General features: G+C 43.3%; 3 protein-coding genes, 2 long non-coding RNA genes, 1 other non-coding gene and 3 pseudogenes across 7 annotated transcripts; 4 read left to right on the top strand and 5 right to left on the bottom strand.

The window, feature by feature from the left end:
- Nucleotides 1–21606: 21606 nt before the first annotated feature.
- LOC105870091 (uncharacterized) lies at nt 21607–24878 on the bottom strand. Its single transcript, XR_001153451.2, has 4 exons — nt 24816–24878; nt 24186–24269; nt 23896–24042; nt 21607–21716 (listed from the first exon to the last, which is right to left on the bottom strand). It is a non-coding gene; the product is annotated as an uncharacterized LOC105870091 (long non-coding RNA).
- A 20943-nt stretch (nt 24879–45821) lies between these two features.
- Nucleotides 45822–70876, top strand: LOC105870043 (uncharacterized). The gene is made up of 5 exons (XR_012923242.1): nt 45822–46885; nt 57899–58031; nt 67293–67399; nt 69685–69794; nt 70216–70876. It is a non-coding gene; the product is annotated as an uncharacterized LOC105870043 (transcript).
- On the bottom strand, nt 53547–54755 carry LOC105870092 (translationally-controlled tumor protein-like; annotated as a pseudogene).
- Nucleotides 70877–75856: 4980 nt separating the features above from the next.
- RNF7 (ring finger protein 7) lies at nt 75857–84784 on the top strand. 2 transcript variants are annotated; one of them, XM_012762346.3, is made up of 3 exons: nt 75857–76302; nt 82065–82112; nt 83855–84784. In XM_012762346.3, exons 1-3 carry the CDS (start codon nt 76135–76137, stop codon nt 83909–83911), a joined length of 273 nt encoding a protein of 90 aa, XP_012617800.1. In that variant the 5' UTR covers nt 75857–76134; the 3' UTR covers nt 83912–84784. The 2 variants fall into 2 exon arrangements, with proteins under 2 accessions (XP_012617800.1, XP_012617799.1); XM_012762345.3 differs by having other exon boundaries at nt 75868–76309.
- A 7371-nt stretch (nt 84785–92155) lies between these two features.
- Nucleotides 92156–92688, bottom strand: LOC105870046 (mitochondrial intermembrane space import and assembly protein 40 pseudogene; annotated as a pseudogene).
- Nucleotides 92689–106798: 14110 nt separating this feature from the next.
- GRK7 (G protein-coupled receptor kinase 7) lies at nt 106799–143917 on the top strand. The gene is made up of 4 exons (XM_012762347.2): nt 106799–107410; nt 109039–109476; nt 135653–135927; nt 143469–143917. The coding sequence occupies exons 1-4, from the start codon at nt 106799–106801 to the stop codon at nt 143803–143805; spliced, it is 1662 nt and encodes a 553-aa protein (XP_012617801.1). The 3' UTR covers nt 143806–143917.
- An 8460-nt stretch (nt 143918–152377) lies between these two features.
- LOC105870049 (large ribosomal subunit protein eL42-like) lies at nt 152378–152811 on the bottom strand (annotated as a pseudogene).
- A 51584-nt stretch (nt 152812–204395) lies between these two features.
- LOC142871924 (uncharacterized) lies at nt 204396–205294 on the bottom strand. Its single transcript, XR_012920148.1, has 2 exons — nt 205163–205294; nt 204396–204716 (listed from the first exon to the last, which is right to left on the bottom strand). It is a non-coding gene; the product is annotated as an uncharacterized LOC142871924 (long non-coding RNA).
- Nucleotides 205295–205423: 129 nt separating this feature from the next.
- Nucleotides 205424–247639, top strand: ATP1B3 (ATPase Na+/K+ transporting subunit beta 3). Its single transcript, XM_012762349.2, has 7 exons — nt 205424–205702; nt 232581–232709; nt 234145–234252; nt 236678–236862; nt 239177–239227; nt 244012–244098; nt 246963–247639. Exons 1-7 carry the CDS (start codon nt 205594–205596, stop codon nt 247131–247133), a joined length of 840 nt encoding a protein of 279 aa, XP_012617803.1. The 5' UTR covers nt 205424–205593; the 3' UTR covers nt 247134–247639.
- Nucleotides 247640–255592: the final 7953 nt, after the last annotated feature.

The raw sequence follows: 255592 nt of genomic DNA, 5'->3' as shown, positions 1-255592 counted from the left end.
TATATTGGAAATTTTCAACACGGTTTACTTAAATGCTTAAGGAAATAAAGAGACTTGCTCAGTTACAAGATTGAAAAGCTAAATCTAATCCACTCTATTTGAAAACAGTTTGTCCACACATTAAGAAATATATGAAAACCTTTACAGACCACAAAAAGGTAGTAGGGAAGCAAATCGTATAACTTGCACACCTTAAATTCTATGTAGCAGTGAAAGTGCCAACGTTTAGTTTACCTTTGTTTTTCATCCTAGCAAAGGGGAGGGATGGATTCAAGTCTCCAGTCATAGTTCAAGGAGTGTTTTCTCAAACGACCTAGTTTTCCTGTAATTTCCAGCAATTCCAGTTCACCAAGCCCCACAGGGTGGGGATGGAGGAAGAGCTTGTTCTTTGGTCTCCTCTTCACTGGAATCCTTCACTTGTCGTGTTAAGAAGACAAAATGGACTGGGGTCGGGCGAGGTTTTTCCTCAGACCCTAACACCTTTCTTCAGGGCCACATAGGTAGGCTTATGGTGTCAGTGCTCTTGTGCCTTCTACTGAACTAAAGCACACAATAAATTCTAAATAAATGTTATTTTACTACAAAGCCTGGGACTGATCCCCAATCGCATGAGAGGTGCCCAAAACACTGGTAGCCCTCTTTCGATCCTCATGCCCACTCAACCTGTGGGGGTCCACTGCGGACCCCACTTTAAGAGCCATCGGCTGCTCCGTCTCTGCGAAAGGCTGGCTTTGCCAGTGACAAAGCAATGCCTGGATGACTTAGTTTATACCCTTAGAACAGCTGTTCTCCACCGGAGAGGATTTCGCCTTCCCAGGGACATTCTGCAAGGTCTCGAAGGATTTTTGGTGGTCACAGCTAGGGAATTGCTATTGGCATCTGGTGGGTAGAGAGCAGAGATGCTGCTCAGCATCCTACGATGTACAGAGCACACCCTGCAACGAAGTGTCAGGTCCAAGATGTCGGTGGTGCCAAGTGTTTCCCACGGCTAAGAGCACGGGCCTGAGGGACAGACCTGGTGCCACTGACCAACTGAGCAGCCCTGGCCCTGTTCCCCCAACCTCTGCGAGGCACAGATTCCAGCATAAAATGGGGATGACCATGACAGCTGACTGGCAGGGTTGGAGTAGAGAACAGAGTCACACAGCGCAAGACCTCGAGCGTACAAGTGGGTGCTCAGTGAGTGCCAGGCGCTATTTTCAGGCCTAAGCTTCCCTCTGAAAGAGGAGCACTGCTTCCTTCTGCCTCAGCTACAGAGACCTTGTTTTAACAGGCCAGTTAAACAGAGGGACCCCGGTTCTCCTCTTGGCCCTGGCCCTGACTTCTCTCTAGTACCTTCGGTCAGTGCTGGGGTTACGCGTGCCAGCGTTGGGTGGAAGGCCACTAGAGGCTGCGGAAATCTGCCCTGTGCGGAGCAAAGCAGCACCATTCCCTTACGAAAGCGTCAAAGAAACCCTGCTTTCCTTAAAGCTGCTGGCTCAGCGGAGCAAAAGCGACTTTGTGGGACTCTGTGCTGGTTGAACTGGCCTTAACTGGGATATTGAGAGCTGTGCTGTCCCCCAGCAGGAAGGCCGAGGCCCAACAGTGGGGCCTCAGGAACAGAGAGGCCTCTGCACCATGCCCTGGAAGAGCCGGGGGGAGCCATGGGGCCTGGGGAACAGACAGCCAAAGGGCTACCTGAGGAACAGGGCTCAGGTCCCTGCTTGAGGCTCTGGTGGCCAGAAGGGCACAGAATGGGGGGGGCAAACTGTGACGGTGGCCCCATGCCAGGAGGAATTTTCTTGCTGTGCTGGACAAAAACTATCTCAGGCAGGCCCTGCCTCTCAGGTTCTTCTTCTGTCCTCCCTCCAATCTTCTGGCCCTGGACCTGCCTCTTTAAGCCAGCCCCACCCGGTTCCAGAACAATCCCAGATTGGGGCAGAAAGCACCTTCAAGGTTTCCACTGCAGCACAGCTTCAAGAGTGGATTCCACCCGGGCTATGGTTGCCAGATTTAGAAAATAAACCATAGGACACCCAGTTAAGTTTGAGTTTCAGAGAAACAACAAATAATTTATTAGCATAAATATGTTCCATGCAGCAGTTATGTATTTTTCTCTGGTAATCCTCTCTCCATATTCAAAGCACGGTCCCTGGGCAAGAGGGGCTCTAGCATCCTGAAAGGCAGAAGATGCCTGCAGGGGAGCTGCCCCGTGAACCCGCAGCAGCAGGACTTTACAGTCAGCTCTTCTTCCTTTTCTTTTCTTTCTGAGATAGAGTCTCACTCTGTTGCCTGGGCTAGAGTGCCGTGGCGTCAGCCTAGCTCACAGCAACCTCAAACTCCTGGGCTCAAGCGATACTCCTGCCTCAGTCTCCCGAGTAGCTGGGACTACAGGTGTGCACCACCACGCCCAGCTAGTTTATCTATTTTCAGTAGAGTCAGGGTCTCGCTCTTGCTGAGGCTGGTCTCGAACTCCTGAGCTCAAGTGATCCTCCCACCTCGGCCTCACAGAGTGCTAGGATTACAGGCGTAATCCTGTCACCCACTGTGCCTGGCCTACAGTCAGCTATTGAAAGGACCATCTTCAAGTCTCCAGAAGGTCCTTAACTCAAGGATAGGACAAGATGCCCAGCAGGCCTGGAGTGGACCCAACTTGCCCTCCCTGCCCTCCCCCTGCCTCCCACCCACCAGGGCCTCGGCACTCCCCGGCTCCTGGCCGAACCTCAGGGAGGACTCTCAGGAGACTCACAGGCCCAGACTGTGCTCTCAGGGGAATCCACAACGGTGGGGACGTGTGTCAGAGCCTGGAAGCTGGAGTCTGGGTCCTGGGCTCCATTCCCTGTCAACATGTCCCCTCAGGCAAGTCCCCTGCTGATGTGGGTCTCCGTTCCTTTCTCTGTAAATTGGAGATGAAGCCCCTGCTTCCCTCATGGGGTCAGGAGGGGTGGAAGTGTGTAGTCAGTGGTAAAGGAGGACACTGTGTTGGGGGCCGTTACTATTCTTGGGGGCCCTAAGTCTAAGTCTGTACTAGGGGCCACGGCTCTTGCACAGAAAAGCGATCTGCTTTTTCCCATTTGAAAACCTAATGGGCAGGAGTGGCTGCAGCGTGAAGCCCCAGGGACTCTTCAAGTTCTCCTAACAGGAAAGATTATCTGCCGGGCGTGACCAGGGTCAGTCCCACCTTGGAGCAGGACAAGGGCCGCCTCCGTTCCTACCAGTCCAAGAACCCTCACTGTTTGAATCTTCTCACATTCCAAAAATCATCTTTTTGGGGCATCTTCTACCCTTTTTCAAATTTCCATGTCATCTGAACTTTCATGATCTGGGGGAGAGAAGCCAGAACGAGCCCAGACCACCCTCAAGCCTTACCTGGCCCTACCTCAATGCACAGTTCCCCCGGACCACCAGCGGCAGGGCAAGGTTCTGGTGCTGGACGTTGGTGTCAAAGTGGACCACTGTTCTGGAAGTGGGGATGAGGCTGAGCCGGGGGACATTAATATGCATTTTGTGAGCACGCTCCTACATAATCCTCACAAGAGTCCTGATGCTGAGAGAGACTCTGCTGCCCAAAGAGGCCAGGTGACCTTCCCAGGGGGAGGGTGTGGCCCCAGAACCATCCAACTCCTCAGGCTTAAAGAACTTTAAAGCAGGTGAGAGCCTGGGTGCCTCAGTGGGACCTCAGCTCCCACCAGGGAGCAAGGAGCAGAGTCCCAGGATGTGGCCAGGCCTGCTGACCAGCGCCCAGAGGGGAGCCTGGAGCTCCAGGAATGGGGACTCTTGGTGAGGAAACAAGGGGCGTCACAGGCAGACCCAAGGAGGTCTGACCTGCAGCCCACCTCAGAGACAGCACGTCTGACACCGGACAACTCAGGAGTGTGCTCCTCCGAGGTCCAAATGGGCTCAGCAGGAAGTGTGGAGGGTTGCCATGGCAACACATCAGCGGCCAGGGGCCCAGCCAGAGCCTGGGAGACAGGTGCACCACGGTGGCGGCACCAGGCCAGGAGCCCTGAGGTCAACCCCGCGTGTGCCCTGAGGCTACACAGTGCTTCCAAGGGCCCTGTGCCAGGATGGGCCCCAGTCGAGTCACCCCAGCCCTCCCAAGCTCAGAAGCCCGTCCCACCCTCACCTCCCCACACTCTGCTCAGCTCCCTCAGTGCGCGCCCCAGCCAGGCCACTTGCCCTGTGCCTCCTCGCCCAGGTCTCAGGCTGCCGGGACCCCGAAGATGGCACTTTCGCTCAGCCTTCGGTCACTCACAGCCGCCCGCACAGCCCGAGGATCCCACAGCCCACCGACATCCTCTCAAGCAGCCCGGACGGTATAGGGGCCAAGGCGCAGGCCTCAGCCTGCCCCCTCTCGCCAGGACTGGGCTCAACACCCAAAACTCAAAGGACTTTCTCCCAGTTGGGCCCGTAAGTTCAGGCAGCCACAGAGAATGCAGAATAAACCTCTCTAAGCAGAGTCATCTCGGGGAACCTCCCAGGAAGTTGATATTGGACCCCTGAGACATCCCTGCTTCACCCAAGGCTGGGAACCTGCAGAGTGGCCTTTCTCACCCCTCCCTATTTAAGTGCAAACCTGGGGACAGAGGGTCTCTTCTTGAGCCTCTGCAAATCAGCTTTCCCGCTGTGAGTCCGCATTGCAGCTTTGGAAAGAAAGAGAAACACACTAGTGGTTCTGTTCTCCAAGTGAGGTCCCAGGAGCCGCCGCAGCACCTGGGAACTTGATAAAAAGGGAAACTTTCAGGCCCCAGCGGGGACCTACTGCGTCTCTGACTCCGGGGTGGGGCTGAGCCATCCGTTCAGCAGGACCTCCACGGGAGTCTGACAGCAAGGTCTGGAAAGGTCACCAGGTGCCGCAGACTCCACCAGTGTTCCACCTGGCACCTGCTGGAGGGGGTGGACGGGCATTCCTGGAAGCTCCAGGGCAGCCTGAGCGGCTCTGCTGACTTGCTGCGGGCATTAGCGTGGGGGGAAGGCCCGGAGCTCGGTGGCCTGGAGCCATCGAGATAAAAAATTAAAGTTCCCAAAATATTATTGTTGGGAGTACTTAGGAAGGCTCTAGTGTGGTGCCTTTTACACAAATATTGTGAATCACAATAACTGTGTTTATCTTCTTTCTCCTTCAGCAAATAAGGAAACATCTGTAGGGATGCTGATATTTATTTATTTTTGAATGAGCATCGTAATAGTGGAAATATCTCGAACGTGATTGTAGAAGCCTAAGGCTAAAGCACTGCCCCTGGGGAGGAGCCAGGAGTTAATTGGTAAATAATGTAGATGTTCCCTCTTCTAATCAAGAAGCCTGGACCTGTAGGTCCTTGTTTTGAAGTGACATTGACATCACTCCAGGCATCCTGCCCCTCTACCAAAGGCCAGGGCTGGCCAGTGTGAGCAGAAGGCAGTCCGGGCAGAGGGGCTGGTTCAGCAATCTCAAACTACGCCGCCTTTTCTGTCCCTCCGTGTCCCCTGTTTCTCCACCTCATGGAGGAGCTGAAAAGCCAGGTGTGGCTCTGGACTGAGGCCTCCGATCTTGTCTGGAGCCAGCCCCTCGGGAAGCATCCACAAGTGCAGATCCCTCCTGCGGCCGCCGTGAGCCTCTACCCCAAACCACGTTGACCAATGTGGCTCATGTGCTTGACGCAAGAGAAAAGAAGGTGCTCCGTGTCCCACATGGATGGAGCACAGAAGAGGGACAGCCCTGTTAAAAAGCTAACTAGCAAGAGCCTGACCCCAAAGCAGGGACGTGTCCCTTGACTCTACGTTCTTGAGAAAGAGGCCGGCCGTGGCTGGCATTTAGAGAGAACAGTGGTTTCAAAAATTGGATTAGGGGAAACAAAAACATATATGCACACAGAGCCTTGTACACAAACGTCAGCAGCAGCTCCGCTTCTAATAGCCAAAACGTAAGGCCAGGCGGGGTTGCTCACGCCTGTAATCCTAGCACTCTGGGAGGCCAAGGCGGGAGGATTGCTTGAGCTCAGGAGTTCGAAACCAGCCTGAGCAAGGACGAGACCCTGTCTCTACTAAAAATAGAAAGAAATTAATTGGCCAACTAATATATATAGAAAAAATTAGCCGGGCATGGTGGCACATGCCTGTAATCCCAGCTACTCGGGAGGCTGAGGCAGGAGGATCACTTGAGCCCAGGAGTTTGAGGTTGCTGTGAGCTAGGCTTACGCCACGGCACTCACTCTAGCCTGGGCAACAGAGTGAGACTCTGTCTCAATAATAATAATAATAATACTAATAGCCAAAAAGTGGAAACAGCCCAAATGTCCATTAACAGGTGAATGGAAACAGACTATGGAATGCTACTCAGCAACACAAAGGAACAAATGGCAGGTACGTGCAATCATAGGGGTGAATCCCAAGGTCATTGTGCTGGGTGAAATAAGCTGGTCAAAACAGAGCATGCACTGTGTGATTTATGTGCATGAAATTCTAGAAAGTTACTGAAAGCAAATCAATGGTTGTCTCGGGGAGAGGGCACAAGAGCTGGGAGGAGTTACCAGGGCACAAGGGAATTGGGAGCCGGGGTGATGGATAAGATCACATATTGGTTGCGGTGGTGGTTTTCACAGGGCTTGGGACTCACTTCCCCAAAATATGGCACCTTGACATATTGAATGTGTATATATATATATATATATATATATATGTATATATATATATATATACACAGTTTTTTTTTTGAGACAGAGTCTCACTCTGTTGCCCCAGCTAGAGTGCTATAGCTAGAGTGCTATAGCATCAGCCTAGCTCACAGCAACCTCAAACTCCTGGGCTCAAGCGATCCTCTTGCCTCAGCCTCCCGAGTGGCTGGGACTACAGACACACACCACTGTGCCCGGCAAAGTTTTTCTATTTTTAGTTGTCTGGCTAATTTATTTCTATTTATAGTCGAGACGGGGGTCTCGCTCTTGCTCAGGCTGGTCTCAAACTCCTAAACTCAAGCAATCCTCCCACCTTGGCCTCCCAGAGTGCTAGGACTACAGGCGTGAGCCACCGCGCCCAGCCTGAATATTTTAAGCTAAAGGAATTTCAGGAAATGGTCGCGCTTACCTTCCCCCACAGCCTTTTCCCCTCCAGCAGGTCATAAGGGCCTCATCTGAGAGGTGCCCCCCATACCTGGAGGAAAGGAACATCCTTATCTCGGAAGACACAGGGTCACAGAGAAGAATCTGAGCAGACAGGCCCTACTAAATTCCCCGCAGTTTATTACCATTACATCAGACCTTCGTCCAGCTATGTCTCTCCATGGCTGTCCACGCTTCATCAGACTTCACATAAAAATACGTAAGGTTGGCCGGGCGCGGTGGCTCACGCCTGTAATCCTAGCTCTCTGGGAGGCCGAGGCGGGCAGAATGCTCAAGGTCAGGAGTTCAAAACCAGCCTGAGGCCGGGCGCGGTGGCTCACGCCTGTAATCCTAGCACTCTGGGAGGCTGAGGCGGGCGGATTGCTCGAGGTCAGGAGTTCAAAACCAGCCTGAGTGAGACCCCGTCTCTACCATAAAAATAGAAAGAAATTAATTGGCCAACTAATATATATATATATATAAATCAGCCGGGCATGGTGGCTTGTGCCTGTAGTCCCAGCTACTCGGGAGGCTGAGGCAGGAGGATCGCTTGAGCCCAGGAGTTTGAGGTTGCTGTGACCTAGGCTGATGCCATGGCACTCACTGTAGCCTAGGCAAGAAAGCCAGACTCTGTCTCAAAAAAAAAAAAACCAGCCTGAGCGAGACCCCATCTCTACTATAAAAAAAAAAAAATAGAAAGAAATTAATTGGCCAACTAATATATATATAAAAAATTAGCCAGGCATGGTGGCGCATGCCTGTAGTCCCAGCTACTCGGGAGGCTGAGGCAGGATTGCTTGAGCCCAGGAGTTTGAGGTTGCTGTGAGCTAGGCTGACGCCACGGCACTCACTCTAGCCTGGGCAACACAGTGAGACTCTGTCTCAAAAAAAAAAAAAAAAATACGTAAGGTTAACTCTTTCTTCAGGCCTTCATTTACTTATGAAGATGCCTGTGTCATGTAAAACTTACATTAAATAAATGTTTATGCTTTTCTCTTGTCAACCTCTCTTTGTTATGAGACCTAAACTTGTTATGAGCCATAAACTCAGGGTAGGTGAAGAAAAGATTACTTTTCCCCCTACGGTTTCATGAGTGGCTCAGATGTCAAAACTTATTAAATTGTACACTCAAATATGTGCTTATATATGTCAATAGAACCTCAATAAAGCTTATACCTATGTGGGTTGACAACTCTCTTTCTTAGAGAAACTGGTCACATTTTTGCTAGAGTCTCTCTTCTCCCTGTGTGGGAATCATACAGATTTTTGTGGCGAGCTGTGGACACTAAGAGGGAGATAAAGGCTATTCCGGGGTGAATGATGCACATGTTTGTGAGTGTGTTTGTGAGTATGAGGGGCAGGGAATGAAGACATGTGCCTTCTTTGTATCAACATTAATATTAGTAATCAGCAATTTGAACATGTGTGATCCACCAGGCTGAGCATTTTACAAATATTATTTAATGCTCACCCAAGCTTTTGAGTAGATATCACTGGACCCATTTACAAAGGAGGAAACTGAGTCTCAGGGACATGAAGTAACTTCGTAAAGAGTGGCAGGGAGGCCTAGGATTTTTTTTTTTTTTTTTTTTTTTTTGAGACAGAGTCTCGCTTTGTTGTCCAGGCTAGAGTGAGTGCCGTGGCAACAGCCTAGCTCACAGCAACCTCAAACTCCTGGGCTCAAGCGATCCTCCTGCCTCAGCCTCCCGAGTAGCTGGGACTACAGGCATGCGCCACCATGCCCGGCTAATTTTTTATATATATATTAGTTGGCCAATTAATTTCTTTCTATTTATAGTAGAGACGGAGTCTCGCTCTTGCTCAGGCTGGTTTTGAACTCCTGACCTTGAGCAATCCGCCCGCCTCGGCCTCCCAGAGAGCTAGGATTACAGGCGTGAGCCACCGTGCCCGGCCCAGGCCTAGGATTTGAAACGGGTTTGTAGCACTACAATCTAACATGTTAAACTGTGGCCATTTGGGGCTGGTGTGATTACAAGTGAATTTTATTTTATATATTTTTATTTTAATGTATTTTTAAAACTTTCTGCAATGAACATGTACTACTGTTACTAGAAGCCTTTATAATTATTATAACCACTTACAAAGTAGTTATATTGCTACACACAATACTTTAAAAATTCTTCTCCCATGAAAGTAATCCACACTGCTTGTTGAGCCTGTCAAGTGCCACATGCTTCATCTTTCATTTGAATCTTTGAGAATGAGAAACCGGGGCTCCGAGTAGGTGAGTCCTGTGCCCAAACTGAATGCACTAAGGAGTGGGAGGGGCAGGATCGGAACTTGGAGCACGTCGCTCTGCAACCACTCACCCTTTTCACTACGTTTCATGCAGCTGGTGTGTTATAACCACAAATCTACAATTGGTCTGCAATGAGCTTCTCAAGGAGCTAAAAAAGCACCTGGTAACTTATATTTCTCTCCAAAAATAACAGAGAGAGCACCAGAAGGGGCAACAACACCCTTAGGATTAGAGGCAGGTTATTCACGTTCCGAAACATGATGGGGAAAGACTCAGAAAAATGAACTCTTTTGTCCTCAAGAAGGAAGGCAGCAGGGTTTGGGGAAAAGCTCAGAAGTATTTCTCCACATTGATGCTTGCGGAGCACCTGCCATAGTTCACTTCTGCTTTTCAACAAAATTGCACATTTTTCTTTCACTCACTGTAAAACAGAGAACACCCATCTAATCTCTTCCTTGGGGAGTGCACTGATTCATGATCTTGCCACATGCAATTTTTGGCCATTTCTGAGTTAGGGAAGCGTGAACGCCAATATGATCTTATAGGACAGGGGTCAGCAAACTACAGCCCACGGGCCAAGTGTGGCCCATCACCTGTTTTTGTACAGTCCACAGTCTAAATGGTTTTTACATTTTAAAAATTATGGTAAAATACATACAACATGGCATTTACCAAGGTAACAATTTTTAAGTATATGGTTCATCAGTGTTAAGTACATTCACATTGCTGTCTAACCAAGTTACAGAGTTTTTTCACCTTGCAAAATTGAAACTCTCTATACCCATTAAACAACAATGTCCCATTTCCTCCTCCTCCCAGCCCCTGGCAGCCACCGTTCCACCTTCTGTCTGGGTGAATTTGACTACTTTAAGTACCTCATATAAGTGGAATCATATGGTATTTGTCTTTGTGTGACTGTTTTATTTCACTTAGCATATGTTTAAGGTTCATTCATCTTGCAGCATATGTCAAAATTCCCTTCCTTTTTAAGGCTGAATAATATTCCATTGTGTATCTATACCACATTTGTTTATCTGCTCCTCTATTGATAGATACTTGGGTTGTTTGCACCTTTTGACTGTTGTGAATTATATTGCTATGAACAGGGGTGTACGAATATCCCTTTGAAGTCCTGTTTTTAATTTTTTTGGCTATATACTCAGAAATGGAATTGCTGGATCATATGGTCATTCTATTTTTAATTTTTGAGGAACCACCATACTATTTTCCACAGTGACAGTGCCATCTTACATTGCCACCAAAAGTGCATAACTCTCCCAATTTTTCCACATCTTCATGAACACATTTTCTTTTCCTTGTATAGTAGCCATCCTACATATTTTTAAATGGTTAAAAAAAAATGAAAAGAAAAATAGCATCTTACAACATGTGAAAATTATAAGACATTTGAATTCCAGTGTCTGTGAGTAAAGTTTTTATGGAACACATCCAAGTTCATCCATTTTCATATTGTCTACAGTTGTTGCTTTCACACTATGGTGGTTTCAACAGAGACCACATGGCCTGCAAGTCTGAAATATTTACTATTTCTGGCCCTTTACAGAAACCGTTTGCCAACCTTGCTATAGGGCCTGCAGCTTCCATGACAGTGGGTCAACTTGGACTGACGCTCGAAAGCCACATAGTAACACACAGGGGTCACACATCTTTGAAATCTATGCAATCTGTGTGCCACCCATCGGCCTCCTGGGCCCTCAGCTGCTCAGTCAGTGAAGCCCTCAGTTCCGCCCCGTCACCTCATCTGAGCCTCCACCAGCACATGGGCCGTGTGGCCTTGTCACCACCCACGATGCCAGAACCCAACAAGGCGCTGCACCTCCATGACCTCCAGACCCAGATGAAGCACTCACTTCAGACCTGTGATCTGCTTCCCCAGTGGCTGCCCTGAGAGCCAGGTGGCACAACCTGGAAGTGCAGGGGACTTAAAATTAATCCATGAATGACAGGAATCAGGAGGCAGCGGGCAGATAATTTCTCTTCCTTCTGCTGTTCCAAAGTACAGTGGTTGCATTTAACTTGGCCATAAACATAGCCATGAGTGTGGCCAGTGCAGGAAGGCACCACTTTGCATTTGCTCTTTGTCCTTCTGAACTTCTCCCTCACACTTGCTGCCCTGGGCTTGTCAGTGCCAACTCACTTTCTAGGGAATCCAAGCTATGACACCCATGAAAGTCTTTTGTTTGACATATTAATTTCCCCAGTGACTCGTAAACTTGTACTGTTACACAACCTCAAAGGCATAACTCTATGCATATGAAACATGTACTTAATAAAATACTCAGGAATGGTGAATACGTTTATTGGCATATTTTAGATTTTCCTAAAATGTACCATACCATTCGCTTTGTAGGAAAACAACAACAACAAACACATGACACATGTTAGTATTTGGTCACAGTCAATGCAGCAAAAAATGCTTTTAAAAATTAATTTAGGACACATATGTCAGGGCTTTTGTTAATTACTTAGAATATAAATATCTTGTCTCTAATACATACTGAGCTTCTAGAAATCAATATAAAACCAAAATAAGAAAAGTTCAAGAAAAATAAGCAAAGAATATGTGCAGCAGGTTTACAAAAAGGGAAATATGGCTTTTTTTACATATAGGAAAATACTAAACCTCACATGTAACTTTTAAAAATTAAAACTACAAGATACTATTTTTCACCTATCAGTTTTGAAAAAATAGAAAGTCTTATACAGTGTGAGCTAGGGTAGGAAGAAATAGTTAGTTTTAGAAATTGTGTTAGAGATATCTCCTACAGAGAGCAATTTAGCAATATCAACCAAATTACAAATGTATATCACTACTGACTAAGCAGATCCATTCAGGCATGTATCCTATGGATATACAGATAGATGTGTACAAAAAATCATATGTATAAGGTTATTCTCTGCAGCCCTGTTTGAAATGGCAAAAGACTGTAAACATTCTCAAAATCCAGTAGGACTGGTTAAAGAGCTGTTACATCTATACAAGAGTACAAAAGAATGAGAAAGACTTTTATGCACTAATATGAAACTAACTCTGCTATTTAATGTGAAGTTAAAAAATGGCAGAGTACAGAACAGAGGGTTCATTGTGCTATCATTTGTGTAAAAGTGTGCATTTTTACACATAGAATATCTTTGGAAGTATATACAAGAAAAAATTAACATTTTTGAGAAAATGAAAATTAGAGAAGAAAAAATTAACATGGTTTGAGGTAATTGTGGGATGAGAGATGAACTCACTTTTCACTATATGCCTTTTTGTACCTTTGAATTTTGAAATGTCTGATTATATTACCTATTCTTCAAAAAATTAAAAGATTGAAGTAGAAAACATAAACTTCACATGTAGAGCAATATAGTAGACTGGATATCCTAAAAACTCCCCACTATAAAACACCTAAAATGGCCGGGCGCGGTGGCTCACACCTGTAATCCTAGCACTCTGGGAGGCCAAGGCGGGCGGATTGCTCCAGGTCAGTAGTTCAAAACCAGCCTGAGCAAGAGCGAGACCCCCGTCTCTACTATAAATAGAAAGAAATGAATTGGCCAACTAATATATATAGAAAAAATTAGCCGGGCATGGTGGCACATGCCTGTAGTCCCAGCTACTCAGGAGGCTGAGGCAGAAGGATCGCTTGAGCCCAGGAGTTTGAGGTTGCTGTGAGCTAAGCTGACGCCACGGCACTCACTCTAGCCTGGGCAACAAAGCAAGACTCTGTCTCAATAAATAAATAAATAAAACACCTAAAATTTTTTAAAATATTTTTAAATGCATGTAAACTGACATGAAATTAACAGAAATATGTAGAAGCCAAAATTAAAGAGAAAGTACAAAACTAGGAAAGTCAACTAAAGCTGACACTATTGATATCAGGGCATCAGGAAAGAGCTTAGTTTTCCAGGCTCAAGAAGGCCTCAAGGAGGCAGAGGTGCAGAAATACTGCCCGAGGCCTAAGAAGGGAGCTAGCCCACAGTGTCTCAAATGCAGCTGGGGCCTTAAAGGTGATACCTTTAGTGAAGGAGTAGTCTAGGGAAAATATCCACTCCACAAAGTGTGTGGGGGGGGGGGGACAAGAAAACTTGCCAACCCCAGACAGCCTTGACTCTGGGTACAAGGGACAAAAAGGCTTCTCTGAGAAGCCTGAACTCCCCACCCCTTTCTAAAAAGTTCATTCCACCTTGATACCAGAATAGACAAAAGGCAACAGAAAAAAGGCCAATTTTGTTTATGAACATACATGAATAATCCTAAATAGAATTATCAGCAAACCAAATCTAACATTAGATGCAGAATATAATGCAACCCGACCAAGTTGGGTTTATCCCAAACCAGGTTAGTTTCCTATTGGAAAATCTCCAACTAATTCATCACAACCAGTTACAGATTCCTTTGTTCCTTCTCCTTTCCCATCGCTTCATTTGACCAGCCTAAAATAAAGAAAAAAAGAAAATCTCCTCATGCAATGGATCACATGAACAGATTAAAGAAGAAAAATAATACCTCAATAGAGAGAGGAAAAGCATTAAATAATGATTAAACAAAACTACTAAAAAACTAGGAACCAGATAAAGGATAATATTTTATTGCCATACAATACTATGGCAAATGTCATACTTTTTTTTTTTTTTTTGAGACAGAGTCTCACTTTGTTGCCCAGGTTAGAGTGAGTGCCATGGCGTTAGCCTAGCTCACAGCAACCTCAAACTCCTGGGCTCAAGCAATCCTCCTACCTCAGCCTCCTGAGTAGCTGGGACTACAGGCATGCACCACAATGCCCGGCTAATTTTTTCTATGTATATATTAGTTGGCCAATTAATTTATTTCTTTTTATAGTAGAGACGGGATCTTGCTTTTGCTCAGGCTGGTTTCGAACTCCTGACCTCGAGCAATCCGCCCACCGCAGCCTTCCAGAGTGCTAGGATTACAGGCGTGAGCCACCGCGCCCGGCCAAATGTCATTCTTAATGGTGAAACATTGGAAGCTTAGAAAATGAAACAATATAAGAATGCCTGCTGCTACCATAACTCAGCATTGTACTAGAGGTCCTAGCTAGCACAAATAAGAAAAGCATTATATACACCTAATGGGTGCGGTGTGCACCGCCTTGGAGATGGACACGCTTGAAGCTCTGCCTCAGGTGGGGCAATGGCAATATACATAATCTAAACAACATTTGTACTCCCATAATATGCTAAAATAAAAAAAATTTAAAAAGAAAAGAAAACCATAAGCTATAAAAGATGTAAAGATTGGAAAGGAAGAAGCCATTAAATCAGCTGATAGTTGTAAAAGTTGCAGATACAAAGAGGAAATCCCTTTTTGTCAGACCCAAACAAATTAGAGCTGGGAAAGCACAAAGACCTTAACACCACAGGTTCCCCACTCCTGACCAAAGACTCTATAGCCAAACTAACAGAATTAATAAGAAATTTGATCAAGATTTCTGGACATAACATCATATGCAAACATTAATTATGTTTCGGTATAATAGCAACAGTGAAAAAAGTGTATATGGTATTTTTTTTTTTACAATATACCATATACAACAGCAATCAAACAGTTAATGTACCTAGGAAGAAGTCTACCAAAATATGCATAATACATTTATGGAAAAAACTGTGAAAAGTGATTGAAGAAACTTTGAGTTGGGTCTTGATGAACGCATAGAAATTTTCCAGGTAGACAGACATTCCACATCAACAGGACTAGATTTACAAAGTCAGAAGACATAAGAGAACATCCTAAGGAAATGCAAGTACTTTAAGTCTCTGTTCTCACAGATGTTTCCATGCCACATTTTTATTTTTGCCATTAGGCTGAAGGCAAGATGGTTGAGTCTTTTGTTTTTTCAAGCCACTCTACCAGCACAAACAGTATAAACTTAAATTGAATCTCTGAAGTAAATGAGATTCTGGTTCAAGCACGAGGCAGTTAAGTAACCATGACCAAAGTGGACTCATTCATTGTCAAGGTGGTGAAAGGGCCCCGCCAGTCAGATTATAGGATGTGTCCTTGTGCACCTTCTTGCAAAGCACACACAGTAGGTTTGGGAAGGCCTTTGCAGAGCCCAAGAAAAATGTTGTGGTTATTCTGAGTAAACTGGAGCATGGCTTAGAGGGAAAAAGAAATTTTAAATTTTAGGACCTTTCTAAATTTTAGATACTTTATATTAACCCACATTACAATTACAAAAATAAAGGTAGCCATTTTTCTTTTGCATCAAACCTTTAGCCAGTTGGATTAATTAACAAAAGGAGTAATCTGGAATCCAGCCTTCCCTCCACACACCCTTCTATTCTCTGATAGGAAAACTGAAAGGAAGAGGGGAGGGGACATATTTCTAGAAGTTAGGGGCCCTGGGAAAAGTGACTGGCCTGTATGGTTTAGAACCTGCACAACTGATCAGTCCATATGTAACTGAACTGCAGTGACATCAGGACGGTGAGCCTGAGCCAAAGATCCGCAGCAAGAATCCCTTTAATCTTAAAAAGTATCTTCCACTATTGTTAGAAAGTCTTATTATTATTATCAAAATTCTCCAGCAATTGCTTTTCTTTGATCAGTCTTTTTCATGTACCCTGGGTTTGGTTGAAGGGTGTAGGTGTTTTAATTACATTATTACATTGACCCAATAAAGCAGGCAGAATCCATGGAAACATAAGCTGACATTGTTTTAACTGTTAGTTTTTTTGGTCTCTCAGCAAGAATTAGACAAAGAATCTGAAAAGAGTCTACTAATCTCTCAAACATGACAATTGGGATAAGGATAGCAGGAATCCCTCCACCAACACTTGTTCTCAGAGGATGGGGGTCTTGTGGTTCGCTGACTGTTTTTTAAGTAACCTGAGTTTGGGAGGGCTTTCTTTTGCTTTCACTTTTGATTTTGTAGTGAGGAAGGAGTAGCAACTGAGAACATGGGTTTGTAGTCAGACAGACCTGGTCAGAAGCCAGATTCTACTCCTTTTGGTTTTAGCAGTTCCCTGTGCCCTTGTTCCCTCATCCAAATAAATGTACCAAAATGCCATAATTCCTTTTTTCTTTCTTTTTCTTGAGACAGGGTCTTCTATGTTGCCCAGACTGCATTCAAACTCCTGGGCTCAAGTGATCCTCCTCCCTCAGCCTTCAATGTGCCATAATTTCTTAACCACATAAGTTTCCATTTCTTTATATCTATGAATAACACCACATCAAATATCTTTGTATGAAAATTTTGGTTCCCTGTGGCAGACATTGTTGGCCACTTACCCAAAAGCCATTCGCCCTCCCTCCCCTGGAATACTACACAGTGTTATTCTGGCAGCCTGGTGCCTGCAGAGCCTTGGGTGGCCTGAGACCCCTCACGGCAGTCTCACGGCCCTTACTTCAGGACGTGTCTAGGGGGCCAAGGGAAGTGTTCCAGAGGCTTCTGGGAAAGGCGATTTTTACAGAAGTCCTGTTTTGCCCCTATTTCCTTCTTTTCTGTGTGGCCCTTGTCACATGAGGACAGGATGCCCGAGCTGCAACCTGCAACAGCTGAGTGTGTCTCCATGAGGAGAGACGACTCTCCCCTCCCCCGCAACTGTGGCCGGCAGAGTGGGAAGAGAAAGATCCTGGGTCCTTCATTATACTGCGGAGACACCAAACCACTTCCATGATTTCTTACTATCAAACTTAATACTTGAGCAATAAACGCCTAATTATCGCAGTCACGCTAATAGAGCTTTCTGTCATTGGCAGCTGAATGCATTCCAGCTCCTAAACCCAAATTTAAATTAGTCTCTAGAGTAGGATCCCAGGTGTGGAGTTTCTAGATCTGGATTAATGATACATACTGACAAACCTCACTCCAGAAAAGCTTCCACGTACACGCCCATCCGCGTATAGGAGACCACCTCTCACCACAGCCTCCTCAGTATTGAATCGCTGCTGCTTTGGCGAGCAAAATTTACTGTCTCAACATCAGCGCCTGTTCGTCTGCATCTGGGGAAGCGCAGTGTGCCTGGACTCGGTCTGCGAGAGCCTCCCGGCATCCCGCCCGGAAACTGCAGGGCTGTGGGGGCGGGGTGACCGGGATCAGGCTTCTAGACTCCACAGAGTGGTGGCAGGATTGGCAGTGGAGTCACGCTGGAGGGACCAAGAACTCTTCCAGGTGAGGCAAGAAATAAGAAGGCAAAGGTGTCAAGCCGGCCAGAGATCACAGACTAGGGCAGGTCCCACTAGAGCAGCTCCCAGGAATACACAGAAGGCTGTGCCTTCTCAGCCAGATTGTGTGCCTCTGCTGTGCGCTTCCGCCCGGGACTGTCCTAAAGATACTACTTAGCCCCTGAGAGTTTTTCTTGATAAAACCCCAAACACAAAAAAACGGAGGAGGCTCAAATCCTCTAACATCTGCCACTGTAAACTGTCTGCTCAAATTTTTAAACAGAGCCAGAATTAAATATGGGAATTAACTCTCCTTACATTCGAACTCAAAAATAGCACTTAATGCTTTTGAGTCAGTTGGCATTCATGCAGATAGACAGAAAACACTCCAGGTATTTCAAACGGAGGAAATTCAATTTGTGGGATTTTTTTTTTTTAACAAAGTGGTTAGAAGATCTGCAAGAGCAAAAGGAAGAAGGAAGGGTGCTGGAGAAACAAAAAGATAGAAACAGCCAGGAAAAGGCCAGAAGCTGCTGCGACCGCCCTGAGCTGAAGTGCGGGACGCTGTGTGTGCTGCCCAGATTTTGGAGCCACTGTTGCAGTTGGTTCTAAATCCATCAAAGAGATGGAACCACTGAAAAGGTTCTGCCTCTGTATGGGCTTCTAGGGCATAGGAATGACCTCACTTCAGCTGCCTCCACAGCAACCGCCCCACCTGCCAACAACCGCCACATCATTAGGGTCAGAGCAGGCCTCCCCAGGCCTCTGCCGCCTGGTCTCCTGCTGTGCTCCCATTGGTGGAGCCCACAGAGATCAGCCAGCAAAGGAGCCTGGGAAATGTAGTTTGAAGCTTCTCAAGCCCAGAACTTCAGCGTGTACAAGGACAAGTGTGTGGGCTGAGAAAAAACAGGAAATAATTTGCACATTTTCATATCAAATTCTACAACTTTCTACTAATTGGACTAACTTGTTTGTTTTATATATCTTATTCTGGGTGGATTTCACATGAAACTAATGCACCTCTGTGAGATATTTTTCCTAAAGGATGACCACGAACAACTTGTATTGGCCATTCTGCACAGAACACAGGCGCTGGGCAGGGAGGTGTCCTGTCCTTCCCGTGCAAAGGTGATGGTCCGGAGGGCCCGTGTCAGCCAAAGGTAGCTTTTGAGAGGTGCTGTTTCCAGGTGTGCTTTGATATCCAAGTATCCACTCTTGGGGAACCTCATTATAGGGAACATTTATTGTTTTGCTTTGACCTTTTCCTCTCTGCCTTTCATCCAGCAGTAGCACCCCTGACTCCCTCTGCTCTGTCCTGCTCCTGATGATGCAGGGGGCTGTGAGTTGCAAGTGAGTCCCACACCTTGGGAAGAGGAAGACTCAGCAGATACTTCCTCTACTGGGAAGTTGAATAGACACTGGCATAGAACATGGCTGCTGAGAAGTCGTCTAATGGCGGCATGGTATAAGCAATGGTACATGCCCAGGTCCCTAGAGGTGACTTGTTTCTGACATTCCCCAGGCCTGCTTGTTCAGCTTTCCTTCAGCACTGTATTTATCAGTCAGGGTTCTCTAGAGAAACAGAAGCAATTGTGTGTGTGTGTGTGTGTGTGTGTGTGTGTGTGTGTGTGGAGAGAGAGAGAGATTTGTTTTAAGGAATTGGCTTGGGCAATCATAGCAGCTGGCAAGACCAAAATCTGCAGGGTAGGCCCACAGGCTGGAGCCCTAGGGAAGAGCTGATGTTGCCACTTAAGTCCAAAGGCAGTGTAGAAACAGAATTCCTTCTTCCTTAAGGGCCACTCAGGGAAAGAAGGCCTTCTCTTAAGGCCTTCAATTGACTGAGTGAGGCCCACTCACATAATGAGGACAATCTGCTTTACAGAGTCTACTTATGTAAATGTTAATCACATCTAAAAAATACCCTCACAGCAACACCTAGACTGGTGTTTGACCAAACACTGAATACCACGGCCTAGCCACGTTGACACTAAAATTAATCATCACAAGAATTCTGCCAATAAATCATTTTTGCCCCTCAAGTTAATCAGAGATATTTTCTGTTGCTTGCAACTACAGAACACTAACTGCTACAGAAAGTAATCTGTTTGAACACCAGGCTGTTCAAACTGAAGTTTGACCTAGCCGCCTGATAATCCAAGTCGATAAATCAGAGATTTGATTGTGAGTAGAGGAGGCCTTTTTTGTATGGCATCTCTTAATTTTTATATGAAACTCTTCATTTATTTTGGAATAAAAGGGATGTGATAATATCAAAAATAGTAAAAAAAATATATATATATATATATTTCCTATCTCACACCAGTTATTATCTCTACTTCCTGATTTTGATCTTCCGGACCCTCAAAGTGTCTGGGAAATATTTTTGGGTGTTTCACATGTACTCACCGAGTTGCAATGTTGATTCTGCTTTCCCTGTCATCTGCTGGCCCCTGTCCCAGCTCTAGTTGGTCACCACCACCCATATCAGGCACTGTCAGTGCCACTGAGCCACCTCTCCCTCCTAAGGACTGCTGCAGGGGCGCATGAGGCCTTGGGATGCCAGGGCCTTCCGTGAGGCTGGCTGGGAGCTTGGCGAGGGCACCATGCTCCCCTGTTCCCCACTGTCCACACTTCCAAGCAAATCAACCACAGAGCCATGCTTCTTAGAGCTCTTCCACAAGTAAGGCTGGCTGCTCTGCCCCTTAGGAAGCCTCTCTGGTCTTCTCTATCCCGTCAACTACAGGTAAAAGCAAAAGAGCTACAGTCCTTGGCACCTTGGATAATCAAATCAAAGTTTAAAACCTTGTGACACACTGTCACTTTGAGCTACATGATCCACATTCTCAGACTTCAAAACAAACTCATATACCTGCTGGCTAGACTATGTAGACAGGTCTTTATTCTGATATATCATACAATTGAATGGAAGCATTACCAAACTATAGACATTTTGGCTGGGATGTCAGCTCATTTAGTTAACCAAGGAAAAATAAAACTACCAGGGGAAACACAAAACACTGACAACTACAAAATCTAAAAAGTAACAAAAAGTTTATCTATTTCCAGATATGTGAGCTAATGTAATAGGAAATGCTTTCTGATGCTTGCAACCACACGATTCCAATTAATAAACCTGCCGTTCAAACTTAAATTTTACCTAATCAGCTGATGCTCTACCTCAAGAAATTATCAATTTTACTTGAGAATATATCTATTTTCAGTATATAACTACTTAATTATTTATGGAAATATCTCTATTTTGAAAATAAAATAATTTCATGCATAAAAATACCCTGAAAGGTTTAGAATTATGTAGAATAGGGAGGACTGGATGAAACAAGCAGAGCTCAAAAATGAGAATGTCGTCTTCTCCATTGTGGTGTCTCAGACTTATGAGAAAGAAAGCTGTGGGAGTGAAATAAAATTTCTAAGACTAACTTTTGTACTCAGTAATTTTTTCCCGGACCTTAAACTGGATTTTGGCTCAGCAAAAGCATCAGCTGTTTGTCTCTGCCATCCCACTCAGAGCCCACATGGTGCATGCCTCTCCTCTCATGCTCAGCAAGTGTTCCTGTGCATTTAGACTTTCTGAATCAGAAAAAATGAATTTTCTCATCTGCTGGGCTTTGCACAGCTGCCACAAGGACACTTGCAACATGAGAACCTCAGGGTACAAGGGTGGTGATTACAAGTCTATAGTCAGACTCTATTCCTGAATTTTCCTCTTTACCGGAAAGGAGACTTGGGAGGATCACTGGTATGGGGACAAGTGTGAACCTCATAGCTGGGCTCCCAAACTCGGTGAGCTGTGGCCTGCCAGCTTTCTCCATGGTGTGTGGTCCACCTCGCTTCACAAGACAGGGAGAGATAAAAAACAAAACAAACAAACAAACAAAAACCACTTCAGTTTTCTTAATGCAATGTTCGTGTTTTTCTTTAAGAAATTATATCTTAGACCTTTATTATGCTCACACTCAAAGTCCAGGAGATTGTACAAAGCACTTCTTTACTTTATGGTCACATCAATCTTTCAGGCCAGAGTCCACAGTGGTTTGGGAGTGTCTCCCTTCGCTCTTGAACTCATCCTGTCCAGACTCCCTAGGCTCAAATGGAGGCCCCTGGGCTCCACACCTGAGAGCCATCCAGCTCCTGGGCCCCTCCGCAGCATCCATTCCGCCTGCACAATCATTCCGTTCCCCTCCTCATGGGGTGGGAGGAAGGCTCCAGTCCTAGAGATGAGGCGTCCACAAGGCACATAGGCCTTCACGGTGTTAAAAAAAATGAGCTTTTCTTAGCAGTTTACTGTGTGCATTAAGCTTAAAAAGTATTATTATGCTAAAAAGTGGGGGGCCCTGTATTGCATTACTAAGCCTATATCTGTTACTAAGCCTCAACTTCAGTACACAGTAGACCCCAGGAGAGGAGAATTGCTGGGACTGGGGAAGGAGGAAGGGAAGAAAAAATTCTGTCCTACTACCTAAGTAGAAAATTGAATATTCAAATTAATTTAAGTTAATTAATTTGAATAAGAAAAAAGTTGTCAACTTCAGCAAGAAGACTTTGATGTTATAAATTTGCCATGTTTAGCAGCAACCACTAAAAGAGATGCCTGATATCTTGCAACAGATAGCAAAGTCCAATAAGAAGATTCAACTTTAAGAAAAAGCAATGAATTTCATTCATTCTGGCTCTTCTGGCATGCTGCTCTTGCTCTGTGATCTTTAACGTGTCAGGTTTTTGGATATTATTTCCCTTCAAATACTCGACACAGAGAAGTTGACCATGAGACTAAAAAAGATGGCGAGATAATTTTTTTTAAGCGGGGACATTGGATTTGAGGAGGAGCAGAAAGGACTTCCAAATGCTAGGTGTATGAGTCAGGATTCTCTAGAGAAACAGAATCAACAGGATGTGTGTACAGATAATCAGATTTCTCTTAAGAAATTGGATCACACGATTGTGAAGGCCTGGCCAAGTCCAGAGTCTGATGTGGCCGGCCAGCAGGCTGGACACCCAGGGAAGGGTGGTAGTTTGAGTCCAAAGGCAGCCTGCTGGCAGAATCCCTTCTTTCTGGGAAGTCAGTGTGTGTTCTAGCAAGGGCTGCAACTATCTGGATGAGACCCACTCACGTTATAGAGGGCAATCTGCTTGACTCAAAATCCACTGATTTAAAATGTTTGTTCCTGTGTCTGTTTGTTTGTTTGAGACAGAGTCTCACTCTGCTGCCCGGGCTAGAGTGCTGTGGCATGAGCCTAGCTCACAGCAATCTCAAACTCCTAGGCTCAAGCAATCCTACAGCCTCAGCCTCCCGAGTAGCTGGGACTACAGGCATGCACCACCATGCTCGGCTAATTTTTCCTACATGTTTTTAGTTGGCCAATTAATTTATTTCTATTTTGAGTAGACACGGGGTCTCGCTCTTGTTCAGGGTATTTTTGAACTCCTGACCTTGAGTTATCCTCCTGCCTTGGCCTCCCAGAGTAAATATTAATCTCATCAAAAAAACACACCTTTGCAGAAACATCCAGAATAATATTTGACCAAATATCTGGGCACCATGGCCTAGCCAGGTTGACAGATAAAATTCACCATCACACTAGGCAAGCCGTGATAGCTCCAAGTTCCCAGGAGTGGCTCCTTGGGGAGCAAAACCGTGGACACTGCTGGGAAGAAGCATGCAGTCACAGTCCCCCAGGGCCACCTCTGGTGTTGATGGACTTTCAGCTTGGTGTGCTGAGGGGGAGCCAGTGGCTTCCGCAGGAATCAGAAAGACCAGGCACCAGAAAAACTCTGAGCCAGAGAGTTTGGAATTCACAGGGCAGTGGCCTTGAGATTGGAACACGCATCAGACTCACCTAGAGAGCTCAGAACAGATGGCTGGGTCCCACCCCAGAGCCTCAGAGTTACAGTCCAAGATTCTGCATCACTATCAGTTTCCCAGGCTGTCCTCAGGCTGCCAGTCTGGGGTTCACAATTTGAGAGCCACTAACCCAGCCTTTGCTATTCAAGGTACAACCTGCGTCAGCACCGCCATTACCCAGGTGCCTCGAACAAATGCAGGGTCTCAGGTCCCTCTCTAGACCTGCTGCACAGAATCGCATGTTGACAGGATGCCCATGTAATTCATGTGCACATTAAAATTTCAGAAACACGAATAGTCAACCTCCCTCATTTTGCAGATGAAGAAATTAGATCAGGGTGGTTGAGCACCTGGCTTGAGGAAGGGGAGAGCTGCTTTCTGACTCTTGGTCTCGGCGTCGCCACAGCCCAGTGTCCTTCCACCCCGGCTGCCTGTTAGCCCACTTGGAGAACCAACACTGACGCCCGGACCCCAGAGTCCCTCGTCACTGGTCTGGGGCAGGGCCTCCGGCCAAGAGCATTCTTTTAACACTCCTCGTTGGTCTAACGACGCACTGATACAGCCCACATTTAAGACTTACTTTTGTAGCACCAATCCCATTCACCTTGTTGAAAAACCATCTGAGACTTCTTTTCAAATGTCCTTCTCCATAGAGTCTCTTATTGGAAAATATTCCCTGGTCCTGTTAGTTACGATGTTCATTTGGGATTTTTTTCCTGGTCTGAACCTGTTTCAGAAACACCTGCAAATGTTTTGCAAGGCCAGGCCTCACGAGCCCACGACATCTAGCGCCTGTGAATTTCAGACACGCCCAAGCCCAGGAAAGCCTCCTCCGCCCTCTAAGCACACCCAGAAGGAACCCCTCCTTACCTGTCTACCCAAGGGTCTCACTATTGCCTCACGGCAGATTTTGCTTCTACTTTGCATGGAGACCCAGTCAGGACTGAAGGACAACTACGGGAAGAGCCAAAAGGAGAGGGGAGCGTCCCCAGAACTCTGGGGCGGCTGCCTGTCTAAGGTTGCACGACCTCCCCTCTTCCTCCTGTCAGCACAGGAGAAACAGACCCACAACCGGAAGGAGAGTTATTTGAGGCCAAGGTCTAGTAAGTTAGCAACAGTCCCAGCTGCTGCCGGTGCTGTGCTCTGGCAGTCAGGAGTCTTGTACCAACTCCTGAGCCTGCTTGAGCCACTAGCAGGGGTCTTCAAACTTTTCAAACAGGGGGCCAGTTCAGTGTCCCTCAGACCGTTGGAGGGCCGGACTATAGTTTAAAAAAAAACTATGAACAAATTTGTATGCACACTGTACATATCTTATTTGGAAGTAAAAAATAAATGGGCAAGAACACCCGCATGTGGCCCACGGGCCATAGTTTGAAGACGCCTGCACTAGAGACAGGAGGGGCTAAAAGCTCTGGCTTTGAGGTGCTCTGTGAAAGCCTAATGACCAGAGAGTATCAGAATTTCTTTGACTGCAGGTGAAAGATGTTATGTTAGATTTACCAGCCTTGCTGCAGCGGGAGATAAATGCCCCCAGCGGAAGGCGGAAGGCGGAAGGCGGAAGGCGGAAGGCGGAAGGCGGAAGGCGGAAGGCGGAAGGCGGAAGGCGGAAGGCGAGGAGCTCAGGCAGAGGGAGCAGGGAGGGGCTTCTCACAGGCTGGGACCTGCCCTGTGACTGCAAGGAGGGAGGCGGGAAGTGGGTGGGGGCACTGCTAGACCACATGCTGTGCAGAAGTTCGGGCAACTTGATAATGGAGGCGGGAGCACTAGAATGGGCTGTCCCTGGGGAAGGGCAGCAGTCCTCAGAGCCATCAGAAGAGGGGGATGTTTAGTCATGGCTGTGCTTGGAGAATGGCCTCTTATGTCTTCTTCCACAGGTCTTGTTGGGAGGCGGGGAGGCTGTCTGAGCGTTGTTTATATGCAATTTGGAAACCATCACCTGGCTGCCAGCAGGGCTGGTTTTCACTTTTTCAGTTCAAAACCCAGTGTTCTTCTTGAGAACCCAAAGCCATTGAGTCCTCGTTTCTTGCCTCTATAATCCTTGTCCTCATCAGAGCAGTTACTACAGAATGATTCCTACTCACTGCATACTTTTTAAATGTTGGAATTGAATGCACATGACTGAAGATGCATCAGTTAAGGGGTTTATATTTCTGTAAACGCCCACTCTGCTGTGAGTGACAGAAATGTGAGCAGCTTTGCCTTATGTAATGAGAGCCCTGAGGAGGGCAGCCCAGACCGATTCTGGGTCCATGGGGCTGCCAGAGACCCTGACTCCTTCCACCATCTGCTCAGCCGTCCAGGGGGTGTTTTTTTTTTTTTTTTTTTTTTGAGACAGAGTCTCGCTTTGTTGCCCAGGCTAGAGTGAGTGCCGTGGCGTCAGCCTAGCTCACAGCAACTTCAAACTCCTGGGCTCAAGTGATCCTTCTGCCTCAGCCTCCCGGGTAGCTGGGACTATAGGCATGCGCCACCATGCCCGGCTAATTTTTTTTTTTTATATATATATATATCAGTTGGCCAATTAATTTCTTTCTATTTATAGTAGAGACGGGGTCTTGCTCTTGCTCAGGCTGGTTTTGAACTCCTGACCTTGAGCAATCCGCCCGCCTCAGCCTCCCAAGAGCTAGGATTACAGGCGTGAGCCACAGCGCCCGGCCCGTCCAGGGGTTGTTTGACACGACATCTGGTGACTACTGCAGGCAGCTTCACCTTCAGCGCAATGGCCATATTCCAAGCAAGAAGAAATGGAAGAACAAAAGACAAAAAGCTCAAGCCACCTAGGTCTGCCTCTTTTCAAAGAGCTTATGTCTCATTGGCCAATGCCATGTCCCATGGTAACCCACAGGCAAGGAATGCTGAGGAGTGTTGTTTTCCTAGCCTGGCTCATGGGCTCACGTGCCAAAAGCGAGCTCTGTCAGCAAGGTACAGTGGAGAATGGATATCAGGGAGGTCACCCAGCAGTTTGACCATGCACCCCCTAGGACCCTGTGAACCTTCCATTAATGATAGAGAAGTTCCTAAGTGTGATGGTTAGGTATTGGCAGTAGAACAAGTTACTGAACAACGTAATGGCTTTATCTAGCAAGCACTTATTATCTCACACAATTTCTGAGAGTCGGGATTCTGGGAGTGGCTTAGCTGGGTGGTTCTGGCCTTGATGGCTTGACCGGGTTCTAAGCCGCCCTACCCACATGGCTGCTGGCTGGAGGCCTCTGCTCCTCGCCAAGTGGGCCTTTCCCAGGGCTGCTTGAGTGTCCTCAGGACCTGGGGCTGGCTCCTCCCAGAGCAAGTGAGCTGCAAGGGAGAACAAGGAGGGTGCTGCCACACCTCTTTGACCTAGCCACACACTGTCCCTTCCACCACGTTCTATTTGTTAGAAGCGAGTCTCTAGGTCCAGTCCACACTCAAGGAAAAGGGAATTAAGCTCCATCCTGGAAGGGAAGAGAGGATATATTTGTGGATACATTTTTTTTCCATTTATGTATTTATTTTTTTTTATTTCAGCATATTATGGGGGTACAAATGGTATGGTTACATATATTGCCCATGCACCCCCCTCCCACCCGCCCAACACCTGATAAATGTTATTCCTATATGTCCACTTAAGTGTTGATTCGTTAATACCAATTTGCTGGTGAGTACATGTGGTGCTTGTTTTTCCATTCTTGAGATGATACATCAGTTAGTAGAATGGCCACTGCATCAGGAGCAGGCCACCCTAAGCCAGTCTGCCCCTCCAACCACACTGTCCTCCTTTGTTCCTCTTCCTCCTATTCCCTTTTCCCTTTCTTTCTCCTGTTCCTTTCTTTATCCCTTCCTGGGCTTCCTCTTCTGGCATATGATCTCCTATATGTCTAACAGCAAAATAGCCTCCCTCTGCCAAAAGTAGAATTCATCTCAAAGGCCTCCTAAGAGCTCTGGTGCTGCATGAGCAGGGAGCGAAGGCCCACCTAGTTTCTGGCCCTCCCTCTGTCCCTGTCCACTCTGACCATTCCTTTCTGCTCTGCTCTGCAAACATCTATCTGCTCAGAGCCCCGCTCAGTGGCCTACAGGCTCCCTCTTAACCCACTCTAGACCTCTCCTCCCTCATTCCCCTCCTCTGGTTTTGTCTTGGAAGGGCTGGACTAGTCATGTTGCAGAAAATATGGACCCTCTGAGAACAGCCATAAGGTCAACACAGCGAGGAAGGGAAGAGACACAAATGACCAAGGGGCACAGGCTGGCTCATGGGGACACGCTCACTGCAAAGTCATGTGTGTCCAAATTCAGAAGCCTTCCTTGCCTTCCTCAACCTTCCTCACTTCTTCTCTGTGAGCCAAAAATTCTTCCCACCACAGCCATTTGGTTTTAAAACAGCCAGCCCCACAGGAATTAAGGGGCTATTTTCCATTTGCAGTTTACTGTGAATTTGTTTAATCCAAATTCTTTTTTTATTCATTTTTTTCATTAAACAAGTATTCATTAAGAGCCTATTCTATATCTAAAGAGAGTTATATTACCTAGATAATGTATTATGTGCCAAGTATGGAGGTCAGAAGCCCACACAGGTCTCACTGACCTAACATCAAGGTGTGGGCAGGGCTGTGCTCCTTTATGGAGGTTTGGGGAGAATCCGTTTTTACGCTTTTTCCATCTTCTAGAAGCTACCAGCATTCCTTGGCTCATGTCCCCTTTTCTCTGTCTTTAAGGCCTGTGAGAGCGTGTAGACTCCTTCTCACTTCTTCTCTCTGGCCTTTCTTCTCATCTCTCATCTCTGTCGGACCACAGCCTGGAAGGTTCTCCACTTCATGTTCTCAGACTCTTGTGATTAGACTGCCCCCCTCCCCTAGGTCTGTAACTTTAATCATCTGCAAAGTTGCTTTTGCCTATAATTTCACATATTCACGTTTCAAGGCTTAGGGCATGAATATTTGGGGGACTTTATTCTGCCCAATACATCCTCCTAATCCTTACTTTACATGTCCCAAAGCCACTGCCCACAGTAAAGTTTCTTAAAGTCCATTTTCCTCTCCCATCCACTTCTTGGAAAGCTTCAGCTGTTTTTCACCTTTCTCCTCAATATTCCCCAGAAAAATTCCTTTATAGGCCTAACCTCTGAGCCTCTCCCTTTATCCTGATGCCCCTTCCTCCTGGGATTGGGGAGGATAAAACAATAGCCACAAAATGAAACCCTTGTAGCTGGCAGGAGCAGCAGGGCAGGGACAGGTTTGCAACCTGGGTTCTGTGAGAAATCGCAGTAGGGGCCAGGGCCGGTCCATAGCGGACCTAAGGGGTGGCGGGAACAGGCTGGGCAACTCCACTTTGGGGGCCTCTGTCACCCCGATGCCCCACTGATGAGCAGGAACACCCGTCCTCCTTCCTCAACTTCTGTCCCCTGCCAGATCTCCTCCCCACCCATCTCCTTTGGTGTTAGGTTGGGATACGGAGGAAGGGGAACAGATGCTTTGGGGATTGGATTCTAATGAGAAATAGATGAAGTTAGGAGATGCTTTGTCTATAGGAGGAACAAATTGACCAGAAGTGGGGCTTCCAAGAACAAACAGGTGATGTGTCAAGAATGAACAGGTGATGTATCAAGGGCTCGCCAAGGACTGACCAGATATTTGGTCTATGATAAGGGGTCTCCAAGGACTGACCTACCAGAAAGAGGTGGAAAGGCCACAAAGTGGAGTTATGGCCAAGGTCACAAATGAGGGTCTCTGGAGTATGCGTACAAGTAAGGTGACTGTATCCTCAAATGACCTACTCTCATTAACATAGTAAATGAGTAAAAAATGCACCAGCACCATGACAATTTACAAATACTATGGCAACCCCTGGAAATTGCCTTACAAGGTTAAAAATGGGGAGGGTTCCCACTCCAAGGAATTCTCCACCTTTTTCCAAGAAAAATCATGAATATTCCACCCCCACTTAATAATTGGGGAATCAGCATAAAAGGGAAAATCTTGTTAAACTCAGGGTCTCCTCCACTCGCAGGGTTGACCCATTCCCTCTCTGGAGCGAACTGTGCTTTAATAAACTTTGGCGCTTCGCTTTGCATTGCTTTGCTTGCTGCTTGGTCTGCTCATTTGCTCCTCGACTCGGTACCAGGAACCATTCTTCGGTACTGGGGACCAAGAACCAGGGAACACGGACCTGACATCTGGTCCCCACACCTGACGTTGGCGGGGACAAGCTTCACCCGCAGCAAGGACACCAGGATTTCTCATTTCCTCCAAGTCCAAGCCCGACCTGCGACGAGCCCTAGCGTGCTGTGTCCGCCGCCGCCTCGGCCCTGCCCGGCGCTCCTCTCCCTCCCGCGCGCGGGACCGTCCCTCCAGCCTCCGCCCCCCGCCGCCGTCTCCAGGGCGCCGACGCGACGCGGGAAGCCGGCGGGGCGAGGGGCGCAGGGACCGCGCGCGAGTGAGTGCGGACGCCGCGCGGGTGGGGAGCGTGCCCGACCAGGTTGCTCCGGCAGTGGGACTGCGGGGGCCTGGGGGTTAAATGCTCCAGACCCGGCTGGGACTGGGCTCCCCGGAGATTGTGCGTGCTCGCGCGCGGCCCTTCCCTCCCGAGGCACACACCCCACCCGGACACCCCCAGGGCAGCGGGGCACTGCGACGCAGCTGGGCTTTCCGCAGGCGGGGCGGGCAGCGCGGATTCTCTAGGGATTGTGTTTAAATGGTTGCGTGCATCCGGAGCCTCGGAGAAGAGAGCGGGTGCACCCCTCCTTGCTGGCCCCCGTCGTGTCCCCTGAGACTCCCAGGTGGCGCCGGCAGCTTTCCAACCTGAGCGTGCAAGAAACTCAGCACGGCTCTGTTCTCCCCCGACCCCTAGGGACAGAGCGCAGGGCCCGCCGGCCCCTTCTCTCACCCCTTCAGCCGCCCCTGTCCCATCTCCAAGAAGCTGGGGAGGGGAGCCCCTTCCAGATGAGTAAAACTCAGCACAGGGCAGAGCACACATGCCTTAGACCTTCAATAAGTGTTCATTAATGATTCGGTCAATCGATTCTGGCTTTGAAGAGCCTAAATATTTGCTAACGTGGGCCACAACACTTAGTATATACAGAAATGGCATAAAGAAATGCTTGTGATAAAATATTAAGTGAAAAACTCAAGATTCAAAAGTGTCTTAATAGGGCATTTGCAGACGCTGTGAGGGTGTAGTCTGTGCATCTGTAAACACTCAGCAAAGGCTGGTGAGAAATACCCCATCAGGTGACCAGCAATACTGTATACCTGCGGTCGCAAGCGAGGCTTCATCTGCATTTACAGCCGCCCCTCGCTCCCATCGCGCATAAGCTCCGCCCGCTGTCGGGTCAGCAGCGTTGGATTCTCACAGCAGCGCAAACCCGGGCACATCATGAGAGTCTCCTGCCTCATGAGCTGAGGCGGTGCTGGTATCGCTGGGGAGCGGCTGCAAGTACAGATAATCATTAGCAGAGAGGTTTGCACGATTAATGTCATGCTCTTCAATAATCCCCAACCCTCCCCCCCATCTGTGGAAAAATTGTCTTCCATGAAAACGGTCCCTGGTACCAAGAAAGTTGGGGACGGCTGCTGTATACTGTCTTAGTCAGCTGGGCAGCCCTAACAAGATGCCATAGACTGGGTGGTCTAAAGAACAGAAACGTATTTTTCACAGTTCCAGAGGCTGGAAGTCTGAAGTCAAGGTGCCAGCAAGGTAGGTTTCATGCTGAGGCCTCTCCTCCTGGCTTCTGGGGAGGGTCACCATGTGGCTGTGTGCTCTTGTGGCCCTCTACCTTGTGCCTGAAACCGTCTTGGGAGTCAGGAGGCCCCGTTCTGTTCTCAGCTGGAGCAAGCCCCGTCTTCCCCTACCTAGGCCTCCCTTCTGTCACACCTGAAATGAAAGTTTTACCAGACCCAAGATGGCCAACCGGTTCCAGGTAGCTGCCACGTCTGGTAGCTCTGCTGCAGCTGCCCGGAGCAGAGAGCCTTGAGTAGAATTCGGAGGTGACATCTGGATGAAGGCCGTGAGTGGGAGAGGGGCAGGGTGAGCAGTCGTTGAGGCTTGCCCAGGACTTTTCAAGTTTCAGAACTCGAAGTCTTGGATTAGACAATCTGTAAGGACCCCGTCAGCTACAATACTGTGATTGTCCCTTACTACAGTACTTGACTGTCTCTACATTCTACTAGGTTCATTCTCCCTTTCCAGAATGTTTTTCACTCGTGATGGGCTCATCAGCAGTAAAATATTAATGCAAGTGTCTAATTTGAAATTGTGAATGACCTCCAGCTAATAGGTCACATGGCATCCAACAGATGTTGCTGGCTTTCTCTTGACAATTTAAAATATCCCACGGTGCCCTGCAAATTTGTGGCAGTGCCCCTCAGTGTACAGTGTAGGTTTGGGAACCATGGTTCTAAGGCATGAAGCATTACTAGAGATAAAGAGAGGTAATAAACAAAAACAAAAGGGTAGCCCTCACAGGAAGATTTATCAGTTACAAATGTATGGGCACCTAATAACATAGCTCCAAAATATAAAAAACAAAAATTGCAGAATCAATAGCAGAAGTAGTCATTCACAGCCATATCCATCTCTCAACAACTGACAGAATGAACATATAAAAGATAAATGTAGGCCGGGTGCAGTGGCTCACGCCTATAATCCTAGCACTCTGGGAGGCCAAGGCGGGTGGATTGCTCGAGGTCAGGAGTTTGAAACCAGCCTGAGCAAAGGCGAGACCCCGTCTCTACTATAAATAGAAATTAATTGGCCAACTAATATATAGAGAAAAAATTAGCCAGGCATGGTGGCGCATGCCTGTAGTCCCAGCTACTCGGGAGGCTGAAGCAGCAGGATTGCTTGAGCCCAGGAGTTTGAGGTTGCTGTGAGCTAGGCTGATACCACGGCACTCACTCTAGCCTGGGCAACAAAGCGAGACTCTGCCTCAAAAAAAATAAAAATAAAAAATAAAAAAAATAAATAAATAAAAACGATAAATGTAATGGGAAATCATTGGAGAAGTTTAAGCAGAAGAGTCACACGATCTGATTTATATTTCAAAAATGTCACTCTGGCTACTTGGAGGGAAACAGACCTAAGTGGGGCAAGAGGGTTGCTGCTGTCAGGCAGGTAGAAAAGCCACGTTCCTTTTGATGTTTGCCTTCCTTGACAGCCCTGTCGCGTATCAGTGTCTTTGGGATGCTCCGCCAGGCCTGGATTCAACAAGAAGAGCCCCTTTAGATGTAAGACAGTAAACACATTTCTGGACAGTCTCTATCTGGAAACTTTCCTATGTGGGAAAACCCCAATAACGCCCATAAACCTTTGTCTCTGTGAATCGAGATCAGAGGTCCCTTCATTCCCTTAAGTCATCACATGGAGGGACCTTTCTGAACTGGATAATTTAAAGGAAAAAATCAGTCCTGATTGTGCGGCTTCCTGTGTCCAGCAGAATAAAAATAATAACATCAATAGTAATAATCAAGTTTATTCAGCACTTCCACTCTGTGCCAGGTATAGTGCTAAATACTTTATAAACTTATCTCACTTAATCCTTATAACAACCATAATCCATCTTACAGATGGGGAGACCGAGGCTTGAAGAGGCTTCATAATTTACCTAAGACCACCCAGTGAATCAACGGGTGGCAACAAGACTAAAATCCAGACCCGCTAGCCTCCAAAGTCCACATTCTTAATCACTATGATATACTGCCTGGCAAGAATTATGTTTCTGAAGAGAATTATGATGTTTTTAGATCAGTATGTTCTTGATAATATTTAGCACCCAGTATTAATAATGTTCCTTGCATTGCTTTGTAACTGAGTTTCACTGATACTACCCCCCTTTTAAAGAATCTAAAAGAAAGAACATGGTCCCAGGGGATGGAAGCTGACAATGCCTTTCAACTGTCTCTATCTTGACTCCCTAGTCCCATTTTAAGACAAATGAAGCCTTTAGATGTTCAGAGAAGGGTGTGCAAAAATATTTGCCCATTTTTAGTTGGGGAGGTGTGTTCTGCTCCTTAAAAAGACATCTGTGTGTTGGGTTTCAGGGCAAGTTACTAATTTCAGAATCCAAGTGAGATCTAACACTATAAAACAATGCCGAAAGTAAAGGAAGGAAAACGAAAAATTAAAGGGGCACCCCTGCCCATCGCTCCGATTCTTCAAAAGTTCCTGAAAACGTATGAGAAGCATTGTGCACAGTCTCAGACGTCCATGTGTCCAGCCATCAAAAGGGACCTGAAAAGCAGCATCGACAGTGACCGGGTTCTCAGGAAGGTGAGTGTATGGTCTGGTTTCCATATTCTTCTCTGAAAAGAACTGGCCAGGGTTTACTCCCAAGGAGCATGGTTCCTCAGTCCCCTCAAGCCTAAAGCTGACTGTGTCACCCCCTCTGCATTCCTGACCAAGTAGAGTCCAAAGCCACCCAGGGCCTGCTCAGCACTTCTCCTACCTTCCCGCTCCTCCCCCCTAGCTGTCCCTCCCACCCCTTCCAGCCCACCTGCCTGTTCTCACGCCACTTCCCTCAAAAGGACTCCCCTCCCGCTCCCCGGCTCTCCTTCTACGCCACATCTGGAAGGCCGAGCCCAAGCTTGAAGGTCACCTCTTTGGTCACCACTGCAGGACTTCCCCTCCCAGCACTCCTGCCACCCACCTGACCCCTCCAAGTGACCATCTCCCTCCCTCCACTGTGGGTGTGTCCCTGTCATCAGGCCTGACCTGCCATCGCCTACACCTGCCATTGTGAGGCCTGGCTCACTTGGAGTGAGGTCAGCACGTGCAGAACTCTGACTCCAAAAGCACTAGGTTCCAGAAAAAATTCTGATGTCATTTCCTTCTAAGATTAAATCCAGGACTTGGGTGTGAGGGGAAAAGAGGAGAGGAGAGGTCAGCAGTGAAATGAAATGGGCAACTTTAAAAAGGGGGCACCTGAGAGACCAGAAGGGAGAACCTAGCACCCCAAAGTGCTCACAACTTTTCTACACCAGCCCAGAAGTTTTGATCAAATACCTACTGATTTCCTAAGATGCTAAGTGCTGAAACAAGGCACTAAAGGAAATTATTAGATAGAGATGGATGCTTTAAAAAAAAGAGAGATCATTATTCTAAGGTGATTCTGGCCCAGATCCATCTCACCATATTTTTCCTAAATGTGTTTGAGAGGTGGGAAGATTACATTGCACCTCTCGCCAAAAGAACCTTCTGAAGTTCCTCTCCCATCTTCCCTCTTTCCTCTGAACTTCCGGCCCCTCTCCTTCCCCTGGGCCTCTCCCCACCCCACTCTGCCCTGCTCCACTCACCCTCCCAGTTCTCTGTAACCCCTCTTCCCAGTTCCTTCTCTAGGGTCCCCCACAAATCTCCTTGGACAATCTTGGACAAAGATCCCAGTAAACTATCTTCCCAGAGCCGCCAGCCTTTTTGTAGTAAAATAGTTACTAATTAACTGTTTTCTACTGCAGTTTTTATAATTAGCCCCCACTACTTAGTCATAGGGTTAATCATAAATCTTGTTCACATTAGTCCCTTCGGCAATGTTTTCCAAACTTTTAAAAGATTACAATCACCATTAGAAATACAATTAACATCCTGACTCCATATGTAAGTACCAGCGCATTAGTGCCACCATAAGGGCTGTTTATGGTGGGCGGGTTGCTTAGGTGAGGTCTCCGTTTTGATTGTGAATGTCACTTAAATAAAAGCCTCACGAGACAATCATTATTATCCTTACTTCCTGAGATGCGCTTGGATAATTTCCCTTCTTTTCTATCTCATAAAGAAGAAAAAAGAAAAAGCTGGTGGCAACCCAGTAAATTGATTTTATGACCCAATTTACCTGCTGGAAAAATCTGTGCCCTATAGGACTTTTCAGAGTTTTGCACATGGCAGAAACTTTGTTAAGTTTGTGTTGAGTCACCACCCCAATGCACACGAGATCAAATGTTAATAATTATTTTAAATGTTCATTAATGTTGTCTAATGACAATATTCCTTTTCCACCTATTCAGATGCATAGACTTCTCGTTACAATATCTAATATGATGCCGTTTTTTTTCTTACACTCCAGTTTACATTTGTAAGACCTGATGGCTCCCCACCAACCACCCTACCAGTTTCCTTGGAACCTTTGCTCATGACAATTCGAGATGAGCGTTACAGGCTGGGGAAAGAGATCTGCATCTGGGGCCTTCAGCTGAGCAACCCAGAGGTTGCCAGACTCGTGAGTCATGGTTTTAAAAATATTCTCTCAAACCTTAAAATTTAATGTAAGCAATTACATCATGTGCTGTGGCCAGAGTTCATTTGGTTGTCAACTGATGTGCTACAAGGCTTTGTTTTTAAAAAACTATTTTCAATGAAATATTTCAAACATGAAAATGGAGAAAATATTAGAACTGACATCTATGGACCCACCACCCAGATGTAATATACTTTTCTTAAGAAATAAAATTTGCAGACATTTACAAATATAATAGCTACAGCTTCATTTCACTTCTTTTCCCACATCTACTTCCCAGAGGCACCATTAGCCTGAAGTTGATGTATATCAACCCCGTGCATATTTTACACTTGTATTACATATGCATGTATGTGCTTATCTGCATAAATGGAATTGCACTGTGTGTATGATTTTATGACTTACTTTTTTACTAACATCATGTTGTCAAGATTTCTCCATATGCATTGATTTCGACTGCCATCATATCACATGCAACCTTCATTTTTGAAAGATAGCTTTGTCACATATGCAATTATATTTTATTTTTTTAAATTGAACTTCCATTAGTGACTGCGAGAAGTCACATAAAGGACTTTGCTTCTAGAAAGGGTAAATCAGATCATTAGACCATCTCTTTCACTGAAGACAAGATAAACACACACACACACACACACACACACTTATTAGGCAAGTAAGAGATCCAAGGTCAGGGATCAAAAATGAAGACCCAGGGAGAAGAACATCACAGGGATAATTATCCCTGTGGGCATTTGAGTTTTAAAAGGGCAGTCACGAAGCTGAAAAGCTACACTATGCTTTTATTTTTAAATTCAGGGTGCTTTTGGCAATCTTGGGTGCACTCAGGGTGCTACCATCCCAGGGTTACACTAAATTCTTGACCTAGGTTTCTCTGAACCATTCCAGTCATATTAATTCAGGGTGCCAAGCTGTATTCAGGCTAGTTTGTGAGTTCTCAGGGGATACATTTTTTCACTATATTTATCTGTTCGAAAAAGGCAATTTTCCTTGGGGTGCATTGGGGGAAAGGAGACTTGGGTTTATTTCTAGTTCATCCTACTTTAAGGGCATAACGCTGTGGCCCACTTTGTGTTTGGGGCCACACCTTCATGTAGAACTTCCTGCTGAACTCTTCACGCTCACTGGCTATGGTTTTATCTCCTATTCCCTGGATCCCATGATCCATGAAAACCAGCACTCACATCTACTTCTTCCATGAAGCTTTTCCGGAAAGCTGGTGTCAGTGCTCAGCACACCCAATCAGGCTCCCATTTTCCCTCATTCATTGACCTTTGGGTATTCCTCACTAACCTGCCAGCCAATTAAAACATTTTTAAAAAATATCTTTAAAATTCTTAGAAGAAAGCGTAGAGAAAAAGCTTCTTGGCATTGGGTTTGGCAATGATTTCTTGGCCATGACACTAAAAGCACAGGCAACAAAATAAAAAATAGGTGAATCGAACTACATCAAAATGAAAAACTTCTATGCACCAAAGGACATAATTAACAGAATGAAAAGACAACCCATGGAATGAGAGAAAATAATTGTAAATCATATATCTAATAAGGGGTTAACATCCAGAATATATAAATAACAGCTACAACTCAACAACAACAAAAACAAGCAATTTAATTTAAAGTGGACAAAGAACTTGAATAGGCATTCTTCAGAAAAGATATACAAATGGCTAATAGGTACATGAAAAGATGTCACTGATCACTAAGGAAATGCGAATCAAAAGCACAGTGACATATCACCTCACACCCGTTAGGAGGGCTACTACCAAGAAATAAAAAATAACAAGCGTTGGTGAGGATGTGGAAACATTGGAAGTCTTTGCACTGTTGGTGGCAATGTAAAATGGCGCAGCGACTACAGAAAACTGTGTGGTGGTTCCTCAAAAGATTAAAAACAGAATGACCGTATGATCCAGCAATTCTGCTTTTGAGTGTATACCCAAAAGAATTAAAAGCAGGGTCTCAAAGATATATTTGCATACCGACGTTCATAGCAGCATTATTCACAATAGCTGAAGGGTGGGAGCAATGCAAGTGTCTATCGACAGACAAGCAGATAAATTAAATGTGGTGTATAGGATGGAATATCATTCAGCCTTAAAAATGAAGGAAATTCTGACACAGGCTACAATATGAGTGAACCTTGAGGACATAATGCTAAGTAAATAAGCCAGACACAAAAGAACAAATACTGTATGATTCCACTTCTATGAGGTACCTATCGGGTCAGATTCCTAGAGACAGAAAGCAGAATGGTGGTTGCCAGGGTCTGGGGGAGGGGCACTGAGGAGCTATTGTTCAATGGGTATAGAGTTGCAGTTTTGCAAGATGGAAAAAAAAAAGAGTTCTGGAGATGGATGGTGGTTAAGATTGCACAAAAATGTGAATGCTTAACACCACTGAACTGTACACTTAAAAATGGTAACAATGGTAAACGTTGTGTGTATTTTACCAGAGCTTAAAAATAAATTTAAAAAGGATATTTTAAATATGTAGCCAGCATTTTAGTTGCTTTTATTCAGAGGGTCAATCAGGGTACCCAGTCCACCCAAGCGGGAAATAGAATGCTGTCCATTCATGTTAAAAGTGATCTTTCACAGTTCCTTAAAATGCAGCCCTCTTGCTGAGCGGGGCTGCTGAGGAATCCTATCCCGCATGGCCGTGGGCCCGCCCACAGCAGCATCGGTGCCCAAGAGTGATGGCACACACTCTGGGTGGGAGCTTTAGGACCCGGTCAAGGGTCTGTTCTGGCCAGAGGAGTGTTAACATTGGCCTTGACATGCCACATGGGCTCCTCTGTCAGGAAGATGGCTCGAATCCAGCACTCAAACCAGGCGTCTCTCATTAAAGACGCCTTGGCACCAGCTCTGTGGTTAAGGTTGCAAGTGCCTTTCTAATCTCAGTCAAGATATAATTTGGAACCCTACAACTGACCAACATGTCATTACCTCGAAAAAACCCTAAGTCCTCCAAACTCCACCAAAGCCTCCCCTGGGCTTAAACTGAACTGAAGGAGTCCTCAGGCTCTGGAGTTTCTAAGTGCTGAAAGGTGGCCTTCACGACATTGCCATGGTTGGTATTTTTACACACCCTCTCCTCTCAGGTGGGGATTTAACTGTCACCGGTATCCTTTGTTACCACGGGGAATGACCTTGCCATAGACCCTGCATTCAGGACACCGTGGGAACATGAGACGGTGCCAGTCCAGATGCTTCCATGTGAGAAGCACCCGGTTACTGAATTTGCACAGTCCTGTTCTAAGCAGACCTCCAAATCCTAATATTCATGGCTATAAATGACAGATAATTTTGTATTTAATTATAAGAAGATTGGCATATCCATACCTCTCTACTAAAAATAACACAACCATGGGAGGGTAAATTTGTTTTGGTTTTTTTTTTCCGCCCTCCTTCCTCCTCCTCCTGAGGAGGGTTAATTTGTTGATTAGAACATCAACATCTGTCTTAGTCACTTCGGGCTGTCACATCAAAGTACCACAGACTGGGGCCACACCTATAATCCTAGCACTCTGGTAGGCTGAGGCAGGAGGATTGCTTAGCTCAGGAGTTCAAGACCAGCCTGAGCAAGAGCAAGACCCTGTCTTGACTATAAATAGAAAGAAATTAGCCAAACAACTAAAAAAAAAAAAATAGAAAGAATTAGCCAGGCACTATGGCACGTGCTTGTAGTCCCAGCTACCCAGGAGGCTGAAGCAGGAGGATCGCTTGAGCCCAGGAGTGTGAGGTTGCTGTGAGCTAGGCTGATGCCATGGCACTCGAGCCCAGGCAAGAGAGTGAGACTCTGTCTCAAAAAAAAAAAAAAAAGTACCACACACTAGGTGGCTTCAACAACAGAAATTTATCTTCTCACAGTTCTGGAGGCTGGGAGTCCCACATCAAGGTGGAGGCTGGGTTGATTTCTTCTGAGGACTCCTTGGCTTGCGAATGGCTGGCCTCTCCCTGTGTCTCCACATGGTCTTCTCTCTGTCCATTTGTGTCTGAATCTCCTTTTCTTATAAGAAAACAAGTCATATTGGGTAAAGCTTTACCCTAATGACCTCATTTAACTTAATTACATCTTTAATTACCCCATCTCCAAATACAGCCACATGCTGAGGTACTGGGCGCTAGGATTTGGGAGGACACGCAATTCGGCCCATACCAACATCTAAAATGATATCCTCCAGTATATCTTATCTCATCGTGAAGCTCGGTGTTTCCCATAGCATTCTTCAAGGAATTTTTGTTTCAAAGGGAAATTATTTTCGTGCCACCTTTTTCTTAGGTAATTATTAACAGAAAATTATCTAGAGGCTAAAATGTCGAGGTAACTGATACGATTGACTTGCAAGCAACATATTAAAGCAAAAAGCACGTCTGTCATGGCTGTGTAAGTGTCTTTCCATCTTGCATTCTAGGCTTTGTTTCTGGAGCTGAAGGGCCGCACCACCTGCCCGTTCACCACCTTAGAAGTCATTGCTTGCAAGATGGATCTGTGGTCTCTAGGGCGACTTGGGAAGGCTCTGCAGTTCAGCGGTTTGCATTCTCTTGTCCTGGACCACTGCAAGTAAGGCTGGAATGCTCAGTCCCTGTGGGGCTCTTACTGCAGGCTACTGGCCCTGGGGACTACAGTTCCTTCCCTTCCCTGACGGTGTGAGGGCCACCAGGCAGGACGCCCTCCTCTCTCCTCCGCATCCTCACAGCCACCCCAGTAGCGGGCACGTTGTGGGCCCTCAATAATTCCTTGTTCATGAATTAATAAATTTAAAAGTTATGTCTGTTTACACTACCCACCTCAGCTTAAAGTTCAAGCCTTGACCCTCCAAATTCCTTGACGATGCTGCTTTACTTCGCCAAACCTCAGTTTTCTGACCCAGGAATGTTACCATCACCTTCCCCCGGAGGCTGCTGAGGACGCATGTGGTTTCACTTGGCAAAGTGGAGACCGCAGTACAAGAAGAGGGAACGGCACAGGCCTGTGAAGGGAGGGACGGAGTGCTGGAACTCTCCTGAACCTGCTCTGGACACACTTTAAAAGGCCCCTCCTGACAGCAGTCTTCCCAGGCTCCTCCCATCTCTGCCCTGGGCCATCTCGCCTCTCTCCGGAGTGGCCAGCTTTGGGGTTCAGAGCTTGTTCTTCCTCCGCTCCCTTGCATGGGCAGTCCCGGCCACCTTCTGCTCCCTTTACCAGGAGGCAGACTTCGGGCCTCCTTCTCTCCACACCCAGCCCGCCCCCACAGCCAGCTCTGGCCCTGGACGTTCGAATTAAGGGTCAGCAGAAATGCCTCTAACTACCCCAGGGAGGGCATCAACATTAACAATCCAGTGCGTGACATAGGTTTTAAAAGTCACTAATTTATTCCTGTTGTGAATATTGTCAGAATTAAAATGAAGTCACAAAAACAAAACCCTGACCGATAGAGCTGGGAAGGCCATGAGGGAGGGAAAAAGAACTATCACAAAAGACTCTGCAAAAGCCACAGTCTTGCACAAAGGCCATCGCAAATACTTCTGGGAGGACATCCGCCCGCCAATTGCCTGTTCAGCCTTAGACTGGCGCCACCCTTGTTATTGATCTCTGTAGCCAAGGATAATTATTTCAAAACAATTACATAAACTCCTCGTTTTTCCTTTAAAAACCCTTGTCTTCCTTTACCTCCCTGGACACGCACACAGTTTACTATGGCCGTGTATTCCCATTGCGATGCCCCTTCCCGAATAAATACCCTTTGCTTTCAGAGAGCCCCTCCCTCTGTTATTTAGGTTGACACCTTCCTTTCTTTTTAGATTTGGAAATGAAGAAATTGAGAGCATCTTCTCAGGCCTGGAGAACAACCAGAGGCTTCACGACCTCAGTCTGCGTTACTGTGGTCTGGGGCCCCAGAGCGGGCCCCGGCTGGGCTCGGTCGTCAGCCAGAGCGCCATTTGGTGAGACCGCGCCCCGCCCCGCCCCATGCGCATCCTGGCACTGTTCTGTCTCGAGTTATACAGCCCACTATGATTTTAATCATATTTTCTCCCCCCTCCCAGTTATTTTTGTTTGCTTGCTAGTTTTTCTTTCTTTCTTTCTTTCTTTCTTTCTTTCTTTCTTTCTTTCTTTCTTTCTTTCTTTCTTTCTTTCTTTCTTTCTTCCTTCCTTCCTTCCTTCCTTCCTTCCTTCCTTCCTTCCTTCCTTCCTTCCTTCCTTCCTTCCTTTCTTTCTTTCTTTCTTCTTTCTTTCTTTCTTTCTTTCTTTCTTCTTTCTTTCTTTCTTTCTTTCTTTCTTTCTTTCTTTCTTTCTTTCTCTCCTCTGTCTCTCTCTTTCTTTCTTTCTTTCTTTCTCTCCTCTGTCTCTCTCTTTCTTTCTTTCTTTCTTTCTTTCTTTCTTTCTTTCTTTCTTTCTTTCTTTCTTTCTTTCTCTCCTCTGTCTCTCTCTCTCTCTCTTGGACAGAGTCTCACTCTGTTGCCTGGGCTAGAGTGCCATGGCTTCAGCCTAGCTCACAGCAACCTCCAACTCCTGGGCTCAAGCAATCCTTCTGCCTCAGCCTCCCAAGTAGCTGGAACTACAGGCATGCGCTACCATGCCTGGCTAATTTTTTCTATATATATTTTTAGTTTAGGGCAATTAATTTCTTCCCATTTTTAGTAGAGACGGGGTCTCACTCTTGCTCAGGCTGGTTTCAAACTCCTGACCTTGAGTGACCCGCCAGCCTCAGCCTCCCAGAGTGCTAGGATTACCCGGCCTGTTTGCTTTTTCTTAATGCTAAGAGGAAGATCCTTTAGTGAAGTTTGAGAATCAAGGATGTCATGCTGAATGACATATTATGTTTTTGGCCAGCTGACATGGTCAATAAGTCTATTTTTTATGGTATATCCTATTATTGATTAATTATTATGATTATTTATTATTTTATGACTAGGTATATTATTTCATCAGATGAAGACTTCAAATCCAAATTTGGGGAAGTGGAACTAACATCAAATTATTTGTATTTTGCCTCCCTTCCCCAGTGAGCTGTACCTTGATGGCAATTACCTGCAATGTTCCGGAGCTTTGGCTCTCCTCAGACCCCTGGCAGAGTATGCAGAGATGCAGGGGAGACGCCAGCTGGCCACAGCCTCACCAGACACCCAAAACCCCCCTCAGCTGCTCCCAGGTGAGTGCTGGGGAACTTGGCACCATGCTCCTGTTGGGGCCACCTAAAAATAGGGAACTTGACTTTGATTAACAGTGACCTTCTTAGCGTCAGCTGGGATTCTCCTTCCTGAGTATGAGACAAAATGATGGCCCCCAAGGATACCTTTGTCCTCATCTTCAGAACCTGTGCATTGCATATGTCACCTCCCATGGCAAAAGAGACTTTACAGATGAGATGAAGTTAAGGATCTTGTGATAGGGACATCATCCTGGATTATCCTGGTGGGTCCAATGTAACCACAGGGATCTTAATAAAAGGAAGGTGGAAGAGTCAGGACACGTGACAGTGGAAGCAGAGGGTTGGGTGACCTGAGGAAGTGACCAGGAGCCAGGGAGTGCAGGAAGCCTCTAGAAGCTGGAACAGGCAGATGAACAATTTCCGCCAGAGCCTCCAAAGGAATGCAGCTCTGCTGACACCTTGACTTTCGCCTATAAGACCCATTTCAGATGTCACGCCTCCAGAACTGTAAGATAACAAACTTGCATTGTTTTAAGGCACTAAGTTTGTGGTCACTTGTTATAGCAGCAATAGGAAACTAGCACAACATGGGTTTTTTTGTTTGTTTGTTTTGTTTTTTTGACACATAGTCTCACTTTGTTGTCCAGGCTAGAGTGAGTGCCGTGGCGTCAGCCTGGCTCACAGCAACCTCAAACTCCTGGGCTCAAGCAATCCTCCTGCCTCAGCCTCCCAAGTAGCTGAGACTACAGGCATGTGGCACCATGCCCGGCTAATTTTTTTTTTCTATATATATTAGTTGGCCAATTAATCTCCTTCCATTTATAGTAGAGACAGGGTCTCACTCTTGCTCAGGCTGGTTTCGAACTCCTGAGCTCAAACGCTCCGCCCACCTCGGCCTCCCAGGGGCTAGGATTATAGGTGTGAGCCACCACGCCCAGAAACTAGCACAACATGTTAATCAGACTGTGTAGGTTAGAAGTGAAACCAACCCAAACAGGATTAAAGAACAAGATTGGTTTATTGGCTCACATGACTGAGATGTCCTTGGGTACAGCTGTTGTCAGAGATGGCTGAATTCAGTGGCTCACACCATGTTATCGGGAGACCCAGGGCTTGCTGCTCTTGGCTCTACTTCTCTTCAGAGGGCAGCCTTGTTCCTCCCCAGTCAACTTGGCCTTCTCCAAGCAGGAAAAGGCAGTTAGTTGATGCGCCTGCCAACAGTCCCAGGGCTGTATACTCAGGACTTGGAATCAACCAGAAAGCGTGAGCTCCTTTCCTCCAGTGACCATGGGTCAAATCCCACAGGAAGGTTCTAATTGGCCCTCCTTGGGTCACAGACCTACCCTTGGCCCAGTCTCTGTGGCCCAGGCCATGGTGAACAATGACTGGCTAGAAATGATCACACACCTGTCCTGTGGGCCAGCTGGGTCACTGTGACAGCCGCCCTGCCAGCATCCCACGATTCGTAGAGTGGTGCGGCAGCCCCCCAATGAGCAGACAGATGGAAGGACAAATGCAGTACAGACAAGAACAACCGCTGTGGCTGGGTGTGGTGGCTTACGCCTGTAACCCTAGCACTCTGGAAGGCCAAGGCAGGCGGATCATTTGAGCTCAGGAGTTCGAGACCAGCCTGAGCAAGAGCGAGACCCTGTCTCTACTATAAATAGAAAGAAATTAATTGGCCAAATAAAAATATACAGAAAAAATTAGGCGGGCATGGTGGCACATGCCTGTAGTCCCAGCTACTTGGGAGGCTGAGGCAGGAGGATTGCTTGAGCCCAGGAGTTGGAGGTTGCTGTGAGCTAGGCTGAGGCCACAGCACTCAAACCCAGGCAACAGAGTGGGACTCTGTATCAAAAAAAAGAACAACCACTGCTTACTCCCCTATAAATGGCTTTTCATGGCTGATATTTGACCTCAGCTGAGAGTCCTATATTGGGCAGGAGAGGGGACTGAATCTGGCAACTCTATTCTACCATTCCCAGTTTCTCAACATTGAAACTGTAACAATGAAAAGTAGAAATGAATTGGTGCTGAACTCTGCCTCAGGCTAGCAGTAATATTCTTCAATGAATACATGAATTGATTGTAAAAACAAACAAATAAAGCAGCGCCATCCATCCCATTGAGAAATGTGTTCAATACAGTCTTGTTTTTATATTTAATTAGGATTTATCAGTATGTGTAAAATACATTGTATTGAGCAATTATATATTCCTAACCACAGAAGATGAGATAAAATAAGTGCAGAAGAAATGTTAATACTTTAGAGCCTTATGATCCCAAGAAATTTTTAAATTTAAATAGTTGTATATGTAGCCTTCTTATTACAGAGAAGTATCACAGCATGACCTATAAAAGACTCTTGCATATAAAACTCTGCAGAGTAAGTAGAATGGAAATACAACAGACGCACAAGAAGAAAAGGGAATGGTGTAAAATTTTCCATTACTAGAGAAGAGTTTGCTCATGTTTTGTGTTGTTTGTGTAATCTAATGAATGATGATGAGTATCAAATTGCTAGGAGTTTAGATATCATTCAATCCACTTGAGAGAATAATATAACAGATTTTATTTTTAAATGTCAATAGTTGTCATTCTCCTTTGAGGAGAAATCTCATCCTTTGAAACTGCAAAACTTACAATGAAAAATGTAGATACCAACCTAACTATGTGCAAGATAGCACATAAGCTTTTCAGTATTCCTCTAGGATGTCCTAAGAGCAAAAGTATTTTGAGAATACCGCTTTGTAAGACTCAAGTGTTTGGTTTTCTCTCCTGTTTTGTGAGCTACACCCAGGCCTCCCTGTAACTTCTCCTCCCTGCCAGAGTCATGCACAGTGGCTTTCTGTTGCTGACAGCCAAAGGGCCCAAAGGCCTCATCACGCAAGGACAGTTTGTTTTCTTAATTACCTGTTGTAACATATAAATGCAATCTTAATAATGATGCTCCTTCCTTCCTTCATCCTGTGTGTGTCCGTGTGTGTATGTCTGTGTGTGTGCGCCAAATATTCATCTAGGTGCTTGGGATATTTTAGTGCATAAAACAGACGAAGCTCTCAGCTTGAAGAGGGGCATTCAGCGTGCTTGTGCAGGTGCATGCGTGGTGGGGGGCAAGGGAATCAGACAATTTTTTAAAGTTGTAATAAACATCTGCATGCTATCGTTTGTTAGAGGGTGGCAATCGCTATCGAAAAAGAAAAAGCAAAGCCCGGTAAGTGAGTGTGAGAACCTGGAGAAGGAAGATGGATGGGATGTGGTTGTAAGTAGACAGTTGAGCACAGACCTCCTGAACGGGTGGCATCTGAGTACAGACACAGGAGGTGAGAGAGTGAGCCCTGCCAGTAAGTGGGGAAGAACATTCCAGGCAGAGGAAACTGCCTGTCCGAAGAGAGGGAAGTGCCTGTCCCAGGCCCTAAGGCCTTTGCACTCAGGAGCAGCAGGAGGGCGCCTGCCTGTGCAGAGAGTAAGGCCGGAGCCTGAAGGGCCTGTTAGCTAGTGAGGAGCAGAGGAATGACTGATGGGCCTCAGGTTTGAGAATAGCCCCTCAATCAATCTGGCAAACAGCCCGGGGGTGAGGAGAGGGTGGGCAGGGAGACCCGTGGGAGGCTGTTGGCATCCAGGAGAGAGGTGCCTACTCAGGTGAGTCATAGCAGGGAGGTGTGAGAAGTGGTCAGATGTTGCACTCCTCCATCTCCTATGCATTGGTAGGGTGCAGGAGAAAGGAAGAGTCCAGAATGACTCCAGAGCGATAATATTCTAATATATTGCTTTACACGTGCCAAAAAGTGTTCTTCCCTGCTCAGTAATCTTAGGGATTTGGAGCCACTTTTATAGAAGGGCCACTGTGTGTGTAAAGAAGAATTAACGTGAGGCCTGGCAGGATGGTTCTGGGGCCCTACTTGATCGTGTGTTCACCTCCTGTCTTCCAGGAGAGAAACACGAAACCACAGGCCTGAACTGAGGTGAATATGATCTTGGGCAGGTCAGAAAATTCTCTCTTGTGAGAAGTATCTGTGCCCAAAGTGTACATAAAATAAAAACAATAGCCAGTATCAAAGTATGTCAAAAACCCATTCATTTGACTTTAAACAGCCTGCTTTTTTTTAAATCTCTTTTTTTTCCAACCAGACAGACAGAGAGGAAGTTCAACTTTAAACCAGATTACAAAATCATCTGAAGCTATAACAGTGAAAACTACTTCAGGGAAGAAAAGGAGAAAAAAAGGTATTTTTGTTTGTTGTTTCAACTATTTCTTCCACTTCCTTCATCTTCTAAATCACTTTCTCCTTTCTTGGGCTGTGTGTTGTCACTACTAAGTAATTGCCCCAGACAGAGAGAAAAACTCAAGTGGAGAAAAAAGAAAACTTAATGTCTCGTGACCTCATGTAAACCAAGCACAGAACGGCCTTGCCATGGCCACCAGAGGAATTAGTCTTTGGCGCGTTCAGCATTCAAAAAAAGGGACTGTGGGGCCTAGGCTGGTTTGGGAGCATTTCTGCAATTAACAACCAGCAGGATCTGATACGCTTAGCTTGCAGACTTCCCTCCTATGATTGTTACTTAAAATCAGAAACTGAGTGATTTAGAAGAAGTTTTAAGAAATCACTAACTCCATAACCACAGAGCAGGGTTATACTAAGTAAAAAGCTGTCCGAGTGTTAAAGGTTCCCAGCTCAGTGTGAGGGACCAGAAGTCTATTCTGACCCTTCCACTCATGCCTGGCTCTCAGCACCCTGCTTTGCAAAATGAGGACTCTGTGCTCACAGCCTCCTACGTTCCATGCCAGCTTCACTGCTTTGAAATTCTAAAGAGAAAGCACAAGATTATCACTGGTTGTGTCGCCAACAGTTTTGGGAAACTGTCATGGAAGCTAAACTAAATTTGTGTTGTTCTGTTTTAGTCCATTTCATGTTTTTTTATACTATTAGTTTGGGTAAAGGCAACTGGCCCTTACAATCAAGCCTGTCACCTTTGGCTTTCTCTTCTTCAATTTTAATCTGTTTTTGTGTGGTCGTTTTTCCGTCCTGGAATTATCCTTATATCTCCTCTATGCAGTCTCACCGAATTAGAAAATTACAAATTTGGCCTGGTGTGGTGGCTCACACCTGTAATCCTAGTATTCTGGGAGGCTGAGGCAGGAGGATCGCTTGAGCCCAGGAGTTTGAGGCTGCAGTGAGCTATGATGATGCCATGGCACTCTAGCTGGGCAACAGAGTGACAGTCTGTCTCAAAAAAAAAGAAAGAAAAGAAAAAGAAAGAAAGAAAATTACAAATTCTTATGATCTAAAATGCCAAAGGAAAATTCAAAGTGAGAAAATTTATCATACCCTGTCTCTATTGTCAATGCAAATATTGTCTTTCCACTGGATAGTGCTAGTAGATTTTAGAAAACCTAGTAGAAGGGGAAAAAAAAGAGAGAACCGTGCTAGGTTGTCATTTGTTTTAGGTGGTGTCTTAATCGGTTTGGGCTGCTATATAACAGAATACAATAGACGGGGTAGCTTAAGCAGCAAACATTTATTTCTCACAGTTCTGGAGGCTGATTCGAGCAGAGTGCCAATATGAAGGCCCTGGACGACCGAATGTCTGGTGAGGGCCTGCTTCAGAGACAGCCACCTTTTATCAGTGTTGTCACAGGCCCGAGAGAGGGCTAGAGAGCTCCCTGGTGGCTCTATAAGAGCACAAATCCCATCCATGAGGGAATACTCCCTCATGACCTCATCACCTCCCAAAGGCCCCACTACCTAATACCGTCATGTTGGGGTTTAGGATTTCAACATATGAATTTTAGGGGGACACAAACATTCAGTCCATAACAGACAGTTACCATTTGGGGATATTTTCAACCAAAAATCCTTTCAGAGGAGTTGGCCGGGGTTCCCGTGAGGATAAGGATGATCGCCACTCCCAGCACGGGTGGCCCTACAGAGGATGACCCTGCACTGGCTACATGACACCTGAGGGCAGAGGAGTGCTGGGTCACCAATTCTAACTCTTCATCTAGACGTAACAGCAACTGGCAAAAGAACAAAGATGGAGTGTCTAACTGCATCACACTGCGGGTTAGCTCGGCGTTGCAGAAAGACCAAACAGGAAAGTCGATGTGGGAGCTTCAGTGCTTCTCAAGGCTGGAGAGAGGCCCTGACCACTGCTATTTGCTAAGCCTCCCTGATTTATTGTTTTTTTTTTTTTTTTTTTTTTTTTGAGACAGAGTCTCACTTTTGTTGCCCAGACTAGAGTGAGTGCCGTGGCGTCAGCCTAGCTCACAGCAACCTCAAGCTCCTGGGCTCAAGCGATCCTCCTGCCTCAGCCTCCCAAGTAGCTGGGACTACAGGCATGTGTCACCATGCCCGGCTAGTTTTTTGTATATATATTTTTAGTTGGCCAATTAATTTCTTTCTATTTTTAGTAGAGACGGGGTCTCGCTCAGGATGGTTTCGAACTCCCAACCTCGAGCAATCCGCCCGCCTCGGCCTCCCAAGAGCTAGGATTACAGGCGTGAGCCACCGCGCCCGGCCTGATTTATTGTTTTTTTAAAGAAACGAATTAATGGCAAAGGTTAAAATAAATTGCACAATATCCGAAGTCTTTACATTTAACAAGACAACTCTTCTAACACATAAAAGGCAATGACACCAGAGTCTGACTGTGGGCCCTCTGTGAATGTGACTCTTCCTGTGTGCCACCCCCACCCAAGCCCTCACTCTTCATCTCTGTAGGCCCTGCAGGTGTTAACCGCGCTTAGAAGATGGATTGTTCGAGAGAAAAGTCAAAAAAAGAGCAACACGACAACTCATCCTTCAGCTTTTAAATAATAGCTATGTTGAGGCCCAAATTACAACAATGCCTTTCAGCTACTAAAACCTGGCACAGGCCGGGCGCGGTGGCTCACGCCTGTAATCCTAGCACTCTGGGAGGCCGAGCGGGAGGATTGCTCGAGGTCAGCCTGAGCAGGAGCAAGACCCCGTCTCTACTATAAATAGAAAGAAATTTATTGGCCAACTAATATATAAAAAAAATTAGCGGGGCATGGTGGCGCATGCCTGTAGTCCCAGCTACTCGGGAGGCTGAGGCAGGAGGATTGCTTGAGCCCAGGAGTTTGAGGTTGCTGTGAGCTAGGCTGACGCCACGGCACTCACTCTAGCCTGGACAACAAAGCGAGACTCTGTCTCAAAATAAATAAACAAACAAACAAACAAACCCTGGCACAAAGGCACCAGACTTTCTTCTTTTGACCTTTGTGAGCCATATGGACCCTCTCACCATGCCCCCTCGGGAGTCCAGTGCCTTGCAGTTTTCCAGGGAAGAGGTTAGACGCCTTGAAGAATTGCAGGTTGCCTGTGGCCATTCTTTCAGTCGGCATTGATGGGGTAAAATTTCTCACGGCCCGTTCTGGGCTGGTATGTGAGGGATGTAGCAGAATATCCGTGGTCTCTGCCCCAAAGACTTATCTTCTGGTCACTGCAGCTGCCTCAAGGGTTGTATTAGTCTGTTCTGGCTGCCATAAAACAAAGTAGCATAGGCCGGGTGGCTTACACAACACTGCCTCATAGTTCTGGAGGCTGGAACTCATGAAGTCAAGGTGTTGGCAGGATTGGTTCCTCCAGAGGGCTGTGAGGAAGAGTCTGTTCATGCCTTTCTCACACCTTACGGTGGTCTGCGGGCAATCTTTGGTGTTCTTTGGATTGTAGATGCATTGCCCCAATCTTTGCCTTTGTGTTCACATGGCGTTCTCCCTGTGTCCATATTTCCCCTTTTTATAAGGACACCAGTCGTATTGGCTTGGGAGCCCACCCTATTCCACTATGACCTCATCTTAACTAACCGTATCTACAACAATCCTACTTCCACATGAGCTCACCTTCTGGCTATTGGGGTTAGGACTTCAAGGTATGAATTTTCCAAAGGGGGCACAGTTCAACCCATGACAAGGGGCCTCTGAATGTAATTTAGAGATGGGCTGTGCACCTGTGCAACAAACAGCCACACAGGGTGGCACCTGCAAGGGCCAAACATGGACACTGGGTTCAGAGAAGGCTGTTCTCCCCCAGGGGTGCACCTGGGGAGAAGGCTTTGTGAACGAGCAGGCCTGGTGAGGAAAGAAAAGAAGGACTTACGTGAGGAAGAAGGACACTCACAATGCAAGCCATGAACCACACGTTCAGCCAGAACAAGAGGATGTGGGGAGGGTGGCCCTGGCATGAGGTAGGGAGGACTTTGCATGTCAGGTCAAGAGTCTGGACTGAACCCAGTAGACAATGGGAGTCGTGAAGGTCTTTTGTCTCCCAAGGAATCCTTTGCCTCAAACAATAGAAGCAACTTTGCGTCTAATACATATTTATTGCATAGTTTCCTGTCATGCTTTCCAGAGTTCACAAAGGAAATTAAAAAACAGCTTCCTGCATTGGACAATTGCTTTTGCAGTCATAAGGTGTTTGTTTGGGGAGTGAGTTTGGTCTTGGTAGAAGAGTTCTATTTGTTTAAAAATAAAGGGTCAGATTGAGCTGATTTACATCAACCTCCTGGGTGAGGAGTCCAGATGGTTTCCATTTGGTCCTAATTGGAAACAGCCAAACTATTTTTATGCGCGTTCCCGTCGTGGACAGGAGGCTTTTGGCCTGCTGCTTGGAAAGTTGTCCCCACAATGCCATATGAGTCAAAATGCCCGTTCAGAAGCCTGACACCCCCTTATTACTCCACTCATTTGGAGTAATAATTAGAAGACCTTTACAACTTTACGTTGAGCAACCATTGAGAAGTTGACAGAAGCAGAAAGTATCCCATTTCTATGCCTGCGGAAGTTAGACGTGTTTGTCCAAACCAGTCTAGCCCAGAGCACCGCTGAATATGCAGAACCATGAGACCAGTGGTTCTCAAACTGGAGCAGTTTCAGGGGCACCCAGGGAGCTTCTTAAAACACAGATCTCTGGGAACCCAGTAAGTCTGAGGTAAGGCTAAAAAATGCACATTTCTATCAAGTTCCAAGAGGCTGATGCTGTTGGTCCAGGGATCATACTTTGAGAACCATTATTTTAGACTTTAAAAAAATCACATTGGCTGGTCTCGATTTATTTTGCTCATTGAAGAAAATCAGAGGGCAGGCTGAGGCTCCTAGATGCCTCTACTCTGCCCTAGAAACCACAGAACAGACAGGACCCAGACCCATTTCTGTTTGGGCTTTTCTGTCTCCTCCGTGCTCAGCTGGGCCCATTCTGAACCCCAGGGCTCTCTGAATCATGGGGATCTAGGAAGTGGGGAACGCTGGGCCTGGAGCTCCATCAGCCCTCAAGTGCATGATGTCTGGCTTGGTCTGTGCCTAGTCACAAACTGGTGAGGTCCAGAAAGAACCAGAAGACCAAAAGCCACTGAAAGGTCCTCAGGATAAGATAAGTTGGTTATCTGCAGATAAGATGGTTTCCCTGAGCCCCATTCAGCCAGTCATGCCTGCTGCCTCAGGCCCCAAAAGACCCAGTGAGGACTCAGCAGTACCCTGTCACCTGGACCTGTTCCACTCCCACTCCAAGCCCCAGATGATAATCTCCAGGACTGTTTCACTTCTGGAGGATTTCAGACAGGGAGGGCAAGTACATGACTTAGGCATGTACAGGGGGCAAAATCCAACCATAAAATCGTCCATCCACAAGCTTGCGCTGGGTCTGACTTTTATGACAGTACCATGCCACCCAAGTGGCAAATACACTTCCCCAAATAAGGCATTGTTGCTTATATCTTAGCCACAGTCCACAGAAATGCCAGCAGCAGTAAGGAATGCAAGAGCCAAGTTCAAAAGTCAAGATGTAATCTTCAAAACGGCTTTATTAATTCCAAAACAGGAAGTCACCAGTTAAAATCCTGAAATAATTTTATTTGGGGTTTCATCCTGGGGTGATAGCTAAACAATGGAAATCTTTATAGAAAGGTTCCAGGGTCCAAGGTGTGAATCATCCAACTCTAAGTACATTTTGCTTAAGTCCTATAATCAAGCAAACAGACTTTATGTTCTGTTTATAAAACTGGGAATTACACAGGAAATTACACATGTTCCTTGTCAATGGAAAGATGCTATTTTTAACAAGCTTTAAAAAAAAATTCAACCACAAAGAGAAGGTCCTACCAGGGCCTGGCATCCACAGACGAACACGTGAGTAGCGGTTAAGCAGAGCACTCTGACGTCCGCCAGAATGTAGGAGGCCCTCCTGCTCCGGTGGTCCCAGGAAGGGCCAGGGAGTGAGAGAGATGGGGAACCTCCCTGGGGGAATGTTGTTTCCATGAAAATTTACACTTGACCTTTGGGAACTGGCCTACATGGGAAAGAGAGCTCTCTCTGGAAGGAATGAGAAGAGGTTCGTCAGCTGGGTAAGGGAAGGCTCAGGGCAGGAAAGTGCCTGGCGTGTTAGGCAAGCGGGAAGTCTGATGTTCAGCACAGAGTAGTCGGCGGGAAAGCGGCTGGAGATGTGGCTGAAGAGCCCAGTGCACCCACATGGCCAAAAGCCATGAATGCTGAGTTAGGGAGTTAGATTTCTCCTGTGTACAAAGGGTGAGCCTTGATGGTTTTGAAGCATGACAATGACATAGTGAGGGCTGTGTTTTTCAAAAGTATCTTGGGCAGCTTTGCAGAATATGCTTTAGAGAAAGAAACATCTGGACAATGTGAGACTAGGAGGACTTTTTTTTTTTTTTTTAGTTTAAATTCGTTTTATTTTTGGACAACCTTCATGCCACGTTCTTTAAAAACAATGTCTCTCCTCCAAATACATCACAGTCAAAATAAATGAAGAGCTCAAGATGACACCAGCCCTATTTGTCTTAAGTCTGGATGTATGTGGATGACAAGCAGCAGCAATTATGATGGCGGGTGATAGGTCCAAAGTAATTGCTGAATTTGTTAACATCTTTCCATTTCTAAGCCATCCTTAAGGAAAATTGTACCTGCAGTCGCACCATCCTCTCGGTAGTCCAGTAGGGCAGCCACACCACCCGAACTGTGTTTTCACCAATAAAGAATGGGTAGGAGGCAGGGCGCGGTGGCTCACGCCTGTAATCCTAGCACTTTGGGAGGCCGAGGCGGGCGGATCGCTCAAGGTCAGGAGTTCGAAACCAGCCTGAGCGAGACCCCGTCTCTACCAAAAATAGAAAGAAACTAATTGACCAACTAAAAATATATATACAAAAAATTAGCCGGGCATGGTGGCGCATGCCTGTAGTCCCAGCTACTCGGGAGGCTGAGGCAGTAGGATCGCTGAGCCCAGGAGTTTGAGGTTGCTGTGAGCCAGGCTGACGCCACGGCACTCACTCTAGCCTGGGCAACAAAGTGAGACTCTGTCTCAAAAAAAAAAGAATGGGTAGGGGCCAGGCGCGGTGGCTCACACCTGTAATCCTAGCACTCTGGGAGGCCGAGCGGGAGGATTGCTCAAGGTCAGGAGTTCGACACCAGCCTGAGCAAGAGCGAGACCCTGTCTCTACTATAAATAGAAAGAAATTAATTGACCAACTAAAAATATATATACAAAAAATTAGCCAGACATGGTGGTGCATGCCTGTAGTCCCAGCTACTCGGGAGGCTGAGGTAGTAGGATTGCTTGAGCCCAGGAGTTTGAGGTTGCTGTAGGCTAGGCTGACGCCACAGCACTCACTCTAGCCTGGGCAACAAAGTGAGACTCTGTCTCAAAAAAAAAAAAAAAAAAAAAAAAAGAATGGGGAGGGATTTTGAAATTAATAACGATGTGCTTGATGTGTTCTACAGCCCCTGTCATTAAAGGTTTTACTCTTTCTGGTCTCTGTTCCTCAAGTTTGCCTTTGGTTGATTCATGTGAACTTTGACGCGCTCCTCGTAGGCTTCTTTTGTGTCGCTGGTTTCCTGCAAGTGGATGGTTCATGACAATATCAATACCGGTGTTTACTGCACTCTAGCACCTTCACCCTGGGGGCCCTCAGCAGTGGCATTTCCACCAGTGAGTGGCTCATCAATGTTACCCTCTGTCCTATGGACCATCTTCCCCTCCACCCCCAGACACAGCCCATTTGCAGTCTCCAAGATCACGTAAATGTCGCAGAACATTTCGCCATGGCTGGTGAGATCCCGGTAGATAATCATGATGGTAGCCGCAGGGAGCTGGCGCAGGAGCCTGGAGCCGTGCTGGGGGTGGGGGCAGAGAGCGTCCTCCTTGAGCAGAGAGCCAGCGGACAAGCAGGATTCTTTCACTCTAGTTCAAGCAAGAGAAGATAAAGTGGAGACCTGAGGCTGTGGTGATGGAAAGACAGAGTATAGATATATTTAGGAAAGAGAATTGACAGGATCTAGTAGCCAGATCAATGGGAGTGGTAAGAAAGATTCTGAAGTCAGGGACGCCTGGCGAAGTCTGGCAATTAACCAGAGAGAAAACAGGGGGGGCAGAGGTCCATACTGGGTCTGTAGAGTGGCTTCCAGGCAAGGCTTGCCGGCGTCAGGAATATATGTCTGATCATCGGGGAGGCAGTGGTGGAAGGGAGGTTGCTCCTACCCTGGTGTTGCAGGACTTACGAAGTCCAGAGGTGACTCTGGGAAGCAAGCCACTAACACTGTGTACTAAGGGCCCCTAACACTGTTATTTCACAGTGCTTCCCAGTCAGTCCCTACAATGCTTCTACGAAATGAGCATTATGATCTTTATTTTACCAGCGAGGAAATTTGGGTTCAGGGAAGTTAAGTGACTTTCCGAGAAGTTGCACAGCACTTTCCAGAGGGAGGTTTTAAACCTGGGGATTTTATGAATTTTACTACATCACCCTGCCTCTTAGGCACATCTAGGCATAGCCTTGTCACTGCTAAGTTCTTTGAGACAGAGAGTAAATTAAAGTGGTCATTGTTGGTGAGCATGTTTTTGTTTTAGTAAACATTTGTACAGAAATGTAAGAATAGGTAAAAATGGGTTGGGGTGAATATAGCTGGAGTGAGTCAAGTACTACCCGGGCCTGAGCATGTACTCACCCTTATACCAAGGAATTTGCTTTCAACCCTGAGAGAAGAATTTAGTTTTGCTTAAACTTCGGTTAAAGTCCTGGAGCAGAGAATCCGTGTGCTGAGCAGCGTGCCCCTTCCTGCCTTCCAAGAGGGGCTCTAGGACTCGCTAGCGGCCACATTCTGGAGAGTTGTTTACACCATCATTTTCCAAACTGCTTATTTTTCATGGGCAAAGATAACATTGTCACCTATCTTACCATCAGCTAGGGGGACATTTGGATTGTTTTTCCCAAGGGTGTGCAAGTTGTACCAGGCCAATCGCAGGCCCGGAAGCATCGTTCCTCTCCAACGGCCCATTTTAGCCACGCTGGCTCAGCTAGGGGTGTAGATTGGCTGAGAAGGTTTCTTTCCTTGTAACACTGAGCAGCAGTAAAGGAATTTAGCCTTTGGCCTAAAGCCTTGTCCTGTTGGCCGCTGCTGCTTTCTGGCATGCCGGAAGGGGGCAAAAAGAAATCAGTGCCACATGTGATCAGTGTCCACATCATTAATCATTCTGGGCAGTCAGCTCAACTTTCCAAAGGCATTTATGTTTGTGAAGAGATTTTATAAATAGGAAAATTATATTCCATTCATGTTCATGAGTCAAGGCATCATTAGCGACATTGTACTTGGAAAAACAATGAACAGCGACATAAAAGTTTCTGTGATACAATTGCACTTTACACTCTACTAGTCATTGATTCATTTATTCAACAAACAATTATTAAACACCCACCATGTGCCAGATGCTGTTCTAGTATGAATAGTATAACACTGTTACATCATTCATGACAGCTGACATTTGCTGTCACATACCCTGGACGCAAGGACAAACGAGATTGAACAAAGACAGGCTTATCCCCAGTAAAACCAAAGGGTGGGCCAGTTTTCACCCCTGCACCTGTGTTCTGAAGGAAATAAGTCCTGTCTATCTCATCCATCAATCCAGCAAATTAGATTCATATCCAAAAAAAACCAGTGGAACTTCTTTAAAAAAAAAAAAATTATACTTTTTCCTTTTTTTCAACTGTTAACCTAGGATGGCCCGATGTCCAAATTTACCTTCTTTCCCTAAAAAGTCAGTTTTCTTTTAAGGATTGGAAACTTTATACTTGATCGTCACTGACTCTTCTCTCTTTCTTGGTCTTCCTACACACTAGTGGACATTCCCTTAACATCAGCTTCATAAGGGCAGGATTTTTGTCTCTTTTGTTCCCTCTTGGAGCCCCAGGGCCCAGACCAGTGCCTGACACATCATAGGAGCTCAAAAATATTTGTCAAATGCTGAATAAATCCAAGTCTTGTCTAGCCCTGGGGTTAGGCTCTCAAGTCATCATGTTGACCAAAATTAGTGTATATTTAGTAAAATTTAGTTAAATGAGCCTTTAAAATCCCTTAAATTGCCCACACAGTGCAACATATGGACATATTATCTCTAAGCTTCACACAGTTTCTTCCCCAACTTTGGAACAGATCACCTGCTCTCTCTTCAGCGGGGCACCGAATGAAGTGTCTGGCTAGTGCTCAGGGTGTGCATTTAACTGTCAACATTTGGAAGCCCCTGGAAGCAACTTGGCTTTGGGGCTGGAGCTCAAGATCTCCCATTTCACGTCTACTAAGTGGAGGAGCCCGCATTACTGCCACAGCTATTTCTCTTACTCCGTCCCCTTCCTGTTTTTCTCTTTGCCAAACTCCTACACTCGAACTGGTACACATTAAACATGTGCATGATGCTGCTGCACAGCTGTGACAACGGACTTTATAAAAGCTGCACAGACTGATGAGGGTGAACCAGACCCCAGGACCCCTGACCTCAAGTCATGAAGTCTACGGAGACAAGATGGTCCTTTCTCCTTCAAACTTCCAGAGCTCACTTTTCAGGCCCCTGTAAAGAATGCATCCCCTTATACGGGCTGTCCCCTCCCCAGGATCAGCAGACAACTCATTCATCTTCTACCAAGAAATTTCTAGAAACATCAATTTCCCTCGTTAGTGAAAGTAAATGGGACAATCTAAATCTTAGATGGAATTTCCTCTCATGCAGAGCAATGTTGGGCTTCCTGTTGTAGAGAACAAAGAATGTACCAAGCACAAAATGAGGACTTTTAAATCATTTTTGCAGTATCTCCTTGGCTACATTGCAGAATGCATCTGCTCACACAAGTCCAATAAGCACCATCTTAAGAAAATAAAATCAGCTTGTGATAAACAGGGGAACTCTTCTTTAAAAATAACAAAGTACCCTGATTCTCTTGCAGGAGTCAAGAAGAAGAGTAAAGGTCTGAGTGAAGCTGGTCCTTGGCTGGAGAAGTTGCACTTGGCAGATAATGGTATAGATGGAAAAGGAAGAGGAGAAAATGACTTGTTGGAATTCACTCAAATTTTAACACGGTGAGTAGCAGAGTAAGAGGTTTTATTTGTTCACCTTCCAAAAATTAGTGTTTGAATTAAACCATGGAGACAATGATTTGTAATCGCAGCTTTTTAGCAGTTTCCGGTGAGGTTTTTCAGCCCTGAGAGGGAAGCAGTGACCCACCTTAGTCTTGGTACCTGACATGGCAGTCGTGTGTGAACCCATAACGGGGTCTCAAAGACTCCACTAGAAGCTGCATTTTAAGAAATCTGCAGCCAGGCACAGTGGCTCACACCTATAATCCTAGCACTCTGGGAGGCTGAGGCGGGAAGATTGTTTGAGCTCAGGAGTTCAAGACCAGCTCTGAGCAAGAATGAGACCCCGTCTCTCCTAAAAATAGAAAGAAAGAAATTAGCTGGACAACTAAAATTATATAGAGAAAATATTAGCCAGGCATGGCGGCACATGCCTGTAGTCCCAGCTACTCGGGAGGCTGAGGCAGGAGGATCACCCAAGCCCAGGAGTTTGAGGTTGCTGTGAGCTAGGCTGACGCCACGGCACTCTAGCCTGGGCAACAGAGTGAGATTCTGTCTCAAAAAAAAAAAAAAAAAAAAAGGAAAGAAAGTTTGCAACTGAGGAAAGACAGGAGGTGTGACCTCCAGATTTTTCTTCCCTAAAGTCAGGATATAATGTAAAATATAAGCGAGGTGACCTGAGGAAGAAAGGCAGCCTACTTGGGAGTAAACACTGTTTCGTGTTTGATTACAAAGTTGTCCCAGCCTCTTCAGGCAGAAAGATGCAGCTGTTCTCAAAAGCATCTGGAAAGCAGAATATTTCCTTTCCATGTTTATCCTGACAACCTTAGGCATCTCCCTGTCCAGCTCTACTGAATCTACACCCCCAGTGAGCTGAGCCACAAGTCAGAGTTTGCAGCTGCTGCAGGAAAAATGTCCCGTGCGGAGAAGGCTCCAGGCTATGCCGTCTCAGGCAGTCGGTAGTGACAGCACCATGTGACAATCAAGAGTCACAGAACACAGCCAGGGCTTGCGGCTGGAGGATGGACGGCTATTTCTTTTTCTAGAAGAAAAAGATTCCCTCTTTAATGTACATTACTTCCCTATTCAGGAAGGATGGGGAGATTTCCAACTTGGGTAGTTTTGCTTTTTCTATAACAATTTTATTAATAAACTTCATTTTATTACCTTTCTAATATACTGCTGATATATTATCCTTTTAGTATATTGCTAACATTTTGTTAAGGATTTTTGCATCCATGTTCATGAGGTATATTAGTCTATCCTTTTCTTATAATGTCTTTGGTATTAGAATCAGGATAATTCTGGCCTTACAGAATGAGTTTGCTAGGAAGTGTTATCTCTTCTTCTATTTTATGAAATAATTTGTGTAGCATTGGCATTATTTCATCCTCAAATGTTCAGTAGATATATCAGTGATAACCTCCGAACCTAGAGCTTTATGGAAAGACTTGTAACTACAAACTCCTTTTTGTTAATGGATATAGGGCTATTCTGGCTATTTTATCTTGGGTAAAGCTCTAGTAGTTTGTCTTTTAAGGAATTTGTTTCAACTAAGTTGTCAAATTTATAGGCATAAAGTTATTCCTAATATTTCCTTATGATTATTTTATATCAGATCTCTAGTGATGTCTCCTTTTTCACTCTTGATATTGATAATTTGTTATTGATAATTTCCAGACCAGCTTGAGCAAGAGCAAGACCCATCTCTACTAAAAGTAGAAAAATTAGGGAGGGGGGCAGGTATATACATACATAATGAGTGAGATGTGCACCATCTGGGGGATGGTCATGCTGGAGACTCAGACTTGTGGGGGGAGGGGCAATGGGCATTTATTGAAATCTTAAAATCTGTACCCCCATAATATGCCGAAATTAAAAAAATAAAATAAAATAAATAAAAAATAATAAAATTTTAAAAAAGAAAAATTAGCCAAGTGTGGCATGTACCTGTAGTCCCAGCTACTAAGGAGGCTGAGGCAGGAGGATTGCTTAAGCCCAGGACTTTGAAGTTGCAGTGAGCTACAACGATGCCATGGCACTCTACCCAGGGCATCAGAGTGACACTGTCTTAAAATATATATATATTAGCATAACATATCTGTCTTCATCCTTTTACTTTTATCCTGTGTTTTTATATTCAAATTGGATTTCTTATAGAGAGCATTTAGTTGAGACTTCTATTTTATCCATTTGACAACCTGTCTTTTAATTGTTTAGACCATTACATTCAATGTGATTATCAGTGTGGTTGGGTTTTTAATTTACTATCATGTCATTTTTTTCTATTATTATCTGTTTTTTGTTTCTTTTTAAAATAGTCTTCTGCTTGTTTTTGGATTGAGTAATGTTTGTAATTCCATTTTTATCTCCTTTATTGACTCATTAGTTATACCTGTTTTTTTTTTTTTTTTTTAGTGGATGCCCTAGTGTTTACAACATTCATTTTTAACTTGTTACAGTCTATCTTCAAATAATATTACACTACTTCACTTATAGTATAAAAATCTTATAAGTAGTATACTTTCATTTCCCTCACATTGTTGTGCTTTCATTGTAATATATTTAACTTTTACAAATGTTATAAGTCCCATAATATATTATTACATTTGCATTATATATTGTTACATTTTTAATAAGGTGGTAGTCTTTTATATTTATTCACAAATTTACTATTTCTAGCATTCTTCATTCTTGTGGATATATTCAAATTTCTGTCTGGTATCATATCCTTCTTAAAGGATATCATATCCTTCTTAAAGTCAGTCTTAAAGACTGACTTTATACATTTCTTATAGTCCTGATCTGATAGCGATGAATTCTCCAAGGTTTTATATATCTAACAAGTCTGTTTTTTAGATTTTTACATTTTTAAGATTTTTTAAAAAGATATTTTTAAAGATTTTTTTTTTGCTAGGTATAGATTTCTTGGTTGACAGTTAATACTTTTAAGAAGTTGCTCCACTGTCTTCTTGTGTTGCTTCTGAAGACACATCATTTTATGTCTGTTCTTTGTATATAATTTGTCTCTTTTTTCTCTGACTGCTTTTAAAACTTTATTTTTATCACTGTCTTTCAGCAATTTAATTATGACCTGCCTTAGTGTGATTTTCTCCTTGTTTCTTCTGACTGGGGTTTGTTGAACTTCTTGAATCTATGCATTTACAGTTTTTATCAAATTTAGAAAATTTTTACCAACCACTATTTTTCAGGTAGCTTTTTCTATCACTCCTGTCTTTTTCCTTCTGAAATTCTAATTACAGGTATGTTAGGCTGCTTGATTTTATTCCACAGGTAAATAATGTTATGTTCAATTTTTTTAGTCTGTTTTTCCTCTGCATTTCATTTTGTTTTTGTTTTTGTTTTTTTCTTTTAACAATGCTATGACTGTGCTATGCATTTCATTTTGGATAGTTTCTATTGCTATGTCTTCATGTTCACTAATCTTTTCCCCTGCAATGTCTACTATTATGTTAATTCTATCCAATATATTTTTTATTTCAGGTATTGTACTTTTTAATCTCTACAAGTTCAACCTTAGCCTTTTTTATAGCTTCCATTTCAGTTTTCATACTTTCCTCTACTTTCTTGAATATATAGAGTATGCTTAAAATAAATGTTTTAATGTCATTGACTACTACTTATATTATTAGTATCCTTTTGGGGTGTTTCAATTGATTAATTTTTCTTCTGGGTTGAATTTTCCTGCTTCAGTAATTTTTTATTGTAGGCTAGACATGATCAATTTATGTTGCTGGATGATGAATTTTTTCTTTTCTTTTCTTTTCTTTTTTTGAGACAGAGTCTCACTCTGTTGCCCAGGCTAGAGTAAGTGTCGTGGCATCAGCCTAGCTCACAACAACCTCAAACTCCTGGGCTCAAGCGATCTTACTGCCTCAGCCTTGCAAGTAGCTGGAACTACAGACATGTACTACCATGCCCGGCTAATTTTTTCTATATATTTTTTGCTTTCCAGCTAATTTCTTTCTATTTTTAGTAGAGATGGGGTCTCGCTCTTGCTCAGGCTGGCCTTGAACTCCTGAGCTCAAACGATCCGGCTGTCTCAGCCTCCCAGAGTGCTAGGATTACAGGCATGAGCCACTGCACCTGGCTGGTGGTGAATTTTTTTAAACTCCTTTTTTATTCTTTTTAATATTTTGGGGATTTTTTTCTATAATGCATTTAAGTTCCTTGGCAAGAGTTGGATTCCTTTGAAGTTTGCTTTAAAGTTTTGTTAGGACATATCCAGAATAGCTTTTACTCTAGGATGAATTTGGTCCCACTACTGAGGTCATACCCTTTTTAGGACTCTACTTGATGCCTTCTGTATTAGGAGGTTTTTACACTGGCTGGTGGGGATTTTAACTGTTTCCAGCCCTGGATAAACTTCAGAGACTATTCCACCTGCTCCTGTCCTGTGATTCTTCCCTACCCTTAGTAACTTCTCCAGAAGTGTATGCTGATTCGTACTCCACCAAAGATTCGGGGTAAGCCCACTGCAGAAAGCACAGAGCTCTCTTTTTCTGTAAAGGCCTCTCCTCTCCAATATTCTATCCTATAAATTCTAGCCATCTCTACCCAAATCTTCAGAACACACTAGACATGATAGCAGAACTGGCCACGTAATTTGTGGGCAGCCAGCACAAAACGGAAACTCAGTGAGACCAGCAGAATCAGATCACCCCCTTCCTCCCAATGCTGCAGGCTGGAAACTCTCGTCAGGCAGTAAGCTGGCACACTCACGGGGCCCACTTCTGTGTTCCCCCTTCTCAGGGATCATTGTCCTATGCTGCTTATTTTCCAATGTCTGAAAACCACTGTTCAATATGTTTCCTCTGTTTTTTTAAATTGATTTTGGGTAGAAGGTAAATCCAGTCCCTGTTACTCTATCATGGACAAAAGCAAAAGTCCTGCTGCATTTTATAGCGCAACTCTTATGCAACAGATGCTAAGAATATAGTTTTATTACTCCTCACCTCAACCGCCAGTCATAAACGTTATTATTCTCACTTTATAGCTGAGCGAACTAAGGTTCAACAAGGGTAAATCAGTTGCCCAGAATGCAGAGTTGTAACGGTAAAGTTGAGTTTTAAACTTGGGTCTTACTTGGTCAAAGTCTAAGCCATTTCCTTGTTGGAAGCACCCCACCCTCACAGAACCCTGGAGTACGCCCTGTGCCCCTCTCCACTCAACCCACCTGATTCACCCCGACTCTTCCTGCACCACTCTCGGCTCTCCCCCCACGGTGACTACAACCTGCCTCTGCTGACCATTTTTTAGCCACTGTCCTTGATTTTGCATTCCCTTTCAACTATTCTTACTTTAGTGACCTAAGCAACTTGAACTCATTATGACAACTTAGTGCAAATTTAACATCCATAGTTTTTGAACCATTTAACTTCTGTGTCTTTTCAGCCTCACCTCATCTCATGGGCAGTTGGTGACTTTCTGATGTGACTTGTGCATTGAGTTGCATGCTCACCTCAAGCACAGCTACCCCTCTCCATTTCCACCTTCACAGATACTCGCGCTCTGTCTGCACCCCTCTGCAGTGCCCACAGGCTGTGCCCTGGAAGTGGGAGCACTGTCTTTGCCGCCCCGCCCGCCCTGTCAGACCCGCTTCTGAGCCAGCTGTAGAGAGAGTTGGAGGACGATCAAACAGACTCCAGGAGTATTTCAGGAAACACATTTGTGGCTCATCTCCCTTTATCATTTGGGTCCTGAATATCTAGGAAAGAGGAGCTCAGTGGATGCAAGGGGAGCCAGGGGAATAATTGTCTGGGAGCCTGTTAGTGTAGTCAGCTCGTGGCGTCTGCTTAATTGAATATACTTGGAATAGCTTATGCATATGCATTTATGTTGGGGGAAGGTTTGGTGATAGAGAATATGAGGCACAAGCCACTTGCCTACCTGCTGGCTCTAGTCACCCTTATGATACCAACTAGGTTCACTCTGTCCATGAGTAGTAAACCAATCGCTGTGACAATGTGCTTTGCAAAAGAGAAAAGATTTATTCACAGGGCAGCCCAGCAAGGAAGAGAGAGAACAGCTCTCAAATCCGCCTCCCCAAAGATAAAGTTTAGGGATATTTATGGGTTAGAGAAATGGGGTAGTCTAAGGCATGGGAAAAGATGATTGGCAGTGGGGAAAAAATAAAGTCATCAGTGATGTGCACAAGCATGGCTGGGGCCCATGGCTCTTCATAGGACACAGGTTCATGAGATGGTGGTGTTAGCATGATCTGAGGGGGGGGAGGGTTTGGCCCTCTGACGTCCAAAGGCCTCCTCTTGAGCACTGGCACAGGCCCAGTTGGAGAGCTGGTGGTCTCAACCAATTTGAACTAGGCAGGAGCTGCCCCCCAGTTCCTGAAAACAATCTAAGTGACCATTACCATGGTGACATACAATAATGTTATCTTTAAGGAAGCAATTGGAGGTTAAGTTATAGTGTTTAACAGCATGGCTTTTAGCTTTATGGGGGAAAAAATAACAAAAGCCAAGTGACCAAAAGCAAGCAGAGCAGGTTAAATTTGGCAGACCTAACGAGATTAGCCCCTCAGTTTTTCCTAGTACCACGTGGGTCTATCCCCCACCTTCAGATTAACTAGTCTGGGGACAAGGGATGCCAGGCCTTTGCTTGTGATGAGCCTGGCCCAGCTTTGCTGCATAAGTCTACCCCTACAGCCAGTGCCAGTGGCTTCCTTGAGCTTAAGGCAGGAGCCAAATGGCCTGGCTGGTTGCCCTGGTCATGAACCAGGCCTCCCTCCACTCAGGCTTAGCAAGCAGTGGTCTAGGGGCTGGCAGAGCAGTGCGGCGACTGAAGGCTGGCCCTGCGTCAGATGCCTTCAGCTCTGAACACACCAGTCACGACGGCAGAACTGGCCACGTAATTTGTGGGGACCCAGTGCAACATGGAAACTGGTGAGCCCTTACCCAAATAGTATGAAGAATTTCAAGATGGCAGTAGCAGAGCACTACACCAAGCGAGGGGACCTTCCGAGTGTGGGGCTCTGTGTGACGGGGCGCGGGAACACCACTGTCGATGGGCACCAGTGCCAGGGATCCCTGTCCCGTGTTGTTTCATTCTGACACGAACTATTTAAATCATTTTGTTTCTTTTTCTGAAGTGTAAGAATTGAGAACTACTGGGGAGCAACATATATTTTCTTGGTATGTTGGAATCAGGCAGATTGCCTGGCGTCACAGCCCTGCTCCGTGACTTACTAGCAGTTTAACCCTAGGAAAGTTAAATAGCTTCCCTTTACCTCATTTGTAAAAATGGACATCATAACAGTGTCTAACTCAAGTGATTGTTATAGGGTTCAATGTACGTAAGGCGCTAAATATAGTGCCCAGGGCACCAACTGTGAATAGCACCTTTGTACAAATTAGAAAAAGAGCCCCTCCTGACAGACAAATCATAAAGATATCACCTCTGAGTCAGAGGAAGTTCCCCTTTGAGGTCTGTGCTTCAGGGTCCAGAGCTGGGCTGGATTTCAGCCCCACTCACGCCCTCGGAAGGCACCTTCGTACAGGGCACTAGTGCTGACTCATGCGGGTGGCCCTGGTCGCACAGCTGGTGCATAGTGAATGCCCCATCAAAGCTTAGCTCCCGTGAGGCTGCATGATGCAGTGGTTAAATCCATGGCCTCTGGAGCTGACCTAGATGCAGAATTGTGGAATTATGACGTTTGTCTTCCACACTTCCTGCCCTCCGTGTGGACCCCCTGCTCCCCTTCTCACCCATCTTGTCCAAAGAAATTGGACACAGCCAGGCAGTTAAGGAAACCAAAGCTGGTCAAGTCCTGACCAGACAGACTTTCCTTTGGAGTGAGACCCTCAAGAGAGAGAGTCTGGCAGGACCATCCAGCCCCAGCCTTGAATTCTGGCTGCTGAATCAGTGGAAAATATGTACAGCAAGGAAGAGAGTGGTGTTATAGTCGATGTTGACCCTAACTGAAATTTCATACCCCCAGCACGTGGTAAGGGCTCAAAACTGTTTTATTGTTTTATTGGTTGATTGATTAAGATAGGGTCTCACTCTATCACCCAGGAGCCGGATCATAGTTCACTTGGAACCTCAAGTTCCTGGGCTCAAGCGATCCTCCTAGCTCAGCCTTCCAAGCAGCTGGGACTACAGGTGTTCACTACCACTCCTGGTTAATTTTTTTAATTTTTTGTAGAGATGGGGTCTTGCTATGTTGCTCAGGCTGGTCTCTAAATCCTGTCCTCAAGTGATCCTCCTGCCTCAGCCTCACAAAAGTGCTGGGATTATAGACATGAGCCACTAAGCCCAGTCTCACATTGTTTTATTGATACTTATATGACAATTTCTTTCAGAGCAGAGGCCGTGTATTTAAATTCTCTTAATCCCTGCCATGCTAAGCACACAATATGCATTTAATAAGTATGCACTCAATATAATAGCATTATTGGTATTGTGTTTGCAAGATACTTTCACATGTAATTCTGATTTCACCACAACCTTGTGAAATAGGCAGAATAGCTCTTTTCAGGCCAGTTTTACATATGAAAAAGGCGAGACCCGAGAGGGCACATGGCCTGCCCATGACTACATGATTTGACAAGGGGTCAAACCTGACCGGAAGCCGAAGCCTTCACCCAGATTCCGTGTCCACTCGTTATGCCAGAGATTCCCAAAGACCAGTCAGAAGGCCAGTGCCAAGCCTACACTTTAAAGAATTTTCAACAGTCCTCAAAGAAAATAGAAAAATAAAGACAGTGCAGTTTATTTTTCATAAAGCTAAATTTATTTGATTTAAAGAGCTATCCTTTATTTTGAGACTATGCACTTCCCAATTTTATGTAAAGATATTTGTTCTTTTATAGTATTGCTAGGCGAGAGTTGTTATTTATTTGACATACTAGAAGTTGCCAAAGCTTTGCCAGTCTCTCCAAATTTTTGGACATTTTGCAGGTGTGTAACATCTAAGCAACTGGGAAGTCCTGCATAATATTACACCATGTCTTTTAAATAAGTAAATAAATGGTGGATTTAAGGCAACTAAAAATCCTTATTCTACCAATTTACCTAGGAGAAGCATCCAAACTAGAGAGATTAAATTGGGAAAAACTGGCTTCAGGATGTCTTCAGTCTCAAATTGGGTCAGTGTATCATCTTGGGGTTGGGGTGGGAGGGTGATGGAGAGAATCTAAAAAGAAAGATCATTCTCTAAAATAACTGGATGGAGTTTCTTTGCTTGGCAAAAGCCTTTTTTTTTTTTTTTGTCATTTCTTTGAGCAGCGTGATCAAATACTCTGCCCACTTAAGGGAAATTGACCTTGGAAACAATGTCCTGGGAGAAATGGCTGCTGCTGACATACTTGAAGCTCAGAGAGCCAGAAAGGCAGGTAGAGTGCTTTGGGTTTATGTGTTTCTCTCTGCTGACACCCACTCATTGCCAAACGCTGTAATACAGCTTGCTCCACTTTTTTCATTTAAATAACTGGCCTGGACTATTTGATGACCAGGAATACAGCCACAGCCTGCCCACTATTGTGTCAACTGGTCCAGTGATTTGCAGGGTTCAAGAAATTTTATGATGCTTTGTAAAATTTTTTTTTTTTAAGAAAAACCACTCAGACTGCGTCCTCTCCCTCTCACTCCCCCATAAAGAGAGAGAAGAATGCTTTGTAAAATTTTATGAAATTTTAAATTTTCTATGCAGCCTTCAAACTAAGTAATGAACACTTATAAAGTGAAATTTTCTCTATTGTTTTTTCCCTCTCTCTCTCATCTCTCATCCTCACTTATTCTCCAAAAAACTCTTTCTCCCATACTCCATTCTCCTCCCAGCCCAACCTGCAAAGATTTCTCCACATATCAGTTGGGAAACTCAAGTAACAGCCCTCATAAGGTTATGATATGCTTTCTGGATCATCAAAGAATGGTTAAATTGTGATTGGCATAGGGAGAGCATTCTAATTCTGCAACCCCTTGAAAGGAGAGAATCACATTTAGAATGAGTTGGTTTAGGTTGGTCACCCCTGGTCTCCATTGCCAATAGGCACGGCCAGAATTAATGATGGCTACTCTCACAGCTGATACAGGGGAGGCGAAGAAATGTCATTTTCAATGAAGCTCAACGAAACACTTCATAAACAGATTTGAAAATACAAATTCAATGTTGAGAAAAGTGGGACGCACTCTTGGTATGTTACCAGGCACGTCAAGAAGAGAGAATTAAGTAGCACAAGCATCCAGTCTTTACATTTCCCTAATGAAATGATCTAAGACATGTGACATGATTATATACTGCATTTTTCTTTTAATGCTGGCAGGGTTTTTGAGAGAAGAATTATAATGATATTACTGTCTATTATGTTGCTATTTTTTAAACTAAAACTATAGCATTTTTTAACAGCCAATCGAGTGATACCAAGATTTTTAAATTATCCCTTTATTTTAGAGAATTAGAACATCTACTTCCTATTCCATTAGAATTAAATTCAGATTCAACATAATTATCCTGTTAAATTTAATTCAAATTTAGTTTCAATTTAAGCTCAATAAACTGAAAGCAGGTTAATGCTTTCATTTTGTTTTTCCTGGCACCGCAGTAACTTTTTCATTATACACTGTGACACAAGACATTATGAGACTGCAGGCAGCTTTCTGGCCATTGCTGTAATGAATGCTAATGATGTTCAGTCTCAAAGGACTTGATGGAAAATGATTATCACTGAGTGTATTTGAAGCTGGAAAACATCACACATGCTTAGTAAATGTTTTAATTTGCATAAATGAGAAGATAATTGTGAAATACCCACCTAGAAATACAAATATTCATTTAAAAAGCATTAAAAAGTAATTTATAGTTCAAGAAATTATATTTTCAAATACAATAGTATACATCATGAGTAGCCTTAATGCACCCAGAGCACTTCAAGCAGATTGTTCATTTGAACACCAAGGAAGAATCGTCAAAACAAGGTTCACTGGTTGGATTCTGTAGGGAAAATCTCTTGCCATTTAGCCCTAACGGCATCATTGTAAACATTAAAAGCAGTTAGTAATATCACTGATTATAGAACTAATGATCTTCCATTAATTATTTCTGTGTTCTTACCACTTGCATGTTAATGAGCTAATTTCTAATTCAAATTCTCATTCTAATTTGTTCATGAAATCCAAATTAACAGCCTGAGGTCACTTGTTTGCCTACCAAGAAGTTCTTAACGACCTACCCTTGATGATGGAATAAGCACAATGAAACCTTGCTCAGAAACATCAGCAACCTTCTTTCTTTTAAAAAAAGAAAAAGATAACAAAAAGACAAGCTGTTGTACACATCTTACAGGGTTGTTTTTTCACTAAAAAGGAAACAGCATACTTCAGGACCATTTCATTTATTCATTGTTTACTTATTTCTTTCAGTATACTCTGTCATCCAGGTAAAAGATATGACAGTGGGAATGGGAAAGAAATGACAAGTATGGGAAGTTCTTTCAGGAGTAAAGCAATTGTCGTGATCCCTCACAACAAGAAGATACAGGGGAAGGGTATCAGGCGAGAGGAAAGTTACCCAGCTAATAAGAATGTGGGGAATGCTTCCCTTAGAAGCCCAAGACCCAGTCCATCTGGTGGAGCTATGAAATATCCTACCCATTTATGAGTATGTTCTTCCCCCATTCAGGTAAACTACCAATCTTAAAAATCACAGTCACTCCCCAGATCTCTTCAGACACCTTCAGATCTATTTGGGAAAATAGCAAGAAATCTAACAACACCCGTAAAAAGAAAAAGGTATGTTCTTGGGTGTCTGTGTCTGTGAGTAGTGGCCACCAGGGGAAGCTGTATGGACCCTGGGCACTCAGGTTGGGGTAGACCTTGCAGTCAGCTGCGAGTGCATGAGGATTTAGGTTCTAGGTCACATTTGCCCAACCCATGATTCCATTCTGATGGATGATGATTGTACCAAGAAACACGCAGTAAGAGAACAGCACAGTTATTAGGGCAGACCCTACCTCCCTTCAACTCCCCCACACACACCCAAATCCTAGTTGCTGCTAGCCTACTGAGGATTTGAAAAAGGGAATTTACCTGAACTCTTTTATGAAGCCTATGCTACCTCTTAGAGGAAATGCTTTACCTATGTTTATTGTATATTGTATGAAGCCGAAATTTCTTTCTTTAAATTTATGATTTCCTGTTCATTATTTCACAGTCTAAAAACTGAATGTGGATGCCATGGACGACATCTGTTTCCACAGCCAAGCAGCACACCTGTAAAAATATTGCTTGTTCTGTAATGATGTTTTTTACTGTAACCAAGCCCCTTTCAAATTCTAAAATTTGATAAGACTATTTTAAGAGGGTTCAGAGTAGTATTGATCGTATCACACTTGTCATTTTCTAAAACATGAGTTTTACAAGACATGTGGTTCTTCTCTGGGGCTTCCTCTCTCCTGCATGTGAAATCTGTAATTTGAAAGAAGTCATATTCTTTATATAAAAAAGAAAGAAAGTCTGCACTCGAATGTTTATAGCAGCACAATTTACAATTGCAAAGATGTGGAAACAATCCAAGTGCCCATCAGTCTATGAGTGGATTAATAAAATGTGGTATATGTATACCATGGAGCTCTACTCAGCCATAAAAAAAAAAAAATGGTGAACTAATACCTCCTGTATTATCCTGGATGGAGCTGGAGCCCATTCTTCTAAGGGAAGTATCATAAGAATGGAAAAACAAACACCACATGTACCAATTAATTGGTACAAATTGATCAACATTAATGTGCACAAATGGGAAGCAACATTCATAGGGTGTCAGGCGGGTGGGATGGGGGAGAAGGGGATGGGTAAATCCACACCTAAGGGATGTGGTGCATGCTGTCTGGGGGATGGGCATGCTTGTAGGGCAGTGCAAAGGCAATTTATGTAACCAAAGCATTTGTATCCCTGTAATGCTATGAAATAAAAAAAATAAAATAAAAAAAGAAAGTATTTTCTTTCATAAATATACCTAGAGTTAGGAACAATAAGAATGTTTGGAAGTAATAACTTCCTAAAAGTTAACAAGATAACATTCCTAAAAACGAGGGTTTCCCCCAAATGAGGAAACTTCTAATCACTCTGCCACACTGGGAAGATGCCAGACAGCCCCACGGCAGGTGGAAGAGGTGTAGTTGATCAATGTGTAGATGACAAGTTGGGTGAGTGGAGTTTTATATGCCTTGACAGTGTGGTGCAGGAATGAAGGGCATGGCCAGGGAGTCAGATGAACCAGAGTCCTCTGTAGAGCACCTGCTGCTGTCCAAGCAGGTGACCTTGGGCAAATCAGTTCACCTTATACACCTCAGTTTCCCCTTATATAAGATATAGTTACGAATAGCACCTATTTCATGTGGTGAGCATTGAATGAGACAACACATGTCAAGCATTTTAGAACAATGTTTTATTCATAGTGTACACTCAAAAATAAATATAAGTGGCTGCTGTTGCTGCCATTATTATCGTGGATGTTAGAATTCAGTGGCTCCAGCTATTTCACGTATGACATCTACTCAAGAAAAATAGAAAAGAAAAAAAAAAGAAGACTCAAGACCTCTTCATTCTGAAGTAAAAACAAAAATTTCATTCATTCTATGTACAAATTTAACAAGTGCTGGGCAAGTTCATGGAACCAAACTAGCTGTGGAGGTAAGTATGGGTATAGTAAATTATCTCCACTCTCGAGGATTAAGGATCTAGCTAAGAAGACAAAATCCTTATACATTAACAGTGAATAACAATACAAGAGTCAGAATAATATAAGTCATTAGGCAGGATAAGAAAGGCTATAGAGTAATGAGATCAATTTAACAAATTTACCAGAATTTATATATCTAATTTATAAGACTTTATAAGAAATTGTTCCTGCTTTAAACATAAAAACAAAACAAAACAAAAGCCCTTTTTATAATTTGCCACTCATAGCCACTGGGTGGGAGTATAAAATCAATGTGCCTCTCTAAGAGGTCTTTTGGCAATGTCTATTAAAATGAAAAATGCATAGCCTTTGACCTAGCTAATCTATAATCTATTTAGAAATTTGTTTACTCTCACATGTGCAAGGAAATATGTATGAGGAACTGCAGTACTGTTTATTTTACATTGGAAATAGCTAAATGTCTCTCAAAAGGTTCTCAGGGAAATAAATCACAGTAAATTTATATGGTGGAATACTACGCAACCATAAAAAGAATAATGTGGATATGTAATTGCTTATATAGAAAGGTATCCAACTGATACTATTTCAAAAAGCAGACCAGAGAAAAGTACATATGAAAATTTTATATTAAAAATGAGTAGATATAGTATGATCCAGAAATCTCACATCTTGGATGTATATCCTAAAGAACTGAAAGCAGGACCATGAAGAAATATTTGTACACTCATGTTCATAGCAGCATCATTCACAATAACCCAAAGGTGGAAGCAGCCCAAATGTCCATTGACAGATGAATGGATAAACAAAATGTGGTATATACAGAAAATGGAATGTTATTCAGCCATAAAAAGGAAGGAAATTCTGACACATGCTACAACACAGATGAACCTTGAGAATATTATGCTAAGTGAAATAAACCAGTCAAAAAAGACAAATACTGTATGCTTCCACTTATGTGAAATACTTACAGTAGTCAAAAAAAATCACAGAGACAGAAAATAGAATGTTGGTTACCAAGACTCAGGGGAGGGGGAAATGTGAGATGTTGTTTGTTTGTTTGTTTAGAGACAGAGTTTCACTTTGTTGCCCAGGCTAGAGTGACTGCCGTGGTGTCAACCTAGCTCACAGCAACCTCAATCTCCTGGGCTCAAACAATCCTACTGCCTCAGCCTCCCGAGTAGCTGGGACTACAAGCATGCGCCATCATGCCCGGCTAATTTTTTTTGTATATATATTTTTAGTTGGTCAATTAATTTCTTTCTATTTTTAGTAGAGACGGGTCTCACTCTTGCTCAGGCTGGTTTCGAACTCCTGACCTTGAGCGATCCACCTCGGCTTCCCAGAGTGCTAGGATTACGGGCATGAGCTACCGTGCCCGGCCCTAAGACAGTTTAATAGGCAAATTTCACCAGATTTGGACTTTTTTTCTGCTAATACAATAAAGGAGCTCAGAATATGCTCCTGTGGCATAAAGAGGTTATTTTAAGCTGAAGGCATTTGAGAACTAACAGATGCAGGATGAATTGTTTTGTTTTGTTTTGTTTTTCTGAACTCTTTTGTCTTCCTAAAAGCAGTGCCCCCAAAATAATTCAACTGCCATAAATTCCCTCCCAGCAATTTGGGAGGGGAAGATTGACCAGGGAAGATTGACTCCCATCACCAGAGACAAGATGTCAGCAGCGGGATAATAAATCACCTAAACAGACATGTCACAAAACTATCACATCTCCATCTATTCTTCTAAAAGCCTATTATTTATCTTTTCTAAAAGTTATTTCCCATAAGTGCCCTCTCTACCACTCCTTTATCCTTATTCAGACAGTATGTCAGCATCACATTCTGATTGCCTCTTTGAGTCATACTTTTCTGTGAACTCTGATTACTTCTGTCAATTAAAAGGTCTTTTCTCTTGTTAATCTGTTGATTTAATTTACAATCCCCCAACGACTGAACATAAGAGGGCAGTAGAAAAGTTCTTCCTCCCTGACGAGGAAAAATTATTTTAGTACAGATGAATGGCATAGAGGAAGGGGGAAATGGGTGAGGACCAAATAAACAACAAAAATGTCCACTTGCACTGAGAGACACATTTTTCCTAAAGGACTGAATTTTGCTGAAGGAAAGTCCCCAAAATGAAAGCAACTATACCTTCAACATACTGAGCATAAGGAATGGAGACTGTGCAGCTGAGGAAACGGGTCCCAAAATTCAGAGCTTGAGTCTGTGTTTGTTCACACACCCCTGGAACTGGAGAAAGTAACTAAAGGACTGTGGTAGAATGGGAGCCGAGCAGGCATGAGGCAGGCAGGTATTTGTTTTACTGCATTTTTTCCCAAGGCCCTCTATAGTTGCTACCCTTTGGGTGCTTATGATTTGAGACAAACCCACTTGGCGGGTGAGCCAAAGGGAGGAAAGCACAGGATTCCACTCCAGATGGCCCGGGCCACACCCGAACACCCGACAGCAACCTGAACTTCCTGCCTTTGTTCCTACTCCCTCTTCTCCCCAGCGCATGCTTGCTTATTATACTGAACTCTCACAAATTGATTCATTCCTGTTCTCTTTGTCATCTGAAAAAGTCCTCCTGACATGCAGTGTGTCAAAATTATACTCCTTATCCACCTTCCCACTTCCCACCCCATGCTCCCTCCTGGTTTCTGTTCACAAATTTCACCGCAGCAGAGATGGCTCTGTCTCTGGATTTCACACCTCAGCACAGACACGTATTCCTCAAACTGAACCCTCCTTCTGCCTTTCAGCACCTTCATCTGAGTTTCCTTCCTTTCCTCTTTCAAACTTCCCAGTTCTCACCAACTGGGTGCATTTTATTCCCATCTGGTTCCAGCCTTCCTTCTTTATTAGAGATATATGTACAGCTATCTCTAGTCCGATGTGCAGTCTTTCAATATGTACAGAATGTGTGTTTTGTGTGGTTCCTCTGGTTTGTGTTTGGCTCATAAAGTTGGTGTGGCCAGATTCATGTCCGCACCATCATCAGCGTTCTGCTCAGACAGGTTTGCTCTCTTCACTCTTTTCCTGCCCATGAGGGCCTTCCATCTCTCTCCAATTCAAACTTCAGCTCTCCACTTTCCCTCACTACATCTGTCCTCAGGATATCTGTACCCTCAAAGCACTTAACACACACTCAACAAACAGCACATGTTTGCATCTCACCAAATGTGACACTGTTTCCATATTTATGTTTCTATATATTTATGCATTTGTTTCCCCTGCCAGACTCCTTGAATCTGGTTAGCTACCACCCAGGCACAAGGCTTGGGATCTGGAGATGAGGGGATGGTAAGAGGCTCTGAATCCCAAACCTGACACCGCAGGTGTCCACCACTAGGAGGTGGTGGGAATCAAGCATTCCTTAGGCTCTCTGTGCTTCAGCTTCCTTATCGTTTCCACAGAGATGTCCAGCCAGCTTCGCTTGAAAACATAGATTATGACCCTGGGCTATCAGTAGAAGAACCCCTGTAATAGGAGTGTGATCTTCATTACTTCATTTCTGTGAACCTCATTACTCCTACATATAAAAAGAGGAGGTTAAACTAGCTTTAAGTGTGGTCCCCAGGGTTCCTGGGATCCTTTTCCAGGATGAAAGTGGCCAAACTATTTGCACAACAGTATTCAGAGCTATTTCTCTTTTCACTCGCATTCTCTTGTCAATATACACTAGAGTTTTCCAGAAACTGCAGCATATGTGATGCCACTCCTCTAATGATTCTAAGGGGTTTATTACTGTTATTTTTAAATGAGTACATTTTCAATTTTTTGTTTAATTTCTTAGAAAGGAAACATTGATCTATCTATATCTCATATATCTCTACATAAACAAAATGTCTTTAAGGCCCTAATAATTTATACGCGTAAAGGAGTCCTGAGACCAAATAATTTGAGAAGCACTGACCAGATTTCTAGATCTTCAAGGGCATTCATTTACTCACAACAAATAATTGCGCGCCCTAGGCCAGGCATTTTTTAGATACCAAGGATAGGGTGGTGATATGAACATGGTCCCTATTCTAAACGTTTTACATTTTGGGAAAAAAGAGATAGATGAATAAATCAACAAGATAATTTTTGAGAGTGGCAAGTTTAATAAAAGCATAAAGCAGGACACGTGTGCACACTCTGTACGACTGCTCACGCTACACTGCAGCGGCCAAATTTTAGCTCCGCGGGCCAGAAAACCTACTACCCTCTCGGCAGTCCGGACTGCCGAGTCTCAGTCCCCGCCCCTCAGGCGCTGGCGTAGGGTGACGTCACTGGACCGCGCCGGCCAATCGCGGGCGCTCGGGGTCCAGGCGCTGCGGTGGCACGCGGCCTGCGGGCGGCGCTGTGGCCCGTCGGGCGGCCCCACACAGCCGCCATAGCCACCCGCCTCCCCCGACCCAACGTCTCCGCCGCTGGCCCCGCGCCGCCGCCATGGCCGACGTGGAAGACGGAGAGGAGCCCTGCGCCCTGGCCTCTCACTCCGGGAGCGCAGGCTCTAAGTCAGGAGGCGACAAAATGTTCTCTCTCAAGAAGTGGAACGCGGTGGCCATGTGGAGCTGGGACGTGGAGTGCGATACGTGCGCCATCTGCAGGGTCCAGGTGATGGGTAAGCGTTGCACGCGAGGCCGGGGCCGAGCTGCGGCCTCCGCGGGGCTGGCTCCAGGGGCGTGAGTGGCGGGCGGGCGCGCCCGAAACCTCGGACAGCCCCTGCCTGGGCGCGGGGCGACGCGGGGCCACGCCGGTGCTGCGGCTGGTCTGAGGGCTGCGGCCACCGCCTGGGCCTGGGTATAGGTAGTTCAGCTGGCGCCCGGCGCCTCGTACCTGGTGTTCTAGGAATAGAAACGGGCAATAAAAGGAGGAATTAAGGTAATTGCAGATATTGATGGATGTGACCAACAGAATAAAACTGGGTGATTTGATAGGAGCTGGGAGGAGCCACTGCGGTTTTTGTAGCCAGCCCACTCTAAAAGCATACCGCAGGGGGCTCAGGGTAAAGGCCGTCCTTCAGCTGTGCGCTTTAATGGTTTTGGCCAAAACGCGAAGTGATGCGCAGGAGTCATCTTCCCCCCAAAACGACACCCTCAGGTCTGCTCCCAGAGGCGCTGGGAAGAGAAGGGTTCACTGCCATTGCATTTCCGTATAAGCTACTGCTGATGTCTGGCTGGCTTTTAAATCTGGAATGATCTAAGACGGGTCAGTTGTCACAAGTTTGGCTTGAAGAATATATAGTGTGGTTCAAGAATAGTTAAGTCTCATGGGAATTGAATAACGTAAGCCCTGGAAATATAACACTTCATCTCCATTTTGCCCCACTCCCCGTCATAGGATGACATTTCCTGGAGAAGGTACTGCCCCGCTCTTACTCATGTGTTTGTGGAGAACCCTCTTTTACAAATATGTCTTCTTTTTATAATATTTTTAATTAAAATATAGGACCGAGTGAAACATTTCAGAACAGCTTAATTTCGTTATGTTTTATATGGTTCTATTTTAAGATTTCAGACCACTTTGAAAAACAAGTGTTATTTAAATACAAATTATGTTTTTTAATAGGGCATTTTAAATTACATTAAGAGCATCTTAAATTGACTTGTTCTTTGAAGGAAATTGAAGAAAACTGAGCTTTCTGTAGTTTGAAAACTTTGTGACTTGTCCTGAAAAATGAGGGAATTGGAGGACATAAAAATAATTGCTTCTTTCTTAAGGGATGAGACTTTAAAACTACCAGAATCAACAGATTTGGCAGTTTATGCTCTTCTTTTTTCCATAAAGGCTTGTTTCAAAGAGGATTTATAGCAAGATTCAATTTTTTTTCTTTTGAAACACCTTGATTTTAGACATGATCCACTTATTTTATATATTAGGTTTTAAAAGTATCTAATTTATTTTCCTGCAGTACAGCTCTCCTCCACGTCCACCCCTTCCTTAAGAGTTAGAATCATAATTTCCAGTTTGGGAGGCATTTTCAGCTGATCCAGGAGAACTGATCTTCTTATTCTTTTGCAAGACAAGCTTTGCTAAAATTTTATCCTCTAAGTTTCCTTCAGTGTAAAGGAAAATAAACTTCCTTTTAGTTCCTTTTTAGTTTAAAAAGAATGTTCCCAAAGGGCATTATTAAATAATTTCTCTCTTAAAAATCTATTTTCGCCCCAAAGAAAAAAAAATTTAGTAAGTAGAAATGCAGAACCTAAAATAATTACTGAAAAATTACAACAAATAAGCTTTACTGAGATATTTAAAGTAGGTCAAACTATGTACTATAAATGACACGTTAACTTTGTAATTATAGTAAGTATTCTGCTACTGCAGATTAATGTTGCATATTTACAACAGCTGTACTTTGGTTTCAGGAAAGTATTCTGGACTAGACCTTTGTATTTTATTTATAAGGTGTTAAAATTCAAGTAGTGGTCAGGTAATGGCAGAAGGATAATTGCTTTTCAGGCTTCCCAGTCCTTACCCTAGCATCCTTCTAAAATTAATATTATATTTCTTAGAAATATGCTGTTTTAGGGGGGAGGGTGGCATGGGCAGTATAAGTAACCTTAACACTTGTACCCCCATAATACACTAAAATAAAATAAAATAAATTTAAAAAAAAATATGCTGTTTTAGCCAGGCGCGGTGGCTCACGCCTGTAATCCTAGCACTCTGGGAGGCCGAGGCGGGCGGATTGCTCAAGGTCAGGAGTTCAAAACCAGCCTGAGCGAGACCCCGTCTCTACCATAAAAATAGAAAGAAATTAATTGGCCAACTAAGATATATATAATATAAAAATCAGCCGGGCATGGTGGCTCGTGCCTGTAGTCCCAGCTACTCGGGAGGCTGAGGCAGGAGGATTGCTTGAGCCCAGGAGTTTGAGGTTGCTGTGAGCTAGGCTGACGCCATGGCACTCACCCTAGCCTAGGCAAGAAAGCGAGACTCTGTCTCAAAAAAAAAAAAAAAATATGCTGTTTTAGATGCTAGGAACGTCATTAAAAGAATTTTTTTTCTTTTATCAGAAATTTTAGGATAATTTGTATTTGGCTCAGTTTTTGATAATGAATGTAAATCAAAGCTGTCAGTATAATTCAGAGACTTCTAGATTCTGCAGTACAAACCCACTTAGTTCCTATTCCTTAATATTCAGAATTTATGTTACACACTTAAATGATTTATTCTACTTTTTGCTCCAAGATTTGCCTATTAGTCCATTCCAGTGTGGGTAATTTGTTTTCTACTCTCCTCCTTTCATTCTGAAAGGAGCACATGGCATAGGAGCTGATGAGGAAGAATCGAAGAGATTTTGCTAGTATAGCCAAGTTTTAATAGCCAGCATGACTGACTATATGTTAGTTATAGAGCCTGCATGACTGTATGTTAACTTAGACATTTCACATAACCTTTTGGAGCCTTAATTTTCTAATTTGCAAAAGCAGTCAGGATCACCAACCCCTAACATTCTAAAAATTCTTGATTGCACAGAGCTAGTGCCAGGTACAGGTAGCATGTCTTCACTGTTACATTGCAGTCCTTAGGATATGTATTAGGTTATTAAGTATGAAATGTCCGATTTCCTTAACTAAGTTTGACAGTTGTTATTTCTGACATTTCGCTTGGACACTTCTTGTTTTATTTTTATTGTGAAAGTACATCATCATTCTTTCAAATGCACGATTTGGATTGTGATTATCTTTCAAGTTTTTTTAAGCAATTTTTGTGAAACCATAAATAAGTCACAAATTCACATTATTTTCAAACATAAGTTCCATCATGGAACCAATGTGGCACAGACAGCTCAAAATACCAACGAAGTGTTTAGGAAGGTTGTGGCTAATGAACACGCAATACATCAGTGGTTTGAGAAGTTCCATTCTGGTGATTTTAATCTTGAAAATGAGCCATGTCAGCGACCTGAGACCAAGGTAGATAATGATCAGCTAAAAGTTGTAGTGGAATTGCATCCATCTCAGCCTACACGTGAATTTAGCAGCATTGTTTGGCATTGTTTGACGTTGCTATTCCAAGAATATTGGACCATTTGAAACAAATGGACAAGGTAAAGAATCTGGATAGATGGGTACCGCATGAATTAAATGAGCATCAGAACAGAAATCGTCTGGAAGCTTGCCTTTGATGTCATTACATAAAGATGAAACATTTCCGCACCATATTGTTACACGTGATAAAAAATGGATTCTTTTTGACAATCAGAAGTGTTTGGCATGATGGTTGGATAAAGATGAAGTGCCAAAACACAGTCCAAAACCGAATATTCACCAAAAAAGCTAATGGTGTCTATTTGGTGGTCCATTGCTGGTATTATCCACTGCAGCTTCATGAAACCTGGTCAGTCAGTTACAGCAGATGTCTACTGCAGTCAATTGGATGGAATGATGAGGATGCTTGCTATTAAGCAGCCAAGATTGGTCACTAGAGACACACCAATCCTCTTGCAAGACAACGCTCGACCACATTGTCATACAAACAACACTGGACTTGGAAACTCGCTGCCATCCACCGTATTCACCAGACTTTGCACCAGCTGACTACCACTACTAGGCTTGGACCACTTCTTACAAGAAAAAATACTCAATTCTTGACAAGCTGTGGAAAACATGTTTCAAGATTTCATTGCCACTCGCTCTCCAGGCTTCTTTGCTGCTGGCATAAACAGGCTACTGTTAAGATAGCAAAAGTGTGTCAATACTTTAGGCCCATACTTTGATTAATTTTACTGCTTCTTGTTTGAGATACAATAAGCTAAACTTTTGATGCAAAATCAGACATTTCCTATTTAATGACCTAATAGTTGTTTGCTTGTCTGCCTCCCCATTTGCTGGTGAACTACTTGGGATCCAGCCTTGGTCATTTTGGTGTCCCCAGTGCATAACTCCATGCACAGAGTAGATGCTCAGTAATTGTAGAATTGAAGAAATCCACAGGAGACAGTGGTTGTTTTTAATCCACACTGAAGAGACCAGGGCAGTGGTGTTTTTTTAAAGGTAAGAGCATGGGGAGACGAGCAAACAAATGCCTGAGCATAATTCAGTGTAAAAAGAGAAGTAGGCTTCAACTCCACCATGTTTCTATTTTTACAGAATTATTTTTCTCCTATTTATGTTAAAAGCCAGGTTTTGTTTTGTTTTGTTTTGTTTTTCTGCTGGTTAGAATTTCCTTTTACCTGACCCTGACTCCTCTTCCAGCTAGTGAATGAATCGATCCATTTTTGGTCCTTAAAATATTCTATGTTACCTCCTTCATCAAGCTAACAGTACTACAGAATTTACACCAAAGTAATTTATTAAAATACTTTGCCATTGTTGGGTAGATGCTTTGGGCTCAGACTTCCTGTAAAGGGAGGATTTTCTTAAAAAGGAAAAAACCCTAGTATTTAGGGGTACCTAGTATTTATTTTATCTATAAATTCCCACAAGTATGTATCATCCTTACTTAATATATAAATACCTCATGATAGAATTCCTTTTTTTTTTTAAACAAATGAGGGAATTGAGGTTCATAATTGGTCCAAGGCCATAGAACTAGTAAATGCCAATGAAGTCAGACTTGACTCTAGCTCTGCCTAGCTCCAGAGCCCTGTTTTCCCTTCTATTAATACATCTCACTGCCTTTCACCAGTCTTGTTTGGATGACTGTCAATAGTGACCTATTGGGAGCATACAAAATTGTTTATTTTAAAGGAACTGTCAAGTGTCTTAGGAAGGAAAGTAAGAGGTTACTTTGTATGTGTTGCTGAAGGAAAACTTCTTTATCAGTAAGTATGGATGACTCAAGAAAACTCGTTTATGAAAGAATCAAATTTTTTTCAATTTAATTTTTGTATAGGTTATACAGTCACATAGTTAAAAAATTTAAGAAGGTATATGGCAAAAACTCTCCTTCCCATTCCAACTCCGCCCAGTAAACTTTATTATTGTTTTTTTGAGTATTCTAGATTTTCTTTATGTATATATAAACAAATACTAATATATGTGCATGATATATTTAAAAGAGTGTCTTGAAAATAAACTGCCTCTGAGCACACCCAGTGATCTCACAGTAACTTCCCATGTAGTAGAGTATGGCATGTTTTTCTCTAGTGGTTTTCTCTACTGGTGCTGTCAAGGCATCTTTTCATCAGAGCTTGTAAAAATAGAGGGTTTGTTAACCCTTGTGAAATTGCTCCTGGTCATAAGTAAATCTGTAGAATGCCTTGCATTTTATTCCTCTTTAAATAGTTATGTTCAAATGGGAAATTAATTTAGTGAATCTTTTATCTCCATCTCTAACCCTTAAGGGCTTTTATTTGACTTTGAAGTGTCTGATTTTTAAAAATTGCATTCTGAGCATCAGAATGAGAATTGCTATTTGTTTACTTTTAGATGCCTGTCTTAGATGTCAAGCTGAAAATAAACAAGAGGATTGTGTTGGTATGTTGTAATTTTGTTCTCTTGCTTTTTCAACTGAAGGTTTTCTCTCAGTGGGGTTGTTTGAATTTGCAATTAAGATTGACTTTATCAATACACAAAAATAAACTGTAAAGCAGTGATCCATTATTAATATAAAATATGTTGATTCTCAAAAAGCTTTAATGGAATGAATCTGCAAGACCTTTTATAGCTATAATCAAGGTGAACTGGATATATTCCAGACATGGTCATAATAAACATTTTGGTAATCAGAAAAGAAGTAATTATCTTCTGTTAAGAAAATTATAAAAGGAGGAATTTGTCAAAACATTATTTGACAAAACATTATTTGGCTATGTTATTAGTTAGGTCCGTTTGGGTTCTAATAAACCATTTCAGTTTTCAATACTCTTAGGATACACCATTTAACTTTTCAATTCAGGTAGGAAAAATTCTAAGTCTCAAGTCTTTTTTTGGAATGTGATTTGTGTATTGAAATCAATTACATTTTCTTTATAGTCTTAGACTAAATATTTTAAGCAATTCAAAGGTTTTTATGTCCTAGTTCTTGAGGTGATCATTTCTAGATTGCTATATAAAAGTTTTTATAGATTTTCCTAAAAGATAACTTTGTACCTTTTTCTGCATGGTTTATGTACAGCTTCTTGATGATTTGTGCAGTTTTGATCAAATCTTTCTTCCTCCTAAAACACTTAGAATTTTTTTCCATTGCCTCCCATATTCTACAGCCAATTTTCATAGGAAGTATTTTTTTCTTTTTTGTCCCCCTTATTTCTTTCATTTAATCTTGTCAAGCAAGGGGCAAATGAAGCCAAAGTTTGAGATTGTATTCCAGATTGTGAGTGATTTCCCTTGGTTTAAAATTTTTCTTTCATGATTCTTGTTGAAAAAAATACTAAGTTGGGTTTTGTGAGAGGCAGGCCACTTTGATCACAAAGAGACCTTTCTCTAGCCAGCCGCTCTGAAAGTTTCATTGTCACATGAGGAATTACACTGCTTATTTATGATTTAACACAATTTATCACTTCTGGAAAACAGCTCATTAGGTGTACAGTTGATAATGTTAAGGAGCATGCCATATGTTTATAATAGCCTGCTATGAACTGAGAACATTTAAAACTCATTATATATCTTGATAAATTAAAATTAGGAGGACATTTTTCAATAAAATAAAGCCCAAAAGATCTCTAAGGTCAGTGCATGACTGAGAAGGTCTGGGATCTAAGAAAGGTTCAAGTCCTTTAATCTCCAAACTTCAAGAAGACAGCATGTGGTGCTATGTGGGAACCAAGGGTCATCCCATCACCCACATGTTGTAGAACAGGAATGGAAAGTCCCTTAAACAGTGATTTATCTCATGTCATAAATATAACTTACACATTTATTAATAAGTTTCTATGTCTTTGTAGATAGTAAAAAATTACTTTGGCCAACTAACCATATTTTTTCAAGATTATGAATTTTTTTTTTTTTTTTGGTATATTTTTAAATATTTTTGTAAAGACAGGATCTCACTCTATTGGCCAGGCTAGGGTGCAGTGGCATGATCATAGCTCACTGCAACCTCAAACTCCTGGGCTCAGGTGAGCCTCTTGCCACATCCTCCAGAGTAGCTGGGACTATAGGCTTGTGCCATCACATACAGCTCCATAGATATTATTCTTAATATCAAATAAGCTATAATTTTGAGTTTAATAATTTAAATTGAATTATGTAATGTCAACTCTTCTTTTTCTTTCCAGTGGTCTGGGGAGAATGTAATCATTCCTTCCACAACTGCTGCATGTCCCTGTGGGTGAAACAGAACAATCGCTGCCCTCTCTGCCAGCAGGACTGGGTGGTCCAAAGAATCGGCAAATGAGAGTGGTAGAAGGCTTGCTTAGTGCAGTTGTGCGGAGCCCTGGTGGATCTTGTTATCAGGTGCCCTACAAAAGCTCGACCACTCCGGGGGATTAATTCTTTGAATAAGGAGCCAATGGATCTGTGGTCCTTTGAGACGCATCAGAGGCATGGTTTAGCATTTTGTCAGTCTTCTTTTCAGAAATTCTCCACAATTAAGAAGATAATTTATTAAAGATGGTCTTTCCTACCTCTGTGGTGTGTGTCACACACATTGCTTAGAAGTGCTATAAAAAAGGAGAGAACTCCAAATTGAGTGACCTTTATTTTTTTCCTGTTATATACAATGAGTTGTGGAATCAGTTCCTTTCAGAGAACTTGTTGCATGCTTGTGGTTGATCAGTTAAAAAGACAGCATATTATAGTAGCAAATAAAGTACAGTTTAAAACCCAGCTCTTATCCTTAATTTATTCCTAACACTTATTTGTGGCAGGGAAGGGGATACTATATGAAAGCTTTATTCAATAGGAGAATTTTAAGTTTGGGCCAGTGAACAGGATAAATAAAATTTAACCTTTGGGCATATGGAATGTTGTCTTTTATCATTCTCGATCATTGACTCATAAAGAAAAGCAAGATCTACAGTTACCTCACTGTTCAATTGTTGAGTGGTAAATGACAGAATTATTTTCTAGTTCTAGTCGGATGATGTTGTAATTTAACTATGTTTTAGGTGTAATGTTGAGGAAGAAAAGTTTACCAGTGTAGCATTGGATCAAAAGTTTATTTTATCACACAATGTTTTAATAAATGGTTTATTCTCTTTACCTTATTTGAATTGTCATTATTATAATTTTATGGTCAACCTTAAACTTAACATTCATAAATGAATTTGTCAAGTAAATGCTTTCATTTAATTTGAAAAAATCCATATACTCTTTCATTTGGCAATAATAAAATTTAAGGTTTATTACCTGGAAACACAAAAATGCAAAAAAAATGCTTAAATTTTATCAAAGTCATTCACATTCACGGTAGGTTATTTCATAACAAATTATGACCACAGGTTCATTTTGAGTTCTTACATAATGGAGGCCACTGATAAGAATTTAAAAGATAAAAACCTTAAAAATCTTAACTATAAACATCTGCTGATTGAAGTTGCCATTCTGGATCCTTCTAAATCTAAAGAATATGGATACATAAAAGAATGTTAAAGGTAACGATTAAATTCTGTATACTTCCATATTGGCTACTTTTTATTTATCAGATTTCTCTGGAAATGTTTGCTTTGTTGCATGTTTTTTCTTAGTTGTCTTTGTAGGTGCTGAGAAGATTAATTATACAAATATGTTTGGCCATTTGAATGTGTTTATCATTGTGCAATAAACTGTTAGTAGCTCTTTGACCTTTTTAAAAGGTTGTGTCCATAAGATGTGAACCAAATATTTGACTTTGTAGTGAAGAGGGAAGTAGAAGAGTGTCGGGTTCCTGTCAGTATGAAGACATGTAAGTGAAGTGTGGAGAATGGTGGTAATAATCAGATTTTCCACACAGCAAGACAACAGTCCCACCACCTAACAAAGCTCTGTTTATGTCATACATCAGCATCTGAGGGTAGACGAGGAGGAGGGACTGGGACAAAGCAGCACTGATCCTACTCATCGTGGGGTGATTGATAGCAACTCGTCTACATAGCCGTCTGCAAGTTTAGTACATACTGTTTCATCAGAAAGGACATACTGTGACATTTAATTATGGGTTCCAACACAAAAGCATTGAAGAGGTTTTTCTTTCCATTTGATTAAATGATGTTTATTTTACTAGTGTATTGGAAACAAACGGTAAGTCATCTCTAGCTATTTAATTTTCCATCTATGCAAATTGCATTCCTGTATTACAGCTGACATCTAATTCAGTAAATCTTACCCTGTCAGTCCCATTGCTTCCTTTTTATAGAGAATATTGTGTCCCCTAAATTTATAATGAAGTAAAATTCATAGGTATATTTCCTACATACATAATTAAAGTATACATAATTATATAAAATAGAAATGAAAGGAATTTATAATTCAATTGTATTTCACTATGTAAATACTTGGGCAAAAGACATAATGAAGTAGGCTGATGCTGTGTGTGTGTGTGTGTGTGTGTGTGTGTGTGTGTACGCTCGTGCGCCGCACAGTCATGGCATGGACAGCAACCGTGTAGACTGATGTAGTGACTCAGAAACATGAGGGACATTTCCATGGATAGGACTTTTTTCCCCAAAAATGATGAATTGTGCTGAACTAAACAATGTCTAATTTTCACTTACATATTAGTTGCATATTTAGAAACTTCAATGAATTTATAAAAACATGCAAAAAATACTTCCTGTTTATATGTAAAAAGAAGTTAGGTTCTAGACTCAGATCATTGTAAACAGATTTTTCTCCTACATGAATGGACTAAAAAAGTCATGCAGGATGCTGATCTATCTTTCATTAGGTGGGAATGTCCCATACGTGTCAAGATATTGAACTTCCCTGCCCTCCATTCATATAAAGCAAGTGTTGCCATTGATCTTGGTGCCATTTCAAAAAAGCTCACATTTCCAAAACATCCCCTTTAGAGGTAGTACTGACTTTGGAGTACTGGTCTGAGTGCACTTACTGTGTATACTATGTTGCCACAGTCTCCCAAAAACATACTAAAGTGACCCAGGCATAATATAACTTATTTAAAAGGCATAAGAGTTCAGAGTTTTGAATGGCTGCTATCTTCAAAAGAGTACATAGAGCCAAATCTTGCTGATCAGTGTGTATTTACTCTAGATGTGTGAACAACTGTTTAATTAGTGTTTAATGCCTAAAATATACATGGGGTTGGTGAATATTCACTTGACCACGGCTTTTAGACCTAAAGAATAAGCTCAAAATTGTTTTAACCAATGCTAGTGTAGAAGCCTTTAGGATCAGAAAAAAATTAACTAGGCCAATGACAGTGGCTCACACCTGTAATCCTAGCACTTTGGGAGGATCACTGGAGTTCAAGACCAGCCTGAGCAAGAATGAGACCCTGTCTCTACTAAAAATAGAATTATCTGGGTGTGGTGGTGCATGGGAGGCTGAGGCCGGAGGATTGCTTGAGCCCAGAAGTTTGAAGTTGCAGTGAGCTATGATGATGCCAGTGCACTCTAGCCTGGGTGACAAAATGAGACCCTGTCTCAAAAAAAAAAAAAAATCTCTTGAAACTATCTGAACATAGGTGAAATGCTGTTGGCATTTTATTCTAGTCTCTAAAGAGATGCCTGCCAACTATGTACATTTATGAGGACTTAAACTCTTTAGTGGTCATTTTTATATTATACCTTCATGGTAGATTTACCTCTGCCATACTAATTCTAGCTCTGCTTCTTCTACTCTTATATATGTTTAATATTGTATATTTATGTAGTAGTAAAAATTTATTATTTATTACATGCCTACTGTATATGAGGCTTTGCCATAATGCCAGAAATAATTTTAATAAAAATAACTCTCTTATCTTCAGAGACTGCAGGATTTGTTAGGAAATGCTAGCTTTACAACAGAATTGTAAAGTACTGAACCTTCTGAGAAGACACAGTACTCTGGTAAATACCACATTCACCTGCAGCATATGTAGTATTTGACTACAAGAACCATTTCTTGTGTGGATTATGAAAACCTGTTTCTATTTTATTTAACAATACATGGTAAGTGGTATGTATGTGCCTTCTATACAGGACAAGTGGGGGTCTGCCCACTGACAAAAAGATCTTACTGAGGAAAAAAACACAATCATTTCTTAAAGGATATAGATCTGTGCTGTCCAGTAGTGTAGCCAGTAGTCACATGTGGCTATTTAAAAATACATCTTAAGTAATTAAAATTAAATTTAAAATTCAGTTCCTTGTCTGGGAGGCCGAGGCGGGCGGATGGCTCAAGATCAGGAGTTCGAAACCAGCCTGAGCAAGAGTGAGACCTGGTCTCTACCATAAATAGAAAGAAATTAATTGGCCAACTAATATATAGAGAAAAAATTAGCCAGGCATAGAAAGAAATTAATTGGCCAACTAATATATAGAGAAAAAATTAGCTGGGCATGGTGGCACATGCCCATAGTCCCAGCTACTCCGGAGGCTGAGGCAGTAGGATTGCTTGAGCCCAGGAGTTTGAGGTTGCTGTGAGCTAGGCTGACACCACGGCACTCACTCTAGCCTGGTCAACAAAGCAAGACTCTATCTCAAAACAAAAAAACAAATTCAGTTCCTTGGATATATCAGCCACATTTCAAATGCTCAATAGTCACATATGGTAATGGAACATTTCCATTATTGATCCAAAATTACATGAAGCACCTAAATATTGCTATAAAAAGGATTGTTGACATAGTTTCCTATTCCTTAAGTTTTATAAGAATTTCTTAAATTTTCAAAATGACTTAATATTGGAAACTATAAATTTATGTAGCTGCTTTTGTGTCTTTGATAGATTTACAGCAGTGGTTCTCCACCAGGGGTGACTTTGTTTCACCGAGGACATTTGGCAGTATCTGGAGACATTTGTGGTTGTCACAACTAGGGGTGGAGTTGCTACTAGGATCTAGTGGGTAGAGGCCAGGGATGCAGCTAAACACCTACTATGCACAGGACAGCCCTCAAACAAAGAATTATCAGGCCCCAAAATGTCAATAGTAGTGATGTTTAAAAGCCCTGATTAATAGTCATTTGTATACATATTTTTGAGAAGTTAGAATTCCCTACTAGAAACTTGCTAAAATATGGTCAATAATAATCAAACTTGTGTACCACTTACAATGCCTCAAATTCTCTTCTAAGGGTTTTTTGTATGTCAACTCATATGATCCTCACAAAAACCTTTTTCTATTATTAATATTATCAACTTTTTACAGTTAAGGAAATGTAGGCACTGAAATGTTAAGTAACCTGCTGCTATGGACTGAATTGTGCCTTCCAAGATTCACATGTTGAAGCCCTAACCTCCAATGTGATTCTATTTGGAGGTAGTTGGTGGCCTTATAAAGGAGGATGAGAGAGATCTTCTCGTGCTCCCACCTAAGAAATCCACGTGAGGGCACAGTGAGAAGGCAGCCACCTGCAGCCCCAGGAAAGAGTCCTCGCCAGCCACTGACCCTTCCAGTACCTTGGTCTTAGACTTGCCAGCCTCTGAACTGTAAGAAAATAAATTTCAGATGTTTAAGCCACACAGTCTATGGCATTTTGTTTGGCAGGCTGAGCTGACTGATAGATAACCGCTTAAGGTTACAAACCCAGTGAAAGGAAAGCAGAGTGTGAACACAGGCAGTCTGGCCTTAGAGTCTGTGTCCTTCACCACTGGCTTATTATACTGTGCAAATAGAACACCTTGTCTGAACATAGTTTCCTCCAAAATTGCTTTTCCAAAATTTGTTCACATTCTCAGCTTTTAGTTCTGTAAAGCTACACACAAACTTCTTCATTTATAGATATTTTAGAGTTATATATTCTGTTTTCCACTATTGACCAAACCATTTCATTGTGCTCTATACCATTCTATTGTGCTCTAGTATACCATTGTCATATCTCATCTAAATGCAAACATTCGTACACTGAAAGGGAGTTTTTGTGTTTGTTTTAAAACAATAAGAGCATATGAAGAGATCATTGGTAAAAAAAACAAATAGCATATAAAAATGTTTGGTACATTTTTCATAAATGCTAAAACAATACTGAAGCAGATTATTACTAGCACTTATTAATTTGGTTCCTAGTGTAGATAATGTAGTGAAAATGTTAAGCCCTTCTAATGCAAAAGTATAATTATGTCTAAATATTTGAGATTCCTTGAAAAATCAATTATATCCTTGAAAAAGCCAAGCTCAATAAAGAGATAATGGCATATCATATAAACAGCTAATTTTGTGATTGGCATGGTACCTTCTTTTAAACACTAGTGAATCAGCAGGCAATACACTTGGCAGCAATATCAGAAAGCCTGACTATACCGGCTTAAACAGATAGGGGTCTTATTGTCTCACAATAAGAAATGCAAGGGCGGAGGCCAGGGCTGGTATGGCGGCCAGCAGTGCCATCAGGAACCAGGCTGCCTGCTGTCTGCTGTCTGCTCTTGACTTTGTCAGTGTGAAGGCATCCTTGTGTCCTCTCCCACATGGTCCCAAGATGACCGCTGTCCTTTCAGGCAGGCCTCACATTCATTTTCTTGGGGAAAAATGAAAGGCAAAAGGACCTTTTTATCTTTAGCAAGACTTCGATTCACTTGGGGAGGGCTGCCTTCCCCAGTGTCTTTAATCTGTAGCTCATTGGCCAGGATTATTTCACTGTGTGGCCACTTCTAGATGCAAAGGAAAAGCAGAGATGAAGGTTTTGGCTCTTCAGCTCTCACAGTAGAGGAAGAAAAGGGGAAGAATCATTGGGAATGATGTTGAAGGAATCAACCTGCATTGTCTGCCACAATTAGTGTTAGCAGTTAATACTTGCTAATACTTGGGTAGTTGCTGCTACGAGTACTTTCTTTTCATAGACTCTTAGAATTGAAAGGGACCTTAGAAATTATTTTATCTTTGCAATGACATCTTTGTGTTTATATTTTTAACATGCCAACTTATAAAGCAATTTTTTTAAATGGGCCTTTAGCACACGTCCATTATGACACAAGTTTAGATATTCCTTGAATAAAAGTAAATGTCTCAAAATATAATTCCACATAGAAAAAATATGACGTTACATAGTCTATAACACCACTTTTAAATAGTTTCCCAAACTAATTTTATGCAGAGGTTCTAGAGTAACTATTCTTTGTATTTTGAAACTTTTAACTAAAATAGCTTGTGGTGCTTTTTACAAATAAAATAGTTGTTACTATGATTGTCCCGAGACTTGTAAACCGTTTGGAAAGATCTAAAGCTAATGCTTTTACCTAGCAATCTTATTCTACTTCCGCTCCCTGGATGCCTGCACAACAGTTAGCTTCTCTATTAAAGAACATGATGAGTCAACAAAATACTGCCTGCTAGTAAGCTATATTAAAGAACTGAATATTGGGCAGGAAAAAAAAGAAAGAAAAGATACTAAACAGAAAAAGACATACAAATAGACAATTAACGCATGAAAAGGTGCCCAACATTACTCATTAGAAAATCAAGTTAAAATCACAATGAAATACCACTGCATACCACCCTAGAATAGCTCAAGTTAAAAAGACTGTTAACACTAAATCTTGGTGAGGATGTAGCAGCATGGGAATTGCATCATTTATTGCTGGTGGACATAGAAAATGGAATAGCCACTTTGGAAAATAGTAAGGCAATAGTTTTTTGGGTTTTTTTGGTTTTGTTTTTGGTTTTTTGCCTTGTTTAAGGTATTTTTATTTTCTGACAAAAATGCTATTCAGAATTACAGTGAGCTTGCTTTAAACTCAACGTAGAAAATATTAACACTCAAACTGGCTTACCGGTACCTTTAAAGAAGAATTCCGATTTAATTTTTCATAAGTTATTATCTCTTTACATCAAAAATATTTTTCATTAGTGAAAACAAAGGACACATTCGAAATCAGGTAGAAATCACATTTTCATTTTTTAATTGAGCACTTAATCCACACTCTCCTCTCCTGGCTGCTGCTCTGGTAACGGTTGGGTCCCCATCTCTCAAGAACATCACATCTGACCAGACTCAGAGCCAGCGTGAACACGGACCCCAAGCCAGGGTGTCTGGAATAACAAGAACAGCAAAGCCCAGCCCGCCTCTCCTCACTGAGAAAGGGATTGTGAATGGGAGGGTTCCAACCTCCACCTTCTAAAATGAGAAAACCCAGAGCTGGATGCAAAAATGGAAACCAAACTGTCTCGGGAATGTGGTTCCCCTCATATCCTTGAGGCCAAGATGGTTTGGTTTCTATTCTGTTACCCAAAGGGGTACAAAATCCACTCAAAGGTATATAACGAATCAGAAAAAATCAACTCGCTCACAAGAAACATTCCTGGATAATGAGTTTTTGGATGGTGGCAATATTCAGCACGTCATTTCAAAGTGGTAACATTCAGAGCAATCTGAGAACTCCACAGTGGCGGCCACCTCTGCCGACAGGTCGGTGTGTGACTTACATACAATCCCCATGTTTTTCAGTGTACAGCTCGAGAGACCGAGATCTCCGACCATCAAAATAAGTTATTTTGGACATTACAGTGCACAGGACGACAGAGGAAAAGACACTTTCCTGGAAGGTGACAAGAAGGCATTCTGCAAAAGGTCCGTTATCACTCTGCAGCGGGAGGACCGTGGCCTTCGCGAACTGGACCCCTCCTCTCCTTTGGTGGCGGTGGCCTTGGTGGCCGCCGTTTCTTCTGCACCTTATGCTGGCTTCTTGTCCTCCCCTCGTCGTCGTCGTCGCCTTCCTGGGGGTGGAGGTCCGGGTCCCTCTGCGTGCACTCCTGCATGGCCGGAACTGGTCTGTGCAGTCGGAGCCCTCCACGTCCTCCGTGCTGTGGTGGAAGCAGGAGCAGGCCGACCGAACTGCTCCCGCACTGGCCGCGCCGCGCCCGCCGCCCAGGCGCCGCTGCTCCAGTTGATGCCTCTGCGCGGCAGCAGCAACCCGTGCTCCGCGTACGGGTCACTGGGGTCATCCGCCACCAGCTCCGCGCTGCTCGGAGTTTCGTGGTCCTCTTTGGTCACAAATATGATTCGATCCTTCCCTTCCTGCGGCAGTACGACATGGCGGAGCCGGCGCGGGGCCCTCTCAGCGGCGGCGGCTTCACGCCGTGACCTCCGTCTCCTCAGGCGCGGAGAGCGCCCGCCTAGGCGATAGTTACTAAAAGTTAAATGTAGGCCGGGCACGGTGGCTCCCGCCTGTAATCCTAGCACTCTGGGAGGCCGAGGCGGGTGGATAGCTCGAGGTCACGAGTTCGAAACCAGCCTGAGCAAGAGCAAGACCGCGTCTCTACTAAAATAGAAAGAAATTAATTGGCCAACTAAAAAAATATATAGAAAAGTTAATCGGGCATGGTGGCGCATGCCTGTAGTCCCAGCTACTCAGTGTAGGGCAGAGGAATTTGTAGGACAGAGGAAGGGCAGAGGAATTTACTTGGGTGGGGCAATGAGCTAACCGCAAACCTTTGCTTCTGGTCATTGCTTGCTCGCTAAGCCCCTGTAAGGGGAATTATGGGATGAGGTCATTGAAGCACGGCAACTGGCCCATCAGGCAATAGAGGGCAACCAACCCGCCAATTATTTCAAAAGGCAATAGTGGGCAACCAATCATTTTAAAGGTCAACGCATGATCCATGCGTAGTCAGTTTGTGCACAGCTTGTGCACCATGGGGATAAAAGGCATGCCGTTGTTCCGGTCGGGGTCCTTGCCTGCGAGAGTGGCCACTGCGTTGGTGCTCTGGGGCTCGGACCCTGGCTAGCCAGAAAATAAACCTCCTCTTGTGTGATTGCATCCTCGAAGTCTCTGCTTTTCTGTCCGGTGGGGCTGTGGAAGGTCGGTCCCTAACACTGGGGAGGCTGAGGTGGGAGGATTGCCTGAGCCCAGGAGTTTGAGGTTGCTGTGAGCTAGGCTGACGCCATGGCACTCTAGCCTGGGCAACAAAGTGAGTCTCTGTCTCAAAAAATAAAAAATATATATATATATATAAAAATAAAAGGTAAATATACACCTACCCTAATTGCCAGCAATTCTATTCCTAGATATTTGCCCATGAGAAGTGAAAACATATGTGCACAAAAAGATATATAAAATAATACTCAAAGCTACTTTTTTTCATCATATTTATAATAATAGCTCTAAACTGGAAACAACCCAACATTCATCAACGGAAGAATAGTGTTAATAGTAAGTATACTCTTAGAATAGAACACTACGAAGCCATAAAAAAAAAAAAAGAAAGAAAGAAAAGAAAAGAAAAACCACGAATACAGATGACAACATGGATGAATCTCAAAACTTTATGTTATGCAAAAGAATCTGGGCACAAAAGAGTCCTGAACTGTATGATTTTGTTTTTGCATGAAGTTCAAGCACAGGCAAACCTAATTTATAGAAACTGAAATCAGAAGAAGGGTTGCGTCTCAGTGGGGGTATTGACTGGAAAAGGGCACAAAAAAGCTTTCAGTGGTGATGGAAATGTTCTCTGTTTTGATTTGGGTGGTGGTTATGTGAGTGTATACATTTGTCATCACTCATCAAACTGTGTATTTAAGACTCGTACATTTTACTCTATGTAAATTGATCTGAATGTTTTTAAAAAGAGAAATGGCTATTATTCTTTAAGACCATAACCAACACCCTTTTACATTTGCTACTAAATGGAAAATATAAGAAAATGCATTAATGGTGTTCCATTTGTCTTATTGTTCAACTCTTCAAGAAAGCACTCAAATCAAAATAATTGTGTTTCTCATCTTGTTCTGGTCCCCTGTGGAGGTAATCTGAGAAAGCTCCTTGGAGTTATTTAGAAGCGCTACACTTTCAAGAAGTTTATCAAAATGCAGAAGAAATAAGTAATGAAAGAAGTGATTTTTAAAGAAAAAAATGTTTTATTCATCCCATCTCTCTTCTAGAACATTTTTTAGGGTTTTAAATATACAAAATCTTGGAGCTGCCCCCAATTATAAGATGGAAATTTTAATGTAGCCTGAAATTCCTCTCTAAACTCGGAACTCTCACTCTTCTAACAACAAGCTTAGATCTTCTTTTTTTTTTTAAGACAGAATCTCACTCTGTTGCCTGGGCTAGAGTGCCATGGCGTCAGCCTAGCTCACAGCAGCCTCAAACTCCTGAGCTCAAGCAATCCTGCGTCAGCCTCCCAAGCAGCTGGGACTATAGGCATGCACCACCATGCCCCGCTAATTTTTTTCTATCTATATTTTTAGTTGGCAAATTAATTTCTTTCTATTTTTAGTAGAGATGGGGTCTCGCTCTTGCTCAGGCTGGTTTCGAACTCCTGACCTCGAGTGACCCTTCCACCTCTGCCTCCCAGAGTGCTAGGATTATAGGCATGAGCCACCGCACTCTGCCAACTTAGATCTTCTTAAGGATAAAAAATATGTGGTTAGGCCGGGCGCGGTGGCTCACGCCTGTAATCCTAGCTCTCTGGGAGGCCGAGGCGGGCGGATTGCTCAAGGTCAGGAGTTCGAAACCAGCCTGAGCAAGAGCGAGACCCTGTCTCTACTATAAAATAGAAGGAAATTAATTGGCCAACTAATATATATACAAAAAATTAGCCGGGCATGGTGGCGAATGCCTGTAGTCCCAGCTACTTGGGAGGCTGAGGCAGGAGGATTGCTTGAGCCAGGAGTTTGAGGTTGCTGTGAGCTAGGCTGACGCCACGGCACTCACTCTAGCCTGGGCAACAAAGCGAGACTCTGTCTCAAAAAAAAAAAAAAAAAAAAAATATGTGGTTGGACCCTTCCCATACCTTATGCTTTAAATAGCACTTGATGGCCCCGAGGCTGCAGTACTGGTTTACATGGGACTGGTGGCACTGAGGCTTTGTGAGTTTATACAACACAATGAAAGAGCTTAGGAGTGTTGGAGTCCTCCCAGCTCCACCACCCCCTGCTGTTAGGTCCTTAAGGTGGATGCAAAGTGAAAGGAGCTACTCCCAGGTCCTCCCAGCAGTCTCCACCTCAGTTCTCAAGCATCAACTAACTAAGCAAACACCTGCATCCTCAGATCAGCCCAACCCTCTGCCAGCTCCACCTTCATGGCCTTCATGGACCAAGGCAGAAGGGGGCCCAAGTGCTCTGCATGAGACCACCCTCAACTCTGACTGTCAGCAGTAGCCAGGTAGGAGCTCCAGGGTCCTGCATGTGCATGGCAAGGCCGGCACCCTTCCCTGCCCCAACACTCAGGGTCTGGCCACTGTCATCTGCTATGAGTCCGTCAATCTCATCCAGCCCCTCATCCCTAGTTAAATCAATCAACACAAGAAACCAGGTTTTCCAGGTCACCTCACATCCTCTTAGCTCTACTTCGAAGTCATTCTTTACCTCCTCTTTTATTCCTCCATCTCCCACTCCTCCCCAGCTTCTGAAATTCTTCCTCTGTGCCCTCTGATTTTGACACCAACAATATTTCCTCCGTTCTCATCCTTCTCTGAAAGTTTCCTTCACTTTCTCCTCACTATAACCTGGTTCTCTCCTGAGGACATCCCTTCTTCTCCAACCCTCCTATTCCCCTCATCCAACTGGACCTGGCAACATGCAAGATGTCTTCACTTCTCCTTGTTGCTGCCCCTCCTCCTCCCTAGAAACAACCAGCTTTGAATCTCATGTCATTAGACGTTATCACTATGTCTTCTTGTGGCCCCACAAGTTACTCCCCTTCATTTTTTGAAGATGTTCTCCCGGCTCTGCATCGCTAGTTTGACAATTCCTGGTGATTTCAATACCCTCATGGACCATGCTTCCAATACTCAGGCCTGGCAATCCCCTGAGCTCCCCTCCTGCAGTGGCCATGTGCTCTCCACCCCACCTTCACTGCCACTCACTCCTGTGGTGATAGCCTTGGGCAGAACTGCTCAAAAGAGTAGCTTATATCAGCTGCCTCCAGTCTATCTCCTGCAATTCTCTACTGAACTGACTCACAAGGCTTTCATCCCACCACACACCGGAAACTGCCCTTGTCAGGCTTCCTAGTGACCTCCAGGTTGTTAAACCCATTGGTCAATTCTCAGTCCTTATCCTGCTTGACTTCTTGGCAGCATTTGCCACAGTTGATCACTCTCCTCCTTGACACTCTTCCTTCACTTGGCTTCAAGGGTCCACCCTCTGCTGGCTTTCCCAATACCCACTGCCTCACCTCCTTGAACTCCAGTTAGACTCCTCTGCCCTCACCCCCACAGCAATCACACCCAGCTCTGCAGCTCTAGATGCCACATCCTGGGTGACTCCCACTGGCTATCTTTGGTCCTGGCCACTCCCATGGGCGCCATGGATCCAGGGGCTGTCTCATAGGCTGTCTGGTTTTAACAGGCACAAGACTGAGTTCCTGGTCTTTCCCATAGCCTGCTCCTCCACAGGATTTCCAGAGCAGTTTACGGGAGAGTCATCCCTCCAGTTACTAAGGCCCAAAACCTTGGAACCACCCTTGTTCCTTTTCTTTCTGTCACACCCACATTCAACCCCTAAGCTCCTCCACTGACTTTTTTTTTTGAGACAGAGTCTCACTTTGTTGCCCAGACTAGAGTGAGTGCTGTGGCGTCAGCCTAGCTCACAGCAACCTCAAACTCCTGGGCTCAAGCAATCCTCCTGCCTCAGCCTCCCAAGTAGCTGGTGCTACAGGCATGCGCCACCATGCCTGGCTAATTTTTTGTATATATATTTTTAGTTGGTCAATTAATTTCTTTCTATTTTAGTAGAGATGGGCTCTTGCTCTTGCTCTTGCTCAGGCTGGTTTCAAACTCCTGACCTCGAGCAATCCGCCCGCCTTGGCCTCCCAGAGTGCTAGGGTTACAGGTGTGAGCCATCACACCCGGCCTCCACTGACTTCTTATCAGGGTTACTACTGCAGACTCCAAACTGGCTTTTCTGTTTTAACTCCCCCTTTTGTCTACGATCCCCGCCATCCTATTTAAAATGACAGCCTCTCCCTGTGCCCCAGCGCCTCCCTCCTGAGTGCCTGCGTTATTTTTCTCCACAGCGCTCACCACTGTCTGTGGTTGGTTGAAGAACATGGCCACGCTGCTGCTTTCGCAGCTATGCCTGTCAATCTGGGCTGGCTTGTGTCTTGTGACCAATAGGATGAGGCAGAAATAATGACATATCAGCTCCACAGCTTAGACCTCAAGAGAGTTTGCAACTTCTGCCTTCACTGGTTTTTTTTTGTTTTTTTTTTTTTTTTTTGAAAACTACCCTGAGGCCATTATGCTTTGAGGAAGGCTACAAGGAAAGACTACAGAGAGCCCAGCCACCCACCAGCTGACTGCAGCCCTGTGAGCGGGCCCTTCATAGACAAGTAAAAGGCATGCCCAGAGAGTTACATGTGGACTGTAGCTGACACAACTCGGTACTCAATCCTGCTTTGTCAATTCCCTTTTGTACCACATAGTCATTACTTGCAATGTGATGTCAGGTATGAGGCGTTTAAGTGTCACTGGCTGAATCTGGTGATGCATTTTCTTTAGCATGGCACATGTCAAGAGTCTGGCCTGCTATTACGGTCCCTACTGTATGCAGAAATAAGGCTTTCATCTCATTTGTGATTACCAAATGACTTCAATGTTACTATTATTTATTAAACTTGGGGTGTTTATCTTTCAAATATTTTTAACATAACTCCGCCCAGTTATGCCCACCAGTGGGCATTTAACTGGGGTCTATGTACTTGTTAACTTTTTGTTATAATTCCCTTATTTGCTCAACTCTCAATTATTTTTATTCTCCACTGAATGTGAAAAAAACCCACCTTTTTAGAAGTAGATTCACTTAAATTTGTAGCAAACACTTAATACTTCTTCATTCAAAAATACAAAGTATTTTATGTTCTACTGAAAATAACTTTGACTGTTATCCCCTCGTTTATTTATTTATTTATTTATTTTGAGACAGAGTCTCGCTTTGTTGCCCAGGCTAGAGTGAGTGCTGTGGCGTCAGCCTAGCTCACAGCAACCTCAAACTCCCGGACTCAAGCAATCCTACTGCCTCAGCCTCCGGAGTAGCTGGGACTACAGGCATGTGCCACCATGCCCGGCTAATTTTCTTCTATATATGTTAGTTGGCCAATTAATCTCTTTCTATTTTTAGTAGAGATGGGGTCTTGCTCTTGCTCAGGCTGGTTTCGAACTCCTGACCTTGAGCAATCCGCCCACCTCGGCCTCCCAGAGTGCTAGGATTACAGGCGTGAGACACCGCGCCCAGCCCCCTTGTTTAATTCTTTATTATAACCACAAAATATTCTTCCAGATAATTCCCACATTGTCCCCACATATCAAATATATGGTTTGTGGAATTTGCTTTTTTTTTTTTTTAGGCAGGCTCTTGCTCTGTTACCCTGGCTAGAGTGCTGTGGCATCCTCATAGCTCACTGAAACCTCAAACTGCTGGGCTCAAGGACTACAGGCGCACACCATCACCCCCAGCTAATTTTTCTATATTTTGTAGAGATGGGGTCTGGCTCCTGCTCAGGCTGGTCTCGAACTCCTGCCCTCACACAATTCTCTTGCCTTGGCCTCCCAAAGTGCTAGGATTATAGGTGTGAAACACTGCGCTTGGCCTATTTTGCTTTTTGTTTGCTAATAGTGTATTGTTTGGTCTTCTCTCTTTGTCTCCTCTAATAAAATCTCTTACTTTCCAGGCAATTGTTTAATCGATTTTTAAAATCTCATTGTGCAAATATATACAGTTCATATTTTTCATTATATCTGACATAATTCATTTCCAAATTGAATCTTTATCAGGAATTATTTTCTATGTTCTTTAGCTATACCAATTACTTAATTTTCTCTCTCAGCTGCTATGGTTCTTTGTTCCAGAATATCCTTTGTTGGCCAGATGTGGAGGCTCACGCCTATAATCCTAGCACTCTGGGAGGCCAAGGCGGGAGGATTGCTCAAGGTCAGGAGTTCGAGACTAGCCTGAGCAAGAGCAAGACTCGTCTCTGCTATAAATAGAAAGAAATTGTTGGCCAACTAAAAATCTATAGAAAAAATTAACCGGGCATGGTGGCACATGCCTGTAGTCTTAGCTACTCGGGAGGCTGAGGCAGGAGGATCACTTGAGCTCAGGAGTTTGAGGTTGCTGTGAGTTAGGCTGACACCACAGCACTCACTCTAGCCTGGGCAACAAAGTGAGACTGTCTCAAAAAAAAAAAAAAATCCTCTGTTACCAGTATGTTGTCATCATTAAAACAATTAGTCTTGCTTAGAGAGGAAGATGTTTGTGTTATGCCAGATTATGGATCTTAAGTTTCAATATTTATGAATTTAATTTATGATAGAAACAAGAAACTTTAAACAGGTCTAATGATTCATTCCCCCCTATTAAAGCATGTGCAATTTCTTCTATCATAGGTAGCCTCAAAAGCAAAATTTCTCACCATCTGTTCTTAGTATGACGTGTAAGGAATGTCAGGCTTCCTGTTGATACATGGATTTTTCCTTCACATGCACACTAATTGTTTCTCTATCAATCCGAATAGATGCTTGGGTTTTTTTTGTTGTTTTTTTTTAGCATTTCTCAATTTATTTAAGTTTCAGATGCTTGGTTTTATACCATGATACCATGCAATGGCTGGGCGCAGTGACTCACGCCTGTAATCCTAGCACTCTGGGAGGCCGAGGTGGGCAGATTGCTCGAGGTCAGGAGTTCAAAACCAGCCTGAGCAAGAGCGAGACCCCGTCTCTACTATAAATACAAAGAAATTAATTGGCCAACTAATATATATGGAAAAAATCAGCCGGACATAGTGGCGCATGCCTGTAGTCCCAGCTACTCGGGAGGCTGAGGCAGAAGGATCACTTGAGCCCCAGGAGTTTGAGGTTGCTGTGAGTTAGGCTGACACCACAGCACTCACTCTAGCCTGGGCAACAAAGTGAGACTCTGTCTCAAAAAAAAAACAAACAAACAAACAAAAAAAACAAAACCAACAAAACCATGCAAGCCTTATAACTAAAAATCTATTTGAATAGGAAACAGAACACAAGAATCATTTATCATTTATAAACACAACCCTAGATTTCTTCTTTGTGTGTCAGACTGCATTTTTTGACCCCCAAGCTTTTCTGTGCCACAGGAACAGTGCAGAGTGAAAGAGCCCTGGAATGGAATGTGAGACCCTGAGTTCCTTGTCCAAGTCTAGCACTTTTTTTTCTCCTAGCCTCAGTCTTCTCCATGTACAGTAAGAGCTTAGACCAGGTCAACGCTAAGATTATGTGCGTTATATTTAACTCTGTGATTGTTGGATAATGTTTGCAGATAATAGGAAAATGACTGGCTTTCAGCTGACATTTCCTGAACTCCAGAAAGGCAATTGCTCCCTCCTCTATGGTCCCCTTGGATGTGCTGCCTACCTCCAGAATGGCCTTTAACCGCACTGTACCATGGCTATTCTGTTAAACCGAGCTACCCTTGCAACCAGACCCACCCTCCTTCTCTCTTGTTCTGACTGCAGAGCTGCTCTTCTCCCTGTGGCCAAGCCTTCACCTGTGCTTTCAACACCCTTCCTCTGCCTTCTCAGGAAACCTACATGTTTTTTCTTATATATTTAACCTTGTCTTCTATCCTGGATCCTTTCTGTCAGCTTGTAACATGCATAAGACACCACCATGAATTCTTCTCTCCCTCCAGCTCCCGTCATGTATCTCTCCTCCTCTTCACAGCCAAAGTTCTGCTGTTGCAACCTCCACTTTTTCATCCTCCTCCCCTGTGCAACCCACTCCAGGCAGCTTACAACTTCACTGCGCCACCTGCATTCCGCTGCAGGACCCCATGATTTCCATCTCACCCGATCAATTGCCGCAATTCCCAGGCTCCTCTCCTCTCCCTGACTGATAAAGGTTGAAGATCCTCAAGGCTCAGTCCTACTCCCTCTTCAGTCTCACTTAGCACTCTCTCCCCCAAGGATTCTTCAATGCCTACATCAATTGTCATCTATACCCCGATGACTTGCAAATGTGTTTCTCCCCCAGACCTCTCCTCTAAACTCCAGACCCTTAAATCCAACTGCCCACCTACCATCTCCACTTGGATGTGTCACAGGCACCCCAAACTCTACATGCCCCAAACTGAACTTAAACCACACCTTCTTCCAGGTTTTCCGTATCTTGGTGAATGACATTACTGTCATTCAGATCTCCCAAACCAAAACCCTGGAGTCACCCCTTCATCTCCCTCTTCCTCACCCTCCATAATCACCATCTCCTGTCCATTTTGCTTTCTGAATAGCTTACGAGTCCTTCTGCTTGTTCCCTGTCTACTGCCACCATCATTGCTCACCTGGGCTGCTGCTCCCACTCTATTCATCACACAGCAGCCGGCGGGATCTTTGAAACACAAATATAACCACCAACTGTAGTTGTCTACCATCATTCTTATGAGAGAGCAAATCCTTAGCAGGTGGCTTGACTGACAATGGTGTGGGAGTTGTGCTGGTGACCATCCTGTTTGTTCTCATACTTTCCCTGACTTTGCCCTTCTCTGATCTGTATAACCAGGGGGAGGGGCTTGCCCCAGGCAAGCTCTGCAAGCTTCATTTCCCAGCCTCCCTTGCCCTCTGGCTTGTGGGCAGATTCTGCCAATGCGGAGAGATGCCAGGGTATCTGTCCCCCTCTCTCAGCCTCATGTAGGATCCCTTCTCTGGCAGTGGCTGCATCTCTTCCAATATTTCAGCTCCCGTTGGACAGACTCTCCTACTGTGGTCCCAGCTCCTACCAGACAGCCCCTGTAATACTTTTCTGTGGCTACTGTAATGAATTACCACAAGGTATTTTTTAAAAACCAACAAGGGCACTACAGGGAACATCATACATTACTACAGCTGGGAAGAAATTTGGCAACATGTACTAACAGCTTTTAAAAAATAAATAAATAAAATAAAAACCAACAAGGTATTTTTGGTTACTCCAAATTACAAAAATATATAGTGTGGCCAGCGGTTGTTAGGAAAGTGAAGACCTCATTGCTTTACCTTCCAGTGGAGGGTTTGTACTGAGGGAAAATAGCAAAAAAACATTTACTATGGAAGGATTCAAGTCAGAAGTTGAAAAATAATCTGGAGTATCTTAATGCTAACACATGAGAGTTCTGCTTCAGAACTTAAACTGCTCAAAGTAATCTTCTATTTGTTTCTGAGACCATATAATAGCACATTATATTACTTCATAATTCTTGATCCTCAAATAGATGTCTTATTGGACCATGCAGAGAATTGCACATTTTAAAGGATGGTCACATTCTTACCAGGAACCTAACTTTACTATTTTCCCTGAACAGTTAACCTTAGGTATATTTTCAACATTAAAAATCCTTAGAAAGAAAGCAAACCAAGCATACCTTACTGCTAACCATTAACCTATAACTTTTTTTATGTTCTTTGTGTTTCAAATGTTGTATGACATTAGAGCATTTTAAAATGATGAACATGCACACCGTAAATAATACTATCAATCTGCGGTCCCCAAGCCCCTGGGCCATGGCCTGCTACTGGTCTGTGGAAAAACTGTCTTCTATGAAACTGATCCCTGTGCCAAAGAGGTTGGAGACTGTTGCTTTAAGTGATACAAACGGTAATGAAAGACCTGGGCAGAGAGCATTGTTTTTTCTTTTCTCTGGGTTACAAAATTAGTCATAAAAATTGCTAAAATATTTTAGTTGCTTTCTACTATCATAAAAGTTACGATATTTCATTCAAAATGAACGATCTCCTCTTTTCATACGACAGAGTTTAGTCTTCTTTTTATGGTAGAATATAGTAAGTCATTTAGTTCCAATAGTTTGTTGTTAGAAATCTTGCTTGTCATTTAAAGAATCTGACCTCCATGTCTTCCAGCTCCATGGAGCACCTCAGCTTTCCAAGCTCACAAGCAAACCCAGAGTAGCTGCTCTCTACTAGGTGCATATTGGACACAGGAGCCCGTCTTCTACATCACACGGGTCTCTCCCCCCTCCAATCTGCACATTAGAAAAGCATAATTTTGGGCCAAATTTTGATGATTGATGGTCATCATTTAAAAGCTAATACTTTTTAAATCAATTCTTTGTGGAATTTTATCAATTCTAAAATTTTCTCAATTTATCAAAAGAATTTTATCAATTCTTTTGGCATTAGAGCTTACCCAAGGATCAGCATGTATTATCTCTGTTTTTATAGGTGATGAGACTGAGGCTCAGAGAAGTTAAGTAACTTGCTGAAGGTCACACAGCTGGGACCTCCTAAAGCTGGGATTCGGATCTCCCAAGTAGTGCTGGACTTAGTTCTCATAACTGTGGGGTCACACCTCCAATCCAAGATTTCTGGTATTTTTCCCCACTTGGCACAGGGGATCCTGACTGTGCCCAGCACCTGGCTCCACTTCTAAGGCAAAGATTCAGTGCCGTTCTTTAATTGGACCTATAATTACTATTTCCTCCAGAAAAGCTCCGGATCCTATTGTTAGCAATCATATAAAGTATCACATTTTAAATAAATCTCTCTATATTATCAGGTGGGTAAAACTTTAAAAATAACAGTATTCTGTTTAAAATTGCCAGTAGGTACCATATTGTCACTTTATAACTTCTAAATTTTTTGACAAATATTATTTAAATTCTGTTCTCATAATTCTGTCAGACAATTTTTAATTAATAAGGGAGTAACATTTTTACCCAGAGGGTCTATGGTATTACTTATTAGAAAACAAATGATAAAAAAAAAACTTTCTCTTTTTTTGTGAATGACAAAGTTGCATAAATAAATGCTCGTTCTGTGTTGTGTAAGTAGTAGCTACATGTGACTACTTAGCATGTGAAATGTGGCTAGCTGGGATTGAGATGTGTCATAAGTGTTAAATACAAACCAGAAGACTTGAGAAACCAAAAACCATGTAAAATATCCCATTAGCAACTTTCGTATCAATTACATGCTGAAATAATCTTTTAGATATATTGAGCTAACCAAAATATAATTATTAATTTCCCCTGTTTTATTTTTATCATTTTAATGTGGTTACTAGAAAAATTTAAATTACATATGTGGCTTCACATATTTCTATTGGACACCGGTGGGTTAAGTGACTGCTCAGAGAGGAAAGAAAGGGTTAGTGTGAGTGGAAGCCAGCAGTTCATCGCATGCAATTTGTCAGGGAGAGCATTTTTCTCCAGTGATGAGGTGATGACAATTCTACCATTTTCTCAAAAGTTGTACCCTGTTCGATTGCCACCTCATTGGTAAGAACCGCAGGAAAAGGCATTTCTTCCCCCGAAGAAATTCTTGGACTGGTTTTCAACTACTCAGAAATGTGGACCCGGGGTATCAAGAACAAGAAAGGACCAACGTTTCCTGATTCCGAGCAGATCGCCCGCCTCTGCGACAGAGGTGGCCGTGCGCGGCGCAGCAGTGCAAAGCCAAAGGGCACCCACAGGGCACCCACGAGTTCATTACATAATTCCCGGTAGCGGAGGCCGCGTGCGTCTCTGTCCTGGGGCGTGGTCGGAGCTCTGACAGGCAGGCCGAGGCGGTGCTGGCGATGTTTTGACAAAGTGTGCACTAGAGCTTGTTTGTTTGGAAAAAGACTGACTAGCGCTTCCCCCCCCCCCCCTTTCCCTTTTCTCTCTCTCTCTCTCTTTTCTTTTAAACACTCTGGCATAATACTGAATGACTTTGTTTTTAAGCTGCCTTAGCCTTGCTTTGTGAAGAAAAAGCCTGAGTATTCTTTCCCTGTAGGACTCAAGTTGTTATTCTTGGAGCAGAGGTTCTTAGCCTGATCTCTGTCTAAATCAATTTCTGTCTTGGCGAGGTCGTGATCTGTGACAGCTCTGGGTGTCCTTCATGGAGGGAAGCTTCTTTGTTGTGTGAGGAGAGTGAGCGGAGGCGTCAGGGCGCCTCGCCTGCAACTTCGCTGCTCTCTGTCTCAACGGGAAGGCTCCTTGGCATCCAGGGACCACTCATTAGATGGAGCCTTGGAACGGTCCCGACCACATGCTGTGGGGTGGCGTGCTTTCTGCCTTCGGGGTCATGGAAAATTCTTGTCTCTCTCAGAGCCCAGACTCCAGGCTGACTCCCTTTGTGTTTCAGGCATATGGCTTTTTTTTTTTTTTTTTTTGAGACAGAGTCTCACTCTGTTGCCCAGGCTAGAGTGAGTGCCGTGGCATCAGCCTAGCTCACAGCAACCTCAATCTCCTGGGCTCAAGCAATCCTCCTGCCTCAGCCTCCCGAGTAGCTGGGACTACAGGCATGCACCACCATGCCTGGCTAATTTTTTTCTATATATATTGCTTGGCCAATTAATTTCTTTCTATTTTTATAGTAGAGACAGGGGTCTCACTCTTGTTCAGGCTGGTTTCGAACTCCTGACCTCGAGCAATCCACCCGCCTTGGCTTCCCAGAGTACTAGGATTACAGGCGTGAGCCACCACGCCCGGCCAGGCATATGGCTTTTTCTGCTCATTTCACCTCATGGCATGTTTTGGGTTGAGATGACCCCCTTCTCCCTTTTAAACCCGAGGTCCTTCAGGTCACAGATGACTCAGAGCCAGGAAAGGCATCGCTGGAGGATTTCTGCAGGCCAGTCAGCGAGCATCTGGCAGGGCCTCCGGGAGCGTGTCTCAGGACGCAGAGTGCAGAGCCCTCTCTGTAACCTGCTCTTTGTGTCAGGCTACTAGACACGAGGAGGAAACCTCTCCAACTTCTCACAGCCCCTTTTCCTGACCTTTATTCCTCAGCGTTTGCATAGCTTGAGCCTGGTAGGAAACATGTAAAATTAGAAACAGTTTAAAATACTGCTGCCAGCCACAAATAAGATGACAACTTATTATTACCCCCTTTGAACACTGGCATGGCTGAATGAATATTCAGGGAACAGGTGTGTGTGGAGAAAGGCCCATGATGACAGGGCTGGTGGGGGAGGTGGCCCCGGGCAGGTGTCCCATTCGCCGGTGCTTGTGGGAGCCTGGTGACCTGGCGGGTGCCGGTTCCCTGCCGGCTATACATAGCCAGCCAAAGCTTCTTACCAGAGAAACCTCTTTGCATGCTGCACGGGTCCCAGCTGCAGACTACAAGACTCGCTGTAAATCCCGTTAGTTATTCACCCTCAGACAGAAAACCTGCCCGCTGGCCACCAGCCCTGACAGGCCGGCCGCAGCCCTCAATCCTTCCTTCGCTCACCCGGGGAGTGCACCCCGAGCTCGGCCATGGTGGACATGGGGGCCCTGGACAACCTGATCGCCAACACGGCCTACCTGCAGGCCCGCAAGGCCTCGGACAGCGACAGCAAGGAGCTGCAGCGGCGGCGCCGGAGCCTGGCCCTGCCCGGGCCTCAGGGCTGCGCTGAGCTCCGCCGCGGGCTGTCCCCGCACTTCCACAGCCTGTGCGAGCAGCAGCCCATCGGCCGCCGCCTCTTCCGTGACTTCCTTGCCACGGTGCCCACGTACCAAGAGGCTGTGGCCTTCCTGGAGGAGGTGCAGAGCTGGGAGCTCGCTGAGGAGGGGCCCACCAAGGACAGCATGCTGCAGGGGCTGGTGGCCACGTGTGCGCACAGCCCTGCCCCGGACCACCCGCACCCCTTCCTCAGCCCGGCGCTGGCTACCAAGTGCCAAGCGGCCACCACCAAGGAAGAGCGCGTGGCCATGGTGGAGCTGGCCAAGGCTGAAGCCATGGCCTTCTTGCAGGAGCAGCCCTTCAGGGATTTCCTGGCCAGCCCCTTCTACGACAAGTTTCTGCAGTGGAAACTGTTTGAGATGCAACCAGTGTCAGACGATTATTTCACTGAGTTCCGAGTGCTGGGGAAAGGTGGTTTTGGGGAGGTAAGTGTCTGAATAACCAGGCTGGATGGTGAAATATAGAGCATAAAATAGGGTTATATTGCCTTTGTTTTAATTTCAAGGGAGTTTACTTAGAACTAGCTTCAGGGCCACATGTGGAGCATTCCTAGCCCACTCTCCCCTCCTCCCTTCCTTCTGGTAACCATGTCAAATAAAACAAGTGGCATAGGCTGGGAGCGGTGGCTCACAACTGTAATCCCACTCTGGAAGGCCGAGGTGGGCAGATCCCTCAAGGTCAGGAGTTCAAAAGCAGCCTGAGCAAGAGCGAGACCCCATCTCTACTAAAAATAGAAACAAATTAATTAGCCAACTAAAACTATATAGAAAAAATTAGCCGGGCATGGTGGCGCATGCCTGTAGTCCCAGCTTCTTGTGAGGCTGAGGCAGAAGAATTGCTTGAGCCCAGGCATTTGAGGTTGCTATGAGCTAGGCTGATGCCATGGCACTCTAGTCCAGGCAACAGAGTGAGACTCTGTCTCAAAAAAAAAAAAAAAAAAAAACAAAAACAAGTGGCCTAAGAGAGACAAGCAAAATGTGGACTTGACCAAGAATCTGTCATGGGGTTTACATCTGGAACATGCTGACGTGCCCTGAACACTTTGGAGGACTATAGCAACAAGTGATGAAGATCTCCTTTTCCCTTTAGTTGGGTTAATGGAGGTAATTTGAGAAAAATGGATACCTAAGAAAACACCTTGAAGTAAAGTTGAGAACGTGTTTTATACTACTGCTTTGCCCAGTCCTTTCTTTAATAAAAATTTTTTTATAAAATTTACATAACATAAAACTAACCATTGACCACTTAAAAGTGTATAATTCAGTGGCATTTTGGACAATTGCAATGTTGTGTGACCATCACCTCTATGTAGACCCAAGACATTTCATCACCCCTGTGCCCATTAACAGTCCCTCCTTATCCCCTCTCCTCCAGCCCTGGCAACCTTGAGTCTGTTTTCTGTCTCTATGGATTTGCATATTCTGAATGTTTCATATAATATGACCTTTTGTGTCTAGTTTCTTTCATTCAGCATAATGTTATGGAGGCTCACTCATATTATAGCATGTATCAGTACTTCATTCCTTTTTATGGCTACATAAATTCTACTGCATGGCTATAGTACATTTTGTTTATCTACTTATCTGTTGACGGACACTGGCTGTTTCCACCTTTCGGCTATGATGCATAGTGCTGCTATGAACATTTATGTACAAGTATTTGTTTAAATAATTGTTTTCATGTCTCTTGGGTGCATGCCTAGGAGTAGAATTACTGGGTCATATGGTGATTCTATGTTTAATTTTCGAGAAGCTGCCAAACTCTTTTCCACATTTACATCCCACCAGCAATGCAGGAAAGTTCCAATTTCTCCATATCCTTGCCAACATTTGTTATTTTTCCATATTTTTTAATTATGGCCAACCTAGGAGGAGTGAAGTGCTATCTTATTGTAGTCTCCGCTCTTTCTTGAGAACCCTGCTTACTTACAGCTTCTCCTTTCTCAGAAGCCTGCCATCTTTCACCTTGGCTGATTTCCGCCCCCTCCTCTTCCATCCTCCCCTCTCCATCCCTCTATAGGGCCATCTACTTCTCTTTCTTTCTCTCCTTCAAGGTATGTGCCGTCCAGGTGAAAAACACTGGTAAGATGTATGCCTGTAAGAAACTAGACAAGAAGCGACTGAAGAAAAAAAATGGCGAGAAGATGGCTCTCTTGGAAAAGGAAATCTTGGAGAAGGTGAGCAGCCCTTTCATCGTCTCTCTGGCCTACGCCTTTGAGAGCAAGTCCCATCTCTGCCTGGTCATGAGCCTGATGAATGGCGGAGACCTCAAGTTCCACATCTACAGCGTGGGCACGCGGGGCCTGGCCATGAGCCGGGTGGTCTTCTACGCAGCCCAGATGGCCTGCGGAGTGCTGCACCTCCATGCCCTCGGCATTGTCTACCGGGACATGAAGCCTGAGAACGTGCTTCTGGACGACCTCGGCAACTGCAGGCTCTCCGACCTGGGGCTGGCCGTGCAGATCCAGGATGGCAAGCCCGTCACCCAGAGGGTGAGTGACTCTCCACCTGCCCCAAGTGCGGGGCACAGAGTCAGAAAGGAGGGGAGAGGGCTGTTCTGTTCCTGGGGCAAACAGAGCCTTGGACTTAATTCTCCTGATTTTCCTTTTCCTAAAGCCCTTATGTTGTCATCTTGCCTTAAGTGGAATAGCGTAAGAGGATTAGCCTAAATGGCTGTTTGGGGACTACTTTGCTCTCTTCTCATGGCGGACAGGGTAGGGGAGCCTTCTTTGTGAGATGGGGTGGTCTGTGCCTTCAGGTGAGGTGGAGAGAGCTGAATCCATAGTCAGGGTATAAGTTGTTCCACCAGTAACCACTTCCATGGTGCCGTGTTTCTGAGCCAACAGAGCCTTGGTTTCCTATTTTGAAAATGAAGGAGCTGGATGCTAAAATTCTGTGATCCTAGGAGGCAAACTTTAATAAGAAAAGAAAAAGAAGGATCCCGTAACACCTAGCACATTAAAAGTAAAATATCTCTTTTCCTGTTGAGCGTAAAATGAGGGATGTTTTACATTGGATGAGGTGAAATTTTAAATGAAAATATATGGAAGAAAACAAAGGCAACTGGTGTTTATTTGGATCCATTTGGCTCAAAGCAACTTGCCGAAAATTCTTTGGTTAAAAAGGGGATTGTAATTAAGCAATTATGTTAAATGAACAATACAAAAATCTTCGGAATTCTGATATGTCTTTACCATTGAGTTTCTCTGCACAAAGATGAGAGATTCCCCAGGAAGACAAGATCATCTGAAATGTTCTCTTAAAACCTTATTTTTGGCCGGGCGCTGTGGCTCACGCCTGTAATCCTAGCTCTTGGGAGGCCGAGGCGGGCGGATTGCTCAAGGTCAGGAGTTCAAAACCAGCCTGAGCAAGAGCGAGACCCCGTCTCTACTATAAATAGAAAGAAATTAATTGGCCAACTGATATATATATAAAAAAAATTAGCCGGGCATGGTGGCGCATGCCTGTAGTCCCAGCTACTTGGGAGGCTGAGGCAGGAGGATCGCTTGAGCCCAGGAGTTTGAGGTTGCTGTGAGCTAGGCTGACGCCACGGCACTCACTCTAGCCTGGACAACAAAGACTCTGTCTCAAAAAAAAAAAAAAAAAAAACAAACAAAAAAAAACTTTATTTTTGTACAGTCTTCAGCTTACAAGGCACAAAGAATGAGGCAAAGAAATGAGAAAAATCACGGCCAGTTTGGGAAACTGCTGGTGATTTTACAAGGCCATAGTGGAAGGGACGTGGACAAGCTATGCAGGGCTCAGCTCATGCACAGGTGGAGTTCTGGAATGACTTCTAGTGGGGGCCCAGGAGCTATTGAAGGGGAACGGCATGATTAGATTTGCATGTTCAAAAGACCAGTCCAGCAACAATTGGGAAGGTAGATGGGAGGCTAGGAAGCTAGTTTGGAGGCAAATGTAGTGGCCCAGGCAAGAGATGGTGGGAGTCTGCACAAGACAGTGGGATTAAAGAAGTGGGAGCAAACTAGAGCGCCTAGAAACAGCTCTGATGGGATTTTGGGACCAGCTAGGTATGGGGGTGAGGGAAGGTGAGGAAGGTGAGGGTCTCTAGCTCCAGGGATCAGAGGAGGAGCAGAATGGTAGGAAAGCTGGCAAGCGTAACATAACCATATTGTCTATGAGGCTCCTGTGGAAGAGGCAGGCAGAGATATTTACTGTGCAGACAGCGGGATTTGAAGTCATCATGGCTTAGGAAGCAGAAGGCATAGCTGAGTCACTTGGGAAAGAGTGGGGGAAGAGGACCAGGGACAGAAACTGAAAAATACTAACATGTGGGAGATATAGAAAAAGAGGGGCCCTGAAGAGTTTTAAGAAATAGGAGGAGAGGCAGGAGTGGTATAGTCATGGGAACTGTATCAGTTAGGGAGGGGTTTCAGTTGCACATCATAGAAAACCCAGATAATGGATTAAACAAGACAGGGATTTATTTTTCTTAGTAACAAGGTGCGGAAATAAGCAGTTGTTGGCATTAGTTCAGCAACTGCAGGATGGTGGGATCCACATCTCTATAATTGTATCCCTTTTCCATATGTTGCAAGATGGCTGCTCTAGTCCCAGCCATCAGGACCATGTTCCAAGCAGGAAAAATAAAGAAGGGTCGGAAGTAGATGGGCATGCATGCGGTAGCTGAGTGTGCTCCCCTTTAAGGGGCTTTCCTTGATGCCCCAACCAACACCTTCCACTTAGATCTCATCGGCTAGGACTGTTGCCCGGCCACCCCCTAGCTGCAGAGGAAGCTGATAAATGACATGCTTTGGGGGTGAGGAAAAGGAGGGGGTTCTAATTAATAAGGAGGAAGAAAGTCTGGATATTGAGCAGGTAACTAACTAGCAGCCTCTGCCACAGGAGCCCAAGTAGAAGAGGCTCCTAGAGAGGAGAGCGGGCAGCAGTGTGTATGCTGCGAACAGGTTATGCGGCAGTGGGAGGTGGCAATTAGAAAGCACGGCGTCCTCGGTAAGAGCAACTCTCAAGAGCTGGTGAGGTCTAAACTCAGACTGTGGCCGGGCGCAGTGTCTCACGCCTGTAATCCTAGCACTTTGGGAGGCCGAGGCAGGCGGATTGCTCGAGGTCAGGAGTTCGAAACCAGCCTGAGCAAGAGCGAGACTCCATCTCTACTATAAATAGAAAGAAAACTAACTGGCCAACTAATATATATAGAAAAAAATAGCCAGGCATGGTGGCACATGCCTGTAGACCCAGCTACTCAGGAGGCTGAGGCAGGAGGATGGCTTGAGCCCAGGAGTTTGAGGTTGCTGTGAGCTAGGCTGATGCCACGGCACTCACTGTAGCCTGGGCAAGAAAGTGAGACTCTGTCAGAAAGAAAGAAAGAGAGAAAGAGAGAGAGAGAGAGAGAGAGAGAGAGAGAGAGAGAGAGAGAGAGAGAGAGAGAAAGGGAGGGAGAGAGGAAGGGAGGGAGGGAGGGAGGGAGAATAAACTCAGACTGTGGCAGTTGGCTTGATCTGGAAGTCCAGAGTGAGACTAGGGAAGTGAGAAGGAGGGAAGCTGGACCTAGAGGAGACGCAGGGAGGAGAACCGAGTTTCTCCTCAAGGTGGGGAGGAGGGAGCAAATTCAGATGCTGAAGCAAGAGCCAGCAGAGAGGTGCTGATTCTACAGGAAGGAAAGAAGGTGAACCCTGGAGGAGGATTTGAGGATGAATTAAGCAACACTGTCTCCTAAGTGGGCGGGAAGAAGGGACAGCTGGGGAAGGAGCAGAGTATTTGCCTCCTTGGGACCTTTCTGTGGAAACACAATGTCATGAATTCGTGTCTGCCTATGCTCGAAAATACTGAAACGCATTACTTCATGGTTTTGCATTCGTATTGTCCATTATGCAGAGCAGAAATGTTCCTTCCTGTCTCCCATATACATGCATCATGCGAATTGTCGATGTATCTCCACCTCTCTGGAGGCTTAGGGGATACACACAGCTTTGTCACTTTCCAGTCTCCCTTCTCAACCTCCCTCTGGCTCTGTTCATGGGCCAAGAAGATTTTCACGGACAGAAACCTTCCTCCAGAGGCTTCTGCGTGTAGCTCTCCAGCTCTTTGGAACCTGCAGGAAACTTTCTGTGCCTCTGTGGTATTGTCCACTGTAACAAATGCACTTAGTGGAAACATTTACTGCTTAGAGACCTTTGGCTTTTCTACCTCTGTGTTCCTCTCTGCCCGTGAGACCAAACTTCAGGGTTTACATCACTTGCCCCACCCAAGGAGTTTTATGTACCTGTCCCCAGGCCAGCCCCCAAAGCCCAGGAGACCACCAGGAAGGGGAAGGAGAAGGAGATAGAGAGCAAGATTGGAAGCCATAAAACAAAAGAGAAGATAATCTCCCTTCTTCACTGCTTACTCCTCTACATAGCTAAGTAAACTCCTTAGGTTCCTATTTATTGCAGCTCCCACACTTATAATTGGGCCCCCAAGTGGATTTTAAGGTGATCATATTCACAATTCACAGAAGAAATGAAAAATGACATGTTTACAGGCTTCTGTAACCACAAACATTCAGTTGTGATGTCAAGATGTTACATAAAAAAATTACTGTGAACATTCGAAAGAAGGTGTTATAGTTTGAATGTTAACCCCAAATTTCATGTGTTGGGAATGGGTTAGTAGATATTTGGGCTAATGGGTTATCACAAGAGTGGAACTGGTGGCTTTATTTTTTTTTAAATTATGTGTGTGTATGGGGGGGGTGCGCACACACATTAATATAATACTTGAAGGAGATGCAGTAGATAGAGATAAATATTCCAATGCATAACATATTTTTGCCTGCATCTCAATAAAATGGAAGGAACCATGTTCTAGTAGAAATGGGCTCCAGAATCAGACCTGAGCTCAAATCCCAGATAAACTACTTAGGAGCCCTGTCACCTTGGGCAATCTATACAACCTCTTTGAACGTCTATTTCTTCAGCAGTAAAATGGAGATTTTTTAAAATTTCAGAGTATTGCAGATGTTACACTTTGGTTACATAAATTGCCTTTGCACCACTGGAGTGAAAGCTACAAGTGTACCCATCCCCCAGACAGTGCACACCACACCTGTTGGGTGTGAATTTATCCATCCCCTCCTCCTCCCTCCCATCTGCTGACATCCAATGAATGTTACTTTCATTTGTGCATATAAGTGTTGATAAATTAGTACCAATTTAATGGTGAGTACCTATGGTGCTTCTTTTTCCATTCTTATGATACTTTACTTAGAATAATGGGCTCCAGCTCCATCCAGGATAATACAAGAGGTATTAGTTCACCATTTTTTATGGCTGAGTACTATTCCATGACATATATATGCCACATTTTATTAATCCACTCATGAATTGATGGGCATTTGGGTTGTTTCCACATCTTTGCAACTGTGAATTGTGCTGCTATAAACATTCTAGTGCAGATGTCTTTTTTATAGAATGTCTTTTTTTTCCTTTGCGTAATCCAGTAGTAGGATTGCTGGATCAAATGGTAGTTCTACTTTTAGTTCTTTGAGGTATCTCCATATTACTTTCCATAGAGGTTGTACTAGTTTGCAGTCTCACCAGCAGTGTACGAGTGTTCCTATCTCTCTACGTCCATGCCAACGTTTGTGGTTTTGCAACTTTTTGATAAAAGCCATTCTCACTGGAGTTAAATGATCTCATTGTGGTTTTGATTTGATTTCCCTGATGATTAGAGATGTGGAGCATTTTTTCATATGTTTGTTGTCCATTAGTCTATCTTCTTTTGAAAAGTTTCTTAAGTAAAAAGAACAAGTTGAGAGGCATCAATTTATCAGACTTCAAGTTATACTACAAGGCTATAGTAACCAAAACAACATGGTACTGGCACAAGAACAGAGACATAGACCAATGGAACAGAACTGAGAACCCAGATATAAAACATCCTCGGCCAGGCGCAGTGGCTCATGCCTGTAATCCTAGCACTCTGGAAGGCCGAGGCAGGCGGATTGCTCAAGGTCAGGAGTTTGAAACCAGCCTGAGCAATAGCAAGACCTCGTCTCTACTGTAAATAGAAAGAAACTAATTGGCCAACTAATATATAAAAAAAAAATTAGCCGGGCATGGTGGCACATGCCTGTAGTCTCAGCTACTCAGGAAGCTGAGGCAGTAGGATTGCTTGAGCCCAGGAGTTTCAGGTTGCTGTGAGCTAGGCTGATGCCACGACATTCCCTCTAGCCTGGGAAACAGAGTGAGACTCTGTCTCAAAAACATAAATAAATAAATAAAATAATAAAACCATCCTCATATAGCCAGCTGATCTTTGAGAAAGCAGACAAAAACATACACTGGGGAAAAGAATCCTTATTCAATAAACGGTGCTAAAAAATTAGATAGCCACATGTAGAAGTTTGAAACAGGATCCGCACCTCTCACCACTCACAAAAATCAACTCACAAGGGATAACAGACTTAAACCTAAGGCATGAAACCATAATACAATAATTCTAGAAGAAAACGTTAGAAAAACTCTTATAGAAATTGACCTAAGGAAAGAATTTATAAAGAAGACCCCAAAAGCAATCACAGCAACAACAAAAATAAATAAATGGGACCTGATCAAATTAAAAAGCTTCTGCACAGCCAAGGAAACTATCATGAGAGCAAACAGACAACCTACAGAATGGGAGAAAATATTTGCATGCTATACATCTAATAAAGGGCTGATAACCAGAATCTATTATAGAACTCAGGAAAATCAGCAAGAAAAAATCAAACAACCCCATCAAAAAGTGGGCAAAGGAACTGGTGGCTTTATTAGAAGAGGAGAGAGGCCGGGCACAGTGGCTCCCACCTGTAATCCTAGCACTCTGGAAGGCCAAGGCAGGCGGATTGCTCGAGGTCAGGAGTTTGAAACCAGCCTAAGCAAGAGCGAGACCCCATCTCTACTATAAATAGAAAGAAATTAATTAGCCAACTAAAAATAAATTAGCCAGGCATGGTGGTGCATGACTGTAGTCCCAGCTACTCGGGAGGCTGAGGCAGAAGGATCGCTTGAGCCCAGGAGTTTGAGGTTGCTGTGAGCTAGGCTGATGCCATGGCACTCACTCTAGCCTGGGCAACAAAGTGAGACTCTGTCTCAAAAAAATAAAAGAAGAAGAGGCGAGAGACCTGAGCTAGTGTGATAGCACACTCAGCCCCCTCACTGTGTGATACTATGTGCAGCCTTGGGACTCTTCAGAGAGTCACACCAGCAAGAAGACCCTCACCAGACGCAACCCCTTGGCCTGGGGTTTCTCAGCCTCCATAACTGTAAGAAAAAACATTCCTTTCCTTATGAAACACTCAGTTTTAGGTATCCTGTTATAAACAGAGGAAAATGGACTAGAAAAGAAGATGAAAAGGAAAATATCACCCTGATTATGGAAATTGATAACTGCATTGACTCTGTGCTGTTTTTCGATAAAAGTTAAGGCATTGTGACTTTGGAAATTCGGCTAGTTTCTTCTCATTCAGCAACTCATTGCCTTATATAAGTTGGTATTGCTTTCTGCTACATATAATAGATACCAAATTCTGGTATCTGGTATTTGGTAGTTCAACAATTTCAAGAGCAAGATCTCTGTTAAAATCTCTTGGCCTTTTCCTCCTTGTCACAAGATGGCTACTGCAACTCCAAACATTAAGCCTGCATTCCAGGACAGAGAAAGGCGGAGAAAGGAAAAATTCCACAGGCTTCTGCTTACAGCCCATTAGCCTGGACAATGTCACATGTTCACCTCTAGCAGCAAAGGAACTGAAAAATAGAGTATTTCATTTTCTGGCCTCCGTTTTAGGAGATGTTAAGGAAGAAAAGAAGTAAGATTAGGTGTTGGGTGAGCTGACAGCTTCTGGCATATCAGCCCCCAGGAAAAAAAATATTGATGAGGATTAGGAAATCTGATTCAGCTTCTTTACTCACACAGATGTTAAACTGGAGAATAATTGTTACAGCGGTATAGTAGACAGAGTTCTAAGATGACTCCCTCCCAGGCCCCTTGCCTTTGTATAATCCCCTCTCCTTGAGCCTGTAAATATTATGAAATCTCACTCCCATGATTATGTTGCATTGTAAGGCAGAGGGGATTTTGAAGATGTAAATAAGGTTACTAGTCAGTTGACTTCAAGTTAAACAAAAGAGAAATTATCTAGCTGGGCCTCATCTAATCACATAAGCCCTTTCTTTCTTTCTCTCTCTCTTTTTTTTTTTTTAGACAGAGTCTCACTTTGTTGCTCAGGCTAGAGTGAGTGCCGTGGCGTCAGCCTAGCTCACAGCAACCTCAATCTCCTGGGCTCAAGCAATCCTGCTGCCTCAGCCTCCCAAGTAGCTGGGACTACAGGCATGCGCCACCATGCCCGGCTAATTTTTTCTATATATATTAGTTGGCCAATTAATTTCTTTCTATTTTTAGTAGAGACGGGGTCTTGCTCTTGCTCAGGCTGGTTTCGAACTCCTGACCTTGAGCAATCACCTGCCTCAGCCTCCCAGAGTGCTAGGATAAAAGGCATGAGCCAGCACGCCCGGCCCACACAAGCCCTTTCAAATGGCTGCCGAGGTCAGCAGAAGTCAGAAATTTAACATACAAGAGGGCACACTACTGGCTTCGAAGATGGAGGGGACCGTGGGGCAAGGAATGTAGGTGGCCTCTAGGAGCTGAGAGCTACCTCTGACTGACAGCCGGCAAAGAAGCAGGGACCTCCTTCCTACAACCACAGTGAACTAAATTCTGCCATCACCACGTGAGTTTGGAAGAGGATCTTGAGCTGCAGATCAGCTCAGTGTCTTGATTTTAGCCTTGTGAGACCCTGACCAAAGAGCCCTGCCTTGCTGAGCCCAAGCTTCTGACCTACAGAACTGGGAGTTAATAAGTGGGTGTTGTTTTATGCCACTTAGTTTGGGGGTAATTGGTTACACAGCAGTTGAAAACTCATACAAATCGTTAAAGGAAGCCAGGCTCACGCCTATAATCCTAGCACTCTGGGGGGCCAATGCAGGCGGATTACTCGAGGTCAGGAGTTCGAAACCAGCCTGAGCAAGAGCAAGACCCTGTCTCTTCTATAAATAGAATGAAATTAATTGGCCAACCAATATATATATATAAAAAAAATTTAGCCAGGCATGATGGCATGCCTGTAGTCCCAGCTACTCGGGAGGCTGAGGCAGCAGGATTGCTTGAGCCCAGGAGTTTGAGGTTGCTGTGAGCTAGGCTGATGCCACGGCACTCACTCTAGCCTGGGCAACAAAGCGAGACTCTGTCTCAAAAAAAAAAAAAAAAATCATTAAAGGAAGGTAGCCAGAGGAGGAACGATTGTTTGTACGATAGCATCAAAATTAGTGGGGAAGATATCAAGGTGCTAGACACTGTTAGAGGGATAATATAATATTTTCCTTTCCCACCAGGATCACAATAATAGAACCAGAGGCTATGATTGAATTTAGAACTCTGGATGTGATTCTTCCAAGTGGGTAGGTCTTTCCTAGGTACGAGCTGGGTCTCCCTGGAGGGATACAGGCCTTTCACGCTGCTCAGGGACTCTGGGGGAAGCACTTTGGATGGTGCTGTATAGACAGTAGGGAGCCATGGAAGGTTTTTGAACAGGAAAGTGCCATGACCAGGGTGATGCTTTAGGAAGATGATTCTGACACTGTTTAAGATGGCTTGAAAGAGAGAGAGAGTGGGGTTTGGGAGGAAGGGGGACCTGCAAAGAGCTACCGTAATGAACAACACATGAGATAATACGGGCCTGAGGTTGGGCCCTGGGCTCCCAACAGTCTGTGTCCGGAGCTCAGCCCCCTGGCCTCGTACCTGGGCTCCATCAAGGCCCAGATCTTTACTTCTCTTAAAATGTGGCTATCCTCAGTGGAGGCTTGGGGGGCACAGAACCCCTGCTAGGGCATGGTGACTTCTGTCCCCTGGGGTCCCCTGCCTGCTGGTAGCTGGGCAGTGAAACAGGGAGGTACTTCAGGGGAAGAAAGGAGCAGGGTGGCTCTGCCAGGGTTTGAAAAAGACTGGCGCAAACGGGCACAGAGGGCTTAAGGGCACCGGCCTGGGAGGCCAAGAACCTGAGTTGTTGTCCCAGCCTAATCACTGATGCCCGGGGTCTGCCAGGGGGCGGGCCTCAAGGTGTCTTTTAATCTCTACCATTTTATGAGTCTATGAGATAGTCTTTGTATTATTTAGAAGAAAAGACTTTTAAACTCAAAGATTAACATAGAGAATACGTTACTGTGATTTACTGGACTGCCAGAGTTCTCACAGCACAAAGCTGTTGGTTACGTAAGGACTGGCCCAGGTGTCTGAGCAGCGTCCCTGGGGATCCCTAGCTCTGTTTCCTGGCTGCACAGGTCTCGGTGCTGCCCTCACGCTCAGCACGGGGGCCGCCAGTAGCAGCACCGTACACACCCTACCAACACGCAACCTCCCTGGAGAGAAAACACCTCTTTACAAACAGCTTCTTCGCAATTCCCAGGAAAGGCTCACAGTGGACAAGTCAGGTAACTTGCCCTACCACAACCAATTCCCCTGGCTGGACTAGATCATGGCCTGTCCCAGGAGCCAGAGGGAGGGTCTGTCCCACCTAAATCTCATAGACGAGAACAGAGGAATGTGTTCTCCAAAGAAAAATCAAGATGCAAAAGTCAGGAAATGGATGCAGAATAGGCAAAAAAAAAAAAAAAAAAAAAAAAAACCAGCCGGTGTCCCTAATAACTGCAGTTTCCTCAATGGTCTGAAAAGTTTAGAAATTTTCTGGCCGGGTGTGGTGGCTCACGCCTATAATCTTAGCACTCTGGAAGGCCGAGGCGGGTGAACCGCTCAAAGGTCAGGAGTTTGAAACCAGCCTGAGCAAGAGCGAGACCCTGTCTCTACTAAAAATAGAAACAAATTAATTGGACAACTAAAAATATATAGAAAAAATTAGCCAGGCATGGTGGTATGTGCCTGTAGTTCCAGCTACTCGGGAGGCTGAGGCAGAAGGATCACCTGAGCTCAGGAGTTTGAGGTTGCTGTGAGCTAGGCCGATGCCACAGCACTCTAGCTACAACAACAGAGTGAGACTCTGACTCAAAAAAAAAAAAAAAAAAAAAAAACACTTTCTGACCCCTTCATCAAGGGATGATGGAATCTAGACCCTTCACAAAAAGATTCTGTGAGTTAGGTACTACTTTTAGCCCCATTTTACTAATAGGGAAATTGAGACCCAGGTTAAGTTGCCTACCCAAAGTTACACTGCTAGGATGTGATATGAGCCCAGGTCCTTCAGATCCGAAAGCACTTACAGTTTCGACTCCACCTTGTTGAGCTCATGCACAAGGCACACATGGCATATGGTTTTTTTGTTTTTGTTTTTGTTTTGAGACAGAGTCTCACTTTGTTGCTCAGGCTAGAGTGAGTGCCGTGGCGTCAGCCTAGCTCACAGCAACCTAAATCTCCTGGGCTCAAGTGATCCTACTGCCTCAGCCTCCCGAGTAGCTGGGACTACAGGCATGTGCCACCATGCCCGGCTAATTTTTATTTTCTATATATTTTTAGTTGGCCAATTAATTTCTTTCTATTTTTAGTAGAGACAGGGTCTCGTTCTTACTCAGGCTGGTTTCGAACTCCTGACCTTGAGCGATCCACCTGCCTCAGCCTCCCAGAGAGCTAGGATTCCAGGCATGAGCCACCGCGCCCAGCTTGGCGTATGGTTTTTAATGCTATAAAAGGCTCTCCACTTTGTAAAACTCAGACAGAATAAGTGGATATGATGATATTAGCATATCTGCCAGTCTAGTCTGATATGGACACCAACTGCAAGCCTAGTTGGACCTCTGACAGAGGAGGACTTCAGAAAATGCTCACCCCACCTACACAGGGAATGACAGTGACTAACGTTCCAGAGCCAGCCTCCCACACATAGGCACAATATAATGAAATGTGGTCCCAGCCACTGTCTACATTCCCTTACAATGTAATAAGTACTTCTGCCTGTGCTCAGCTGACATCTATAATACATGCACATAATGAAACAAATTTATATCATTTTTTAGAGACTCCAGGTAAATAGAGTAGGAATATTGGGCAGGGGGGGCTCATGTTGGGACTTTTCAAATTCCACATTCTATTTGGAGACCAGTTACCTTCAGATTTTATACAACATGAGTCTTTAGAACTTGCTATTTTGTCAGGAACGGGAATGAAGTTAGAACAGTGACCCAAAGCTTGTTACACATTTAGTTACCTCGTCCTGCTTCGAAGCCTCTGACTTAATGTTAGTGATGGCTGGCAGTCCCTACGTAGTGTCAGGATGGGGGCCGGTCACTGCAGAAACCAAGGCAGGATTAGAGAGTTGGGACTTTCAACCCACCTCCCAAGCTCAGGGAGGGGCAAAGGGCTGAAGGTTAATTTGATCAACAGTAGCCAGTGATTTAATCAGTCATGCCTAAGTAATGAGGCCTTAATACAAACCCAAAGAACAGAGTTCAGACACCTTCCAGATAGCCAAGCACGTGGCGGCTTCCCGGAAGGTGAACAAGAACAGATCCACATGCAGGAGGGTGGTGCACCCCACTCCACCGGGAAGGAGGCTACTGCTAAGACCCTTCCACCCAGCCCTAAGCATCCCTTCATCTGGCTGTTTGTGTCCTTTAAAATGTCCTTTACAATAAATAGGTAAACATACATGTTTCCCTGAGTTCTGTGAGCTGCTCTAGCAAATAAACTGAGGCAAAGAGGGGGTGGTGGGAACCCCGCCTCATGGCTGGTCAGTCAGAAGCTCCAAAGGCTTGCACGGGCGACTGGCGTCTGAAGGGGTGGGCAGTCTTGGGGACTGAGCCCTCAACCTGCGGGACCCGAGGCTGCCTCCAGGTAGACAGTGTCATAATGGATTTGAATTAGAAGACACCCCGCTGGTATCTACTGCAGAATCTATTGTTTGATGTGTGAAGAAAAAGCCCCACACATCTGGTGTTAGCAGCGTGTTGTGAGAGTGTGGTGGGAGAAACTGAGTTTGCTTTCTCCTCAGGAGCATTCTCACAAGACAGCGCTGTGAGGAAGGCAGCACTGGGCAGGGGAGAAGCCGGCCCTCAAAGAGGTGAGACTAAGACCTCAGCCAGTCCTTCCAGGAGCTCTGGAGTTGGGATGGCCCTTCTGAGTTATCCCAAATGGAGGCGGGGGCCAGGCTTGTGTATCCCTACAGGAGCCAGTCAATAACTGTGAGCAGTTGACCAAAGGGGGCGGAAGCGTGGGAGGCAGTCCCCTATTGCAGAGGGCAGTTCCCAGGGAGGGTGCCGCTGGGAGCCATCGTGGTCACAGCCCCAGCCAGGCCTGACTACAGTGCAGAATAAAAATGTGGGGCCCCCTATTCAAATACCAGGAAAAAGCTTTCTTTTTCCATGCTGTATTTTTTCAACCAGCCATGGTAGTTTTTATCTGTGAATGCCACACTCCCTCAGGCTCTGGGATACTCAGAGGAGCCAGTGGGGACCCTCACAGGCACCCAGGGCCCCACCCCATGACTGGACCTGAGGAAGCACTTGCTGACCCCGCCCCTCCCTGCACCCAAGTCCAGGCTCCCACCAGCCTGGGTGGCAGCAGTGGCTGGGCAGGGGCGGGGCTGGGGGTGGGGAAGCAGACAGCCAAGCCCCCACCCCTGGGAGGCAAGGGGTGGCGAGAAGCAGAACTGTGAGCTCAGGCTCCAAGGCTCCATGGGCTCGTTGGCTTTCAATTAAAAAACACAAATTCAAAGATAAATTATTATAAGTCAAGATAGTCACTGCATAGCATTTAAACCCTTAATAGAGAAGCTTCTGAGCACAGGGCCCTGTCTGAGGGCACTGGAAGCTGCTCTGGTCCCAGAAGCTGGGGAATGGTATCCACTGTGGCTGGGGAAGACCATTTCAGGCGATGGGAACAGCCAGGGCAAGGGCTTTGGGGAAAATGAAAAGAAGCCAGGAAGTGGAAAGCACATAGCAAGAGGAAACATGGTTCAAATGAAGACAGAGAGGTGGCAGGGGCCAGAGGTGGCAGTCCTGGCATTAAGGACTTTGGGTTATTGCCTAAGAGCCCTGAAAGCCTTTGAAAGGATTTAACCAAGGGGATAACGTTTTAGAATTTTGTTTTGCAAAGATTACCCCAGCTGAAGTGAGAACAGATTAGAGGGGATTCAGGTGGATTGGGGTCGTTTGTAATCAAGGTGAGACATGATGGGGCTTGGACCACAGAGGGGGTTTTGGAAACAGGGCACAATGGATGAATTTGGGAGAGATTTCAGAATGAATAGGCCTCAGTGATGGTTTGGATATGGGATTAAGGGAGAGGGGGAGATGAAGGATGATTTATTAAGTAAGATTGTGTCACAGGCAGAGACTTAGGCCCTAACGACACAACAGGGAGCCAGAAAGACAAATGCCTGCCTTTATGAAGCCCTGGGAGAGAGAAGAGACTGACAAGTAAATGGGCAGTGACACTACAGTGTGATCAGGGTTGTTGGACACCCAGCCCAACATGGGGACCTGGGGTCACAGGGTCAGGAAGGGCTTCCAAGAGAAAATTACAACCAAGTCCAGACTTGAAAGGCAAGTAGAAGCTGGACAGGTGAAGAACAAGGAGAGTGAGCTAGGAAGACAGATCATATGGCTCAGTGGGCCTCAACTGAGGGTGACTTTGCCAAATCTCCAGGGGATACTTGCCAATGTCTGGAGACATTTTTAGTTGTCATAAATGGGGAAGTGCTACTGGCATCTACTGGGTAGAGGCCAGGGATGCTGCTAAACATCTCACAAAGCCCCCAGCAACAAAGTTACACAATAAGTTAGTGTCACAGTTATTGTGACACTGGCATAGACAAGGGCCTGGAAGCACAGGGCCTGGGGCTTTGTCACAGAGCTGAGTGGCTCTACAGTGCCTAGAAGGTGGGGTCACAAGGTGGGAGGGGTGGTAAAGGATGCAAATGGAAAGTCTAGCAGATGCCAGGCCCTAGGGAGCTGGAGCAGTTAGACAACATATTTGAACCCATCACCAAGGTTGCTGGGGAGCCAATGAAGGCTTCTAAACAGGGAAGTGACAACATCAGCCTTGGAAGGACAATCAGAAAGAGGGTGTTGGGGCCGGGCGCGGTGGCTCACGCCTGTAATCCTAGCACTCTGGGAGGCCGAGGTGGGCGGATTGCTCAAGGTCAGGAGTTCGAAACCAGCCTGAGCAAGAGCGAAACTCCGTCTCTACTATAAAAAGAAAGAAATTAATTGGCCAACTAATATTAGCCGGGCATGGTGGCACATGCCTGTAGTCCCAGCTACTTGGGAGGCTGAGGCAGAAGGATTGCTTGAGCCCAGGAGTTTGAGGTTGCTGTGAGCTAGGCTGATGCCATGGCACTCACTCTAGCCTGGGCAACAAAGCGAGACTCTGTCTCAGAAAAAAAAAAAAAAAAAAAAGAAAGAAAGAAAGAGGGTGTTGGGATAAGGGTAAAAACAGGGAATGTACCAGATTAGGTGGCACATACCTGTAGTCCCAGCTACTGGGGAGGCTGAGACAGGAGGATCACTTGAGCCCAGAAGTTCAAGGCCAGCCTGGGCAACATAGCAAGACCTCCTCTCTTAAAAAGTTGTGGGGTTTTTTGTTGTTTTTTTTTTAATAGAGGAGTGAAGCAGAGGGTCAGAGACCCGGGTGGACTGGCACACTGTCTAGTGGAGTTATGGAAGTAGGGAGAGATTGAGCCAGGGCACCAACAGCGTGCAGCAGGAGTGGGCCGTCATGTGAAATGACACGGTCCAGGGTCCAGGGACCAAAAGGTTGCTGCATCACCCGTTTTGTTATAGACACAAGTTCAGAGCATCCAATCAGATCACATACAGCTAATGAAGCATCCAGCGTCTTCTGGATCAATGAAATAGAAGGATCTTGAGCTTTCAAATCCTGGTTCTGCTACTCACTGTGGCTGCTGTGTACAGATGCACAGGCTGACCCCTCACATGGGGCACCAGACTACAGGACACAGGGCTGACATCTCTGTGGGGGGCTGGCTGCTCCACAGATCAAGCCATTCTGAGTGTCTTCCTCTACCTAATTGGCACAGACATGCCATGTAGGCTGGCCACAGACCTGCACATGACCCTAGGCAAGTCAGGTCTCCTCTCTGAGCCTGGTTAATACCACCTGCTTCAGGGTTGATGACAGGATTAAGAAACAAGGTAGATAAACGCCTAGCAGAGGGTCAGCAGCTTGGTAGGCACTCAGGAAATGATTGCACTAGAAGCCCAGCACCAGACCCTCAGTCACAATCCCCACTGTTGGGATTGTTTCTGCCTCACCTGACAGGCAGGCACCTAGCCACTCAGGTGACCTGTGCTGCTGTGCTTTGTTCTCTGCAGGGCACAGGGAACCAGCAGGACCCCAGGGCAGTGGGCAAGGGAGCAGCTGGCCTGGAGGCTGAGCAGGGCAGGCACGCACAGTTGTCCTGCCTCCTCACAGCCACGTGGGGTTTCATTTGCGGTTTATTCTGAGCACCTTAGAGGCACGGTGGAAAGTATGCCTCAGCCTGCTGCTGGATAGATTCACGGAACCTGAAACCACTGTAGAACACACTCAAGTGAAAGAACCTCAACTACTGATCTCTGACAGTGTGCCAGGCTTTTTCAATCTGATGCAGTCTTAATGGCTTCTGAGGTTTTCTTCTCCTGTTGCTGTCCTGCCTGAGACAACCAGAACCCAGGCATGGTGACAACAGTCACTGACACCCATTGTGCTAGCAAGCCTGCCATGTGCCAGGCAGCTTTAAACTACATCACAGTCCTATGAGATAAGAACCTAGCACTCTGGGAGGCCAAGGCAGGCGGATTGCCCGAGGTCAGGAGTTCAAAACCAGCCTGAGCAAGAGGGAGACCCTGTCTCTACTGTAAATAGAAAGAAATTAATTAGCCAACTAATATATATATAGAAAAAAATTAGCCAGGCATGGTGGCACATGCCTGTAGTCCCAGCTACTTGGGAGGCTGAGGCAGGAGGATCGCTTGAGCCCAGGAGTTTGAGGTTGCTGTGAGCTAGGCTGACGCCATGGCACTCACTCTAGCCTGGCCAACAAAGCGAGACTCTGTCTCAAAAAAAAAAAAAAAAAAAAAAGAACCGTTGAAGCTCAGAGACGTTGAGCAACCTGGCTAGGGGTGACCAGCTAATAGTTAGCAGAGCTGGGATTGAAACCACAGCAAACTGACGTCATGCGGGAGCATCTCACCCCAGACTGTGTATCCCAGCAAAAAGCATTCTAGCAGGGACCCTCTGGGGCTCTCTGAAACGGCTGTCCCCGCAGGGGTGTGAGGGCGAGCAGGACGCCACCTCTGATGGGCGCGCAGGAGGCGACCAGAGCGGGCGGCGCACGGGCACTGCTCTCCCGCGGCCGGCCCGGCGAGCACGCGGGCGGGCGGAGCCTCGGAGCTGAGTCCCCTGGGGTCCCCGGGGCCGCATTCCTGCGAGGTCTGCAAAGGCCACTGCTTAAAGGCGCAGAGGAGCAGCTGGGAACGAGAACAAAGCGGCCGGCCCCCCTCGGAGGAAGGAAGGAGCGAGCCCCAGGAAACAGCTGATAGCGCTAAGCTCAGCTTGTTTTTTTCCTCTGCTCAACAGTTCTCCTGCCACGGCAAACAAAAGATGTACATTCTGATTCCCTCTTCTGTTTGGATTGTGCTGTCGACTGGATCTGGTTTGTGATGAGCTGGGGAAGAGGCGTCCGCGGGCGGTTCTGGCTCCGCTGGCCAGTGCAGGCCGCGGCCGCAGTCAGCGCGGCGCTTCCCTTTCTGCCTCCTTCTCCGCCCGCCTCTGGCCCGGCCTCGCCGGGCCCACGGGGCTTTTCTTTTAATGGTGGGATTTAAGTTTGCCAACTTAGCAGGAGCTGGAGGCTCACTCGGGACCTCGACAGCCCTGCACGACACACGCGCGTGCACACACACACACACACACACACACATTCACTCCTTCCTGGACCTATAAAACGATTAAGGCGTGAACTGTGCCCTCTGGGCCCCACTAAAAGACCCCTCCCTGTTCTTTTCACTGCGCCGCAGGTCACAGTCTGCTGTTGTCCACAGCCACACGGGTACTGCTCAGAGTGCAGAATCCATCCAGCCTGGGCCCTGCCACTTAGCCCCCGCGGCCCAGGGCTGAGAGTGACAACTGCAGGGTCCAGCATCCAATAGCAAGAGCCCTGCAGGGTTACCTGACAGGTGCCGACAGGCTTGGGATCTTAATTCCACCTTAGGGTGCCCACCTTCCCAAAGTCTGGACACCTGCAGGCGACAGGTGGCCCTGCCGGGACTGAGCAATCCTCTTGAGATTACTGTACTAAATGAACTTCTTGCTGGCCCGTGGCGGTGCTGGGGGCGGGGGCAGGGGTGGGGGGGGCACAGGCACTGCCAGGCTTCCTAAACCCTAAACCTTCCTAAACCCTGTGCTGGCTGATTCTTGACGTCCTGCAATGCTGGGTCCACTTTGTTTTGCCTGACCAGGTGTTGACTATGTGAGTCTGCCAAAGAGCACTATAAAACCAAAAGCAAAATAAAACAAACCAAAAAAAAATAAAATAATTAAAAAATAAACCACGTGGAAAAAAAAAACTGCACTAAGAGGTCTGTTACCGCTGACATTTGGGTGATCCCTACAGCCCTGGTGATGGCAGTTCTGATCACATGGATGAAATAAACTCTTCAGATGCCATCGAGACTGAGGTGCAGGGCCCTCTGTCACTGCAGGAGTTAAACTGAGCTGGGAGAGGTCAGCGTGGCTGGCCCCTGCCCCATGCTGCTTGGCGGGTCTCCTCCCACCCCACTCTGAGGAGGCAGTTCACATGCAGAAGACAAATGGCAGAAAGGGCAGGCAATTAATTTTTTCAGCTGGAGGCTGCGATGGAATGTGGGTGCTTAGAGTCTGGCGTGCGCCTCTAATTCCATTCTCCTCAGTGAAATACCTCCGCTCTTCAAGGAGGTGGTGCCCTTCAAAAGTCCACGGCGGACATTTTCTGGCTTTAGGACCAAGAGGTGAATTTAGTCCTGAAAATTACTCGGAAGGAATCTGAGGTTATCCTGCAGGCTGTCTCACACGTTTTCCACTGCACCAGGGGACTGCAGAGCTGTGATGATGGCAGGCCAATTCTTCACTTATTTTTGGAGGACTCCAGAAAGGTGGTCCCAGAGCATGGCTTAGGGCCTGGTCCCCACCCCGCAGAACCTCTGCTGTGTGGAGCCACCCAGCAGGTCTGATGAACAGAGAATACAGGCAAAGAATGGAGAATTCAACCAATCAACTATCATCTAATCAGTAGGAAAAAAAGAGTGTATTAATAAAAAAAAAAAAAAAAAAAAAGAATGGAGAATTCACTGGGATAAGAGGAAGGGAAGCATCTTAAGCAAGAACAGGCCAAGACCAATGACTTAGTATTGGCACATGGGGAGAGGAAAGAAGAAGACTCTAAAAGGGAGAGGCCGGGTGCAGTGTCTCACGCCTGTAATCCTAGCACTCTGGGAGGCCGAGGCGGGAGGATTGCTCAAGGTCAGGAGTTCGAAACCAGCCTGAGCAAGAGCGAGACCCCGTCTCTACTATAAATAGGAAGAAATTAATTGGCCAAGTAATACATACAGAAAAAATTAGCCGGGCATGGTGGCACATGCTTGTAGTCCCAGCTACTCGGGAGGCTGAGGCAGGAGGATTGCTTGAGCCCAGGAGTTTGAGGTTGCTGTGAGCTAGGCTGACGCCATGGCACTCACTCTAGCCAGGGCAACAGAGTGAGACTCTGTCTCAAAAAAAAAATAATAATAATAATAAAATAAAAGGGAGAGAAGAAATCCTGAAGGGAACCTGCAGGGGGGTGGGGGGGGAGGGCAGTAAGGAAAAGCCACTTCTACAGAGGCAATATAATGTAGTGGCTAAAAGTGCAGACCTGTGTATGAATCTTAGGTGGGTGACCCTGGGCAAGATTTAACCTCTCTGTGGTTCAGTTTTCTAATCTGCAAAATGAGGGATAAAATAGTCACTATCTCATAGGTTATTATGAACATTAAATGAGACATTCACATAAAGCAGTTAAGAAAATATTTAGCATGTAATAAACACTCAGTAACATTCTCCATTATGATTTCTAGTTTTCCTCTCAGCATATGTTTCACAATCTTTTGTGGGGTTTTTTTGTTTTTGTTTTGTTTTGTTTTGTTTTGTTTGGAGGCAGAGTCTCACTCTGTTGCCCTGGCTAGAATGCTGTGGCATCAGCCTAGCTTACAGCAACCTCAAATGCCTGGGCTCAAGCAATCCTTCTGCCTCAGCCTCCCAAGTAGCTGAGACTACAGGCATATACCACCATGTCCAGCTAATTTTTTCTATATATATTTTTTTAGTTGTCCAGCTAATTTCTTTCTATTTTTAGTAGAGATATAGTCTTGCTCTTATTCAGGCTGGTCTTGAAGTCCTGACCTTGAGCGATCTTCCTGCCTTGGCCTCCCAGAGTGCTAGGATTATAGGCGTGAGCCACCTTGCCTGGCCCACAATCCTTTGTTCATGACAAGGTATGTTGTCCACTTTCACTCTATACCTTCTACTGAGCAACTTAGGTTTATCCAGTGTCCTCATTAGTGATTTTAATCCATAATGTCATTCACCTTTGAAATGTGCTCACTGGAAGAGTCCACACAAGAGCAAGCTCACAATAAACATGGCTGAGTAGAACTTAACCGATCGCCACTGTTTTAAGTTCATGCAGATGTTCTTTATGATCTTTCTCTGTGCCTCTCCCTCCCCAGAAGAAGAGGTTGAACTGGAGACAAGCAGGACCTAAGAACATGAGGCCCAACTGAGAGTTGGGGGGAGTGAAATAGGATGTCCAGAGAGAACCTCAGTAACTTCCCCGTCTCAGTTCCTTCTGAATGAGGGCACACAGGCTGATACTTCTCAGGTGGGGTGTTGGAGAGTTCCTCACTGGGGAAACTGACCAGACCAACAGAACAGGTGGACAGATAATCACAGGTGGGGTCCCCCAGTGAGGCACCTTGGCAGGCTCACCCTAGGGTGAAGCCCATCGGTTGACAAGCTAAGTTCCTGCCTGATTTCTAGTCAGATTATGCTGTTTCACTCTTAAATATGAACAAATAGACAGAGATCATTTGTCATTTGGAAAAAAAAACAACCCTTCAAAATGAAACAGTACCCAAATAAACAGAAAAAAGGAACTCGTAGAGAACAAGAACAATGCAGGGAGTAGAAGAAAACATTTCTTAAAACCTATAATTATATCTTTTGAGATTTAAGAAAAGATACAGCATCTATGAAACAAGAACAAATGCTATAAAACAAGGAACATTCAGAGAACAACAAGGACATTTGGAAATAAAAAGTACATAAATACGTTTGCAGAACAACATGGCCAAATCTCAAAAATATGTTTAAATAAATCAGGCACAAAAGATTATCTACCATACAATTCCATTTATGTGAAATGCAAGAACAGACAAAAGTAATTTATTGTAACAGAAACCAGAAAGTGGTTGCCTGGAAATGGGGAGGAGAATTGATTGGAAAGGGACACAAGGGGACTCTCTGGGTGGATGGAAATGTTTTATATCTTGTTTGAGTGGTGTTTATGTGGGTGAATTCAATTATCAAAATTCGTCGAACTGAATATCTAACACCTTAACACATTATTGTATGTTAATTATATATTAATGAAACCATATTGGCAAAAGTGAAAAGTTCAGTGGAAAAATTAAGCCTTTAGGTATGTATAGCCATCAATTTACGAGAAACACAAAGAACAGAAGAACATGTCAAATGACACCACAGGGAGGCAGTCAGCAAAATCTGACTGTGGGAAATGCCACAATTTGATCAGGTTTTTTTCAACAACAACTTGCCAGTGTGGAGAAAAAAAGAGAGAAGAGGAACATGTAAAAGAGATTTATGAAACATACCAATTAGTCATTGTGTATGAACCATATTTGACCCAAATTTAAACAAACTGATTTAAAAGTTTAAAGGTCAAGTGGAGAAGTATACACGTCCAGATATTTGATGATATTAAAGAATTGTTATTTTTTAAATGAGATAATGGTATTGCAGTGCTTTGCTTTGTTTCATTTTGTTTTTAAGTGGCCTTTTAGATTCATAGTGAAAAACAAGTGATGCAATCGCTTAGACAGTCAAGGGCAGGGGAGTGGTAGGGACATTATGAGACAAAACTGGCCCTGTATTGGTGACATTGAAGCTGGGTGTAGGGTACATTGAGCTTATTACTCTAGTCTCTCTTCTTTTGTATATGTTTGACATTTCCCATAATAAAATACTTTTTTTAAAAAGAAATAGACAAGTCAGAGAAGAAAATAGAGGAAATTTTCCACCACCCACCCACCGCCCCAAAAAAGAAATAAAAGACAGAGGTAGAAAATAGGAAGCAAAGATATGAAAAATAAAGGATAAGTTCAGGATTTCCAAAAAATGAGAAGAGAAAATGGAAGGGAGAAAATGATCAAAGAAATAATATGAGAAAATTTCCCAGTATAGACAGCCATTGGTTTCTGAATTAAGGAGCCAGCCAGTCGCCAGCACCATGGGCGAAAAAAGCCCCACACCAAAGTATATAACTGAGAAATTCGTAACGTTGGTGGACTGGGCCACAGACCTCACACACCTTCCTCCACTCCTCTACTGCTCGTCTTTCTCTCTGGGACAGCTCCCTGACGGCAGCACATCTAGGCTGAGTTGCAGAACCTTATTCCCTGGGCATCTGCTCGTGGTCTGGATGACATACCTGGCAACATAGACAAATTAGCTCTTTGGGTAAGCTTTGAACAGTGGAAACAGCAGATGTGAGGGGCAGGGCAGCTGGATTCCCCTCCCCCGCTGTCTCCTGTGGCTCCTCCTTGGGCCCCTTCCAGAAAAGCCCCTGGTGCCTGATGAGCCAGCAGCCAGTCTGGCATCACATCCCCCTTCCTGCACTCCTTTTGTCCCCTCCACATTCTATTATAAGCAAAGTCGAAGGAATTTCACAGTGAGCACCTGTGAAATACCCACTATCTAGAGTTTATCATAGACATTTTAAACAGCTTTATTGAGGTATAATTTAAATACCATAAAATCCAGCCATTTAAAGTGTGCTGGGTTTTAGTATATTTACAGAAGTGTGAAAGAAAACATTACCCCAATCAATTGTAGAACATTTTCTTCTCCCACTAAAGAAACCCCATACCCTTTAGTAGTCACTCCAATTCCCCTGCTTTCCCATGCCTAAGCAACCACTAATCTATTTTCTATCTCTGTGGAATTGCCTACTTTGGACATTTTATATAAATGGAATCATACAATATATGGTCATCTGTGACTGGCTTCTTCTGTCTAGCATAATGTTTTCAAAGTTCGTCCATGTTTTAAAATGTATCAGCGCTTCATTCCTTTTTGTGGCAGAACAATATTCCCTTGTATACCACCAATATCTTACAGACTTGCTTTGTCGCATGTCTATCCACCTATCCACCCTCTATGCATCCACCGAATCCATCTTGTATCTTTTATGTATTTCCAAATAAGCTCCTTCCCTTTTTTCCCAACCTTCAGCACCTTCAGCTCTCAAATAAAGAGCTCACCTCTCAAATAAAGCTCATATGGCTGCCCTACGTGCAAAGGAGGCTGGAGATGGTACCCTTAGTCACCCGGCCTCTACAGCAGAAAGAGGCAAGGGAAAGGGGAGACTGGGAGTGGATTTTGCTACCTTGGCATGCAGTTTCTCAATCTCATTTACATCTCTCCCTCCAGCCCCCTCCCACCATAGTATCCCACAGATCCTATATTCCAGAAATGCCAAATTCCCTACAGTTCTCGGAACACCCCACATTTTTCCTGTCTCCATCTCTTGCACGTGCTCATTGCCTGCATAGCCTTCTAGGTCTGACAGTTTCTTCCCTTGTGATTCAGCTCAGCTGTGGCTCTCCCGTGAATATGTCCAACAAGCACACACCTCGGACCTCCTTGCTTCACACGCCCATTATGACATTTACTCTACTTTATTGAATTAACCTTCTGACCTCTCTGTCTCTATGTCTCCAAATCCTCAAGGGCAGGAGCCAGGCCTTATATGTCTCGGTATTCCTGGAACTCATTTCGGGGCATGACTCAATAAATGTTTGCTGCATAATGAATGGAAAACATCTAGTCACCATCTTTACTGTTGTTTATTTAACAAAAGTTTTGTTGGGCGTGCACCAAATGAGACGCTGTGATGAGTGCCTGAATTTGGATACAAAGATGAGTAAGACTATACCCTGGCCTCAGAGACGCCTACAGGGTCCTTTTGTTTGGACAAATGCAAAACTGGACAAGATGCCAGGACAACAGATGTAAACCAGGACTGTCCCGGGCACACCGGAACATATGGTCACCCAAATTACATACCAGCTTCTCTGAAAGCAGCAGTGCCATGGTGACTCATGCCCAGCCCGTTAGACCCTAGTCACTGCCAGAATTTCCTCGTTCAGGCCAATTAGTCTTCCTTCATTAGTACTTGGATCATATATGTTTTTTCATTGTTGTCATCCATATAGAAATCATCTACAAAATTTCATATTCCCAAAGCATTACATATACAGTGCACCTAAAAACACCTCATGAACAGATAAATAATTTTCAAACTTTTTTTTCAGGAGGAAGTCTTGCTATGTCACCCAGGCTAGAGTGCAGTGGCTATTCTCTTGCACCACAGCTTCATGCTCCTGGGCTCATGTAATCCTCCTGCCTCAACCTCCCAAGTAGCTGGGACTACGGGGACACATCGCTTTGCCTGGCTTTTCCAAACTTTTTTTATGTACTGAAATTCACAGCTGTCATCAGTGCATGACGCACATACGTATATAGATTTCTTGGTATTAACAATAAACTCTGATGTGTTGTCTTTATTGATGGGCCTTTGGTTGTTTCCAGCTTGTGCCCATTATGAATAATGGAACTACAAACATCTCAACATACATTCCTTTTTCTTTCTTCTTAGTTATTTCTTTGAGGTACATACTTCAAGGTTAAACAATCTGGTTAAAGGACAGGAACCATTTGATGTCTTTTATTTTCCATTGTTCTCTGTCATATTGCTCTCCTAAAAGTCTGAATCAATCTACAGAGCATATTTATCTGTTTTCCAATATGCCAATATTTTAAATTATCATTTTTATGTAATAATAGAAGCTATGGTCATTTTAGGGTGTTCTTTACTTGTATTTTTAACTGCTACAGAGGTTATTCTTTGTAGTATACTTTAACCAAAAGCAACCATATAGATTTTGTGAAAATATATTCTAATGTAAATATAAACTTTATAACTACAAGGTATATTGTAGACGTTCATTAAATATTTGTTGCATAAATAAATGTATTAAAATTACACACAGGCCCAGTGCAGTGGCTCACGCCTGTAATCCTAGCACTCTGGGAGGCCGAGGCGGGCGGATTGCTTGAGGTCAGGAGTTCAAAACCAGCCTGAGCAAGAGCGAGACCCCATCTCTACTATAAATAGAAACAAATTAATTGGCCAACTAATATATATATACAAAAAATTACTCAGGTATGGTGGCACATGCCTGTAGTCCCAGCTACTTGGGAGGCTGAGACAGGAGGATTGCTTGAGCCCAGGAGCTTCAGGTTGCTGTGAGCTAAGCTAATGCCATGGCACTCACTCTAGCCTGGGCAACAAAGTGAGACTCTGTCTCAAAAAAAAAAAAAATTACACACAGCCATAAAAAGACAAATACTGCATGAGGTACCCAGAGTAGTCAGATATATAGAGACAGAAAGTAGGATGGTGGTTGTCAAGCGTTGGGGGGAGGGGAAATGAGAAGATGTTGTTTAATGAGTATAGAATTTCAGTTTTGCAAGTTGAAGAGTTCTGGAGATTGGTTGTGCAACAGTGTGAATATACTTAACACTACCGAACTTACACTAACAAATGGTTAAGATGGTAAATTTTGTGTGTGTTTTACCATTTACACCACAAGTGTACTACCATAAGTATATATAAACATGCACATATATATTTAACCCAATGATCATTTGGCATATATAGTCAGTAGAAGTGTGTTTACAATATATAGTCATACATGTTAAATAAAACTTCATGTATGGAATTTTCTCATTTAACATGACAATATTAATTTTTCAATGCAGACCCAGGCAGACAGAGACGTGTGGTATTAATGTCATTACATAGCAAATAGAGTAAGAAATGTCATAGACTAGACAATATTATATGGACATTCACTATTAGTAATAAAGTGCTTCGACCTTAAAAATTTCATTTTATCTGCGAATTTAAAAAAAAAGAAGCAGAGCTTAAGGGGATGTTAGAGACACCCACTTGAACTTTTCATCTTAAAGATAAGGTGAGGAGACCAAGAGGCTAAGTGATTTTCCCACTCCAAAGGCAGCCACATCTGTTGCTTTTATAATGACCTCAGCCAACAACTCTTTGTCTCATTGGCCAGAATGGATCACATGGCTTCCCTTGCTGCACCAGAGGCTGCTGGGAAAGCAAGGAAAGAATAGGATAGATACATTGCCACCCCAAACAAATTAGGGTTCCCTGACCAAGGAAAGAAAAGGAGAATGAGTATTGGGTAGGCAACCAGCAGTATCTGCTACACTCACCTAAATGTCTTTGTTTTGTTTTGTCTTATTTTTTTGTTTGGGATGTTATAGGCTGGAACCAATGGTTACATGGCTCCTGAAATCCTAATGGAAAAAGTGAGTTATTCCTATCCTGTGGACTGGTTTGCAATGGGATGCAGCATTTATGAAATGGTTGCTGGACGAACACCATTCAAAGATTACAAGGAAAAAGTCAATAAAGAGGATCTAAAGCAAAGAACTCTGAAAGAGGAGGTCAGATTTCAACATGATAACTTCACAGAGGAAGCTAAAGATATTTGCAGACTCTTCCTGGCTAAGAAACCAGAGCAACGCTTAGGAAGCAGGTAAACTACCATATAACAGAGATGGTTGCTAATGTCAGCATTGTCCACAGTGATTTGGAAAATATTTTAGATTTGTGGCAAAGTCTTGGAATTAAGTATTATTATTTTCCTTTTATTATTTGCATATTATGTGACTATTTCTAATATTTTCAAACACTATAAGCACTTGATATGGAACAATCTCTAAGATATACTTTAAAGTAAATAAAAGGAGGTACAAAACACCTTGCATTTAAAGAAAGAGAAAAAGAATACATAATTCAAATAGTTGCATAGAATATTTAAAGGGAGTATACAAGGAATTTATAGGACTGGTTACTTCTGATGAAGGGAAATTGGGGGCTGGTGACAAGGATGCAATTAAAGATTTTCCATGTATACCCCTATTGTCTTTTGAATTTTGAGCCATGTGAATGCATTATCTATTCAGAAATGATTAAAATGAAAACTTTAAAGCAGTACTGATAGTCATAGGCCTGGAAAATTCTGCCCCTTTCAAATGTTTCCCATAAAATATCATAAATCTTTCAACAGATATTTATGGAGTACATAAGATGTTGCCAGCTGTTAAGTACAGTTAAAATTTGTTTTGAGGAAAACCAAGTTTTATGGTTTATAATGGAATAACAAGAACAAGATATTCTATTGTCAAGAAAAAATAAGTTAAAGCTGACCTCTGAAATGACCCTGGGCAGGGGATGACACTATTATATAGAGAGAAAATGGAAAGCTTTAGATTTACAAACATAAATTCATGTCCCAGCTCTGCTATATACTGATTGTTTTTACCTCAAGCAATTGAATTACTTTTCCTTAGAGTCAACATCCTTATATATAAAATGGGGGACGGTTATGGGTGTAATGGTTAATTCTATATGTCAACTTGGCTAGGCCACAGTACTCAAATATTTGGTCAAACATTATTCTAGATGCTTCAGTGTAGATTTTCAGATGAGATTAACATTTAAATCAGTAGACTTTGAGTAAAGTAGCTTTGAGTAAAGCTTACCCTCTATAACGTGGGTAAGCTTTATCCAACCAGTTGAAAGCCTTAATAGAAAAAGACTGATCTCTCCAGAAGAAATAGGAAATTCTGCCAGCAGACCACCTTTGGGTTCAAACTGCATCTCTTCCCTGGGTTTCCAGCCTGCTGGGCTACCCTGCAGACTTTGGACTTGCCAAGCCTCAGCAATTATGTGAGCCAGTTTCTTAAAATAAATTCTCTCTCTCTCTCTCTCTCTCTCTCTCTCTCTCTCTCTCTCTCTCTCTCTCTCTCTCTCCCTCCCCCCTCTCCCTCTCCCTCTCTCCCTCCCCCCTCTCTCTCTCCCTCTCTCCCTCCCTCCCCTCTCATACATTGTCAGGGAAGAAACACTTTCTCTACCTCTTATGTTCAGACCTTGGGGACATGCAAATAAAACCAACAAAAGACAGATTAGCAAGGCAAAAAATAGATTTGTATTCACCTACCTGGGTGGGAGTTCACTGAAAAATGTGACTAGAAGACAGAATATATACCATCTTAATAGAGGAACGGGAGGGGGAGAAGGGCACTTAAGGGAAAACAAATGACTTCTTGGGGACAGGGGGGAGGAGAAAGAACACTTAATTTTTGCTATTAATTTTTGGCCTGGTTTTTAAAAAATAGCCAAACAAAATTCATTTGTTAGTAACTTTCAAGTCTCTTCAGCTCAAAATAATTTGTTTTTTCACAGTGGTGCACCTGTACACCTTCAACACCATGCTGGTTCTGTTTCTCACTAACAAATACAGTGGGATATTTTGAGGTTTAGATACATATGTAAAGGTAGATAAAATGTGTGTTGGGAATTATTCAATAAGTGATAACAACAATTATTAATTTGTTCTAATGGAGATGTCAAATAATATTTTAACTAAACTGTGAGCTTGAATGTCTTAAATTACTTGGATTGAATTTTTAAAATCTAAAACATATATATTTAACAAATAAAAAATCTACAACTATAAAGTACTATAACTGATTTTGAAGGTAAGTCTAGGACATAGACAGCCAAATTACTCTAAGTCTTCCAAGTAATTGCCATTAGAGGTTTTAGAAGAAGACTGTAGAAGAGCCTTAGCTCAAAATGTTCAAGCATGCAGGCAAGCTATTAATTTTGATCTGATTTTTTTAAAATGGCCAAACAAAATTCATTTGTTAATAACTTTCAAAGCATGACAGATAACCAAATGAACTAGTGAGTATTTGAAATTAGATAGAATTCTACAGCTATTTTATGTGGAAGTAAAATATGGAACTAATTTTCCTGCACAGATTCCAACATGGCATTAGTAAGGTCAGAACACACTATATTGTGATAATAAGCAAACCCCAGAGTCTCAGCAGCTTAAAATTTTTTTTTAAATTGCTTTTCATTCATACAAAGTCCATTGTAGGCCCAGTTGCTCTCTGGGGCATCTCTCTTCCAAGCAAAGACTCAGGGATCCAGGCTGTTTTCATCAATGCTACCCTGGGACTTCTGGCCACAAGTGGTGCTGGCGGAAGAGAGAACATAGAGACCTTATGGAGCTTTTTACTGCCTCAGCCAGGAAGTGACATTTTACATGTCACTTCACACACGCTGTCACTAGAACTAGTCCTCGGGTTTGCCTAAGGGGGAAGGAGCTGGCAAGTGTTGTCTTCTGTGTGCCCAGGAAGGAGAGGCAAACAGGATACAGTGACCAGGATGATCACCCCATCTCCATCCTCGTGGACCTCAAGTTCAGGGAGTATCGGCAGGCACACGCACAGTGGCAGAGTCAGCAGGGACACCAACGGTCTCTTTAGATGATGCCCCCGAAGGGAACACCACCCACTCGGATGCCTCAATTCACATGTTTGCAAATCTATCTCAACACTCTATAAGCACACCCTTGGGTTTATAAAATGAAATATTGACAAACTTCTTCAGGAAAATGCCACCTTAAAGCACTTTGCCTAAATCAGCTTCATCAAGCAAAGCTTTTTTAATAAAGTATCTGTTGCTATGACTATTTCAGGTAAGACTTTTTATAATATAAGAGAAAAAGCATATAAAAAAAATAGCTGTTAGCCATGTGCAGTGGCTCACACCTATAATCCTAATACTTTGGGAGGCCAAAGTAGGAGGATTGCTCAAGGCCAGGAGTTCAACACCAGCCTGAGCACTATATGAAGACCTTGTCTCCACAAAAAGTAGAAAAATGAGCTGGGCGTGGGGGCACATGTCTGTAGTCCCAGCTACCCAGGAGGCTGAGGTGGGAAGTTCCCTTGAGCCCCAGGAGCTTGAGGTTGCAGTGAGCTATGATCGCACCACTGCACTCCAGCACTGCTCTGAGTAAGACCTTATCTCAAAAACAAACACACAAAAAACACACAAAAGCCCAACTGCTCAGTGAAAGAGAAAAGCTCCCAACATTTTTATTCTAACTCTTTGTATTTTTAAAAAATGTATTCAACTGAGATACTGCAGGATTAAGGTGGTGGTTATCCTCAAAAGCCAACGTCTAGACAGCATGTTTCCCAGCATTTGAAATGAATTAAAAACCATTCTCCTGTAGACACCATTGAAGAGGATTACTGTCTTTGCCTTTATGGGTCTGGAAGTTAATTTTGCAGAGAAGCCAAAAGCTTTTCTGAGCACTTTACAGGGGCTCCAGACAGGGTCAACTATAATGTGTTCCAAAATAAATATATATATTTTTAAAATAAAAGATAAAGACCACTTAAGATTTTTTATAGATTTGATTCTGATCAGTCAACACAGCAGAGCAAGAGCAAATAACCATGCAATCTGTGACTTAAATGCTTCTCTGACATACAATTTCATGCCAATCCCCATTGTTCTTGACAGACCAAATCCTAGAGTGTATGGGCAGGTGGAGCCTTGGCTTCATTGACTATTATAAGAAAATCCATCGTAATGTCTGTGTGGGGTTTGATAACAGAAGAGCTTCTGTCAACGCCTGGAAATATATTCCTCTGCAGCAAGCAGAAGTCTTTCTTGCAGCTGCCAGTTAGGCTATTGCAATAGATGCTGCCTCCCTCAACAGCCTCTCCTATTTGTCTAAAGCGCACTGCACAACGGTGGGCCAAGAGACCCCTGCACAAAGCTGCCAGGAGAAGATTCAAGAGTAAGATAGTCCTCGTGCTATTTTAATGACAGAACTGTGATGGCAGTTGCTAATGCCAAAGATCAAAGTGATCCGATTCATGGTGGCCCAGACACAGGGTGAGGAGTAGAGATCAGAAAGCCTGGTCTCTATTGGTAGCATTGACAACCACAGACACTTCTTGGGAAAAAGTAGAAGACACAGGTCCTGCCCTCCAGGTGCATCTAGCAGGATTGCTGAAGAACATAAAGGAAACCTCGAAATGGTCCATGGTTCTCTGGTCTTTCACGATTAGTCGCAAAAGGGCTGCAGTCAGCCAACTCTGATGGACAAACCAAGACCACCTGCGCTGGGCGTGCTTGAGATGCTATTTGAGAACTCTCCATCCTGATGAGTCCCAAGGTAGCCAAGCTCCTGGGCACTGTCCATGTTAGAGCTGGTGAGAGGGAGTTTTAAGGGCCCTTTTAAGGCCCCTGTGTCAGCGTGTTCCTGCCAGCGGTCATGGAAGTGATACAAGCTCCTTGCCTGTGGCCCTTAGTCCCATTCCAGCTCCTTCATTATCTTTGAGACATACACGTGTAGGGCTGATTCCTGATCTACCTGGGTGGAATTCTAGCTCTATCCTTCTCCTGCAACATTTAAAATCCACCTGATACCTTAGGCCAAGCGCGGTGGCTCACGCCTGTAATCCTAGCACTCTGGGAGGCCGAGGCAGGCAGATCGCTCAAGGTCAGGAGTTTGAAACCAGCCTGAGCAAGAGAGAGACCTTGTCTCTACTAAAAATAGAAAGAAATTAATTGGCCAACTATCTATATATAGAAAAAATTAGCCGGGCATGGTGGCGCATGCCTGTAGTCCCAGCTACTCGGGAGGCTGAGGCAGGAGGATCACTTGAGCCCAGGAGTTTGAGGTCACTGTGAGCTAGGCTGATGCCACAGCACTCTAGCCCAGGCAACAGAGTGAGACTCTGTCTCAAAAAAATAAAAAATAAAATAAAATCCACCTGACACCTTAGAAAGGGGAATGTTTCTGTGCAAATTATATCTCAATAAACCTGACTTTTTAAAAAATCTATCTTTGAAGCTTCAATTTATCTCAGTAACCCTCCCTCAAGACTCTTAATCTATAAGCATGTAAACCACACAGAAATGGGGCGGGAGGTTCTGGGAGCTGGCAAGCCTGCATTTTCCTTTCATTCAGTAGATGGGAACTTGGTGGCTTTTGGAAGAAAGGAGACACTTTTGTAGCACCTCTTGCTGCAGCTCTCCATACACAGTGCGGAACGCCCAAGAAGTTCTAGTCGGACCTTTCTGGATGGGGCTAGGCCTAAGTCGGCAGAACAGCAACCTGACGGTGGCTGGACATCAGACGCCTCCAACTCTTTCTCTTTTCCATAATAAAATTTGATTACAATTTTTCCTTTGAAACAGTCATCTATTTTCTCTGGCTTCCTCAGATGCTCGGCTATTTATATTTCGTCACCACTTGCTCTCCAGGCTTCTTCGCTGCTGGCATAAACAAGCCACTGTTAAGATGGCCAAACTGCGTTGATAGTTTAGGTGCATACTTTGATTAATTGTACTGCTTTTTGCTGGAGATACAATAAACTACACTTTTGATTTGAAATCGGACATTTCATACTGAATGACCTAATACAGGCATTAGAGACAGAGAGGGCTGCTGTGCCAGTTGCATGTAATCATGTAAGTGAGGAGCTGAACGTTCTGTTAGCTGAGAATAGGCCCTGAATAAATGCCAGTTATCCTTATGTTTGTCATCAGTTGTGTCATTATTGTGTTTCGCCTTTAGTCCTCCTACCGGGCAGAGTCTGTTGCAGTTATCATCGGCACGGGGGAGTCTCAGAAGAGGATCTGCGGGGGAAGCTCTCCATCCTTTCCTGGAAAGCTTTTTGGCATCTGGAATGAAAAACATAAAGGAGAGACTATGAATGTGATTAATTTCTATTAAGGTTGATTTATGACAGAAGTAGACTTCTTTCAAAAGGAAGACATTTCTTAATCAGACCAGGAAATCTCTTCACATTTTTAAAAAAGAAGAATTCATCTTGAATCTGATACCACAAAACAGCCCCCTTTTTATTTAGTTAAAGCCCAGCTTTGAAAGGAGCCAAGAGAAGTATGTTGGGCAGCCTGTAAGATGGTTCCCAGTGATCCCTGTCTCCTGGCAGTCACACCCACGTGTAATCCCTTTGCCTTTCACGTGGGCTGCACTTATTGACTTGCTTCTAGCAAATGGAATGTGGCAGAAATAATGAGATGAGTCTTCCAAGATTAGGTCATAAAAAGACTGTGGCTTCTGTCTTGGAGGCATGCAAGCTTGATCTCTCTCTCTCTCTCTCTCTCTCTCTCTGTCTCTCTCTCTCATAATTTGCCTTGAGAAAGTCACCTGCAACGTTATAAAGCAGTCCTGTGGAGAGGCTCCTTTGATGAGGGATAGAGGTTTTGACACTAACCACACAAGTAAGCTTGGAAACAGATCCATCCCCCAACCTCAGTTGAACCTTCAGATGAGACCACAACCCTGGCCAACGGCTTTACTGCAACTCCACAAGAGACTTCGAGCCGGAGACACCCACTTAGGCCATGTCCAGTTTCTTGACCCACAAAAACTATGAGATCATAAATGTTGTTTAAAGCCACTAAATCTGGGGGCAATTTGTTACATAGCAATAGATGACTAATACGAGAGGTTACGCAGGAACATACTTTTTTCTCTTATTCTAAGGCAGATACTGGAATAATTTCTAGCATAGAGAGGAGGGTTTGATAATAATAACCATAGTCTTGAGCACCAAATTGTATGTTCATTTTTACTATTGCAAACTACTAATGGATTTTAAGTCTTTAAAGAAATACCACCCAGATTACTGTGGCAGTTGGGAGGTGGGTGTGGCTTCTAGAAATCATATCATGCTATCAGTGAGGAATATGAGTGCTGTCTTTTGAAATGTGAGTGGTGGGGAGGGAGGAGAAGGTGAGGCCGGAAAAAAAAAAATTAAAAATAGGAAAAAAATGTTAGTGGTGGTTGTGTGGAACAAAGATATACTTAACTTGTTCTGTGAAGAGGCAATGACAAGAAGCAAGCAGGTCTGGCTCCATGGAACTTTCCAGGTATTTCCATGAAACACCAAGGTAAAAGTCATGTCAAATGTTTGACTTTAAAAATTACATGCATATGTGAATGATGTCTGCAAACAAAGAAAATGCTACTGTTTATATATAATGGAATTTGGGGTGATTTTAAAAGTTATTATTTTTCAAAGTTATTCTTTATGTCATTGCATTGTCTTTGTCATTGAAATGTAACGTATTCTAAGAAAAGAATCCTGCACCCTTTGTATTGTTACAAAATACCTTTCCTATTTTGGTTTGGTAACTATGTCTGAGGCTGATCATCTCCTTTCTTCACAGAGACAAGTCCGATGACCCCAGGAAACATCCTTTCTTTAACACCATCAACTTTGCTCGCCTGGAAGCCGGCCTAATTGAACCCCCCTTTGTGCCAGACCCTTCGGTGGTGTATGCCAAAGACATCGCTGAAATCGACGATTTCTCGGAGGTTCGGGGGGTGGAATTTGATGAGAAAGATCAGAAGTTCTTCCAGAGATTTGCAACAGGTGCTGTCCCCATAGCATGGCAGGAAGAAATTATAGAAACAGGACTTTTTGAGGAACTGAATGACCCCAACAGGCCCACAGGTTGTGGGAGGGGTAATTCCTCCAAGTCTGGTGTGTGTTTGTTATTATAAATTGTTTTCTCTACCAGGCAGGCAGCAGAAGTCTCGCTGACATAATCCTCAAATGTTCCTAACCCACGGGAATCTGTTGAAGGGGGGCTGGTCAATTAGGAGGGACACTGCAACCACAGAACAGTTCAGAGAGCAGGAGAGCTGACTCTAGGACATGTTTTCTTTTTTCTTTCTTTCTTTTTTTTTTTTTCATAAAGATGAGTAAAATCTCAGTTTTCGCTGAAGACTAGCAAAAGGAACACTCAGGTTTATCTTGATAAATTAAAAGCATGAGCCCTCCACCATCACGTCCCTGGGAATTATGCAAAGTCCTAGGAATAGAGAATGGAACTTTGTGGTGTACCCTGAAAATGAGCATTTGCAATTCTTAGTAAATAATCATTTTAGTTCTTCTTTGTTTATATCCTTTCTTCCCCTTCATCTTTTGGTATTTCTTTTACTTCTGTACTTACAAAAAGGATTTTGAAGCTGGAAATAAACATTCCTGATGTTGTCTCCTTAAAAAGGAGTAGATTGCAATATTTTAGATTACAGAATAATTTTCCATTTCATTCATAGTTTCTTTTTCATGTTTTTGTTTTTTTTTTTTTTTTTTTTTTTTTTTTTTTTTTTTGCAAGAGAGCAAGAGGATTTATTTCCAGCGCAGCGCAGGGGCTAGCAGCATCACCGAGATGGGGAAGCTGCCCCTTTTTCATGTTTTTGAAATGACTTGCTATCATAATGTTGAAGCATTTTAGATGTAAATATCCATGAAGTCTGTGAATTAAACTATTCTGTAAATTTAGTTGAGTCCTTTAAGTGTTATAATACGCTACAAATTGCTCACACTTGCAATACCAAATGCTATTGATTCCTAAACTTTGCCAAACTTTGGGATCACCTAGGGATCTTTTAAAATACTAATGCATGACTCTCACTCCTAGACATTCTGATCCCCACCCTCAGGTATGGGGTACAGCTTGGGCATTTCAATTTTCAGAAGCTCCCCAGGTGATTCTAATGTGTAGCAAAATTTGGTAGACACTGCCATGTATTAAATACAATTAAATGTTACTACATGTGAGTCCTTATTTTAGTTGCTCAAAACTTCAATCATACATCTTGATGGTAACTATTCAAATATCCCCAAAGCATATAATTTCAGCAATTGCAGTGTAAATCAAACTGAAGACAATCTGAATTCATCTTGTAGATTCCTCTTGTCCTTGCATACTTTAGTTCAGGCATCCTCAAACTACGGTCCGCGGGCCACATGCGAGTGTTTTTGCCCATTTGTTTTTTTACTTCAAAATAAGATATATGCAGTGTGCATAGGAATTTGTTCATAGTTTTTTTTTAAACTATAGTCCAGCCCTCCAACAGTCTGAGGGACAGTGAACTGGTCCCCTGTTTAAAAAGTTTTAGGACCCCTGCTTTAGTTCCTCACACCTATCTTGGGACTTAGATTTCTTGGCTATTTCAAGGCCTGAAGGAGACATTTGGGCTTAGAAATTAAGTTGAACAAATTGTGAGGCCCCATTTCAAGAGGTTGCCCAGCCAGCACTGTATTATAGAATACTTCTCAAAAGCACAGCCACAGTGAGAACGCTGTCTGCAAAAAATATATTTGGGACACAAATATAAATCTGGGTGATATATTTAAAAAGAAAGAATATATGTGTGCATAATGAAATCTCATTTGTCCCATTGGTGAAAAACCTGGCTAAAGTCATTTTAAAAGTCGTGCTCTTTGAATAAGGGATGCAAGAGTTGCAAATATACTGGCTGAGAAACTTTTGGTTAGCTAGAATCCAACTAACAGAAATACTCATCTACAAGACAGTATTAACCCTATCTGGCGAGTGAGAAGAGCCCCTCTGGGAGTTGAGGCCTGGCCTGGTGCACACGTTGTTTACTCTCTCACTCCTACTCCATCCTCAGCGTGCTCCCTAGTGCTCCAAATCCTAACCTGGAAAGCTGCACAGTCCTCACCAAAGCAGGATACAATTATTTTGTGCCCACTAGATTCTTTTTCCTAAGGCAAGAAAGTAGATTAAAAGTTGGTAAAATATTGGTAAAATTTCTAACAAGTCTCTTTTAACAAAAAACTGATTAACAGTGAACAAAACTTCAGTTAACCAGAGCATTTCCATAGTAGAGTTCCCAGGATTTGGCTTCATAGACATTAGAAATAAAAATAACATCGTGCCAGGATCAGTGGCTCAGGCTGATAAACCCAGCACTTTGGGAGTCCAAGGCAGGAGGATCACTTAAGGCTGGGAGTTCTAGAACAGCCTGGACAACATAACAAGACCCTATCTCTACAAATAAATAAATAAAAACTACATCTTGTTTATTTGTCAATTATGCCTTAACAAAGCTGGGGGTGGGGAAATAATAGAAACTAATAATTAAAGACAAATAGCCCAATTTAAAATGGACAAATAACTTGGAAAGACACATACACACAATTTTTTTTTAATAAAAATGTCTTCTTTACTTGCATTAGTTCCTTAAGGTGAATTTTTGCTGCTTTCAATAAACTTTAAATCTTCCCACAACCACGCTTGACTAGCTTTAAAAAAAAAATAAAATAAAATAAAATAAACTTTAAATCTGTTTCATTTATTAGAACTAACTCAGGAAAATAATTGAATAAATAGTAAATAACTATGTAAGTAGTGAAGATTTGATAAGTAACTATACAAATAGTAAATAATATATATTCCCAGCTACTTAGGAGGCTGAGGCAGTAGGATTGCTTGAGCCCAGGAGTCTGAGGTTGCTGTGAGCTAGGTTGATGCCACTGCACTCTAGCCTGGGCAACAGAACAAGACTCTGTCTCAAAAAAAAAAAAAAAAAAAAAAATCCCCAAGTAAGTATGTATTGAGGTCTAGTTACTCACATTTTAAAAGAGGAAACCAAGGCTCATAGAGGTTTTGTAACTTGTACAAGTCCCACAGCTTTGCAGTGTTGTTGTGAAGACTGGAAATAATGTATATGAAGCACATTGCACGTGACTGGCACGTAGTAGGGGCATTAACCAATTGAAGGCTCTGGCCAGTAAGTAACGACGGGTTGAGAGGAAATGATTCTAGGTCAGGGAACAAAACAAGTAAGGGCTGAACCAGGTCACCTTTACAAAAAGTTTCAGAGGAAGTGAGAGAAGGAAGAGAGCTGGGTCCCAGGAAGTGGTTGAAAAGGAAAATTTTAAGGCACAGTTAAAGAAAAATCTAATTAGAATAAGTGGAGACGTCAGGACCAGAGGTGACTCCCAGGCCTCTTTGTCACATGCCATGTGGGGAACCACATGGGCCAAGTCAAAGTGACGGAGGCTCATCTGGACAAGGGCAGGGCAGGGACAGGCCGGATTGGGGAGACTAAACATTGGAGACGACAGAAATGCAAAGGGACCGGTGCAGGTTATGGGGGGGATTTAAGGAAAGACGTAAATAAGATGCAGATGGATGTTTCATCAAAGGAAGGAAGTGATTTTTGAAAAGAGATGATGCTTGCTTATTTTTAAAAAGTTAGAGTGAGCTTATGTTTTTATAGAAAATTTCAACAAACATAATGAAATATCAGGGGAAACAAAGACATAGAGGTGTTAAACATTTAGACAAAGAAGAACTAGGGACAAGTCACTTTTATTGTTTCCATTTGTCAGGGATTATTTTGAATGTTTGTTTCTCAAAGCAGTAGTAGCTTAGAAAGGCCCTGCAAAGCAGAAGATATAGATGATGCTTTTTTAGGAAGTAGTGATGATGACTTATTGACTTTAAGATTGTAAGCCACAAAGGGTTGAAAAATTATCCTCAATTTTTGTTTTGAACATGGATTTTATTTTATTTTATTTTATTTTATTTGAGTCAGGGTCTCACTATGTTGCTCAGCCTGGTCTTGAGCTCCTGACCTCAAGCAGTCCTCCTGCCTTGGCTTCCCAAAGTACTAGGGTTACAGGTGTGAGCCACCACACCCCGCCCATCCCCTGAGTATGAATTTTAGTATGTTTTTCATTTAGGTGACCAGACATGAATGTGAAATAATTCAATAATTTAAACCTTGCTTCTTAGAAATTATTAGAGCCATGTCTTTTGAAATCATGACAGTCTACCAGATCAATTTTTAAAGATCATTATATTGTATATATCATTAGGACAGTTTAGTAGTAAAACTTATGTAAATTGTTTAGACAGTAAAATGTGATGAAAACTAATTAGTGAAAATAATCCTTGCTTCTTAAATGGTTGCTCTTATAGTTTTAAACCTTAAAAGGGAAAATAAATGACACAAGAAATACAAGGAAAAAAGATGAATATAAAAAATGGTTTTTATCTGGAAGATCTACTATATTAGCCATTTTGATTATGAAAAATAAAAGTAAAGACTTGCTGGATTTTCTTGGGTCATCCAGGAAAAATCATTGCAGTTATACAGATTTAGTTATTCTTTCAAAAAATATTGGTGCCTATCATGTGCCAGGCTCCATTCTGGTTTTTGAAGATATGCTAGTTCTATTCCTTTAGGATGTCCAGATTAGAAAGTGTGTTTGGCCGGGCGCGGTGGCTCATGCCTGTAATCCTAGCACTCTGGGAGGCTGAGGCGGGTGGATCATTTGAGCTCAGGAGTTCAAGACCAGCCTGAGAAAAAGCGAGACCCCGTCTCTACTATAAATAGAAAGAAATTAATTGGCCAACTAATACATATAAAAAGATTAGCTGGGTATGGTGGCACATGTCTGTAGTCCCAGCTACTCGGGAGGCTGAGGCAGGAGGATTGCTTGAGCCCAGGAGTTTCAGGTTGCTGTGAGCTAGGCTGATGCCACGGCACTCACTCTAGCCTGGGGAACAAAGTGAGACTCTGTCTCAAAAAAAAAAAAAAAAAGAAAGAAAGAAAGTGTGTTTATTCTCCCTGGGTATTAGTAAATCTTTATATCTCTCTGGGTGGAGATGAATTTTGTACTTTCCATTTTTCCCCAAGGTTTCTGCACTGAGCATATCATTCTTTTTAAAAATCAGGAAAAAGCATATGATTTAAAGCAAGGCAAGATGTGTGTCATAACTGGAAGCAGGTATGGGGGACATGTGCAGGCTGACCCTGGCAATAATTGGCCCTCGAGGAACCACTCTCTTCCCTGCAAGGGCATCAGCCTGGGCACTGCAAGTAAGGCCGGGCTCCACGTCCAGGCCAGCGGTCTCCTGGATACAGCTGCACTTGGCACCGAAGGCTGGGCCAGGTCAGTGGTTCCACTATCTAGACCACGAACTGTCTAGACGGGGTAAAGTGTTTACCTAATCTCTGAGAATTGAAAGAAAGGATAATGTAACAAGCTTTTCATGCACTATTTTCTTTAAAATATCTTCATTTACGAGTACTTAAAATATCCTCTTTTATTAAATAGCTCATATTTGACAAAGATAAATATTGTAGACCCCATAATTATCTCCCCAATATTTTTAAAGATTTTACTGACCCATGAGATCTCAAAATCTGGGAGCCTCTGGGCTGGATAACCTTGAATGACATTCCAATTGTAGGGAAACATTTGTGCTTCATTGGAAAAGCATGCATTGTCTAGAGGAGGCCCTGCATACTTTTTTCTGTAAAAGACTAGATAGCAAATATTTTAGACTTCGCAGATGGCAGCTTCTTAGTTCTGCCTTTGTCTTGTGAAAGGAATCACAGACGATATGTAGAGGACTAAGGGTGGCTGCGTTCCAATAAAACTTTACAAAAACAGGCGTGGGGCTGGATTTGGCCACAAGCTGTAGTTTACAGATCCTAGTCATGAATAAACTCTTATTGTTAAACTGAATAGGTTATCTGTTTCTAAGGGAGATATCGTATAACTCTCTAAACTATAGGTAACTCGTGAGAACATAAAATAACTCTCACCTAGAGACATGCAAATGAACCCTTCTCTGTCCTGTCTACTTGGGCTGCCATGACCAAGTAACACAAACTGGTGGCTTGAACAACAGAAATTTATTTTCTCCAGATTCTGAAGGCTTGAAGTCTAAGACTAAAATGTTGTCAAGGTTGATTTCTTCTGAGGCCTTGCTTCTTGGCTTGTGGATGGCTGTTCTCTCTCTGTGTCTTCTCATGGTCTTCCCCCACGTGTGTCTTAATCTCCTCTTCTTCTACGAGAACCAGCCACATTAGGGCCCATTTTAAGGCCTTCATTTTAACTTAATTACCTCTTTAAAGAGTCTGTCTCCAAGTACACTCACATTCTGAAGTACGGGGTTTAGGACTTCAACGTATGAATTTGCGTGGAGGTAATTCAGCCCAAAGCACCCCCAAGCCAGTTTTATGTCCATTTGCTGATTCGTTTCAACATTCCCTTACTCCATATAAATTTGTGCTTTGACTTCTTTGAACTTACTGTAACATCTCTCCTTATTACTGAGTTAAATAAAGTCTTTAACATGTGTTCATTTTTATGACAGTCATGATTTTATCTTTTTTTTTTTTTTTGAGGAATATCCATTAACACAACCCAGAATGTGACAATGAGATCAAGGATCTGAGGCTTTTTTTTTTTTGAGACAGAGTCTCACTTTGTTGCCCAGCTAGAGTGAGTGCTGTGGCATCAGCCTAGCTCACAGCAACCTCAAACTCCTGGGCTCAAGCAATCCTGCTGCCTCAGTCCCTCAGGTAGCTGAAACTACAGGCATGCGCCACCATGCCCGGCTAATTTTTTCTATATGTATTAGTTGGCCAATTAATTTCTTTCTATTTATAGTAGAGATGGGGTCTCGCTCTTGCTCAGGCTGATTTTGAACCCTAGACCTCGAGCAATCTGCCTGCCTCAGCCTCCTAGAGTGCTAGGATTACAGGCGTGAGCCATCAGGCCCAGCCAAGGACCTGGGGCTTATTTTTGAAATTATGGTTCCAGAAGCAAAGGTTCTCAGCAAGAGCACTCTCTCTTTTTGTTCTCTTATGAAATACACAACAGAGAGGAGCCCTTAAACAGAGTAAAGAGAGGGCGGGGGCGGGGGGGGTGCGGTGGTGTTGGCAATCCCAGAAAGCAGTTAGCATTTCCCCAGGAGTTTGGTTGAGTTTCACGGGCACCAGCTGACTATTGTATACTTTTAAACCACTTCGCCCCACCCTGCCTCTCTTCTGCATTGCCAGCTGTCATGTCCATTCCTGCACCCCGTCCCTGCAGGCAGCAGAAGGCGTTGTGGGGGGAGAGAGAGCGGGAGGAGAAAGCCAGGAGCCAAAAGAACCAAGGAAGCTTGAGCAGTTCACCTGCTAGTCGTGCAGTGCGCTGAGCCTGCAGGGCCACCGATGCAGTCGTGCGAGTTCCAGAGGCACGCCCAAGGCAGGCACCAGTTCAGAGTCCCTGTACCACCAGCTCCCTTCTGAAGGCTGCCAGATGAAATGCAGGATGTCCAGTTAAGTCTGAATTGCAAATAAACAATGAATAATATTTTTCTGGTATAAATATGTCCCAAATGTTGCACAGGACATATTTACAGTAAAAAATTATCTGTAGTCCATGAGTACAGATAATCGACTAAACACAGTGTGTGGTCAGGATTAATTAAAATTCAGAAAAACTAGCAAACACAGTTAGAGCTCCCTTTGAGTTGCTTGAGTCTGAATCTAACATGAATCTACCAGATCTGTCCTCAGTTACAGCTTCTGGATGGTTTTTCTCTTTTTTTTTAGACAGAGTCTCACTCTGTTGCCCTGAGTAGAGGGGCCCGGTGTCAGCCTAGCTCACAGCAACCCCAAACTCCTGGGCTCAAGTGATCCTCCTGCCTCAGCCTCCTGAGTAGCTGGGACTACAGGCATGAGCCAACATGCCCGGCTAATTTTTCTATTTTTAGAGAGACAGGGTCTCGCTCTTGCTCGGGCTGGTCTCGAACTGCTGAGCTCAAATGATCCTCTTGCCTCGGCCTCCCAGAGTGCTAGGATTACGTGAACTACCACGCCCAGCCAGCTTCTGGATATTTTTTGCAGCAAGTCCATGTGTGTGTTCTCACCTAAAGATAGTTGGCTGGTCAGTGTTGCCCACATCACCACTACTACTGCCAATAATAATAGCACAATAAAAGTTTCCATTTAATGAGCACATACTATGTGCCAAGCACTATACATGGCACTTTTTGCATATTAATTCCAATGCTCACAATCATTCTGTAAAGTAGGTATTATTATTATTATCTGCATTTTATAGGTGAAGAAAAGAAAGCTCTAGCAGAGGTCCTCAAACTTTTTAAACAGGACGCCAGTTCACTGTCCCTCAGACCGTTGGAGGGCTGTTGGAGAGTGTGGGCACATTCCACACATGTGCACTGTGGGCCCGGGACAAGTCGGCTGCTAAGCAGGACAGGCAGCAGCGGCAAAAACACCTGGCGGGCCGGATAAATGTCCTCGGCGGGCTGTATGTGGCCCTCGGGCCACAGTTTGAGGACGCCTGCTCTAGAGATTAACTGACCTTCCTAAAAACACAGTAAGTGCTGAGTTAACCCAGCTCTGTCTGACAACGCTTGGCAATGAGGCACTGGTTTCCCCAGGTAGAAACTTTCTCCGTTCCTGTTCCTTGAACAGAGGTAGTAGACTAAGCCCAAGGAAGAAATAATTTTTTTTAATATCATTGTATTTATTTCCCTACAAGTAATTTTTCTACAGCTTCAACATTTTCTCCTCAAGATTAAAGGACAAAAAGAGTCCCAAAGTTTAGAACTGGATCACTTGGCCTTTTCTTTTCTTATCTCCTCCCAGTTCAAAATGCTTGCATCTCTTAATGGCCAGCATCCTCTTGGATCTGCAGTTAGGCTCAACACATTCCAGCCTTAGCACAATCTTCTTTGTGGTTTTAGCCTTCTTCCGGAAAATTGGCTTTGTTTGCCCACCATAGCCACTCTGCTTCTGATCATAGCGCCTCTTTCCCTGGGCATACAGGGAATCCTTGCCCTTCTTATACTGGGTCACGTTGTGAGGTTGATGCCTCCCACACTTCTTACAGAAAGTTCTTCAAGTTTTAGGTACATTGACCATGTTTACTGTAGAGCCGTCTGTCTATACAATGAAATCGGGAAAGTTGGCGTCGCAACCCTTGCCTCCCACTGCTCACGCTAACAGGAAAGAGAGGAATGAACAGAAATAATTTCTGAAAAAATATTTTGTAGTCCCTAAATGGACTAGCAAGGCCAGATGAGAGTAAGGCCCCCAGGGCACGATATTGAAGGTGGCACTCACTCTCTGGGTCTTGCAAGTGCAGCAGTGAGACTTGTACCAATCTGACAGTGCAAGTATCCTTAAATTTTACACCCAAGATGTCCCATTCCACTCACTCTGCTTCTGGTCCTATGAATTAGGTAGCTGAGATGTAGATAGAAAAAATTCTTTTGAAACTACATTTCTCAATTTCTTTGCAACCTCAGAAGCAATCGTCTGTATTCATTCATTCAACAGTGTGAATTCAGGGCTTACCACGTGGTGATAGGAATACAACCCAAGTTAAACCATTCACACCCTGAATATATCCCCTCCTGGATTATTGGATATTTTACCTTTTGCCCTTTGACTGGGCATCTGTATTAGAAAATATGGATCTATAATTTGTTCTGCCTCTCTTGTTATCTTTTAACTGATGCCAAGGACCAAGCAACACAATACCCCAAGGGGTTATTTAGGAACCCAAATCCAGTTTCCCCTCTTCCTTTCCTCTTTAAAAGAATTTCTGCTAGGTTTATGCTTTAGAATCCTTATTTTCAAAATGCTGTGATATTAGGACTTGTAAACCCCTTATTACATCTCCCTGAAAGTGGAAAGTTACAGCCAGGCTACAGGACACATCCAGCTTGGATCACGATGAATGCTGTTTTAACAAATGCCAGCGGAATGAAGGGCGAAGGCAGCTCTGGCACATGTCATAACCAGTAAGGAGGCAGACAATGGTGAAAGAGCCGCTCAAGCAAACAAACACTCAAATGCCCTGGGAGCGGCGTGCCCTCCAGGCCTGGCCTCTGCTCGGTTGTGTTTTAGGGCTGGGCCCATGAAATAGCACAGCAGACACTGTGAGGCAGAGCTTTGCCCAGACATGCGGACTTTTCAACATTGTTATAACGTTGTACGTCTTCGTCAGCAACATTTGCTGTCACCGTTCCACGCTTGGTCAGTTCTCACTTAGGTCTGATGTGCAGGCTGTGCACCTTCTGGTCACTTTGACTTCTCCCCTCACCAAGCCCATTGTCGGTGACTTAGTGCTTCCCTGTGCCCCACTCCATTGTGTGTAGGAATAAAGAAAGAAAGAGAAATAAATGCATCCATCCAATTTTAGAATAGGAATTTAAAGTCTAAACCATTTATTGAAATCTGGATTCTCTAAGAATTTAAATAGCATATTCTATCTGCTCACCTTCCCCCCCCACCCTTTTTTTCCACAGCCATAGACTAATCAGCTCAGCTAATTAGCCTCAGATGCTCCTGTAAGTTGATAGTTTTCCTTGTGCGTTGCACTGAGACACACAGAAGGAGCAAATGACCTGCATTAGCCATTTCACATTCCCTTCGTGGTGGTGAGTATGGGGCCAAAGTGACCAGGAGGCCACAATGAGGCAGGAACAATAATTCCTCATACAGTTAGAGCTTAAAATTTTGTCAAAGTTGTTAGGGTTTTATTTTTCCTATTAAAAAGCAACATAATTAGTTGTCTTAAGTTAGGAATTGGTGAAAAGCTATTTATGCTGGATTTGGGTCAAAATGACTTTATTATTTGCAAAAAAAATGGGAAGAAAGGGCTGCATAATAAGATACTGCAAAACTCAGATATTGGTTGGAAATTACCCTCAAATTACCTTCTGATTACCCTCGATTTCCCTTTGTTTTCAGTTTCTCAAAAAGAACGAATGAAATGAAATATAGAAGAATGTTAACCCATATAAAAATAAAGTGTACCCAAATATTGTAAAAAAAAGAAAAAAGTAACACAAGATGAAGCAAGATTGGTCATGGATTAATTGCTGAAATTCGGTGTTGAGTACATTGTGAGGGGCGGAAACTATTGCTATTTTTTCTGGTTTTGCTTATGTTTTAATTTTCCAAAAAAAAGTTCAGAAAATGCAAAACATATTTATTGTACAAAATTAGTAAAAAACTAAATATGAAAAATAAAATACCAATCACCATCTTGAGGTAAGCACTATTTATATTTTGGTGGATGTATCTGGTGGACTGTCTATGTATTTGATAAATTATTTGGTGACTGATCAACCTCTGTCTCTTTATATATATATGTGTGTGTGTGTGTGTGTGTGTGTGTGTGTGTGTGTGTGTGTGTAGATATATATTCATCAAATTGCCACAGTTATATATCTCCTTGGTTCTCGTTTTGTTTTCTTTTGTTTGGTTGAGACAGGGTCTTGCTTTGCTCCCCAGGCTAGAGTGCAGTGGCACCATCAAAGATCACTGCAACCTCAAACTCCTGGGCTCAAGTGATCCTCCTGCCTCAGTCTCCCAAGTAGTTGGGACTACAGGTGTGCATCACCACATCCAGCTACTTTTTCTATTTTTAGTGGAGATGGGATCTCACTCTTGCTAAGGCTAGTCTTGAACTTCTGTCCTCAAGGGATGCTCCCGCCTCAGCCTCCCAGAGTGCTAGGATTACAGGCATAAGCCACCGTACCCAGCCTCACTTCCTTGGTTTTTGACCAGATATTTTTGAGAATCTGCTTTTTCAATTAATATGTTATAAGCATCTTACCATGTCAAAAAATCCCTTGTTAATCATTTTTCACAACTGCATTCCATTCCATAACTGCACCATAATGTATTTAACCAACCCTCTGTTTTGATTCCCATTTTTCCTTATAAATGAACCTATAGTGAACATCCTTATAGCTCTCTTGCAATCCTTTATAATTATTTGTCATAGCCCTAGAATAGAATTTGGAGTATACATTCTTTTATGGTTTTCAATAAATATTGCCAGATTGACCTCCAGAAAGGTTGTACTGAATTGCACTCCATGGGCCATGGGTTGTGGTCTTTTGATAAAATAATAGAAGACACAAGCAGCACTGAGGGATTGGTGGCCAATTACCTTCTTGGCCTGATTGTCACTGGGTTGCCATGTGTCAAGGACAGGTACTACTTGTCTGCCTCAGTATTTCCACTAAGAAAATACAAAGAGTGTAATTCTAGACTTTTAAGGTCAATTTATTTGTTTATTTATTTTTATTTATTTGTTTTTGAGAGAGTCTTGCTCTGTTGCCCAGGCTGGAGTGCAATGGAACAGTCATAGTTCACTGTAACCTCAAACTATTGGACTCAAGCAACTCTCCTGCTTTAGCCTCCCAGTAGCTGGGACTACAAGCCTGTGCCACCAAGCCCGGGTAATTTTTCTATTTTTTGTAGAGTTGGGGGTCTTACTATGGTGCTCAGGCTGGCATAGAACTCCTGACCTGAAGCAATCCTCCCACCTCAGCCTCCCAAAGTGCTAGGATTACAGGCGTGAGCCACATTACCAGACTAAGATCAATTTAGATCTCATCTGATCCAACTCCCTCATTTAACAGATTAGAAAATTCTGCCCCAAGATCTCACAGCTAATTAAAAATGGAACGTTCTGGCTAACTTGTGTTACAGAAAAGCTATTGTGATGTCATAGCCTTAATGACAATTAATAGTTAACATCCATTGAGTATTTGCTCCATGCTTTCCATGATTAATCGTTTGCTCCCATCCTAACCCCATAGTATTGGTACTATTATATCCCCATTTTACATTTAAGGGGGCACTAAGAGGTAGAGTTAACTGGTCCAAGGACACAAGTACTTCGAGGATCCCAGGTTTGATTCCAGGCAAACAATTTCCAAAACCCAGATTTAACCATAGACTACCAGTACATCCCTCACTTTTAATTGTGGAAGGGAAATTTTATCTATGAATTCCTTTCAATCCAGGGTGATCCCCACCCAATTTTCCAGTAGCACAAGTATGACTGGAATCTTGTCCCTGCTATTTTTTACTACTACCCAGCCCCACCCCTGTCACTGTTCACCTCTCCCTAATGAAAGGATTGTTATTTATCTAATTTCAATTTTTTTTAACTTCTTTTCTGATTGATGATAGAAACTCCTATTCTTGAAGCAAACCCTCGCCGTGGACAGTCCGGGGAGGACAATGTTTGCAATTTCCCTCTCCTTAATCTGGTCACAGTTGGATGTCCAGACTTTAGCTCTTGGGCAGCACTGGAAATGACAGACCCCCACCAATTGTATATTCTGAATGGTTACTAATTGGCGGCTTTTCCTGGGGTCTTCCTGTCTGAAGAAAAGAGTTCTGGCTGCACTTGGGCTATTATTGGTTAAAACAATGAAAGTGCTCACAATGGCAGTGAGGAAAAAGTTACTGGGTCCGGAAATAATGTAACCTGCAAATAATACCCAGGAGTTGTCCTTTGGAGGGTAGATTTTTTTTTTTTTTTTGAGACAGAGTCTTACTCTGTTGCCCAGGCTAGAGTGAGTGCCGTGGCGTCAGCCTAGCTCACAGCAACCTCAAACTCCTGGGCTCCAGCAATCCTGCTGCCTGAGCCTCCAGAGTAGCTGGGACTACAGGCATGCGCCACCATGCCCTGCTAATTTACATATATATATATATATATATATATATATATATATTTAGTTGGCCAATTAATTTCTTTCTATTTTTTTAGTAGAGATGGGGTCTCGCTCTTGCTCAGGCTGGTTTCGAACACCTGACCTTGAGTGATCTACCTGCCTCAGCCTCCCAGAGTGCTAGGATTACATGTGTGAGCCACCGCGCCTGGCCCAGAGGACAGATTTTTAAAATCTCTTTTTTGCTTGTGTCCTCAAAGGTAGCAAAACACGAAGAATCACATTGCCTGGCCGAGGGTAACCCTGACTTAGTTGCAGGGCTGGCAAGGAGGCCACGTCTGCAGCCCTCACGGCAAAGGACAGCAGGGACAATGGAACCGCTTATAATAATAAAGTCCTCCGCAGGCCCAGCCTACACTTAGAATTCTGAGGGAGAATGTGGTCATTAAAGAACAAGACAGCCGCGGGCAGATTGCAATCTCATTTTTTTGCCAGAAAGGAGCACCCCACCTCATGAATCATCCAACCACTATTCTTTGTATGGCTTTTTCTCAGCTCGTTTCCTTAGTTCTATCAATCGCCAATTTTTTTTTTTCCACTTGAGGAAAAACCTCACTTCGAGTTAATCCCCTGTCCCTGGTGCCAAAACCCGCCAGCAACACAGCCCACAGGAGGTAGGGTGTGTCTTCAGCATCCGAATGAGAAAGGAGCAGAGGGGGACGTGTCCTGGGATGTCTGGGGCTGTGAGCTGGGGACAGAGAGCCAAGGTACCCTGACCTTCCGCCAGGCACAGGGGTCGCCACACGGCTCACTTGCCATGGGGTAGTCAGCCAATTCACCCACTTCTGGCTGAAGTTGAGAAGGCAATTTCAGAAGAGACATTAAGGCTGGGTGAGGTGGCTCATGCCTGTAATCCCAGCACTTTGGGAAGCTGAGGCAGGAGGACCGCTTGAGGCTGGGAGTTTGAGACCAGCCTAGGCAACAAAGAGAGACCTCATCTCTACAAAAAAAATTTTTTAAAAATTAGCCAAGTATTGCGGTGTACACATGTAGTCCCAGCTACTCGGGAGGCTGAGGCAGGAGGATCACTTTAGCCCAGGAGTTTGAGGTCACAATGAGCTATGATTGTACCACTGCATTCCAGCCTGGGCAATAGAGCAAGACCCAATCTCAAAAAAAAAAAAAAGAAAAGAAAAAAAGAAGGGACAGAGACTTTAAGAAAGCAGAGTAGACACCACCCTGGACAAACCAACTAAATTTTCTTAACCTATCTATGTGTTCTAGTGGGTTGTTCAGGCGGACCTTAATGGTTATTAATGAAACATTATTATTTCCATGGCTGTGTGCAATGCTGGTCTTCAGCATCCCGCATGACGGGGAGTTCTGCCTGTGGATTACAGCCTGTCAGTTCTGTTCTTAGGTGGGGCCCACAGCTCTCTGGCTCTGAATAACCCCTAAACTCTCCCTTTTGTTCACTCCTTCCTATTGGTTTTCTCCACCATCACAGAGCTTCATTTCAATCTCTGCCCATTTCCTCTCTCCTCAGTGGTTTCACTGAGATTTCTCAATGTTCTTGAACATGGATCAGCCACTTTTATATTTTTGAAACTCTAAAAACTTTGACAAAGTAAAGAAACATTTAGAAACACCTCTCAGAGATACAGCTGACCCTTATAAACATTCCATCTGCTGCATTAAATTCACAGTAGGTGATGAAAATTTGACTTTCAAAGTATAGAAATTCTAGGCTCAATTTCAACAAGTACATAATCTTCTTGTATGTGGTCACTGTCATTGATTAATTAACCAGGCTGAAAGGCAGTAGAGGGAAATGGAAAGCATGTGAACTTCAGAATCAGACCTGCCTAAGTTCAAATCTCACCTCTTTTTCTAGCTATGGGTCTTTGGACAAGTTACAGATGGGTTTTCCCATCTGTTAAAAATGGAAGTGAGCCTAGCACTCTGGGAGGCTGAGGCGGGAGGATTGCTTGAGCTGAGGAATTCAAGACCAGCCTGAGCAAGAGTGAGACCCCTGTCTCTATAAAAAATAGAAAAATTGGCCGGGTGCAGCGGCTCACACCTGTAATCCTAGCACTCTGGGAGGTGGAGGCAGGAGGATTGCTTGAGCTCAAGAGTTCGAGACCAGCCTGAGTAAGAGCGAGACCTAGTCTCTACTATAAATAGAAAGAAATTAGCTGCCGGCCCGGTGGCTCACGCCTGTAATCCTAGCACTCTGGGAGGCTGAGGCAGGCAGATTGCTCGAGGTCAGGAGTTCAAAACCAGCCTGAGCAAGAGCGAGCCCCCATCTCTACTATAAATAGAAAGAAATTAATTGGCCAACTAATATATATATAGAAAAAATTAGCCGGGCATGATGGCGCATGCCTATAGTCCCAGCCACTCGGAAGGCTGAGGCAGCAGGATTGCTGGAGCCCAGGAGTTTGAGGTTGCTGTGAGCTAGGCTGACACCATTGCACTCACTCTAGCCTGGGCAACAAAGCGAGACAAAAGACAGAAAGAAAGAATGAAATTAGCCAAACAACTAAAAATAGAAAAAAAATTAGCTGAGAATGGTGGCATGTGCCTGTAGTCCCAGCTACTTGGGAGGTTGAGGCAGAAGGATCGCCTGAGCCCAGGAGTTTGAGGTTGCTGTGAGCTAGGCTAACGCCATGGCACTCACTCTAGCCTGGGCAACAAAGCGAGACGAAAGACAGAAAGAAAGAAAGAAATTAACCAAACAACTAAAAATAGGAAAAAAATTAGCTGAGAATGGTGGCATGTGCCTGTAGTCCCAGCTACTTGGGAGGTTGAGGCAGAAGGATCGCCTGAGCCCAGGAGTTTGAGGTTGCTGTGAGCTAGGCTAACGCCATGGCACTCTAACCCAGGCAACACAGTAGGACTCTGTCTCAAAAAAAAAAAAAAAAAAAAAAAGGAAAAGAAAAATGAGCTGGGAGTAGTGGCACATGCCTGTAGTCCCAGCTACTCAGAAGGCTGAAGCAGGAGAATCACTTGAGCCCAGGAGTTTGAGGCTGCAGTGAGCTGTGATGACGTCACTGCACTCTACCCCTGACAACAGGGACTCTGTCTCAAAAAAAAAAAAAAGGCAGTTAGCCAAGTAGCTCATCTCATAGGATTGTTGTGGTGATTAACAATATTTTTATAATTAATTACTAACTTAGTAAGAAATTATATAAAGTGCACATAGTAAGCACACAGGAAATGTTAGCTATTATTTCAGAGGGTCACACAATGCCAGGAGGATATGAATGATTTGGCTAATGAAAGTCCATTCTTTGTTCATGAGCTTTTCCCAGAAGATGGGCTTATTCTTACCCTCTTATATTTATATTTGGTGCCAACAAATCCTGGACATCCTAGAATTTGTGTTAATACTGCTATATTTATTAACAATAAATTTTGATTTTCAAAGTTTGGCCTACCATTTTATACCCTGGGTATAATTGGATGTGCTGAGAATCTTCAAGGTCAGTATTTCCAGGAATTTCCCTTTATTTTCCTGTGCCTCGGGCTTGGAGTGTTCTGTATAGGTCAGAAGATAATATCATCGTAAGGTTTTCCAGCGGCAAAAGAAGCAGACAGAGAGGAAGAGAGAGTGGGGCCAAACAACGTGGCTTTATTGTGCACTCCAGGTCAAGGTTCTGGGGTCCCAAGAGAAGGGGGCCGAGAAGTCGCATCGGTTTGAAAGTGGGGAAGGCTTTGATACCATTTTAAGTGGGCTGAGGACTTTTCACAGGAAGAGCTGGGGTGACCTTCGGTGGTCATTGAGAAATAGGAGGGGCTGGCTGTATTTGCGGAATCCAGGAACCAAAAACTTTCTTATCTGGGTCGACCTCCAGGTGTTGTTTGTTTACAGCAGGGCCTGGCAGTTGTCCTTGGCAGGTCTGGTCTCGTGAGCCTTTCCTTTTTGATCTAGGGAGGGGAGGGGGCCCGCCACCAGCCTTACAGTCATGATTCCCTCTTTTCTTTTTTTTTTTTTTTTTGAGACAGAGTCTTGCTTTGTTGCCCAGGCTAGAGTGAGTGCCATGGCGTCAGCCTAGCTCACAGCAACCTCAACCCCAAACTCCTGGGGTCAAGCAATCCTCCTGCCTCAGCCTCCTGAGTAGCTGGGACTACAGGCATGCGCCACCATGCCCAGCTAATTTTTTCTATATAATTTTAGTTGGTCAATTAATTTCTTTCTATTTATAGTAGAGACGGGGGTCTCACTCTTGCTCAGGCTGGTTTGGAACTCCTGACCTCGAGCAATCCGCCTGCCTCGGCTTCCCAGAGTGCTAGGATTACAGGTGTGAGCCACCGTGCCCGGCCATGATTCCCTCTTTTACCCACAGATATGAGCCAAGTTTAAGATTCTCTCTGGGGTACCTGTGCATGTGCACACACACACACACACACACACACACACACTCTTATACTTGTATAATGCCAAACAATTTATAAAGAAATTTCAAATGTACTCTCCTTCAATCCTTGGGATAACACTTTAAAATAAGCAGAGCAGCTATTCCTACCTTCCTTCCACAGGTAAGGAACCTGACACTTGGAGGACTGAAGGGACTTGATCAGTCCTCCATTCCCCAATGTTGCCAGGAATTTTCACACCTGGGCCTGTGCTCAGGCTTCTGCCTACATGTCTCTGCTTTCTTCAAAGGTCAGCCCAAATGTCACATCTTCTGTGAAATGCCTTCCCGCTCAGCCCGAGTAACCACTCACTGCGCTGACCTCCCACAGTACAGGCTCCTGCTAGAAGCTTGGTGCCCCGCACTCTGGGAGAGAAACGCCCAGGTTTGAATCTCTAGCCCTCCCTTTGCTAACAGGTGACCTGAGACAAGTCCCAACCCCACCAGGACTCTGTGTCTTTTTGAATAAAATGAGGATAACATTTCTACCATTTATTGGACATCCGCATGTGTCAGGCGCTCTACAAATTTGCTCATTTATTCCTCCCCAGAGCCCTAGAAAGAGGTGTTATTAATACTAGGCTCAGGCCGGGCGCAGTGGCTCACGCCTGTAATCCTAGCACTCTGGGAGGCTGAGGCAGGCGGATTGCTCGAGGTCAGGAGTTCGAAACTAGCCTGAGCAAGAGCGAGACCCCGTCTCTACTAAAAAAAAAATAGAAAGAAATTAATTGGCCAACTAATATATATAGAAAAAAATTAGCTGGGCATGGTGGCTCATGCTTGTAGTCCCAGCTACTCGGGAGGCTGAGGCAGAAGGATTGCTGGAGCCCAGGAGATTGAGGTTGCTGTGAGCTAGGCTGACGCCATGGCACTCACTCTAGCCTGGGCAACAAAGTGAGACTCTGTCTCAAAAAACAAAACAAAACAAAACAAAATACTAGGCTCAGGCCGGGCGCGGTGGCTCACACCTGTAATCCTAGCACTCTGGGAGGCTGAGGCGGGCAGATTGCTCGAGGTCAGGAGTTCGAAACCATCCTGAGCAAGAGTGAGACCCCGTCTCTACTATCAACAGAAAGAAATTAATTGGCCAACTAATATATATAGAAAAAATTGGCCGGGCATGGTGGCGCATGCCCATAGTCCCCGCTACTCGGGAGGCTGAGACAGCAGGATTATTTGAACCCAGGAGTTTGAGGTTGCTGTGAGCTGGGCTGACGCCACGGCACTCACTCTAGCCTGGGCAACAAAGCGAGACTCTGTCTCAAAAAAAAAAAAAAAATACTAGGCTCAGTTTTATAGATCTCTCATGAACAAATTTTGACTTCAGGCTATCTGATTTATAACATGTGGAAATTTCTTTCTACTAGATTATCTTCTGCCTTTTAAACTGAAATGATTCTTTTGTGATCCCTGCCATCCTAAGTTTCAATGCCCTGAGAGAGTAAATGAGATAAGTATGTGAACAGCTTTGTGACTCAGTAGTTGGGTTGATCTTTCTCTGCCCTGTCGCACAGTCTTGTTGATTGTCATCCACCAGAGTGGCCTACGAAGTGCAGACTCAGAGGGGTCCTCACTATACATCACCGATGTTGGTCACAGACACAGAATATTTGAGCCAACCCGAGACTTTCCCCAGAATATGCTGACCCTTCATCTTTCTAAACACACACAGACACAAGAATACACAGACAATTTTTTTTTTTATTTTTTTTCTTTTCTAGGAGAAAGCTGTTGTACACAGACAATTTTTAAACTATGAAAAGCTAGGCACCGAAAAATGCACAAAACATAAGTATGCAGCTTAAAGAATGATTATAAAGTGAAAACCCACGTCACTACCTGCCAGGTCAGAGAGCCCATCACTGGCACCCAGAAGTCCCCTCATGCCCCTTCCCAATCACGACCTCTACCCTCTCTTCTACCAAGAGCAACCACTACCCTGGCTTTCATGGGAATCACATCTTTTCTTTATAGTTTACCACCTAATAGCCCTCCCTAAACACTTAATGTTATTGAACTCTGTGTGAACGGAGTCATGCGACATGCACCCTTCTGTGTCAGGCTTCTGTCGCCCAACATTAGGTTCGTGAGGGCCACCTCACATGCGTTCTGTGTGAGGGTCGTTTGGTTTTGTCCACTGCATGCCTATGCCACAATTTATCTGTTCTGTTGTTGGTAGATGCAGAGATTGTTCCAGTTGGGGGCTTTGATGAATAACAGTGTTTTGAAGACCCCACGTATACTGAGCCCAGTGGTCTTTGTCACTAATCCACGGGCGTTTTCTCTCCACTGTCCAGAAACAGTGCTTCCCCTATACACACAGACACACACACACAGACACACAAAGAGACACTCACAGACACACACACAGACACACACAGAGACACACACACAGAGACACACACAGACACACACACAGAGACACTCACAGACACACACACAGACACACACACAGACACACACAGAGACACTCACAGACACACACACAGACACACACAGATACACACACACAGAGACACACACAGACACACACAGACACACACACAGAGACACAGACACACACAGAGACACACACAGACACACACACAGAGACACACACAGACACACACACAGACACACACACACAGACACACACAGAGACACACACACAGAGACACACACAGACACACACAGACACACACACAGACACACACAGAGACACACACACAGACACACACAGACACACACACAGACACACACAGACACACACACAGACACACACAGACACACACACAGACACACACACAGACACACACACAGAGACACACACACAGACACACACAGACAGACACACAGACACACACAGAGACACACACACAGAGACACTCACAGACACACACAGAGACACACACACAGACGCACACACAGAGACACACATACAGACACACACAGACACATACACAGAGACACACAGAGACACACACACAGACACACACAGACACTCACAGACATACACACAGACACACACACAGACACACAAAGACACACACACAGACACACAAAGACACACACACACAGACACACACAGAGACACACGGAGACACACACAGACACACACACAGACACACTCAGAGACACACACAGAGACACACACAGACATACACAGAGACACTCACAGACATACACAGAGACACACACACACACACACACACACACACTACTCCACTCTACCACCTTGCCCTCTGTCCTGCCTGGGCACCACAAGCTATTGAGGAAATTGGAGGTCAAAGACTTTCGGGAGGCCTCCTTTCCTTTCTGCCTCAGATTTGACTGCTGATAACAGTAGCAACAACAGCAACAAAAATACTTAAAAGCATGAGAAGAATTCTTACTCATTTACTCCAGGTCTGGGGGGAAATGGGAGAGAAAGTGCTGAGCTTGTTGGTTCTGCCGGTAATCTGGGCCCAGGCTCTTAAAGCCGAAAGCAGGGAAAGGGGTTCCACTTCCGCACAGGGGAGGGGAGAGGAGCGGCTGGCAGCACCCCCTGCTGTCTGGGCTTCTGCTCCTGTGGGGGGCCTAAGCCAAGGGCAGTTTCCAGGCAATTTGGAGAGGACGGTGGCAAAGGGGCTGTGCAGCCACAGCCATTCAAGAAGCCGGCTGGGCCAGGTGGCTTTCATCTTGCTCCAGCAACCTGGCTCGGAGACAGCGGGCCTGGGTGAGCACGGGGCGGCCTCCCCTCCTGCTTGTGCCAGAAGGTGTCTGAGCGAACTCTGCCCCAGCAGAGAGGGTGCTTCTGACCTCATAGGCTTCTCCCTAGGGAGCCAGAACTGGAGAGTTGTGAGGGAGTGAGACCTCCCTCTGAGCCAGCCGAGTCCCCCTCCTCACCCCAAGGCTGCCCAAGCCTCCGACAGGAGCCATCAGCCGCTATGGGGTTTGTTTTGGATTGCCATTGTTTCACCATGTTGCACTTAAATCTTTTCAACAATATACTCTTGGCAGGGATATAATTGGCACCAAGTTTCTGGAGGGCACTTTGGTAATAAGAATTAGAAGCCTGGACGATGCCCTTTCCCTTTGGCCCAGCAATTGCACTTTCGGAGCTATCCCAAGGAAATGGTCACTGCAGTATTGTTTACAATATGGTGAAACTGAGACAGACAGCCTCAATACGGGACCGGTTAAGTAAATCTCTGTGCTTCCTCATAGGAACGTTATCAAGGAAGATTTTATTTTTATTTATTTATTTATTTTTTAGTCAGAGTCTCACTCTGTTGCCTGGGCTAGAGTGCCGTGGCATCAACCTAGCTCACAGCAACCTCAAACTCCTGGGCTCAAGGGATCCTCCTGCCTCAGCCTCCCGAGTAGCTGGGACTACAGGCATGTGCCACCATGCCCGGCTAATTTTTTCTATATATTTTTAGTTGTCCAGCTAATTTCTTTCTATATATTTTTAGCAGAGACAGAGTCTCGCTTTTGCTCAGGCTGGTTTCGAACTCTTGACCTTGAGCAATTCGTCTGCCTCGGCCTCCCAGAGTGCTTCAAGGAATATTTTATAGCATGGAATATTTACTCTGCAATAAGAAAGAAATAAAACATATTACGAAGTGATATTTCGTAGCATGATTCCAAAGGGGCAAAAAGACTGAAAGAATATAGCTTCACAGAAATATGTCGATAGATTCATATGCAGTTATAGGATCAGTACATACTATATGTAATGTTTTTAAATCTTTGTTTTTTTCATTACAAGAGTAATACATGTTTCTTGAAAAAACCCAAAGTAAAAACACCACTCTGTCTTTATTACAGATCACTCCTTGGAGGTAACCACTAGGAATAGTTTCGTGGACTTCCTTCCAGACCCGTCCAAACTTTCAAGTGTTTTGCAATTTACCAAACAAACATCTCTTAATTCTCACAATAACCCCTGTGGCATAGTATTTTTATTTTACTGATTTTTAAAGCTGAAGAAACAGGCTCAAAATGGTTAAATCTGGAACGCCATCACTATTTTCTGGAATACAAAATGCATTATAAGCAAAGAGTTACGTAAGCCTTGAGTGGTAACTCCCAGCTACTTGAGAGGCTGAGGCCAGAGGATCCATTGAGTGCTGGTGTTTACTAGGCTGCAATGAGCTATGTCACGCCACTGCACTCCAGCCTGTATGACACAGTGAGACCTTGTCTCTAAAAAAAAAAAATTGCTAATAAAATTTTTTTGAAAAGAGTTATGTCCTTGGCTGGCCCTAGATCACTTTGTAAAGTCAGTTCTTTGTCTCCTGGGAAATTAAATTTGGAGGAACTTTTTAGGACGATGGCCTTCAATGCCCTCAAGGTGCAAGAGGTCCCTCTGCTCTGTGGCCAGAGGTGGCCCTCCAGCTGCTTTGTGCACATGCCTAGCGACAGGGTCCCTGCTTCCTTCATGGAGTTGAAAGCTACCCATCTGCGACTTGAATTCCCTGGCCCCAGTTGTCTTCTGACTCCAAGTCCTACTGGTGGGTCCTGGCAAACACAGCAAACCAGAGGCTGGAAGCAGCATTCTAAGAGGGGAAGTGCAGTTATGATGAAGGAAAAAAGGAGTTAGACCAGAGGTTGGATTGAGAGTCAGGGTTGAAAGCCAGTTCCAGGCCTCAAACAGAAAATGAGTCAGGTGAACTGGGGGCTGGAAAAAAAAAAAAGAAAAAGCCTGTAGTGACCTGTGAGTTAGGGCAAGGATGTGTTTGGACAGCATCCAGCATCTAGCCCTACATGGAGTTGGCTAGACACTCTGGAATAATGCAAAAAATCCACTTACTCTTCCATGTAAGAGCATTTCAAATATTTGCAGGCCCCATCACAATTCACCTTAATCTTCTATTCTGAACATCCCTGTAAGGATCTGATGTCCTTTAGCACCCAGTTAATATTTGTGATATAAGGTGCATTAAATATTTTCCTTGTTTGTTTTCTGTTTGTTCTGTGTTTTGGGGGAGTTTTGTTTTGTTTTGAGACTGAATCTCCCTCTGTTGCCCAGGTTAGAGTGCCATGGCATCATCTTAGCTCCCTGCAACCTCCAACTCCTGGGCTCAAGTGATCCTCCTGCCTCAGCCTCCCAAGTGGTTGGGAATACACATGTACACCACCACACCCGAATGATTTTTTCTATTTATAGTAGAGTTGAGGTCTCGCTCTTGCTCAGGCTGGTCTTGAATTCCTGAGCTCAAGCAATCTTCCCGCCTGGGTCTCCCAGAGTGCTAGGATTACAGGTGTGAGCCACCGCGCCTGGTGGAATCCTTTCCTTGTTAATTTGTTTTTGTTTTCGTTTTTGTTTTTTTTGAGACAGAGTCTTGCTTTGTTGTCTAGGTTAGAGTGGGTGCCGTGGCATCAGCCTAGCTCACAGCAACCTCAAACTCCTGGGCTCAAGCAATCCTGCTGCCTCAGCCTCCCAAGTAGCTGGGACTACAGGCATGTGCCACCATGCCCGGCTAATTTTTTTTTTCTATATGTATTAGTTGGCCAATTAATTTCTTTCTATTTATAGTAGAGACGGGGGTCTCACTCTTGCTCAGCCTGGTTTCGAACTCCTGAACTCGAGCAATTCGCCCGCCTCGGCCTCCCAGAGTGCTAGGATTACAGGCGTGAGCCACTGCGCCTGGCTGTTAATTTGGTTTTTATTAGCCATGTTCACTGATCACTTCAAGAAAGTTCTATTCTAAACTTTGTTCATTGGGGGAGGGACACAAGTGAGTTCACCTCCATTAATAAGGGACAGTAGGTACATGGGCGTTTGTTGTATTATTCTTTATACATTTGTGTTGTATTAGATATTTCATTTACCAGGTCCCAAGTCTCCTTAGAGGATGTGGGAGCTCAGTTTCTTCCACTTATGCACAAACTGCCGTGCCAGCTAATGGGAGCCTGGTAAGCTTCCATCTTCTCTAGGGCTGCACAGGAATACCCTTCACAAGCTAGAGGAGGGGTGGCCTCCTCTTCCAAGGACAGCAAACGTTCTTTAATGAAATAGCTGGTTGATCGTTAAGTCTTGCTTGGGCTCCCTTGGGATTCTTCCTTACTTAGTGGAATTAGGAGGAGGTTAGTTGATTATGCTAAACCACGGAGTAAAATAGTTGACATTGAACCCAGAGTTTTCCTTTTTCCTCCATACAAACACACATAGACACATACAAACACACTTCTGCCTTCTGGGCAGTATCCAATTGATATTTGATGTCTTAGCTCAATAATTTGGCAAGACTGATAGAAAATTCCAAGTTATATTCCTTTTACAAATGAGAATAAAAGAGAATATGACATCTAATAATGTCCAGTTTAAATATTATAGTCCCTATGTTTCTGATTTAAAGCAAAACACTCTGCAGATGGGAAATGGCCCTCAACCTAGCTGTTTTGTTTCTTTTTTTTTTTGAGTCAGCGTCTCACTCTGTTGCCTGCACTAGAGTGCCATGGTGTCAGCCTAGCTCACAGCAACCTCAAACGCCTGGGCTCAGGTGATCCTTCTGCCTCAGCCTCCCGAGTAGCTGGGACTATAGGCATGCACCACTATGCCCGACTAAACTTTTTTCTCTATATGTTTTTAGTTGGCCAATTAATTCCTTTCTATTTACAGTAGAGATGGGGGTCTCACTCTTGCTCAGGCTGGTTTCGAACTCCTGACCTAGAGCAACCCACCCACCTCTGCCTCCCAGAGTGCTAGGATTACAGGCATGAGCCACTACACCCAGCCTATTTGGTTTTTTGAAGACCAAAAATCCCCTAAAGAATTATTTGATTGAGGCCGGGCATGATGGCTCAGGCCTGTAATCCTAGCACTCTGGGATGCCTAGGAGGAAGGATCGCTTGTGATCAGGAGTTCGAGACCAGCCTGAGCAAGAACAAGACCCCCATCTCTACTAAAATAGAAAGAAATTATCTGGACAACTAAAAATATATAGAAAAAAAGGAGTTATTTAATTGAAGCCAAACTTTTCACCTTTGTCTTCAAGATTTATGCTAGTAAAAAGAAAGAGAAAGAAAGAGGGAGAGAGAGAGATGTACTAGGAATTTAGTACTATTGCTGTTATAAAAACATATAACTTTCAAGTTTTATTCATTTGGTCCTGAATGATAAGGAGCCAACCACACACAGATTTGGGAAGAGCTTTGCAGGGAGAGGAAGCACCAAAGCCAAAGGCTCTAAGCTCAGTTGAGCTTGGGAATTCCTGAGAAAGCAAGAGACCAGCAGAGCTAGAGCACAGTCAGGTAGGGAAAGAGAGGAGGTCACACAGCCTGTAGGTCAGGGGAGAGGTCCAGGCTGGAGACAGCTTTAGAAGCCATCAGCAATTGATGGTATTCAAAACCTTGAGATTGGATGTGAACACCTCCTGAGTATATTTAGAGCTCTGGGATATGTCAACCTTTAGAAATTCAGGAGATTAGAGGAGGCCGAGAAGGAATGGCCGGTGAGGTAGAAGAAGAACCAAGAGAGAATGGAGTCCCAGAAGTCAGATGAAGAGAGTACTGGAAAGAGGGAGAGAGGCATCTTGTATATCAAATGCTGCTGAAAAGTTTAGCAACAATGAGGATGGAGAGACACCCAGTAGATTTGAGAGCATACAGGCCCTGGAGAGATTGACAAGTGCTATTTCTAGTGGATTCAAGGGTGAAGAGGAGAAAAGAAAGTGAAGACAGAAAGTGTAGATAACTCAAGAAGTTTTGCTGCAAAGGGAACAAAGAAACGGAGAAGTAGGTGGGGTCAAGAAAAGTTTTCTTTTTCTAAGATGGGAGGAATTACAGCATGCTTGCATACAAATAGGAATGGTCAGGAATTGAGGAGAAAACTGGTGGCGGGGCATATACCCAATATAAATGAGGGCTGATGTCCACTAAAGATGCACAAGAATTTTCATAGCCATTTATTCCTAACAGCCCAAAGCACAACCCAAATATCCATCAGTAGTGTTCTGGCTATCTGTCACTGTGTAACAAATAATTTCAAAATTTAGAGGCTTAAAACAACAATATGGGCCAGGCGTGGTGGCTCACGCCTGTAATCCTAGCACTTTGGGAGGCCGAGGCGGGCGGATTGCTCAAGGTCAGGAGTTCGAAACCAGCCTGAGCGAGACCCCGTCTCTACCAAAAATAGAAATAAATTAATTGACCAACTAAAAATATATATACAGGCCGGGCGCTGTGGCTCACGCCTGTAATCCTAGCTCTTGGGAGGCGGAGGCGGGCGGATTGCTCAAGGTCAGGAGTTCAAAACCAGCCTGAGCAAGAGCGAGACCCCGTCTCTACTATAAATAGAAAGAAATCAATTGGCCAACTGATATATATATATATATAAAATTAGCCGGGCATGGTGGCACATACCTGTAGTCCCAGCTACTCGGGAGGCTGAGGCAGAAGGATCACTCGAGCCCAGGAGTTTGAGGTTGCTGTGAGCTAGGCTGACGCCACGGCACTCACTCTAGCCTGGACAACAAAGCGAGACTCTGTCTCAAAAAAAAAATATATATATATATATATATATATACAAAAAATTAGCCGGGCATGGTGGCGCATGCCTGTAGTCCCAGCTACTCGGGAGGCTGAGGCAATAGGATCGCTGAGCCCCGGAGATTGAGGTTGCTGTGAGCCAGGCTGACGCCAGGGCACTCACTCTAGCCTGGGCAACAAAGTGAGACTCTGTCTCAAAAAAAAACAAAAAAAACAATATGTCAGTATCAAATCTCATGATTCTGTGGGTCAGGAAACCTCACTGAACACCGCAGAGACAGCTCATTTTGCTCTGTGATCTCTGGGTTCTTGGCTGGGATGTCTTGAATGGCCAAGGGCTGGTGGACCATCTCTTTTTCTACCCTCAGCCTCTGCAGGTGGCTAATGTGGGCTTCCTTGCAGCATGCTGCCCTCAGGGTAGTCAAACTTCTTATATATATTGATTCAGGTCTCTAAGAGGAAAGAAGCCGAAGTTGCCCATTCTTTTATGCCTAGAATTGGCATAGGATCACTTCTACCACACTCTACTGGCCAGCCAAATTCAAGAGGACACAGACCCTACTCTCAATCGGAGGAATGTCCAAGAATTTGCAGCTATCCTAAATATGTGACAGTTAGTAAAATAGGTAAATAATTTGATGTACACTCATACAATGGTATACTTCACAGGAGTAAAAAAAAGAATAAACTACTATTACTTGCAGAAAGTAAATCTCAAAGACAATGCTAAATGAAATATGAGACACAAAAGAGTACATTCTTTAACATTCCATTTATATGAAGCTTTGTTTGCACAATCTAGGATGATAGAGGTCAGAATGGTGGGTACCCTTGAGAGGGTACTGACTTGGATGGGACATGGGGGAGACTTCAAGGGTGCTAGAAAGCTCTATATCTTGATTTGGGTGGCAGTAACACAGGCATATACATATATGCAAAATTCATCAAACAACATACTTAAGATTCATATTCTTCCCTGTATTTGAAGTATCAGTTAAAAAAATCTAAAACATAACAAACATGATGCAAGAAAGAGAGGAGACAGTTGCTGGGAGGATGTGTGGGAGACGAGAGAGGGTGGGATCCAGTGCATGGGCTGCAGGGATGCCTGGAATTGCTCTTCTGACTGCTGACATTTCTCTCTGGACACAGGTAGCTCAGGCAGAGGCTGGTAGGGAGGACGAAAAGTGGAGGATTGAAAAGAAGAGAGGTTGGGAAAGAGCAGTCTAGAAGGGAAACATCGGAGGATTCCAGCAGTACTAAAGAAAGTATATGGTCATTAATGTAAAGTGAGGCAAGTCAGCATGGCTCTGTGTGTCCTCATTCAGCTGACTGCAGGCAGAGAGGCGAACTTCACCACGGCTATGCTATTGCCAAGAGATGCAGTGGAAGAAGTCAGGGGCAAGGAATTGTGGGTGTATGCAAGGGAGCAAAACTAGATGATGAGGGCCCATGGGCAAGAAGGAGAATGGGGCTGACAAATTGCTAGAGGTGCAGTATTAGAGGAAGGGAACTGAAAATATAGCAGGTGAGGGGAGGAAGGTGATTGCATGGAGGCTATGGAGGAAGTAGAGTTATTGGTAATAACAACATCTGCCCATGGGGTCAGGTGGCTGAGGTTGTGTACTGGCACAAGCTAACTCCTCAGTCTCAGTGGCTCTGTACGTCAAGCTTTCCTTCTGGTTCACATCACAACGCAATGCTTGCTGATGGGGAGGGGGTGAGGATCTGCTCCCTGCAGTCACTTGGGGTCCAGGGCTCTTTCCATGGCAGCTCAGACTACAGGGCTGCACTGTCTAATACAGCAGCCACTAGCCACCTGTGGTTACTGACCACTTGAAATGTGACTTATACAGCAAAGAAACTGAGTTTTAAATTTTATTTACGTTTAATTAAAATTTTTGAAAACATGTTTGGAACAATTTTGGTATGTGCAACTACTTTATAAAATTAAGGCCCCAGTGTAGTGGCTCATGCCTATAATCCTAGCATTTGGGGAGGCTGAGATGGGAGGATGGCTTGAGGCCAGGAGTTCCAGACCAGCCTGGGCAACATAGCAAGACCCTGTCTCTACAAAAAAATTTAAAAAATTAGCTGAGCATGGTGGTGCACACCCGTAGTCCCAGCTACTAAGGAGGCTGAGGCAGCACGATCGCTTGAGCCCAGAGGTTCGAGGCTGCAGTGAGCTATGATGAGGCCACTGCACTGTAGACAGGGCAACAGAGTGAGACCCTGTCTCAGAAAAAATAAAATAAAATAAAATCACATACGGGCCTCCCCTCACAGTTCTACTGGGTAGCACTGTTCTAGGGCCTGGAACGCTCTGTGGGATCCTCTCCAGCTGACCGGCAGATAATGAAAGAGCAAGCAGAGAACTGCACGGGGGGTTTCCAGTTCCTTTGTCCAGAACCCAGTCATGAGGCCACACCCACAGGAGGAGGGGAATGTAGTCTGCCCAGAGAGGTCAAGAGCACTGGAGGAGAGGCAGGCAAGGCGCTGGCAGACTGTCCCTGAAATCACTATGAGTTTGAAGAGTGACAGGGAATGAAACCCTTCGAGGAATTCAAAGAAGTGACCCCAGAGTCTACAGTGGGTTCAATGAAGAGGAATATTTAGTAAAGCGTCAGAAGACGTGTTTCAAGGCTGAGAGCTTTTGAGGAGGGAGGGATTGTGGTCTTGAAGCAGCAGTCTGGAGAAGTGTTCAGTGGTCACAGGTGTGGAGGGGAGAGAATAAAGGCCCTGCCTGAAAGAGTTTCTGGGGAAGTAGTTCCTTACAGAGAATAGGTTTTGTGTGTGACCTTAAGCAAGTTAGTTAACCATTCTGTTTGAGATTTCTTTGCCTTAAAATAGGGATAATAGGCCGGGCACGGTGGCTCATGCCTGTAATCCTAGCACTCTGGGAGGCCGAGGAGGGCAGATTGCTTGAGGTCAGGAGTTCGAAACCAGCCTGATCAAGAGTGAGACCCCTGTCTCTCCTATAAATAGAAAGAAATTAATTGGCCAACTAATATATATTGAAAAAATTAGCTGGGCATGGTGGCGCATGCCTGTAGTCCCAGCTACTCGAGAAGCTGAGGCAGGAGGATTGCTTGAGGCCAGGAGATTGAGGTTGCTGTGAACTAGGCTGACGCCACGGCACTCTAGCCTGGGCAACAGAGTAAGACTCTGTCTCAAAAAAAAAATAGGGATAATAATACTTATCTCACTGTATTAAATGCTGAAATACAGATGCTCCTTGACTTGTGATGGGGTTACATCCCAATAAACCCATCATTAAGTTGAAAATATATTAAATCAAAAATGCATTTAATACACCTAACCTCCTGAACATCATAGCTTAGCCTCGTGTACATTAAATGTGCTCAGAATATTTACATTAGTTTATAGTTGGGCACAATCGGCTGGCAACAGAGTATAGTGCAGAGTTTCAGTTGTCTAGCCTTGTGATCGTGCTGCTGATGGGCAGCTGTGGCTCACTGCCTCCACCCGGCATCTAAACAGAGAGTCATATTGCTTTCTGCCGAATGCGTATCACTCTCACACCATCATAAAGTCAAAAAATCGTAAGTTGAACCATCGTAAATCAGGGACCATCTCTACCTGCAAAGTGTTTAGCATGTAGAGATGGCTATATGAAATAATTTCATGGCTGGGTGCAGTAGTGCATGCCTGTAATCCTAGCACTCTGGGAGGCTGAGGCAGGAGGATCACTTCAGGTTAGGAGTTTCAGACCAGCCTGAGCAAGAGCAAGAGCCCATCTCTACTAAAAACAGAAAAATTATCTGGGTGTCATGGCACTCGCCTGTAGTCCCAGCTACTCGGGAAGCTGAGGCAGGAGAATCCCATGAACCCAGGAGTGTGGGGTTGCAGTGAGCTATGGTGACACCACTGCATTCTACCCAGACTGACAGAGTGTCCCGGCCCGCGGGACCTTCTGTTACTCGTGGGGTCAAGGGGGACCGTGCCTGAAAGAGATGGGCGAGAGAAAGGAACGAGACCAAGCAAACGGTTGTCAAGGTCTACTTTACTTAGATTCTTAGTAGGTTTTATAAGCATACAGAAACAAGGAAGTAGAAACAAAAAATGCAGTGGGGTGATGGTGAGTCTTGGGTTTGGGCTAATCAGCCCCAATCAGTATCTTATCCGTATCGAGGTTTGTGACTAATTACTCGACCCCAACCTGGCAGGTGGTCGGGAACAATTGTAGTCAGCACTCCCTGGAGCTATAGCTGGAGGGTGGGGTGCTGTTTTTGTCCTAGGAATTTTTCTAGGGCGAGGCCCGTGGGTAGGACAAGTCATAGGGGAGTTGAGGGTCTCTGAGGGTCCTTGCCTCTAACATCTCCCCCTCTCTTTATTAGTATGAGGGATATTTATATAGGTTGGTGGAGAGCCTGTCTTAGGCTATGCGATGGGCTTCTGCGACTAGCACCCCAAATATAAGATCGGGCGATTAATGTGAAGGTGAGGCCTCTGTCTTAGGCTATGTAGGTGGCATCCAGCTCTGGCACTTCTGATTATGAAGTGTGCCCCCGGGCATGGACCTACAATATTCTCGTCATGGAGTTACCTCACTGCTGGCGGGGTGTGCATCTGGTACACGGCATCGCGATAATCCCGTCATGGGCGTCTCTACAGCTTTTGGAACCAACTGCGTTCCATGTCTGCGGCAAGGTCTGAGAAATTTAGACCTTCAGTGGGTGTGTTGGGAGTCTCTTCATGGAGGTCTTCTCTGGAGCCTCTTAGTTCTAGCCGTTGGTAAAACATGGAGACCGATTTTTGTGTGGCTGCGTCTACTTGTGACTTGACAAAATCAGTTAGTTTTTTGAATGCCCAAGGCCTAAAGATGAGGAGCAACAGAAAACCTACAAGCGGCCCTAAGACACTGGGAAGCAATGTGGATAGCCAGAGGGATGTAGAAAACCAATTTTGATACCATGCCTCACTTTGTTCTCTCTGTTTTTTTTTTTTATTTTCTAGGCTCTAACTCTCTTAATGCTATCTTCTACCAGACCTGTTTTGTCTGTGTAAAAGCAACATTCTTCTTTGAGTGCTGCGCACAAACCTCCCTCTTGGAGGAACACTAAGTCTAGGCCCCTTCTATTTTGTAACACTACCTCAGAAAGTGAAGCGAGGGATTCTTTGAGATATTTTAGGCCCTGCTGTAGCTCTCGGAGATCATTATCGATGGCAGCAGAGAGCTGCAGGTATTGCTGGTTGGAGGTGACTAGAGAGGCTATGCCTGTTCTAGCCCCTGTGGCACCAAGGCCTAGAACAACTGTGAGTGTTATGGCCGTGACGGGCTCCCTCTTTTCTCGGGGCATTGTGGTGCCACGCTCCCAAAATTTGAGCAATTTGTCAGCAGGACGTATAGTGAGTCTGGGGAAGAGCATGACTAACACACAATATTCTCTATGCTCAAGAAACGTAGCAGTGACTACATACGGGGTAAGGCCGGAAGAACAAGCAAAATAAGAGGTGTTAGATGCCTGAATATACTGAAAAGTGGAGTTGACAGTAATTGACTGATTGCATATTTTCTCTAAGGGTGCGGGGGGGAGGGGGGGGAGCATTTTTGGGCCAAGAAGGCAAAGGCCTAGGCCTGTGACTTGGCTGAGTGTCAGGCCATCATGGGTCTCTAGGCCCCATCTGAGTTTGCTGGTGTCGTTAGTAAATAATAGTTTGTCAAATGTAGCGACACCCTCATAGAAGGGAGGCCGGGGGGAGTAGCATACCCAACACTCCTGATATTCTGAATTATTGGCCTCTCAGATGATCCTGACAGAGGCGTTGACCAAGGTGAGAATTAGTTCTGCAGAGGAGGGGGGCCCCTCGGGCAGGGTAGGTTGGTATAGGGAGGTACTAAGCGGAGAAGGGGACACAGCTGGGGAGGAGGGTAGGCCCCTGGAGGGACCGTGAGGTCGAAGTGGGTGAAGGTTGTGGTTAGGACCTATTGCGACCATAGGATCTCTGGGGAGGCTTTTAATTAATTTGATTTTAAATGTGAGACCAATGTCTTTCCCAGATGTGTAAAGTCTAAGCCCCCACTCAAATCCCCTGGACTGATCCCAAGAAGCCTTTTTTCTAGCTTCGGTGAATGAAATTAACAGGGGGTTACACTCATTGGTTGTTACACTGAGGATCAGTGGGTGGTTGTGGGGCGTAAGGGGACGAAGGAGCTTGACGGGGAAACCACTTTCTGACGGTGATATAATCCCAGGAAGAGGAGGGATTCCAGTAGGCATCACCGGTGGTCTCACAGCCCCAGGAAGCACAAAAGAAGTCAGGGGCGTAACCACATTGGTAGTTGTTGGTGCAAGGTCGATGGGCCCCTGGGCAAACATAAAAGTCTTTATATCTTGTCGCAGAGCGTCCGGCTCCCGAGGAGCAAAAGCCTGGGAAGGAGTCAGTCGTTGGAGGAGCTGGCTGAGGGGCGAAAAGTGCGGGAAGGCCCCACGCAGGGTCTTTAGCCCCAAGAGCTAATACGCATAGGTCAATTTCTAATGGATCCCATGGTATAACAGCGGAGAGATGTGAGGAGGAATTAACAACGTCTCCTGCCTCATTAATGACCTGCCATGTATAGTTGTAGATCTGATGGATATTGGTTGCGATGGTGCTCTTGATCACGACTAGAATCAGGCATAGGAGGGGCAGCGCCTTTTCTCGTGGAGTCATTGTATTTCTAGAAGAGAACAGAATTAAGAATTCTTCTCAGGGGATTCCCTGGGTGGGTTATATAACTTAATTGCTCTCTCTGGTAGCCATCTGGCGTTTCCTGCCTGGGTATCGTAGATGCAGGCATGTCCTTTTCCCCATATGAGGACAGGGTCAGGCCCCAGCCATTTGCCTATAAGCGGCTCCTTCCATAAGGCCTGTGCATAAGTATCTGTGGTGGATGGGTGCCAAAGGCGGTCGGCAGCTGTTTTACCGGCGGTGTCAAAGGTGAGAAAATTTAAAATGAACAGGGCGTGATTAAGCAGGGTTTTGGAATTACCTGTCAAAGGGTACAAAATTCTTCCTCCCGATTGTAGTTTGGAGAGCGTATTTTTTAACATCTGATGAGCTCTCTCTACAATACCTTGGCCCTGAGGGTTGTATGGAATGCCTGTAATATGCTTAATGCCTAGCTGAGCACAAAAGCTTTTGAAGTTGGAGCTGACATATCCCGGGCCATTGTCAGTTTTAATAATTTTAGGCTGAGGGAGGGAGGTGAGACAGGCTATAATATGACTAATAACGTGGCGGGTGGCTTTGCCTGTTTGTAGGGAAGCGAAGATAAATCTAGTGCAAGTGTCTATAGAGACATGTACATATTTAAGCTTCGCAAAAGGGGGGTAATGAGTGACATCCATTTGCCAGAGCTCCCCAGGGATCAGGCCACGAGGGTTGACTCCTAGGTGTGGCTCAGGGAGAAGGGTAAAACAGGCCCTGCATTGGCAGACGATTTCTCTGGCTTGTTCCCTAGTAATAGAGAATTTAAGTCTGAGGGTATGGGCATTGAGATGGTGTAAATCATGAGCTTGGCGTGCAGCGCAAACAGGATCAACAGTGATAGTGTGAACTGCGCCTGCAACGCAGGTTGCCTGATCAACAAGATTATTTCCAGTGACTAGAGGCCCAGGAAGGCCAGTGTGGGCGCGAATATGGCCTATAAAAAAGGGCGCAGCATGGGAGTGAATGAGTCCTTGTAGTTGCTGGAACATTTGAGTGGTATTGTTGGAGGGCCGAATATGAGGCACAGTTTCTAAAGTGGCGACAGCATGAGCAACATAAGAACTATCAGTATACAAGTTAAATGGCGACTGATCTACGTTTTTGAAGACTGCGACTAAGGCTGCTAACTCAACGAGTTGAGCAGAGGAGAATCTGGTGGGAAAACTGCGGACCTGGCCATTAATGCTATAGGCCGCGGTGCCTGAGGAGGATCCGTCGGTAAAGACTAAGACGGCTCCTGGAATGGGGGAGACTCTTGTTTTTTTGGGAAATATTACAGGTGTCTGATAGAGGAACTGAATTAGTTTATCAGGGGGGCAATGATTATCTAGTTTGCCCTGGAAAGATGTACAGTTAACTGCCCAGTCATCATCATTCTGTATTAGCCACCGAATTTGAGAAGCATTGTAAGGGAGTATTATGATATCTGGATCCTTTCTAAAGAGCTTAAGGGAGTTTTCTCGCCCCAAGCAAATAATCTTAGCTATTAAGTAAAGGTAGGTGGGAAGGACTTTAGGGGGGGGAAGCCGACAGGTGAACCCAAAAGAGAGGCTTGCCCTGCCAAAAGAGTCCCGTGGGCGAAAAGGGGGTAGGGAGGACAATAAAGTACAAGGGGGAATTGGGGGAGAAGTAGCCAATGGCCTGAGCATTTATGGCCTGCTCGACCAAATTAAGCGCTTGCTGCCCTTCTTTAGTTAGGGAGCGTGGAGAGGTTGGATCAGCATCTCCCTGCAGGATGTCAAATAGGGGTTTTAGCTGTCCTGTGGTGAGTTTTAAATATGGGCGAAGCCAATTAATGTCGCCTAGAAGGCGCTGAAAATCATTAAGGCATTGAAGAGAGTCTTTTCTGATCTGTACCTTTTGAGAGAGGACTTTGTTGGGGAACAATTCAAAGCCTAGGAACAGGTGAGGGGGGCAAACCTGAATCTTTTCAGGGGACAAGCGGAGGCCTCGAGCTTGTAAGGCCGAGACAACCTGCATGGTAACTTGATGTAAGGTTGCCTCGTTGGCCCCGGCGAGAAGAATGTCATCTATATAATGAATTATATATAGCTGAGGATGTTGAATTCTAAAGGAATCAATTGTCTTAGCTACATATTTTTGGCAAAGGGTAGGGCTGTTGGCCATGCCTTGAGGCAATACTCGCCATTGGAAGCGCGGAGAGGGTCCTATACAGTTTACTACCGGGAGACTGAAAGCAAAGCGTTTGCAGTCATCTGGGTGCAACGGTATGGAGAAGAAGCAATCTTTTAGGTCAATGACTATTTTATAGTATCCTTTGGGGATAGCTACGGGTGAAGGCAAACCAGGCTGGAGTGCCCCCATGGGAACCATTGTTTGGTTAACAGCCCGTAAGTCTTGTAGCAGCCGCCACTTGCCAGTCCTTTTTTGGATGACGAAAATGGGGGTATTCCATGGTGAAGTAGAGGGCTCTATGTGTCCGGCAGCTAATTGTTCCTGCACTAACGCTGTAGCTGCGGCTAGTTTGTTAGATGGGAGGGGCCACTGATCGATCCAGACAGGTGAGTCACTTTTCCAAGTGATTTTATCTGCCTGAAGTGCAGGGGGATCAATGGCCCTTACAAAAAATGGTCTTTGAACCCTAGTCCTGATCTGTCTGCCATAGGGAGGGTGGTCAAGGGTGCTTTTAGTCCCTGACCCTCTTTGCCTAAACCCTGTCCTGGGAGGAATCCTTGTTTAAGCATTTGGCTGGCTACAACTTCATTGGGGCTGCACATAATGACATTCATTTGTGCAAGGATATTACACCCCCATAAGTTAACAGGTAGGCTCGGGACTACAAAGGGTTCAGTAGTACCTCTGTTTCCCTCAGAGTCTTCTCATGTCAATATTTTTGAGCTCTGGAGAGTATCTCTAGACTGTCCTATACCTTGTAAGTGCATAAGGGAGGGCTGCAGTGGCCATGAATCAGGCCAGGCGTCTTGGGCGATAACCGTGGAATTGGCGCCTGAATTAAGAAGGCCTTCAAAAAGTTTACCATCTAATTTTAGCCACAGGATGGGCCATTCTTTGGTGATAGCTTAGACCCAATAGAGATCAGAAGAGCCAGGGTGAGAAGCACCTCGGTTAGAGGCGATGGCTGGGAAGGATGTATTAAGGGGCAAGGGTAATGCCTGAGCTAAGTGCTGTCCCTTAGAGACATACACAGGACCTGTAAGCGCACTGGCTAAGATGTTAATTTCTCCGGTGAAGTCACTATCTACTATGGAGGGGTGGACTATGAGTCCCGCAAGAGTGGAGGAGGCTTGGCCCAGAATAAAAAAGTACATGTTGGCCGGTGGGGGTCTAAAGGAGCCAGTGGGCAAAATTTGAACACCATCCTCAGGTCTTAATATTGTGTCAGAGGAGGCACACAAGTCCACTCCTGTGCTCCCTGTGGTTGCTCGGAGGAGTCTAAAGTCTGAGGGCTCTCTTGTTGGCTGTTCTCTGAGACCAACAGAAATTGAATAGGACGGGGGCTGGGGCTGGCCCCTCAGGCTGTTTCCTGAAAGGGGGGGCAAGGGGTTTCCAAAGACATCAGTCTTGGAGCGGCATTGATTGGCCCAATGCTTTCCCCTCTTACAGCGAGGACAGAGGGAGGGGGGCTGGGCTGGCCTGTCTGGCGGCTCACTGAGGTTAGGGGTAGCAGAGGAGGCGGCTAAGGGGCACTGCCTCGCAAAGTGCCCTGGCTGACCGCATTTAGAGCAGTCCCTCTGTGCCGCGGTCCCTTGGATGGCGGCCCCAACTGCAAGCTGCACGGCCTGTGACACCTTATGGGTGAAGGGGTCAACATCATTACACATTCTAATCATGTTATTAAGGTCTTTATTTTTGAGTTTGCCTCTAAGAATGGCCCTACAGGTGCTGTTGGCATTTTCATAAGCTAACTGTTTAATAAGCCTATTATTTTTATCTTCGTGTCCGAGGGTTCATTCAGCAGACTCTAAAAGCCTGCCCACAAATTCACTAAAACCCTCTTGAGCTCCCTGGGTGATTTTTGTCAGGGGAGTAAGAACAGATCCCGTAGAGGGAAGTGTTCGCCAAGCGCCGAAGGCGGCTGCGGTGGTCTGGGACAAAAGTCCAATTGGGAGTCTCCTTTGGCACTGTTCAGTGGCAAATTTCTCCTGTCCGCTAAGATTTTCAAGGGTTCAAGATGCAGAATTGGGGTTTTTTAAATTATAAGCAGCCGTGGTCTGACAGCGGTCGAGAAAGTCGGCCTTCCAAGAGAGGAACTTCCCACTAGAAAGGACCGCCTGTACTAGTTTGACCCATTCTCCGGGGAGCAGGTAGCCGCCCCTTGAGGCTGCCTCTAGGAGGGAATAGGTAAAGGGTGCATTGGGCCCATACGCCCTAACGGCAGAGTTCAGTTCTTTTAAGGTTTTAAATTTTAGTCTGCGAAATTCAGTGGGCTCTGAGTCTGTTTCTTCTGGGAGGTCATCGCTCTCGCTTTCTCTTTCCCTCCCTTCCGTATCCTCATTATCTGAATCTTGGGGCGGGGACTGGCTCGAAGAAGGGGCGGCAAGGTCTCCTCGCCTATTAGACCGGGTAACTACCGGGAATGCTAGGACTTTATGGGAGGACTTTAAGGATTTCTTATTTAAGGTGGCATATGATTGGGCGGTCTCATGACGTGGGTGGCTAATGAAGACCGAATCTTTAAGCGTATCTTGGAGGGAGGACAAGTCTTTGGAAAGCTGGGTAAATTCTTTTTGAAGTTGTAAGACATCTTTTAATTGCGTAACCCTTTGACTTAAGTCTTCTTTGGCACGCAAAAGTAAGGGCATTGTAAGGGGAGGCATTAACAAAGGTGCGCAAATCTGGGGCGCGTAAGGAGGAGGTCTATGGGGTGCTGCGGTAAGAGGCGGCCATTTGGGATCGTGATATCGGGCCACTCCCTCTTCGAGGGTTGCCTCTTCTGCGGGGTCGAGGGACTCTCGGAGGGGTTGTCTCTTGAATACCGGGTAATTAAATGCATGAGGGGCTGTACCCTCGGGTAAGGGAGGGTAGAGGGTCTTGGTGTCTGGCTTACTAATCGGGGGCTCGTCCCTAGATGTTTGGAGCTCAACCGATGGGTCCTGAGGGGGCATATTAATACAAACCGAGGGGCAAGGGGAAGGGCATGTTGGTCTCTCAGGATCATTAGGAGAAGCCGACTCTCCGGACGCCTCTAAAGACGTTCTCGAAGCAGACCGAGACACGGGTCGGAGGCAGAATTTTGCTACTGAGAGCAGCTGCTTTTTATTGGGGTCTGAATCTGCTCCCTCAACAATATCTCTGATTAGTCCCCAGTAGGAGAAAACGGATACAGGGACGGCATCTGGGCCCTGATTCAGAAGTAAATTGTTTAGATCTCTGCCTACCTTTTGCCACTTGCGTGGGTGAATCTCAGGTCCACCAACAATGAACCAAGGACAAGCACGATCAATGAACACAAAAAACTTTACTAGGTCCTTTTTCTTAACTCTAATTCCTCTCTCTCTGAGCGAGGCCTTGAGATCCTTGATAAAAACGGCCTCTTTAGGCCGGGCGCTGTGGCTCACGCCTGTAATCCTAGCTCTTGGGAGGCCGAGGTGGGCGGATTGCTCAAGGTCAGGAGTTCAAAACCAGCCTGAGCAAGAGCGAGACCCCGTCTCTACTATAAATAGAAAGAAATTAATTGGCCAACTGATATATATATAAAAAAATTAGCCGGGCATGGTGGCGCATGCCTGTAGTCTCAGCTACCCGGGAGGCTGAGGCAGAAGGATCACTTGAGCCCAGGAGATTGAGGTTGCTGTGAGCTAGGCTGACGCCACGGCACTCACTCTAGCCTGGGCAACAAAGCGAGACTCTGTCTCAAAAAAAAAAAAAAAAAAAAAACAAAAAACAAACAAAAAAAACGGCCTCTTTACACAAGGAATGGCCCATCTCAATGGGATGACAATATAAAAAATCTACTCACCAGACCGTCGATTCTGTGAGCGGCAGAAAGGAGGTCTCTTCAGGGATTCTCCGGAGAACTGTCTGTAAACCACGTGCATCCGACAAAAGTCCGTACCTTGAGCCCCACGCTGGGCGCCACTTGTCCCGGCCCGCGGGACCTTCTGTTACTCGTGGGGTCAAGAGGGACCGTGCCTGAAAGAGATGGGTGAGAGAAAGGAACGAGACCAAGCAAACGGTTGTCAAGGTCTACTTTACTTAGATTCTTAGTAGGTTTATAAGCATACAGAAACAAGGAAGTAGAAACAAAAAATGCAGTGGGGTGAGGGTGAGTCTTGGGTTTGGGCTAATCAGCCCCAATCAGTATCTTATTGGTATCGAGGTTTGTGACTAATTACTCGACCCCAACCTGGCAGGTGGTCGGGAACAATTGCAGTTAGCACACCCTGGAGCATTTTAGAACGCATTCTTTTCGAAGCTATAGCTGGATGGTGGGGTGTTGTTTTTGTCCTAAGAATTTTTCTAGGGCGGGGCCGGTGAGTAAGACAAGTCATAGAAGAGTTGAGGGTTTCTGAGGGTCCTTGCCTCTAACAACAGAGTGAGACTCTGTCTCAAAAAAAGAAAGAGAGAGAAAGAAAGAAAGAAAGAAAGAAAGAAAGAAAGAAAGAAAGAAAGAAAGAAAGAAAGAAAGAAAGAAAGAAAGAAAGAGAAAGAATTTCCTAACATTGTACTAAAAGTACACTAGTTTCTCCTTGTATTTTCTTCCTTCATGCATTTACCATCCTTTGTGTGTGCCCTCAATCTGGCCTTGCTCAGACACATGAAAGCAGTCTGTTAGCTCTGCCCTTTTTCTAGGACATGATTTGCTAGTCTATGTAACTTACGTTGCCACTCAGAAGAAAGGGTCAGCTTTGATGTGATGTCAAATTGAAAAGGAACACACATTTCTTCTATAAATAGAATTAAAATTTCATTTTCAAAAGGACACATTTTCTGTGTGAAGAGGGAAGTTCTGGGAGGAGGGCGTGGCTGCTTTCCAGACTACAGTTGATGAAATTGCACAGACTTTTATCCTATTGCCTAATATGGACTTGTATATGCATGGCAAAATGAAGAATGATAGTGGGCATTTCCTCCAATAATCCATTCTTTTACACCATTGCCAGAGCAATGCCTGAGAATCGAAAGCTTCCACGGGTGTCTGTAGTGAGATATCTAAGCAGAACGTCCTAGGCGTGATCATTAAATTAGCGCTCTGTATTACAGTTTGCTTTTGAGTGGGCATATCCCACACATCACTCTCCAGAGCCCACGCCAGAAACACAAGGGCTCACCAGACCTTCCTGGGAAGTGTGACTGCTGCTGGTCAAAGTTCAGGCAGAAAAGAGGTAGGTGGATTCTTCTGTTCCCCAGGGCCAGAAAAGAACAGCAAAACCCAGCCTTTCAGTTAGAAAGCTCCATCCTGTGCATAACTCCTAAGACTGTCTTAGCTACTTGGTCTTGGAGAGGGGGAACTGACGCTTTGCATTGCTTTTGTGAGTTTCCATCCACCACGTCTGGCATGCCGAGGAACTCCGCTGGGTCTGCCCTGTTAAACCTTGCCGGCTCTGCACGTCCCCATCTTAAACCTTGGAACTGAATCTAGAGTTCAAGGCACCCCCAGAACACAAAATATGTTTATCTTATTAATTTTTAAAGTTTCATCCGTGTGGTGCTTTATAGCACCTTCCTGTATGTTCTTGGCAAACCCCTGTAAGGAAGGTTTTCTGGCCCTTGTTTTACAGATGAGGGAGTTGAGTCTTGGAGCGGTTGTGTCACCCAGCTCTCAAGGTCACACAGCTACAGGAAGGTAGCAGAGGCTGGGTCCCATGGTCCTCTCATGCCAAGCCCTGTGCTTTTGTGTGATGCCCACCCTTTCTTGTGATTCAAAACTAAACCAGGCCGGGCGCGGTGGCTCACGCCTGTAATCCTAGCTCTCTGGGAGGCCGAGGCGGGGAGATTGCTCAAGGTCAGGAGTCAAAACCAGCCTGAGAAAGAGCGAGACCCCGTCTTTACTATAAATAGAAAGGAATTAATTGGCCAGCTAATATATATACAAAAAATTAGCCGGGCATGGTGGCGCATGCCTGTAGTCCCGGCTACTCAGGAGGGTGAGGCAGCAGGATCGCTTGAGCCCAGGAGTTTGAGGTTGCTGTGAGCTAGGCTGACGCCATGGCACTCACTCTAGCCTGGGCAACAAAGTGAGACTCTGTCTCAAAAAAAAAAAAAAAAAACAAAACCAAACCAAAATGAAATGAAATACTGCTTCCTCATCTAGCTAGTTTTGTCCCAGAGTCACTGTGACCAGTGACTTGGAGTACATGGCACCCAGTTTCCCTGCCAGTGGCTCACGCGTTATCCCAGAGATATTCTCAGTGGGCAAAGTTTTAGGCTTGCGAGTCTAATGGAAATTGAAGCAAACCACTCTGCATGTGGCTTTTTCACTTAATGTGTTCTAAATGATCCTTCCCTATTAGTTATCAATAACTTGTAAGGGATGAGCAGGTTTCTGAACCTGATCATTACAACTTCAATTCAAGAACCTGGCCATCATTCCCTCCCCCGATACTGGAAACACCACAGTAGTTCCTTATTACTTACAAAATCCCATCTAAATGTTTTTCTTTTTAAGGGGTGGAGGAAGTGAGGTTCAATTTCTTTTTCTTTCTTTCATTTTTTTTTTCTGAGACAGAGTCTCACTCTGTCACCCTGGGTAGAGTGCAGTGGCATCATCATAGCTTACTGTAACCTCAAATTCCTTGGCTCAAGTAATCAGATCCTCCTGCCTCAGCCTCCTGAGCTGGAACTACAGGCACTTTCCACAACACTGGGCTAATTTTACTATTTTTAGTAGAGATGGGGTCTGGCTCTTGCTCAGGCTGGTCTCGAACTCCTGAGCTCAAGTGATCCTCCCACCTCAGCCTCTCAGAATGCTAGGGTTATAGGCGTGAGCCACCGGGCCAACCCCATCTAAATGTTTAGCCAGGGCCTCCACAACCTGGCCCTAAACCACTATTCAAAGTTTACATCCCTATAATCCTGTATAAAACTCTCTGCCCTCCCCTGCTGGTATCCCTGCCCTGTGGGTTATAAACCTTTTATAACATATACATTTTCCCATTCTCTTTCTTTCCCTAACTTTCTATATCCATTCAGTTTTATCTATCATTTTTTTTTTTTTTTTTTGAGACAGAGTCTCACTTTGTTGCCCAGGCTAGAGTGAGTGCCATGGCATCAGCCTGGCTCACAGCAACCTCAAACTCCTGGGCTCAAGCAATCCTTCTGCCTCAGCCTCCCGAGTAGCTGGGACTACAGGCATGCGCCACCATGCCCGGCTAATTTTTTCTATATATATTAGTTGGCCAATTAATTTCTTTCTATTTATAGTAGAGACGGGGTCTCGCTCTTGCTCAGGTTGGTTTCGAACTCCTGAGCTCAAAGGATCTGCCCGCCTCAGCCTCCCAGAGAGCTAGGATTACAGGCATGAGCCACCACGCCGGCTATCATTTTTTTTTTATCCTTGAACTTAAAACAAACTTTAAAAACCCCTAGACAGGCCAAGCACAGTGGCTCATGCCTGTAATCCTAGCACTTTGAGAGGCCAAGGTAGGAGGATTGCTTGAGGCTAGGAGTTCTAGACCAGCCTGAGGAAGAGCGAGACCCCATCTCTGCAAAAATAGAAATAATAGTCGGGCATGGTGGCGCGTGCCTATAGTCCCAGCTACTCAAAAGGCTGAGGCAGAATCACTTGAGCCCAGGAGTTTGAGGTTGCAGTGAACTATGATGACACCACTGCACTCTAGCCCAGGTGACAGAACGAGACTGTGTCACAAAAATAAACAAAAAAATAAATAAAACTCCTAGACAAAATTACTTTTCCTTTAACAAAAACCACATTCTCGTGACTTCTTTATAACCTTCTTTAACAAAAACACATCCTATTTTTCTTATACACTCTGTACTCAGAATTGTTTCTCTAATATCTAGTAGGTTTTTTCACTTTCATTTTTTTTCAAGGCAAGTGTGAAACGAAGTTTATTGAGGGAGGACAACATAGGTTTACAGAGCATGAGCAAGATATAGGTTTATAGAGTAAGATATGTTCGCCACAGATCACAGACAGACACCCCCCCAACCTCCCCAACTCCCCCAACCCTCCCCCCATAACCAGAGGACCTAGACCATGATATTGACAGTAAATGTTTGTTAACTGAATGATTATTCCCAAATGGATTGTCATTCACTAGACTTGTGTAACTAGTTCTTTATCTCACCTACAGAGTCTTGACAGGGACAATATGGATGATTGATTGACTGATTTTCCCTCTGGTGTTTGATGTTTATGTTCCAGAGATTAACCTATCACCCCTGCCTCAAGGGCATGAGCTGATAAGCTGATTTGGCCTTTTTAGTACATTTGATGAACACTGGTGATTCTTTTTCTTTTCTTTTCTTTTCTTTTCTTTTCTTTTCTTTTCTTTTCTTTTCTTTTCTTTTCTTTTCCTTTCTTTTTTTGAGACAGAGTCTCACTCTCTTGCCTGGGCTAGAGTGTCGTGGCGTCAGCCTAGCTCACAGCAACCTCAGACTCCTGGGCTCATGCTATCCTCCTACCTCAGCCTCCCAGGTAGCTGGGACTACAGGCACCTACCACTATGCCCAGCTAATTTTGTCTGTTTTTAGTTGTTTGGCTAATTTATTTCTATTTTTAGTAGAGACGGGGGTCTTGTTCTTGCTCAGGCTGGTCTCGAACTCCTGAGCTCAAGCAATCCTCCCGCCTCAGCCTCCCAGTACACTAGGATTACATGCATGAGCCACCGTGCCCTGCCTCAGTGATTCTTTCTAAGAGCTCGGGTTGGCTGTGGCCCCCCCCATCCTTTGGATTGCCATAAAAAGGGACAAATCAGATCCTCTTGTACAAAGAGATGTGCCATGCACCTCTCTCTAAAAATGAGATCTGTGGCTATTGTCCTGCCTATCTGTTCTGTTTTCCCCTGTTTCAGCCTTTCCAGGGACTGACTGACTTTGGTTTCTGTGCTTTTGTTTCCCCATGTGAAGGATTCTACTAGAATCAAAAATTTCATTAGGGATTGAATAAGAAATAATTTGAATATCAAAAAAGAAAAATTCGCCGGGTGTGGTGGCTCACGCCTATAATCCTAGCACTCTGGGAGGCTGAGGTGGGCGGATTGCTCAAGGTCAGGAGTTCAAAACCAACCTGAGTAAGAGCGAGACCCCGTCTCTACTATAAATAGAAAGAAATTAATTGGCCAACTAATATATAGAGAAAAAATTAGCCGGGCATGGTGGCGCATGCCTGTAGTCCCAGCTACTCGGGAGGCTGAGGCAGGAGGATTGCTTGAGCCCAGGAGTTTGAGGTTGCTGTGAGCTAGACTGACGCCAGGGCACTCACTCTAGCCTGGGCAACAAAGTGAGACTCTGTCTCCAAAAAAAAAAAAAAGAAAAAGAAAAATTCTTGTAGTTGATTAAAACACATCAAATCTCTGACAAGCCAGAAGTCCATGATTCCAAAAGAAAGCCAGGGACAAATCTCATGTGTCCCCATTTGAACCATCTCTTTACTTTGAAAGTGGATAACTGACAAAGGAGAAGTCAGAATTCACTTTGCCTTTCCAGTACCAACTCTAGTGCTGAAACCAAATGGCCCCAGTGGAGAAGGGAGAGCTCTACTTTACACTTATAGATTTATAGATTACATGTATGCAGTTACTTTATAGTGAAAGAGTCATCTCATAGTCACTAATGAAATTATTGATTTAAGCAAGGATTATCAATTGACCTTAAAACCTCCAAGAATGGGGAACTGGTTACTTATGTAGTACCAAAGTTATAGCACTTGGGTTACTTTCTGGTCACAAGGGATTAGAAAACATAATGATATCATGGAGGGATCAGGCTATTCCCAACTTAACCTAATGATCATTTATGCCATTAGCATCACTATTGGTGAGATAATTGAGCTACTTTGTATTGTGATGTGATACAATATTAAGTATACAGCATCACATACATTCTATTCCAGCCAAAAATGTTTAACTTGAATCTAACCAAGTATTTATAACTAACCTACTTAGATGGAATATAGGGAACGTGGGAACAAGCCGAGCATCAATATGGTGATGCAAACAAATGTAAAAGAAAGCACATTCTTTAGGACGATTGGCCTGGGCTCTCCACAAATCAGTATAATAAGAAAAGGGACTGTTCTAGCTTCAAAGACAGTTTACAAACATAATTAAATGGAATGTGTGGATCTGGATTAATTCACGCTTTGTACAAACCAGTTATAAAGCACATTTGGGGACCAAATGAAGAAATTCGAATCCATATAAAGTATTAGATAATATTAAGAAATCAATGTTGGGAGGCCGAGTCGGGAGGATCACTCAAGGTCAGGAGTTCGAGACCAGCCTGAGCAAGAGCGAGACCCCATTTCTACTAAAAATAGAAATTAATTGGCCAACCAAAAATATATAGAAAAAATTAGCTGGGCATGGTGGTGCATGCCTGTAGTCCCAGCTACTCAGGAGGGCTGAGGCAGAAGGATTGCTTGATTCTAGGAGTTTGAGCTTGCCGTGAGCTAGGCTGATGCCACAGCACTCTAGCCCGGGCAACAGAGTGAGACTCTGTCTCAAAAAAAAAAAAAAAAAAAGAAAGAAAGAAATTGTCTGGGCACGGTGGCTCATGCCTGTAATCCTAGCTCTCTGGGAGGCCGAGGCGGGCATGATTGTTTGAGTTCAGGAGTTCGAAACCAACCTGAGCAAGAGCGAGACCCCGTCTCTACTATAAATAGCAAGAAATTAATTGGCCAACTAATATATATATATAGAAAAGATGAGCCGAGCATGGTGGTGCACGCCTGTAGTCCCAGCTACTTGGGAGGCTGGGACAGAAGGATCTCTTGAGCCCAGGAGTTTGAGGTTGCTGTGAGCTAGGCTGACGCCACGGCACTCACTCTAGCCTGGGCAACAAAGTGAGACTCTGTCTCAAAAAAAAAAGTCAATGTTAATTTTGTTAGATGTGAAAATGTTATTTTGTCGATATAGGAAGATGTTCTCATTCTCTGGAAATGCATACTGGAGTATTTAAGGCTGTGTTAGGAGATTACAACAGATTTATTTCTCACTTGATCCATCATCATCGTCGCAGGTCGGCTGCCACCCTCCTTGTCAGCTGCAGCCTAGTGTGCAAGCTGAAGGAGCAGCCCTGTCTGGGACATTGCTGGCCTTGTGGCAGAAGGAAAAGACACTGGAACCACACCAGGACTCCTGGATCACATGGGTTTCACTTCCACTCACGTTTTATTGGCTAAAGCAAGTCACATGGTCAAGTCTGGTTTGAATGGGGTAAGGAGGTGTAATTTTCCCACAGGATGGGCAGTTGAATTATTTAGAAATCAGTGACAAGGAGAACACAACATCTCAAATCCTGAGACATAACAAAATTGTTTCTCAGGGGAAAAATTATAATGTAAAATCCAGATATTAGAAAGCAAGAAAGGCTGACAGTAAATGAACTTAGCTTTCAACTCTAGAAACTAGAAAATAAATAAAAAATAAACCAGAGAAGGTAGAAGGAAGGAATTAATAAAGATAAAATAGATAATATGAAACAGAAAACCAAAAACAATAGACTTAAGTTCTATGTTTTGACAAGACCAGAACATAGAAAGCCTTTGGCAAGTATGAGCCAGAAAAAAGAAAGAAAATAGACAAAATAACATTAGAGATAAAAACAGAATGCAGAGATTATAAAATTTTTTTAAATGCTGTGTACAACTTTATTTGAACATCCAGACCATGGGAAATGACTTTCTAGAAAAAATGCAAAATGTCCTAAATGTACCAATGTACCAAAACTAACTCAAAACACAGAAAGCCCGAACTTACCAACAATGTAATAAATAGGTAGTCAAAGATCTACCTTCAGAAAAAAACAAGTCCACATGGCTCATAAGGTAAGATTCTACCAAGGCTTCAAGAAGGAGATACCCTCATGTAATATGAAATGTGTCTCATGGGTTTGTAAAAGTTGGAGAATTTATTAGGAGCAGATTATCACTTTTCAGCTAGACACAGCGTATGGCCAAGGTCTAGTCAATGAGATGAAAGAATAAGAGAAGGGTATGTGCTTCTTGGGAAAGGTTTTCTTATCCAATAAAAGGAGCCCGGGTGATGATGATGCCCTGCTGCCCCTCCCTGCTTTGGGATCCTGCCCTGTGGTTCTGCTGCAGGCATCTGGGGACTCTTTGGGTACACACGGCCACCCCACTGAGGATGAGATGGAAAGAGTCCAGATTCTTCGTGATGTTGCTGAGCACTGAACTAACCCAACGTGAGAAAAATTTATTCCTGTTATATAAACCACTTTCCTTTGGTTTTTTTGTTACTGGCAGCTGAAAGCATCCTAACTGAAATATATGAGCTCTACCAAACTTTTATGAGATAACTATATCCCAGATCAAATCAATGGTTTCAGAGCCCAGAAAAAGTTCAAACGCTTTCCAGTCATTTTGCATGTGTTGGTTTTACATAATCTTAATACTACAACTAGGCGTTCTCATATGCTATTTCTAAAAGGTTTTTTTTTCTTTTAAATCCAATATAGTACTACAGTCAGTCTACTGAGTGGTTGCAATGACAAAATACAGACAGAAACTTCTGCCTAGTCTTAAAAAAAAGATGCTCCAAACAAGTTCTTATCTGAGTAGTTAAAGTAGTTAAAGTACATTTTATTTTTTCTGTCAAGATAACTTAGAGACAAAACAGAATATAGCAATTTTTTTTTTTTTTGCCCACCAGGAGTTGAATGCTGGATTTCCTTCCCATTTTAAACAGCAAGATCATTATGGCAATTGTTATGAGTATGATTCATAATTGTTAAGCTTTTGATCTCTTAAAAACTAAAATATTAGAATGGTTCACACTTTATTGAAATATTTGCATCAGTTGTTGTCCATATCGCACTGATATTTAAGAAACTTCGTACGGCTTATGTTATGAGGTATTAGGTAGTGGTCCAGTGTAGTTTGCCCGTCTTGTGTTCAGCTGATTCAATTCAATATTAACAAGTTAATGAGTTGTTTTCAGAGAGATTAAGGGCAGTCAATGAATGAATAACTCAGGTATACATTTTTCTGCTTTTTAAAAATTTAAAAATTAGGCCAGGTGTGGTGGCTCACGCCTGTAATCCCAGCACTCTAGGAGGCCGAGGCGGGCGGATTGCTCAAGCTCAGGAGTTCGAAACCAGCCGGAGCAAGAGCAAGACCCTGTCTCTACTATAAATAGAAAGAAATTAATTGGCCAACTAATATATATAGAAAAAATTAGCTGGGCATGGTGGCACATGCCTGTAGTCCCAGCTACTCGGGAGGCTGAGGCAGAAGGATTGCTTGAGCCCAGGAGTTTTAGGTTGCTGTGAGCTAGGCTGACGCCACAGCACTCACTTTAGCCTGGGCAACAAAGTGAGACTCTCTCTGAAAAAAAAAAAAAATTAAAATTAAGGCAAAATTAAATATATGCCCCAAATGAATAGAGCAACACTCTTATACTTCTGTTAGTGAGTGGCCAAGTGATTCCGTGCCAAAGAGCTGTGAGATATATGGGGCGGATTCAGGCAAATCTAGTTACTGGAGGAGACAGAGAACAACCTTGTTGAGGAACTGGGAGGAGAATGTTATTACCTGGACTCAGGAACAGAGCAAGGGTCAACCAAGAACAGGAAGGCAAGGCAGATACGCAGTTACCAGAAACCTGGAGACCAAGGTCAAGGCAGTGTCAGGGTGGAGTAAAACCAGCTGGAGGCAGTGCTAAGCCTAGAGGCAGACAGGTGAGGGGAACAAGAGTGGAACAAAAGTTCCAAAAAAATGTATCACACCAGACATATGAATTGCTTCCTCAGATTTTCAGTTGCTATCAGAAAAGGCTGACAAACTACTGCGATGAAAAGAAGACCCCTTTATTTCCTGGGCCTAAGAGAGGCTGACCTTGGGAAAAATTATGAAGACAACAAGCCTGTGTTTAGTTTGTGCTCGCCCCGCCTCCAACCTCTAAGTTAATTCCAGAAACCAAAACACGTCCCCTTTAGAAGCCTGGCTCATCCGAGAGGTCCAAGTGCCTGTAGGACATCACGTAATTAAGCCCCTTCTGCAAGACTTGCCAAGTAAACATTTGGCTCTAACTTTCAAAGTAACTGTTTGAGGATCAGCTCTATTGTAAATCTGGGGACCACAAAAGGAAGTTGATTCTGCTGGTACTGGCCTGTTTGAAAGGCCATCCTTAAGGTCACAGGCAGCCAATGGCTGCGTCAGCTCAGAAGCCGTGTTCTTGGGGGCTGTCCAGCAGGACACAACACGAGGCCACGATGGAGACCAAAGCTTGGATTTCAGTTTCTTTTTGGCCAACGCCCATTTGTCAGAAGTAAGAGCCTACCTTTCTACTGGACTGTCATTTTATCCCTCAACATCACCAGCAGGACTTCCACGAAAATGTTTACTGTGGAATAGAGTCGAGTGCTGGTAAGACTCAAAGGATATTTCACTTCCTACCATTTTGCCAAGTTGGATCCTAAGGCCTGCTGTTGTCTTTTTCTACATTTCCATTTTGTCTTCCCTTTTTCATTTCCTCTCCCACCCTCCAACTTTATGTATGACTCTCAAACCAGGATACTGGAACAAGCACCACAGTGTGCACTAAGATGATCAGGGAAAGCCTGTTACACACCAAAACGTTTCTTCCCTCAAGAAAAGGACATACAAATTGATTTGTTCTCAGGACCCACAGATTTAGCAACCTTTCACAACAACAACAATAAAAAGCTGTGCTTAACACCACACCACGGTACAATCACCAGAACCTTCCTCTTTCCTTTTTTCTTTTTTTTTTGAGACAGAGTCTCACTTTGTTGCCCAGGCTAGAGTGCCATGGTGTCAGTCTAGCTCACAGCAACCTCAATCTCCTGGGCTCAGGCGATCCTGCTGCCTCAGCCTTCCGAGTAGCTGGGACTACAGGCATGTGCCACCATGCCCGGCTAATTTTTTCTATATATATTAGTTGGCCAATTAATTTCTTTCTTTTTTTTTTTTTTTTTTTTTTGAGACAGAGTCTCGCTTTGTTGTCCAGGCTAGAGTGAGTGCCGTGGCGTCAGCCTAGCTCACAGCAACCTCAAACTCCTGGGCTCGAGCGATCCTTCTGCCTCAGCCTCCCGAGTAGCTGGGACTACAGGCATGTGCCACCATGCCCGGCTAATTTTTTTTATATATATATATCAGTTGGCCAATTAATTTCTTTCTATTTATAGTAGAGACGGGGTCTCGCTCTTACTCAGGCTGGTTTTGAACTCCTGACCTTGAGCAATCCGCCCGCCTCGGCCTCCCAGAGTGCCAGGATTACAGGCGTGAGCCACCACGCCCGGCCAGACCTTCCTCTTTTCATTATGTCCTGGGTATGTGGCAACCCCATCGGGTTATTTCAGAATGCTTTGTAAACAGGGCAGGCACAGTCAAACGTGGCTGAAACATTTCAGTTGTACTTGTTTCTCATTTTCTACATGTGTTTTCCCAAAGACTGCTTTCCCAAAGGGAGCCTGAGGCAAGGAGGTTTGATCATCTGTTAATCTCTCTTGCAGCTTCCTGCTCAGTCAGTGGGAGCATCCGAATATATGAACACTTCCTGTCCCTTCCCATTTTGAACAACCCACATGCTAGAGAGATCAAGTTTGTGACCCAACTCCATGTAGGCTTAGGTGGCACAGGGGAACATAAGTCCAACCACTAAATGCTATGATTACCCTTCCCCTTCTTCCTAGGAAAGGGTGATCTCTGAAGAAGTAGAATGTGCTTATCTTTCCTTAGTCATTCAAATAGACAGAAGTCTGTTTTCAAGGGCCAATGTCAAGTTACATTATCATTATAAATCTTGTATCTACAAAAGATCTTAGTGAATGTATAGCCCCAGAGTTCTTAAGCTGGCACTAAGAATATACTTGGAGGAGTCTATAACCTCCGCCTGCAAATTGTGAATGATACTGTAGGAAGATGTGCCTGGTTGTGTGGGTAGCTGTTTCTCTTCCTTTCCCAGAAACCTGAAAATATAAGGAACTAGCCTTAAAATATGGAAGTTCTTGGTAGCCAGTTTTCGTAATCTCTCTCATAATTTTATCCCCAGTCTGAGGTTCTTGCAGCTCCAGTTCTTGCAGCTTATTCTGAAAGAAGAGCCTGGAAATGGAGTGGAAAAGAAAGGAGTAAAGACCTTGCACATAGTGGGCCCTGAAGAAATGTTTATTGAATGAATCAACAAATGCATGAATGACTCTAGGTTGAGAGGCTAGTTTGTGTTGTTTTTCTTTTTCTTTTTCTTTTTTTTCTTTCTTGAGACAAGGTCTAACTCTGTCACTCTGGCTAGAGTGCAATGGTGTCATCATAGCTCACTGTAACCTCAAACTCTTGGGCTCAAGTGATCTTCCTGCCTCAACCTCCTGAGTAGCTAAAACCACAGGTGTACACTACCACACCCAGGTAATTTTCTATTTTTTTCCTTTTTTCTTTTCTTTTCTTTCTTTTTTTTTTTTGGGGGGGGAGAGAGGATTCTGCTCTTGCTCAAGCTGACCTCCGATTCCTGAGCTCGAATAATCCTCTCTCCTCAGCCTTCCAAAGTGCTAGGATTATAGGCGTTAGCACACACCCACCGGAAATGCTAGTTTTTAAAGGCATTTAAATAGAAGGTTGTAGGATTTCTCTCTTCTTTCCTCTTCCTAATAACATTCTAAATCTCTGAACCATGTATTTGAGGGGGATTGACCCCACCCCCAGGTCAAGAGTAAACCCTGTTGGGCTTGACTCAATTAGCATATCCCATCTTCCTGGCCTTTGTGATTGGTTTAGGATGAACATAGAACCAAATCAAAGCAGCAGAGGCCAATGAGACAACATTTGAGACTTTTGATCAGGCTATTAATGATGCAGAGTTTCTCTTCTGCTGGATTTAAACCTGAAAGCATGTAGGTCCAGAAGCTTCTGGACACTAACCCCAAGGTTAATGGAATCAACAAATGAAAGTCAAGAATTCAGGATTTGTTTATACCATTTGGGCCAAATGGTATACCAAAACTTTCCTGAAGCAGGTAACCTATAGAATTTTCAGCAATGTTCACTTGTAAATTTCCTTTGTTGTTTAAGTCACTTTATTTTTGCTTTCTGTTTTCTGCTATGGAAAGATTATACATACAAGCTTATGTGATTTGCAGGAAGTTGAAACACATGTATTTATAGAGATTTCCTAACTCCCAAACCAATATTTAAACCAAATGACAATTTTACTCAATATTCCCAGTAAGATTGAGTTATGTATTTGCATACAGTGCATTAGAGATAAGGAATTTGTATAAAAGTAATTTAAGTATAGTCTTACAGTGAGTTGGTTGCGACACAATAGTTAGAATCAAAGAACTTGAATTCCCACGCCCCTAGAGACATTATCAAGTCTCTTAGGAAATAATGTTCAGATATTGCCTCGACATTCATATTTTCCTTCATGTGCCTCTTTTAGATTGTGACAGTTCCTGCTTAAAAGGACATAGTCACCTCTCTGATGCAATTATTTTCCACTAAAACCAAAATGTCAAACTGAAAGGAAAAGGAATTATTTAAATAATATTGAGTCATTATTGGTTTTTCTTTTTAAATTTTTCAGACAGAGACTTGTTGTGTTGCCCAGGCTGGAATGCAGTCATACAATCACAGCTCACTACAAGCTTGAATTCCTGGGCTCAAGTGATCCTTTCACCTTGGTCTCTCAAAGTGGTAGGATTATAGGCATGAGCCATTGGACCCTGCCTAAATCAGTTATCTTTTAATAAAATCAGATAACACAATCCTGACAACTAAAAAATTGGTCCTACCCTTCTTCTTCTTCTTTTTTTTTTTTTTTTGATCAGTTGGAGAAAAAGTTACAAATTTATTTTACGTATATACATGGGAGCCTTTAGAATCCTACTCTTCTTTTAGCCCACATTTCCTTATTTGTAGAAGGATGCCTAGACTTCAGAATATAGGAAGTATTTTGTTTGCCTTCATTATTCGTGATCTCTGAGGGGCAACATTTTTTATTTATAGAATTTCTGGAGAATCATGAGTTTTCAGGTTTACAAAACTGTATTTTATTTTATTATTATTTTTTTAGGGATAGGTTCTCGGTCTGTAGCCCAGACTAGAGTGCAGTAACCTGATCAGCACTCACTGCAACCTTGAACTCCTGGCCTCAAGCAATCCTCCTGCCTCAGGCTCAGCCTCAGCCTCAGCCTCAGCCTCAGCTGAGACTACAGGCACGCATCACCATGCCCAGCAAATTTATTTTAAAAAATTCTTTGTAGAGACGGATCTCACTATGTTGCTCAGCTGGTCTTGAACTCCTGGCCTTGAGCTCAAGGCAATCCTCCCGCTTTGGCTTCCCAAAGTGCCCGGATTACAGGCGAGAGCCACCATGCCTGGCCAAAACTATATTTTAGACTAATTTTTTTAAGCCCATATTTTTGATGGGGAGTTTCTGAATTAAGGAAGCAGCACAGTATGATAGAAAGAAGGCCTTACCAGGAGCAGGACACTCTTTGGTCTCACTTTATGTATCTATTAACTTTCTGTATAGACTAAATTTCCCAGTCCCTGCAGGCTTCAGTTTCCTAATCTATGAACAGGGGGGCTCAGACCAGTTGGTTGGAGGGTCCCTTCCCTGGTGACCTTGGAGTTTCTGAGATGTGCTCATCCTACTACAATGCCAAGAACCATAACTTGAAACTATGGAATTGGGTAACTCGGGGTGTAAAAAAAAAAAGAAACAAATGAGAAAAATAAATAAAAATAAAAATAGAAAAAAATATTAAAAAAAAATAAAAGAAACTATACATCCTCTGTGGTTTTCAGCCCTTCATGGTGACGATCAGAAATAAATTGTCAAGTTTAGGATGACAATACTTATGAAGGATTCTTGAGTAGGGAATCAAATAACTCAAATTTGGCACGAGCATTTGAGTTTTATCCAAAAACAAAAAAGGCCTAGGCTAACTTTTGAGATTCAAATACTTTCGAGGTTTGTTGTAAAACAGTGATAAAGCATGAGACAGTATTCTTCAGTCTGCTGTGTCCCTGCACAAGGAAATTCTTTCTGGCCCTCTTTTTTTTTTTTTTTTTTTTTTTTTTTTGAGGCGGAGTCTCGCTTTGTTGCCCAGGCTAGAGTGAGTGCCATGGCATCAGCCTAGCTCACAGCAACCTCAAACTCCTGGGCTCAAGCGATCCTCCTGCCTCAGCCTCCCGAGTAGCTGGGACTACAGGCATGTGCCACTATGCCCAGCTAATTTTTCTATATATTTTTAGTTGGCCAATTAGTTTCTTTCTATTTTTAGTAGAGACGGGGTCTCGCTCTTGCTCAGGATGGTTTTGAACTCCTGACCTCGAGCTATCCGCCGGCCTCGGCCTCCCAGAGTGCTAGGATTACAGGCGTGAGCCACCACACCCGGCCTTCATGGACCTCTCCACTTCTGTCAGCTCCAGTATTACTTTTATGTTGTCATAGTTTATAACATTTACATTGTGTTCTATGTCTGGTCATTCAGATGACCCTAAGTATTGAAAGTCAATAAACAGCAATTATACTTTTAATTATGTAAATAGCATTCACTAAAGAACAAAGTGCATCAATTAGAAGAGAAACTAGAGAGAGGATGCTCCAAACATAAGGGTTGAATAATCAACATCCTCAAACACTCTATTAGTTGCCCCCAGCAACTAATGAATTCCACTTTAAATTTGCTTTATATTTGGAACACAGTTTTCTGCTCTTTTTAAATTGCTTTTCATTTTCCTTCTTAACAAAAGAAGCATACGCCTTCACAACATGACTAAATTTATCCAGGATCTTAATCCTACTTTCTGTGGCATGGAATCCACTTTCTGCTTGGAGACATTCTTCTCTATTGGAAACCAGTTGCTCACTTGGCCTTGTACAGCTGTCATTCTGGGCCTGCCCTTCAGTGCACTCCTGGGTTACTACTAGTATTTCTTGAATCCCAGGTTTTTCTCATTCCTGGGTTCCTTTTTCTTTTTACTGGCCTATCCTGAATGGATTTTTTTTCAGAAAGGCTTAGTGAGAAGTGGACTTTATGAGCTCTGACATGTCTACACGTCTTTATTTTACCCTTATAGCTGAGCAGCAGCTTGGCTGGGTATGATGAACCTTGGTGCTCCACTGTCTTCTGGCTATTGTGTGTTAGTGACAGGAAGACTCTGCTGATCAGACTTTTATTCAGTTGTAGTTGACCTGCTGTTTGTTCTCTGAAACCTTTTAGATCCTTAGTGCTTTATGTACTATAAAATATTACAAGGTTATGGTTGAATACGTGTCTATTTTTATTTCTTTTGCTTAGTATTTAGTGTACTTTTTCAGTCTGAAGACTCCTGTCCTTGCCTTAACTATCCAAAATTTTCTTCTATTATTTCTCTTATCTCTCATTATATTCTCTCCTATATTTTCTTATTTTCCTCTGGAAACTCTTAGTTGCATAGCATTCTTCCTGAATTGACCCAATATGTGTGTGGACTTCTAAAAATTATTTCTTTCCCTTTGTCTTTTTGCTTTACAGTTTGAGAGATTCCGCTAATCTTTTCTTTTAGCTGTTATGCTGATTTTTAAAATTTTAGCAATTCTATTTTTAATTTCTAATAATTCCTTAATGTCTCTGATTGCTAATATATATGTATGTGTGTGTGTAATCAACTTCTTGTCTTATGGATACAATAGCTTCTCAAATTTTCCTAAGATCACTAATTAGAACACAAAAAAATTCTCTTATGAATTATCTGTTTCCTATAAGGTCAGCTTTTTTTTTTAATAGACCTTTGAAAATTGTTAAATCTGTACCTTCTTTTATTTATTTTTCAACTATCTGAACCAGAAAAATGTGTAACAAGAAAATTGGTTATCCTTTGCCCTCAATTTTTAAAAACATCCTATTATGGAAAATTTATATATAAAGGACACAAAATCTAATGAACCCGATCATTTGTCAACCTGAAAGAAGCTGAGGCAAAATTAATATATATATATAAAAAAAAAGCTGAGGCAAAATTAATATACAGAGTTTATTTGGGCCAAGGTTGAGGACATACTTCTAGGGAACAAAGGAGAGGCTGAAGTGTTTAAAGAAGAAAAAACGAATCAGGAGACGGGGGCAATCACAAAAGTTGTTCATCAGGAATTCTCATTGGTTTACAAAAATAACCTTGGTTAGTGATTGGCCATATATTGTTGAACTATAGGGCATATAGCATATGCATGTTACAGCTACTTGGCAGTCCGTTTGTCTAGTGCCCTACCAGCATAGCAAGTGGATTCAAGAGGTGATTATTTAGCTAAAAGGAGAATGAAGAAACTGTGACTGCTATTTCGTACCAATGCCCCTGTGGGCCTGGTAATTTAATGTGGGACATATTTCTCAGATAAAAAGTTTCTTCCCCCATACACCCAGCGTCAATAAATCAACATTCTGCCATTCTTGTTGCACCTATACCTCCACTCACTCTTGCAAATTTTTATAATCAAATTATTAAGTAAATAATCTTTCACACTGAGTTGGTCATTTGAATTTATTTTGCATGAATTAAATTATCATGTTGGATCATATCATAAACTTTTTTGTAAAATAGATAACATAGCAGTTGACAGTATTTAAAATTATAATGACAACAACCCAACAACCACTATTTACAGAGGAGTTTATATGGCAGATACTGTGTTCATGCTTCACAAACACTGGTTCATTTAAGATGATCAATAAATGCCAGTGTTCTGCCCTTTGATTTGCAAAGGACATAGAAATGCTGTTTGTTAAAGGATTATTAAAAGCATTCAGTATTAAAACCAGCTGTGTGTAAAAGGACCCTGCTTTGTGAAGAAGGATATGTATTCATGACTGGGTTTCTCAGACATAGTAAAATGCCAGCACAATTGTATCTGTTGCTTGTGGGAAGAACTAATTCTAAAGAAATCTTAATATCCATTCTCTGAGGGACAAATAATGGCTTTTCAGTGATTCAGTACCATAGTCACATCAGCTATAACATCAAGTTATAAATAAGATACTCCTAGAAGAACTCAACACTTTTTTCTGTACACAAAATTCAAAAATTCAGAAATGAAACTAAGCGTTGTAGTTAACTATCTTGTTTATGCCCATAGAAGGTAGGAGATGGATTCTGCTGTCTGCAGAGCATATCCAGTGAGTGGACCACAAGTGTTTCTCTCATTCTGCCTCATTCAGCTTTGTGAAGTTTCCCCAGAGTTCTGCCATTGTCCACTGTGGAGGTAATATTGGGTGGTGGTGGAGACATGGGTATTTGAATCCAGGTGCTGTCATTTGATAGTTCTTTGACCATGAGTGAGTTAATTTCTCTAAACATCAGTTTCCTCATTTACAAAAATAGGGAAGCAGTATCTCCCAATTAGGGTAATTATGAAGATTAAGAAATAAATCACACTAAACAAGTAGTACAGGGCCTACGACTTAATTATTTATAAATGATCATTATTATTACTATGTGAATTATAAGTCTCCTGCTGGTAAGGCTGTCAGATTTAGCAAATAAAAATACAAGATATTCAGTTAACCTTGAATTTCAGGAAGACGAAAATAATTTTTAGGATAGCTATGTCCTAAATATTTCATGGAATATATTATACTAGAAAAATTATCCATCATATATCTGGAATTCAAATTTAAGTGAGCATCCTGCACTTTATCGAGCAAAGTAATTTCTTTTTTTTTTTTCTGAGACAGGGTCTCACTTTGTTGCTCAGGCTAGAGTGAGTGCCATGGCGTCAGCCTAGCTCACAGCAACCTCAAACTCCTGGGCTCAAGCAATCCTCCTGCCTCAGCCTCCCGAGTAGCTGGGACTACAGGCATGCACCACCACACCCGGCTAATTTTTTCTTTTTTTTTTTTTTTTTTTTTCCTTTGTGAACATCCAGGGGATAATTTTTTCTATATATATTAGTTGGCCAATTAATTTCTTTCTATTTATAGTAGAGATGGGGGCTCGCTCTTGCTCAGGCTGGTTTCGAACTCCTGACCTCGAGCGATCCTCCCGCCTCGGCCTCCCAGAAACTTAGGGCCAGGTGCCCTGGCTCATGCCTGTAATCCCAGCACTTTGGGAGGCAGAGGTGGGAGCATCTCTCTTTAGCCCAGGAGTTCCAGACCAGCCTGGCAATAGTAAGGCCTCATCAACACAAAAATAAAAATTAGCCAGGCATGGTAGTGCACACTTATAGTCCCAGCTATTGGGAGGCTGAGGCAGGAGGATCACTTGAGCCCAGGAGTTTGAGGTTGCTGTGAGCTATGACCATGCCACTGCACTCTAGCCTGGGCAACAGAGGGAGAACCTGTCTTGAAAAAAAAAAAAAAAAAAAAAAAAAGGAGAAACTTAGATATAGTAAAATAAATATACAGGAAATACAACTGTGATTAAATTTTATATTTCATCTGTTCATCCTTGGTAAGCCAATATTTCCCAATACACTCAGTACTTTCTCTTTCAGGTAATGTTCAAGTATCACATTTCAGAGCAACAACTAATTTCCATGTTTTGAAGTAGGATGTGAAAATTTTGCCAAACTGAAATCTGTTGGATCTAGTTACTGTACTGAACTAGTCATGGGTGTTAAAGTTGCTTACTGAATTATATTTGTATTTAAATTCTCATTCGGAAAACCAGAAAGCTCTAAGTATAATATGAAAGTCATACTAAAAATATACAAACTACAAATCTTTGACAGTGCCAGTATCTTTGAAAGACTGTTTCATAAAGTCTTTGTTTACTATGTTTTCTTTGTGTGTGCGAGGTAATTATTTCTCAAAGTGTGCTTATTATAAGTGCACACACACACAACAGAGCAGATGGGTTTCATATTTCATTCCAGACTCGCTATCTTCCCTTTTACCCCAAACTAAAAAGCCTGTTATCAACTCTACCAGTCTTTCAGGTCTTTAACTTGCTGTTATATTATTAATGAAATAAAAAGTTAACTGCTTCCATTCTTTAGTTCTGTTTCAACCTTGCCTATGATCGAAAGAAATGCATTCTAGGCTGCGTGCATCGTATCTTGCTATTAATTTCATGCCAAACTCTTCAAAACACTTCTACAAATCTTTTGGTGTCATTAGCTCAAAAAGTAATTGGATTTTGGTTATCATTTGCAAGTTCTTAACTACAAATTTAGCTTCGTTAAGCACCTAAAAAATTACTTTATAAGAATATATTCTACCTCTTTTCCATTTGTGGAAGGCATAATTCATAATTTCTTGCTCTGATAACAAGCGAGGAAAAAGATGAATTTCTTAATCCATTTACTCCTGTAAAGCATTTGCAAGTTGTTTAAACTTAATCTGCAGGAAATCACGACCAGAAGGATCATGCCAAACAATAACGTGTGTGTTACATTTCTCCATTCATAATTTTTATTTGCTAATAAAACAGGAAAGTGCTCCATTTCTTTTTTCTAAAAAAACCGCACCTTCTGCCCAAACGCCGACTTAAGCCTTCTTCCCCGGCCGCCCATTCCGAGAGCACCGCGCTCTCCAGCTCCCTCTCGCGCAGGAAAACGCTGACTGCGCCCAAGGGAGCGTCCGCTCCAGCGGAAAAGATGAAAAGCCGGTGACATTACTCAGGCATTAACACTAAATGGAGAACTGATTTCCTGCAGACGAAGAATTGGAGTGTCTGAGCAGAAGCAGACGTCTCTCGGTTGACGGGAACCTTAGGAAAGCATGCATATTGATTCCATTAGTAAATTCAACTGAATCTGGAGAAAACTTATACTCCTAGTTCATGAACAATGGCATGTTTAGAATGAAATTCCCCTTGACCCGGGATTCCCGGCTAAATGCTTCAAAGGAGCCAAGTAAGCACGTTCTCTGAGCAGCAGCGTGTGACTAACATGCACTATAATACCCTCACGAGATCCTACGGCAGAGTATCTTTTCGAAACGTCATAGAGCCCACAGGAGAAGTCCCGGAGACGGTTTGGGAGGCGTTTCGGGGACGGGGTGGGTACGTCCCCTCCCCGACGAGGATGACTGGGGCCGGCCGGAGTCGTTTCCGCGCTCCCCTCGTCCGCGCCACCGCGGGCAGCCCCTCCCCGGGGCCTGGGCGCGCCCGGGAAGCCCGGCCCTCCTGAGGAGCCCGCGCGCCGGGACGCCCACCTTTTGCTCGTTACTATAAACGTGCTTGCTACCACCCCCTGTGCTGCTTCAACGTCGCTACGCGTAGTTCTGGCTCGCTCCGACCAGCGCCGAGCGAGCCCAGGCTCCGGCGGGCCGGGGCGGGGCGTCTCGGCGGCCTCGGGCTGCGCCCCAGCCGCGGGCGGGAGGCGGTAGCGGCGGCGGCGGCGCGGGCCGAGCGGCGCGGGGATTGGCTGCGGCGGGCGGAGACGTCAGGCTCCCGCGGCCCGAGCGGCCGCCCGGCGCGGCGCGGCGCAGTCGGCTCGAGTACTCCCGGGAACGAGGAGGTGTCCTCGGCCGTCCCACCCTCCGCTGCTCTCGCCGGGCTGCGCCGCTAGCCGGGACGCGCCGTCGAGCTCCTCGCCGCCTCCACCCCCGCGGCCGCTGCTTCCCTCGCCGTCCGTACGCACACCATGACGAAGAAAGAGAAGAAGTCCTTCAACCAGAGCATGTCCGAGTGGAAGCTCTTCCTCTACAACCCGACCACCGGAGAGTTCCTGGGGCGCACTGCCAAGAGCTGGGGTGAGCGGGCGGCGGTTGGGCGCCCGGGGCCGGCCGCGGTCTTGGGGGCGTCGGGCGGGCGGGGTGGGAAAGGAGAGGCGTGAGGCGGCTTCCCACGCCGCGGCCCCGGGAGCCGCCTCGGCCTCCGCGGCCCGCGGGGCTTTGGCTCCGGACGTCCCGACGCTCGCGCGGGCGTCGGAGCGCGGCCCCATTCATTTCTCGCCGGGCTGGCCGCCGCTCGCTCCCGAGCCAGTGGGGCCCGGGGGCATCCCCGGCCGGGCCGCGCCGGTTCTTTCCTCCCGGCCGGGAGCGAGGCGCACGTGCTGCCCGGGCCTCTAGCCCCGAGCGGCGCCGGAAGCCGGGGACCCCTGCCCGGGGCCGGGCCCGGGGCGTTCGGGGGCGGATCGCCCAGGCCTCCTTTGTACGGAGCGCGCCGGCTGGGGGAGGCGCCCGGCCCGCCGAGCGGTTCAGGGAAGCCAGACCCTGCCCCACGCCTGGGGAGAGGAAATTTCCACTCCCGCCGCTATCTTGTGACTCGTCCACGCTGCCACCCCGACTGGTCGGAAGAGCGCGAGTGCGCGTGAAGTGTGGGTGTGGGTTGCATGAATGTGTAGCGGTGAGTTAATCACAGAGGTACATTGTGCATGAAAACGCACTTGAATTTGGACAGTAAAAGGCCCTTAAAAAGGTTGGTTCCTCCCTAATTCCTTTTTAATTACAGAGGTCTTCTTTTCAAATTTGCTTCTTTGGGGGAAAGTAAATCCTGTCTGAGCAGCACAGTTTTTTTCTGTGCCTTCAAAACATGTGAGTGATGGTTGCATGTTAGCAGCTTTTTTCTGTGCGTGAACTCTTTGTTTTAAAAGAAATATTTAAAACATACCAGTGTAGTGCTGCTTTAGGATGCCTTTTTATGAGAGGTTGTATTAATGTTTCAGTACGGACTAGAGTTTTATTTTTTGTCCTTATACTTAAGTAAACTAATTTTACCTTTTTTAAAACTTTTGGAAAATATTTTATTGGTGGGTCTTGACAGACCTTTTTTTTCCTGAGTGGGAATAAGTTTCTAGAGTTTAGAACTATTTGGCCACATTTTTAAGAGAAGCGTGAAGAGAGTAAATTAGCTATGACTCAGAAAATAAACTGTTGCTGCTGACTGAGATGGACTCCTCCAGGGTAGGAGGGCGACTTGAAGTTCTATCACAGGCTGAAAGGGACTTTGGAGGTTTTTTAGCCCCACCCCCATTTTAGAGATGAGAAAAATGAGACCCAGAGAGGTTGTGATTTTTGCCTTGTGTAAAATTACATATTCCACAGAGCCAAGAAAAGAACCCAGTTCTTTAATCCTGCTCCAGCGGTTGTATTATTTTACGGTTGTCTTGCCTACCCCCAAGTGCGGCCCCTTGACCGAATCCAGACTTCTCCGGATTTGTTCTGTAAAATTTGGATTCGATCAAAAGGCTGAATTCAAGGCCTCAGAAGGCCGCATGTGGCCCCAAGGCCACAGGTTCCTCACCCTGCATAGATCTTGCATCCAGAGTTAAATGGAACAAAATGATGAACAATCATAAATCTTAACTGCTTGTTTCTAGTGTGTACCAACTTTTTGCTGAAGAATTTGAGTGGTGGAGAGGAATTAATTTTTATAACTATGCCTACTTTCCTTTCTCTCTTTTCAGTGCTTTCTCATTTCCTGTACAGAGTAGCTTCACCTTATGTTAGAATGACATTGCTTATTGCAGATAATGCTCTTTAACCTTTGTGTTCTATGATCTTAGGTAGAGATTTTATTGGTTATGTGCATTTGTGTAGATAACGTGTGCAGTGTTAAAGGGCTGTAAAAGTAGTACAAGTAGGCTGGGTGTGGTGATCCTGTGATCAGGTGATTCACAGGTGATGCCTGTAATCCTAGCACTCTTGGAGGCCAAGACGAGGGGATTGCTTGAGCTTGGGAGTTTGAGACTAGCCCAAGCAAGAGCGAGACCGCCTCCTCCCCCCATTAAAGTACGAAAATTAGCCTGGCATGGTTGTGTGTGCCTATAGTCTCTTGCTGAGGCAAGAGAGAATGGCTTGAACCCAGGAGTGTGAGGTTGCAGTGAGCTATGATGATGCCACTACACTCTACCTGGGGTGACAGCAAGACTCTGTCTCAAAAAGAAAAAAAGAGATAGTACAAGTACAGTTGGGATTAGTTTTAGAAGGCTGAAAGGCAAGATCTCTTTTCAAAATTGATTATAAGTATTAATCTTACCAGTGAATAATCAATCTCTGTGTTTATCCTAATAATAGTAAGCCAGTGCAGAATGGCATAAAATAGGTGGAAATTATCCATAATTTTATACCAACACAAGGGCATCCCTCTAAGGATTTGTGAGGGAATGGTGAGAGGGGCTGAAATCCATACTCAGCTTGTGAGGCTGTGTACTCTACAGCATGGCTGGGGCTGCCCAGGGAAGGGGCACCTTGTTCTAATTCTCACAAAGGCAAGATCAGTTTGGAGAGCTATGCCAGAGCTATGCGTCTGTGGGGATATGTCTGCCAGGAGATGTACCTTTTTTCTAATTCTCATGAAGGCACTGTATGGGCTAGCTGCTTGATCTCATCACCTCAGAAATACTATTAACATTTCATACATATCTTTCTGAGATGTGTTTAACGCTTGATTTCACCGTTTTGTAAAAAGATCAGACAGTAAGTGTTTTATAATTTTCTGAGTATATTGTGAGGATCTCCTCATGTTAATAAAGGTCTATATCACCATTTTCTTTTTAAATTAAAAAATTTTTTTTCTTTTTTTTTTTTTTTTTTAAGACAGAGTCTCGCTTTGTTGCCCAGGCTAGAGTGAGTGCTGTGGCATCAGCCTAGCTCACAGCAACCTCAAACACCTGGGCTCAAGCAATCCTATTGCCTCAGCCTCCCGAGTAGCTGGGACTACAGGCATGCGCCACCATCCCCGGCTAATTTTTTTTCTATATATATATTAGTTTGGCCAATTAATTTCTTTCTATTTATAGTAGAGACGGGGTCTCACTCTTGCTTAGGCTGGTTTCGAACTCCTGACCTCAAGCAGTCCTCCCACCTTAGCCTCCTGAGCAGCTGGGACTATAGGTGGGCACTGAGCCTGCCTAATGTCACCATTTTAATAGTTGACTAGTGTTCCATTGTAGACTTAGATGTTCTGTGATTCTTTTTTTTTCTTCATTATTTGTATGTATTAGTCGTCTGTCTATTCCCTTCATTCGTGCATATACCTTTTTACAGATTTATTTCCTTGGGATATGTTTGTACTGGTGGAATTTCCAGGCCATTACATATGTACCTTTTACATTTTGAAACATATTGTCTATAGTGCCCTCTGGAAAGTTTCTGTCAGTTTATACTCCCACCAACAGTGTATAGTGATGTCTCCTACCTTCATCAACACTGAAGCTATTCTTACTGTGTTATCTCTTAAAATTTACATTTGCTCATAGCAGCTTTTTTTAAAAGAAAAAAAGCCCTTTGTCATTTGTATAAATGTTTTTTTCCAGTTGTCTTTTTTACTTTTTTAAATCCTAAATTTAATGTAGATGGTGGGAGAAAAACATTGCATCCATTTTTGGCATTGTAGCGTTGCTGGATCTACTGATATGTAGAGGAAGGTTTTCTAACCCACAAGATTTTGTAAAGACAGTCATTTAAGATGTTTTAAGTCTTTAGTATGTATGTCTGTCCCATTTTGGCTGAGGCTCCTCTCCAAGGGGATTAAATACATTAAGAAGCACACATATTTAAAAAGCAATTCTGCTCTTTACAATTAGGGTAAAGTGAAAATACTGCATGTTACATCACATTGCCTATTTGAAACAGCTATATAAAGATTTTGAGTACTTCATGGTATATTTGGCTATCACCTTACACATGGCTACAACAGTTTCAAAATGCTTACATACACAAAGGTTACCTTATTTGATTTTCACAACAACCTTCTACAATAGACTAGGTAAGTTATCTGAGTGTATCTAGAGCTGGTTTCTCAAACTGAACAGTAAGTACACATCAGTAATAAGTAGCTACTGTTTACGAAACACAAGACAAAAACTTAGCACCTTGTGGCTGATGTTGCAAATATTAAATAACTTAAGTGCATTAAGTCTAATTAGAGTCAAAGTAGTGAAGCTTGGAGAGCATCTGCTATTATTTAAACTATAGGGGCCATTAGCATTTTTAAATAATGAAATAGAATAGTAAATATATATATTTCTTTTTTTTTAAAATTTTTTTATTTTTTTTTTTTTTTTAGGCAGAGTCTCACTTTGTTGCCCAGGGCAGAGTGAGTGCCATGGCATCAGCCTAGCTCACAGCAACCTCAATCTCCTGAGCTCAAGCAATCCTACTGCCTCAGCCTCCCAAGTAGCTGGGACTACAGGCATGCGCCATCATGCTCAGCTAATTTTTTTTCTTTATATGTTAGTTGGCCAATTAATTTCTTTCTATTTATAATAGAGACGGGGTCTCACTCTTGCTCAGGCTGGTTTCAAACTTCTGACCTCGAGCAATCCTCCCACCTCGGCCTCCAAGAGTGCTAGGATTACAGGTGTGAGCTACCACGCCCAGCCATAAATTTCTTATACCTAAGGAAAAAATGTGGTTTCAGGACAGTTTTGTGTATTTTGTATACATAGATATACCCTGATGTAAAATGTATTTCTTACTGTGGTCATAATTTAAAAATCTTGAAGGGCACCTAATTTAGCCCAACGTTCTCATTTCGTAGGTGAAAAAAATTGAACCTACATTGTCTGATGTCCAAAATTCACCCTGTGAGAGGGCCAGGGGTGAGGAACGTTTTTCAATGGTGGAAGGCTTCGTTAATTAAGCTGTAATTAATGAAGCCTTCCACCATGAAAAACGTTCCTCACCCCTGGCCCTCTCACAGGGTGAATTGTGGCATTCAAGAAACTTCAATTAGATTTACTTAAAAATGTATGTTATTTTGTAAAAATCTAACTACTGTGTACTTAATAATTTCAAAAAATGAAAACTGTTAATCTTAAAGTTAACTTACCTTTTAATAACTTTGTTGTGTCTGCTTTTTGTTGGAAAACATGTGAATATTTGGTTGCAGCACGAAGGTCAGCAGTTTCAGTTGATCCTCTAGATGGGTATCAGTCATTTGTGACCTTAATGTGTCTTGATATGGGTTAGGTAACAGAATGTAGATTCTCAGCAATAAGTGGTTGAAAAGCAAGAAAGCATTTTCCGGGCATGTTGCTGAAGGCATGGGTGTTCTACTGCATTTTTCTGTATTTCAATAGGATCTTTCTTAGCCAGTCATCTACTGAGAGCTCAGTCAGTGCCATCTGTAGTTCTTTTGGTGCGGCTTGGTGATATCAACTAGGTGAGGCTGAAATGCTAATTTGAGTGTGATGTCATGATGCTCAAACTCAGTGAACCTTTCATTGTATTCTCCCAATTAATAGGTCTATGACAGCTGTGTATTCTTCAGATGATTCACATATATCATCCTTCTCATCTCCTGACCTTTGCTAACTGGGGAAAATGCTCACCTGAAATTTCCTTGTGAAGAAGTGTTTTTAAAAAAGATAGATTTTTTCAAAATGTTTGTATTTTTTGCCACATATGACTTAGTTTTACCTTGCAAAGAAATACTCAGGTCGTTTTGATTTGATGCAGTACAACATCACACAGAAATGCTGCATTCCTATAGAAATCTTCTTTCAATAATTCACATTGCTGATTCTGTTCTTCATAAATCTGTTCTCACAGAGATAAAATTTTGACTAACACCTGTCCCTGCAATAGCCAATGCACTTTGGAATGATATGGCAAATCCACACTGAATACCTCATTGATCAACTTTAGCATGTTACAAAACTGGCAGAAACTGACAATGCTTTGTTGCATTTGCATGAATATTGTTAACAATGCTTATAGCTTATTGCAAAGTGTCACTTAAAATAGTAGCTTTAGCACAAGAGATTTTGCTGATGCAAAATACAATGAAAAGAAATGAGAGCAACTGGATCTGTTACTTTTTTTTATCTGTGCAATATACTGCAATATACTGCAAAAATATATATATATTTTTTATCTGTGCAATAAACTCTTTGTGTTTTCCTATCATGGAAGGTATACCGTCTGTACATATACTCACTAAATTTACCAAATTCAGTCCAACTTCATGACATTTATCTTGAAAGTTGTTGAAGATACCTATTCCCCATGTTCTGTTTGCATGAGTACCCAATACGAGTAACTCTTTGTAGCAAAGAAAATCTTCTGTTGTGACCTGAAGTATTAATATAAAACCTGCACCATTGAATAATATATATTTTCCTTTTGAAGTATTGCATGAAGTTGTTCTCTTAAGTTGAAGGCAAAAGAGGCAGGTGTTTGTACTTTGAAATGTTTATTAGGGTCTAAACTTCCTACAGTTTTGACTATGCATTCTTTCACAACTTCTACATCACTGAATGGCTTCCCCCACCCCGAGTATGTAGGCTACTTTCAAGTTGCTTCAGTGGCATTATTTCCCAGGCTTATTGTTGCTTGAAAGAATTGTCTTTGCTTTTCATCTTATAATTTTTACAGTGTAATGTTTCGCCCCTCTCCAGTTTAAAATATTTGTAGTCCTTGTGAGTATTATAATATTGTTCTGTAATTTGAATTCAGTCAAATGTCTTCACATAAGGACCTGAAAGGTCACATGTGGCCTTAGGTCTGCAGATTCCCCACCCTTGCCTTGGGCCTTCAAATTCTAAGGCCAGAATTTTTTTTCTCCTTAAAAGTATGCCATGATATGTTGTCATTTAATGATATATACTTGTGGGCTTCTTTGCAGTTCATTTTCTTTATTATCTGTCAATAAATGTTTTATATTAACATTAACTTAAAACTAGAATTACTGATTTCCAAGTATAGTCAGGATTCTGGTCCAAAACTGTTAGCCACATATATTTTGTTCGTGTGCTTTTTCCTTTTGTTGTAAGTCCATGAAGTGCCATTTTCTCACTCACCTTCTGGGTCATATCTCAATAAAGGCTGTGCTTTGGAGACCCAACTGCATCCCATCTTGGGTGTCTGTCTATGGGGGAGAAGGCAAGAGTGTGTATTTTTCCAGCATCACACAATTTTGTACAGTGGTGTTCTTTGTTCTGTGGAGTGTGACATTAAAGAAAGTTACAAACCTTACAAAAATGTGTACCTGTTGTGAAAGTAACAGGACTTGCCTGACCCTGTGTGCCGACTATGAGTGCAGGTCAGTGGTGGCAGTAGCAGCAGAGCAGGGCAGGTACATATCCATCACCCAGCAGGACAGACAGCACTTCCTGAATTGTCCAGGAAGCAGTCCTGTAGTGGGTAGTGGAAGGGAGAGAAGGTGATAGGTTTATTCATTATGTTACTGATACCATTGTAATTATGGTAGCATGTGCTTTGATATTAAGGAGCAACTTCTCCGCATTCCCAAATTAATTTGATTTCTTTGAAATTGACTTTTTATTTCTGTAGAATTAAACTAGTTGTATTAAGAGAAGTTTTAAAACTCACATCTATATAGTAACAATTTTTCCATGATTTTATCATGTTTAGGGACCAGTTATTTAACACTGATCATGTAATAGAAGAAAAACACCTGTTTAACTCTGAAAGGTAAATTTATTATTTTCTAATTGTGCATTTATTATGTAGATTTTTGAAGTAAAATCACCTGTAATGTTTAACCAATTAGTATAGCCACTGCTAACATTTCAAGAGTCTTTTTCCTATGTGTGAATAAATTTTTTAAACATACAAAGCAAGTTTTTAAATATACAGTAGGATACCTGGTTCTGTCACGGACCACCTCTGCCTTTTTCCTGGAGGTTAATGTGTTGGGCGTATTCTAGGCTCTCTTCCTCACCTTTGTGGTGAATCTCCACACTTCCTGCTTACATTGATCTGTTCTAGCAGCTTTAGTTATTATCTCTGTTTGGACTCCCAAATCTGCATGTCTAATCATATGGCTGCCTGTCAGAAAATCTTTAGTGATAGGTTGGGCACGGTGGCTCATGCCTGTAATCCTAGCACTCTGGGGGTGGGTGGATTGCTCGAGGTCAGGAGTTCGAAACCAGCCTGAGCAAGAGCGAGACCCTGTCTCTACTATAAATAGAAAGAAATTAATTGGCCAACTAATATATAGAAAAAGTTAGCCGGGCATGGTGGTACATGCCTGTAGTCCCAGCTACTTGGGAGGCTGAGGCAGCAGGATTGCTTGAGCCCAGGAGATTGAGGTTGCTGTGAGCTAGGCTGATGCGATGGCACTCACTCTAAAGTGCTCTTGTGTATACCATGGCATCTTTTTCTATTATATCATTTATAACTTTATATATATTGTTCTTGCCTGTTTACTGTAAGCCTCTTATTCATGTCTTATGCTCATCTTTGATTCTCTAACATCTCACTTGTCCTTGTACTTAATATAATAAAAAGTGGTTGAATGAATGAGCAGTATTATGAAATGTTCCCATGTAGTTAGTCTTCTATAGCATTGTTTATGATATCTTCACAGTGTTTGATGGTATAATCCTTCCCCTAATGTTTGGGTATTTTCCTTTTTCGGGGTAGAGGAGGCTACAGTACTGACAAGTTTTCATAGAAGTTCAGTGTTTAAAAGAAGCTTACAGGTTATTCCAGTTAACTTTCTGGTTAGAGAGTCAGCTGGGTTTGTGATGTGCCTGGGTCCTGCATCTAGTAAAAGTAGCAGAACCAGGGTTATTATTTAAGTCTTCTGCTTCCTGCTTTATTGCTCTTTTTAGCTTATACTACTTTTATGAGGACCTCATAAAGTCTTTTTTTTTTTTTTTAACTTACCTGCTCTCAGATTTAATGGGAGTTTATTTAAGAGTGTCCTTCTCTCCCCTACAGGGTGCTATTACAAATAATATTTATCTTCTTTCCTAGCATTCTCATAAAACAAATTGCACAAATCATCCACAAATTTTAGTTCTTGGTTAACATTTCTCTAATTCCAGGTCCCTGTTTCTTCCTAGTTGCTTTCTGCATATCCCACAAATCTCGAGAGAGAGAGGCTTAGATGTCTTAACGTTTTTTTTTTAACTCCAGTACATACATCGTTGGGCAAACAGCTTATTTCCCTTCCTCCATTGAAGTTCTGTCTTGCTCCTGTATTTGAAAATTTTATTTTATTTTATTTTATTTTTGAGACAGAGTCTCACTGTGTTGCCTGGGCTAGACTGCCATGGCGTCCTCCTAGCTCACAGCAACCTCAGACTCCTAGGCTCAAGCAATCCTACTGCCTCAGCCTCCCGAGTAGCTGGGACCATAGGCATGTGCCACCATGTCCGGCTAATTTTTTCTCTACATATTTTTAGTTGGCCAAATAATTTCTTTCTTTTTTTAGTAGAGACAGGGTCTCACTCTTGCTCAGGCTGGTTTGGAACTTTTGACCTTGAGCGATCCTCCCTCCTCAGCCTCCCAGAGTGCTAGGATTACAGGCGTGAGCCATTGCGCCTGGCCTGTATTTGCAATTTTTAAAAATAGCTTCACTGTCCTTTTTGTCCTCTAGGCTCTAAACCTGGCCAAATTGTGCTGGTTCCACTTCTGTGACATCTCTTGAATCTGTGTAACCTACACACCCATTACTACTACTGCAATTAACTCAGGAATTAATTTTTTCTGACATAATCAACACTTCCTCCTTCCCCATATCTTCTGAAAGCATACATTCAGAGGACACCCGGGATGCTCATTTTTCCTGGCTTCATAACCCTAGCCAACTGTTCCAGATTTTATTTTCATAGCCCTTAACATTTCCACTGACCCTGTCCTTACTTTATCAGGATCTAGTAGTTCCTTTTCTTTTTTTTTTTTTTTTTTTTTTTTTTTTTTTGAGACAGAGTCACGCTTTGTTGCCCAGGCTAGAGTGAGTGCTGTGGCTATCAGCCTAGCTCACAGCAACCTCAAACTCCTAGGCTCAAGCAATCCTCCTGTCTCAGCCTCCCGAGTAGCTGGGACTACAGGCATGCGCCACCATGCCCGGCTAATTTTTTCTATATATATTAGTTGGCCAATTAATTTCTTTCTATTTATAGTAGAGACGGGGTTGCTCTTGCTCAGGCTGGTTTCGAACTCCTGACCTCGAGCAATCCGCCCGCCTCAGCCTCCCAGAGAGCTAGGATTACAGGCGTGAGCCACCACGCCCGGCTAGTAGTTCCTTTTCTTATAAACTCTGATCAAAAACTTAAAGCACCAGATGAAGATTCTTTGTAATGTTTTCAAAGTTGTTCCAAGTTCACATAGACCATTGGCTTTCCACCTTTTATCCATGGCTTTAAAAAAGTGTAGTATTCTTGACTCAGGGGAAAGTGGGCTCTTAACTCCTGATGCATCTCCAAAAAATCCAAGGAATCAGTTGGAATCGTTGTGTCCTAAACCAGTGTGACCCCACTGCTATCAGGTTATTTCTAAGGCTGCAGCTTTGATCATGTTATTCCCCATACCCCAAAACTGTTTGGATCCCCACTGCTTTCAGAAAGTTTAAGTAAGTTCTTGACAGCCTGGTGTTCCAGGCTACTATATATTGGGTTGGAGCTAAGTTTCCAGCCTATAACTCATCATTTCCCACCTTTACCCTCCCCATCACACTCCGTGTTGTAGCCACATTGGTGTATCTGCTGCCCCTTGGTCTAGAATGACTGTATATTCCCTCTCCCATCTCTTCATTTTCTGCATATTCTTCCCTACTTTGCAGACCTAGCTTGGGTGCCAGCCCTGCCATGAACCTTCTCTGAAATGCGTAGGCAGAAATAATACCACTTATTTCCTCTAACACCTAAAACTTTGTATCCAGGATTATAGTAATATATATATTGCTTCTACTAACTGGATGTTCTTGGGAAGGCAAGGTTTATATATGCATTTTATATCTGTACTGCATCTAGCACATAGTAAGCATTTACTTTTTTTTGATGAGCAAATTGTCATTTTATCAGTTTCAGCTTTGAAAGATCCATCTATTACTTGGACTAAAGTTGAGAATGTAATGGGTTAATTGGTATAGCTCCACACTTTGAAAGTCTTATTTGTGGAGAAAATTGTACATACAAGCATAATTCTTTTTTTTTTTTTTTTTTTTTTTGAGACAGAGTCTCACTTTTGTTGCCCAGGCTAGAGTGTGTGCCGTGGCTCACAGCAACCTCAAACTCCTGGGCTCAAGCGATCCTCCTGCCTCAGCCTCCCGAGTAGCTGGGACTACAGGCATGCACCACCATGCCCGGCTATTTTTTTGTATATATACTTTTAGTTGGTCAATTAATTTCTTTCTCTTTTTAGTAGAGACGGGGTCTCGCTCAGGCTGGTTTCGAACTCCCGACCTTGAACAATTCGCCCGCCTTGGCCTCCCAGAGTGCTAGGATTACAGGCGTGAGCCACCGTGCCTGGCCTCTTTTTTTTTTTTCTTGAGACAGAGTCTCACTCTGTTGCTCTGGCTAGAGTGCAATGGTGTCATCATAGCTCACTGCAGCCTCAAACTCCTGGGCTCAAGCAATGCTCCTGCCTCAGCCTCTTGTAGCTGGGACTGCAGGCATGTACCAAAATGCCCAGTTAATTTTTCTATATAATGGTATAATTCTATCACTTAGCTCACTATGACTCCGCTCTACTAAATTTGTGAATCATTTTGATGTTTCCACATAGGGCATCATAGTAACAGTGAGTCTGGGGGCATATATTTTCCTACTTGATGTATCTTAGAAGTACACCAGTATGCTGAAAAGATGACCAGACTGGGACTCAGAATATAGACCTAAATTCTGTAGTTCCACATCTCCATCTAAGCCTAGATAACTCAATCTCTTGGCCTTGGTTTCCTCTATAAAAGAAAAGTTGTATGAGATAGTTTCAAATGTGACTTTGAAATTAAAAACAAAGTCTATAAATGCTTTAGAATAAGAGGCAGCAAACTTTAAAGGACCAGATAATAAATATTTTAGGCTTTGCCAACCATATGGTGTCTGTTGCAATTACTAACTCTGCTGTTATAGCTTGAAAGTAGCCATAGGCAATATGTAAACTAATGGACCTGGCTATGTTTCAATATTTTATTTACAAAAAAAGGCAGTAGCCGTGGTTTGCTTTAGAAGTTAGAGTTGGTGGGCCCCGCGTGGTGGCTCAGGCCTGTAATCCTAGCACTCTGGGAGGCTGAAGCGGGTGGATTGCTCAAGGTCAGCAGTTTGAAATTAGCCTGAGCAAGAGCAAGACCCTATCTCTACTATAAATAGAAATTAATTGGCCAACTAATATATATAGAAAAAATTAGCCAGGCATGGTGGCGCATGCCTGTAGTCCCAGCTACTCGGGAGGCTGAGGCAGGAGGATCGCTTGAGCCCAGGAGTTTGAGGTTGCTGTGAGCTAGGCTGACACCATGGCACTAACTCTAGCCTGGGCAACAGCGAGACTCTGTCTCAAAAAAAAAAAGTTAGAGTTAGTGGTCAGTGTAGGCTGACTAAAGAAATCTGAACTGGTTTTAAGTGGGATGTGGACTCTTGGCTTTGTTCTTTTTTCTTTTGATATAACAAAACTAACTTCATTGTTTGAATTTTTACAATACAGATGTGAATGATAAATCTACCATTATTCACAGCTTCTTCCCTGAATAACTCCTCTTAACTGTGTAATGAATGCTTTTTAAAATGTAGTATGTGGTATGTCCATTTGTGGATAAAGGTCTGGCAGTTTCTTGTAAAAGTAAATATACACATACCCCATGAGCCAGCAGTTCTACTCCTAAGTGTTTACCCAAGAGAAATGAAAACATATGTTCACAAAAACACTTGTACAAGAATGTTCATAGTAGCTCTATTAATAATAATTCCAAACTGGAAACAGCTCAGTTTTCCATCAGCAGGAGAATGGATAAACAAATTGGTATGTCTGCATAATGGAATACTACTCAACAGTAAAAAGGAATGAATTGCAGATATGCAAAACATGGATGACTCTCACAATTAAGCTGAAAGGGAAAGAAAGCTTTGTCAAAGAGAGGACATACTATATGATTTTATTTGTATAAAATTCTAAAACAATTCCCTGTGCTGGAAAAAATCCCAGAATGGTTATTGCATTGGGGCAGTGGGCATGGGGATTGACTGGGAAGGGAAGGGGCCTGAGCGAACTTTCAGGAGGATCATGATGTTCTCTGCCTTAAATGAGGCTTTGGATCACATGGTAAATCTATTTGTCAAAACCACTTAATGGTACATTGGAGATTTGTGTATTTCCGTAAGTATAATTTTCCCCTCAATTTTAGTTAATATGCATGCTGAATTATTTTGGGGTAAAGTATACTGATGTTTGGCAACTTCAAATACATCTTAAAACGAGACATAGTAAAATGTTAATTGTAGAATCTAGGTCAGTTTAAAGGTGTACACTGTTATAGTTCAACTTTTCTGTCCATTTGTAAATATTCCTAATGGAATGTTGGAGCAAAAAGAATATGAATACATTTATGTGTTTCTCTGGACCACCTTCACCAGTCTCAGTCTTTCCTGCAGATGGTTACCAGTTTTCTGGTCAGTCCTTTTTTCAGTGCATTTATGTACATGTATATAAATGTATATGTGGAATATGTAGGAACTAAGGTAGTTTTATCTTTTTCACTTTTACATGAGTAATAGGAAAATCTTTTGTTCCAGAACTTGATATTTTCACTTAATATGTCTTGGCTGTGTTTCCATGTCAGTATATATAGATTTGTCTCATTCTTTGAGTCATTGCAAAATATTCCACAGTTTGCAGATAACACTATGAATGTATATATTTCTTTTTATGAATATTTGAATTGTTTACAGTTTTTCTCTTAAAAATTGCTGCAGTGATTATATGCAACTATTTATCTAGATTAGATAAACTGAGAAATAGAGTTGCCAGTTTATAATACATTTTTATTTTTATTAATAGATTGTCTTCCAAAAATGTTTATAATTCCACCAGCAGTGGGTAAAAGTACCTGTTTCCCTTTAACTTTTTGAGCACTGGATATTGTCACTCTTTAGAATTTTTTCCAGCTGGGCGCAGTGGCTCACGCCTGTAATCCTAGCACTCTGGGAGGCCCAGATGGGTGGATAGTTTGAGGCCAGGAATTTGAGACTAGCCTGAGCAAGAGGGAGACCTCGGCTCTACTAAAAATAGAAAGAAATTAACTGGACAACTAAAAATATATAGAAAAAATTAGCCGGGCATGGTGGCGCTTGCCTGTAGTCCTAGCTACTTGGGAGTCTGAGGCAGGAGCATTGCTTGAGCCCAGGAGTCTGAGGTTGCTGTGAGCTAGGCTGACCCCATGACACTTCTAGCTGGGGCAACAAGAGTGAGACTCTGTCTCCAAAAAAAAGTTTTTTCCATTTTGATTGGATGCTGGTATCTGGTTGGTTTCATTTGCAGTTTCTCCAGTAACTACTACTGAATATATTTTTATATTTGCTCACTTTCCTTTTTTTTTTTTTGAAATGTTTACAATCTTTTGCTTATTTTTTGTTCTGTGTTGTGTTCTTACTGGTTAGAGGAAATTCTTGATACACCTTGAATGTTAAGCATTTATTGTGTTTGCAGATATTCTTTACAGTCTCTTGCTCATCTTTTTGCTCTCTTATTTTTTTCTTTCATTTTAAAAATTGTAGGCCAGGCACAGTGGCTCATGCCTGTAATCCTAGCACTCTGGGAGGCCGAGGCAGGAGGATCGCTAGAGCTCAGCCTAAGCAAGAGTGACTCCTGGTCTCTAGAAAAAATTACCTGGTTGTGGTGGCACATGTCTATAATCCCAGCTACTCGGAAGGCTGAGGCAGTAGGATTGCTTGATTCCAGGAATTTGAGGTTGCTGTGAGCTAGGCTGATGCCATGGCACTCTAGCCTGGACAACAGTGAGACTCTGTCTCAGGAAAAAAAAATCGTAGTGGTTTTAAATTAACATTATCACAAGTTTGACAATGTTTTCCAGGCTTTTCTTAATCAGTTACCTCAGTTTATATAATCTGTCATTTCCTCACTGATTTGAATTGGCAACTTACTACATGAAAAAATTTCCATTTTATATGGGTTTTATTTGGATATTGTTGTTGATCTGTATCTCCTGTGTGATTATCACGCTATAGTATTTAGGCTGTATATAAGTATAAAGTAATAATTGAAAACATTTTATTGATCAAATTATTTGATTTGTTATTTAAATCTATTGAATATTGTTGTGTTTTTTTGTGGAGACTGGGTCTCACTATGTTGCTCAGGCTGATCTTGAACTCCTGGCCTCAAGTGATCCTCCCAAAGTACTAGGGTTACAGGTGTGAACTATGGGGCCTGGCCTAATACTATTGAATGTTTTAGTGGGGCATATTTTTTGGGGGGGGTTGTCGGGTGTTTTTCTGAGACAGGGTCTTCTGTTGCCTGGGCTAGAGTGGGCTAGAGTGCAGTGGTGCAATCATAGCTCACTGCAGCTTCAAACTCCTGGGCTCAAGTGGTCCTCCTGCCTCAGCCTTTTGAGTAGCTGGGACTACAGGCACATACCACCATGCCAGCCAATTATTATTATTTGTCATTGTTGTTAGACACAGGGTCTCACTGTTGCTCAGGGTTGGTCTTCAACTCCTGGCTCAAGTGATCCTTCTGCCTCAGCCTCCCAAAGTGCTAGGATTACAGGTGTGAGGCACTGTTCTTGGCCCTTGGGGTTTTTTTTGTTTTTTTTTTTTTGGCCCTTGGGGTTTTTAAAATTGCATTTTGTATCTATTCATTTGTGTTTTTATCTTAAATATCTCCTACTTTATTTGAATTTATTTTAGTCTTCAACTGAAAACCTGTCTATTTTGTTAGTGGCTGCATTAAGACTGTAGATTTTACTTTGAGTTCTGCTCTGACTACATTATCGTTTTGATTTTTGAGTATTTTTATTTTGCCTTTTTAATCCCAGGATTAAGATACCATTTTCTAGATTTTTAGTCATTTCTAATATATTTTTATTTTAGATAATTTGGCCTTGACTTTTTAAGTTTCTCAATTTTTAATTTAGTTTTGTTTTTATTTTTTATATTTTAAGTCATGGTCAGTTTGGGGACTATGCTCCAATTTTGTAAAAGGTATAGTTTCTGATGAGTGCAAAGTTTTACATATGTTAGATAACTGTTAGTTGTGCTTTTAAAAATACATACTGTCCTTTTTTGTCATTCTGCTCAATCTGTGGATTTCAGAGAGAGGTATGTTGAAATCTCTACTCATGATTGTGGTAAATTTTGTAATTCTGCCTTTCCTTTATATATCTGAAGCTATTTAGCATCACGAAGGTTCATGGCTGTTATGCTGAATCTTCTTGATGTGTTTTCATTTACTTTTATTATAAAAGGTCTTCATTCCTATTCATGCTTTTTGACTTGAATTCTAGATTGTTTACATCTACATTTCTTTTTGTTAGCCAAGACCTTTATTGTTTGACTACTTTTACATTATGCCTTCCATAGTATTGGGGTTTTAATTCCCCATAGTTATTGAATATAAACAAATTTGAAATTTCAGCCTTATATAAAGTATAAACTAATATAGTGACAAGGAGATCACTGGCTGCCTGGTGAAGGATGTGTGAATTGCAAAGAGGCGAAAGGAACCTTTTGGAGATGGTGGAAATGTTCTGTATCTTTGATGTAGTGGGATTTCACTTCAAAACTCATTGGAATCATATGGATGAAATTTATTATATGCAAATCATTCCTCAGAGCTAATGAGGAAAAGCAATTAAAATCAACATTTATTTTGATGTTACCAATGAATCTTAACTGGTTTCTTTGCTCACTATTGCTTTATGTATTTTTCTTTGTCTTAGACTTTTAAAGAAAATCTGAAAAAATGAAAAATATACAATTATAGTAACTGTTTATGAAATTTGGTCTATGAGCTTTTTTTGCTTTAAAATTGAACAGATACATAGTTTTTACTTCAAAAATGGAGGGGATTAAGACAGTGTAGCTAAAATTCAAGTCCTCCTTGACTACATCACCCATCTCCATCCTTTCCACCCTATTCAACAGTTACTACTCTTTATGGATTTGATTTGTAAGTGGTCCATTAACTAACACTCATGTACATATATTAATAGAATTCTATAACTCTTGAGTGTTTTAAATTTAAGCATATGCTATATATTAATCAGAGGTTACTTTTTTCCACTTGAGGTTTTTGAGATATATTTCATTCCTTTTTAACTGCTATTTATAGTTTTCCATTATGTATTTTATTTCTCCTTTCCCTTGTTTGTGGACAGTTTGTTAGCATTTTTTTCCCCTGTTGCTTTCTATTTGTTCATTGCACGACCAATTCTTCGGGTAGAATTTGAGGGTAGTATATTTTCTATGTCCTTGTATGTGTAGAAATGTCTTTAATTTGTTTTCTTGATTTGTTTGTTTGTTTTAGTTTATTGTCATTTTTCCCTAGGTTAGAATAGATTGTTTCATTTTTGGCCAGTGAGATGTCTGATGTCAGTCATATTTCTCTGCCTTAGGTAACCTGTTTTATATTTTTAGAAGCTGTAAGAAATTTTCTCTTTATTTTTGGTATTCTAAAATTTTACCTGTTTCTGTCTAGGTATAGGATGTTTTCCCGTATTGTTCAACTTTTCCAATCTAGGCACAAGACTCGTTTATTATTCCTGTAGGCATCCTCACACCACTTCCCTTCTTTTGCGATTCCAGTTAGATTTGCTGATACTTCTGGTTCTGTCCCCCATATCTCAACAACTGTTCATACGTTTCCTGTCTGTCTTTTTGCCCAGTGTTGTGGAATACCTTGGTTTGATCTTTCTGCTTACTGAATTTTTCTTTAGCTTGACCATTTCTCTCTAGATCAGCCTATCTACTATGTTTTCGTTTTGCTTATTAACATCTTCATTGACGTGTAATTGACATATAGTAGACTGCACATACTTAACGTGTATAACTTGTGTTTTGATAGACACATGTATGTGTATATGAATACTATACTCATGAAACTATCTCTCTAATGAAGATAATGAACATATTCACCCCCAAAATTTCCTCTTGCCCATCTTTGTAATCCATCTATCTCCTCACCTTGGCAGGTGCCAGAAAAATAGATCTGCTTTTTTGACATTTCATTTTAAGTAGTCATGTGTTCTGAGAAATGTGCTTAGGAGATTTTGTTGTTGTTTGAACATCATGGAGTGCACTTACACAAACCTAGATGATATAACCTACTACACACTTAGACTGTGTGGTATATAGCCTATCACTCCTACGCTACAAACTTGGACAGCATGGTACTGTACTGAACACTGTAGACAATTGTAACACAGTGATAAATATTTGTGTATCTAAACATAGAAAAGGTATAGTGAAAATACTTTGTAAAGACTTTTTATTTTTATTTTTTTGAGACATAGTCTCACTTTGTTGCCCAAGCTAGAGTGGATGCCTTGTGTCAGCCTAGCTCACAGCAACCTCAATCTCCTGGGCTCAAGCGATTCTACTGCCTCAGCCTCCCAAGTAGCTGGGACTACAGGCATGTGCCACCATGCCTGGCTAATTTTTATATATATATATATATTTTTTTAGTTGGTCAGTTAATTTCTTTCTATTTTTAGTAGAGACGGAGTCTTGCTCAGGCTGGTTTCGAACTCCTGACCTTGAGCAATCCGCCTGCCTCGGCCTCCCAGAGTGCTAGGAATACAGACATGAGCCACCACACCCGGCCTGTAAAGACTTTTAAAAAGGTACACCTGTTACACAGATCCCCTAATTAAAAAAAAAAAAAGGTACACCTGTATAGGGCACTTAACCATGAGTGGAGCTTGCAGCACTGGAAGTTTCTCTGGGTGAGTGAGTGTGAAGGCTAGGACATTGCCATATACATACATACATACATATATATTTTTTTACTTTTTAGACTTTTCTGTTAAAAACAAGACTCAAATACATACATTAGCCTAGGCCTACACAGGATCAGGACCATCATCATCAATATCACCTTCGTCTACCTCCATATCTGGTCCCATTGGATGGTCTTCCAGGGGCAATAGCACACACACAGCTGTCATCTCCAGTGACAGTGCCTTCTTCTGGAGTGCCTCCTGAAGGACCTGCCTGAGGCTGCTCTACAGTTAACTTTTTTAATAAGTAGAAGGAATATACTCTAAAATAACAAAAATTATAGTAAATACATAAACCAGTAATATAGTTGCTTATTATCATTATCAAGTGTTACACACTATACATAAACATATACTATCCTTTTATCTGACCGGCAGCGCTGTTGGTTTGTTTACACCAGCACCACCATAGACAAACGCTTGAGTAATGCGTCATGCTACAACACTTTTACAGGCAATAGGAATTTTTCAGCTCCGTTATAATCTTATGGGACCACCTATGTTATGCAGTGCATATCTGTATGTTTAATTACACAGTACGTATTTCTTGTTTGGGAGTGTGGGGTCTGATTTGTTTTACTCAGCATAATTATTTTGAGACCCATTTATGTTTGTATGTGTTTCCATAGTTCATTCTTTTTTATTGCTGATAGTTTTCCATTGTATGAATATACATGAATTTATTTATTAATGCATCTGTTGATGTGCATTGGGTTGTGTGCAGTTTTTATTGACAAAATATCTGAGCATTCATGTACCTTTCCCCGCTGTGTGAACATGTGTTTTCATTGTTCTTGGGTAAATATCTAGGAGTAGATTGACTGGACCCTGTGCTGTATACTGATAACTTTTTTTTAAATGGTCAAACTTGTCCTTTTTTTTTTTTTCTTTTTAAATACATTCCACCAGCAGGGTATTAGAGTTTCTGTGATACCACTTCTGGGCCAGACTTGGTATGCTCGTTCTTTAAAATTTCTAGTATTCTGGTGGGTATGTAGTGGTAGCTCATTGTAGTTTTGACTTATCCTTGCCTGGTGACTAATGATGAACTTTTTTTATATCTTTGGTGAAGTTTCTATGCAAATCTTTTGCCTACGTAAAAAATAATGTGTTTTGTTGTGAGAGTTCTTTATATATTCTAGATGCCAGTAAGACCTTTTGTTGGTTATAGGTTTTGCAAATATTTTCTCCTAGTCTTTGGTTTGCTTTTTCATTTTCTTAAGTGTCTGGGTTCTTTAGTTTGATTCTTCTCCAGTTGAGCTTATTTGTCTACTAAATTTCTTATTTCAGTAACCAGAATATGAAATCTGATTTGTAAAAATTATCCTTTTACCTTCTTACTCTATATTTTAATTATGCTTACTTTTCCTTATTCTGTTTGCTTTTCTTGTTTTTTTTTTTTTGTTTTTTGGGGTTTTTTTTGAGACAAAGTCTCGCTTTGTTGCCCAGGCTAGTGGTGTCAGCCTAGCTCACAGCAACCTCAAACTCCTGGGCTCAAGCAATCCTACTGCCTCAGCCTCATGAGTAGCTGGGACTACTGGCATGCACCACCATGCCCTGCTAATTTTTTATATATATATATATATATATATGTATGTATGTATATGTATATATGTATGTATATATATATATATATACATATATATAATAGTTGGCCAATTAATTTCTTTCTTTTTTTTTTTTTTTTTTTTTTTTTTTTTTTGAGACAGAGTCTCGCTTTGTTGCACAGGCTAGAGTGAGTGCCGTGGCGTCAGCCTAGCTCACAGCAACCTCAAACTCCTGGGCTCAAGCAATCCTTCTGCCTCAGCCTCCCGAGTAGCTGGGACTACAGGCATGCGCCACCATGCCCGGCTAATTTTATATATATATATTAGTTGGCCAATTAATTTCTTTCTATTTATAGTAGAGACGGGGTCTCGCTCTTGCTCAGGCTGGTTTCGAACTCCTGACCTGGAGCAATCCGCCCGCCTCGGCCTCCCAGAGTGCTAGGATTACAGGCTTGAGCCACCGCGCCCGGCCAATTTCTTTCTATTTTTATAGTAGAGACGGGGTCTCACTCAGGCTGGTTTTGAACTCCTGACCTTGAGCAATCTGCCTGCCTCAGCCTCCCAGAGTGCTAGGATTACAGGCATGAGCCCCCAACCCCACCAGGCCCCTGGCAATCACTAATCTACCTTGTCTCTATAGATTTGCCTATGTTCTAGTCAATTCATATAAATGGAATCACATAATAATATGTAGCCTTTTGTGACTGGCTTCTTTCATGTAGCATATAATGTTTTGTTTTGTTTTTAATTAAAAAAATTTTTTATATTTTAGAGACAGGGTCTTGCTGTCTTGCACCTGGCCTCTGTTTGCTTTTCTAACGCAGTTTTTTCCAGAAGGTGTTACATTCTTTGTTGAGTTTGGTGCTTTGTTGAATTAGTTTTATCTTGAATGTTTGATAATTATTGGTTCTGTGCTCCACCTCTTTGTGTTTAGACTTACTTGTCACTGTATTCAGGGATATAGGTAGCCTGTGTAGCCACAAGCAGTGTAGCTATGGAGACTCTCTACTCCTTTAGATTCTCACCAACCCTGCAGGAAGGATATTGCCTACTTTTCCAGCCCAAAGCACCCAAGCTCCCTGTTCCCACTTCAAGCAGATGCTATTGCTAGTTGCTTGGCACCAGGGGCATGTATGTACTATGGAGAGGAGCAAAGTTACACTCAACCTGGCTGCTCCTGCTGTGCTACTACATCTAGTCACCTAGTCTTTGACCCAGAGCTCACCCCTGCTCTCCTTCTTTGGTGAACAAACTCACTTATTTCAGGAGGCTCTCTGTGATGTCCTTTTTCTCCCTCTCCTTGCTGGAGACACTTATTTCTTCTGTTTCCTCTGTCACTTGTGACTGAACTGTTAAAGGGAACAGATCTTATTCACATGTAAATTTCTATTGCCCAGAGTAACACAGAATGCTAGAATGATATTTTTTCAGAGAATGGGAGTTTTGATTAGAAAAATAACAGAGCTTGAGGCTCCCTGGTAAAGCAGGCCACATAAGCTACTAGTCTGTTTCTCTAACTGGTAGGTTAATATTAGGCAGGTTATTTAATCTTGTTTGGGGTTTCTTTTTTCTTTTTTTTTTTTTTTGAGACAGAGTCTCGCTTTGTTGCCCAGGCCAGAGTGAGTGCCATGGCGTCAGCCTAGCTCACAGCAACCTCAAACTCCTGGGCTCACGCGATCCTCCTGCCTCAGCCTCCCCAAGTAGCTGGGACTACAGGCATGTGCCACCACGCCCAGCTAATTTTTTCTATATATATTAGTTGGCCAATTAATTTATTTGTATTTATAGTAGAGACGGGGTCTCACTCTTGCTCAGGCTGGTTTCGAACTCCTGACCTCAAGCAATCCGCCCGCCTCAGCCTCCCAGAGAGCTAGGATTACAGGCATGAGCCACTGTACCTGGCTGGTGTTTCTATATTATAATTTTAATAAACATATAAAATGTGATAGTATGTACTTATATAACTACATATATTTTATTATAAAAATAGTATGTGCTCATTGGTTTTTTAAAAATTCTTTCTTTCAATGAGGAACAAATGGTTTTTTAAAGAAATAGTGCTGGGACAACCACATACAAAGCAATGAAGGAGGACCTCTACTTCATACCATATACAAAATTAACTCAAAATGGATCAGAGACCCAAACTTAAAAGATAAACTGTAAAATTCTTGGAAGTAAACTTAGATGCAAGTCTTTATGACCTTAGATTAGGCAGTGGTGACTTATGTGACACCAAAAGCACAAGCAACTAAAGAAAAATAGGTAAATTGGGCTTTATCAAAATTAAGAACTTTTTTGCTTAAAGGACACTATCATTAAAGTGAAAAGACAACTCACAGAATGGGAGAAAGGAATTGCACATCATATGTCTAATAAGGGGCTTATATCTTTTATATATAAAGAACTTTTAGAACTCAGTAACCCAACCCACCCTCCCCCCTGTTTAAAAATGGGCAAAGGATCTGAATAGACAGTTCTCTAAAGAAGATGTACAAATAGCCAGTGAGTTCTTGAAAAGATGTTCAGCATCATTTACCATTAGAGAAATGCAAATTAAACCCACAAAAGAGATACCACTTCACACCCACCGGCTGTATAAAAAGACAATATGAAGTGTTAATGAGGCTGTAGAGAAATTAGAACCCTGCTGTGGGAGTGTAAAATGGTACAACTGTTTTGGAAGACAGTATGCCAGTTACTTAAAAGGCTAAACATAGAGTTACCATTTGACCCAGCAGTTCCACTTACAGGTGTATACCCAAGAGAAATGAAAGCATATGTCCACGCAAAAACTTGTGCATTATTCACAGTGGCCAAAACGTCTAAATTCAAATGCACATCAACTGATGAGTGGATCAATAAAATATTATGTGTCCATACAGTGGAATATTATTCAGCCATTTAAAACAAATGAAAACATGCTACATGCTGGACATGGTAGTGTAGCTACCATGTAGTGAGCTTTAATCACGCCACTGCACTCACTCCAGCCTGGGTGACAGAGCAAGACCCTGTCTCTAAAATATAAAAAAAATTTTTTAATTAAAAACAAAACAAAACATTATGCTACATGAAAGAAGCCAGTCACAAAAGGCTACATATTATTATGTGATTCCATTTATATGAACTGACTAGAAAATAGGCAAATCTATAGAGACAAGGTAGATTAGTGATTGCCAGGGGCCTGGTGGGGTTGGGGGACAGGGAGGAATGGGAACGTGGATGAATATGGAGGGTTTGTTTTGAGGCAGGGTTGAAAATACCCTAAAATTTATTGTAGTGGTAGTTACACAGCTCTGAATATACTAAAGGTGATTAAACTTTAAATAGGTGAATAGAATGTGAATTATACCTCAATAACATTCATTTTTTTTTTTTTTTTTTTGAGACAGAGTCTCACTTTGTTGCCCAGGCTAGAGTGAGTGCCGTGGCATCAGCCTAGCTCACAGCAACCTCAAACTCCTGGGCTCAAGCAATCCTACTGCCTCAGCCTCCCGAGTAGCTGGGACTACAGGCATGCGCCACCATGCCCGGCTAATTTTTTCTATATGTATTAGTTGGCCAATTAATGTATTTTGTATTTATAGTAGAGACGGGTCTCGCTCTTGCTCAGGCTGGTTTCGAACTCCTGACCTTGAGCAATCCACCCGCCTCGGCCTCCCAGAGAGCTAGGATTACAGGCGTGAGCCACCGCGCCCGGCCAATAACATTCATTTTTAAAATTCAAATATACAAAGAATTTCTAACCTATCCATATAATTAAGTTTTTAAAATTTATACCTGCCTCTGCTTTAAATGTTTTTGAACTATAAACAGAATGATAATTTACTTACCAATTGTAAATTGTTTCTAGTCATCAGCATCCTCTGAAGAGAGGCACAATCTTTCTATTACAGTATCTAGGTACCTTATTTCTCCCTACTTCCAGATTATGTGTGCTGCGTTGTATGATAAAGAATTTGTCTGGTCTTTGTCCCAGGTTCCTGGCACTGAGATTCTAAAGACCCTTGGAATTTCCTGAGTAATAGGAGTGTCTTTATTATGTTAATGAGGTGGCTCTTGACAGGCCCCTAGTTGGCTTCAGTATGGGAGCTGTTCCCCAGAAAGAGGAACCAGGTACCAAGATGGCTGGAGCCTTGAGCCAGCATTACCTCTGGGGAGGGAAGGAGTGGGGACTGGAAATCAAGCTCAATGGTGCAGACTGGTTTGATCAGTCATACCTATATAGTGAAACTCCAGTAAAAATTCTGGACACTGAAGCTTAGTGGCGCTGCTGGGCTGGGGAACAGATGTGCTGGGAGATGTGCCCGGATTGCATGAAGAGAAAGCACGGAAGCTGTACTCCTTCCCAGACCCCCGTTCTGTGTATATCTATATAATAAAACTGGAATCCTAAATAGAGTGCTTTCCTGAGTTCTGAGAGTCATCTTAGTGAATGATCAAACTCGAAGGGTGGTGGGAACCTCCCAGATTGGTAGCCAGTTGGTCAGAAGGGTAGGGCACCTCTGCAGTGGGGCTTTCTTGTGGAGACTGCACCATTAGCTCATGGTAGTTAATGCCAGGATTGAACTGTGCACCCAGTTGGGATTAAAACAGTAGCTGGACAGAGCCCTTAGCAAACTGATCACTTCTTTGAGTTTGGTCTTCTTTTCTTTTTCTGCAACAGGATCGCAGTATGTGGTAGGAAAGTGATGCTGTCTGAAGGTGACATCCTGTTGTCTCTTCCTTCTGTCCTCTCACTCCTTATTTTGGCCTCCTGGTAATTGGGGGGAAGGGTGGAATGCTAGTGCTAATTTAAATGAAACTGCTTTAACTGTTTCCCCTTTACTTGAAAAGGGGGTGGAGGGTGGCTTCCTGTCCTGCAGTTTAGAAATAAGTTATCTAGCTTTCCGCACAATCTGTTTTGGAGTCATGGAGTCTTTTTGAGAATCAGAAGAAAGTTGTGGAGCCACTCACTAGGAGAAAAAATATATTATTATAGAAATCTTAAAAAGCCCTCTGAAGTTACTCCTTGTGGGGGCAGTGGGAATCCAAAGATTGCATATCAAGAACGCCTGCTACTGTCCCTCTGCTAGGAATAGGGTCAGGCAAACAAAAAAGGAGATTTCTTAAGACTAGAAAACAAAGCTTGGCCGGGCGCTGTGGCTCACGCCTGTAATCCTAGCTCTTGGGAGGCCGAGGCGGGCGGATTGCTCAAGGTCAGGAGTTCAAAACCAGCCTGAGCAAGAGCGAGACCCCGTCTCTACTATAAATAGAAAGAAATTAATTGGCCAACTGATATATATATAAAAAAATTAGCCGGGCATGGTGGCGCATGCCTGTAGTCCCAGCTACCCGGGAGGCTGAGGCAGAAGGATCACTCGAGCCCAGGAGTTTGAGGTTGCTGTGAGCTAGGCTGACGCCACGGCACTCACTCTAGCCTGGGCAACAAAGTGAGACTCTGTCTCAAAAAAAAAAAAAAAAAAAAAAAAAAAAAAAAAAAAAAGAAAACAAAGCTGATGTGATTTCGACTCTGTGGAGTTAGTTATTTTTCACTATTGCTATATCTGGGGATTTGTTTAATATTCTTTGAAATTTTAAACATTTAAATATAAATGAATGACAACACTTTCTGATATTAGAACTTTGAATGTAGACATCTGAGAAAACAAATTGATTTTAGGTGTTCCCAAAATAAATCATTAGCTCAGGATAGGTTTATCTTAGTTTTTCCAAATTGTGAAGGAAAAGTTAAGCCCTGGATGTTGAAACTGTGTGTCTGCCAAATCTTAATTTGTGCTTGGTGGTGGAGCAGTGAAGTTCCATTGATCAGAGGGCTTGTTTCTGGTCTTGTCCTTTTTCACTTTTGCATGGGCCCTTCCACTTGACCAGTGTTTCCTAAACTTTATTCTTTGAGAACCATCTTTATGATTTCACCTTCTCTGCACATTTCCTAGTTGTTATTCTTTAAATTACCTCACTTTTTAAAACTTAATGTGAAGTACTATCTGTAGAATATAGATTTAATGTACTAATAAATTTTTACTTGCCACTTAAAGGAACATATAAATATTGGGAGTTTTGTCCTACCTAATATCACCTTTTTATCTCTTTAGAGGGCATCAAGTTCATTATGGGAAACACTCCCATCTGTGCTGGGAATTATAAAGCTTCACTTTGAACCAAAGTATAAGCTGTAGAAGCTACTTTAACTTGGAAGAACCCGAGGAACCTAGGAGGGATGAGGGTTGGGTGGGTCCTGCCTGCTGAAATACCCCTTGCTTGGGCAAATTTGTGTCTTGAATATGGAGCTATTTGGCTGTGTGCATGGCAAAGCTTGCGATCATAGCCTTGCAATGAACCGTTGGTTTGTTTTTTGACCTGGCCAACACACACACACACGTGCACATATATGTGTATCTTCACATTTCATAACTTTTATTTTCTTTTACAGGTTTGATCTTGCTCTTCTACCTAGTTTTTTATGGTTTCCTGGCTGCACTCTTCACATTCACAATGTGGGTTATGCTTCAGACTCTGAATGATGAGGTTCCAAAATATCGTGACCAAATTCCTAGTCCAGGTAAATAGTTTGCAGTTATCATGGCTTTTAATAAAATTGAGCTATAGTTTATTTTCACCATAAATCTGTTTTATGTAGCATATAGAAGATAGTTGAACCTTGGAATTAGGTAAGGTAAAGATTTTGATTGTTTAATATTTACATACTGATTTAAAGACCTTCACATTCATGTATTGATAAATCTTGAGGTTTTTGTCAGGAATAAGCAGAAATGAATATCAAGAATTCTAATGAAGCCAAGTTTGAACAGTATAGTTATAGTTATGAATGAATTTTATGAACATTATGTAGTTTTACTTTGGCTTGCATAATTTACCTATAAATTATATACTTCAGCTCTAGCTTGGGTTAAAGCATTGGTCTTATAAAATACATGTTTCTAGGCCAGACAAGGTGGCTCACAGCTGTAATCCTAATACTCTGGGAGGCAGAAGCAGGAAGATCTCTTGAAGTCAGCAATTCAAGACCAGCCTGAGCAAGAGTGAAGACCCATCTCTACCAAAAACAGAAAAAATTAGCCAGGCGTGCTGGCACTTGCCTATAGTCCCAGCTACTCAGGAAGCTGAGGCAGGAGGATTGTTTGAGCCCAGGAGTTTGAGGTTGCTGTGAGCTAGGCTGATGCCACGGCATATTAGTCCAGGTGACAGAGCAAGACTGTGTTTCGAAAAGAAAAAAGTTAGCTGTCTTTATGAATAATGTTTCCATACAGTTGTAATTTAAGTGACAAAAGTGCTAAGATTTTGATGCGCTACAAATTTTGTCCTTGTATTAATGGCAAATTGACAAAACTTAAAAATACTGTTTTGTTTTTTTGGTTTTTTCTTTGGAGACAGTCTCACTCTGTTGACTGGGCTAGAGTGCCGTGGCGTCAGCCTAGCTCACAGCAACCTCAAACTCCTGGGCTTAAACAATCCTGCTGCCTCAGCCTCCCGAGTAGCTGGGACTACAGGCATGCACCACCATGCCTGGCTAATATTTTCTATATATTTTTAGTTGACCAATTAATTTCTTTCTATTTTTTAGTAGAGGTAGGGTCTCTCTCTCGCTCAGGCTGGTTTCGAACTCCTGACCTTGAGCGACCCACTCACCTCAGCCTCCCAGAGTGCTAGGATTATAGGCGTGAGCTTCCTTGCCCAGCCAAAAATACTGTTTTGATAGAAAAATAAATATAGAAAGTTCAAAGTAAAATTACGTTTTTTAAAAGTAAGGAACAGAACTCATAATTAACTATAGATAATGAAACTTAGGAGAGTTTTCTAATTGGTAATGTCTGAGATGATTTTGAAGGTTTTAATTCTCTTTAATTTTAGATATCTATACCTTCATAATGGGAGATCTGTTAATGAGATGTTTTTTAGGGATAAGAATAAGAAGGAAAGAAGGGGATTTGTTTGATACTGTTTATTTCCACCTTTTCTCTTTTATCTCTTTATAGGACTTATGGTTTTTCCAAAACCAGTAACTGCATTGGAATATTCATTCCGTGCATCTGATCCAGCTTCCTATGAAGAATACGTCAAAGAGCTTAAGAAGTTTCTAAAGCGTAAGTTTTTTCAGAGTAGGGTAAAAGATTGTAGTTACAGAAACTAGCACCAAATTATTACTTTTTGAAACATTCGTAGAATTTCTTTTACCTTTTTTCTCTCCTGTTAAACACAGACAACTGAGAGGACTTGCAAGTAGATTTTATAATTACATATGAAATATTCTAACTTACGGAAAGACATAGGAGCCTAGGCAGTAAATTGATTTTTCTGTCCTGGAGTAAGTGCACTAAGTTCATTGAGACATAACAAAAGTATTTTAAAATACTTTTAAGACTAAAAGTATTTGTGTAATAGAGCCAATCTGTAGTATTTCATGCCTCTGAGTATTTGGACATTTTACAATGTAGTATTTGTGTGGGGAATGGAAGAGATGTTTATCATTTTAAAAAATAAGTCTGTTTCTGATTTTTAATGTATCTTTTGTGAGTATTTCAGAGTTGTCAGTTTGTAATGCTCATTAATAGCCATCCTAGCCCAATCTCTTTCCATTTTGCTCAGCCATTGGTGTGAACAGTATTAACAGTCACATGAGTAATCATTAGATGCCCTGGCTCACGGATTCTTGAGCACCTCTTCTCCTCTGCCACATACACCAACAGCTGCCCCCTGAATCATGTAGGACTTCATTGCCAACATCGCCGGCCAAGGCCTTCCTAACACCACCCTGTGTCCTTCTAGTTTGCTTGTTTAACTTACCTCCAGTATTATTTTGCCTCAGTTTGCTGATTCTTTTACTTTATCTCAGCTCCCCACCCCTACCTTCCCTTTTTATCTAACTTATTAATTCCATGGTTCTTCGATTCAGTTTTACTTTTTCCAGCACTCTAAACTTCTTGGCCTCTCAATCTATTTGTCATACACTTGTGGCAGAATTCTACTCCTGGATAAAACTGTGCAGGTCCTGGATGACTCTCCTCCTCCTTTGAGCCTGCGCAGGCAGCCAGGTGCTGCTGTAGACATTCAGCAGGACGTTAGCACTGTGAATACTTGATCAGCTCCCTCAGATGGACCTGCTGCCTGCCTGGGAGTCCTATGGAATTTCTCTGAAGGGGTTATTTCCAGCCTCTACTCAAGCCTTACCTGTTTCCTATAACTCACTGTTTTCACATAACCTGATTTCTTGCTTAAAGAGACAATAGAAGTACTCAGATAGGAACTGCCCCAGTCTGTCTGTTACCAGTAAAGGAACCTACAGTGGGGCCTTTTTGTCTGTTGCATCCTCTTGCTTTGGTGGGGCAGCTGTACCACTCCTACTGTGGGTCTCATCCCCCCAGACTGTCTCGGAAACATTATGCTATTTACTCTCCCTTCTGGTATATTTTTAGCCTCTTTATTGGATCCTGTCAACTTGCAAAAATGTTTAACTCCCTCCTGTATTAAACCAGACACCTTTTGATTTCACATTATCTACTAGTTATCTTCCTAAGTGTCTTTCCTTTGACAATTACAAATATACTAATTTTTAGTAGAGACAGGGTCTGGCTCTTGCTCAGCCTGATCTTGAACTCCTGACCTCAAGCAGTACTCACACCTCAGCCTCCCAGAGTGCTAGGATTACAGGTGTGAGCCACTGCGCCCAGCCTCCTTAATCACTTTTGAATCCCTCTAGTTACCTCCATCTCTGCTAAAAAAAATCCTTCTCTGAAGTATCATCTCTCAACCAGGGCTGCTTTAATAGTCTCCTAACTAGTTTTCCAGATCCTTTCTTTTTCCCTCTGGACTCTCCACATCATAGTCAGAGTTAACTTTTCATAACATAAATATGGTCATATCACCCTTGCTATTTCCCCTTGTTTAAAACATTTTAGTGGATTATCCTTGCACTTTGGCAGAACACCCACCCACACCTCCTAAAATTCTTTAACATAGCTTTCAAGACTCTGTATGGTCTGGCTTCTGCATTCCTTTATTGGAAGTGCTTCCTCTGAGCCGAGCTACCTCACACATACCCATCTACTTTCAGCTCCATTGCATTCATTCTAGTATAGACTGTCATAGCACTATGTATCTTCATACCTCTGCAATTATCATTTTATACTCATTTGGTATCTGTCTTTCCCACTAGACTATAAGCTCCATGAGGGCAGCTGCAGTGTCTTACAGCCTCACCATTGGATCTTTGGGGCAAGCACATAGAAGGCATTAAGATAGTGCTATAGCATGGCTGGTGCCAACTAATGGTGACAAAAGAGATTGATCAATAACCCAGTTTATATAATTGTTGTAATACAGTGAACTTTAGAGCACTAGATAGCTGTTAAAATTAAAAGGGCAAACTTACCAAGCTTTCCCTAAAGTTACCTGGTAGTTGGCATTACTGTTTTTGTTTTCGAAGAACATTTTCCAAAGGATGATATATTCCTGGTTGTATTTAATACTTTTGGCTAATCTAGTACACATATTTGTTGTTTCCTTTTTTAGCATATGCTTTAGAAGAGCAGAAGAATCTCACAGCATGTCCTGATGGAGTACTCTTTGACCAGAAGGGGCCGGTTTATGTTGCATGTCAGTTTCCTATTTCCTTACTTGAAGGATGCAGTGGTGTGAATGATCCTGATTTTGGCTATTCTCTAGGAAACCCTTGTATTCTTGTGAAAATGAACAGGGTATGTACATATTTTACCTCTGCTGCTGCTTTTTTCTAATATCCAGCTGGCAACTATTTTTAGATCATTTTGGTTGAGTTAATGTCCTTATTTCGTGGGGTAGCTTTTTTAAAAGGCTAGCGGAGACGTTTATTAATCTTTAGAAAAAAGTTTATTCAGCAAAAAAAGATAGATTTGTAGCTATATCATGGATTAGGGAGTTAAAGTTAAGCTTTTCCCTTTTGGAAACACCTACCTGCATTTCACCATAGATTAATGCTTCTAGGGGCAAGTGTTGTGTGGTTGTCATAACCGAAGCATGGTTTGGTTATTGTGCAATGCTCATCTTTGAATCCTGTGTTGTAAAATAGTTTGAAATTCCATGTGACTCCATAAAGTTTTAGCTTGTTTAACTTCTAAATATTTATTAGAAAGCATAGTTTTACAGTATGTATATATGTAATCAAATAATAGAATTACAAATAAAATCACATTCTAATGATTTTGGTGGGATGTTGCAGTTGTAGTCAAAGCAGCAGCATTTTGTTATGTTTTACAGAAGTAGTAGTGCCTAAATTGTATAGTTATTAGCAAAGTAAGAAGCCAATGTTCTCTACATGACAGTAATGACGAATTAGGGTCATTGTGCAAAGGAAAGTGCTTTCTTTGTATAATAAAGTGACCCCTACCCCTGTGCCTTGCTGCTGTATGAATATTGTCCTTCAGAGTTGTGTTATGCTACAGTTACCCTTTTGGGACCTACGGGGGTAGGTCCTCTTCACCTCTGTGAAGAGTGAGGTCATTCCTGGTCATTTACTCAGGAAAGTGTAGTTTCCTAAACAGGTATAGACCCCTCAAGATCGTGAGTTTATGTAGCACTGAAGTCATCATTGGTAAGCAAATTGCTGCCATCTTTAATAAAAGTAAAATTCGTTTTTCTGAAGTTGGCATTGCTATAATAAATAAGGAATTTAGCAATAGGGAGAACCAGCTAGAACCTGAATTGCCCAGACTGCCATCCCTCCAACCTCTCCTTGCATCTCCTTGGGTGGCCCTGGACAATGACAGTTTCCAGGTTGTCCCATAGCACTCTAGAGATCTGCTGAAACATTGCTTGACACATAGTAGGTGCTCAGTAAATGATTAGTGGGATGTTTCAACCAGACTTTATGCAGAAATAAGAATTGAGATTAACAAAGTAAGCCAAAAGTAATGTGAAATACCAGATAATGTAGTTTATAAGGTTTAAGTTTAACAGATGCCTCTTGTAATCCCAGCCTGCTAGAAGTATCCTCACAACATCTAGATTGCTGAAAATCTGTTGCCATTATAAAGCTAGGAGAGGACCACCTTCTTGAGTTTATTTTCTTTCTCAAGATGGCCTCTTTGAACGATGAGGCTCTGTACCATACCAATGGTCTGCTGATGGGGGATGGCTTTGCAGGGCTTGGCAGGAGGACAGCTTGAGACATACAGACGTCACTGATGAGATGTGCTCACCTATTGTGGCAGGGGATTTAATCCCAGTGTAGTTCCCAAGTCATTGCATAGGCACAGCTAGTTACTGCTGTGGACATTATTATTAGGTTGCAACAATACATGTTTCTGTTTTTTTGTTTTTCCCATGGAGATTATATTCTTTTTTTTTTTTATACTTGTTTTTTGAGAGGAATATTTGCATTTTACTAGCAGTCACATAAACTGCATATAAATTCAGAATGCCAAAAGATCCTCTCATAAAAGAGATGGATAAATATCTCTTATCAGTCATACAGAGTTGTATCAACTACATACATTATGTAGAACTGAATAGTGCTGAGAGAGTCTTAAAATAGGGTTCTTCCCAGTGTTGCCTGTTGTGGAACACAGGGTGTGGAATATGGTGAAGGCTCAATGGAACCTTGTGGAAACACGGTAGGGATTGCGACCTAATACATTTCTGTAAAGAACAGTTAATTATTATGTTATACCTCTGTAGTTCTTATTTACATTAAATGATTTGTTCATATAAATAGGTTTAAGGGTTTCTGTTTCTTGTTTTTAAGGGTAACAAAGTACAGTACTGGGTTTTGGTCAGTTCTTTGGTAATTGATTTATTTTCTAAATTGTCCCAGTACAATTATAAGATAGCTGAATGCCACGGTTATTGTATTGAAAAGTTCATTTTAACATCCCTCCCCCCCACCCCCCAAATAAAGTAAAAGGGAGTTGTAACTGGGCTAACCCAGTTAGCGCCAGTTCCAGCCTTTCCTCCCATGGTCCCCAGCAACAAAGGGGGGTGGGTCCACCGCGCACATATGTGATGTTTAAATTAATCAATGTCTCTTGACCTTAGATAATTGGATTAAAGCCTGAAGGAACGCCAAGGATAGCTTGTGTTTCAAAGGTCAGTATTAAAAAAAATAATTTCCATTAAAGCTTTGATGTTTCTTAAAATTTGTCTTTTCCCTGTCAACGTTTTTAAAGTCCTTTCTAGTGCCATTCATAGAATAAAATTCCACCAAACTCTTTCGAGTAGCCTTTCTCCTCCCTAATGATAATTCAAAAAGAACTTTTCCATGTGCATTTGATTTTGAACACATTGCCTTTACATTCACATATACCATATTTCATCAATTCTAAGATTCACTTTTTTTCCTCCAGCTTAATAAACACTGAAAGCAGGATTGACCTTATAACTGATGGTGTCTTAATGCTGTGTCGTGATTTTCTTTCTTCATATAGTACATTAATTGGTGCATTAACCATCAGTGCCATCTGAGATTTAATGAAATATGGTACCTTTTCCTTAAGATAGAAGCATTATTTATCTCCCCTATCTCTACTTGATTTTTTTCCAGAGTGCTATGCAGTTTTCATCTCATAACTTTCTTTTGTTTTCTCTTCATGCTGCAAATGCAACTAAGACAAATATGTAAAAGATGGGTAAGAGTTCTGAGGAGAAATTAAGTTCTAAATTTAATGTTATCGTTGTGCTAAATATTAACATTCAACTCCAGTTGTAAGGCAGAGGTATTTTACTTAAAATGTTACATTGAAATTACTTTTAAAGTTGTGGGAAAAAATTGTAATTCTTTTTACTGCAAAGGGATTTCTTATTTGGGCAGAAACTTCTTGCTCAGCGATTCTCAAACATAATCACGCATCACAGTCACTTGGGCTAGTTGAGTCCCATTCCTGCAGTTGGTGGCTCAGTAGGTCTGGGGTGGGGCCCACAATCTGCATTTCTAATGTTTTCAGATGCTGCTGATGCTGGTGGTCTGGGGCCTTAGTAATTTTTAAAGAGTATTCACTATCTAGATTAGAATATTCATGATCGTGTATCTGTACATAGGAGCTTTTTCTTTTGCCTTTGCATTTGAACAGGGTAGGTAAGCTTGGAATGGTGGGTCTATGAAGCTACCACCACCTAAAAGGAAAATACACATTCAGGCCAGAAGGGCAAAAGCTTTAAACTTTTTTCCTTAGGTTTCAGTTTTGTAAGCCTTTGGCCAGTATAAACAACTCCATATAACTCTTCCCTAAAGGTTTTAAATGTAGTTTTCTCCATGTTTATCTATTATGTATCCTTTGCTTCTAGAATAGTTGGGGCAAATGGTAATGAAAAATCTAGGTCTAATGATTCAGATTTCAGTGTGCTGTCCCTTTTGCTTTGAAGAGATGTGTGTAAAGTACATAAAATAATCAAAATAGGTGGGTTGTTTGTTTAGTTTGCTTATTTAGTTGCAGGGTTTTTTTGTTTTTAGGAAAACACAAAATGGGAAGAAACGTTTGTAAAACTTTGCATTTCACTCCTAGTCCTGTACAAAGTAGTAACCAGGTGGAGCTCATGAATTTTAGAGGTGTGGCCCTGTACACTGGATGGAAGCATTTATTGCATATCATCATAATTGCTATTGTCTATTAGATTTATCTGTATCAAATCTTTTTTTTTTTTTTTTTGAGAGACAAAGTTTCACTCTGTCACCAAGCCTGGAGTATGGGGGTGCAGTCACAGCTCACTGTAACCTTGAACTCCTGGGCTCAGGTGATTCTTCTGCCTCAACCTCCTTGAGTAGCTGGGACTACAGGTGCATACCACCACACTTGGCTGATTATTTTTCTGTAGAGCCGAGGTCTCGCTGTGTTGCCCAGTCTGGTCTTAAACTGCTGGCCTCAAACGATTGATCCACCTCGGCTTCCCAAAGTACTTATCCTGTGTTCTATACAAGTTAGAGCCCTGCAAATGCAAACATTGATGACAGAACATGCCCTTGGAAGTGGCCTATTAATTTAAAAGATGATTCTTACAAAAGATGTAATATTCATAATTATGTAATTTTCCCAGTATTACATTTTTTACAAAAATCAGGTTCTTTTAAGAAAAATTAGAAAAAGGCAGAAGAGAAAAAAAATAAATGCTACTTGGAGGTAACCACTGCTTAAAACATTTGGTATATATGTTTCAAGTCTTCAGGAAGATAAATGTGTGAAAGAAACAAAATACACTAATTTTTAAAGTGTTTTGTTTTCAGTGGAACTTAGTGATCATCAGTAAATTCTTAGAGTTAGTTGCTCTTGGTTTTCAATGTGATGCCATTTGTGTACTTAGAAAGTTGTGACAAGTATGCTTCACCCTAAGTAGCTCATCATTCAGATATTCATTTCAATATTTCACTATCTCTACATGTTTATTTTCACAGAAGGTATAAATTACAAGTTTAAGAAAAAGCCTGCCAAGATTATGATTTAGGCACAAACCAAGAGAACAGTTAAGAGTCTGTCTCTCTGGGTGATCTTGAGCACGTGACCTTAACTCTGAGCCTCTGTTCTCTGCAATTGATCCTGCCAATGTAAGGGTTGTTAGGCTTAAATGAGGTAAATCTAAGTTAAGTGTAGAAGCTGGTAGGAAACACACCGAGGTGCTCAATAAACTATAACTCAAAGAAAACCTTTTTCATTTTGGGGAATATCTCTGTTTCTGTGAAGAAAGCTCACATATTAAGTTAAAATCTGTTCAACAAAAGCAATTAATGCAGAAAAGCACTCATCAAAGTGGCTTTTTCTCTAGTATAAAAATTGTATTTTTTATTTTAAACTTTTTAAAAAATTGAGTACAAATGTAGGATGGTATTTGAATAGTGATAGGAAAAAAAATGGCATCTGCAGTTTTCTCTTAGCATTTCTGTTTCCTGCTCTTTCCACACGTTTTTAATCTGGATCATTAGAATTTGTCCATTTGGGGGCTGGGGTATCATCACTTTATGCTGTCTTACCCGGCCTTAGTTTATTCAAATCTAAATTTCAAGTGTTTAATAATGTTTTATTTTCACTAGTGCTTAGTAAACCCACTGATCTACTCACTGTGTGCTAAAGTTACAGTCATTAGAATTCAGCCTGTTTGGAGTGTGTTACATAAGAATCTTCATAAATTGTTAAGAATACTAGAAATGACTAACAGCATGAATGAACTGGATTATAGATATTGATTAGATTTGTGTACTTATGTTTATTGTTTTTTATTTGTTTTAATAAGGGGTACAGGGTTTTGAGGAGGGGTACTCAGTTGCCTTGTTAGTTTTTGTTGAGACAGAGTCTTACTGTACCGCCCTGGGTAGAGTGCAGTGGTGTTATTGTAGCTCACTGTAAACCTCCAACTCCTGGACTCTAAGCAATCCTTCTGCCTCAGACTCTAGGATAGCTGGGACTACGGGTACAAGCAGCAACACCCAGCTGTTTTGTTTTGTTTTGTTTTCTTTTCTTTTCTTTTCTTTTCTTTTCTTTTCTTTTCACTTTTCTTTTTTTCTTCTCCTTTTCCTCCTCTCCTCTCTCCTCTCCTCTCCTCTCCTCTCCCCTCCCCTCCCCTCCCCTCCCCTCCCCTCCCCTCCCCTCCCCTCTCCCTCTCCCTCTCCCTCTCCCTCTCCCTCTCCTCTCCTCTCCTCCCCTCCCCCCCTTCCTCCTTTCTTTCCTTCCTCCCTTCCCTTCCCCCCCCTTCCTTCCTCTTTCTTGTCTTTCTTTCTTGATGTGGTCTCATTCTTGCTTGGGCTTGAAGTCCTGAGCTCAAGCTATCCTCCCACCCCGGCCTCCCAGGATGCTAGGATTATAGGCGTGAGCCACTGTGCCCAGCCTTATCAGTTTTTTAAATACATAGAATACTGGTAGGCTCATAATACTTAATGATTTACATATGTTCATAAGTTTATTCATGTGAAATATAATACTTAAATCAGCTAAGAAGGGTTTTGCTTGCAGTACTTTAAATTTTCCCTAGTAGTTTCTGTCAGTTGCGTCATGATCTCCCCTCTGGTTACAGTTATCATAGTTATTAATCACATACAGCTTTTGCACCTGCTGCCTCCCAGGCCTGAGTGCTACATTCTAGATTAGCACCTTCTGGCAACCATTGCTTTCCAGTCTTGTCTGGAAGCACAATATTTTAATTCATTTCAGGAAAACGTCAGACCCAAACCTACTGGTACATTCCTGCTATCAGTGGCCAGACACCTGGTGTTTGGTAGTTGGAAGGCAGATTTTACAGGCAGTACATGAATGAGACTCCTATAAATTAAAAGGGACTCTCATAAAAAAAAAAAAAAAGAGTGTATGGTGTATCAGGAAATGGAAGAACAATCAGGGTAGTTTGTGTCACAGGGTTTAATGATGTAATATTTACAATTAAGATGTGCAAGGGCTGGGTGCAGTGGCTCACACCTGTAATCCTAGCACTCTGGGAGCCCGAGGCGGGAGGATCGCTTGAGCTCAGGAGTTCAAGACCAGCCTGAGCAAGAACAAGACCCTCTGTCTACTAAAAATAGAAAAATTAGCCAGGCACCATGGTACGCACCTGTAGTCCCAGCTACTCAGGAGGCTGAGGCAGGAGGATTGCTTCAGCCCAGAAAATTGAGGATATAGTGAGCTAGAATGATGCCACTGCACTCTACCAAGGGTTGACAGATTGAGACTCTGTCTAAAAAAAAAAAATGAGCAAGTATCTTCTAAAAAATATACTTGTAATTCATATAGTTGGAGTAGCATTATAGTTTCCCCAAACTGTTTATAATTGACACTGCTTTAATTATAAGACACATTTTTAAAAACTATTTCTTGTGATTTTTTTTTTTTTGCTTAGCATCCGTGGGGTCTGAATATTTCTTGTGATTTAAAAAGGGTTTCTTTTGCTTTCAACTTTAGGATGAAAACATAGCAGCTGTAGAAACTTATCCTGCTGATGGAATTATAGACTTAAAATATTTTCCATATTATGGGAAAAAACGGCACGTAAGTATTTAGAAGTTCTTGTGTGGTACTTACTTACCTTTTGGGAAATTAGAATATTTGTATTAAAAATATCACCTGTCCCGTGTAGGTAGACATATGCCCTGTATGATTTGTGCATTGTCTGTTCAGGTTTTTAAAAACAAATGGTGATGGTAAATTCCACATCTGTGATTCAGAGCACAAAACCCAAGCAGGTAAATTAAGAGATGATTATCTTTAAAATATCTTCTTTTTCATTATGAAAGTAGTAGTATATACTTATTTGGAGGAAGTAGAAAAGTACTAAATAAATTAAAACACTCCTTACCCAGAGACACACTATTATGTAATTTCTTCCTTATTTTTTTCTTGAAATATATAAGTATCATTTCATAAAATTTGGATCATACTGTGTGTATTTAAACTTTCTATTTTGAAATGATTTCAGGCTTAAAGTGGCCAAAATAGCACAAGGAATTTCTGTAGACCCTTTACCCAAATTTCCCAAATGTTGACATTTTACCTAATTTGTCATATCATTCTCTATTTTTTTAATATATAAATTTTTCTCCCTGAACCATTTGGGACTACGTTACAAATATATTGCCCCTTTACACTAAGTACCTGAGTGTGATTTCCTAAAAATAATAATATTAAGTGCAGTCGTTGGGATATTTGTCCCCTCCCAAGCTCAAGTTAAAACTTATTCCCCAACATGGCGTTATTGGGCCATGAGGGTTCTGTGCTCGTGAGTGGATTAATCCATTCATGGATTGATGCGTTATCATGGGAGGGGAACTGGAGGCCTTATAGAAGAGGAGAGAGACCTGAGCTAGCGTCGGCATACTCAGGCCCTCGCCATGTGATGCCCTCGGGACTCCCCCACCAGCAAGAAGGCCCTCACCAGATGCGACCCCTCCATCTTGGACTTCTCAGCCTCTGTAACTGTAAGGAATAAATTCCTTTTCTTTATAAATTACCCAGTTTCAGGTATTTTGTTATAAGCAACAGAAAACAGACTGAGACAGTAACCATACTGCAGTTAGCAAAGGGAGTTAACACCAATACAGCACTGTTATCCAACCTATAAACCTTGTTGAAATTTCATCATTTGTTCCAGTAATACCCTTTATTGAAAAAGAAACAAGTGTTTTCTGGGTCCAAGATAGCACACTGTTAACATCTCTAGCAGCCTATAATCTGGAGCCATTCCTCAGTCTGTTTCATGCCCTCATACTCTTCAAAAATGAGTATAGGCCTTTTTTGGTTTATTTTATGTTCCTCAATGTGGGTTTGGTGTTTTTTCATGATCAGATTTAGGTGGCACGTTGTTGGTAGGAGTGCCTCAGAAGAAATGTCATTCTCAGGGCATCTCAGGAGGATGTGGTGCCAATGGTCCCATCAGTGGTGGTGTTAACTTGATGACACCAGTTTCCTATGTTATCAACAAGTACTATGCATGGGGGAGGGGCAACCCTTTACAGTCTATAAATCACCTTGTTTTTACAAAAGCTTTAGCATGTGTTGATTCCTTGCCTAAATCAGTTATTAGTAGGATTATTCCTAAATGATGGTTTTTCTAATTTCATCTTTTTCCACTTACTAGTTGGCATTCTGCTCCAAGGAGGCTTTCCTTCTCCATTTATTTATTTCTATCCATTATAGACTCATGGATTCTTATTTAATTCTATAATTATAGAATTTGTTCTAATCTTTTTTTTTTTTTTTTTTTTTTTTGAAACAGAGTCTCGCTTTCTTGCCTAGGCTAGAGTGAGTGCCATGGCATCAGCCTAGCTCACAGCAACCTCAAACTCCTGGGCTCAAGCGATCCTCCTGCCTCAGCCTCCCGAGTAGCTGGGACTACAGGCATGCACCACCATGCCCGGCTAATTTTTATTTATATATATATATTAGTTGGCCAATTAATTTCTTCCTATTTTTATAGTAGAGATGGGGTCTCGCTCAGGCTGGTTTTGAACTCCTGACCTTGAGCAATCCGCCCGCCTCGGCCTCCCAGAGTGCTAGGATTACAGGCGTGAACCACCGCGCCTGGCCATGTTCTAATCTTTTTAAATCATTATTTATTTTGATGCTAAACTTGTCCCAGATTTGGTGGTAGGAGACCTTCAGGCTGGCTTCTGTGTCTTTTTGTCCTATTCCCATGATTCTGGGATCACATCTTTATATTCTGGCATCACAAGATATCCTAGTTTGGCCGGGCGAGGTGGCTTGCACCTGTAACCCTAGCACTCTGGGAGGCCAAGGTGGGTGGATCGCTCAAGGTCAGGAGTTCAAGACCAGCCTGAGCAAGAGTGAGACCCCATCTCTACTAAAAATAGAAATTAATTGAACAACTAAAAATATATAGAAAAATTAGCCAGGCATGGTGGCGCTTTCATATGGCATGTTTCCTGTCCCAGCCTTGGAATCGGCCCTGATTCCTTTAGTGAAGAATTATATTTAGAAACCATATTAAAGCTAAAACTGTTATGAGTATAATCAATACTTTTCTGGTCACAGTGCAATAAAACTAGAAATTATTGAAATAAAAAGATCTTTCCACATGGGGAGTGAGGGAGTGGAAGCCTCTTAAATAACTCTTGGATGAAAAGGAAAATTCACACCAAGATTGTAAAACATCTTAAAAAATAATAAGGACAATATAACCACAACCTGTGCAGGAAAATCATAGCCATAAACACTTTCATCGATAAAAATTAAATATAAAATTGCAGCTTCAAAGAAAAAACAAAGTAAGGCAGAGAACAGAAAATAATAGATCTAGTGGTGTTCTTTTTAATTTCACAGAATAAACTAACTCCTGACAGAAAAATATAGATGAAGTTACCGTAGAATTTGGCTTAATGTGTTTTCCTTTTTAACAGGTGGGATATCGACAGCCATTAGTTGCTGTTCAGGTCCTCTTTGTGCCTAACAATCCTGGGAAAGAAGTGACAGTTGAGTGCAAGATTGATGGATCACCCAACCTAAAAAGCCAGGATGATCGTGACAAGTTTTTGGGACGAGTCATGTTCAAAATCACCGCACATGCGTAGTATTCGCAGGATATCTCCACAGAATAAATGTTGTATTGTCTGTCTTCGTTTTGTATCAGCTGGACCTGCCATTCTAGAATTATGAGACCATCTTGGAGAAAGGTGGTGTGGTACATGACACTGGTGTAGCATCATAACGTGCTTCCAGATCGTAGTGCTCAGTGTCCTCTGAAGTAACTGCCTGTTGCCTCTGCTGCCCTGAACCAGTGTCCAGTCACCAGATAGGGACCGGTGAACACCTGAGACCGAGCATGTAGAATGGGGGTCTCGTCCTCTTTATGTGTGGTTTAATTGCCAAGTGTCTAAAGCTTACTGTGCTGTGCTATGTAAATATTTTATGGATTTAACACTGGTTAACTCAATATTTTGATGCCAACAAAGTTTTAGTGATAAAATGGTACCTGGCCAACATCAAGTGACTTTATAGCTGCAAGAAATGTGGTGAGGGGGAAGTTCTGTATGTGAGGAGGAAAAAAGACAAAATAAAAGTGGATTTGAAAGTGTTATCTGGGATTTTTTGTAAAATTTATTTTTTACACGCTGAATTAGTCTGTGTGGGTCTTTTTGATTAAGAGCACAAACTTTTTGTTGTAAAACATGTATTAAAAACTGATGAGATTGTTTTTAGTGCGGGAACTAAGTCTCCTATGAAGTATTTTAGACCATAGATGAAATATAGCATTTTTAGGTTAGCCAGTATGAATATGCACCTAATTTTTTATGAAATTAAATTCATAAGACTTAAATTGTATAATAGTTTGTGAAATATCTTGTTACTGCTTTTATTTAGCAGACTCTGGACTCTAATAAAAGACATAAATTATAAAATATAAAAACTTGGAACTTATTCAAAGCTTCATACCAAACAACAGTTGGTTTGAGCACCCTTCTGTCAGTGTCGTGGGGTGTTTCCTCCGTCAGTCTTAGGTGTGTTATAGGTGTGGGTTTTTTGTCATAATTTGAGCTACTTTCTCCTCTATTGGGGAAGGTGTACTTCCCATATGATCTGGGGTTTTTTAAGCCTACTTTTTGTTTTTTTACTCTTCTTTAAAAAAAAAAAAAGATGCAAAGCAGATACTCTTGAAGTTTTGTGTTGGTTTAAGCCAGGATGGTGGGACCCAGCACGACCAGCTCAGGAATGGCTGTTTGGAAAAACTTGAGGGCTCTGGGTGGCCTCGCCTGCGCATCCGGGCCTCAGTGGCCGGGCACAGCCTCTGTGCCTTGGCAGTGGGCACTCAGCCCACGTGGTGCGCTCGCTCGTTTGTTGCTCTGTGGCTCTGTCACTAAGATCATAGCGATAACAGATTTTCATTTTAGAAGTCTTTGTAATTGAAGAAAATGATTCTCGGAGTTAATAAAGCAAACCTTTTCTGAGCTTTGATTTTCCTCTTTATGCTGTTTCTTCAGAGCGTAAAGGATAAAAGAATGTTGATGCAAGAGCAGTGGCATGCACTAGCTAGGACATTCACTTTAGCTGGCCCCATGTGAACAGGTCCTCAACAGCTGTCAACTTTGGCTCATGCCAAGTTCATGCTATTTGGTTAAATTTATATTCTTGTGTTTTTTTGAGGTGTAATATGGATGAAGTTTCTGTTTCAAGGAGCTTAGATAAAAGCAGACATCCAAAATGAGGGAGTGGGTTTGGGACAGAAATAAAAATGGGAACTACACCACAGAATCTTATATAGGCCTCCCAGGTCAGAACCTTGGACTTGACTCAGCCCCTGACTGCCATGTGATCTTAGCTGACCTCCCCGACGACTCCTGGCTCTGTTTTATTCTTTTGTTGAAATGAGGGGAGTTTAGCAACAATTTATCACAGTCCTGCTATGTGTCAGGAAATGATCTGCTGGACTTTGACAATACAGAGGTAAAAAGACAGAGTTTCTCAAAGATCTTAAACCAGGAGGGAGAGGCTCTGAGACACAGGGTGTGACGATGGCTGTGGTGGCTGTGTGCAAGGGCCATGGAGGGGGGACAGCGCTGGATTATTCCAAAAGTCCCTCCCTCTACTAAGACCTTACTTTTGTGAAAAGTCCCAATAGACAGTGTTTTCTGGAGGAGAAAGGGTGGCCAGGAGCCAGGCAGGGAGCGGGACACCGTAGGAGTCTGCATTTCTGCTGCACTTAGATCTCCCTCAGAACCACAGGATGTGATTTGCCTGCCTATCACCTGGGTGTTAACATGCAGGTTCCCATTCCTAGACAGTCTGTATGTCCAGCAACCTCTAAGATAAGACCTGTGCTGCTCATTCGCAGACCACAGTTCCAGGAACAAAGGGCTAAAGAGAACCAGCTTTGCATCCTTGGTGATAGAGCCTAGCACTAGTTTGATTTAGTAGATGGAGAAGATTGAACTGTCAGTTGACTTTAACTGATATATATATTTTTTGAGACAGAGTCTCACTATGTTGCCCGGGCTAGAGTACTGTGGCGTCAGCCTAGCTCACAGCAACCTCAAACTCTTGGGCTCAAGCAATCCTGCCTCAGCCTCCCGAGTAGCTGGGACTACAGGCATGCGCCACCATGCCTGGCTAATTTTTTCTATATATACTTTTAGTTGTCCAGCTAATTTCTATTTTTTTTTTTTAGTAGAGATGGGATCTTCCCTTGCTCAGGCTGGTCTTGAACTCCTGAGCTCAAACGATCCACCTGCTTCAGCCTCCCAGAGTGCTAGGATTATAGGCGTGAGCCACGCTCTGCCAACTTCAATTGATATTTAAATCAGTGCATTATATTCCTAACTCAAGGAAAATTGTAAATTAGTTTCCTTAGATTTCCAAGCTCTTTCATACTTGGGACTTTTTTTATTTTTTTATTTTTTATTTTTTATTTTTTTAGCAATCTGCATTAAGATTCCACATACTTGGGACTTTTTAATATATGAAGTCTGAATATTTCATTTTGACCTCTTCAGTGCTGTAGGTGACAAATTGCAGTATAGTTGAATGTGTCCCACTTTGAACACAGGCGTTCAGCCCCATCCTGTGTTCCAGTGTATCTTGTAGACTTTTCTAAGGAGATATTCTCTACCTAGCACTTGCATGGTTCAGCCTGTAACTTAAGCTCTGCTGTACTTTCTTAGTGGCAATTTCCCCTGTGCATGTAGTGGTGAGCTAAGAAAGGACAGTTTGTCCTCCTTGCAAAGTCCAAACGTGATAGGATTGCCTGTTGCTGAAGCTGCAACTTGTAAAGAGGACTTCTCAGATTTTATAGTCTGTTGGAAGGGATCAAATTCAAGTTGAATCCATGACCTTTCGTTTTGGAGGGACAGAACTGGAGGAGGGAGAACTGGCTTTAAATCCCCACTAACATTTGATTGCTTAGAAACAAACCTTAGGCAGATTGCTTAACCCTGAGCTGCAGTTATCTACAAAATGAAGGTAATGCCACCCTTCGGGTTGCAAGGATTAAATGAGAAAATATGTACAGTGCCCACATGCAGTAGATGTTTAATGTTCATTTCCAAGTGTTCACCCTCATTTTCAGGATACAGGTTTTCCTGGTAACTGGAAACTGTAACTACAGTTCTGCAGCTGGGTTGGATGGAACAGTTATCACCCATAGAGAGGAGTGGTGAAAAAGAGGCAGAAGTTGAAAGTCTTTTCCGTGTCTGCCTACAGACTCGTGTAACAGGTTCGTATGCAAGGAGGGGCACTAATAAATGAGTTACACAGTCCACATGGAAGTGTTAATTTCACTTGGATTTCCTTGCTTCAATAAAGTCAAGTTGGAGTTTAATGATAGCAGTGTTTGCTATATTGATTTTCCTGATCCGTTAGTACTCACACTGAAGGGTTATGTTGTCTTTGAAAGTCAAGCCCCTGACTTTGAGCAGCAGATTTCGTATGCTCCTCATGGAGGGGGCTTACCCCCTAGTGCCCCAGGCTTCTGGAGGGAGGATCCGTGTTCACAAGAAGGCTTCCTTCATGCTCTTGGTTGCAAAACAGATCCGGCATGACTAGAAAGCAGTGTGTCTGATTCTTGAACAATTTTCTCATGTCCCAATTACTCATCCTTCATAGAAGCCCCTTGATACTAACTATGCTACCAACTTCCAACCTTCAGAACATTTCACAAGTGATTTTTGGATCTGGTTTCAGAAACCTATAGCAGGCCCTTTGACCATTATCCAAAGTGGCAAGATTTGTCCATTGAGGAAGGACTTGCATTCTAGAAACAAACCAAAATTCACTTGGGAATCTAGACTGGTAAGGGCTGGTATTTTAAGCATGAAAAACAGAAACAAAACATGAATTGATAAGGGAACGTCTGTCTTCTAAGTCAGCCGCCTCAGTTTGTGTCCGGGTCCTTGGGGCGACAGAAGGGCCTTCATGAGAACAAACTGCATTTTCCTGCCAACCAACCAGCCATCATTAGTTGCAGATTTGTCTGAAGTCGTGACCCCTCCATCCGCTCACGTACTGGTCTCCAGCTGGAAGAGCGCAGTCCTGGCCGGGTGGCCGCCGGGCAAGAAAGCCCTGAGAACACGGGGCCCCAGATGCCTCCAGCCTGCCCTGCAGGTCTCTGACGCAGGCGCTGGGATAGCCTGAGGGGTGCGACGAAACGGGTCACCACGTTTCTCGCGCTGGCCTTGTTTCATTTGACCCCTCTGGGTGGCCAAGAACAACTGGGTGCGGTGTGGAAAGGCATGGAGTTTCCTGCAGAATTATGTGCATCTTCAGACAGCCTCCCCCGGGGGTGGGGAATCGGGATGTCCTTAGAGACCATGTGGCAGCATGGAGGGTGGGCATGGCTCGAGGGAGTGAAACAGGCCGGGGAGGAAGCCCGCGTGGGCTGTGGCCGGGGGAGCCAACCAAGAATTCCGTCCGAGCGCCCTTCTGAGGCAGCCCACCCCAGCGCCCGGGAAGCCATCGTGGCATTTTAGCCCCTGTGCCCTTTGCTTCCTGGTGTCATGCCTGTGGTTTTTGCTCTGTCACTTGGCAGAAGGACCTTCTAGATGAAATTTAAGTAACCAGTGAGTTGACCTTAAAATAGGGAGAGTACCCTGGCTGTCCCGGGGCCAGGTGGGAGCAGGAGGAGGCTGGGACACCCGGTTGCTGTTCGGAGGGGCCACGTGGGCAGCAGGAGAAGGACGTGTGCTCTGCCAGCGAGTTCAGGGGCCGGATCTCCCCCGGAGCCTCCGGATAAGAACCCAGCCCCGCTCGGAGCAGACTCCGCAGGCCACGTTGTGCCCGGACCACTGGCCCTCAGAAATAGGAAATAATGAATATTGCTTTAAGCCGCTAAATCTGGTGATTTGTTATGGCAACAAATAGAAAACTCATATGGTCATCTTCTCAGACTTCTCAAACTTATCTGCTGACCACTCCCAAGTGCTGCCGCCGCTCTGAGGACCACGTCTGAGCACGGGCTCCTCAGCGCCCCGTCGTGGTGGGTGCGATGCCGGAACGCACAGCCAGGGCGAAGGGGGGAGGGGATTTGAGAGAAGGAAGGCCTAGGATAGATACTGGTCAGCTGTCAAATAACCATGCACCAAGGCCGAGGTGAAGTGCCCTGCGTCCCTGAGCCCGTGGCGTTCGGGTCCTCAGCTAGACACAGCGGGCAGAGCGGGTAACGGGTGGGGCATTTTCATGTCCTCTGCCTTGGCCTGTGGCCCTGTGGGAGGACAGGGACCTGCAGACATGGGTCCAGCTTCCTGAGGATGCCATGGTGCAAGCCTGACCATTAACAGGGTTCCTGTCAGTGACCCCTTCCTCCCAACTGAATGACACAAGCTTCTGGAGGCCACTGGCTTGGAGATGAAGGGACCTCACCTAGAAAATATGGGCAAAGTTGCTGTCATGTCACTTAATGAGACATTTAAAAAAATCATTTAGAGCCAGGCAAGGTGGCTCACGCCTGTAATCTCAGCTACTCAGGAGGATCGCTTAAGCCCATGAGTTTGAGTCCAGCCTGGGCAACATAGCAAGACCCTGTCTCTAATAAGAAAAAATATATATATATATGTATATATATATATGTATATATATATATATATATAAAATAAGAAAACATATATATAGTATATATATACTACAAAAAAATCATTTGAAAAGTGCTTATTGAGCACTATGTGCTACACACTGTGCTAGGAGCTTGGGATACACTGGGGATCAAAACAAGATCCTGCACTCACAGAACTTACAGACTAGCAACTACAGCCAGGCAAAAGCTACTTCTTGAGTCCTCTGGGTGGTGGCTGTCCTTTTCTTGGTCCTTTTTTTTTTTTTTTTTTTTTTTTTTTGTGAGACAGAGTCTCGCTTTGTTGCCCAGGCTAGCGTGAGTGTCATGGCGTCAGCCTCGCTCACAGCAACCTCAAACTCCTGGGCTCAAATGATCCTCCTGCCTCAGCCTCCCGAGTAGCTGGGACTACAGGCGTGCGCCACCATGCCCAGCTCATTATATATATATTAGTTGGCCAATTAATTTATTTCTATTTATAGTAGAGATGGGGTCTCGCTCTTGTTCAGGCTGGTTTTGAACTCCTGACCTCAAGCAATTTGCCTGCCTCGGCCTCCCAGAGAGCTAGGATTACAGGCGTGAGCCACCGCGCCCGGCCCTTTTCTTGGTTCTTAATATAAAGTGATGACCTTTGCAAAAACTAAGTCCTGGTAAGTGCAGACGAAGTGCTGAGGCCAGAGTCAGCTTTGCGTGCTCATCTACACGCTGTGTTCCCAGCCAGCAGGTCTGCAGGGCCTCTTGGAAGAGGTTTTGGAACTCTTGTCACATGCCCTTACGTTCAGGGCCGCCCAGAGGGAAGGCATGTGACCATGCCTACACACAGCCTCCAGGGCACATTACTCTTTCTTTTACTGCTTTTTACTTTTTTTAGAGATGAGATCTCACTGTCACCCAGGCTGCTGGAGTACAGTGATGTGATCATAGCTTACTGTAACTTTTTTTTCCTTTAGACAAGGTCTATTTATTTATTTATTTATTTATTTATTTATTTAGAGACAGAGTCTCACTGTTGCCCAGGCTAAAGTGCCATGGCATCAGCCTAGCTCACAGCAACCTCAAACTCCTGGGCTCAAGCGATCCTCCTGCCTCAGCCTCCCAAGTAGCTGGGACTACAGGCATGTGCCACCATGCCTGCCACCATGCCCAGCTAATTTTTTCTATATATATTTTAGTTGGCCAATTATTTTCTTTCTATTTATAGTAGAGACGGGGTCTCGCTCTTGCTCAGGCTGGTTTTGAACTCCTGAGCAATCCGCCCGCCTCAGCCTCCCAGAGTGCTAGGATTATAGGCATGAGCCATCGCACCCGGCCCTTTTTATTTATTTAAAAAAAAATTTTTTTTTGAAACAGAGCCTTGCTCTGTCACCCCAGGTAGAGTGCTATGGTATCATCATAGCTCACAGTAACCTCAAACTCCTGGGTTCAAGTGATCCTCCTGTCTTAGTCTCCTGAGAAGCTGGGACTACAGGCGCCCACAACTGCACTCTGCTAATTTTTCTATTTATAGGAAAGACGGGGTCTCGCTCTTATTCAGGCTGGTCTTGAACTCCTGACCTTGAGCAATCCTCCCACCTCAGCCTCCCAGAGTGCTAGGATTACAGGCGTGAGCTACGGTGCTCAGCCTACTCTTTTAAAAATAAGATTGTAGAAGATTCTTTTAGAGCCTTAACAAATATCTCCGATGGACAAGGTTAGCCCACGTGGCAAGGAGAATTTAGAAATCCGTATTAGGTGGAAAAGAACTGTGATGTTTACAGGTGTGCTGCAAGTATAAGAAACAGATGTTAGGGTTTAAAAGTAGCACAAGTGCTCCTTGAGAACCTGGTATCATTCTTTGACTGTAATATAGATCCCTTGGAGATGCACGCAGCTGCTATTAATACATGAGTGTTGTTCCCGTAATCCATCCAAGGGAGTTTGCTCCTGAGGCATATGCTAAGGAGGGTGGTCCCCTGACACAGACCCCAGGCATCAGCCAGGCTCAGGGGCCCCAGATCTTTGCAATAGAAGAACCCCAACTACTAGTTTCATCCTGTATTTAGTAAACAGATGCAAACACTAGCCCCTGGTCCATTTTCTCTTTAAAGTCTGATGGGTTTCCTTAGAGGTGTTTTCCATGAGATCCTTCTGATTAGGCGTGGTCTGGGCAATGGAGGAGAAAGCCACAGCCTGAAAGTTCTCTGGACGCCGAGTACAGACACACCCAGGCCAGTCTTTCCTGCGATGGCCTTGCCCTCTTTTAACCCTTCTGTCCACATACTACGTCCCCATCTTTTGTGTCTGTCGTACTTACAGGTGAGTACATCTGAAATGATTTTAGCTGGGACTCGGGAATGACTGGTCCTCCTTTCTGAGGCAGCATTGGGTGTCCACTTGGTCCCCTCAACATTGCTGGGCTCTGACTGTCCCACCTGCCTGCCAGGAGGTCCCCTCTCTCCACCCGTGTGCACCCCTGCCTGCCCCAGGGGCCCATGCTGCTCAAAGCTCACCCTGCCG

The sequence above is a fragment of the Microcebus murinus genome, chromosome 1, assembly GCF_040939455.1.
Source record: "Microcebus murinus isolate Inina chromosome 1, M.murinus_Inina_mat1.0, whole genome shotgun sequence".
Taxonomy (NCBI): domain Eukaryota; kingdom Metazoa; phylum Chordata; class Mammalia; order Primates; family Cheirogaleidae; genus Microcebus; species Microcebus murinus.
The sequence above is the reverse complement of the archived record's forward strand: the minus strand, read 5'-3'. Positions and strand labels throughout refer to the sequence as shown.

Coding starts and splice junctions, on each gene's coding strand:
- RNF7 (XM_012762345.3), top strand. CDS start 76,135: ATGGCCGACGTGGAAGACGGAGAGGAGCCCTGCGCCCTGGCCTCTCAC. Junction 76,310..82,064: donor CTGCAGGGTCCAGGTGATGG/GTAAGCGTTGCA, acceptor GTTTACTTTTAG/ATGCCTGTCTTAGATGTCAA. Junction 82,113..83,854: donor TAAACAAGAGGATTGTGTTG/GTATGTTGTAAT, acceptor TTTTCTTTCCAG/TGGTCTGGGGAGAATGTAAT.
- GRK7 (XM_012762347.2), top strand. CDS start 106,799: ATGGTGGACATGGGGGCCCTGGACAACCTGATCGCCAACACGGCCTAC. Junction 109,477..135,652: donor GCAAGCCCGTCACCCAGAGG/GTGAGTGACTCT, acceptor GGGATGTTATAG/GCTGGAACCAATGGTTACAT. Junction 135,928..143,468: donor GAGCAACGCTTAGGAAGCAG/GTAAACTACCAT, acceptor CTTTCTTCACAG/AGACAAGTCCGATGACCCCA.
- ATP1B3 (XM_012762349.2), top strand. CDS start 205,594: ATGACGAAGAAAGAGAAGAAGTCCTTCAACCAGAGCATGTCCGAGTGG. Junction 239,228..244,011: donor GGATAGCTTGTGTTTCAAAG/GTCAGTATTAAA, acceptor TTTCAACTTTAG/GATGAAAACATAGCAGCTGT. Junction 244,099..246,962: donor ATTATGGGAAAAAACGGCAC/GTAAGTATTTAG, acceptor CCTTTTTAACAG/GTGGGATATCGACAGCCATT.